The sequence below is a fragment of the Plecotus auritus genome (genome assembly GCF_963455305.1).
Source record: "Plecotus auritus genome assembly, chromosome: 8".
NCBI lineage: Eukaryota > Metazoa > Chordata > Mammalia > Chiroptera > Vespertilionidae > Plecotus > Plecotus auritus.
The window spans coordinates 107329420-107616896 of NC_137782.1; the positions used below are offsets into that span (position 1 = coordinate 107329420).

The 287477-nt window shown below is 49.7% G+C and overlaps 1 protein-coding gene and 1 pseudogene across 7 annotated transcripts; one reads left to right on the top strand and one right to left on the bottom strand.

Annotated features, from left to right (window-relative positions):
- Positions 1–49604: 49604 nt before the first annotated feature.
- Positions 49605–50099, bottom strand: LOC308256402 (jun dimerization protein 2-like; annotated as a pseudogene). The gene has a single exon. The product of its transcript is annotated as a jun dimerization protein 2-like (transcript).
- Positions 50100–102974: 52875 nt separating this feature from the next.
- NCK2 (NCK adaptor protein 2) lies at positions 102975–241582 on the top strand. 6 transcript variants are annotated; one of them, XM_080686988.1, is made up of 6 exons: positions 103139–103383; positions 153762–154435; positions 171696–171869; positions 193774–194014; positions 217995–218713; positions 240269–241582. In XM_080686988.1, exons 4-6 carry the CDS (start codon positions 193789–193791, stop codon positions 240461–240463), a joined length of 1140 nt encoding a protein of 379 aa, XP_080543114.1. In that variant the 5' UTR covers positions 103139–103383; positions 153762–154435; positions 171696–171869; positions 193774–193788; the 3' UTR covers positions 240464–241582. The 6 variants fall into 6 exon arrangements, with proteins under 6 accessions (XP_080543118.1, XP_080543114.1, XP_080543116.1 ...); XM_080686990.1 differs by having other exon boundaries at positions 153762–153907; XM_080686989.1 differs by lacking the exon at positions 103139–103383 and adding an exon at positions 151043–151091.
- The last annotated feature ends 45895 nt before the right edge of the window (positions 241583–287477 follow it).

A 287477-nucleotide genomic window follows, 5' to 3' on the forward strand; every position in this document is an offset into this window, starting at 1 on the left:
CATATCATATGCTCTGACCCTGAGATGTTACAAATCATGGCTTATATGTTTCTATGGTATATGCAAATATATAAACCAAAGTAGCTCTGCTGTCCCATTGACAAGCAAGGCCTCTTAGAACAAGCACACAAGATTCTAAGTCAACCTATCAGGCCATGACAACCTTGCCCTTGGACTTGGACAGGACGCCTGGGCTATGCTTTTAGTGACTAGGGCCACCTCTTGTTCTTTGTTCTGGAGCCCAGTTCAGTGCCTGGCCCAAAGCTAGCGATCCATGTTGTTCCTATACCTAAACCAGGGAGCTTCCCGGCAGGCCTAATGTGCTTGCTATTCATGCTACACGTTACTGCCTTTGTTAACCACCCTGACACAGTGCACATGAGAAAAATGCAGGCCCTCTTTCAGGCCGCAGAGCCCACTGCTCTCTCTGATATATTCTTTCATTAACCCAACAGGTATGTTCTGGGTGCCTGCTACACACCTGAGCAGCACCTGAAAGGAATAAGGCAGCGCTTGCCTGCAAGGAGCCTGCAGCAGATGATGATGGCAGCACAGAGCAAGAGGTTGTGGCGAGGTGATGGGAGGTGGGCCTGGGCAACACTCCACCTCCCTGCTCTTCCTTTCACCCACGAAAGACCCAGATTCCTGCCTCAGGCCGGGCCGTTCCCAGCCATTCTCAGGGTAAAGGTATAATTTCCATGCGCACACGCAGTAGGGAAGTACAGAGATGCTTCCCACGACCAACACGAGAGTTGGGGAGGTTTTCCGGAGGGAGATGAAGGAAAAGACTTACCGTTAAAACTGACTGGGAGCACACGGATAGGCATTGTTATTCCTTACACCATGTTTGTGTCTTAAATATCCACAGTAAATGTGGTTTTAGAAAGATATAATTTTGCCTTCTTAGCATTCCAGGGGTGTAACTGGGGGGGGGGGGGGGCGGGGATGAGCCCTCCTCTCCTGACACAGGTCGTGCACCTTGTGGCCGCTGCTGGTAGAGAAGCCTGCAGGCCTGCCCTCCAGGGGCCCCGCCCTCCCAGGGGGTGTCCCTGCCCAGGGACACAGTGCTGAGCACAGAGGCACCTCCAGGTCCAAGAGGTCATTCACCCCCTGCTCCTTCTCATTACAAGTCCCCCTGCTCTTTCACTTTTTAAAAACCATCTGCAAGTATTCCAGTTTAATAGCAATGGAACAGCATTTTAAGTAGAGAAAAGTAACTTTCAAAAGAATCATTTTTACTTCTCCCTACTCCCCTTTCAGCAGATAACATCTCAAAAGGGCCACATAAAAGCAGAGATCTCTCAATGACTGGACTCCCCTTTATCTCCTGGGGAGGCCTCTCAGACAGCTCTGTGGTCCTCAGGGTTCCAGGGACACGAGTTTGACAACCATGGCAAAGACTAAGGGACTGGAGTTTTCAGCTGCTCTCAGGCAGTTGTGTTGGCTCCGGAAGCAGTCAGGTCAGCCCTCGCTGGCACGGAGCATGGCGTCAGTGGGACTGTCATTGCAGCAGCCCCCTCATCGATTTCTCTGGGAAACCAGCGGCAGGAGGGACTAAAACGAAACAGAGGCACGTCCTAAAACCACGCGCAGGCGTGGAGAGCCTTGAGCCCCTGGTGGGTGGGCTCACACTGGTGAGCACCCTCAAAACCAGCGAAAGGCAACTCCTAGGTCAGCAGGAGCCCTGGTGAGGCTTCAGGGGTGCCGCCAGGTCTGGGGTGCTGGGAGGAGGGGCAGGGAAGGACATTTCACAGAGGATGCTTCAGTGGTGACAGGGAGACACGTGGCTCCGTGTGCACCAGTTTACGAACGGGTGACCTGGGTGATTTGAAACATAATCAGGGGACCTGGGTCTGCACTTTATCCTGGAGAGAGTGTGGGAAAACGGGGGATCCCTGCCGTGAGCCATCACCTGCCTCCTAGGCAGGGAGACCACATGGGAAAATGTGGAAAGATGAGTAGAGACAGGCAGGATGGCCAGCGAGCGGGAGGGCCATTCCCTGGTGTAGGTACCAGCCCTCGGGTCAATGCTGTTTTGCTTCTCCATCACCTCATTCTAAAGAAGGACAAGACTTGGTGAAGTGAGCCCAGCATCATTACCTTCTACGGACAGGAGGGCTCAGGGAACCGCCTGACGATGGAGACACTCAGACTCAGCTGACGGTGAGCCTCTGCTCCTGACCCCTTGTCCTGGCACTGAGCACTTACTCCGTGATTTCACTGGGTGTTCAGGATCTCCCAGCAGACAGGCTACTGACTTTAGAGGCAGGAGGGGAGAAGAGACTCCCAGGGCTGGGGTCTCTGTGAGAGAATGGCAGCAGCGGACACTGTAGCAGAGGTCCCCCTGCTGTGAAGCCCAAGTGATGCCCTCCCATGGGACCGTGCTGCAGCTCTGGGGCCAGGAGAGAGCACTCTGCAACCACCTCTGCTTCCCCACCTTCCACCCAGCACTGCAGTGGCCTCTCCTCAGACTGCCTCTCCACCTGTGTGACCCCCTCCCCGTGGGCCACAAGTTTGGTCCTGTGCTCCCAATCCCCTCTGACGTTTTGACTGTCTGTCTCCACCTGGCCCCACCCTTGACCTTATTAACAGTTTTCTCTTCCCTACCTTTCTGTTTCAGAGATGCCTCTGCAGGTTTCAATCAGGTGATCTTGACAGGGGCAGAAATAGAATGCTGGGGAACCAGCTGGAATTGTAAGACATATCAATCATGCTATTATTAACTGTGACTGTTTTGTTCTGATTAAAGAAGGCACATTCTAACCTGGCTGGGAGTTGCACCAGGGACCCGGGAGCTCACCTGGACATGTGGCCCATCCTCCTCATCAGGAAGCTGCCTATTATCATGGAAAGATAAACAACTTTGTTGCAGAAACCACAATCGCCAACCCTTTGAAGATCCCCAGCCCTTGCTTATCACTAGCCCTTTGAAGATGCCCAGCCCTTTTTGCCTATCACTAAGCCCTTTGAAGACCTCTGCCTTCTGCTTACCTGTTCACTGCCCATTTGGCATACCCTTTGCCTATTTCCCCATGTAATCTTTGTCCTTCTACCAATATAAGCAGCTGGCTTATGGTGGGGCAGAGCAGATGTTTGTGGATGACCTGCTGCTCTCCCATGCTGTCGTCAGTATTGGAATAAACACTCATATATGATTCAACCTTGTCTCTGCTTAATTGGCTCAAGTAGTGACAGGCAGCCTGGACCCATTGTTTGTGCAGTTACAGTCTGATGAACTGAAGATGTGGGAACCTCTCCAGGAAAGATGTATTTGTTCTGGCCAGCATCTTACCTGGACCCATGCCTCTGCCCAGGAAAATCTCAGTCTAGAGAAGACATGTTTGTGCAAGGACACATCCCGGTGTTTCCTCTTTTTCTTCAGGAAGTGCCAAAGCTGTTCCTCTTACTTATTCATAGTTTGGAGGCAACTGAGATGTGGCTTTTCCTGAAAACCACAGCCTTAGCTCTACAGCAGTCATTTTTTATGGAGGCATCTGGAGCAGTTGGCTCTGCTAGTGTTTGCCAATGTCTACTGACATTTGGGGGTGGGGATAGCAGCTCTTACTGAATTATTGTCAGGGTTTTAGGAGGTCAGGATACAGGGAGGGAGCTCCAAGCTCTGTACTTTTCTCATCTAGCTATTGCACCCCTATAATTTTCACATTGTCTTGCTAGGTGCTCCAGTTTGATTAAATAGCCAATGACAGCCTGAGCCACGTTCCTCAGAGGCTGAATCAGGAATGTGTTGAAAGCCATTCCTCTTTGAATAGCTCACACCTCAGGCTGCATGTATGAAGCAGGATGCTGAGAGAGGGCAATGTTTTCCTCATGACTATGCCAGGGCCTCACCCTGCAAACTCAGTGCCAGGTGGTTGCTGCAGACACACCCATGGAGGTCCTGGCACCTGCTCAGTTAAGCGATCATGGTTCTTTCTCCATCATCACAGGCCTCAGCAAGGCTCACCTTCATCACAGGCATAAGAGCCATCCAGTCCCCTGGTACTGGGAAGGCCTTGTATTTGTGCCCAAGGTCATGCAACCAAAATGCAGAGGCCAAGAAGACAGCATTTATCATCTATCAGAGGCCAAGTGGCTTCTGAAAGACCATGGTTCTTTGTTAGTTCAATACTTATAGATCCTTTTCACAAAAGTAATTCACTCATGATTCAAGTTCAGAGTCTTCATTTGACTTTGGTCCAGGTCAGTAGCTTCAGCCTGGACTGTCCCACAGCATCACCTGGCGGTCTTTCAGAACTACCATGTCCGAGTCAGGTTAGCCTCCCCAGGGAGTGTTGGGATGCAAACTCTCCGCCTACCTCAGGACTACTGACTGGATCAGGAATTCTGGTGGCGGGTCCAGGCAATCTATGTTTTATCAGCTCCTTTTGTGATTCTGATGCTCAGCCTGAAAACAGCTCATTCAGCATCTCTGGGGTGGGGCGAGAAGGCCTGGCTTTGTTAAAGGTTCACCTTGATTCTAACGTGCCATTGAGGTCTTGATCTTGCCTTGAGATGAAGTTAGTTTGTAGAAGATTAAGGGGGATCATCAAGGTTCAGAGACAAGGAAGGCTCTTTTAAAACGTGCCCAGGATTTTGTTCTAATCGGGAATGATAAGGTGACAGTCTCAGAGACAGCCACCTTGAAAGCAGAGCTGTTACTCACAGTTCCACGAGGGCGGGGGCGTGCCCACTCGCAGGGCCAGTGGGGAATCCTGGAGACAGAGATGCTGGGGGAATACAGAGCTAAGCCCTTCCTTGTGGCTTTCCTGGTAAGAAATGGTTGAAACTGGAGGTATGCTGAGCACATTTAGGGTTGGACGGCTTGAATAATCTCAGTGAGTTCAGGCTGCAGGGAGTGTCCCTAGTTCGTTGGGGCCTGGTCCTGGGGCACTTTAAAGCAAGGAGGATGTTGGCTTGGGGTGTGAGAAGTAGATGAAGGAAGTGATTGGGAGTACAGGCTCTGGACTGTTAGCTTGCATATCAAAGGCATGTTCACAGTTGTTTGCTATCTCTAGGAAACAGCTAACTATAGGAGTCAGTCCCTTCCCAGGTTCACAAGGCCCTGAGATGTCAAAGCATCATAAAACATAACAAATTAAAAGCGTACTTAACATAGAAGTCAAGTTAGACAGACCCAGGCTGACGCAGGCCTGCTACTTACCAGCCATGCAAACGCGACGTCTTTCAGTGCCACGTTCTCCCTCTCTCCGATGGAAGTAACAACACCTGCCTCACGGAGTGTGTGGAAAGCATGAGGTGATGGACAAAGTGTCTGGCTCAACAGGCAAGCACTTAATACGTGAAAGCAATAATAAACATTAGCAACAAAGCAAGGGACATAGAAGTGAGAAGCAATGAGTCAAATGCAGTTTAGACTTTCCATTTCAGAAAAGGATAGCACTACCGACAGAGATGGGCTGCAGGCAGCAGGAGCTGTTGGCACAAGAAGAGGACAGGCTGGGCTTAGACCTGTCGGATGGGGCATCAGGACAGAGAGGAGTCGTCCTGGCCCAGAGCTGCGAGGCCCGGACTCGGCAGAATGGTGGTCAGGTGACCACTGAGGGAGAATGCGAAGTGAGGGTCACACCGAGGCTGGGCCCTGTTGCGGGCAGGGGAGAGCGACGCTGGTGAAGAGGAACAGACGCAATGCTCTGGAGAGACTTGGCCACTCAGAACTGAAATTGTCTGAAGCCACAGCTATTTGAAAAAAATCTTATCAAATGGGTTTTATAAACTTCACTGTGGAGGAGTGTATTGGTTTCCTGTTGCTGCTGTAACAAATGCCACATACTCAGTGGTTTAAAACAGTGCAAATGCATTACTTACAGTTCTGCAGGTGGGAAGTCTGGTGTGGGTCTCACCCTGCTCAGAGCAAGGTGTGGGCAGTCCCTTCTGAGGCCCTGGAGGCACCGCATTCCCTAGCTCAGCTGCCCCAGGAGGCCTGACAGCACTCTGCCCCAGAGGGTGTTGGCTGGGGCCAGGCCTGTCCCTGTGCAGCCCCTTTGTGCCTGAAGGACATGCCCTGAGGGATGGAAGGCTGAGGGTGTGCACACTGTCTGTGCCACCAAGGGAGGGAGCAAGACGCTGCCCAGTGTGTCCTCGTCCTGGGCCAGCCCAGGGGCCTCTCCACCACCCTCTGCGCCCAGACCTCCACCTGCTCTCCTGGGGGTGAGGCACTGCCTCCTTGGGCAGCACATCTAATGCTCAGGTTCCCAGCAGAGGGAAAGCTAGAGCAAATTACCATCGTAATGCAGAGCATGGCCCGCCTGGAGAGAGGTGGGCACACTGGGAACAGGGCAGAGGTGCTGAGCTATCGCCACAGAGGGTCCAGGAAACTCGCTTGCGGGAGGTCTGGCACCTGCCAGGAACAGTGCTTCACACACTCAGTTAGTCTTTTTCACAGCCCTGTGCCCCAGGCCTGGTCATTCCCACCTGCAGGTGAGAGCTGAGGCTCACTGGGCGCAGCACACACTGGGCGTGTTTCTCATTCGGCACGGGAGTGAACCTGAGATTCAGCTCTTCTCAGAGTTCTGTAAGTCATGAGCCCAAACACTGCCCTGGCCTCCCTCCCGGGCTGGGCCCGGATGTGCTGAGCAGAGGCCCGTGGGCTCACAGGGTTCAGTAGGTCGCAGGCAGGTCAGCTTGCTGTGGAATGCTGAAAAATCCCTTTTTCAGAAAACACAAAATGAGCCCAATTCACATGACACACGGTGTCGGATGAAAGGAAGCCCTTTTTGCTATTTGCATGTTACTCAAATAAAGGATTATAAACTACCTTGGTAGCTTACATTACCATCTCCAAATGCAAAAACCAAAAAAAGATCCAGCGTGTGGGACAGGGGATTTGTTTTTTTTGACAATAAAGAAGAAAGGTGTCTTTCTTTTCTAATTCAAAATAATGGAAACTGGGATATGGAAAGCACTGAACAGAACATTCTAGACCAGGGGTGGGCAAACTTTTTGACTCGAGGGCCACAATGGGTTCTTAAACTGGACCGGAGGGCTGGAACAAAAGCATGGATGGAGTGTTTGTGTGAACTAATATAAATTCAAAGTAAACATCATTACATAAAAGGGTACGAATAGTTTTATTCATTTCAAACATTTTAACAAGAAGAATGTAAACACTAATTATTATAATTTGAAACTTCAAAAAATGGAGGAATCATAGCACAATAACATACCTTATATTGAAGATGGCAAAGGCAAAATAAAATTGCCTAACAAAGGAAAGGTACAAAAGCCTTTCAAATTAACTTAAATATAATAAAATAATTTAAAACTAAAACAAATAGAAAAGAACAAAATGTGTAAACAGTAAATTAAACATTTTCTTTAGTGCAACTTCCAAATTATGCCCGGGATGTAGATGTAGATGGCAATGTAGACTGGGTTGAAAGGTTTTTGGTCTTTAAAACATCAACTTCAGTGGGAAGAGTGTTTTTGGTCTCCTTTTTTAGCTAATGCATCAAAATCTGGAGTTAGTTTTGTTGTGGCTATTCTCAGGATAGATCTGAGGTGTTCGTCAGTTAAGCTGGATCTATGAGGGGCTTTGTTGATGTTCATGACACTAAATGTCTGCTCACAAACATAGGTTGACCCAAACAGCACCAGTATCTTCTGTGCCATCCTCCGGATGTTTGGAAAAGTGGCTTCATTAAGTGAAGCATAAAAGTCTCTTAGTTCAAGAGAGCTGAATTTCTCCTTTAGGACAAAGTCATACTGAAGATCGATGAGTTCCAGTTGCACCTCTTCTGGTGCTGTTTCAGGGTTTTGTGACAAAGGACAGGCCACCAGTTGAAGTGACTAAAAGCTGAAAGTCTTTGTTGTTTTATTAACAAGTCATTGTGATGTACAGAATGTGGGAACAGGAAAAAATTGTGTTTGAGTAGAGCTCTTAATCTTACCTCAGAAAGGCTCTGATACTGTGCTCTCCAGGGGCGTGTCTCCCTACATCACCACGATAACATGTCTACGCATTCCCAGGGTGATGTTGGGAGACGCGTCCGCGGGCATTACAAGGAGCCTCTGGAAGACTGAGAGGTTATTCCTTCTACTGAATGGGCGGATATAAATCTGCCCACTCAGAAGAAGGAGCTGCGGCCGTGTTTCCCGACGTTGCCATGTTAACACTGCTGCTGGTGAAGGAGCGGAGGGGAGAGCAAAAGAACCCTCAGCTCTTTCGGCTCCGCGGGCCGGATAGAACAGCCAAACGGGCCGGATCCGGCCCGCGGGCGGTAGTTTGCCCACGGCTGTTCTAGACTAATCTCTTCCCCTTGTACTACCTCCTATACACACAAAAGCATGACTTCCTTCCAAAACACCTGACAGCTGGCTCCAAACTCCTCCAATGCCAGGAGCAGGCCCCCTCCAGAGCAGCCAGCCCATTTAATTGGGTGGAAAAATAAGTCGAAGATTAAAACGTTAGCAAGTCAGTAAGGAGCACAGTGGTATGTTTGACCCCTATTTCTGCACTCTGCCCTTCCTCAAAGAGGTCGTATTAGTCTACTATCATTGCTATAATAAACTAACATAAATTCAGTGACTTAAAAACAGTACAGATGTATCGTCCTACAGTTCTGGAGGTCAGGGGTCTGAAAAGGGTTTCATGGGCTAAGGGTCAGTGAGCCATGCTCCTCTGGAAGCACTTGCTTTTGTCCTTGGATCACAGCCCCACCCCTCAACCCTGCCCCCTGGCTTACCAAGCATGACCCTCATCCCTCAAGCCGTGTATAACACCTTCCATTCTCTCTGGCTCTCCTACCCCTCGCCTTCACATATAAGTACTTCTGAGATTACATTGGCCATCCAGACAATCCAAGATAACCTCCCTACCTCACATCTTCAAACACATTTTCCGTATGAAGCAATATATTCAGGGCTTAGGACACAGACATCTTTGGGGGCCTTCTGCTTACCACAAAAGCTCAACCCTGGTTTGAAAGGCAAGTTGAAGGACTATCCTGTGGACTCCCCGGGGTGATTGTTCTCCTGGACGCTGATGCTGGTGCCCCTCCCCGCGCCCCACCCCACCCCCACCCCCGGCCCAAGGTGCGAGGAAACTCCAGGGGCCTCAACATAATCCCAGAGTCCGAATCCCAGATTTGACAGGAAAGCAACGCAGACGCCCTTCAGGGAGTCCAGAGCTTAGACAGTGAAGATACTGATGGGGCGAATGTGGGCCTAACAGGGCACCTTCCCCAAAGTTCCTGGGCAGGGGGGCAGGGGTCCTAATGCTGTGGAGGGACCTGCTTTTGATGAAAATGGATGTTTCTGTGCATTCAGGCAAACGAGACCTGGGCAGGGTACGGGGGCATTTTTTCACCCGAGTGCGGAATTCCTTCATCTGTAATTGTGCCCCATTGAGGGCTCCGCAACATTAGAGTTGGCCCTGAATAGCTAGTTAACAACCAGCCCGAGAATTGCCTCCTGTTGCCAGGGGTGGAGCAGCTATTCAAGACCCACCTCCAACCCTCCCTTCTCTAAGTTTCTTCCCAACAGCACTAGCCAGAGGGATCCTTATCTCCCCCGCCCCCCCGCCCCCCCGCAGTGCCCCTGGCTTTGCCTTCTATCCAACAGCTGTGTTCCTGCTCCTGTGCTGTGACCCACCGTGGTGAGCACAGGCAGTGTCCTGACCTTCCCACCTGACTGCAGGCAGGGGAGGGGGCGTCCCTGAGCTGGTCCTCCAAGCCCCTTGGGGCCTGGTGCCACCGCTGGCAGAGACGGTTCCAGAAACAGCTGCTGACAGCGAGGAGTCCCTACAGTGCAGAAGGCGCCTGGGGCCGAGGATGGATGGAGTTGGTCTTGTGTCTTTTGTCTAGTTTGTGGCCTTCCTGTCAGCCTAGACTTCCCTACTATAGTCCATGGTGGTGTGGCTGCCAGGTTTTTCTGAAAACCAAAGCTCTCAGTCCTTAAGGCCTAAGTGTTGGCCTGGCTTACCAAGCACAACGCTCCTCCCTCAAGCCTCACCTTTCAACCAACCCCCTCCTCCATCTTTTCCTGAGTTTCTGGGAGACTCTCAGGTGATGCAATACTGCTCCTCCAGCCAGGCTTTGAATATCTACAAAATAAACAAGAGCAGAGTGTACCCTAGTGTCATTTGTTTGTATCTAAACCTCTTCCGCCAGAAGGAGAGCCTCCTTCATCCCCCACCTCCTGAGGGTGGAGCTGGGGTTTCCTGAAGCACTCAGCCACATCTGTGAGTGCCAGGGGAGCCTGGCCCTGCTGGTGGGCTCTGCCTGGAGTGCAGCAGGTGCCTGTCAGATGGTCACTGCATGGCGGGCTAGGTGGACTCAGGACGTTAGGGACAGCTGCCTTTAAAGTAGTTGGGTTACTTTTGTCAGCACTTTTCAAATAAAAATATCTGGGACTACCCTTGTATGTTATAATATAAACCCAACTTTCCATTTTAACAGCAGTAAGAATAAGGCCAGTTACTTAACTGAAAAAATGTTGGATAAGCTGAGTTTCACACTCAGGTGAGTGAGAAGTAGTAATAGAGGTCTTACTTTATCCTCTGGGATTCGGGCATCAGGAGAGAAGAGGACAGTGGCTCTTGCCTTCCTGAGCTTGCTCGTCTCGCCAGCTGCTGCCTAGGGCTCTCAGTCCTGTTAATGGAAACCTGAGGTCGGCGCTCTGAGGCTGCTGAGTTTTAACTGTCAACAAACGAGGCTGTAGATGGCCAGGCTGATTTGCATGTTCACGTGTCCTTTTCCATCAGTGAGTATATTATAATTGTTTCAAATGCTGAGCATAGGCACTAAAAATGTATGGAAATTATCCACAATTTCATTTGAAGCCGCATTCTCTGGCCCTAAAATGTGTGGATAATTGAACCCTGCTTCTTTCAATGATTTCTACCCCAATCCATGAATAGAAAATGATATAGTTGGGAAGAAGAAGCCAAAATGGAATAAGCGCCACCCCCCCCCCGCCCCATTTTTAGTATGTGTATTAATAAAGGTCCTTTGGTCAAAATCAATAGAAACTCACTCTGGCTAACTCAAGCAGAAAGGAATCTAATGGAAGGATGGGAAGTGGCTGATAATGTGGAAAGAAGCCAGAAGGACGTGACCCCAAGCAGATGTGGGTGCAGATGGAGGAACCAAAGGACCATCTCTTGTAGATGTCAGTGTCTGCATGAATCAGCTTCAGACTGTTCTGTCACTCAGCTCAAGACTCATCCCCAGAGAGGAGGTTCCTGTTGTCTGGCTTGGGTGGCATGTCCATCCCTTGGTCTGAGAGAACAGAAACACCATGAAGAATGCTAGTGTGGTAGAGGAGACATTTCTCAAGGAAAGGTGTGCAGTGTTACATAAAAAAGGAATGGAGGCTGAAACAGCAAGTGTCCGCCCCAGGGGGCATAGCTTCACCTCAGTGCACAGAGAAAGGCAATGCAGAGCAGTGCCTCTAAACTAGAGTTGATGCTAATTATTCACGAATCAGTATTTGTGAATTCACTTATTCATTGAAACTTATTTGCAGTCCCCAAACCATCAGTGCTTTTGTGGTCATTCATAGACATGTGTGGAGGGAAGATTTAGAGTTGCCCAAGGTGTGCATTCCCAGCTAAGGTGGAGCAAGCGATATTCTGCCTTCTATTGCACCCTCATGCTATAAAAATGTGTCCTCTTCCCAGCCTATGCAGGACCACTACGTTGTGGGAATTTGTGTGCTTTTTTTGGTGATTTCACATTCAAAATAGCCCCCACTAGCCCTGACTGGTTTGGCTCAGTGGATAGAGCATTGGCCTGTGGACTGAAAGGTCTCAAGTTCGATTCCTGTCAAGGGCATGTACCTTGGTTGCAGGCACATCCCCAGTGGGGGATGTGCAGAAGGCAGCTGATCGATGTTTCTCTCTCATCGATGTTTCTAACTCTCTATCCCTCTCCCTTCATCTCTGTGAAAAATCAATAAAATATATATATTTTTTAAAAATAGCCCCCACTAAGTGTTAGTGGTTCTAAGTACAAGAAAGTTGTGAAGTGCCTTATGCTCAGGCATGAAGTATAGTGATGTTGGCCATAAGTTCAAGGTCAATGAACCAATGATGTATTAAATGGAAGGAAACACACATAAAATAGGGTTCTTTATTGGTCGGTTTGCCAGAGGCTCACAGGAACCTAATCCTATATTTTTCCTCGGGTCAATGGTTCAGTATTCACTAAATCTGTGTTTGCAGCGACTTTATAGAATATAACTACTGTGAATAACGAGATTAGACTGTATATATTCCTGGATTACTGGTCTTCAGACTTTTAATTCTATAGTACATTTCTCTCGGGTTATGGTTATTGCATTTCACGTCAAACTATTTTCTCACAGTTTATGCACTTTTATAAATTTATTGCCATTTAATTATGTGCCATGTCAACATCTTGAGCCTTCTCACCCCAGAATGGAGAGAGGGAAGAAAAGATGGGAGAGGCAGGCATTGTCTTCCTCAGAGAGCGACCGAGGGCCTTCTAGCAGGTTTGAAGGCGACAATCTTATTCCATGTGAGGGAAGCAGTCAGGCAGTCAGCTCTGCTCACACAGCGAGTCCCTTGCGGATGGGCCTCATTGCCAGCTTGTTTGATGACTTCCCTCCTAGCTGAGTGAGCGTCCTTCTATGCTCTGTGTCCCAGTTGAAAACTGTCTCAGCCCTAAATTATGTCCTTATCTATCACCACATATAATTATGAAGTTTGCCAGGGAGATTTCTCTCAACTAAATATGTACTCTGGCTTCACAGAAAATATTTTTTACATATTTCATTTACCCTCAATATTAAATAGATTAATGCCAGGTTTATAATTATAAGGAACATTATCAAGTGACTTGGTTCAAACTAAAATCAAAATCCCAAAGTCCAAAAGTTCTGAGTCCATGTAATTATCTTCTAATGTATCAGATGACTTTGTTATTAATACTACAGTCTGGACATACACCTTTATACAAAGTAGATCATTTGTTTAGGGAAAATTTTCCTGCAATTACATTGTTATAAATTTGTTTTAAATTATAATATAGTCAAAGTTTAAGCTATCTTATTCTATAGACACTCAATATAAAAATAGGTAATAAGAATGTGTCGGTGTGGCTCAGTGATTGAGCATCAACCAGGAGGTCACAGTTCAATTCCTGGTCAGGGCACATGCCCAGATTGTGGGCTCCATCCCCAGTGTGGGGTGTGCAGGAGGCAGCCAATCAATAATTCTCTCTCATCATTGATGTTTCTATCTCTCTCTCCCTCTCCCTTCCTCTCTGAAATCAATAAAAATTTATTTTAAAAAATGTGTTATAACTTCCAATAGAAAATAGAAATAAACATATAAAAATAAGACCAAACACCAATGAGGAAGTAACATGCAAATTTAAACAAGTTACAGTTGTTCACCTGTTAAATTGATAAAGCTACTTATGAAATAACTAGAGGCCTGATGGACGAAATTTGTGCAAGGGGCTCAGCCCCCGCAGCCCCGCCTGCCTCGGCTCTTTATTATATAGGATATTAAACCAGTGTTGACAGGAAGTGCAGGCAGCGGGCACAGTCAGGAGTCACTAGGTGGTGAGTGTTGGGGACGCCCTCCTGCAGGGATGTTTGGCAGCTGTAAGCACTCGGAGCAATGTATATCTACATAAATTTATTCTGAAGGAACAGTGGTCAGCCATTTGGCTAAAGACTTCTGCACACAGATATGCAAGGAAGCATTGTTTATATAATGAAAAACTGTGAACATACTGTAGGTGCAAAAATAAGAAAAAGTGAACAAGTTGTTGTCTCTTTCTTGGATGGAATATTACTATGCATCCACTGAAAACTGTTTTTGAGCAGTGGGCAAGGCTAATTAAAACCACAGTGATATTCCATTTTACCTGCATCAGACTTGGGAAAATCTGCAAGTCTGGCAATCTTGTGCATAATAAGGACATGAAGCAGCCTGGATTCCACACGCTAAGTGTGGGAATAAAGCTGCCGTAACCACTTTGGAGACCAATTTGGCAACATTCAGGTAGGTGGGCCATGCTCATGCCCAACAATGCCACACCAGGCACATTCCCTGAAAAAAAGACATGCCCACGAGTGTCAATGGCAATGATGCTTAAAGCAGAAGAAACCGGAAGCAGTGAGCACGCCCATTAGCATTTCATTACAGCGCAGCACCTTCCCACAGGGTGCACCACACAGCAGTGGGCCGATGGCCCGAGTGACAGCCGTCCACATGCATGAATTTCCCAAACAAAACATGATTTCCCGAAAACAATGGTGAGACAAGGGGTATTCAGCAAAATGAAGAAAAAATACAAAAATAAAACACCATTTATTTCAGTTTAAAGTATCTTACTTAAAAAATATACTGGATAATGAGAGAAAGTTATAAAGAAATGTATGGAATAGTAATCACCAAAATCATAGTGGGGAAAATGAATGAGAACTAGGAGGGGGGACACAAGAGGTGTGTGGCTACATTGGTGTTCTTCCTATCTTTGTGTAAATAATGCACAATTTTTAAAAAGAACATGTGGTGGTACAAGAAGATACAATATAATATCATCTAAAAAAAGGTAAAATACAAAGGCACATTCAATAGAATTTTACATGTGTGTGTACATTATAAATAATGTTCAGTCATTACCTCCCGGTATTGAGACTGAGTGATGTTCATTTACTTCTCACGTTGATGCCTTTCTAAACTGAATGTATATACTATTTCTATCACTAGAATATATTTTTGAAAATTTTTGAATTTAAAATGTGTATCTTGCCTGGCTGGTGTGGCTCAGTAGTTGTGCATCAACCTATGAACCAGGAGGTCAGGGTTCAATTCCTGGTCAAGGCACATGCCCGGGTTGCAGGCTTGATCCCAGAATGGAGTGTGCAGGAGGCAGCTGATCAATGATTCTCTCTGATCATTGATGTTTTTTTCTCTCTCTCCCTCTCTGAAATCAATAAAAATATATTTTTTTTAAAAAAAGAGATGCCTTGATAAATTTGCACAAGGTGGCACGAAATGAGTCAGCAGCCCATCTTTCTTCTTAGAAACACAAACTCCTTAAAATCATGCCCACAGAACCCTGAATGGCGTGGCTCAGTTGGTTGAGCATCGTCCAGTGCACCAAAAGGTTGCTGGTTCAATTCCCAGTCAAATGCCCGAGTCTTGGGTTCAGTTCCTGTTCGGGGTGGGTAAAGAGGCAACCAATTGATGTTTTGCTCTCACTTCGATGTTTCTCTCTCCCACTCTTCCTTCTTCTCTTTCTAAAAATCAATTAAAAAATCTTAAAAAAACCCAAACCCACAGAGCATAAGCCAGAGTGAAAACAAAGCAACACAGAGGCTGCGTCTCCAGCCCAGAGGCTCAGTGCAGCTCACAGGAAAGTGCATCTGCAAGGTCGTTGGGGACATCTGAGCACGAGGGCCACACCAGCTGGAGTGGCCATCGCCACTCAGCAGACCCCACAGATCTCCTGGGTGTTCTGGTGCCAGTCACTGCCCACCTCCATGTCTCGCGGCCACCCCCCACTTCAGCCCTGGCCTGGAGACCAATGGAGAGAATGATGTGGCGGTGGGGCCTGATTTGCATGTGGTAGTTGCCCCTGGTGGGGGAGGGGACACCTGCCCTCCTGGAGCTTGCTGGCTATCTCAGCAGGCCTCTCTGGCTGCCGGTCCCTACCCGCTGCCCCTGTGCTTCCGCCTTTGCTGAGGGCCTGGGTGATAGAGTTAATGACGGTGTGGCCTCTGGGTCTGAGATGACAGTCTTCAGGGCAGATGCTGAAGGTGGCAGGTATTTCACTTCTTTTTGTCTCCTAACTTGGGCTCCGGTGAATAGAAATGGTGGGACTAGGGAAGGCAGGAGGAAGCTGCAGGAATGCATGACAGTAAAGGAATGAGGTCCCAGCGCGTAAGCCCACCCTCAGGATGTCGCTGAGACATGGCTTTTGCCTTACCTTAAAGTCCCTCCCTAGGAGGTGCTGTGATGCTCCTGCCTCGCACCCTAGCCCGGCTCCCAGGCGCTTCCAGCCCATCAGCCTCCATAGGCCTGGCTAGGAGAGCTCCCCGAGGGCTGCCCAGTGCCCGCCGCAGGTGCAGGGTAAACTCCGGGCGCCCACATCCTCTGACCAGGGCGACCCTCCATGTCCAGAGCCTCTGGGGCTTAGGCTCCTGGCTCTCTCCATGGGTCTTTGGTAGATACGCAGCTTGGCCTGGCCCTCACTCCCATCCCCCCTCCTGGACTACGGGGTTCCTGGGAATGCTCCCTAAGAAATCCCTGTGATTTCTCATCTCAGCATCTACTTCTGAGGACCCCAAACTCAGGATCATGTTGTCTCCTCATAAATGTTGTCAGTACTCTGACCTCGATTCAGGAAACTCACAAAATGCATCGGAAACAAATTTCTGTTCACTGCTGAGAGCACATTGCCTCGACCACACGAATCTGGGGGAGACTGCTACTTCGATGTTTCTGTAGGAACTGCATTGTGGCCAAGTATGAGAGGGGATATTGAAAAGGAGACACTATATTGTTCATGTAGCCATTTTAACCACTAAAGTAGAGCTCGGAGTCCCTCAAAATGTGCTCGCCAGGAGAGGTTCATCTCTGGGCTCAGGGCTGTGTCTGCCCCAATTGGCCCCTTGTCTCTCAGCCCCCAGGACAGCGGAGCGAGCGAGTTCGCTCTCCGGCCACGGCTGCTTCCCGCTCACAGCTCCGAGAAACACCCCTCTTTCTCAGACTGAGAAAGGAGCCCCCTCTTTTTCAAACAGAGAAAGGATCCCCCTCTTTCTCAGACAGAGAAAGGAGCGCGCAGCAGCACGGCTCAACCTTCCCTCCGCACCTCTGTGCGCCCCACTGTCATCCCCTGGGCCACCTGGGACCCCAAAGGGAACCCAAAAGCAACTCTTGCTCGTGTCTTGGTGCCCCTTTGGCACGATAGTCCATCCAATCTATAAAATTTATGATTTTAAAAAATCAGGACTAAGTGGATAAGATGAATTGACGTAATTCTCTAGGTCTTATGCTTTGTGGGGATAATCTAGGCATGGGTGAGTCCCCTCAGGGGAGGTACAAACCAGAAGATTCCCACTGCTAACCCTAGACAAAACCACGCCCGCAGGAAAGACCAACTTCAGCCAGCCATAAAATTTTCAAGTAAACAGGAAATTCTCAAAGTTGAATTTTTTAATGTAAAAGAACAAATAAGAGAAAAAGGTGGTAGAATAATATCCCCCTGTACCATGGACCTGGGGACCCCTGTGTAACAGTGCGCCTCCCCCTTGGCTTTTTCCTCCCCCTTCCTAAGGTTAGAGCAGGGAGCAATGCCCTGAGCACTCATAGGGTAGCCACTCCTCCCAGCACATGTGTGAGTTCCCACCTCACTCCGCCGTGCTAGGTTAGAATCCGCTGAACCCAATATCCACCACCTCACTGCTGGCATGTTAGGACTACTTGATTCTACTTGGAATGTCCGGCTTCTCCCGGGATCCAGTGGTGGTGGAGGTGGAACTATTCAGACAGTGGAAGCAACAACTACCTGCAGGGCAATGGAAGATGCAGCCAATGAAGAGCGTTCTCACACGTGCTGCGCAGCCAGCCTCCCTCCTATTCTGGAGGTGCTCTGGGAAGTCACTCCCCAGCCAGGGACACACGGGGATGCTTACACCTAGGGAAGGCTGTGGGCTCGCTCTTGCCAATGGGACGAGCTGAAGTGAGGTGCGCCAGTCTGGGCCACCGGCTGCATCTCTCCTGGCTCTTTCTCCCCATCTGTCACTATAGAAACCCAGAGCTGCTTGGAAGCTCTGAGCGGAAGACGGCAGAGTTTCCGTCAGCCTGGATCCCTGGATGAGTGCATGGCCCCGAACTCCCACGCTGCTGACTGCACTGTATGTGATAAGGAAACAAAACTTCGTTGTGTTAAGCTACGGAGATTCAGGGTTGGCCTGTTAGAGCAGCTGGTTTTACTCTAACACCCAAGCATTCCCCTTCTCAGAAGACTTTAGCCTCCACACATATTTTAGCCATCTCAGCAAGGGTCAGGTTCCTGCATGAATTCACTGACTACAGGGCCTGCGCTACTGCTCCATAAAGGTGAGTAAAGATCCGTCCCCACCTTGCTGCTTAAAGAACCATCCACCAACCGGCAGAATGAGCACTGCCCGGGAGCTTGCAGAAGCTGAGCATCCCTGCACTGCAGAACTGCTGAGTCAGCACCTGCCCTCTCACAGCCCGCGGCGATTCTGGAAGGTGCCGGCTGAGCACCAGGCTCGCTCCCCGCCAGCGGAGGCATCTTCTCATTATTCAGACTTTTCCTACCCTAAAGTGAACCAATGAGCCTGGCTAGCTCTAGGAGCTTTCGAAGCTGATGTCTTATGCCTCCCTCCATTTATAACTGAGATAACTTGGCCTTTGGGCATCCGTGGGACCCTAGAGAGAAGTGGTAAGTGCAGGGGAAGCAAGATTTCCGAGGCTGACAGCAGGTGCTTTGCTAGACAAATAACCCCTGCTGCCATGACTTCATGCTTGGAAACTGTCTGTTGAGTTACTATACTTGGGCTTTGTGACATAACCACTTGCCACAGATTACATGACACATTCCCTGATATCTGCTCAGAGTTGACTTTTCACAGAGTAAACATTTTAGAAGGTAGAGTGCCATGTCTTTAAGGGCCTGTAGAGTCCCCAGCACTCACACTAACGCTGGGAGGTGCCTGCCCCCTGCTGCCAGTGGGCTGGGAGTGTGTGAGAAATAACTGGAGACACGTTGGGCTTGGGAAGTATTTGCTTTGCCTTTTATTTTTAAAATTAACCCCTAGTCTACAAAGTCCTCTTCATTTCAAAAGTACATGGACCCACAAACCCAAAAGATGGACAACCAACCATGTGTCCCTTTCCACTAGCAGCTGCAACAGTGACAGGGCTATTGGTCCAGGGCCTTTTCTGGGGAAAATTCTTCCATCATCATCCCATACCTTGCCTAGGGGCCTCTGAGATATACCTTCATCTTCCATGAGGACCATTTTTTCCCTAGTTAAAGCCTGAACATCAGTCTTTGGGTAGTGATTGGTGTGAGCTTGACGATTATCATCTTTGGCAGCTCATCCATTTATTCATTTGCTTACTTATTCATGCAACAGAGCTTCATGAATTGGCTGCATGTGATTATTAGAACTTACTAATAATGGCTGTCAAAAATGGCAAGAAGCCTTGCTGGAGGACAGCATCAAAGGTTGATAGGAAAATAAAAGGGAATGTGAATGAAGCACCTGTCTATCAGAGGGTTAAGGGGAAACAAAGAGAAACCTGGGGTCAAATAGCTCTTCACATGTGAAACACAGGAGACCCTTCTCACATGTGAGACACAGGAGGCCCTCTCGGCCCATCTGCACCTCACAGACGACTGGCTAGATCCGCACCACTCCCCATTCATTCCCTGTGCACCACCTTGATGGTGCGTGGTGTCTAAGGCTGGAAGGCCTTCAAGTAGACCCAAGTATGTCTGGCTGTGTTACATGGATCAGATGTGCCCCATAAGCAAGTTGTGTTTGTTCCCAAACTTTTTCTAAGCATTGTGTAATTTTTTGAACATCATCTAGATAAATGAAATAGGAGTATAAAAGGAAAGAGAATAGTTGCTTGAATGAAAAGCAAGTTGAATGTTTTGGAAAGAGTCACTACTTTGAACTCATCTTCACCCAAAATTAACTTATATTTACAACTACAGTACATTACAAACAGACATAGTCCTAAGTTATTTTTTTAAAAGGTCAACTGTAAAGAGATTTTTAAAAAGGTGGTTAAGGTTAAAAAAAATCGTAACATATGCAAATGACAAGAAGAGTCCTTTTATAAAAGAAGCCTATGTACATAACACATGATAACTAGTTATTAAAGATATGAAAATTAAAGCTAGACTTTACTGTTCCATATAAAATTGGCAGATGAAAAATAAAATAAGACTCAGTGCTACAAAGGATGGTGTGCGAGGGCCACTCTCATTCACTTTTTTTTTCTTCAAATGTAAATTTCCTTTTGTTTTATTTTATATTTAAATTTTCAATTATGGTTTGAATTTAATATTATTTTGTATTAGTTTCAGGTGTACAGCATAGTGGTTAGACAACAATATACTTTAATATATATATTTTATTGATTTCAGAGAGGAAGGGAGAGGGAGAGAGAGAGATATATAAAAATATCAATGATGAGAAAGAAACATGAGTTGGCTGCCTCTTGCAGGCCTCCTACTCGGGATTGAGCCTGCAACCCAGGCATGTGCCCTCTTGGTTCATAGGTTGATGCTCAACCACCAAACCACACCAGTCGGGCAACATTCATATACTTTACAAAGTGATCCCCCAATATTCAAGTACCCACTTGGCATCATACATAGTTATTGCTATACTAGTAGCCCTGTGCACAAATCCATGCGCCAGTTGGTCGCTGCTGCCCTCCCGTAGCTCTCCACTGGCCTGCTTGTAGTTTGCTGCCCCACCCTCCTGAAGATCCGTGATCCAGTCGTTATGCCTCATGGTGTAACGGATAATTAGCATATTCCTCTCTTATTATATAGGATTATTAACTATGTTTCCTTTGCTGTTCTTTACACTCCCATGACTGCTTTGCAACTACCAAGCTGTACTTCTCAATCCCTTCATTTTTTTCACCCAGTGCCCCATCAGTCTGTTCTTTGTATCTGTAAGTCTCTTTCCACTTTGTTTCTTTATTTTGTTCTTTAGATTCCACAAGAAATCATATGGTATTTGTCTTTCTCTGTCTAACTTATTTCACTTAGCATAGTACCCTCTAGGTCAGCCGTGGGCAAACTACCGCCCGTGGGCCGGATCCGGCTGTTCTATCCGGTTCTCTTGCTCTCCCCTCCGCTCCTTTACTTTGAATTTATATTAATTCACACAAACACTCCATCCATGCTTTTGTTCCGGCCCTCCGGTCCAGTTTAAGAACCCATTCTGGCCCTCGAGTCAAAAAGTTTGCCCACCCCTGCTCTAGGTCCATCCATGTTGTCACAAATGGTAAAATTTCATTTTTTAATGGTTGAGTAATATTCCATTGTATATATATGTGCCACCACTTTCTATCCACTCATCTATTGATGGACACTTCAGTTCTTTCATATCTTAGCTATTGCAAATAATGATGCATGAACATGGGGTGCATATATTCTTTCTAAATAGTGTTGTGGGTTTCTTCAGATATATTCAGAAGGGGAACTTCTGGGTCATAAGGCAGTTCCATTTTTATTTTTTTGGGGGGGTCCTCTATACTGTTTTCCACAGTGGCTGCACTAATCTACACTCCCACCAACAGTGCACGAGGGTTCCCTTTTCTCCACATCCTTACCAACACTTATTGTTTGTTGATTTGTTGATAATTGCCATTCTGACACATGTGAGTTAATATCTTGTTGTGGTTTTGATTTGCATTTATCTGATGATCAGTGTTGTTGAACATCTTTTCTTATGTCTATTGGCCCTTTATATGTCCTCATTCACTCTTGAAAAGAGTCTGCATTGGAAAGTTTCCTTAAAAGCAATTGGTTCAATCTCTTCCAACAATCCTACATCTAGTAATTTATTTTAAATAAAGAATCAGTTATGTGGTCAAAGATGTATGCACAAAGACATTTATCACAGCATTATTACTGCAAAAGGTTTGAAGCCACATAAATGTACTAAATTAGGAGAAATATATCTATAAAAATCACATAGCCATTAAAGATTGGGTACTTGAACAACAGTAAATGATAGGTGGAGTTTCTCACTTTATAATTTTAAGAGAAAAAAAGTAGTTTACAAAATTATATATACAAAAATATGTAATTTTTTGTTTAAAAATTATCCTACCTGTTCCTAATTATGAATTTTTTTTTTAAGTCACAAGGAAATACACCAGAATGTTGACTAGGATGTTGAGATTATTTTTCTTCTTTTATATTTTTCTTTATTTTTCTAACTTTCTGCAGTGACTACATACATATTCTACTACAAGAATAATATATTTTATTCTTTAAGCAAATTTCACACACAGGCATTTTAGCAACAGCTTAGTGATGTTTCCTATTCCAAACTACAGCCCTGTCATTCCAAGTGGCAGGTGTCAGATAAAAGCTCATTTTTGAGCTGGTAAGAACACCAGTTGCTCCAATCTGGGTGACCATATGATTTCACAAATATTTCCAAAGGCCTTTTTCTAGATTAATTTCACTTTCTATAAAGAAAAATACATACCCGTAAATGTATGCCTCCTATTTCATTGGCATCATAGTTTTAAATTCCACCAGATTCTTCTGGTCAGACTCCTTATACCTCAGGCTTTTTCCTTGAGAATGACACTACCACATCTGTGTCCTAATGACGTCAATTAGCAAACTGGAGTAAGAAGGCCTGGGCAACTTTTTAAAATTCAGCCCAGCCCTGCCAGTGGCTCAGTTGGTTGGAACATAGTCCCATGCACCAAAAGGTTGCAGGTTTGAGTCCTGGTTGGGGTAAGTATGGACGATCCATGTTTCTCTCTCACATCGATGTTTCTCTTTCTCTCTCTCTCCTTTCCCCTTTCTCTAAAATCAAACATATCCTTGAGTGAGATCAGAAAAAAATTCAGTCCAGGCCAGGATTAATAACAAAGTACAAACCTCGTTTCTCAAATGTCTCCCATCTTAGACAATTGGGTTATCAGTCAAGTTGTTCACAGAAAAATGTGTCGGTTGTTGAACCAAACTTCGGTTTTCAACCAGACAACCCTTTCAGGCTGATACCTTAGCATGACAAAAGGCCTCTCAGGCAACAAATAAAAGAAAGAATGTGTTTGTTGCTGAGATTACCACAATTTTAAAACATAAAGAGGCCATCAAGAGTGTTAATGTTGCTAAGGATGTGAAAGAAACAATGATCACAGGCCATTGAGGAGGCAGAAAAAGTGTTGTTGATTTGGATGAAGGAAAAGCAGTGAGCCAGTGACAGCGTTTCTGCGGCAGTGATATGGACAAGCGAAGATGCTGCATGCTGACCTGAAAGGCCCCTAGAGACCAGTGAGAAAAGTGATTCCTTTAAGGCCAGTAGGGGGTGGTATTATAGATGTAATAAAAGAATTATTTATTTATAGATTAAACAGTGTTAGAGAGTAGCTGCACCTCACAAAATAGCCTTGCAAGATAGAACACTGTCAGCTTTCTGAAGAACAGGATGACCCTGTAAATAACATAGTCATCAATAACATGACCCTGACATTAAAAACTGTTTTGTCTTAAATTGCTTGCTCTGCAAAAACAAGATGTGGTAAATGTGCTTAAAAGTGGTCCTGCACAAAGGGTCAGGGCTACCTGCCCTCTGAACTCCCTGTGTGGAGAAAGGCAGAGCAGTAGCCAGCCGGCTAATAAAGGCTCCCTAAATTTTAATTTGGTCTGGACTCCAGTGGTCATTCACTCGCGTTCACTCCACAACAACAATACATTAAACATATCCTATATAATAAAAGCCTAATATGCTAAGTGTCCAACCGGTTGTTCGACCGTTCAACCAGTTACTATGACGTGCACTGACCACCAGGGGGCAGATGCTTCGATCCGGACTGGGTGAGACAGGCCAGACACGCCCTGGACCCCTCCCATGGCCCCTCCCCAGCCACGATTGTGCAGTGGTGAGGTCCCTTGGCCTGGCCTGTGCCCTCTCACAATCTGTGACCCCTCAGGGAATGTCCACAGGCCAGGCCAAGGGACCCCACTGGTGCACGAATCTGTGCACTGGGCCTCTAGTACTGTATATAAGAAAGGTTAAAACAGGGAATCATTTGGGGGCCTGAAATGGATTAATTTAATTTACATTATTTCTAATGGGAAAAACTGATTTGGTTTTTGGACAAATCACTTCTAGAACAGCCTTCCAGAACTAATTAAGTTCCAGAACTGAGGTTTCACTGTACTAGGGTGATTTATTTCTACTTAAATCGCAACAAACCCCCAACAGGAGATTTACCAGAGGGTACAGATGGATTTAAAAATGTCTGCAAATCCAATAACTGCAAAACTTCATCTGCAAGTCTCATACTTAATTTTGTTTCCAATTAAGCAACTCAGAGAGCAGCTGAGCGCTCGGTCCAATCAGCCTCACTTAATTACTCATAGTCCCTTTGTCCAAATTGTCCTGGTTTTCCAAAACCAAACTCAGATATATTTGGGATCATACACAGTAGAGAATGAGAAATGGGTAAATAGAATTTAGACCCATCTTTAATTCAGAGTTCCAAAGATCATAACTCCCACTTCTACATAGAAAATACATTGTTTTCAGAAACAGAAGAACTAAAAAGTTGTTCTTTTTAAGGTTAAATATTATTCAAGCAACATAATATTCAAAGGTATAAACAGATTCTTAATAAAAATTTCTATTACAAAAGGACCACACTTTAAGAAGCTAGTCAATTTAATTTAATAAAAAATTAAATGAGAAAAAATAATGCCTGTTCAGAAAACTGGTTGGACACAACTTGCCTTTTTCTCTGAAGCGAGCTCGGGGTTTTAGATAACTGTATGTTTACTTGTTGGGAAAAATGGGTCATGGCTGTCAAATAAAGCTGCTGCAATTTTAAGCTGTATTAATGAAAGGACAGTGTCCTTTGCAAGGGTGACAATGGTCTCCTTGTTCTGTGCACTTGCTGGAGCTCAGCCCATCTGGGCTCCTGGAGCAGCTCTGAGGAGGGACCTGGCAGGGGAAGGGACCTGGCAGGGGGAGGGACCTGGCAGAGGGAGGGACATGGCAGGGGAGGGACCTGGCAGGGGGAGGGACCTGGCAGGGATGGGGACCAGGCAGGGGTGTGACTGGGCGCAGGGAGGCCTAGGGAGTGGTGAGCCATGAGCCCACGTGGGCACCCAGAAGGCTAGCAGGGAGTGGTGGCGTGTGGCATTTGTATTCAGCATCTGAGGCGTGTGAGAGGCAGATTCCAATGAGTGTGAGGCTCCAAAAGGCAGAATTTAAAAACCAAGGATGGCATTTTTTATTTATTTTTATTTTTTATTTTTAAATATATTTTATTGATTTTTTACAGAGAGAAAGAGAGAGGGATAGAGAGTTAGAAACATCGATGAGAGAGAAACATTGATCAGCTGCCTCCTGCACACCTCCTACTGGGGACATGCCTGCAACCAAGGTACATGCTCTTGACCAGAATTGAACCTGGGACCCTTCAGTCCGCAGGCCGACGCTCTGTCCACTGAGCCAAACCAGTTGGGGCCCAAGGATGGCATTTTAAAGGAGGCAAATTTCAGTTCCAGTGACCAGACCTTCTGGCCTTCGAGTGAAGGGTAGGGCCCAGCCCTCTATGGGATGGTGGTCCTTCAGTACTGCAGTTTTGAGGTGCTTACATTTCATAAGAGCTTTTTTTTTTTTTTTTTTTTTTTTTAATGAGAAAGGAAATCCAAGTGTTTATTGGCAGAATCTTAGTGTTGGCAGAGACCTCACAGGCTGTCTGAATCACTCTCCTCTTCACAGATAGGAGCAGGGAGGCTAGGCAGGCATGACAGATCACTCATGGGCGAGTCCAGAAGCGTGGACACTGGCTGCGCAGCTGACTGCTTACTTTTCCCTGGACTGGACACTGCCTGGACTGCCCCTGGAATGCTGGTGTGGGAGGGGCTGACTGGGAAGAGCAGTGAATCCCGTCGAAGTCCCTGCTATCTGCAAAGCATGAGGGCTCAGACATGAAATGCGAGTGAGCGGGAAATGAGGCCAGTCCCTCACATCGTGGTTATATGTGACTGAAAGGAGAGAAACTGCATACAAGTGGAGATAAACCCACTGCAATTTATAAGAGTCAACTAGTTGGTTTGGATGCCAAGCCTCTAGGACAGCCGTGGGCAAACTATGGCCCACGGGCCGGATCTGGCCCGTTCGGCTGTTCTATCCGGCCCGCGGAGCCGAAAGAGCTGAGGGTTCTCTTGCTCTCCCCTCCGCTCCTTCACCAGCAGCAGTATTAACATGGCAACGTCGGGAAACACGGCCGCAGCTCCTTCTTCTGAGTGGGCAGATTTATATCCGCCCATTCAGTAGAAGGAACAACCTCTCAGTCTTCCAGAGGCTCCTTGTAATGCCCGCGGACATGTCCCCCGACATCACCCTGGGAATGTGTAGACATGTTATCGTGGTGATGTAGGGAGACACGCCCCTGGAGAGCACAGTATCAGAGCATTAGCTAAAAAGGAGACCAACAACACTGTTCCCACCGAAGTTGATGTTTTAAAGACCAAAAACCTTTCAACCCAGTCTACATTGCCATCTACATCTACGTCCCGGGCATAATTTGGAAGTTGCACTAAAGAAAATGTTTAATTTACTGTTTACACATTTTGTTCTTTTCTATTTGTTTTAGTTTTAAATTATTTTATTATATTTAAGTTTAATTTGGAAGGCTTTTGTACCTTTCCTTTCTTAGGCAATTTTATTTTGCCTTTGCCATCTTCAATATAAGGTATGTTATTGTGCTATGATTCCTCCATTTTTTGAAGTTTCAAATTATAATAATTAGTGTTTACATTCTTCTTGTTAAAATGTTTAAAATGTTTGAAATGAATAAAACTATTGAAATAAAAAAAAAAGACCGTACCCTTTTATGTAATGATGTTTACTTTGAATTTATATTAGTTCACACAAACACTCCATCCATGCTTTTGTTCCGGCCCTCCGGTCCAGTTTAAGAACCCATTGTGGCCCTCGAGTCAAAAAGTTTGCCCACCCCTGCTCTAGGAACTCTGGGAAAGTTAGGACTTGAAGGTCGAGTGTGATGCAGAGAGTTAGTGGGGGAGAGGGGGTCCAGGGGAGGGGTGGAGGGAGGCAGCGCACCAGCCACTCTGCAAGTACCTTCTTCGCTCGCTCGTGAACAGCCGAGGTTGGCAGTGACGAGTGCTCATTAGCAAGCAGTTAATTCGCAGTATAGACAGCTGTGTGGGCGGACCCACCACGCATTTCCCATCAGCCCCTTCCCAGGGGCTGGTCCAAGGAGCCCCCGGACGTTTTCACCAGGGTGGCCTGTCAGTGTGCGGACACCTGGGCTCCTGTGCAGCTTGCCCACGGAGCCGGAGCCAACCAGAGCAGGGGCCAGCATGCTCCACCCCACTCGCAGGCGACGGATGTGGCTCGAGTCCCTGCAAAGGGAGTCTATTCTGCAGGGCTCTATGGGCTTCAGAAACCCCGAGTCTCAACTCCGGCTGCTCCGAGCACAGACGCGTGGCCCATGAAGACATGGAGCATGGCCACAGGAAGGCAACGATGCTGAGCTGCTGGAAGGCCGTGCTCCTCGCTGTCGTGGCAACGCAGGGCACAGAGAGACCTGGAAGCCAAGGCCAACGGGAGGGCCGGTCAGGAACTCCGAGCCCCTTGCCCGTGGTTTTCTCCTCTGAACGTTCAGAGCCAGGGCGGAGGGGGTGCGTCGGCGACCACAGAAGCTGCCGCTCTGCCGGGTCCCACTTCCTTTTTCCATTGGAGGGGACAGTGACCCTGCAGCCCACCAGGCACAGCGACCACCGCGCAGCCGCCAGCTGAGGGGCCGGGCCTCTGGAAGGAAGCTGGGAGCTAGCAGGAGACTCTAGAAGGCAAACGAACAACAAGCAGCTCCAGGCGTGCAGGCGAGGGCGAGCTTCTCCTAAAAGTTAGTGTTTTTAGTTCTGAGAACATCTTTAGTTACCCCTCCACTCGGGTTCGCAGGGCCCTGAAGTGGTGCCGCCGGAGCCCCACTGCAATGCCCCCGCCTTCTTCCCGCGGGCCCTTTTCCGTCTCAGGCCCTTGTTTGTATGTATCCCCAGTGACACAGCGCTGGCTCACCCGTGACAATCCCACGGGCAGCGTCTACAGGCCCCTCCAGGGGGAGAGGAGAGAGAGCTCCATTGTCGTCGGTGCACCGCCTCGCTGGGCTGACAGGAGAGTAATGACTCTGGAGGCTGACACGCTGCAACCCTGACAACAGGGACATTTCCAGTTTTTGCTGATCAGGAGGCTCTGCTGTGAGGTTCCTCTGTGGCCAATGAGGCTGTTCTGAGCCTGAAAAGGGTGTAACAGGGGCAAAGGAGAGGCGCCGCCCTGCCTAGGGGCTGTCACACGGAGCCCCTCGTGCTGAGAGGCAGACCAGCTGCTCCCGGGTCCTGCCAGCTCCGTGTCCTGGCTGCCTGGTGGTCGGGGAGCGGGCAGGGGGAAGACAGCTGTGCCGGTGAGAAATCCACTAGACTTGGCGGGGAGGACCTGAGTGCAAAACAGTGTCTGGCGCCCGGCAATGTTCAATCCACACAAAATAGTGTCAACAGAGAAGGCGCACAGTCACATTTTTTTGAGAAAAACAAACAGTACCAAACTGGGTGAGTCAGACTCCTTTCTGCTCAGTGTTCCCCAGTTTCGGACACACAGTTGACACGTGCAAGTGCCGTGGCAGCCTCTCCTCTGGGGCTGGGCCCAGCCGCCTGCTCGCCCTCTGCTCCCAGGTTGAAGTCATTGAGAATGAACCCTCGTCTAAAGCTGATGCACTCCAGCTTCAGCTCCCGCTCCAGCTCCAGCCGCTGACTCTGATATCTGGCCTCAGATCCCTCCTGGCTGGAATGGGGACTAAACCACCTGCCAGATGGGACAGCCTGGCGCCACAGGGACAGCGTGTGAAGCAGCGCTTGCTCCACGCCCTCGCACTGCGCACACCTGAGGGACTCGCCAGGAAGTGAGGAGAGTGGGGCCAGAGGAGGGGCAGCCGCAGGCCCCAGGCTGCTGGCTCACCGTCCCCTCAGCAGAAGGGAAGCCCACATTGTGCTCCTGGTGGGCCTCCCAAGAGATGGGCAGCCAAGGACGCAGTCTCCCCAGCCTCCTGACCCCGGGACCCAGGTCACCTGTTTGCAGCACGGCATCACTTAAACTGCCTGGCCCGGCCCGGTGAGGGTCTGGGACACAAGGCTGCTGTCCAAGGAAGTCTGCTGGGATGGTCTCCAGGCTCCCACTCTCACAGCCGCGCGGGCCCCAGGGAATGTGACTGTTGGGCAGCGGGGAAGAGGGAGAGAACTGGCTCTGAAAGCAACGCTGTGGTCACAATCTGTAAAGCTGTAGAGAGATCTTATTTGGAGAAATTGTCCTTTAATCAGAGAGCCTTCCGGTTTTCCTTGTCTTTAAAACCAGCATCACGGTCTTGACTGCCTCCCTCCCAAGAAATCATCAGCGTCAAAAGGGGGCCTGCGTGAGCCCTGGACACCACAGGCGTCTGCAGGCGCCGGTCCCTCTCCTTGCGCGTGAAGCCAGGGTCACCGGTCAAGCTCTCTGCGCTATCATTTCCTGGAAGGCAAGCGGGGAAGACTCATTCCTCTCTGGTGTTCATTTTCTAGCACGTGCTTGGTGCACAGGGATACAGGAGGGACAGGCTGTCATCATAAAATAGAATCCAAACAGTAGCAAACTGATGTCCCTGCCAATCAAAAGAGGCAGGTTACACTGCAGCAGTCAACACGCCTCTTTAATTGTGCACCTACTATGTGCAGAACACATTGCCCCGCCTCTCCCCAAAAAAGGGCCTTCACATAAGTCAGACATAACGTTCACCAACATAGCTCCCTAAAGCACTCCTCTCACACCAGTGTCTCTGTGGCCCGAGGAGTTTCCACGACGTGTGTGTCTGGCGGGGGTGAGGCCGTGAGGAGTTGAACGCTGGAAAGTCTTCGTCTGCTGCGGGGTCCGTTGTCAGACTCCTCTGCACGGAGTAAGGCTGCTCTCCTCGAGCCCCTGCACACCTGGTCTGTGCTGTGACAGGGACGGCACCTGCTCCTTCCCTCTCGCTGTGAGGGTGTTAGGATGTGCTCCTTATGGAGAGGTATCCACTGTTACTTCAGCAACAGGTATGTAGACAGATCAAGGGCATGACAAATACCGCAGTAAGTTGTGTATCTTCCGGCACCTATTTAGGCCGCAGTGAACTGAGACCTCTCTCCATGCCCAGCTCGCTGATCTCTCCTGCCCAGACGGTGGGTAACAGGCAGGATGGCCTTGGCTGAACTGGGAGCTGGCAGCGACTGCCCGTCTGCTCAGAAGATCTGCGTTAGAGCAAGCACTGCTGATTGATCTGGAGAGAGTGGCGCTCCTTTATTTTAGGTCCTTAGCTACCTATCTCCAGGCTGGGCTCAGGGCCAGGCAGAGATGCACAAGTGCATGCCTTAATGGCCTGAACAATTACCTGAAGTGAGGGCCTCCAGGCCTGCCCCACCTGGGCCTCTCCCCTTCTGTATGCATGTGGGGGAATCTCAGAGTCCAGATTCAGAGCCGGAACTCAGGAAGGCAAGGTGCTCTGCACTCAGAACAGGTGGTGAAACTGCTGAGTGCAATGGGCCCAGGTGCCCAGCATCCCAGCAGCGGCTGCTCAGCCCAGAGCAGTGGTTCCCAGGCTTCAGCATGAATCCGGGAGATTGCGAACTAAGACACGAATTCGGGAGATCGCAGGCTGAAGCATGAATCTGGGAGATCACAGGCTAAGACATGAATTCGGGAGACTGAAGGCTAAAGCCTGAATCCTGGAGATCATGGGCTGAAGCCTGAATCCAGGAGATCACCGGTTAAACCCTGAATCAGGAGATCAAGGACTAAGACAGGAATTCGGGAGATCCCAGGCTAAGATATGAATCCGGGAGATCTCGGGCTGAAGCCTGAATCCAGGAGATCACGGGGCTCTTGAAAACAGTGCGCCAGGCCCTCCGGGTTAGATCTCGGAGGCCGCAGGTGCAGGCGGAGTTGAGAGCCTGCATGTCTAGCACCTTCCCAGGCGGTGTCCCTGCCTGCTGGCCCGGGCACCCCACTGCAGGTACCCACATCTGGTGGGGGGTGGCATGAGTTGGGGGTTCCTTGGTAGCAATCCAGCTCTCTGCTCTCCAGTGTTGTGATCCTGGCACCTCCTTCTCCACTCCGGTGTCTGCCTCTGTGACACGGGATAAAAACCCACTGCCTCCCAGAGGCTGTGGAATTAAAGGAATGATGGGGAGCAGAGCCCAGAGCCCAGCACACGTCAGCGCTCGATGCCATCTGAGACTCTCACCTGCAGCTCAGTTCAGCCAGGAACCGAACACCTTCCGCCAACACCTTCCGCCGCACTGGGTCCGCGTGCCCTCAGACTCTGAGCTTGGGGAGCAGCTGCGAAGGGAGCTGAGCCAGGGCCTCTGAGCTCGCCAGGCTCCCAGGGCGCCCCCTGCAAAGGAGCGCCGGAGTGGCCCCTCTGCCTGCGCATGCACCACTGCTGGTCCCCGTGATGGGAGCACCCACGTGCGCGCATGTGTGCATGTGGCATGTGTGTGCGCGTGTGGCGTGAATGTGCACGTGTGTGTCTACCTGGCAATCAGCAAACTAACCTCTGTCTACCCCTACGTGTGTCTCTCTCCGGGGTGGGGCTCTCCCCTCCTCCTGGAGCACCGATCCCTACATCTGTAAACACTGCAGACTGATGGTTGCCACCAAATCTGCCTCAGTGTCTATAACCGCATTTATCTAAACACCCACCCGCTCCCGTCCCACCCCACCTTCTATTCTGGAACAGATGCTTCGGCCTCCTCCTCAGGCCCGGCGCCTCCCTCCCCAGCCCCACAGGGCCTGGAGGCCCCGTGGGAGCCACACTGTGTCTCTCCCACGCACTGCCGCTGCCCCTGCGCCTTCTCCCCTCCGCCCGCCTGCGTCTCCCGGTCTCGGAGCTGCTCAGATGGACGCCCTGCGCCTGTGCGTTTCTCATTTTCTCAGTGGCCACCTGCTGTGGGTTCACACCTGTCTCTGGCCTGGACACTTTCTATCCTCTGATCACCCCAAGCCCAGTCTCCCCTGGAAGTAGTTTTCCCAGGGACCCCAGACAGATCACTGCTCCCTCACCCTTGCCATCCCGTCACTGCCCAGTGAACACCGCTCTCCAGCTGGCCTGCCCCTCACGCTGGCGGCTCCTCACGCCAGACGGACAATTCCCATCTCAGCTCACGTGTGTGGCTCACAGAACCAACTGGCCTCGTCCCTCCAGGGCTGCGCTTTCTGGAAGCTGCGCGCCTGTGAAATAATCCAATAGCTGGAGGAGTAAACGGTACCGCCAGCTATGGGACAGTGTGCGGTGCTGGAGGGACCTTCATGCGTATTTACTCAGTGATAGGCATCCATCTGAAAGGCCATGCTGGGCGAGTCCAACTACATGACATTTTTGAAAAGGCTGAACGATGGCACTGGCTGGAGTGCTTAATGGTTAGAGCATCAGCCAGTACACCAAAGGGTCACAGGTTCGATTCCTGGTCAAGGGCATGTACCTGGGCTGCAGGTTCAAACCCCAGCTGTTCAGGGCTTGTGCAGGAGGCAACCAATCGATGTGTCTCTCTCACATCCATGTTTCTCTCTCTCTTCTCCCCTTCCTACTTCCTTTCCATTTTCTCTAAAAATTAATGGAAAAAAATATCCTTGGATGAGGATTAACAAAACAAAACAAAAAAAGAGGCTGAACCATGGAGACAGTAAAAAGATTAGAGGTTGCCAGAGATGGGGGGAGGGAGGGGTGAATAGGCAGCACACGGAGAAATCCTAGGGCAGTGGAATGACTCTAGATGATACTATGATGATGGCACATGTTACTACACGTCTGTCAAACCCATAGACTATATCAAGAATGAATCTAATGTAAATGGGGACTTTGGGTAACTGATGCTGTTATTGACCCTTCCAGGTCAGAGCCAGGGCGGTCCTTCTGCCCAGTGCCAGTCACGCCCATAGAACGGAGCTGAGCTGGGTAAGCGGAGCTGACTCTATCCTCTGATGCAGGAATGGAGAAGGGTGCGATCCTGCTCCGAGGCTCCTTCTCCCAGGAGGTGCCTCTGTATTTACCGGCCATGGCGCGGAGGCGTTGAGTGCTTGCAGGCCGTGTGGCCACTCTTCTGTAGTGCTTGGCCTTTTGCACACGGAGCCCCATCACCATCTTGGCTTTTGCACTCGGCACCTTGTGTGGTCAGGAATCCCCTTCTGGTCCTGTAAGCAAGGATGGCTCCTGGCATGCTTTAGCATTGAGACACGTTAGGGCATTTTGGATGGTAGCCCCGTGACAATGTGTCAGTCTAGGCCGCCGGTTGTACCAAATGTGCCCCTCTTGGGGCTGTGCACAAAATCTGAACTTCCACTCAGTTTGCTGTGAACCTAAAACCCCTGTAGAAAATAAATTCTATTTTTCTAAAAAATTATATAATAGTTAACACGTCTTGAGGACTTTCCTAGGTCCTCCTATAAACCACTTTGCATATGTTATCTCATTTCACCCGGACAATGACTATAAGGGGGATCCACTATTATTCCTGTTCTACAAATATGGAAACGGAGGCACAGAGAGATTTAGCAACTTCTTTAAGTTCAAACAGAAAGTATTGGCTCCACAGCTAGAAAAAGTGGACTATTTTTCAAAAAAGACCTCTGAGCCAGGGTTGAGATGGCAGAAGATTCTGGAAGCATCGGCTGTTCTGTGTGTGACATGTGGCTGACGGTGCTGTCTCTGTGGGATGCAGCTGAGATTTATCACAGAAACTCAGAGTGCCTGCTACTTGCCCTTGGTAAACAAACAGCGAGTCACGAGTGGAGCCGTGGGGGTGAGCTCAGCAGGCCCCTCTCCACAAGCTAGCGCTTCCCCCCGGCAGACAACGGGTCAGCTGGGGCCGGAGCTGGGATGTCTACTCCCGCCACACTTACCCTGCATTTTCTGTGCATCTGTCTGCTTCTCCCTGTGGTTTAGGGTAAATAGCTTGGGGTGGCTCAGCCCACTCCTGGTTATTTTTGACAGGTGTGTTACCTGGTGTGCTTTGGCATTGGGATTTTCTCTCAAAGTTGTTCTGAGAAGTTCTTTTCCACTTTTTTTTGTTAGTAGTTAAAACATTATAAATAAAGTGTACCATCCTATTCACTCCTTTAATTTTAGTCATATGTGGGCATGAAGCCAGGCACCATGCCCAAGGAGGGCATACCCAGGAGCATAGTGGGGGGTCCAACGCCTCCACATGGCCCGCACACGCCCAGGAAGGAGGGCACTTGGAGACCTGTCTGGTCTGAGTCTCTCACTTCTCAGAGAAGACAGGGCCCCATGAGGCTTTCTGACTTGCTGGAGGCCCCATGGTAGGGACAGAGACAAGCATAGAACCCAGTGATGTAATGCATCTAAGTCCTTTCCCTCAAATTATCCTCTGAATGTGTCCCACCTCTTACCAGGATAATTTAAACCCTAGCCTGTAACTCACCTGGGCAGCGTACCTGGTGCAGCTCGTGCCTGCTCCCCTGCCCCCCCTCCTCTCAGAGCTTGCTCCGCAGCTGTCTGGCTGCAGGTGGACAGTTCAGGTGTCTCGCCAACTGCTAGGTCAGCTCCCCGAGGGGAGTCGGCACTCACCGCAGACAAGCAAAACAGAGCAGTGGAAAGGGCCTGGCTGGCCAGGGCGTTTGCTTCTGTCTCCTTCCCACCACACACCAGGGAGAGGGGTGTTTATTCTACTCAGGGGAAAGGGCTCCTATGCAGCGTGAGCGCAAAACTACTGCAGCCAGCAAAGAAGCTCCACAACTGCCCCTCATCAGCTGCCTTCCCCTTCCTTCACGGGAGCATCTGGGGTGTGTGTGTGTGTGTGTGTGTGTGTGTGTGTGTGTGTGTGTGTGCGTGCACGCGCACGGCATCCCGTTGATGGAAAATCTCTTCTTTCTGTGAGAAACAAGGCCCAGGAAGGAGCTGGCCAGCCACAGAAGGACTAGGGAGAGGCCTCTTTGAACTGAAGTATCAGCTAAGAGGCAGAGATGAGGTTGCCTGGTGGGGCAGGCTGGTGGGGGTCCCTACTTCTAGGAATGGTTTGGTCTTAGCTAAACATGAAGGAATTTTCTGCTCCCCCATGGAAGTGGCTGGAAGAGGCTGCTCACCCACTAAGGGCATGATTTGGGTTGGTTCTCCCCTCCCCCAACCCCTTCCCAACATCTCATGGGCAGGCATCCCTACCAGCCATCTCTCAGTTTGAGACTCTCATGGTAAAAATACAAATTCTTAAAAGACCCCTCCTACCCACGTACGTCCCTGTACCTTTGTTACCAAAGGCTTGCCGACACTGTACACTCGTGTCCTGCCTCCCACCACACCGGAAACCCCTTCACCCCTTTTGTCCCTCCAGGTTTCAGCTTTTGGGGATGCTCACCCTCCGATGACATTGCAGGAAGTCTCATGGCCCATTAAATAAGGACCACAGGTCATGACTCATTTACTCTGACTTACCTTTAAATACTATCCTATATAATAAAGAGTGAATATGCAAATTGACCATCACTCCACCACAAAGATGGCGGCGCACACAGTGGAGGCGGGGGTTTCCATAACACAAGATGGCTGCGCCCACAGCAAAGGTCGAGTTCCTGCAATGAGCCTTAATGAGCAATCATCAGGGACCTGAGGCTGTGCCCCTCTCCCACCCACCCCCGTGGGGTTTGACAAGGGACCTCAGGCTGTGCCCCCCACCCGGCAGGGCTTGATAGGGACCTCAGGCCATGCCCTCCGCCTGGCAGGGCTTGATGGGGACCTCAGGCCATGACCCCCACCCAGCAGGGCATGACGGGGGACCTGAGATCGCACCCTCCACCTGGTGGGGCTTGACAGGGGACCTCAGGCTGCATCCCCCCGCCTGGCGGGGCTTGATAGGGGACCTCAAGGTGCACCCCAACCTGGCGAGGCTTGATGGGGGACCTCAAGGCGTGCCCCCTGCCCTGGCCAGGGCTGGGGGACCTCAGGCCATGACCCTTGCCCCGGCATCTGGCCAGGGGACCTGAGGCTGCATCCCTTGCCTGGCAGGGCTTGACAAGGGTGGGACCGGCTGGATCTGGATCTAGCCCAATGCGGGGGGCCAACCGTGTCTGGGTCTCGCACGATTTTGAGGCACACATGGGTGGGCAGGGACTTGATTCTGGGTCCCATGGTGCACCCCAGACTCTGACAGGAGGAAGATTTTCATATACATTTTACTAATTTTCTTTCATCTCTGACACTTCTATTATAGAGTAAGGGCAAATAGCAATATTAAAGTATTTCCTCTAATTAATCTCCTTTTAATGTGCATGAATTTCATGCACCAGGCCACTAGTTTTAATTAAAAAGGCTGGGGTCAGGAGTGGAGAGAGATCCTAAATTCCATCCCAAGAGTGAGTAGAGGATTACCACTATGTGTGAGACTGGGCACTGAGGAAGCACAGTCTACAGGGGGCTTAGTTTTATATAGAGTGTGTATCCTGTGTGTTATATAGTTCATGGAGTGTATATATGTGTATAGTATGTGTACAGTGTATATTCTGTCTGTTACACAGTTTATACAGTATGTGCATGTGTGTACAGTGTGTGTCATATAGCTTGTAAAGTATGTGTATGTGTGTGAATCATATGTATACATGTGTTATATAGCTTATACAGTGTGTGTATATGTCATATAGTTTATAGTGTGTGTGTGTGTGTGTGTGTATGTGGTGGGGCTGGGAGTGGGTAATGCTGGAAGGGGTATGAGACTGGGTCACAGCCTCCTGGGAAGTGGATTTCTGTAACTAAGAGAAGACTCTCTGCTGGAACCTGAGACTTTGTCTGCCAGAAAGGTGCAACAGCCTCGGGCCTGGAAAGATACGGTGTCAAATAGAATACACTCTGGGGTAACCAGTTGCATGGAAGCAGATGGAGTTTCTGTGGATAAATGAGCTGAGCCTGACAAGAGGATCACCATGATGTAGTCTGCAGAAGAGGAATGTGAATTGGCTTAATAACAGAAAAAAGGCCAAGATGTCCTGAGTGTGCAGCCCCTGCCAAGGCAGTGGTAAAAGGTCTGACTTCTGTTTCCTTTAAGGCAGGTTGTAGGTGATACTCTCATCACCCAAAAATATAACGTGATCAAACACAGACTTCTCAGTTCAACTGAGAGAACATCCTTGCAATGATGGAAGGTCAGTGATGGGTGAGGGCATTTGTTCATGATTGTTTACTTTCTTCTATAATATCTACTAGAGGACCAGTGAACAAAATTCATGCACGGAGGGTAGGGGGGTCCCTCAGCCTGGCCTGCAATGATGCCAGCGTCCCACGCCCCAATCGGCCTCTGGCCAGAGGCCGGCCGGCCTGCCCTCCCTCCCTCCACAGGCCGGGGTGCGTGGGATGCTCGGCCTCGTGGCCGGGGTGACACAACCCCAGCATCCCGCATGCCCCAGCCAGCCTCTGGCCATAGGCCCACCCGTCCGCCCTCCCTCCGTGCACCCCGGTCGCTATGGGCGCTACCATCTTTGTGATGGAGTGGTGGTTAATTTGCATATTACCCTTTTATTAGATAGGATGTGTAGAGATTCCTCTTGATTTCCAATAGAAAGTCTGCAGAAGCCAACTGGCTCCTGTGACTAATGTCAGCAAACTCTGCTGCTGAAACTCGTCTATTGGCTGGGGAGTGACAGGACAAACCTTGAGGAAGGCTCAGCATTCTTCACACAAATCTGATTGGCTTAGGAAACGGTCATGTGACATTATGACCAAGGCTGCAAACTGAATATTTAGAGAAGGTCTCTGGGGAGCCTTGCCTTTCTAAGGCTCTAGGGATTTTGACATCAAATTTCCATTGCCCTTTAGCATAGGTTATGTGGGGGAAATGCCACATCCTAGTCTGACTGCTTTCTTCTCTGACTTGAAAACCTAAGCCTTTGTCCCAAAGTTGTATTGTATTTTAACTAAATATTTGATAAACTAGAGGACCAGTGCACGAAATTCGTGCACGGGGGGTGTGTCCCTCAGCCCAGCCTGCACCCTCTCCAATCTGGGACCCCTCGAGGGATTTCCAACTTCCTGTTTAGGCCCGATCCAGGTAGGATCGGGCCTAAATGGGCAGTCAGACATCCCTTTCACAATCCAGGACTGCTGGCTCCCAACTGCTCGCCTGCCTGCCTTCCTGATTGCCCCTAACCACTCTCCTGCCAGCCTGAATGATGCCTAACTGCTCCCCTGCCAGTCTGTTTGCCCCTAACTGCCCTCCCCAGCAGGCCTGGTCACCCCTAACTGCCCTCCCCTGCAGGCCTGGTCCCCCCCAACTGCTCTCCCCTCCAGGCCTGGGTCTCCCCCAACTGCCCTCCTCTGACGGCCTGGTCCCTCCCAACTGCCCTCCTCTGACGACCTGGTCCCTCCCAACTGCCCTCCCCTGTTGGCCATCTTGTGGTAGCCATCTCGTGTCCACATGGGAGCAGCCATCTTTGACCACATGGGGGCAGCCATCTTGTTGTGTTGGAGTGACGGTCAATTTGCATATTACTCTTTTATTAGATAGGATATGTTTTCTATAGCATGCCTTATTTATTGTATGAAACTTAACATGTTTAGAAAATTAATTAAATGTGTATTTTTGTATAAGCATCTGATTAAATATTTGGAAATATCTATAACTCATAAAACATAACTAACATGGCCCTGGCTGCTGTGGCTCAGTTGGCTGGGCATCATCCCATGCACCAAAAGGTTGCCAGTTTGATTCCCAGCCAGGGCACATGCCTGAGTTTTGGACTCGATCCCTGGTAGAAGGCATGCAGGAGACAGCGATCCAAGGATGTTTCAATGTTTCTCTCTCTCCCTTACTCTCTCTCTAAAAATCAATAAAAAATATCTCAAAAAATAACCAATATAATTGCCTTCATAAATTTCCTGCCACATTTTCCTTGAAGGGTACTTAAAAAGATATGCAATGGTTTAATTCAATAAGAGGTTAAATATAGAATACATTTTAATACAATAAGTCTCTGAGATTCATAATAATGTATTTTTTAAATTTATCTTTATTGTTGAAAGTATTATAGATGTTTTCTTTCTCCCCATTTTTAAATAAAAGCAACTTCTCAAATCCAATTTACATGAATTTCATGGGAGTATGAGATCATAATTACATGGATAGTCTAGTCCTTTTCCTTCTCACTAAAAGAATATTTGCCTTAACTTTGTAATTAAAACTCCTAGGAAGCAAATATCATATAATTATAGAAAATTATTGCCACAGAAAGAATGACTAACACTTTTAAGAATAAAAAAAATTGAATGACTCAAAGGATTTTAAGTAAATTGTATCTGCAATGGACTGAATATTTGTGTTCCCCTAAAATTCATATGTTGAAATCCTAAGGCCCAGTTCCTGGTGTTTGGAATTGAGGCCTTTGAGAGGTGATTAGGTCATGAGGGTGGAGCCCTGGTGAATGAGATTGGTGCCCTCATAGAAGGGACGGACAACAGGAAGCTGCCTCTTCTGTCCAGCATGTGAGGACACATGAGAAGTAGCTCTCAGCAGACACTGAAACTGCCGGCACTTTGACCTTGGACTTCCAGCCTCCAGAAGTGTGAGAAATAAATTTCTGTTGTTTATAAGCCACGTGGTTTATCGAGTTCTGTTTCAGCCTGATGGGCTAAAACAGTATTTTAATTTCACATTTCTTCATACTATCATGCCAACAGATATGGACGGTAAGTACTAGTGTATTTGTTGGGTTGTGGCTGCCTGAGAGTCAGAAGACCTGGTTTCCAGACCCTTTCCCATACTTTGAGCAAGAACTTTACTCCTTGAGACTCTTGGTTTTTTAATCTGTAAAATGGTCCCTGAGGGTCTTCCCAGTGGTAAAATTCAACTCTACTTTAAAAGAAACAAAGTCTGAAATTAGGCAGTAAATAGGGTGAACCTATTTGAGACTGATCTCTTTTTTTTTAAATTTCTTTATTGATTAAAGTATCACATATTTGTCCTCATCCCCCCATTCCCATCCCAAACCCCTCCCCAGGCATGCCCCCACCCCCCTATTGTCCGTGACCACTGGTTAGGCTTATATGCATGCATACAAGTCTTTTGGTTGGTCTCTCCCCTTACCCCCACCCTCTCCTACCTTCCCTCTGAGGTTTGACAGTCTGATCGATGCTTCCCTGTCTCCGGGTCTGTTTTTGTTCATCAGTTTATGTTGTTCGTTATTTCCCTTAGATCAGTGAGATCATGTGATACTAGATATACACTTATAAGAACTAAAAATGAGACAAGCAATAATGGTTATGCTGAGAGGCAAATGAATCAGTCTGTAGTGAGTTTCTTTGAGTCCCAATTTCAATGTCAAACAGTTCCTTATGTGTACATGTCAGCAATGATATTTCAGTTCTGGATGGTGGACAAATGGTAGTAATGCAGGTCCGACCCTCTCTGGTTTGGTCCTGGGCAACCTGTACCAATGCACAGCTGCTGACTGCTAGTATGGCGAGGCATCGTCAGCGTCTTCCATCTCTGGACTGTTTCTCTTCTGTCTTCATGGCTGAAGCAGTCCTGTCAATTCTTCTCTGTTGCAGGAATCCACATGGTCTTGGAGTTGTTTTCTGAAAATATACAAACATATTCTCGACTAAAAGTTAATAAAGGAATCTTTTCTATAAATTTGACTTGGGATCCTTTTTCATTTTTTGCCCAAACGATTTTCCTTTGGCTTGTTTTGACACCATGTGTGTTTTTCATATGTGTCTTGCTGTTAGCATTACAAATCAAAGTTAATTTTCTAAAGTAAAATTTTCTAGATGTAATTTACTTACAGGATATTTTTCCTTACATGATATTCTTCTACTATTCCCCCTTTTTTGATTTAAATATTAGGAGGCTTTTGGAAATTTTATAATGTAGTTTTGATAGCTTTTAAATTTTAACTTTTTGCACTAAAATATGACTGCTTTAGGTTCATTACATGTTATGCAATTTTACCATGAGATGAACTACCAATAAAAATTTTAGTTAACATTTTAGGAACAGCTTTTTGTCCAGTACCATTAATTTTTCTAGAATATTCACTTATTTCAATTAGCCAATTTAAATTAGTCTGAGAACTTGACTACTATTTTACTGTCAAATTTAATACTCTAACAACAATCTTATTTTACCCTGTAAATATCAGTGGAAAGGATTATTTGCCTTCTTGAGTAGGCCCTGAGCATTCCTGATGCTAGGCTGGATTTAGATATCAAAAACCCACTTTCCCACACCATGGGTACAAGACAACTCAAACAAGTCTTGTTGCAGTGAGAGGGCAGCTGCTGTCGGCCAAGTCTCTGTCTGTTACTTGGGTCCTGATTTGATCTGGGCATGGGAAGAGAAGCAACCATGGGGGCAGGAGACCTCCCTCAGAAGGGGTGAGGGTTCAGGCCCCTGCAAAGTTGGGGAGGTGAGGGTCTGTGCCCCACCTCTGTTGACCCCCCAAGTTCTCTCCTGATGGCCCCTCTGCGAATGTGCCTGTCTTAGGTTGTTCCTTCCCTGAGGAATCTTACCTGTCTCTGGCTAACCAGCCATCCTCCGGGGCCAAGCAGGGTCATGTGAGGTTCAGTTCTGTCTCTTTGGTAGCCTATGCCCCCGTGGCCTCCATGCCCAGCACCTGCCTTGGGATCCCCTTGCCTGCTGGCAGGGCCCCAGCACTGATCACATATCTTGGGGAACCCAGGTTTCTTCTCTGGGGAGGGCCCTGCTCACCCCACTGGGCGAGAGACATATCCATGGTACCAGCCACCAGGAGGCTTCAAGCTCAGCATGAACAGAAAGCTCAGGCAACAGAGGTGGGCAACTGGATTGTGAGAAGAGGGTCCCTCTTGGCCAAAAGGGCAAGAGGGGCCAATATAGAATGCTCAGGTGCCTTCCCATGGGGCCCTCTACACAGTGGAAGGGATTAAATCCTTTCACGTCCTTTTTAAATTGCTGCCAGACATTCAAAGAATTAGTTTGTAAGTTTGTTTGGGATAATTGTACATTATGCTGTTGTAATTCTAAAATATCAAGAGATGTGTTGCCTTTGTCTCCAAGCACCGAAAAGATGATTTTTTATTGTACATCTACACAATGGAATACTACGCTGTGGTAAAAAAGAAGGCGTTCCTACCATTTGCAACAACATGGATGGAGATGGAAAGCATTATGCTAAGTGAAATAAGCCAGGCAGAGAAAGATAAATATCACATGATCTCACTCATTTGTGGAATATAATGAACGGCATAGACTGATGAACAAGAACAGATCCAGAGACTGAGAAACGTCGATCAGAACCTCAAACCTGAGGGATGGAGGGGGTCGGTGGGAGTAAGGGGGAGAGATCAACCAAGGGACTTGTGTGCATGCATATGAGCCTAATCAATGAACACAGACAACAGGGTGGGTGGGGCATGAGTGGGGGGTGGGGAGTTATGGGGGAATAAGGACACATATGTAAAAAAATAATAATAATAATAATAAAAAAATAAAAATAAATAGAAAAGAAATTGTGAGGTAACCAGAACCCCAAGAACGCCTGAGAACGTCTTTCTTGCCTTGCTAGCAGTCATCAGCTGTATGGTAATATTACCTGGGGAAAATGGGGAAGTATTTTGGACTTACATTCCTGACCCTTCATGGGTAAGAGCCCTTATGTGGACTGATCCCCTGCCTAATGTAGTCACCAATAATACCAAACACCTTGGTCATCCAGGAGGACCATGAGTGGGGCAAGAAAGTATAAAAAAGCTTCCCTTTTGTATGACAGAAAATCAAACCACTGCTCCTTTGTGTGTAAAATTAAAGAGAGGTTTCTGGCTTGGGTGGACACCAAAGGAAGGGACTATCACTACTTGATCCTGGGAGAGGGGCAGAAAATGTAACTAAGACTTTGTCTATACAAAAAGAAATTGACAGCCAGTTTGAAATGGAATTACCATGGCCTAGAGCAAAGAATATCCTTACATGATATTATTCTACAATGTCATTATAATTTTTCCCAGATTTGTATTACCCCCATTACATATAATAGTACCTCGCACCCTTGGGAATCAATAAAAAATCATCTTTTCGGTGCTTGGAGACCGATCTCTTACTGGAAATAAGTTCTAAGACATTCATTTCTATCTATGTAAAACTTGTTAGATGTTAACTGTCCTCGACTACGCTGAAAGGTGGAAGGCCAGGAGTTAATTCGGGGAGGCATATGTTCCACAGAGAAAGCTAAAGGGGTCAGCCATGCACCCCAGATGCCAGGAGCAGGGGCACCACAGCCCATACTTTAAGGATAGAATATATGTTTTCATTGTGGAATCCACTGCAGCCTCCTAGTTAGAAGGGATGTAGTTTTTTCCTTATTGTTTCAAGAGTCTGTTTTCTCATTAACCACTGTCTTCAACAATGAACTTTTCTCTTTAAAAAATGTAAGTTTAAAAGAATTATATACCATGGTCAAGTGAGATTTATTCCTGGAATATAAATCTAGTTTAACATATAAAAATCAGTCTATGTAATACACCCTAGTAACAGAGTGAAGGGAAAAACCCACATGATCATTTCAATTGGTGCAGAAGAAGCAACTGATAAAATTTAACATACTTTCATGATAAAACAAACACACTCCACACATGTAACCTATATGTTCATGTAGACTGTCACCCCAATAAAATTAAAAACACACACACACACTCAACAAACTGGGAATAGAAGGAAATGACTTCAATATATTTAAGACCATGTATGAAAAGCCCACACTGAGATATATATATATATATATATATATATATATATATATATATATATATATCCGAAATAAATAAAAAACTCTTAGAACGCAACAAAAAACACCCAAACAACCCAATTAAAAATGAGCAAATGGCCTGGCTGGTGTTGCTCAGTGGTTGAGTGTTGACCTATGAACCAGGAGGTCACGGTTCAATTCCCAGTCAGGGCACCTGCCCAGGTTGCAGGCTCGATCCCCAGTGTGGGGCGTACAGGAGGCAGTCATCCATGATTCTCATCATTGATGTTTCTATCTCTCCCTCTCCCTTCCTCTCTGAAATCAATAAAAATATATTAAAAATAAAAAGAATAATAAAAATGAGCAAAGGGCTTGAATAGACATCTCTCCAAAGAAGGTATACAAAAGACCAGTAAGCACATGACAAGATGCTCAGCATCATTAACTAGTAGGAAAATGCAAATCAAAACCACAATGAGATACCACCTCACACCACCTGGGATAGCTACTATCAGAAAAAAAGGAGACAGAAAATAACAAGTATTGGTGAGGACATGGAGAAGTTGGAGCTCTTGTGCACTGCTGGTGGGAATGTAAAATGATGCAACCACTGTGGAGAACAGTTATGATGGTTCCTCAAAAATTAAAAATAGAATTACCATGGGCTGGCTGGTGTGACTCAGTTGGTCAGAGCATCATCCAGACAGAGGTCTGGAAGGTCAGGGTATATACCCCGGTTACAGATTCCATCCCCAGTTGGGGTGCATACAGGAGACAACCAATCAATATTTCTCACACCGATGTTTCTCTCTCTCTCTCCCCTCCTCACTCTCTAAAGTTAATTTTTTAAAAATTAAAAATTAGAATTAATATGTGATCCAGCAACTTTACTTTTAGGTATATACCCACAGAATTAAAAGCTGGGTCTCAAAGAGGTATCTGCACACACATGTTCATAGCAGCATATTCACAATAGTTAAAAGGTGGAAATAACCTAAGTGTCCATACACACATGAGTGGATAAAAAAAATGTGGTCCATACATACAATGGAGTATTATTCACAGAGGATAATGTTCTCCTGGTTCATGCCACAACATGAACCTTTTGGCTTTCAGTTTTGCGAGATGAAGAGTTCTGAATATTGGTTGCACAACAATGTGAATGAACTTAATACTACTGAACTGTACATTTAAAAGGGTTAGGATGGCAAAGTTACATTACATGTATTTTACCCCCATTTTGAAAAATGCAACTTTCAAACACATATTGTACATGTAATAGAGCTTCAAACATGAAGAATCAGTCATCCCAGGTTTTATTTTTACACATTTTCTCAGAGCCTTTTTTCATTGCATGCATATACTTTAGAGATCATCATAAGTTATCTACATGGTGAATGTTTTTTTCCACTAAACAAGTCACCAAACACTTTTCTTGTGCGTGTGCTTAGTGGTCGGGGGTGAGGGTTGGGTTCTGTCTAGCAGAGCTAGGGATGGCATCTGGCAGGGGCAGCTGGGAGAAGCAGGAGCCAGACCATGAAGGAATGCCTGGTGAGCAGCCAGGTAGGAATTACCAAGACGTGGCTACTTCTGCCTAAAGCCAGTGTTTATTCAAAGTCACTGAGTAAAGGGGTATGATGGAGAAAGCTTGAAGGCCATCCTTGTCCCCGCCAAATTGGATGCTGGTTATGGTAAACATTGGTATAAAAGGGTCCTCAGGGCCCCACGGGGATGGTTACCTCCAAGGCCAGCACTTCATTGTGAATTGGGGGGTGTCTCATGCAAGGTGCTCCCACCCACGCCCCTATCACGTGCTCTCAAGGTTGAAGTAGCCGCACCAAAGACGGTGTGCACACACCAGTGAGAAGAAATAAGCGTTTCGGCACCTGCACTGCCACCAGAGCCGGCCAGGCCGCCTGCCCAGAAATGTCCTCCATCACCAGAGAATCTAGATCAGTATCTCAGGAGGGGCTGTGTCTGATTTGAAACCTACTTATCAAAAATTCAGTTCCTTTATAAGAGCTCTTCTCCTCCTCCTAACCCACTTTCACCAGCAGACTCCCTGGCTGCCAAAGAAACTGTTGAGAAAGGTGTGTGTGTGTGTGTGTTTGTGTGTGTGTGTGTATGTGTGTGTGTGTGTGTGTATCTTGAATAATTAGGGAATTTTTGGAACTCAAAGTGAGGGAAATAGAAATGGCTTGAGGAAACTTATGGGCAGAAGCTGGTAAAATGAGAGGTCTGTGCAGGGCACTGAGCTGTTAGAGGGAGGGTGGGCTGGCAAGTGTGACTCAGAGCCCATGACGTGTGTGCCCTGCAAAGGCCGGTGGGTACACACATGGGAAGCAGGTGAGCAATCCTGTGACTGGGATTGGTCTGCAAGGCCAGACACGAGACGGAAATCCAAAGGCCGAGCAGAAAGAGCAGGAATGCTCTCTCGATGCCGTTATCTGATCTTTCAAGTCCAGGTTTCAAGGAAACAGCCCCTTCTAAAGATTCAGAATTGCCCAACCTCTAGAAAGTAGAGAAGGGAGAAGGGTAACTGAGTTTCTGGAGAAGAGGAAGGAAGGGAGCATAGTTGACAGTTATGCAGGGTCAGATAGCTAGGTAAATATTGGTTTGCAGCCATTCATACATAGATATGATTTTATTCAACCAGGTATCTTTCTCTATACTCCAAGTTAAGTGTGCTCAGCTCCCTAAGAGCCTGGTCCTCACCATGGGTTAAATGCAAAACCATTTTAGAAGGCACATTTTCATTTTGACATTTAACAACATTGAAAAATATGATTTACCTAATTCTACCGGTATTGGTTCCATAGATATCATACATGTGCAGAAATTACAGCGGTACGGGAAACATTGACTGGAAACAGCAGGCTCAAGGAAACTTGGAGGCATGAAGGAGTTTGCCATCTATGGTAGGTTTGGGTTGTGGGGAGAGGGGGTTGAGAGCATCGTGGAGGTTCTGAAAGAGAAGAAGGCAGGACCCTGGCAGGAGAGAATGTGTCCTAAAACACAGCCCCAAGCCTGCATTCCTCCATATGACAGGTTGTGCTTTCCAATAGCCAAAGTGCTAGCTGAGTCATTCTGTAATTCAGTGAGATTGTATCTTTAACAGATTATTTTTTTAACGGATTATATCTCCTTCCTGTAAATCCTAATCTCTGATGACAGAAAGTGGATGAGTGGCTGCCAATCCATTATGTATTATGCCTGTACTTGAACTTTATATATGTGGAAACACACAGTATTTACATTTTCATGTTAGCTTCTTTCCTTCAACATAATTATTTTGAGATTCATTCTCACTGTTGTATGAATTAGTAATTCATTCTTCAATATTGCTAAGTATGAATAGGCCACAAGTTGTTTATCCATTCATCTATTGATGGATATTTGAATTGTTACCAGTTTTTAGCTATTGTGAATAAATTGCTGTAAACATTCTTGTACAAGACTTTTGGTGGAAACATATTTTCATTTTTTTAAAAAATATGTTTTTATTGATTTCAGAGAAAGGAATAGAAACATCAATGATGAGAATCACTGATTGTCTGCCTCCTGCACGCTCCCTCCTGGGGACCAAGCCTGAAACCCAGGCATGTACCCTGACCAGGAATCGAACCATGATCTCCTAGCTCATGGGTCAACGCTCAACCACTGAACCACACTGGCCGGGCTGTTTCATTTCTTTAAGACAAATACCTAGGAGTAGAGTTACTGAGTTATATATAGGTGTATGTTTTACTTTATCAGAAACTTCTCATTTCACCATTTCACACTGGCAGCAGCAAAGCATGAGAACTACAGTTGCTCCAGCTTCTCACCACTAGTGTGGCCAGGCTTTCCAGGGTCAGCCATGCACATGGGTGTGAAAGGATGGGTCCAGTTTACACTTCCTTGGTGCTAAGCATCTTTTCATGAGCTTATTGCCCATGCATATGTCTTCCCTTCTGAGGCATCTCCTCAAAGTTTTGGCTTGTTTTTTTGAGTTGTTAGTCTTTTTATTATTATTAATTTGAAGGAGTTCTTTATATATGATAGATCTCCTTTGTCAAATATATGTATAGTAAATATTTTTTCCCAGTCTGTCACTTGTATTTTATTTTCTCAATGGTCTTGTAAAGAGGTCTTTAATATTTATAGAGTTCAATTTATTATTTTTCTCTCCTTTATGGTTAAGAGTTTTGGTGCCCTTTCTAAAGACTGTTTGCCTATACCAAGGTCATGAAAATATTTTCCTATATTTTTCTTCTAGAAGTTGTAGAGTTTTAGATTTTAGGTCTAGATCTATTCTTCTGCTCAAATAAATTGTTGTGTGGTGTGAGGTAGTGACCAAGTCCCTCCCACCCCAATCCTCACCCCTCCCACACACACTTATCCAGTTGTTCCAGCACCATTTTCTCCATTAAATTGTTCTGGCACATTTATCAAAAATCAGTTGACTACCTAAGCCTCTCTGGTCTGTCCCATTAATTTGTCTATCATTATGCCAATATTTCAGTCTTAATTAATGTTGCTTTATAGAAAGTTTTTAATTCAGATCGTGTAAGTCCTCCAATGTTCTTGTTTTTAAGAACTTGGCCACTGTAAGTCCTATGCCTAGAACCAACTTGTCAAATTGTACAATGAAGTCTATGAGAATTTGATTGATATTGAGTTGAATTTATAGTTTAACATGGAGAGAGTTGTCATCTTATCAGTTGTGAGTCTTTCATAAGCATGATATATTTTTCCATTAATTTGGATAGTATTTAATTTCTTTTACCAATATATTACTACTAGAGGCCCAGTGCATGAAAATTCATGCACTCGGGGGGTCCCTCAGCCTGGCCTGCACCCTCTCACAATCCGGGACCCCTCGGGTAGGGTCCCTAGGTCTGGCCTGAAATCAGGGCCTATCGGGGCTTTCCTTCCCTCAGTTGCAGGCAGCTGGCTCCCCACACTGCACCCCCCCATCACCGCTGCCACTGCTTGCCATCTGTGCAGCGCTGTTCCTCCCTCCCCTGCCACTGGTCACCTCCCTCTGCAGGCAACAGGTGTGGGATGTGATGGCCTGGTTGGGCTGGGCCTCCCTCTGCACTGCAATCACTGGCCAGCTGCACACCTGTCACAGCATCGCCGGCCGGTGGTCATTTTTTTTTTTTTTAAGTAAGAGTAATGTTTACTGAGCAATACAGAACTGAGTACTATGTATGGTTTACCAGGATGGAAATGCACTGCACCCCACCCCTACCACCTCCAACGCCCAGAGACTAAAGCACTTAGAAATTACACACAATGGCCATAACTGCTGAATATCTGTTCATAACAAACAAACCATAGCATATTTATACTGTATCACATCAAGTGATTATAGAAATCCATTTATATATTGCTTGTATAAAGTCTTTTTTTTTGTAAAAAATATTTTAAAAAAATAAAATATAAAACACATGTGCAGTTGAAAGCCCTTCCAGGACAGCCAGTCTGTAAACATTCAGTGAGTATGTGCTTTGGAAGGGCGCCCATACCTTGTGCCCACAGCAACTCCAGCAGGGCCGGCAAGGGTGCACCTTGGCTGCCACTCCAGGCAGGACTGAGCTGGACCATGGTGGGTGGGTACAGCAGGGCCTGGCACTGTGCCCTTCTCCAGCCTTGCATCAGGATCAGGGTCAGGGTCAGGGTCAGGGCTGGGGGGCAGGAAGATTTCAGTTTCACTCTGAGTTCCATACTCAGCCTAATTTTGGTTGCAACTCATGGCTTTTCCTGGCTGCTCGGAGGTCCTTTGGGTGGATGCCTTGGCGGAAAGGCTGGAGAAGTGCCCACTGCTGCCTGGTTGGGTGTCTCTCTGGCCAAGAGCCTCTGTCCTGCCCCCTGCAAGCCTGGCCCCAGGCACAACAGGTCCCCTCAGGACTACTTTGGTCTCAGCATTTGGTCCTGGGTTTCATCAGCCTGGGTTTCTTCCCCTGGTGTGGATGATCTGAGTTTCACAAAAAAGCCTGGCTGATGCTGGCTGTGCTGAGCCTCATTGACGAGTTTTTCATGCAGCAAGGAAGAGCCCTCTGGGACCCTCCTCCTCCTTCCTCTTCTCGTCTCCTCCTCCTCCCCTTCCTCCTCCCAGCCCATGGTCACTTCTTTTCCAGCTGTTCCAGCAATGGGTTGCCTTCTGAGTCGGGGGTCTTAAGGCTGTCAGTCCTGACGATGCAGGTGAGGCAATGCTGACTGAGCATCAGGATCAGCTGCTGCTGCTCCTGCTTCATTTCCTCCATCTGGGTTTTCAGCTCCACATTCATGAGCTCCAGCCACTCAGATTCCCGCTGCAGAAACTCCATCTGCTCCTTCTTCTTGTTCCGGCATCAGGCTGCCGCCACTTCGTTCTTTTCCCAGTGCCTTTTCCTCCGCTCCTCTTCCTCTTCTAGCTCACTTTTCACAGGTTGAGGCCTCTTGCCCAGTTTCACCTCCAGGAAGTGCAAAGGGGTGATCATGGCCCCAGTGTTGTGGATGTCAGCGTATTTCAGCTCCTCTGCAGTCAGGGCTGAGCTAGGGAGTCTGGTCAGGAGGCCGAGCCCTGGCAGAGAGCCCACAGTCAAGGAAGGGTCCGGGACCTGCCCAGGAATCATGGCAGGAAAAGTGGCAGTCCAGGCCTGCAGGAGCTGCAGGGAGAGGCTGTGACCCCGGGGCCTGGGTCAGGCTGCAGGCGCCATGCCCACTCAGGAGCTGCTATGGTGCCAGCCCCGCCCTGCAGTGTCCACCACTGCCAGCACTTCCTATCGCAGCTGCCCAGCATCCCTCCCACAGGCTGTGGCCTGTGTCTCCCGCTTTGAGGCAATCGATTGCTGGACTCTGCCTGCCTACCTGATCGCCCCCAGCTGCTCGTCTGCCTACCTGATCACCCCCAACCGTTTGCCTCCCTGCTGATCACCCCTACCTGCTTGCTGGGAGGCGGGGGCCAGCCCGGTGATTGGCCATGGTGGTTTTGGTCTCTGGTCATTCTGGTTGTTATGGTTGCTGGGCTTTTATTATATGGGATTTGCGGTATAGAGGTCTTATGTGTGTTTTGTTAAATCTAATCTAAAGTATTTTATGATTTTTTGGGATGGAATTTAATGTAGAAATAAAATGGAATCTTTATAATAAATTAAATTTATAAATTTTCAAATTTACAAATAAAATTTATAAATAAATAGATTTTATAAGATTTATTTAAAAATAAAATTGATTTTTGCATATTAACCTTGTATGTTGTGGCATTGTTAAATTATTTATTAGTTCTAGTAACTGTTTTGCAGACTTCATAGGTTTTCTTTTACATAAACAATCACTTGCCCTAGCCGGTTTGGCTCAGTGGATAGAGCATTGGTCTGTGGACCGAAAGGTCCCCAGTTTGATTCTGGTCAAAGGCATGTATCTCAGTTGCAGTATGCAACCAATGCAGGAGGCAACCAATCGATGTGTTTCTCTCACATCAATATTTCTCTCTGTATTTCCCTCTCTTCCACTCTCTCTAAAAATCAATGGAAAAATATCCTCGGGTGAGGATTAAAAAAAAACCCACAAAAACAAACAAACAAAAATCACCTGTGGTTAGTCAGATTAATACTTCCTTTTCAATTTCTCTCTCATTTATCTTTCTTACCTTCTCGCACTGGCAAGGACCTACAGCCCAATGCTGGCTTGTTCCCTAGCACTTAATATTTCAGCATTAAATATGATAGTTATAGGATTTTTGTAGATGTCCTTTAGGCATTTAAGGAAGTTCCCTTCTACTCCTAGTTTTCTGAGAAGTTTTATCATGAATGATGTTAGATTGTATTCAATGCTTTTTCTGCATCTATTTGGAATGACCATATTCTTGTTCTTTAGTCCGGCAATATGATAAATTACACTGATTAATCGCCTGGTGCTAAACCACTTAATCATGATAAATTTTCTTTCATATAAGACCAAATTTGATTCACTAATATTTTGTTAATGAGTTTCATATCTATACTCATGTGGGATATTTGTCTGCAAATTTCTTTTCCTATAATCTATATGTCAAGTTTTTTGATATCAGGATAATACTGGCCCATAAAGAGTTAGGAAATGTTTCTTTCTCTTCTATTTTCTGAAGCTTTGTGTAAGATGGGCATTATTTTTCATTAACTGTCTGGTAGAATTCATCAATGAAATTATCAAAGTGTGGAAGTTTTGGGGGATGGGAAAGTTTTTTATTATAAATTCAAATGGTTGAATTCTTGAGTTATAGCACTATTCAGATTTCTTCTATTTCTTCATGTATCGGTTATTTTAAGTTGTGTTTTCAAAGAATTTTACTATATCTCCCATGTTATCAAATTTATTTGCATAAAGCCATTTATAATATTAACTTATTATCCTTCAAATGCTTGCAGGCTCTGTGAAGGTAACATTACTGATATTCATAATTTCTATTTTATATGATTTCATCATGATTGCTCTTGCTAGGGGCTTATCAAACTTATTAAACTTTTTAAAGAATTAACTTATTTTTATTATTGTTTTTGTGGTTTCTATTTCATTGACTTATGCTCTTATCTTTAGCATGTCCTTTCTTTTGTTGACTTTGGCTTTAATTTGCTTGCTTTCAATGGCTTCTTAAAGCATAGATCAGAGAAACCAAGATGGCGGGATAGGTAAACACCTAAACTGCTGCCTCGCACAACAATTTCAAAACCACAACTAAAAGACAAAAAGTCTATCACCCAGAACCACAGGAAAGCTGGCTGAGTGGAAGTTCTACAACTAGAAGGAAAGAGAAAAGAGCATTGAGACGTGCACAAGTGCTGAAAAGCTGAGGTACGGAGGCACGCGAATCGGGCTGGAGGCAGGCAACTGGGCGCGTTGCTTTTTTCAACCCGAAGGGAGACAAGCTCCCAATTACTCTGAACTCCAGTTTCTGGGGAGACGCTGGGGACCCAAACTCCTACGGGAGAAGCTGGTCTGTCTGCCATCGGGTTGGAAAGTGAGGGTGACTTTCTTGCAGAGGTGCACGCAGCAATCATTGTTTACTGCGCTAGGGCGCGGGAAGAGGGGACTTGGAAACGTGGAGACACAGAGACGGCTGACTGCCAGCCATCGCTGTTTGCCATGCCCTAGTCTAGTGACTCCCTGAGACCCTGCCCCATACAATCTACAAACCCACCCAAGCTCCACGCAGCGGCTTTTGCATATAAATGGCCTGCACTATTGCAGCTTAACCTAACGAACTGCAGCGCTGGTCAGAAGCTCCAAAACCTCCAAACCCCAAGCAAAGAGGAGAAAACTGTAGTTCTCACTGTAGCTCCTGCTGGGTGGCCTCAGACAGTAGCTGACCTGCACCCCATTGGAGATCCAGAAGCTAGTGTATCTAGTGGTCAGTGTGAGACAACACCAGATTTCAACTCCTCACATCCATAAGTGACACATTCAAGAGGCAGACTCAGTGAGCACCAAAGCCCCACTGAAACAAGTCCTGCCCCATAAGTGTGTCTCCAGCACAGCAGTTCTTCCATTATAGACACAGCAGGTCCTCACAGCCAGTTGGTCTGGAGGTCAATTCCTCCCAGTGACACCAACAACAATCAAGACTTAACTACAACAAGGCTGTACGCACAGTCCACAAAGGGGTGCACCAAGAGTGTCCACCTCAGGTAACTGGGAGGCCGACCCACTGGGCCATATAGGACACCTAGCACACAGAGCCACCCTACCAACTCAGGGAAGCAGTGAAAATGTGGAGACAAAGAAACAGATCACAAATGAAAGAAATGGAGGAAAACAAACAACTGGATATAGAGTTCAAAACCACGGTTATAAGGTTTTTCAAGAATTTCCTAGAAAAGGCCGATAAATTTAACGAGACCCTCGATGATATGAAAAAGGACCAACTAGAAATTAAACATACACTGACTGAAATAAAAAATATTATACAGAGACCCAACAGCAGACTAGAGGAACTCAAGAATCAAGTCAAAGATTTGAAATACAAAGAAGCAAAAAACACTCAACCAGGAAAGCAAAAAGAAAAAAGAATCCAAAAATTTGAAGATAGTGTAAGGAGCCTCTGGGACAACTTCAAGCGTACCAACATCAGAATTATGGGGGTGCCAGAAGAAGAGAGAGAGCAAGATACCAAAAACCTATTTGAAAAAATAATGACTGAAAACTTCCCCCACCTGGTGAAAGAAATAGACTTACAAGCCCAGGAAGTGCACAAAACCCCAAACAAAAGGAATCTAAAGAGGACCACACCAAGACACATCATAATTAAAATGCCAAGAGCAAAAGACAAAGAGAGAATCTTGAAAGCAGCAAGAGAAAAACAATTAGTTACCTACAAGGGAGCACCCATACGATTGTCAGCTGATTTCTCAACAGAAACTATGCAGGCCAGAAGGGAGTGGCAAGAAATATTCAAAGTGATGAGTAGCAAGAACCTACAACCAAGATTACTCTACCCAGCAAAGTTATCATTCAGAATTGAAAGTCAGATAAAGAGCTTCACAGATAAGAAAAAGCTAAAGGAGTTCATCACCACCAAACCAGTATTATATGAAATGCTGAAAGGTATTCTTTAAGAAGAGGAAGAAGAAGAAAAAAGTAAAGATAAAAATTATGAACAACAAATACATATCTATCAACAAGTGAATCTAAAAATCAAGTGAATTGAAAATCTGATGAACAGAATAAACTGGTGAATATAATAGAATCAAGGGATAGAAAGGGAGTGGATTGCTTATTCTCAGGGGGAAAGGGGTGTGGGGGGGTGCGGGAAGAGACTGGACAAAAATCATACACCTATGGATGAGGACAGTGCGGGGGAGGTAAGGGCAGAGGGTGGGGTGGGAACAGAGTGGAGGGGAGCTATGGGGGGAAAAAGGAGAAACAATTGTAATAATCTGAACAATAAAGATTTATTAAATTTAAAAAAAGAAAGCAAACAAAAAAAAGCATAGATCATTGGTATTAGGCCTTTTATCTTTTCTACTATAGACATTTAAAGCTGTACATTTCCCTCTAAACACTGCTTTAGCTTCTTCCCCCACATTATATAGGGTGTTTTAATCATTATCCGGTTTGAAGTATTTTCTCATTTCCCTGAGATTTCTTCTTTTTTGTCTTAGTAAATTTACTATGAATTTTAACTGAAAAATTGCTTTCAAAGATTATTATTGCAAATATTTAGTATAGTAACGGAGTTAATATTAAGTATACTTCTATTCATGTAAAAATATATATCATATATGTACAACTTACGCTGTGTTTTGCTACATAGAAGCCAGAAATATATGCTCTCCACACCTCCACCCTGGGCCCAGCGCGGCTCACAAACCCTCATTTCTGCCAATGGCCAAAGGCAAGTCTGCCTGTTTGAAACGTGGGCAATTCCCGGCTTCCACTGAAGTCAGGCCCTGGCTCTCCCTCTCCCGTGTCTTCTCCTTTCTTCTCCCCGGTAGACCTGGGTATTGAGGGTGGCGATGGTGCGTGTTGCCCTGGCAATGGTCACTCCTGACCTTGGACCGACCTGCACTGCCCTCATGGCACCCTGGTTCGGGCCTCGTGGGTCCTCAGGATGGCCCCTCAGCCTTTCCAGCGCCCTTGGAGGAGGAGTCGGGGCGGGGGGAGGGGGGGGCTCAGCAGGTGTCAGAGCACTCCAAAGGAGCGCTCCCAGGTTCCACCTGAGAAGCTGATCCCCAGGCGCAGCGGGAGCCTCCACCTCCTTGCGGGGAGGCCCTGGAGGAGCAGGTCCGGAGGCTTCTCTCAGGTGCCCGCAGCTTCCCGCCCGAGCACGTCACCCCCTCCTATTCTTCCCATGGCTGTGCTTTTCTCGTTTTCTCTTCAGAGAGGAAGTGGCTGTTACCCCACCCCCACTCTTCTCTGCTCCGTGGCTTTGGTGGTAAACATCATGGTTTCCGCTGTGGAAAGAACCGAAGACCAGGCAGCGATGGCCTGCAGGAGCACCTGCAGGCACAGGGGTGCACCCTCACACCACTGACACCTCTCCCGCCGCGAGCATGTGTGCGCTGCTGGGCACGCGTGGGTTCCTGATGCACAGACACTAACCCGAGGGCATGCAGGTCGCCCTGCGGCTGCCTCCGTGGCCGCACACAAGGATGGGAGCCAGCTAGTATCGCTCCGCAGTGCTTGAGGTTTTACAAAAAGCATGTCAACAGTACAACTTCAAACACTTAACAACGCGCATGGCAGCACACGTCGCTTTCCCTCTGACCCCGCTTCAGGGAGGCTGTGCAGCAGGCCCCCTGTGCCAGGTGTTTCAGCCACGCCCCTGGGCTGGGCTGGGTGGCTGTGCAGCACCCCAGTGGGGAGGCCGGGACACAAGCCCACGGGCGCTATGCGTCTGCTGGTGACCGGGAACCGGTGCGTGTCCGGAGGGTTTGTTTCATAGAAAACGTGTTCCGTTGGGAAGGGGATGCTTGTGGGGCAGGCATGTCAAACTCAAAGGCTAACACAGGCCAAATAAAGGAGGCATGCTGCCCACGGGCCGCGAGTTTGACATGCTTGTTGTAAGGAATTTGATTACTCTTCTTCTGGTTTTCCTCTTTGGCCAGCCTCTCCCATCCCACCCTGTCTCTGTCTCCGGTCCATCAGAGCCTCCTGACGTTCTTCTATTGTATGGCCCCAAGTGAACTCAAAGCCAGGAAGTGCGTACCTGGAGGACAGTTGAGTCCCTCTCCCAGTAATTAGTGTATAAACGCACACTCCCAGGCCTCCCCATAGCGGCCCGTGAAGGAGGGGTGGGCCCAGGAATCAGCACTTCAAACACCCTACGTAGTTATAGGCAAATGTCCCCTAATCACAGCTGGACAAAACTTCAGAGAGAAAACCCAAATCCAATTTTGGGATCACCATGTTCTGACACAACCAACATGGTTCCAGCAGCCACCCCCAGGCATTGGCCTCCTTTTTATTGTGAAAGGAGAGGTTATTTCATGTATTTTACCCTAAAACTCCTGACTTGTCCATATATTTGAGCTGCCTGAAGACACCGCCAAGTTGGTGGTGGTGGCTACGCTGCCTTGGTCCCAGCAGCCTCTCCAGCTGCATCGGCTCCATGAGGTCTACTGGCGGCCAGGTCAGGACACGCCCTGCAAGGAAGCCTTGCAAAGTATGCCCGCCAAAGAAGTGAATATGCCACTGGTGCCTGCATTGCCCTTGCTGCCTTCCTCCTGCTGACACTCACAGAAGTTCATTACAGCCTTTCAGTGTGCAGTTAATTTTCTCCTTCCACCCCATGCTGAAGGCCTTCCCTGGCGTTGCACGGTTGTTTCTGCTGCCCACGGTGGAGGGTGCACAGAGCTATAGTTTTTGTTGCAAGCTATGGGACTACAGGAGCCCTCCCTGTGTACACTATTATTTTGCACAACTGGAGTGTCTGCAACATGCTGGGCAGTAAGGCCTGAGGAGCCATGTTTACTGGAGGAAGATTCTGCTGAAGTGGCCGGGGAGAAGGAGCACGGCCTCGGGAGACAGGCTGTGTTGCCGGCTCTGGCTCAGTTCTGATCCTCTTGCCCATTGATGCTGCGAAGAAGCTCCAGGCAAGACTGCACGCAGCTTGTTAACTGAAAAGACTCTGCAGAGTCGACCGGAGACTCTTACCAAGCAGCGGCTGCACACCTCGTGCAGGGTGAAGCCTGCACATCTGGATACAGAAGGTTTAGCCACAGTCTTTGTCTCACGAGCTTGGAATGTACACAGAAAACCAAGCAATCCATGTATGAAAGCAACGCTATGAAGTATTACATAATTCAGTGTACACACTATGGCCTGACGTGTCATGGAAATTCAAAATGGAAAAGCCCACCATGGGCTAGAGAGGGGCAACTTCACAAAGATGGAGGGAACTGGAGACAGGGAAGGGAGCATTGAGACGGCATGGCCATGGTCTATGTACAAGTTGCCCATAGACCAGTACAGGGAACAGGAGATAAAGATGTGACTTCAACTGGAGCACAATGAGTTTGAGATGCTGGGCAAAGAGCCTTGGGGGGCAAAATTGTACTCCCCCCATTAGGGCAACTGAGTTAAATATAAAAGAAATCCACAAATGGCAGCTTAAACCAATGAGAGGCTTATAATTTCACAAAACAAAGAATCCAAATGCCAGAAGTCTAGGACTGCTGTTCAAGGCTGTCTCTTGTTCCATTCTGTCCTCATGGTCACAAGATCGCTGCTCAATCTCCAGCAGCACGTCCACAGAGCAAGTGGAACAAGAGGAAATGCAAAGACAAAGGCCATGCCAGCAGCCCACCTATTTTTAGAGAAGAACCACAGCTTTCCCTAAAGCCCACACTGTGGCCAGCACTCCCTGCCTCTGCCTCCAGAGCAGCAACATGCATGAAGATCGTGTGTTCCCTGCAGAGGCTGATCTGAACTCCTGGGGAAGGAGAGACCCATACTAGGTGGCCCATGGCGGAGTCTGATTGACAAACACCACTTCCCACTTCACTTTCACCTGGTATCAGGCGATGGGCCAGGTACTAAAGACAGAAAGATGAGAATAAGAGCTCCTGTCCATTGCCCCCCTACCATGAGCGAAATACTACTCAACACTACACTCACCTGAAATTGTGTATCATCTCCTTTTATTGACATAACTAGAGGCCCAGTGCACAAATTCGTGCACAGTTGGGGTCCGGCCGTCCCGCCCTAATTGGGGCCGGCCAGGGAGAAGAGGTTGGCTGGTGGGCCCTGCCCCCAATTGGGCTGGTTGGCCAGGTGCAGTGTGCGTCATAGTGACCAGTCGTTCTGGCCGTTCTCGTCACTTGCCTTTTATATATATAGATACTATTTTATTCTTTTAATAACAACAACAAAAACAGTCCAAATCAATCTGCCTCTAAAACTGTATCTATAATAATAAAATCATGATATACTAATTAGGCCAGACAGCCAAACGACATTCTGGACGACCTTCTGGATGAAGCTGGGGATGCGAGGGCCAAGCCCCTTGCATGAATTTCATGCATTGGGCCTCTAGTTTTCATATAAAACACTGTCTCCAACACAAATTCCTTTGCAGGTGTTGTAGGCGTACAGAGTGAATAGACAGTTATTGTAACTTGATAAACACTATTATAGACCCAGGAAGTAGTTGGGAGCAGGAGGGTTCCCCCACACAGTGCAGGGGATTCCATAGGAAGACATGGAGAGGACATGAAGTCTTAGAGGATGAGCAGGGAGCAGAGGATGAGCAGATGGCACAGAGAGGCCGCTAAGGAAGACACCCTGATTCCACACAGATGTGATGAGGAAGAGCCTGATTCCACACAGACGTGCTGAGGGAGACACTGTGATGCCACACAGATGTGCTGAGGGAGAGCCTGATCCCACACAGATGTGCTGAAGAAGAGCCTGTTTCTGCACAGATGAGCTGAGAGAGATCCTGATCCCACACAGATGTGGCAGTGGGCTTACAGATATGAAGATAGAAGAAACACTTCACCTCCCAAGCAGCAAAAGTTCCTGGTTGGGGTGAAAATAAATCCGGCAGGCAGCAGGAACCATTTCCGGGGCATGCGGCCCATCAGCAGGCTTGCTCCAGGCAGGACATAAGTGAGAAATAGCGAGGCTTGGATAGGAGGACGGATGTGACAGAGAGGGATTCAGGTGAGCCAGCAGGTCTTGTTTGTATGTATGGGGGAGAGATCGGGGTGTCAAAACTTGAACCTACTTCCCAGGCTCTGATGCAGGTGACTGGAAGAACAGTGACCTGTCTCAGTAATCCCGGGGGAAGTATTTTATGTGTAAGAGAAGGTAACGAAATCTAGGTTTTACACTTCGAGTTTGGAAGCCTTGTGTGATAGGGACGGCCCTAGCGTGTGAGGGGCTCAGGCAAATTCTGTGTGTGTGTGTGTGTGTGTATGTGTGTGGAGTCCACCCCTCACATTCTCAGTCGTCACATGTGCCACTCCTGCCTGACTTGCCCTCTCCCGCGGTGCCACGCCTGCCAGGTCTGTGTGTACTGAACACCACACACCTTCTTGCCCCTGCAGCTCCCTCACACCATTCATTTTGCGCTGGTGCTGTGGTGACCTAAGTGGCTGCCTCCTTGGCCTGCTGTCTGCCCACGATGCTGGTTCTCCATGACCTCTCACAGGTTACTGCTCTTCAGGGATGGTGGCCACAGGGGCTTTGCAGGGGAGTGAGTGGCCGCGTGCTTTCTGGTCATGTGGCGTTTGCCACTCGGTGTTTTATGGTGTCAATGTGGAGCAGCATGCCTCACACCCAGGTCTGGCTTTGGACTCTCCAGGCCACTGCAGTGTCCCTAGAACAGGATCGCCCCGGGGTGGAGCACACCCCTGACTTCCACTCACGCCACTGGGCATGGCGGGGTGGGCTGGTCTCCATCACCCAAGCCCCACTCTCACCATCGAAGCATCTGCACCCGATGATTCCTATTCCTGCCGCATAGGAAGAGAAATATTTTTATCTTTATTCTAGAGCAGGAGGAGGTGGCACTAGCCTGCTCAAGTCCTAGGGTTGTTTCCCTGCTCCCCAAGGTATTTTTAAAACACATTTCCATTTCACTTCAGCTCACTCTTGAATATTCAACTAATCATTCCCTGAACGCCAGGGAGAGGAGTGTAAATAAGCCACATTCCTCATCGCCAGCATCAATACATTTAAACCCTGCTCATACTTAGGATCTGCCCACTTTCTCTCTCAGACACTGTGAGCAGCAGACAAACTCCCATCAGAGGGGCTCCCGGGGGCGTGCTGGGGGCGTGACCACTCCTGGTTACTGCCACCCTCCAGATTTATGTCCAGTCCCTAAGCTCCGGGGCCACGATGTTCACCATGTGCTGCAAGAATGTTTACAACACGCGGGACCTGACTACTACGTCAGGGGCACTGACCTCTTTTCCCTTAAATGGTCAAATTTAAAAAATGACAGTAGCTGCCCAGTGTGAACGAATCAAAATTATACCTATTTTTGGTTAGATTGGCAAAAAGTCCATTTTTGCTGTGATGCAGGATTTTAGTGACCAGCTTATGTGCCAGGAGATGGAAGAGGAGGGCCGTGCTGCTATGGAGTGATGTCCGGGAGCTGACCGGGTGCCGTCGGAGGCCTGGGCCCAGCCTCCCGCTCCCCGCTGCGACTTCACCCACTGTGGGGACTGAAGGCTGGGTGCAGCCTGACCAGCCCCTCCCCCACCTTTCTCCTGGTTAAGAACCTCAGGGATTGCACTTAGTGCCCTGCCCCCATCACCGAAGGGCACCCATGCCGCCCTGAGTCAGCGCCGTGGCTTCTTCTGTTTGTTGTCAACCCAACGACAGATGCCAATCCTCAGCCAATGGGCACAGCCTGTGTCTCGGAGACGGGAGAAGGCATTGGGGGAGGACAGGGAGCGTGTTCTGAGGTGCCGGCTCCATGCAGTTGGCATCACTGAGCAGGCAGGGCCTGGATGCTCTGAAAACAGGATCCGGTGGCCTCCTGCTGCAACACCAGGAAAACTGCCTTGGGCTGCGGAGTGCCCGCTCCAGAAACACTTCCTGAGCCCATGCCTGGGGGCTGTTGGTGTCAGCTCTGCGGTGGGTGGGAGGGACCTCAGCACCGACAGCCGCACCCTCATCCATGCTGAGTGCCTCTGCCGGCCTTGTTGAACAGATCTTCACATGACTCTTAAGCGCCCTTTGAAAGGCCTCCACTACCCATCCTGTAAACTTGGTGACTCATCGGAGCGGGCTGCACAGTGTGCGTGTTTATGAGCTCTTGTTCTATGGTTGCTGAAGAGCAAAGCACCGTGGCCGCTTACATCTGGACATTTTTCTTGGGTCCTTGATCTCTGTAGATGGAGCCTGGAAGTCTTGTTAGGATGTCCCCAAGCAGACCTCAGAGAAGGAGGCTCAAGCCGAGGGCTTCTTTTTGAGGCAGTGCCAGGGGAGGACCAGCAATGGATCAGGGAGGGAAGGAAGCCAGCAAAGGACAGGGCCGACCGTCTGTGTCCTCTCTTTCCTGAGTTCACCCCTGGGAGCCCAGAAGGATTAGTGCCCTTATGAGAGTCTCTCTCTCTCTCTCTCTCTCTCTCTCTCTCTCTCTCTCTCTCTCTCTCTCTCTCTCTCCCCCTGTGTCTTCCAGCCAGAAAGAGGGCTCTCACCTGGGTGTCTCAAAGTGGCCAGCACCATGGTATGGGACTCCCAGCCTCCTGTACTGTGCGAAGTAAGCGTCTATTGTCTAAGCACCAAGTCCACGGCGTGTTGTCAGAGCAGCCAGAGCCGCCTAAGACAGCATCTTACTAAGCAAGTTACCATGGATGGCGGCTGGTGCTCCGCTCACCGAAGGACCCGACACATTCTGGACCACGTGCCTCACGTGGGGTGAGAGAGCTGCAGTACTCATAGACCAATTCAGGTCAGCGGTTGAAGGTCGTTGGGTGGGGTGGAGGGTGTTCATGCTGTAGCTTTTCAGATTGTTGGGGCTCTGGAGCCAGATAAAGGCATCGGGCTGAGAGATGCAGGTGTGGAGTGCACTGTGAAGGCCCCATTATGAGACCTGAGGGGATGGAGCAGGACCACTGAGCCGCCTGCTATGCTTCCCATGCCAGTGTCAGTGTCACTGGTGAGTTCTGGGGTCGCAGGAAGTGAGGCACGTGGAACTGGGAGAGCAGATCTGTGGTCTGCAGCGCACAGAAGGGACTTCGTGCTCCATGTGCAGTCGTCGCGGGGCTCTGAGCAGAGCAGGGCATGCTCGGCGCACAGCCTGAGGCACTGCTTGCACTGAGAATATGTCGCAGGCACCTGTCGGGACAACCCCCTGCAGGGACAACGAAGGTGGCTGGCCCCGAGTGCAGCTTCAAAGGCCATAACATGTCATCCCATTCATTATAACCCACAAATGAGTGAGATCATGTGATATTTATCTTTCTCTGACTGACTTATTTCGCTTAGCATAATGCTGTCCAGCTTCATCCATGCTGTTGCAAATGGTAGGAGTTCCTCCTTTTTACCTATAAGCATAACTAATGGACACAGACACCAGGGGGGTGAGAGCATGAATGGGATTGGGGTGGGAGGTCAATGGGGGGATAAGGACACATATGTAATACCTTAATCAATAAAGAAAAAAATGTTGTCCCATTGTGGTTATCCTTTGAAGGACAACTGCTTCAGAAAAGGCATCACAACATGCATGATAAGCTCACCAGCCACACAAGCATGGTTCTTGCAGGCAGGGAGTGGGGGATGGGGTGGGGCTTACTGCAGTTGCCTTAGGAGACATAGCGTCCACCCCCACATTGGCTCCTCCAATTTTGCTACATGATTTGAGTCAAATCAATTTACTGCTTTGAACTTCAGTTTTCTCATCTACAAGACCCCACGTGGTTCTTTCTCATTAGCAGCTACATTCATAAGGTGAACCCCACTTTCTGAATCTGTCGCTGCTACTGAGACTGCTCCCGGGGACAGTCTTCTGCATGGCTCCTGGTTCCTTCCCATCTCACACACATGCTGGCAGCGTGGCCTCACCTTGGCACAGGTGCAGCTAAAATTAAATGTATGCTGCTCTGTTGAGAGGTGAAATATCAGCCAGTCATACCAGTGAGCCTTTCTGGCCTCACTCTTGGGGAGCGGTGGGGAAAGTCCTGGAGAAGAGGTGATTGGGACACAGCACCAACTCCCCATCTCACAAAGTGGGAGACAGGAGATAGTGTCTGTGGGAGATGGAACAAGAAATATGCCAACAGAGGAAAGGAAATAGGGCAAACTCTCCTGGGGTGAGGGGGGAGATGGGCATAGAAGCGAGCACATGCCTTGGTGATTCTATCGAGGCACCACCAGCAAGTCTCACGTTGGTAAATAAAGAAACCTTGATCCAAGCCCACAGCTCAGAGCTGTGTGGTGGCCGCATGAATGACCAAAAGCAGCATAGTGGAAAGTGGGGAGAGAGGCTGGGGTGGAGGGGGCAGCCTCTGGGCTCTGAGGGGCCCACACAACACTCGGAGACCTGGGAGCATGACAACGATGTGACCCTGCAGAGACGCTGAGCGCTCTCCTTATGGAAACTTTTGGGCAAGACACATTCCAAAACTCAGAGTCTTTCTGATTTTAGGACAGAAATAGGCTGCATATGTCACAAACCCTGAGCCTAGTCGGGGGCAGCACCTCATCAAACATGACATATTGGGACTGAAACGAGGTATTTGCAGTCACCGGGACAAACAAGGGACAAACAGCCTCAGGCTGGGTCAGGCCACATTTTGCCTGAACACTCTGCTTTCAAACGCTTTGGGTTTCAAAATCACAGATGAGGAATTGGAGGGTGTAGGGTCCGCTCTTACAAATGATGAAATGGAGGTGCAGGGAGGTGCCGAAAGCACCCAGGCCCGTCACCGTGCGAGCAGGAGTGGGATCAGTCCTGGCCGTTGGGCTCTCAGACCCTAAGCTATGCTTTCAAACAAAACAAGCAAAAAGAAAACAGACAATTTAACATTTATAAACGATTCATTACATGTCTACAAAGCATATCATTGTGTCAACTTCATTAATTATTCAATTCAATATGCATAGACATTTTAATACATAGGAAAACAATTTGTAGGTTTTTCACTTTGCAAAATCCCCTAGTGGGTACCATGATTGTGGAGTTACTTGAAGACAAATCATTTCAGAAGTAGAATGATAGAAATTATTTAAATTTTAGAACCCAAAATTGCATTTAATAGGATATGGGTGCATTTAAGTATTTTTGACATGACAGATGTTAGGAATTCCAAAAATAATTGTTCCTAAAATATAAAAATGTCTTAAAACCTCTTTTGGAAAAAGTGGGGCAGGGAAATATTACATTTTATTATATGGTTTTTATGCTATTTTATTTTTAAATTATGTAATATACTGAGGGTTTTTTTTTTTTTCATTAAAAAACTCTAACCTTTATATAGTCCACGATGACTCAAAGATACAAGTATGTAATTGGAATAAATATGTTATGATATCTTTTGATAATGATGTTTTAATTGCTTTATTGAATAACTCACACTGAATCTGTGAAAGCAGGGGTGTTTAGCCCCCTCCCACACCTACTCCCTACCCCCCACCTCCAATAATAAATACCTGGTCATGGAGTCACTGCAGGCTGTGGGTTAGTGTGGTCATTCGTATCTCTTTCTAACTAGCCTTAACTTGAGGCTTACACCAGCTTCAACTTTGAAATGATGCAGCTGGCATCAGCTGGCATTCTGAAAGAGGGAAGCCAAAGTGTGTTCCTAAGAAGTGGGCTAGTCACATGGCTTTCTGGTCAGAGCTGGCCCAGAACCCACCCCTTCTGCCCAGCAGCTCTGCCCACTGACTGGGTGCATCTCTGCAGGACCCTGCCCCGCCCTCGCCCTCGCCCTCAGGCCCTGGCTGAGGGTCCGACCTCCACCTCGAGGCTAAGGCGAGCTCCTGCAGACAGAGAACGCGCCTTCCACGGAGCGTTCCTGTTGGCTGGAAGGGAGGACAAACACGCATAGAAAACTTAACAGAAGCATCTCTGCGGTTCTCTGTTAGAAGGAGACAGTGTTATGAGAACGTTTAAAAATGGGTCTGAGAGATGAGGATGGGGTGGCAGGTGTGGGTTGTCATTAGTAAAGGGTGAGGATGGTCTTCCGGGGACATTGGAGTGGCGGCTGGAGGGAGGTGAGCCATGTGGACACCCAGGAGAAGGCTGAGCCAGGCAGAGGGGCCGGCCGGCGAGGCCCTGCAGGTGGGGTGAGGACATCATGCGGTGAGGGACCGTGATGGCAGGGCCTGGTGGGGTCAGAGGGTTACTGGAATGTTTTAAGGAGGAGAGGGAGAAGGCTGGCAAGACAGGAGGCAGTGGTCTGAGTGTGGAGTGCATGCCCGCCTCTGCGTGAGGCCATGTCAGCTCGTGGTCATGCCTCTGTCCACTCGTCTGCCTGAGCAGAACCCACCTTGTGTTCAGTGTTCGGTCCACACTGCTGGCTGCTTAGGCCGGAGCCCATAGGGAGGACCTTCCCTGTGGGGAGAGAACGGCCAGGACCTGAGCCTCAGGGACTCTGAGGGCCACTCACCTTCACAAAGACACGGCTTCTGCCCGGAAACATTTGCACTTGTTAGCAGACTGGCCCCTGGAGCCTTGAAGTTTTAGGGTCGCCCTCACCTCCTTCTTCACCTGTGGCCCGAAGCAAAGCAAACATGACACTGCCTCAGTGGGAGCAGCAGAAAGGCCCGCCCACGACCTGCCTTACTGATGGGTGACCGCCCAGACGCAGGACTGCCTGCCTGTGCCTTCCCGTCCCGACAGTGCTTTGGGGGATGCAGCACAGCTGGTTTCCATAGACACCGGCTCCCCTGCTCCTGGTGAAAAAGGCAAGGATTGCATATTATCACGGTAACTCACCCTTCCAGAGACAGTGAAAACCTGGCATCTCTCCGCGACTGGACAGGCCTCGGCCTGGCTATTCACTTGAAATAAAGAAACTAGGTCACCCTATTCCACTCGGGGAGCCCTCACCCCCAATTTATGTCAACATCACACCGCATAGCAGCATGTCCCCAGCTGTCGGTTTTGCAAGTTTCTGATGTCCTTTCAATTGCTCCACCAGGCTGGGGAAGTGTCCCTCTTGCCCGAGACACACCAGGCCTCACCCGACAGGGGAGAAACACGGCCAGGGAAGGTCTAATTTCAAGGAATTTTTTAAGAAAACAGATGCTGCTGGTTTGGGGGCAGTTTTATTCTTATTTTAAACTCTCTGAGCTATGGACTTTTCACTACTTAAGACTCCGCTTTGCCTTTTAACAGCTGTGTTAGGAGAAATTTCTCAATTTCCTGCCTTGGCCTCTAACTTAGATACCAAAATTCTCAGATCAAGAGCCTTGAGCCCCATGACCGTGTTAAATTGTCCCTTCCACCTTCCAGTTTTGTTCCAGAAACAGCAAATGTAAGTTTGTGGGTCAGCATGCCATCCTGACAGACACGTGGACACTCCGTGGGGCTAGCCTTGGAAAGACTCCTATGAGAGAGGTAGGGAGTGGGTGTCTATTTTTTTTGCAGTCCCACCTGGTGGTGGGATGTGTTTGTTTTTAGTACATTTTTATTGATTTCAGAGAGAAAGGGAGAGAGATAGAGACATCAATGATGAGAGAGAATCGTTGATCAGCTGCCTCCTGCACGCCCCACACTGAGGATCGAGCCTGCATCCCGGGCATGTACCCTGACCAGGAATCATAGGTCAACACTCAACAACTGAGCCATGCCAGTGGGCTGGGCTGTTTTTCAACCTTCAAAGAGGACTTGAGGGTTCTGAGTGAATTTTTACTTTCAGATTTTTAGATCTGATCAGCCCAGCCCAGAATTGGCTTCTCCGCCGTCGGTAGAACTGTTGAAGCATAGAGGTAACCCTTGGAGCTTATCTGGCCTAAAGGCCCGTCCCTTAGAAACTGCCTTCTATGTAAAATGCAACTCAGAGCCACGCATTAGGCTTGGTCAGGAAAACAAGTTTTTAAATTGAGAGTGGTTGTATGACAACCAGTCATCTATGTCTCAATTTTCTATTTTATTTTTAAATAAAAGAAAAGGAAAGATAACTTAGTGTGTCAAGAACCCTATGGCTGTTTTCTGAGCAGCTATTCAGAGAGGAGGCTGGCGCTTCGAGGTTGAGCAGATATAAACTTGTGGAGCTGGAGGAATGTAGAAGCCCAAACTGGCCCCAGCCCCTGCACATGCCGCAGCCCAGGAGGTGTCCCAGCAGCGCTGGCGGGGAAGAGCCCTGCCCGCCTCCAGCCGCAAATCTGCTGCCAAACTGAGGTCTGCAGAGCATCAGCCTGGGCGCCTCACTCCTGGGATGGCCTCACCGAGGGTTCCTCTGCGGCCCACACCAGTTCTCCCTCAAAACTGCCGTTCTGTGGGGGAAATACTAGGCAGGCAGGAAGCGTGGAGTGAACAACCGAAGACGCTCGGGGCCCCGGCCAGGAGCTGCCGCAGCCTCCCAGGAGTGGGGTGTCTGCTTGGCCAGGGCAGGCGGCCTCCGCTGGCCGGCACAGTCACCAGTCCTGTACCCTGCAAACTAGAAACATTTATTTTTCTACACATCCCAAACCTCTAAGATCCCTGACGCGTCCTCAGGGGGCACGCAATCCATGATGATGGTTTCCAGCGTGCTTCCCTTGTGGCCACACGCTCAAGGTCAGCCTTCCCCTTCGTGTTCACATCCACTCTGGCTGCACCGAGTGCAGGTGCCACACAGTGCTGCTGTGTACCGTGCCTGCTGTGATCCCATCACCTGGGCCCTGGCAGGGACTAGAGCACGTTTTCCCCAGAGTGTGTGTTCTGGAGGATGCACCGCTGGGCTCGAAGCTCACGGACAAGCACCTGCTGCCAGCCCACAGGCCCACAGGCCCGCAGGCGGTCTGCGCAGCTTCTTCAGGCGGCGGCTGATGGCATAGGACAGCTTGCATTCCCTGCCTTCCCACTTTGTCATCCCATTTTGGCCATAAGAAATAGAAAAAGAAGTGGAAATTTGGCAATTATCCAACTGATGTGACTAGATGGGTCATCTGAATAGTTCAGACTGCCAGGAGGTGTTTTAGACGCCGAGCTGCCCCACCGGGCGAGTGTGCATCACCAGATTAAATGGAAAGATGTTGCACCGCCAAGTAACAGCCCAAGAAATGGCCTCGACTCTGTGCACTTGCAGCCTGTGGCAAGGATGGGGTGAGAACTTCAATTTTTGGTCCATGCTGAGCATCAGGGCACTGTTTTATTTTCCCTAGAGCTTTTCAAAATGGGTCTGAGTTGTGAAATTCCTTCTACAAATGAAGTTTCCGGGAGCCCAGGAGGTGATGCTGTTGCTCTGGTAGGCCACACACAAGGCACGGTCCCACCTTGAATGTGTATCTGGGAGTACACTCATTTATGCAGTTTGGGAGGGTCGCAGAAAAGAGGAAAGAAGATCGATGGCACCTCAGACTAGGAGAATTGGAGGAGGTTTTGTTTGCAAAGGTGTGGCACAGCATGGGGAACTGTGAGGAGGGTGCAGGAGTCCGTGCCCGCTGGTAACTGCCACCGCTTCTGAGGGGGAAGTGGAGAGAGAGGGTATCAGAAATGCAGGGAGCGTCAGAGTGGGCCACTCTGACTCGACCAATAGCTTTCTGTGAGGGTGGAAGGAGGACCCAGGGAGTAAGTACTCTGATCCCTCTCTTATTCCATCCCTTCCTCCCTCCAGTCTCCTGCAGGGCTCCCCACTGGAAAGCCAACCAGACTCCAGAGGGCAAGGCAGCACACAGAGGCAGGTTAAACAGGGCAGCTTCATGGGCAAGAGACCAGGGAGACTGTGGAGATGGAACCAGAGGAGCAATCAGGTTTCCTGGCAACTTGCCTTCCTTGCATCTGGCTCTTCCCTCGGTCCCCTGCCAGAGCCTCATGACATGGGCTGTCACTACTGAAGTATTTTGGGGCTTCACTGTGAAGTTAATTTTCCCAAAATATGTGGAAGGTGAAGGGGGAAAGCGCCTTATGCTGTTCTAGATGACCTACTTAGGATGCTTGAGCCCTGCTAGCACGTCTGCACACGTGCTGGCGAAGGCAATGCGTACAGACCTCGCTACCCTCTGGAAGCCTTCAGTTTTGTGGAACCGACAAGTTTGACAGGTCTCCTAATGCTTCAAAATCCACTCCTCAGAAACGTCCGCCCTTTGCTCTTAATTGTAGGAGTGCAGAGAGAGTCAGTTCTCTGTTCCACTCAAGAGCCATTTGCTCCTGCCTTTTAACACCCAGACATCCAGGTCCCTGTCCCCTTGCCCGTGCCTGCTAACTGCCCGGTGCTGGCTAAACCCAGGTGCCTCTTCGCAGTAGCCCTGCATGCTGCATCCAGGCCAGCTGATTGCTCAAAGCTCTCACTGGATGTTTGGGCACAGGGAGAGCGGTCCACAGATACTCAGGAAGGAGCGAACACATCTTGCACATGATCGCTGCTCTGTGGTACCCTCCTGACCCCGTTATGTAGGCTCAGCAAAGTGAAACAGCAGCTCGAGGATCCTGCTGGTTTACTAACCACCAAGACTTGTTATCTTGAGTATTATTCTGGCCTCTAGTGATAATTCTTTTTTTAAACTTTCAAACCACATAATAGAATTTTAGAAAGATTAAGGTGTATTAGTTTGCTTGGGTTGCCATAGCAATTACACAGTTTGGGGGCTTAAACAACAGAAATGTATTTTCTCACAGTCCTGGAGGCAGCAGCTCACAATCCAGGTGCTGTCAGGCTGGTATCTCCTGAGGCCTCTCTCCTGGGCTTGCAGACAGCTGCCTTCTTGTTGTGTCTTCACGTGACCTTTTCTCTGTGTGTGTGCGTGTCTGTGTTCACATTTCATTTTCTTATGATTAAAACCCGTTTTAACTTCTTTGCCTCTTTAAAGATCTCATCTTCAGATCCAGTCACATTCTGAGGTGCTGAGGAATAGGACTTCAACACAAGTTTCGGGGGGGGTGGGTTACACGTCAGTCCATTGCAGAGGGTCCCATAATCCAACCTGTGTTCTGGCCCCTTTGAGGACTGTCTTCCAAAATATCAGTCATAAATGTACCCACCAGACACTTGCTTGGTACTTGTAAGGATGGAGAGTTCACCACCACACAAGACAACTCATTCCTTTACTGGGCGACGTTAAGTGTTACAGTTTTTGCCCATGTTGAACTGAAACAATCATTCTGGGAAGTTCTCCTTTGCCCTTCTTGCTCCAGCAATAGCAAGGGGGAGGAGGTCAGGACCCTCTGCCGGCGCTGACTCGCCATTTAGCGTCTCCATTTCACGCTGACCAGGGGCATGAGAAGGGGAATGGCTGGTGGACCCACTGGAGAGCAGCTGACAAGCCCATGAAGAGGCCGCTTCTCTTGCAGAAGTGGGGGCTCAGGACCTGGGCAGGACTCGCCTCTCGCCATGTTCCCAGGGGCTGTGTTTGGAATTCCCTCCTCTCCCTCCCACGGTGCGCAAGGAACTATCCACTCTCGGGTCCCTTCCAGAAACTCAGGTGCACGTGCTTCTGTGTGTTCGCCGATGTTTGAATGTTGACACAGGCTGCATCAACCCCATAAATCTGTTCTGAACAGACAGGCCTTGTTCTTCAGAACGGACTTGCAGCAAGCGAGCGCTATGCCATAGGCAGCTCCGCAGGGCACCGAGCACTGTGCCCACAGGCCAAGGTCAGGCGGCTGCAGGGCACCGAGCACTGTGCACGCAGGCCAAGGTCGGCGGCTCCGTAGGGCACCGAGCATTATGCCCACAGGCCAAGGTTGGGCAGCTGCAGGGCACCGAGCACTGTGCACGCAGGCCAAGGTCGGGAGGCTCCGCAGGGCACCGAGCACTATGCTCACAGGCCAAGGTCGGGTGGCTGCAGGGCACCAAGCACTGGGCTCACAGGCCAAGGTCGGCGGCTCCGTAGGGCACCGAGCATTATGCCCACAGGCCAAGGTTGGCAGCTGTGCTCACAGGCCAAGGTTGGGCAGCTGCAGGGCACCGAGCACTGTGCCCACAGGCCAAGGTCGGCGGCTCTGCAGGGCACCAAGCACTGTGCCCATAGGCCAAGGTCAGTGGCTCTGCAGGGCACCGAACACTGTGCCCACAGGCCAAGGTAGGGCGGCTGCAGGGCACCGAGCACTGTGCCCACAGGCCAAGGTCGGCGGCTCTGCAGGGCACCGAGCACTGTGCCCACAGGCCAAGGTCGGTGGCTCCGCAGGGCACCGAGCACTGTGCCCACAGGCCAAGGTCGGGCGGCTGCAGGGCACCGAGCACTGTGCCCACAGGCCAAGGTCGGTGGCTCCGCAGGGCACCGAGCACTGTGCCTACAGGCCAAGGTCAGGAGGCTCCACAGGGCACTGAGCACTGTGCCCACAGGCCAAGGTCAGGAGCAAGATGCAGGCCATGTTGGGTCTAGGACCTCCGGTGTCACAGCTTGGTATCCTGTTATCCCTTTTCCAAACTACAAAGACTGGAATTGATTCCAGTTCAAATTCTAACCTCCTCTCTTTACACCTCCCTATATTTTCTATAGAAACTCTGTTTTACTTGGATTTCAGACCCTAATGCTACTTCACAGAATGTACTCTTTGAAAAGAAACTGCTCCTTTGCTTCTGGGAGATGAAGTAACGTGGCACCTTCCCACACTGGCTTCGGGTTATAGTCTTACTCATTCTACCAATGACTAAGGGGCTCCGTCATCCTTTTTCACATTCCCTCTCCCACTTTGTATCCCTTTAACCTTGCTTCGACCTTGTGCTATTCCCAGATACCGCAAGTACAACGAACCAGGACTGGGTGTGAGTGATGGCACTGCTCCCCCTGAGGCTCTCCTGCCTTGCTCGTTTGCACATAAGTATTCCTGCTTCACGGAATCGAGGACACCAGTGGTTGCAAGATGCACCACTGTTTCCTGTACCACTCAGAACGAACACACCCATTATAAACACTGTGGCAAGCTGTTGATTGTAAGATGCCATTAACTGTGCCACCTTAGTTGTGTGCCCTAGAACCTATGGGATGCGACATTCCCCAATATCATCGCTTCCTCCCATGAGCTGCACAGTCATCTCTTTTCCACCCCCTGTGATTGTCGAGTGGACTCTCAATACCAGATCAGTGATCCTTCCTCATGGCGAGTCACTGTCTTCCTTCTCTTTTAACTACCATATCTTAGTAGGTCACTTCCATTCTTGAAGAGGTGAGGTGTTTTTATTGGCACAAGGAGCTTTGATCATGGGGAGTAAGGAACTAGAAGACCTTGCTTTGAAATAGTCAAGTCCCTAGGCATCCTCTATCCGCCTTTCTGGAGCCTTTTCTGAAACAACCAATTGCTCCAATGACAGTAGTGAAGTTTTTTTACTTTGACAGAAAAGTTCATTACCTTATGCCATTCTGAAATACTACATTGTGTCTCGGTTGAAACAGAGTAATAAATAATATTGCATACATTCTCATATTACCCACAAGCCGAAATCATTTTTTAGATTCAATTGTGTTCATCTAAGCTTTTTTACTGTGCAGAATAGAATCAAAAATCTTTTTTTTTCAATGCCTGCAATTTTTTTCTTATAAGATTTCCCACCACTTCTAAAATACTCAGAGATATTTTAAAAAATACTGAGGACATAGGAATATGTTTCTGTGATTCAACATGGAGGGAGGGGCCATGCCCTAAAAACAGAACTCGGTACCTATTCTCAGCACGTGATCTATTAGATGCTGAACAGGCTCAGTGCCAAGACCATCACTTGGCAGCAAATTTAGAGTTCTCTTTCCTGACTTAGGTCAAGTTCTCTTTTGAAGTTTAAAATAAACTGTTTAATGTGGTTCCTACAATCCTAATTGCTGGTGGAGGAAAAGTCTGAGAACTTGAAGATAAAGGTTTTCTTTGATTACAGAATATAGCAGAGACAGTGTACATGACGTTCAGCATCAGCGGCCTGGCTCCCATTCTAGGCTTTTCCAACGATGAGCAGGCACTGCCCCGCAAGCTGCCATCACCCCCTCTTTTCCTGACCTCTGAGTGGCAACAATAACAGCCCCCTCTGAAGATTGCTATGAGCATTAAATAAGCCAGGGAAGTAGCAACAGCTGTCAGCGTTTTCAATGCACCCAACTTTTGACCCAGGAAGTCCATTTGTAGGAATTTATATTCCAGATATACTGACACAATTGCACAAATATGTGGATGTATACAACCTACTGCTGTGGAACTAGTTGATGTACTTGTGTCTGTGAAAAAACACTAGAAAGAAAATTTAAAAGCCAATTATAATGTGGTGAAAAGGATCAATATTCTTAATATATGAATGCTCTTAAATTTTACTCAAGAAAAGAACAGCATATTATAAAAAGGGGAAAAGGATATAAGTACTCAATAAACTAAAGAAGAAATTTAGATAATTGCTAAACATGTTTACATTTACCAGAAATAAAACACACAATATAAAATAAGCATATATCATGTGTCCATTATAAAATTGGCAAGGTTTTTAGAGAGAATAATAGTGTTGGGCACATCATTTCTATTGTGAAGTAGATTTCCCATGCCCTGTTGATGGGGATGCAAATTGCAGAGACTTTGGGGCATATTTTAACAATATGAATTATAAAATTAATAAGCGGACCCCCATTTAAAATGGAGCCAGAATGCTTGAACTCTCACACAAGCGCCACTCAACACACCCGACCTTGCACCTTCACCAGGAAGTAGTGCTAGGTTACCACCTCAGTGGAGGAAGAAACATTGTTTCTTGATCTAACAGCTTGGCCAATGGGAGGCTACCATCACTCAGCCAATGAAAAGCCACTATACTTCCAACTTTCAGTTTCCTCCAATGGATTTGCTGGTTACAACAGCCGCTCAGGAGTCTGTAAAAGAGCATTCCTCTCCTGTTTCTATTGACCTGCATTGTCTCACTACTAGTCTCAGAGTGCAATTTGTTGTACATTTTTCTGGACAAATATCTGGCTGTTGGTTAAGGACCAACAGTATCCTTATTAACCTTTGAATTCCCTGGGACAAAACAGTTCCTCTTCTAAAAATTTATCCTGAGGAAATAAGTAAATATAAATGTAAGTATATATACTCAGAAATGTATGTGACTTCCAAGTGTTGATAATAAGAGGGAAAAAGGGAAACAATTTTAAATTTACAACAATAAGCTTAGTAAATTTTATAGAAACTATTCATGCAATAATTTTTCCACCTTTCTTACATTTAAAAACAAACACTGAAGCATCTGTTATGCTGACCAATATCCTTTTTAGTAGCTCAGATATTAAAAATTGATCAGAGATGATCAAGGGAAATAAGATCAGTGGGGTTATTTTTCAAAGGATCTGGTTTTAAATTCTACTTCTCTCACTTACTAGCTGGGGATCTTATTTAGATTGTTTTAAAAACTGGTCTGGGCCTTAATTTACTCAGCTGGGGAATAAAGGTAACAACAATACAGGAAAGTTGTGAGGAACTGCCAGGGCTGACCGGCAGACCCTGAGTGACGGATGAATGAGTACTCTGACACACGTTTCTGTGAAAGAGAGCGCTAAGGGGCTGCCTGGCTAAAGAAACCAAATAGTCCCATTCACCTGCCTCCTCAGGCTTTTATTGTAACAATAGCTTGAACTAAAATTAACTATTAGATACTATCAGTAGAGTAAGCATCCTTGAGAAGAGAAGACACATGCATCTGCAGTGTCCTTTAAGCAAGGACGTCTAAAGACTAAGCATAAAGATTCCAGTAAACACCCCAGTGCTCACAGGTACACAGACTTGCTTTCCCACAAGGAACAAATGGGAGGGCATATCTGTCCAACACCTGGCACCTGCATACCATGAGTTCTCCTTCCCTGCACTGCACACCCCTCCCTGCATGGCACCTCCTTCCTGCACTGCATACCCCTCCCTGCACTGCATACCCCTCCGTGCACTGCACACCCCTGCAGCTCTCTTACTGCACTCTGCCATTCTATAACCAATTTGTGCCTAGATTTGTGTGAGTGGAGAAGAGCATCAGAGAAAAGGAACGCTGGTGCAGGCAGGGTTATGCAGAGGGAAGCACAACTAGAAACAATGCTAGTCCCCACTGTTTCCTGAGAGTGTGCATGCCTGACGGGGCACAGAAGGGAGTGGGGGTAGGCCTTTCTGTCACTTTTACACAATGAACTTGTCAGTAAAATTCATTTTATGATTGTCCACAACTCTCCGTAGGTTCAATTCTATGACAGAATCTGTGGTGAATGTAAGAAGCACATGACCAGAGCTGCCTGGGGAATCAACCATTTCATTCCCAGGCCTCTGCCACACTGCTTCTGCCTTTGCACGTGCCTGTGCTATAAGCTGGTTGGTTTCATCTGAACAATACCCTGCCCTCACTTAAGTTACTTCCTCCTGATACTGACTTGGGTATGGATTTAAGGGGGCAGGGAGGGGTCTAGGCGGGCGCCAGACAGCAAAGTGAATGAACCCTCAGTTAGAGAGTAACTTAGAAGCCAGTGGATCCAGCCTCCATTTCTTCTCAGAGTTTATATAGTGACAGCCCGCCCCAAACTGTACGCACCTGATTTTCCTTTCGTTTGATTTCTTTATTGTAGTAAATACACATAACATCAAATTTACCATTTACCGTTTTAACTGCACAGTTCAGTGTCATTTAGTACATGAATCTACTTGTGCAACCATGACGACCTGGAACCTCATCTTCTGCTGCTGCAATTGCACTAAACACGGGCTCTCTGCCCTCCCGGCCCTGGGACCACCAATTTACTTTCTGTCTCTGCATTTGAGGACTCTAGGGACCTCACATCAGTGGAATCACACAGAATTTGTCCTTCTGCGACTGCTTATTTCACTGAGCACAATGCCTCAAGGGTCGGCCACTGCAGAACGCACCAGGCTTTCTTCCTTTTTACTGCTGAATAATGTCCTATCCTATGTGCACACATTCTGCTTATTCATTCATCTCTTGATGAACACTTGGGTTGTTCCTGCTTTTGGCTACTGTGAATAATGCTGCTGTGAACATGGCGCCCGAGTTCTGAATGAAGATGAGTAAGAATTTGAATAACATTTTAAAATGTTATTAGAAGTGACTTGTATTTAACCCAATGGGACATGGCAATGACTAAGCTCAGAAGACCTGGGGAGGGACTCAGCCGAAGGTCTGAGCTCCTGTTCTAAAGGTTATGTAATTTCTCTGAGACCACACAGCTGGCAATTGGCAGAGCCGTGACTCCGGCCCAAATTGGTCTTAATTCAAAACCAATTCTTTCCCACCCTTAACCCAGCTCTACTGGATTTGTAGAAATTAGGAAAAATTACTGTTCCATGTTACAGATACTGCTGGCTCCCCGAGTGTGGTCTGTGGCCCAGCAGCTTCAGCGTCACATGAGAAGTGTCAAAAATAGGACACAAGTTATCAGGCCATGTCAAGTTCTGATTCAGACACTGGGGGTGGTCGGGGGGGACCAAGCAATCTGTGCTTTAATAAGCCCCCAGACGATCCCAATGTTCACTCGTTCGGGAGAGAGAGCCCCTGGACAGAGGACTCCCTCGGAGGGGAGCAGTGGATTGCCTGTCCTCTCACTCCATCCAGGAATAGAAGAGTGTATGAGAAGAGAGTGGCGAGGGTTGGGAATGGAGAGTGGATTCAAATACAGGCCGGACAGTATTTTATCCCAGAGTTTTCACTCATTTAAGATCGCATGGTGAGTTTCACAAGTGTAAGAGGGTTAACTCTGATCTACATTTTAATATAGCCGATGACCTGCCTCCCCCTTCACACCCTGCTGTGCCTTCCTGCCTGCATTGTTCCGTCCTGCTGCCGTGGCATTTGCTGCGTGACACTGCCTTCCCGCCTGGGGAAGGTCAGTTTCATCAGGAGACACTCCCCTGCCATCTCCTGTGCTCACACACACTGGAATTTTCACCCGAGATTTTGGTCTGTCTGTGCACAGAGTTTAAGGCTGATTCTTAGCAAAGGAGATGGTACATGGGAATTGGCAACACAGCCATTGGGTTTTTGCTATTTGCTGACGTTCTTTTGAGCACCAGAAACAATGAGATGCAGTTCAAATGTCTGAACAAGAATTGAAGGCAATTTGCAGTCGTCAGATGCCAACAATGGCAAAACAGATAAATGTGGACCCCCAACATGTCAGTGTCTTAAAGACCTGATGCTGTCCTTACGGGGATATACTGGAATGGAGCCCCTCAGCCTAAGGGGGTGATGTCACCCTGACACCCTGTGTTGAAGGAGTCGAGGTATTGACTTGCTTCTGTTGATGGAGCCAAAGTGGCACAATTTGAAGGCAATTGTTTTCTGGAGTCATTCGAGTAGAGCTGGGGCTTCCTGGGGAGGATGAGAGGAAGCTGAGGGACAGTGACAGCCCTGCTGCAAATCCACGAACACTGTTTCACATCACGTCAGTGCTTGCCAATGTCACGGTGACATAATAATGGCACAGGAAGGCTGAGAATAGCTGTGCGGGAGTCATGGTGACCTGAGATCTTCGCTAGTCACCAGGACTGGCTCAACAGGAGCTACATGTACTGAGGGTATGGGGGCCTTTGACAGGGGCATCACACTTGTGCTGAGTAGATGGACACTTGCAGAAGGGTAGTGTGGCACCAGGGTTAAAGGCCGGGACCCCGAGTTCAACACCTGCCTCTCCCAGTTACTGCCTGTGACTTAGGGCGTGTGCCTCCACTCCCCTCCCCCTGGGGGCACGTGTTTCTCACTGGGAGAGAGGGTGCCCTCACAGTCCTGCCTATAGCGCCGTGTGTAAGTGCTAGACCCCGGCTGGACTCTGGCTGTCAGCTATTGCTATATAAATATTCAGCAGGATTATCTGAGAGCCAGGCTAAGTGGTAAGGCATCTTTGATATCAACAAAATCTTTACAAGCAACCTCAGCATGTGGGTTTATTAGATCAATAACAACTTAAACGTTACACTATCCCAGCAAAAAGAAGAAGGGCCGGGCCGGCATGGCTCAGTGGTTGAGCGTCGACCTATGAACCAGGAGGTCACGGTTCAATTCCCGGTCAGGGCACATGCCGGGCTGTGGGCTTGATCCTCAGTGTGGGGTGGATCCTCAACGTGGGGCATGAAGGAGACAGCCGATTGATGATTCTCTCTCATCACTGATGTTTCTGGCTCTCTCTCTTTCTTTCTGAAATAAAAAAAATATATATTTTTAAAGAGAAGGGAAATCAATGTTTATGAAAGCAGAGCACTGCAGGCACGTGTGTTCTAACTTTCAAAGTCCTGACACACATGCTAAACTCTAGGACACAGTGTTTATTATCACTTGTTATACATAAAGCAATAGAGCCATCAAATATTAAGAAACTTGTCTGAGTTCAGAGGCAAGAATTTGAAGCCAGTACACCGGCTCTCCCCCTCGATGCCACAGCCCCCTCGCACTTGATGCATTTCCTTAAACTGTTTCACACCCACCTACCCGGCCCCAGGCCCCCCAGCTCCCTGACAAGTAACTGACCAGAGTTCAGAACGCTTTTTGGCGTGTGCCCAGGTCAGTGGCCTCTTAAGTCTGACCGGGAGCTGAGCTTCTGATCCAAACGTCCCTGCTCAGGCCAAAGTTCGCCTCGCAGAAACGCACGGCTATCTTTAGGGGAGAATTGTGCAAAGGCAACAAGAACGTTGTCACGAGCCCTGGGGGAAGGGTGAGTACCTCTATGGTGAAGCATCCTGGCAGCTGCATGCAAGCAAAAGCCAACACCCCTGCGGTACTTCCATAAGCAATTTCTAAGAAGTTCATTTTGGAGAAAAACACGGACTTCCAAAATTTTAAAGTTGCTCAGTGTAATGCAACTACAGAATTTCTAAAAAAGAAAAAAAAAAGTTACTCTAACACAGCTCATATCATTTTGGGATATTTGCCTGCTCGGGTCTTTAGTAATTCAATCAACAAACAAGAACAGCAGGGAGTGGGACTCGAGCAGTGTAACCAAAGGTACAGGGTGGGGCTATTTAGAGGAAGGGCAGAGGGGCCTCCTGGGGGAGTGATGGGGCAGAGGTGGAAGTCGAGCTGAAGGTAGCCCTGGGCTCAGGTCACTCTGCAGCCTATTTAGGTGCCAAGGTCAGAGACACAGTGCCCAGCGCCTTCAGATTTCTCAGGGCCTTTGAGTCCTGAACGAAAATTATTAGCTCTAAATAGGGAGAAACTTCGATGAAAGTGAATGAGATCATTCTAAGCCGTCAGTAGCAACTCAACCCTTCAACAGGCAAATATCCATGTTGACTTCTTCCTGCAATGCAGTATGGCTGTGTCTCCCCTGCTGAGACCACGCATGCCCCTCAGCACCAGTCCTGGGGTGGCCAGTAGACACATGAGAGTCACATGTCCACCACAGTTGGTGGCAATTGGCCCAGTTGCTCAAGACAAAGCACTGGGAGTCATCCTTTTTTTTCTCGCCCACTCACAGGTATGATTAGGAAATTCTGCAGCACTACCTTCAATAAATATTCGGAATTTGATCACTTCTTACCTCCCAGGGTGAGCCACTCTCATCCATCACCTGCAGGACTGCAGGGTACCTAATCCATCTCCCTGTGTCCACCATGGCCTCCCCATCCCATTCTCAGCCCAGGAGAGAGACTCTTCTGAAACCCAAGTCAGAGCATGCCCCTGCCCAGCTCAGACCCCCAGTGCTGCCGCCTGGCACTCAGATCAGGGTCACCATCCTTACAAGGCCTGCACGCTCTGGCCCCGCTCTCCCACCTCCCCGCACCCAACCTGGCCCATCACAGGCGCCTGCAGTCCTTCAGCAGGGCAGACGCGTCTCAGAGTGCTCATTCATCTGCTGTGCCCTCTGCTTGAAGTGCTTTTGCCCCAAATATCCACTTGGCTAACTCCATCCTTTCCTTTAAGTCTTTGCTCCTTTCTCCCTCTCAATGAGCTCCTGTTCTGAGTGCTCTATTTCATGCTGCAACCTGCCCTGTCTCACAGCCAAATGCCCCTTTTCCCAGCACTAACCCCTCTTCACAGACCATATAGTTTACTGACATATTTATTGTTGGTCACCCCTGAGGAGAACATAAGCTCTGCCAGACCAAGTTCTTTGTTTTGCTCAGTGGAGTAGCCCAAGCTTCTGGATCATTCCGGGCTAGTGATTAGCACTCAGTAACTATTTGCTAAATCAACAGTGAATGAACTAATTTGGAAGCAGCATGGAGGTTTATTGGAGAAGCGCACAGGTAGAGGGAGCCATCTGGAATTCAGGATTGTGCTGAAAACACAGATTGGGCTGAGATACAGGCCCCAATAGAACATGTCACAGCAAAAGTAATGTATATCCAGTTTGAATCTTATTTTTTCCACTTAAAAAACATATCAATCTTCTTGTCATTCGTTGCAGTTTTCATATCACTTAAAATGATTGCACTAGTTCACAGAGTTTTTCATAGTAACTGACTCCCTTTTGTTGGGCATCTTGATTCTAATTTTTCACTCTTATTAATGATACTAGAGGCCCAGTGCATGAATTTGTGCATGGGTGGGGTCTGGCTGGTTCACCCCAATTGGGATGGGGGGAGCCAATCAGGGGTGGGGTTGACAGGGGGCGGGGGGGCGCACCTCGGGCGGTTGGCGGGCCATCCCAGCCCCCTGGTCGAACTCGTGGTCAAACTCCCAGTCAAGGGGGCAATTTGCATATTAGCCTTTCATTATATAGGATTGCTATGAATACCTTTATGGATATAGCATTTGCTGTATTTAGAGTCATTTCATTACAATAGATTGACAAAGCCTAGCAAAACACCATTGTACGGTTCTCCATATGGGCTGTAGCCAGTTTCATCACCTCAGGTTGTAAGAATGCACACATTTCACCATTATATTGGCAACTCTATCAATTCATATGTGAAAATATTGGCTTATTACTTTCCATATGAATTTTGTTGACTGATTTTTTATGTGCATCCTTTCCTTGCTTATCCACTTGAAGATTATGATTTTTGTTTTATCAATTTGTATTCTTTGTCAATCCTCAGGTTCAAAATGCTATCTTAAGTTGCTATGTAATCTTATTAGGCATACACTGAACATTCTTTTATACGTTTAATAGCTACTCATATTTTCTCTCCTGTGAACTTCTTGAGTCTTTTGTCTTTGGTCTCCATTTTTATTATTCAGTTACTCATTCAATTTGATAATTATTTTCTTATATGATGGCCCATGGTTGTCGAGGGCCTAGGGCAGGGCAGGGCAGGGCAAGGTCTGCTCCACCAGCCCCTCCGGGGCCCCAGGGACCCAGGCTCCTTCCCTCTTGTTGCTCTGTCACGCCCAGGCTGCTGTCCTCTTCTTACGGCCAATGCTGGTTCGCCACCAGCAAGTCTGAATTCTGGTTTATGGGAAGAGGGGAAAAATGAAGAATGTGTAGTTTTCTTTGTACAGGAAGTTCCGGGAATTTGAGAATCTCCTGACCTGCCAGGGGGCTGGGAACGCGGCCGGCATTGCTGAGCGCTCCACTGAGCCAGGGCTTCTCAGTCCAGAGGAAGGGAGCCTGGGTCCAGAGGGGAAGTCCCAGTCTCTGCGACAATAGCTAGTAGGTCCCCCAAACCTGCCAAACACTTATCCCAGCACCATTTGTCAAATGAGGCACAACTGTCCCCATTGCTTAGGGATGGCACTCTCTTGACATAATATTCATTCCAAGAAAATTGCTGTTTCCTTGGATAGTACCCTCATTGCACTGTTGTAATCATTTTTTAAATTTATCAATCAAAGGTATATTGTTTGTCAGTTTATCAAATTGTGCATAAGCACCTTGCTATTGTCACCTAAAAGAAAGCACTTAGGTGTTCAAAGAGAGAACCTACCTCTTTCTACAGATGCAGCAACAGAACTAGAGCATTATTTTAACCTCACTGGGTGATAGATAATACAGGCTCAAAAGACATTTTAAGATTCAAAACTTCCTTGCCAAGAAAAATGAACATTAATAAAATAAATGTAGGACCATTTAGGGTAGGTATTAGATTCTCAAGTCTTGATAAAAAACAACAGCCTAAAAAATACTTGGCCTGGCCAGTGTTGTTCAGTGGTTAGAGAGACAGCTCCCCACACTGAAGGGTCATGGGTTCAATTCCTGGTCAAGGGCATGTACCTGGGTGCAGGTTTGATCCCCGGCCAGGTCGGGGAATGTACAGGAGTCAAGCAATCCATAAACACATTGCTGTGTCTCTCTCCTCCCACCCCGTCCCTCCTCCATTCCAATCTCTCTTAAAAAAAGCAATGGGGTTTCCCTAACTGGTTTGGCTCAGTGGATAGAGTGTCAGCCTGCGGACTCAAGGGTCTCAGGTTCGATTCCTGTCAAGGGCATGTACCTTGGTTGCGAACACATCCCCAGTAGAGGGTGTGCAGGAGGCAGCTGATTGATATTTCTCTCCCATCGATGTTTCTAACTCTCTATCCCTCTCCCTTCCTTTCTGTAAAAAATCAATAAAATATATTTTTTAAAAAAAGAGCAATGGGAAACATCCTCAGGTGAGGATAACAAAACAACAGCAACAACAAAAACTCCCCATGCCGGATCTAAACAAAGACCTGCCACGAGCAGGCTAGATAAATTTGCACAATGTGAGCGAGTAGAGGTCCCATTTTCCTGTCCACTACACTGACTGGATGCAAAGGATTGATAGGATTTGAAGTTTCTGTAGCAAAGGTTTAGGGAGATTAAAAAAAGAAAGAAAGAAAGAAAAAAAAATGAAGCTATGTTTCTCCTAGTTTCAAGGCTCCTGTCTGTCTCGTGGTTTCCATTCAGGGGTCCTCAAACTTTTTAAACAGGGGGCCAGTTCACTGTCCCTCAGACCGTTGGAGGGCTGGACTATAGTTTAAAAAAAAAACTATGAACAAATTCCTGTGCGCACTGCGGGCCCGGGACAAGTCGGCTGCTAAGCAGGACAGGCAGCGGCACCCGGCGGGCCGGATAAATGTCCTCGGCGGGCCGCCTGTGGCCCGCGGGCCGTAGTTTGAGGACCCCTGCATGGAAAGCGGCCTCCTTGCCTGCTTTTGCCGTGGCTGTGCCGGGAGGGAACTCAGAAAACCTTGGTGCACTGGCTGGCGTGGCTGGCGGCTGACATGATCAGGCTCTGAAAGTACTAGTCTGTGTCCCGGGATGAAGTAACATTTTGAAAAATGTAACTTTGTGGGCTTTCTCTACATCCTCTTTCTAGTCTAGGCAAATGGCTTAGATAGCCTGCAGTGGCTCCTTCAGAAAGACTGTGAGATGCACCCAATTCATCCCGCTGCCTTGGGGCAGGAACACAATTAAACCCTGGGAGAAATGGCCATCTCTTCTTTGTAAAGGCTCATAGGAATTGCATTGGCCGATGTGGTCTCCACACTCTGGAGGCACAACGTTCCAGCAGCTGGGATAAAAGGCAGGAAAGGCAGCTGCAGGGAACATCGGAGGCCTCAAGTGGCTTCAGGAGGACGGGGGGACTTGGTCCTCCCCTCAGGTACAGGCAGCACCCCCAGACTCTAGAGCCGTGGCCCGAGGAGGGTGAGGTGACGCCACCCCCACAGCAGACCCAGATGGTTTCACCTCTCAGTGAAGGTAATTCCCAGGCTTGACTCATCTCAGGCTGCGCCTTCCTCACTCACCCTCCCTCAGCTGCAAGGGTGTCCCGCGTAGTCTCAGAGGATGGTGCCATGGTGTCCTGGTGGTTCCTGCAGAAAGGAGGCCACGGTGAGCATGAGAAGGCCGGAGGAAGGGTGCACCCAGGGCCCTTCTCCTGCCGGCCACAAAATGTCCCTGTTTCTGCTCAAAGAAACAGGTGGCTGGAGACCCAGCAGGGCGGCAGAGGCCCAGCAGCATGGGTGAGGGTGGGAACTGGGTTGAGTCTGAGAGAATAACTGTTTTCATTTACTTTAGATTTTATTTGATACTAGAGGCTTAGTGCACAAATTCGTGCACTGGTGGGGTCCCTTGGCCTGGCCAGAGATCGGGGCCACGAGAGGTTGGCCAGCCACGTAAGTTGACTGTGGGAGCGCACTGACCACCAGGGGTCAGCTTCAGCTGCCCCCTGGTGGTCAGTGCATGTCATAGCAACTGGTTGACTGGTTGTTTGGTCATTCAGTCGTTCGTTGTTGGGTCGTTCTGTTGCTTAGGCTTTTATATATATAGATTCCAGAAAATTTAAACAGCTAACACAGGAGAACTTTAAACATAATGAACATATGGAACCTATATATATAAAATAATCTATATATATAAAAGCTAAGCGACCAGAATGACTGGTCGCTATGACGTGCACTGCAGCTGGCCAGCCAGCCCGATGGGGGCGGGGCCGGCCGGCCAACCTCCTGCGTCCCCTCCCCATGGCCGGCCAGCCCCTATCAGCCCTGATCTGGGCGGGCTGGCCTGACCCCACCTGTGCACAAATTTGTGCACCGGGCCTCTAGTTAATAAATAATAATATAAGAATAAACTCTGTTTTGTATACTCACAACTGTAAACCTACTTTTGCCACACCCTATATTTCTAAAAACCCTGGAGGAGGAACAGTTTTCTAAGCACAGAAATAGCAGTAGTAAACAAACAAATAAAAAGACTTGGCTATATAAACATTTAGACTTTCATGGCAAACCTAGGAGAAAAAGTAAAGCTATAGATTGAGACAAATTTGATAGAAAAAATTCTCAATATGCTTGTTAAAGAGGTTATCTGACTAAATAAGAATGTGGCACTCTTAATGCAAAAGAACCCAAGCAGGTCAGGTCCAGGCTGGGCCATCAAATCAGGGACCAAAACATGGGGGAAGCCGTGGCTCTCACTTGCACTGAAATTAGGAAAATGCAAACAGCAGAGGCTACAGTGTCACTTTTGAAGCTGGATTTAAAACAGGCATTACCCACTTCTGGCCAAAATGCAGTGAAGCCTGCACATGCATGTTACTGTGCTGCATTTTTAAAAGAAATTTGGAAATCTATGTAAAGAGTAACAAGCTATTCGTATTCTTTGTGCCAATAATCCCACTTGTAAAATTATAGTTTAGGGAAATATTCCCAAATATGGAAAAACATATACATGAAGAAAAGTACTAAAGAGTTTATATGAAAGAGTCAGAAAAAAGTCAAGCAGCTGGCTTCTGTCATATTCCCTTAGTGATTCACTGTAGATTGCAAGAAATAATTATAAAAATTACATTGCAGTCCTGGCCGGGTGGCTCGGTTGGTTGAAGCGTCGTCCCATACACCAAAAGTTTGTGGGTTCGATCCCCAGTCCGGGCACGTATGGGAGGCAACCAATCGATGTTTCTCTCTCTCTTTCTCTAAGATCAATTTAAAAATATCCTCAGGTGAAGATTTTTAAAAAATGTAAATTATAATGCAACTCAGAGAAAATATTATTGAGTAAAACAAGCTGTGAGAAATTGTACAGATCATAAAAAGCATAGCCAATTGTGAAAGTAAAGTAGAATACACACTGGAAAAAAGCCTGGAAGGAAATATACCAGGAAACGATAATGGCTGGGCTGTGGCCATAGGGTGATGGGGGGATTGCTCTATTTTCAGTATGTTTTGTGTGCAGCTTATAAGACTTCTAACTTTTTAAACAGACATGTATAGTAGATTTCTTGAGAAATGGAATTCAAGAAATGGAGGCACTGGCTGCTCAGAGCACCAAGCATGATGGGAGCAGCTAGCTGGACACCTCAGGAACTCTAAGCTCTTGTCTTTGGTCCATTCTATCTTCAGATTGAAGCTAATTGCTATAAAGTTGTTATTTCAGATGAATCAAGAGACGCCTGTGTTAGTTTCCCAGGAATGCTGCCACGAGTGCCATGAGTTTAGTGGCTTCAAACAACGGGAATGAAATCTTACCGCCCTGGAGGGAGTCAGTCGTTTTATGGGGCCGTTGCCAGGGCTGAGTTCCCTCTGATGGCTGTTTCTGGCCTTTTCCCGTGCCCAGAGCTTCACTCTCTGCATGCCTGGGCTCCTGCCCCTTCCTCCCTCATCAAAGCCAGCACCCAGCACCCAGCGCCCTCCCGCTGCCCTGCTGCCCTCACACAGCCTCCTCCCCAAAGTCCTTCATCGGATCACCTTTGTAAAGACCCTCTTCACCGTGAGGCAGAGTCCATGCACCGTCATGGTCCCTGGAGCAGCTCTCAGCCACCATTCCAGCCGGCACAGATACTGAAGACTTTTTCTTGAAGGTGGTGGTTTCGGGGTATGTAAATGTGTCACAACTTATCAAATTGTACAGTTTAAACAGGTGAAATTTATAAAATGTAAACTTCATAAATGATAGCTCAACAAAGCTGTTAAAAAATAAAGTTCTATTTCATGCTTCATGGTGATCTCTGAGCAAATATGAAAACGTTCTTTTGGAATCAGGTTTGGTTGTGTTAGGCAGTTGGGGACCTTGTAGGTGTAACTTATAGAAGTCTATAGGGACAGCAGGTAAAAACCCGCACCCAGAAACCCGGGGGCGGGGGAGGGGGGCTTACTGATTCTGTACCAAACTTAGCCCTCTTTGGAGGGCACAGCCCCCACGTGACGGAAACTTCCCCTTCAGGCCTTCAGCGTCCCCTCGGACACGTTTTCCCTGAGGTCTGTCTGCACATGTGGCCTCAGGGCACGGGCCAACGAGGGAAGGAGAGCGGGCCTCTCTGGGGAGGGACTCGTGTCCTGCCTGGCACTCCAGGATGCAAGTGTCCTCGGTGGAGGCAGAGGCGATGGAGCCCACCCCGAGCTCCAGGGCTGTGCTGGGGCCCCGTGTGCACCCTCTGTACCACCTCGCTGCACGGGCGGCTGGTCCTGCTGGTCCTGCTGCTCGGCTCTGGGCTCCGGGAGAACCTAGCAGCCAACTGGGCTCCATTCAGTGGGCCCAGATGGAGGGTCTTGGTGCCTCCTGGAGGCCCACCACCAAAGGGGCTCCTGACCGTCTCATCTCCAAGTCCACGAACTCCTGCAGGGTTTCCCCTTGGTGCTGGGCCCCACTCACGCTCACGCTCAGGCAAGGCCTGGAGCAGGATTCTCCCTCACACTCTCTTCTTCCCTCCTTCTCTGCTGGGAACCAGCAAGGACCATACAAACTTCCAAATCTACTGGCCTCAGATTTGGACACTTTGCCCTATGCTCTGCCCTCTGATCCTCCCCAGAGGCCATGAATGTGGAGAGCCCTATAGCACATGACGGTGGCAGCGGGGGTGGGGGGGGAGGACAAGGAAATAGGGGACACAGGAAATGGGGGGCACAGGAAATTGGAGGCACAGGAAATGTGGGGCACAGCAGATGGGGGCATGAGTGAGTGCTTCACAATATGATGGCTTTCGTGGAAAGACAGACCTTCAGAAATGCTGAGTGGAAGACATCGGTGGGAAAGGGTGCAATAGATGTAAACGCATAACAGGCTACACCCTAAAAATTATGCAGGTTGAAGGTGTCAGTTAAAGAGCATTAATCCCTTATTTTGTTAATCCTGGACTATTAAAGTTCGGTCTGTCACCTTTACTTAAAAAGGAGTGTGTGTGTAGTTATGGTCACTTTGTAAAGCCTTGTGTTTTCACTGCTCATTAGCACTACTTCGTGCTCTGAAGCTAGAAAATGCAGACACTTAGGAGCCCTTAGTCATCACGAAGCAGGCAGCCCAGCTCTGTGTCTGCCTCCCCGGGGCCCCGCCTGCCTTTGTGGCGGGTCTGTCTTCCACTCTGTCTCTGGCTTTGCATTAAGCTTGTTCCGTGAGCTGTGTCATCAGCCTTCACTGAAATGGAAACTGATCTCCTGAGTGTCTGAGCTGGGCTGGGCTGGGAGAGCGGTGTCTCAGGTGTGGACGTGGAAAGCCGCGCCTTGGTGGAGCTGCTAGGCGAGGGATCCCAGCATCTCCCAGGCTTCCCATGGAGGACCTGACTGAGAACACGCGGCAGCTGTTTGCAGTATGAACAGCTATTTACGTATTTCAGAATTCATGGACTTCCAGGTCAAGGTGGTTTCCAAACACTTAAAAGTGTGCATAAGGTGGAAGAGAAGGGCCTACCCAATTAGTCTCAGCTTCAGTTTTAGGTTAAAAGCAGAAAAGTTTATAAATTTTGGCTAAAAATATGTGTCCCTTTTTAGCCAACGCACAGAATCTTGAAATAGCTCTCGGCCCACCTCCTTCACACTGCAGCCTGCAGCAGGGAGGGGCAGCTGAGGTGGCAGGAGGGCGGGAGGCGCTGCCGCTGCGCGTCACGGGCTTCCTGCCGAACAGGGCAGCTCCGCGCTCAGGCCCCCTAGGCGAGGCGGGTAGAGCTCGCAGGCCTAAGTGTACTTTCAGCAAAGTAAACACCTGCCCTTGGAGTGCTTCTGGAACCACAGGTGTGTTGAGTTACACGCTGATGGATGGAAACCAGGGCCTCACTTGCTCGTTGCTTCATGTCACCTCCTTGGGCGTTTCTTAGAGAAGGGACACCCCACAATGCCCCCAAATTGAGAATGTCATCTCCTCTTGTCTCCTCTGCCTTTCAGGATGTGAGTGAACTCATCACACAGGTCTTTTTCATGTAAATAAACATGTCCCACACATGTAGCCAAAGCTTGACTTAATTCCACTGTGAGGGTGCTATTTTGATTAGCAGGGGCGCTGACAGGTAGCTGAACTTCCAGGTGGCTCTGCTGCAGCTGCTGCTACGGGCGAGGTAGGGACCTGGGCTGTGCGGAGACCCTGGCACCGTCAGCTGTGCTCTCAGCAGCCAAGGGAGCCAGCACGGCAGGAAGCCTGGCACACACCAATTAGCAAGCCGGGAAACTGCTGCGCAGCCCGCAGCTCCGCATGGGCATGGCCAGCTGCAGGACCTGCTGTACGACAACCCCAATTTGGGCAAATAATTCTTTTAACCTTAAAAAGTCACTTTACATGCAGCGAGGCGTAGTAACGATGTGACACACAGGGAAGAGCACGCGGGGCTACTGCGGCGTGCCCTGCGGTGTCTGGGAGCAGAGCTGCTTGCCACTCCAAGGCTGGTGGGCACACTGACACCCTCGGTGCTCGTGATGACAGGGTGGCTGGGCCCTCCCTCACTGCCACCTCCCTGTGTTCTGACTGGGACGGCTGCAAATGCTGGCGAGAGAGGCACAGGGCAGCTGCCGCCTCCTTCCCATTTCAGGAAGAGCGACGTCAGGCAGCACACACACCTGCTCTTAGGTGCAGGTAGGAGCTGGGTTTCATGGGTGCGAGGACTGTGAGAGCAGCGCACGTTTCCTGCACAGCACCCTGTGGGGGGCAGCCTCCGAAGTGACTCATGGACAGGCATCGGCTGGGTTAATGTCCTGAGTGTGGCTGCGCTGGGCACTTGCTCCTGAGAAAGAGAATATGAAAAAGGTGGTAGGATGTCACTTTCAAGGCTGGGTTACAAAAAGGCTGTGCTTTGTCTCAGCACCCTCTCAGCCATCCTCTGGTTCATGCCATGCGGTAAGCAGGCCTGTGGAGAGACCCTGTGGAAGGAACCGAGGGAGGCCCCGCTGGTGGCCCTCAGTCCAACAGCGCATGGAATTGAATCTCGCCAACCGGCGCGGGCGGGTCAGTGCGGACTCCAAGCCTCCTCTCCGGCCGAGCCTTCGGATGGCCCACAGCTCTGGACAGTACCTCATGAGAGTCCTTGACTCAGAAGCACCCAGCTACAGAGCACCAGGAATTCAGGTCCACAGGCACCGTGAGATCACACATGTACATTGCTCTAGGTGTAAATTTTGGGGTAATTTGTTACACAACAAGAGGTAATTAATACGCGGGCACAACACCATGACCAGAGATAGAGTATTCCAATTGTGTGGTTCAGGATTCCCAGCCTCTCTCATCCTAAAGAGAGTTTCATGTGGCAGCATGAAAAACTAAAATATTACCCCAGTCCATAATTCTAAATATTTACTCCAGTAAGAGCTTTCTATTAGAGTAACCAAAATACCCAAAGTACCTGCTTTCTATTTTTGTTGTTGTTATTCATAAATTGTCCCATCTACCCTTCAGTAAAATGACAGACAAGCTGTAAACCAGCCCAGAGGAACCAGTGTGAGGGAACAGAAGCGAGGCCTTGCAAGCCAAGTCATCAGACAAGTTGGCACATCTGATTTGGAGAGTGACGGAGGAATGCAATCGGATCGCATCGGAGAAGGTAATGGCGAAACAATCAGACAAGAGAGTGTGTGTGTTTTGGATATATTACTAACGTAGACAATTTTTCAGTCTTCAGGTCAATGTTTTTTAAATAGAGATGTTTAAGTTCAAATTAGAGGAATACAGTCTTTAGAAATAAAATAAATTTAGAAATCAATTAGTCTAGGGATTGTCAATTATTTTTTTAACCCAAAAAATAAAATGTCAGAATTCTTATATGTAAAACAGAAAGTATGGTATTTTGTTAGCATAAATTTATTTTACAAATTCAAAGCCATAACTCTCACTCATAAAATAAATCATCGAAGTAATCGCATGAATACAGATTTTAGGAACTGGGACTTATGGATGTCAGCGCAAGACTTGGGCTCTCCCCTCCGCCCCCCAGTGTAGCTGTGCAGATTAAAACAATTGTACTTCACAAAGACAAGTAGTTCCAAATGGTCAAAGTCTTCAAAACAACTTTCTAGCTATCCAGGACACACATCAATTAAGCTAATTCGGAAACTAGACAGAGAAAAAGTAAGGCCGTTTTTATTTAACAATATCATATAAGTGCTATTATGTCTTAATTGATAGTTTGTTCTTCAATTTGGAAGCAGTTAATCAAATATCTCAGCCAGTTTTAATTATCAATGGTCAGAAAATATCTTTCAAATGTAACCTTGAACAACATAAAACCATATTAATAACACAGGAATACACAGCTCTTTGGCAGATAGTAATTTTAAGTTTTTAAGCAGCTTAATTTGCTTTGTCTTGCATGTTGAGTCAAGCTTCATTGCTGACATTTTAACTGCAATTTTAGGCATGGAGACATAGGGACCTTACATTGATAAATTTAGCTCTTTATATCAGCAAGATATGCAAACCAGCACCACTATATTTGAGAGTTTTAGGTGAAGATGTTTAAATTACACAATAGCAATTTTGTGTCTCCTTTGAAGTATTTACGCTGATGCCTTGCCTCCATATAACCAATGAACTTCGATATGAAAAGTAAATTCTGGAATACACCACATTTATTATTGTCAATAACCAAAAAGTCCATAATAGGAAGACAATCCTTTAATAAAGTTGTCAATTTGTATGACATTATCCAACACTTAAAACACAGTTGCCTTAGTTGTGAGGGCAATCTGGCTGCAGCTGTCACCCCGCTGATCGCCAGGCATGATTCAGTTCATCAGGCTGGCTAGGCGGGTGTCCCCCTCCTGCCTCACCCCTCCATGTGCTTCCCTCCCTGAGCGTCATGCTCTGTGGAAGAGGTTGACCTTCCCCCCAGGAGAGGGCTGGTCCTCGGTCAAGGGTGTACAAGTAGCTGCGTTACCCTGCTTGAACCTCCAAACAAACTCTCAAGGTCCATTGGTAGGAGAACATAGGGTAGTCAAGCTTCCAAGATTCCAGACACATCCAAATGAGAGGCTGCACGAGGCAGTCTGCCTTTCTAAAAAGAAAAAACAAAACAACAACAACAAACACAGTTGCCTTTTCCATAACAGCCAGGGGTTTTCATGCAAACACACTACTTGTACACATGTTGGCAATGATTTTTATGTGAATGGGTTTCTACCTCTGCTGTCATTCATCATATTGACATTACTACATTTTATACATAAGTTTTTTTTTTTGTAATGTGTCATTTATGTACGTTCTAAGCAGTTAAAATTTTCTTCTGATATGTCTGTGGTGTTTTAAAAAATGATAAATATCACTTTTATTTGCCTACAATAACATATACAAAACAATCAAAATGGAGAAATTAACATCCATACACTCACCTATTTAAAATGTAGATATTTTACAAATCTCAGTCTTTAAGACAATTATTTCAGAATCTTGGATATGTGCTACTTAGATTCCATTTTACATTCTGCTGTTGGACAACGGGAATCATTGTGTTGTGCAAACCTTCTCTCAGCCTATATTTTTGATTTAGTAAGATCTTCCAAATGTTAAGCACTGTGAAGAGTTTGAGATTTTACCTGAGTTATGAGCTAAAAAGTTAGTTTGCCATAGTTACATGAATTCTGGCAGAAGACATGAGATTCCCAGGTCAGAGACAAAGGTGTTCACACTCCCAGGTAGCATGAGCTTCTTTCTGCTTTGGTTCCGTTTCCTCCCAGTCCCACAGTGGGTAACACGGAGTGGCTCCAAGAAGCTGTGCATGCAGTGGGTGTGCATCAGTGCTGAGAACCCAGCTCAGAAACTCGAGTTCATTATAAAGGGCTACAAGCAAACCAATGTGAGCAACCATTGCACATCATCTTTATTTTACTGGACAGTAAACAAACCTGCCACTGGCCTGCTGGGAGACACAAACTCTACTTTCCAAGGCTCTTTGCTATATAGCATCTTCGAAAAGACAGTCTGGAATAAAGGTTTTTAGTGTTCTGTTTACAACATGAGCAGAAACATAAGAGACCCATGGAGAATTGTCTCCTAATATCTAATAGTGCACTCTTCCCCTTCCCTGGCAATTTTGTAATTTAATTTGAATGATTCTATGAGTACCATTTCCTTTTCAGATTTTACTTTTGTCTGGGGTATCTTTAAACTACTCCAGAGGAATCCCACATTTTGCAAACCACTGCTCCCATCCATATGTGTGTCCTGCAATAAGGAAACGGAGGCAGGAGGAGGTTAAGTGGTTTGTCCAGGTCACAGCTATTTAAGTGTTAATTCCAGGGCATGGAATTACAAATCAACGCAGCACTTGATGCAGCCAAAATATCCTTTTCTTTAATCTAGAAATAGATTGTTCAAAATGTGTAAGAACACAGACCTTGCCAGGGTACTTTAATTGGGGCTCCCCATAAGCAATCTCTGAGACAAGGATTGGTGTTCAAGAAGCTTATTTGGAAGGGGCCCCAGGAAACATCATGAGGGCGGTGGGGAGTGAGACAAGGGAAGGAAAGATGTGTTCTGAGCAAGTTACTACAGTGAACACCTGAAGCTCAATCACACAGGAAGCGCCGGAGTCAGCGTAGACCACAGTTACCCCACAAGAGGGGTGAGAGAGCTGGGGTGTTTGTCACCCAAGCCCCATCAGTCATGGGTGGAAGGGGCTCTGCGAGGTCAATGTCGTAGCACCTGTGCCCTGCCCAGCACTTGGTAGAACCTGCACTATGGCTGCCATAATAATTTGGATTAAACAATAGTATCTACTTTTAGGTTACTTTGGTGCTTATTAAACTAGTAGAGGGTTTAGACCAATTTCTTCAATAACATCACATTCCCCTCTACTTATCCTAGTTGGATAGAAAGGTGGTTTGTTGGAGAGCAACTTGCTTGCTTCTGCGCTGCATTGGGAATGAACCCACAGATAACATGGGGATGGACTTAGAGGTTGGAACGTCTGAGGCAGGTCACACTGGGAACATGCGTGTGCTGCTCACATCAGGTTGAAATGGTGCTCCAGGGCAGCCTGGGAGAGCAGTGACGAAGGGCAGCCTTGCCTCAGGTGAGGGCTGATACAGAGCGGAGGTCTTGGAGGGGACCTGAGGGCCTGGTGGGGCAGGTATGAACTGGGCTTTGCCTGGTGGAGCTCCAGCTGGGGCGATCAACCCATGTAAACCTCTCCAAAGGCCTCCTGCTAAAGTCTCGACAAACCACCTCATCTGCCAGTTCCACGTTCCCTCCTTCAGGAAAGGTGAGAAGTGATGGAGGTTAGCCTGCGCATTTGCTAGCAACAGGGACTGCTGCTTCCCGTGGTTGGGGAAGAGGCAAGGCCTCTTCACTTCAGTTGATGCCCAGATTGCTTCTGGACCAACTGAGATGAGAAAAGGGTCAGGAAAATGTGGGTGCTTTTGTCTGTGGCACTGAGAGCGGTGTTGTCAGGGAGGCGTTGTGGGGCCGACGCTAGAGAGGGAATCTTCTTCCGCGTCTGGATTCCATCCTTCCATGTTTCAACCTTCCTGGCTCTTCCACTCCGACACTGGCACCATTTCTCAAGCACTCTATCTTTTGAAATCCATGGCAGGACATCTGAGAAAGCTGCTGACGGGTCGTATGGAGGCAGGGTCGTGTGGGAGCCAAGACTCTCACTGGGCCAGGGGTGAGCGGAACACGGAGTGCCCCACCCCGCTCTGTCAACCCCAATTCCCGCAGTCACTGCAGCAGTCAGTGTTCCTCCGCTGGACCTCACTGATCCCTCTCTCCCTGGAAGGTCCTACTATGGCCTTCACCCACCACAACACTGTGGCCTCCAGAGCTAGTCTGCCCCATCCGCTTGATGCCACTGGCTGACCAGTCTTCCAAAAACACATGATCAAAGTTAATATTTTTACTGGTAACTATAACACAAATATATAAAACCACATAAAGCAAATGAATGTTTGATGCATGATTATAAAGCAAATACTATTGTAACCATAGTCCTTGCTGGCACCCTAAAACCTACCACATACCCCCTCCCAAACACCATCTCCTCCCCTTGAATTCTCTCTTTTCTTTCTTTTTTTAGCATACAAGCATGCATCCCTAGCACTTTTTGTTTTTCATGTATTTGGGGTCTTTTAACTCACAGGCTGACAGTCCGACTGCCCGTTTTTCTCGACAATGTAGGTGGAAGAAGGAGACCTTTGCCTGCAGAGCCCCACAGTATGGCTTTCGCTGACTGCATTCCTGATAAGGTGGGACACGTCCTCTGTCTGCTCTATTCCTGGCATCTGGTGGTGGGATGTAACATATCTTTTTACTCATGTCTTGTCCTTGCTCAGGAAACCATGGGTTTCCCTAAACTCCTTCACCTGGCTCTCAGGTGGCGCCTGGACTCCTGAATGCAGGAGGCTTTGCCTAAGCTGGTGGCTACCAGGTGGTGCTTGCTTGGGGAAAGGGACCCAGGAAATTCAGGCAGAAATGAGTTTTCACTCCCATGTGTATGGCGTGCTCGTTCCCTCCCCATGTTCTCTTTTCCAGTGGTTCCTGAGGGGAGAACAGCCTCTGCTTCAGCAGGTGCATCCCCATCTTGCCCCAAGCTCCATGAAACCCTCCCAGGGCTCACTCCTCTCTGAACCCCTACAGGATGTGAAGTCTACTCCAAAGGAACATTCCAGAATGATGGCCACTCAAAGATGCCCCCTGCCCCCCGACCCTGTACATAGATTACTTTACCAGCTAAGAGACTTTGCAGAGGTGATTAAGGGTACGGACCCAGAGATGCGAGTTGATCCTGGATGCTCCCTGTGGACCCACTGTAATCACATGAGTTCTTGAGAGAGGATAGCTTTCCTGGCCAGAGGGAGAGAGACTCAAAAGTGCAAGAAGGGTCAGAAAGATGCATGATTGCTGCTTGGAAGGTGGAGGAAGGGACCCTGAGCCAAGGAATGTGGGCAGCCTGGAGGAGCAGGAAAACAAGTGGATTGTCCCCCAGAGTCTCCAAGAGGTAACACAGCCCTGTCAAGCCTTGCTTTTTAGCCCAATGCGTCTATGTTGGACTTAGGACTCACAGAACTGTAGGTAATAAATCTGAGTTGCTCAAGCCCCCGATTTTGCAGTAACTTGCTGCGGCAGCTATAGGGAACTAAGATTGCATCCAGCGTGGCTCTGAGGCTCACCTCAGAAGCTGCGAGATTTCCTCCAGCCTGAGTCCATGTGGGAGAAGGTGTGAGATTTCCCCCAGCCTGAGTCCATGTGGGAGAAGGTGTGAGTCATGTTTTCCTCACCTTAGCCCCAGGCCCTGGTCCATGCAGATGTCAGAAGTGTCCAATAAAAACAGAGTGAAGTGGGAGATGATCAGGAACTCTGTTAATAAATCGACAGGAAAGTGATTTAATGACAAATTAAAATACTCGCAATGTGTTCATCTCGGTTATATTTCGCAGGCACCTGTGAACCAGTATTTGTATGCGAGATCCCAACCACCTGTTAGCTTCATGGCCTTAGGCGAGTGTGTGAAGCTTGTTAAGCTTCAGTTTCCTACCTATAAAACGGGGTCATCATGCCTCCCTCATGGGGTTGTGAGGTCAGATAATGAGCTTGCCAAGTGGTAAGAACACAATGAATGAGTAACTATGGCATTAGTAATAATAACTTACAACATTAACAGTTAACTGCACAGTATTTGCATTTTAAAAAACCATTTCTAAATAGTTGATTTTTAAAATCCCATACAATGCAATCTTAAAAACCTTTAGTAACTGCTCACTTTTTCTGAGGTCTCTGTGGAATTCGAAGAAATCATTCTTCCTCGTAATCAATCTGTCATCTTTAAACATTACACGGACATAAATGACTACACACCAAGGCATGTGGGCTGAGTGCCCCAGCAGAGGCGAGGAGAGTGAGAGGAACTCAAGGAAGAGAGCTTAAGAGCACTGGATGGAGGTGCTGTTTGGAAGGAAGGGCGCCCACTCTCCCAGGTAGTGAGCTGCACAGGTTGTTTCTCAAACACAGCCACTGCCCAGTTTAAAAGTTTCCACCCAATTCACAGACTGCAGCGCTGTCCCAAGCAGCCACCAGGAACGGGGAGTGAAAAAGGTAGCAGCACATCACATCACGGCATTTCTGAAACATACTGACTCGTTAACTTCTTCCTGCCAGTGAGGAGTGTTCACAAGGAAGCATTCTGCTTTCACCTCTGGCTGACAACTGTTCACACTGCAGAAGGCTTCCCTCTGACACACCGGAGAACGTGGTGGACTTTAGGCAATTAGAACCCCCATTAACTGGAAAGCTCCTGACCCAGCCCTCTACTTTTTTTTGGCGGGGGGTGGAGAAGTGGGGGGGTGGGGGAGGCGGAGGAGCAAATGCTGGAAAACACATGCTTTCATTAACGTCAAAAATAAACTCGTAGAGCATGGCTCTGACATAGTGCGGATTCTACCCAATCTTCTCCAGGGCACATTTTCGGAAGGGTGACATGCATTATGGATACATTTTTTATGGTGAAATATCAACTGGCAATATATATATATTTTTAAATGTCACCTTACGCTCTTGCTAACACGGTTTTCTAGTTAATTTTAACCAAAATGAAAATTTAATTTAGTAGGGCAGCTCCTCCCCAAGGCCTCCTGATTAACTGAGGGTTTATTGTATGTAACAGAAATGTTTCATATGTGATTTTCAGTTGAAGGCAGACTTCAAAATAAAAGCTTGAGTAAAATCCTCTTGGTTGGTCTAAAGTTATGAAGCTGTCTTAGAATTTTCCCCATCTAAAATCAATTCTGCCCCACTACCAATAATCAGAACCAATGTAAAGTGTGATCATTTTTGTATTTCTTCAATTTTGGTTACGATGTATACGATTGCTACAGTAAGTGATCCTGACCAAGCACAGCTGAAGACGGGGCGGTATCTGAGTGCACCTGCTTTCCTCTTCACCCTTCATCGCACCCGCCTTTATGGTGTTTGGGGTGTGTTTAAACTTTACCTCTGTATCTATTGTGGTTTAGAAACAACTTAACCCTGTCAGCCATGGAGAGATGGATTTCATGGGTTCTAGCCTGTTCTTTTAGAATCTCAAGAGGTAATGAGATGGTACTTAGGTCTTTGGGTAAGAACTTATTATGCATCCATAAGACTCCTGTTTCTGTCTGTATCCACATTATGCTGCTGTAGATAAAATGCCATAGTGACAGCTGCAAGTCCACCACTATTTGGTGTGGAATCCTTATCGTGTGCTCACAAGGACCTCTTTGGTGCCTCTCCATGGATGCTCTCAGTCCTCCGCCCCCCTTGGCAGCTCAGAAAGGTGTGGGGTTTGGGGCCATCATTAGATTTACGAAGTGCCCACTCCAGGCTGGGTCTTCAGGCAAAGGAGCTGGAGCTGCAGAGAAATGTCAGGCTTGGACCCTGCCCTCAGGGTGTCTGTCATGCGCAGGTGGATGGCTCAGTTAAGGAGCAATGGGCTCCTTACTCTGATGAAATACGTAGAGCACCAATAGCTGCCTTGTGCGCAGTCACCTGAGGGCAGGAGCTGTGCTTGCTCGGTTCCATAACCCCTGGAGAGCATTCTCCCTGTATAAGTTGGCAATAAATATTCCTTAAATTTAACTGTACATACAAAACCAGACCCTTCCAGACCCATTAACCCCTCTTCTATATTTCTGATATAGGCAGCATTGTCTTTGCAGCTACCCACATCCAAACCATGAGGTTATATTTGATGCCCGTTCTCCTTTGCCCTCCACATCCAATCAGCTGTCAATTCCTTGTGAGCCTTGTATCTCAATTTCTCCTAAACCATTTCACTCTAGTTTGGGTTACTACCTAAGTAATGCAAGCTTCCAACGGCTCTTTCTCCCTCCCAGCATTCTTTGGTGTGTGCACCCAATGCGTTCTCCTGCTGCCACGCCCGAGAGTGTCTCCTCAGGATCCTCTCCCAGCATCCTCTGCTCCATTTAGGCACTGGAGCATTCCCTATGTCCTCTCACATCCCCCCTCTCCATCCTCAGGGTTCTAAGATCTCTCCTCTGGGAATTTCCTCCTGTCTGTCTCCACATTTTAAAACCCTGTAGTCTGTAGTATTAGGAGTTTAGGTTGCAAGAAAAGTGTGTCTGGCTGCCTTGTAGCAGAAAGAACAGAAATTTACTGGCAGGATATCAAGCAGCTGCTGGGATCTGGAAAAGCTGGGAAAGGGAGGGGGGAACCAAGCCTGTTAATGGCCTCCAAAGGAAAGTTCTGGACCCTTCCAGCAAGAGCAAACTGAGTCTCACCCTCCCTCCTCTTTTCCATTCTCTCCAGTTTCCAAGTCCTGAGTGAGAAGGTTCTATTGGCCAATCCCAGGCCATTCCCTCTCAAGGGGCTTCTGAGAAAGGAGAGATGGAGGACCTCTGCCTACTGCCAAGCTTAGGCAGGGGTCCCCCTAAACCAGGAGGGGCTGGAGGCGGGGCAGCCACGTTATGGTGACTTCCCACTGCGTCGTCTCTCAGGGCCCATTTCTAATGCCATCACCTAAACCTAAGCCACTTCTGATTCTCAGAACATGTTTTGTTTGGTACCTTTCATAGTTAGCTTTACATTATAGTTATGTGTGTACAGCTCTGTTCCTTCCTCCAAGATTAAAAACTAATTTATCTTTATTTCTCCGGAATTGATTCTTAAGCCTTACAAATAGAAATACACTCAATATCTTTAACTGAATGGAGGGTTAAGGTGGAAGGTCATGGAACAGCTGATGCGTTTACCATGTGCCAAACACATTCCCCCATTTAGTCTTCACAACTCTGCACTCTGCTGTCCGCGGCCCAGGAGGTTGCGTGCCTGCAGCCACAGGCTTGTGGGCAGCTGTAGGCCTCCTCAGTGGGACTCACAGCGCCCTCCACCTCACCTTGTGTTTTCCATGAGTCCAAGGAGAGGAGAGAGGGGGGTTTGAATGGAACTGAAGGAAGAGGAGGGGACAGGAGGTGGAAATGAGTGTGATTAAGAGGGGCACAGGGGGAGAGCAGAGTGACTGAGCTTGGAGCTTACGTGGGGGCAGAGGAGACAGAGACGGTGCAGGGCGCAGGGCTGAGTTCCAGAGGCCTTTGGAAGATAGGATTTAATGCTATGTGATTTTGGGGGAACGGTTTATGCTTTTTGTCCTTTCAATACTTTATTATTGAAGACATTTTAATGGTAAAACAAACATGGACATACTAATGGAATAGAATGAAGAAATATACATTTTGATTTTTTTAAAAACTTTTGATTTCAGAGAGGAAGGGAGAGGGAGAGAGAGATAGAAACATCAATGATGAGAGAGAATCATTGATTAGCTGCTTCCTGCATGCCCCCTACTGGGGATCCAGCTCACCACCTGGGTATGTGCCCTTGACCAGAATCGAACCTGGGACCCTTCAGTCTGCAGGCCAACGCTCTATCCACTGAGCCAAACGGGCCAGGGCAAGAAACACACATTTTTAGATCAAACATCATCTTCGCCTGGACTCTGTGAATGGGACCTTGTTTGGAAAAGGGGTCTTTGTGGATGTTACAAGGAGCCCTGGGGATGAGATCGTTCTGGGTTTGTGGGTGCCCTAAATGCAGTGTTGTCCTTATAAGAAGAGAGAAAGGGAGAGCACACACAGGGGACCGGGCCCTGTGAAGACTGAGGCAGAGATGGGAGTGATGCTAATACATGCCAAGGAGCCCCTGGAGCCACCAGGAGCTGGAGGAGGCAGGAAGGATGGTCCCCTAGAGCCTTTGGAGAGAGCGTGGTGCTGCTGGCACTGATTTCAGACCTTGCAGCCGCTGGCCTCCAGAACTCAGGTCTGTTTTAAGTCACGCGGGTGGAGGTAACTTGTTAAGGCCGCCCTAGGAAATGGATATAGGCCTCTTAGGGCTCAGTTCCTCACCTTCCTGGAAGTGCTGCTCAAGCCTTCTGCTGTCAGACACTTTGAAGGAACTAACTGTGTGGGCGACGGGGAGGCACAGAAGTTCTTAAACGGAAGGTACAAGATAGAAGCAACTTTTAGAAAGTTCAGGATGATGCTGATATCCAGTATAAATTTGAGGGATGGAAGGAAGTGAGTAAGCTGACCAGGTGGAAGGCAGTGGGTACCAGAGTTTGGAGTTGAGTATGTGAGGTTCTGAATCCAGCACCTTCACTTACTGTTTCAGGTGTTGTTTTTTTTCATGTGTAAAATGAGGGCAATGCTATTGTGTGTGAGTTACAGATGATATATGTAAAAAATTCAAGAGATACATTATAAGTAATTATGTAAAAATTAGGACGTGGCGTTGGAGATGGAAAAGGTGCAAATGACTCCCAGTCAGAATCATAGAGATTTAGGTTGGGAGGGACCCAGGTCATCTAGAGCCCTCTCCTCACTGCATTGGGGGGAGCTTGGAGCGCCGGGAGGAAGAAGGCAATTGTAATGAGGTTTCTCCCAGGAGCCGAGGTGCCTGGTGGACTCTTGCCCAAGCCTGAGACTCTGGGAGGAGGAACTAGTTTGGGAAGGAGATTAAGTTGCATTCAGAATGTGGTAAGTTTGAAGAGAAGATGAGCCAGGCAGAGGGACAGCAGATAAGCTGGGAGCTCTCCAAGGCTACTGATCAGGGAGGTAATAACTGAATATCCAGACTAGAAGCATACAGAATATGATGAACTCTCTTAAAAAAAACAAACCAAAAAACAAACCAGAATGAAAACAAAGGGCAGTCTGCTTTGGGATATTACTACGAGAGGTTGGGAGGACAAAATGCCTTACAGAAGACAGAGACAGGTGGATCAGAAAGGTCGATAAATGGGAGAATGGCCAAGTTTCAGGAAATACAGAAATGCCACGTGCTTCAGAAAATTTCGCAGGACAAAGATCGAGAAAGAGACATTGGGTTTTAGATAGAAAATGTCTTTGGTGACTTTACAAAGAATCAGAGAAGGAAAAGGAGTTCAAGAACAATGAGTCCATGAAAGTTTACAAAGCAGACAAGTTAAAAACTGGGGCCACGTTGTTACACATATTTTGAATGAACTAATTTAAAATTTGGGCCAAACCAGTGACTATACTTCCGCTTTCCTTATCAGTAGGAAAGGTTTTCACAAAAGGATGGGCTGAGGTAACTTCTCTCCCCAGGTCAGACCCAGAAGGAGGTGGCCCCACTCCCTGACCTTAGACCAGCCGTGGGCAAACTACGGCCTGCGGGCCGGATCCGGCCCGTTTGGCTGTTCTATCCGGCCCGCGGAGCCGAAAGAGTGGAGGGTTCTCTTGCTCTCCCCTCTGCTCCTTTACTTTGAATTTATATTAGTTCACACAAACACTCCATCCATGCTTTTGTTCCGGCCCTCCGGTCCAGTTTAAGAACCCATTGTGGCCCTCGAGTCAAAAAGTTTGCCCACCCCTGCCTTAGACCCAACCCTGCTCAGAATAATGCGCCTCCTTCCATCTAGAGACTTGAGTGCTCCCTCCTGCCAGGGAGGTGCCAGGGACTTACCCAGGAGCCAGGTCAACACTGTCTCCCTCTGAAAGGTGTTAGGTAGGGTAAGAAGCACCTGTGCACGCTCCACAGTTGAGGAAGCAGATGGTCAAGCACTTGGCTGTGACTTCGAAGTTCTACTAGCTCCTGCTACCCTCCTGTGGTACTTCCTTTTAGGAAGCAGGCAGTGATTCCAGTGATCCTAAATGTCACCCGGGAAGGTTGTTATCGCCTTAATAATAATGAGAAGCCAGGAACCTAAGAAAGAATCTCATTAACATGCATCCAGGCGACTCCTCCAGGAAACCAGAGTCATTTCAATAGTAGGATGTGCTTCTGGGAAGCCATATGGGAAGGAGACTGGAGAGCGGACATCTGGATGCTATGCCTGTGCAAGGGACTTGCACCTTTCCCCTTCCTCTTGGGGTGAATATTGCAAGTTCGTTTAGAGGTAAGCCACTACCTGCGGCCCGGTGACCGGCCAGCTCCACTACGAGGGACAGCAGTAGTGACCGCTCCTCACAGGACTCTGACCCTGGTTGTGCTGGAGCCACTCGACCTTGGAGGCCGCGGAGGCCGGGTTTCTCTCCCCCTCTTCAGAAGTGCTTCTGACGAGAATGATGGAGTAAAGAAGTGTCTGGTTGGGAAAGTAAACAGATACAAGACAAATAAATAAAAACGCCACAGGCAATTACAGAGAGGAAGTGATCTTCTGGTGGAAGTCCCTCTTCTGATGGACAGCAGGCCTGCTTTGCTCAGCGGGCCCTGGGAATACTTCCGGGAGGGGGGCGGTCGCCAAACAACTTAGAGCGTGGCGAGGAAGAGATTCCGACAGACAGACAGACAGACAGACAGACAGACAGACGGATGGGTGGGAAGACCACCCACCGGCCGCCCGCAGCTGGAGGCTGTGGCCTTTCCCTCCTCTCCTGCCCCTCACCCTCACCCCTGCCCCCACTCCCCGCGCAAGTCGCTCTAGGAACGGGGACCCTTCCCTCCCTAGGCTCGGCCCCGCGCTGACCGCCGTGGGGCCAGAGGCCGCGCGCCCTGCGAGCCCCGAGCGCAGGCCCGTCCTCGTGCCCGGGAGCCGCCGGCGCGCCCCCAGGTGGGTCTGGGCCGCCCCGGCGCGCGGCCGCCGGCCCGGGGCGGGGTCTCGGCGGTGGGAGGAGCGGCGGGAGGAGGAGGAGCTCGGAGGGGCGGGCGCGGCGCGGGGGAGGGGTCGCCGCCGCCGCCACCGCCGCCGCCGCCGGGATCGTCAGGCCGAAGCCGCGGGCCGAGCGGGCGGCGGGAGGCTCGGCGGCGGAGGCTCGCGGCGCCCGGGCCGGCGGGGTCCGGCCGGGCCGGCAGCGTCCGCCGAACGGCGGGAAGAGGGAGCGGCGCAGACAAAGAGCGGCGTCTGGGCGGGCGCGGCCGCCACCCCGGTACCCGCGCCGCTGCCCTCCGGCCTCGGCGGGCGGCGAGGTAAGCGCGGCCGGCGGGCTGCGGGCAGGGGCCGCAAACTTGGGCCGCTCGGCGGAGTTGGAGCGCGGCCGCCTGGCGGGGCGGGGCGCGCCGGGGAGGGCCTGGGGGACCGATTCCCCCCCGCCCCCCCACCGCACCCCTCCGTGCCCTCCGCACCGCCGCGGCCTGGCCCCGTGGCCGCGGGCTGCCGGCACCTCCCGACTCCGTACCTTACCCCCGCGGCCCGCTGCCCACCCTCTGGGAGCGGGGGCGCCGCCAAGGGCGAGGATGGGGGCAGGGGCCTGGGCGGCGGGTTCCCGGGACCGGAGACCCCCGGGCGCGTGGGCAGCGCCGGGCCTGCGGGCTGGCGGCGGCACGGAGCCGGGGGCCTGCCCGGGACCGTGCAGTGGCCGGGGTCGCGGGGCGCGTGTCCTCGGGGACCCAGCGCAGGGACGGCGGAGGCCGAGGGCGGCCCGCAGAACTTGCTGTGCGGTTGGGACTGCTGATGGCCCCTCACAAAGCTGCTGCCCAGCGCGAAAGGGGGCTCGCCTGGGCGAGGGCGCGCTGTGCCGCTCTCAGGCTCTGCGTCCTGCCCCAGATTTGCAGGCTCAGCCACCTAAAACAAAGTTTCTCATTAAGCCCTGCCCTCGCGGTTTATTCTGGGCGATTAAACCTCCAAGTGGTTCTGGGAGAAATTGGTGTGTGACTTTTAAGACATTTACTGTAACTCCCGGGTGAGAGCAGTTCGCGTGACATTTTGGAGGGGTTTAATTTGCAAAACGCTTGAATTTGTAGACAAAAAGCGATCGCATTGGAAAGTCTGCGAGGGATACTGGGGGTCACCGGCTGGTGAATATCAAGTGTCTGACTTCATTGTAATACCTTCAGGGACAAAGCGGGACCGTGTGTGGAGTGGGCGCCTGTCTCTTTAAGACACTTTAGTTGGCAGTTTCCCCTTTATTTGGCTTGTTTATTTTGCTAACAGGTTGGGGTGAGCAGGCCGAGTGCCAGGGCTGAGGAGCCTAACCCCTGTGCAGGCCCACTCCTTCCGTTGACCCAAAAGGAAACTGAATCGAGGGCGGCCTGTGGGCGTGGCTTGTCCAGGTCGCCCAGGTAGAGGAGGCCCTTCCTGGTCCAGGGCCGGCCCTGGCTCCTCCCCCCTGCTTCTCAGAAGGGATTTTGGTACAAAGGAGAGTAACTTGGGGTGTCTTTCCTAGCACGACATTGTTAGTAACAGTGCTTTTCAAACCTTAAAATGACTGAAAATAAAATTAACCCGGGTTGCTGTAACTTACCACAACAGATCTAAACTTTACTCCTTAGCACTCCCTTAATTCACGTACCAGTGTTCCTGGTGAACTGGTAAATAAATTAGTAACAGATCCAAGCACCTGTGGCTGTGTATGAAGAGAATGGCAGTCAGTGGACATGTGGGTGGAGATGGACTTACTGTGGAGACTGGGTGGGAGAGGCAGTTTTTAGGTTTTTGGAACAGGGATTTCCCAGGAACAGGTGCTAGTCAAGCAGTGACTACAAGGGGGAATCCTGCCTCACAGTTTCTCTCCTTGAGGTTGCTTAGGTGTAGTTTCGATGGAGGGAAGTGGTGGGATGTGAGTGGTCTTCTGGCTGCAGCTTGAGGCCGAAAATGGAGAACTTTTAAGCAGTGGCGAGCTTCTGGAGGCGCCACCTGGCCCTCAACTCTCAGCTGCCACATCCACGCTCTCCAGGACTGATCATGGAGCAGAGGATGAAATTGGTGGCCAGTCGCCAACTAGAGAGTTGACTGCCACATCACACCTGCTGCTCACTGTGGAGGAACTGGGCGGGGCTGGTTCAAGGTGCATTCCAGGTAGCTGTGCTCAGTTTTTGGGCTTTGAGTTCTGCTTTATTACATGCTACATACTTAAATTCTCTTCATCTTGTTCCCTTGGCCCCCACCACATTCCCAACTTCTGTCATGTGCATTGGGGGATTACCAAGGTTTTCCAACAAACACATCTTATGTACACCATATTTGAGAAATGTGCTAACATCCACATTAAATACACCAGAAACCTTGCATGTGCACAAACTGGATAACCTTTTAAAATATCCTAAAGACTCCCTGACGGCCCAGAATGGTCTGCACCCTTTCCTTGCTCACTTGCCCTGGCGAGGTGAGGCTGTCCCAGGACACACCTGCTCTGAGCCGCCCAGACTAACCTGCAGTGTGCGCTGGCGGACAGGGCTGTGGACATCATCTCTGCCTTAAGAAATGAGGCTGACTGGTTAAAAAGCTGAAGATTGCCTGCTGGGGTTGGGAGGGCAGTGGACAATGTTTGGGAAAACCAGTAAGCTAATTTTTTTTACAAATGAACTGGAAACTCCCCAGAACTTACCCGAGAGGCTTAGGAAATTAGTTTTCCCATTGGGAGGGATTGCAAATGGGGCTTCCAAATTGTTTCTCTTTCCTTACATCAGTGATGGAAACCCTTCAAGGGGTTTTCAAAGGGCCGAAGCTAAAAATGAGGTCATGCAGCATGTCGTTGAGTGCTCAAGTTCAAGCAACTTAAAAGGAGGTCAAGACAGGCTTTGAACGGCTTATCAAAAGTATGCAGCTAAAGTAAAAATAGTTTATTTCTTTAGGCCACTTTAGTAACACAATTTAAAAAATTGGATTGGCTCGGCCCTTGTGGCTCAGTGGTAGATCATTGACCCATGCACGAAGAGGTCCTGGGTTCGATTCCCGGGCAGGGCACAAGCCCTAGTTGCGGGCTTAACCTCCAGAGTGGGTGCGCAGGAAGCAGCTCATCAGTTGTTTCTCATTGATGTTTCTATCTCTCCCTTTCTCTCTAAAAATCAATAAAAATATATTTTTAAGAATAGACTTTTTTCTTTTCCTGCATTTCACTTTGAACAGATCCTGAAGTATGTATATTTATGAAAGTATAATCAACATTAGCAAGTTATTCCCTCCCCCCAACTCACAAACACTCCTCTGGCACAGCCTGCCCTAAGGTTTCTTTGGGGTTGAGCCTTATACACATGGATTTCCAACAAATGCTGATTGAACGGATGAAGAGTAAATTCTGAGCCTGTTGAGTTCGTAGGGCTTTGGTGCCCACCGAGAAGGAGTAGCACGTGATTTACAAAACCCTTGTCTTTACTCAGAACCTCTTTGACGTGGTGGAAGTCTTTGTCCCCAGGATATCCAGACAGTGGGAGAATTTGGTCTGGTGGCCTCTCTATTTCGTAAATCCTCTGTCCAATGAGTCACTTATAGTCCTTAAGCTAAACTTAAAACAACATCAACAGGCGAATGAACAAAAGGAAAATGGAAAGCAAACCCAACTGTATAACCAGCTGGCGGGTTTGCTAAATACTTTTTAGTAGGTGGTCTGTCTGTCTGTGCCAGCCTGGCCTGAGACTCTGGGTGAAGTGTTGCTACCCTGGCCTGGCAAGTTAGTTTTTAGTGCCACCTTACTTCATTCTACCATTTGTATTTCTAATGCTTTTAAGAAAAGAAGCTTCAAGTGCACTCAGAATTTAAGTATTGCAGTTACTCTTTTGAGATTGTTTTGGAAAATGGGATGGTTTTGTTGGTCAGTGGTGAGTGAAGATCTAAAATGCCATAGATAAAGATTAAAGGTACTAATGTTTGTTAATTTGTAGTTTGCAAATTGTTTTTTTCACACTGCGCCATCATATTTAATATTTGAAATAACGTGGTAATGTGGGCTCCAGCTCAAAACTGCCAGCTGGTTATATAGGGACACGAACTCGGGGAGGGCCAAGGATGGCGGATCTTGAACCTGGTGTCAGTCCTTTCCTTTGCGCCCTGTGAAGCAGGCAGCAGATAAGGCACACCACCGTGGTGTGGACAGAGTGGTTCTGAGGCTACTGACCTGCTGGCGGGCACTGATGGAGCCGAGCAGCCTGGACCTCGTGCAGTGCCTTCACCTGTTGGAGAGGTGAGCAGATGCTGCTGGCAGCTGATTCTGCATGTGAGTTGACGGTGAAGATGAGCTGTTTCAGGGGAGCCAACAGGAGCAGTGTCAGAACTTTTGTCCCTGCTTCCTCCTGGTCAGTGTGCATGTTGGCGGGCTGGGGCGCCCTCACGGAACACCACAGATGGGAGAAAATGGACACAGTTCTGGAGCCTGCAGAGTCCAAGATCAGGGTGCTGGCGGATTCGGTTCCTGGTGAGTCTCTGTTCCTGGCTTGTACACGGCGCCTTCTTGCTGTGTCCTCACAGACACTTTCTTCTGTAGTGTAGTGCCTCTTCCTCTTCTTACAGGGACACCAATCCTATAGGATTAGAGCCCCACCCTGATGACCTCCTTTAACCGTAATTACTCCTTTGAAGGCCTGTCTCCAAATACAGTCACATTGGGGGTTAGGGCCTCAACATACGAATAATGGGGGGACAATTCAGTTCATAACAGTGTATGACTTGCTCACTTGCCCTAGCGAAGTGAAGCTGTCCCAGGACACACCTGCTTATTTTAGGAAGTCCTATTGCTTCCTTTACCCAAGTCTGACTGCGTATTTCAGGGCACCTGCTAGGGAAGGTGACGGAGCAGTGGGGGTGAGGATGGAATGGCAGCTCCCTGCTAGTCAGAGAGGGTGCCCTGGCACTGGCTTCCGCATGCTGGTCAGGCTTTAAGTGGAATGATGGAGAGAACAACGTTGACTTAATTCCATTTGTGGATGTTATCCTCCATGTGTGTGGGTTCATCCACAGGCACTTTTTTGGGATTAGATCTATAGGAAGTGTTGGCGTTTGTATGGAAGTGAAAGTGTGTCCTGGTCCTGAATGAAGAGAGCAGAGTGAGGGGCAGGCTGGTGCCGGCCTGGGGCAGAGCGACCGCTCTGGCCTTCTGGGGCTGTGCCTGCAGTCAGCCCAGGGAGTGGGTGGCCCTGCGGTGGGCGTGCGGGACGTGCCGGGGAAGGAGTACCCTGAGGAGTGCTTGAATGTCAGAGAGGATGGCATAGGCCTGGAATGCGGTGTGACGGCCACTCTCGGCCCCACTCTGCCTGTTCACCCATGACTCAGTCGTCAGTCACACGAATTATCCAGCTTGTTACTGATCATGTCCACCTGAAAGTCTGATGTCACATCTTCTGACTTGCCTGTCTTCTCAGTTAATGTCCCATCGTCGACTCAACTCAGTCATCCTTGAATTCTCCCTCGCCTCCCGCATCTACATGGCGCTGATTTTACCTCTGAGAGACCTCTTACGTGTCAGCCCTGCTGTACATGGGATTTCTTCTCTCACTTTCATTACCTTTCTCACCCACTGCTCTTGCGGATCCATTCTGCTTGCCACACCCGAATACTCCAGGCTGGCCGTCATCTACATTGGTGGCTCTCTGTGTCCGTAGATCAGTGTCCCAAGCCCTCAGCCTCTGAACATGCACTGAGCCACCATAGTCACGGTGGCCACACACCAAACGACAGTTTGCTAACTGTGATAACAAAATGCCAAAGTTTATAGGCAGTTTATTTTGGAAGATCTGTACATTGGGGCTGACTCAGTGTTTGCCTGACTCATCGCAGCTCGGCCCCTCTGCGCTGTGACCTCCTGCCCCCCGCTCCTGGGAGGAGCGCGGAGCGCAGAGCACGCTGCGTGTGCTGGTTCAGCGGAGGGTCCCTGCCAGTGCCTTCGCACTGCTTGTCTTCACAGATGTGACTCAGATGCAATTCTACATGTTCTGGGACCCACATTAAAAATGTAAAAAGAAACAAGCAAAATCCATCTTAATAATATGTTTTATTTTACCCAATAGCTCTAAAACATTTTTTCTACATGTAATCATGTAGGATATTATTAGTGGGATAGTTCACGATGTTTACTTGTGTGGGGTTTTGAAGCTCCGTGTGTTCCGCATGTACAGCACACCACCTTCCCTCTGCTCACACTCGAGTGGTAGGGAGCCTGGCGAGCTGGTGCTGCTACCCTGGCAGGTCTGTGCATTTTACATGATTTAAGCTTCATTTATTCCAAAGTTGAGATAGCTCAAAAGACATAGTGGAAACAACTTAGTGGGAAAGGTGTAATTATGTAGTTGTGAAGAATGATGTAATATTTCATGCACTCAACAATTTTAGAGTACTAAAATCAGATTTGGTTATATGTAATGAAAATACTTTGTACATTTTAGAAAGATTTTAAAATGTGTTTTGAATTCTAGAAGTCAAATTACCAATGTAAAATAACTCTTTTGGATGTTGGTATTCAATATATTTCTGATATATGTTAAGTACTTAATTTATAAGTACAGAGCTACAATCGTATTTTCTTTAGTGATCATTAACTTTTCCCCTAACACACACTCATATCACACATTGTAAATACTGCTCTAAGCATTGTACACAGAGTAGTAACTCATTGAATCCTCTCAAATATTTAGTGTGGCTGCTTTCTGTGCTTATCTTTACAGATCAGGATCTGGAAGAGACATAGCAGGTTACCTTGCCTGAGTCACATAGCCAGAAGGTGACGTAGCAGATCTGTAACTCAGACCATCTGACTTCTGTGTCCCTCTTACCACTAAGCTAGCCCCGTCTCCTCATTGGGCTAAAAGCGCCTAAACAGAGCCATAAACTCTTATTATGGTACAGTACTTGAGAGATGTGGATGGGAAGTCGAGATCAGGAGGGGAACCCCTGCCAGCAGCCACATGGTGGAGGGAGCCTGACCTCTGGAGGACGTGAGGAATGTGAAGCTGCCAGGGCCCTGGCGGGCTGCTTGGAGGGTCACAGAGGAGCAGCATGTGTGCTGCTCTTTCCCAGTCCCTCCTTCCTGTCTACCCTCGGCAGTGGTCCTCACAGGGGCGAGCTTGCCAGTTCTGCCATGGGTAGTGGCACCCCCGGAGGCCTCTTTGCCCCCCAGGGTGTGATGCAGAGGTCCGGAGGAGGGCCTGGGCTTTTGTTTCTGTGACAGTTGTCAGGTGATCTGTGGGAGGTGGGCACTGCCCATTGAGAGCTGCTGCTGAGCGAGTTGCATGATGATGGAGGGAGGGGTGTGTGTGTGAGAGGCTTTCTGATTTGTAGTAACAGCATTTCATTGGAGAAGGGCCTGCCAGCCTGCTGTGCAGGTGTGGCCACTTGATCTGTGTGACTGTGCCCCTTCATGAAGAGCCCTGTGATGGCTCCCCACCTCCGGGGCCGAGGGTGCAGGAGCGTTTGTGGGAGACCCTCTGGCAGGCCATTTGTGGCTGCAGCTATTTTTTTCTTTATGATGAACTGTTAGTGAGTGAAGGTGGTGCATATGGAAAACCTAGGGGGCCAGCACACTGGCCCTTTTCCTCTGTGCTCTGACGACGTCCCGGAATGGCCTGGAAAACATGGTTCTCACCTGGAGGGGTAGCAGCAAAGACTTATTTATGTCAACAAGCGTCATAATTCCCCCAGCAAAGGTGGGGCAGCCTGCTAGTGAGAAGTGTTAGAAGACCGCGAGGTCATCGTGAAATGCCTAAAAAGGCTCCAGTGGCCACCACTGTCCACTGTCCACATGGCTGCTATGTAATATCTGGTGAATGTCGGCTGCGTATTTAACACACATTTGAGTTATGTCACCTGTGGGCTGGCTGTGGAAGAGGAGCTCTGGTTCATCTGCAGGCAGTCACTGTGGAAGCTGTATCCTGTCCCCAAGGCTGTGCTCCGGGGGCGTCGCTGGGATAAACAGTCTCTCTCTTACTGCTCTGTGTGGTGGGTGCAGCTTGAGGACACTGCCGTAAAGTCTGAGCTGCTTGAGTATTTGTACGAGAGCAGGAAGTACGGGCTCAGGTGGTTATTGTAGACACAGCTTCAGGAAATGTAATACAGGTGAATAGTGAATTTTCATCAAACTTTTTTTTAAGGAATGTATTTAGGAGCAGAATCTGGCGAGACAGATATAAAAACAGTTGTCTTTTGGGGTCTCCCCTCTGGGTTTCACATTTGTATGTGGCTCACTTAATGTGCTCCCCCGCCCCCGACCATTATCTTAAAGTCCTCTGCTCTCCATCTGTCTTCATTACCTGTCCGCACATGGCTTTCCCTGCACACATTTCAGTCCTTGCCTTCTCTGAACCTCCCTAGCTTGCATTTAGTTCTCCTTTCTTGATTGAGCTGTCTGTCTTACTTAATTCCCTTCTTGTAGTTTCCTTAGCAGGTCTGTTTTACAGGGTTCAGTAGGTATGACCCAGTGGCGACTATAAAGAAACTGCCATTGTTCTCGACAGGAGGGGGAGAGGGGATAACGGATGCTCTGCTGTGGGAATTGTCATTTTGATGTGTGCTTGGATGGGACCATCATAGCAGATGCGGGCCACGTGTTGAATACGTTGCTGCTTAAGCTTGGTCATGCCATGCGCCTGCGGCGCGCCGCTGGTCGGGAAGGCTGGGTCCACCTTCCAAAAGGGAAAAGCAGATTCTCTTCCTTAGTGTCTCGGCAGTGAGGGTGATGTCTGGGAGAAAATGTTTTCAGCATGCTGCTCACTAGGACATGCGCATTCCATTTATTTTTGGATCTTACTAGCTGGGAGGCTTGGATTAAGGAGTAAAATTAGTTCTCCTTTATGAATATGAGAATACCTTTTTAAGTGTTATCACTTTTAAAAACTTCATTGGGACTTGAACCTCCACTTCTGTATATAGATTAGTGGTTCTCACCTGGGGGCAGTTTGCCCTTAAGGACATTTGGCAGCGCCTGGCGATTGCTGTGGCTGGGATGCTCCCGGCACCTGGGGGCAGGCCACCCCACAGTGCACAGGACTGACTGCTCACAATAGAGCATTGCCTGGCCCCAGGCGGCACTGCTTTAGCCGCCCGATGCACTATGCTGCTCTGCTTCTAGCCGGCTTTTAAGTTAGTGGTGCTTGTGTTCTCCCACACAAGGCCCTTTTGGAGATGGTTTTTGTTCCCATTTTTATAGACATAGAAAATAAAATCCATTTAGAGAGCTAGACTCTATTTACTTAGCGTCTCTGCAGTTGAATGTGTAGGGGAGACACATAACCATGGTTGATCTGGAATACGGTGAGTGATAAGGCATGTCACACATTTCTTATTCTCTACTTCCTATTTGGATGATATAAGTATATAGCGTTGATTTGTAGGGGACATTTTGATATCTGGCAGAACCATTGTAAGAACCCATTTCCCTTAGAATGTTCATTTACAGCATGGGTGGGGGGCATCTGGGTCCAGGCCGTGTAAGGCCGCAACATCATGTTAATTAAATGTTTGACCAAATACAGCAGGCTGGTTTTTAAGCTGATGATTTTCTATGGCCCACGAGTGACGTATACATATCCAAATGGCCCTTGGCAGAAAAAGGTTCCCACCCCTGGTTTACAAAGAAGTAATGGGGTCCTTTATCAATTGCTTTTAATAAGTAAATCATTTTTAGAGTTTGGTCTAATCAAAGGCATCTGTTTACTTAGCTTAGAAACCTTACAGTTGGTGATTGCCTATAGAAAACATTTATTTTATGACTAAAGTTCAGGAGTCGAGTCAGCTGATCATCATGGAGCTGGTCACATGTTACCTTTCAGATGTGTTTCCTTCTTGGTATAGTTCTAAGAAGTAAGCTCCTCAGAGGAGAGAGAACAAAAATACCACAAATTAGACTTTTGCCAGTAAAAGGGAAAGGAAAAAGGTAATTAGTTGCTAGTCTCACTCCCAGTGTCTAGGTTAGTGGAGCGGCTTGTTAGAACGGGAGGCTGTGGCCGCACTTCTCTGTAAGCCGGTGCTCACCTGGTGAGGTCCCCAGCCTGGAAGTGAGGGTGAGGTCCAGCGGCCTGCACGTGAGGATGGGGTCCAGCGGCCTGCACGTGAAGATGGGGTCCAGCGGCCTGCACGTGAGGATGGGGTGCAGCAGCCTGCACGTGAGGATGGGGTGCAGCGGCCTGCATGTGAGGGGCTGCCGCTCAGCATGCCTGCTTCCCCAGGTGGGTGTGTCAGCCAGTTCCTGCTCAGTGCCCTTCCTGTTTACCCAGTGCTTCCCGTCTCTCTTCCACCAGGACAAACTCAAATCGACACTTTGTAAGCTTTGAACTAATCTTGGAGGAGATAGTTTTAAAAGCACAGTCACTTTTGTTTTTCTCAAGCCTACCATCCTCCAGTGGACTGAGAGAGACCTTGAAAAATAAGTTACTCTCTGGACAGATTAACATTCTGAAGCGATGGCTGTGAAGCAGCGCATACTTCTTTCTGTCATCTGTGCCTGCGTGCACCCTACTGCCTCAGTGGCGGAGGCGCATGCGGTCCCTTAGCCATTGCAGAGTGAACAGTGTGGATCACAGGGACAGGACAGGACTGGCCCGTGGAGGGCGGGGGGTGCATGGCGGGGAGAGGCCTCAGGCCATGCTCTGCCGTCAGGCCTGGCATGTGTGTGAGACGCCCCAGCCCTGGAGCTGCAGACCCTGTATTTCTTATTAAAATCTCCTTCCTCAAAAGGAAGTGTTTGCCTTTACTGCAGAGGCTTCTTGACTTTTTAATAATAGGAGCTGGGTTAAAACAGGTTCGTTCTAACGGCATCAGTAGCTGCTCTGAATTTGAGCTTCCAACATCTTGCATCAGGTGAAGAGTGGACAGGTAGGCTCTCCTTTTCACCTGCTGCTCATTTGGCTCAAGTTGCACAGCTAATTTTTCTCTGCTCTTGACTTCCGTTTTATCTTCTGTGAAACAAAGGCTTTTTTTTTAATGGGGAAAAATTATTTTTATTAATAAAATCCTATATAATAAAAGGCTAATATACAAATTGACCGAATGGTGGCATAACTGGTCACTATGATGCACACTGACTACCAGGGGGCAGACGCTGGTGGTCAGTGGGCCCCCACAGGGAGCTTCTCCTGGCTCTGGGGCAGCCCTTAGGATGTCTGACTGCCGGCTTCAGTTGGACATCCCCAGAGGCCTCCCGGACTGCGAGAGGGCGCAGGTTGGGCTGAGGGACCCCACAAATTTTGTGCACCGGGCCTCTAGTAAAAATATACAATCCAAAAGTAAGACATTATAGTCATGAACATTAAAAAGGCCATCGTTCTAATGTTTAAAAGACCTGTGGTTGCTCTGCCAGTGTTTAAACCTGAACTGTGCCACTCTTCATTAACTTTGGGGTGCCAGCCACTGAGAGCCACTGTGCCAGGTGCTGTGGAAATACCACCAAAGACCTGCTGGGGAGCTTGTAAACCAGTGTGGAGACTGAACTTACAGGTTCACAGTCAACCCTGATCTCAGCGAAGCAGTGTACAAAATGGCTTTTCGCGCCCTCTGCGTGGGTTCTTGCAGGAGACACAGGGAAACGCCCCCAAGGCCAGGTAAAATTTGTTTCAGGAATTCTAAAGAAGGGCACCATTTTCTTCAGGAGCTTTAGAAGCTGTTCAGTGACCAGGCAGCCCTGGGAAGCATGGTGTGCCCGCCGATCAGAAATGGTCCATTTGCCAGTTGCCAGTCTCTTTGCCACCTGGACCCGTGCCCTGTTCTCTTCCCAGGATTGTCACTGCTCTTCCTGGGCGAGGCCATGCTGTCCGTTTGCTTAGGATGAGCACCTTGATTTTGCAGTCAACTGATCCATAATTTTAAGATAATGTAAACTCTACTTTACTTATTTGCTTAAAAAAGTTAATAATACTTCTTGTTGGTGCTCTTAATGGAACTATGGCTTAAATAGATACCAATACTTCTTTATTCTCCCTTTTTCATTGATAATGGCATACATGTGTTGTGCCTTTACATTTTAATCTAAAAATGGTTTATTTTGTTAAATGACTACTTTGCCTGGATTAGTAACAAATATTGTAAATTAATCCTGTCCAGACATTTTACAGTTCTAATTTTTATCCTACTGATCATCTAGTTTGAAGTATTTTCTTTAGTTTCCGTTGGAACTTAAACTATTTCTTAACTTTATTATAAACTAGAGGCCCAGTGCACAAAATTCGTGCATGGGTATGGTCCCTAGGCCTGGCCTGCGATCAGGGCCATCTTCCCCATCTGTCCACAGCTGGCCCCGACCCCCACCGCCACCCACCCCAGTTCCCTTTTTGTCAGCTGGTGATCAGTGCTTGGCAGCCGGGGGAAGGGACTGAGAGGTCGGCTGTTCCCACCCGCTTGCTGGCCCTGCCCCGCCCCCACAGCAGGTGGCCATCAGGTGATCGGAGCCTACCAGCCAGGGAAAGGAACCAAGAGGTGGTCAGTGTACCTCATAGTGACTGGTCCAGCAGTTGTTCTGGTCATTCTGCCATTAGGGTCAATTTGCATATTACCCTTTTATTATATAGGATGTTCTGTTTTGTACATTTTAAATGCAGTGTTTTGAATTGTTAACTTCCGCTTCATTGAGTACCCAGATCATTGTGCATTTGGACAGCAAATTGGTCCAAAACTATTTTCCAAAAGTGAGCGATTCCCATGTTCAGCTCAGCTCTGCGTAGTGCGCGGGGATGGCCAGCGCTGGAGCTCAATTAGATCGCATTAGTGACTTGCCCTCCACTTCACGCTGTGCGGTTTTCGTCGCCTTTGCTGACGTGGATTAGTGTAACATAGTTTTTGTGATGTATTGTAATTAAATTGTGATACACAGTCATTACTGCTTAGTGTCCAGATTAACTTAACTTGAGAATAATGAGAATTGAATATGAGTTTTGTGATGCAGTTTTAAAGATTGATTGGAATTTATTGATCCCTGGCTCTCAGGGATCTGGTAGGAGAGAATTTAATGTGGGTCAAAGAAGATTGTGTGGGGTCTCATTCAGGGGAACACAATTTCCTTCCTATTGATAAGCTCACGGATACTTATTGTTTTACATGTGAAGTACACATAATGTGTTTTCTGAAGAACAGCAAAAACTGTTTTGTGTCAACCATGTAATCTTATTCCATTGTGTTAAGCAAATCAATAAGTGTTTATCTCCTTTTGTTGAATAGTTTTTACTTACTTTCCAAAGTACAGTTCTTAAATGTGGAAAGTCATCCATGTTCTGCTTTGCATATAAGTGTTTATGTATAGGACATACATATTTTAAAGAAACTTTTAATTTTAGAATAGTTTTAGATTTACAGAGTTAGTATTGAGAGTCCCCATCTCCCCAGCGTTCCGTTCCCCTGTTACTGGCTTGTACATAGCAGTGGTACATTGGGCACAGCGCAGTATTGTTAACTGTGGTCCTTGCTTTATTTGACTTTTCTTAATTTTTGTCTGATGCCAGTTTTCTTCCTGGGACCCAATCCAGGGCACCACATTACACTAGTCATCCCATGGCTCCTCTTGGTCGGGACAGTCTCAGGCTTCCCTTGTGTGGATGACCTTTACAGTTTCGAGGAATGCCAGTCAGGTGTCCTGTGGAATGCTCCTGTTGGGATTTGTCTGATGTTTTCCTCATGATTAGACTGGGGTCATGGGTTTGGGAGGACCACAGAGGTTAAGTGTTATTTCCTTGCATCATGTCAGGGGTGCCTGCTGTCAACATGACATCTCTGTTGTGACCTTGACCACCTGGCTGTGACCTTGACACCGGGCCGAAGCCGTGCTTGCGAGTCTCCTCCACCGTGAAGTTGGCTGGTTTTTCCTTTGTCTACACTGTAGCCCAAGCATGTCAAACTCAAAGGCTAACACGGGCCAAATAAATAAGGTTAAAGTCTATGTGGGCCACAAAAAACACAAAAGCTTCGATTTTCAATGAAACGTAGGTTTATTTCTATAGAGACATGCTGAATACAAAGGGCTGAAATAAATGAGTCACCACTAACATAAAATAACAACCTTTTAATAAAAATTAATATTTTTTTTGAACATTAACTTGCCAGACACTGAATAACTGCACAAATTAATAAGCGTAACGCAAATAAACCTATTTTTCTTTTTCTCTGAAAAGGAAATATATCCTGTTGCACACACCAGACAAGTCAGTCCAAGTCTAATGATGGGCCATCGGCTGCTAAAATATTCACTGCTGGTATTAGTGGAGAGAAATGGTGCACCTGCGCATAAGGCATGTGAGGGAAATGAATGCAACACGATTATAGTAATCAGTCATTAGCGAACGTTGTAGTTCATTATTAATAATTATGTATAACAGGGTATTGTAAAAATTAAGTTACGAAATTTTTATTAAAATGTTTCTTACATACCATTATATTGGCTGGGCCGCAAAAATATTCGCTGTGGCCGCATGCGGCCTGTGGGCCGAGAGTTTGACATGCCTGCTGTAGCCTTTAGAAGGAAGTCTCTAGAGAAGGAGGTTATGTTTTGCTTCCTCGAGGGGGGTTGAATATAGTTCACATTAGTTACAGGCACCCCTTTTCAGCAGGGCATGACTTCCAAGACCCCCAGTAGGTGCCTGAAACCCCAGACAGTACTGAACCCTACATGTACCATGTTTGTTCGTATGTATACACCCTATGATGAAGTTTAATTTATAAATTAGACACAATAAGAGATTAACAAGAATTGGTAAGCATACAATAGACCAGTTATAACCATCACTATAATCAAAGTTATGTGACTGTGGTTTCTCTCTCTCAAAGTATCTCATTGGACTGTACTCGCCCTTTCTCTTAAGGAAGCACTTCACAACTTGTCTGTGGCACGTCCGATGTGGCCTGTCCGATGTGGCACGTCCGAGTTGCCGGCATCACCACTCTGTGCTTTGGGGCCGTTGTTAAGTAACCTGGGGGTGACCTGAACACAGGCACTGTGATATGGTGACAGTGGGTCTGAAGCTCCGATGGCTCTTCCGTGACTAACAGGTGGGAGCATCTGTGGTGTGGAGACACTGAAGAAATTCATTTCTTACCTGGATGGAGCGGGAGGGTCTGAGACTTCCTCACACGACTCAGGGCAGCTAGCAGTTTAAAACTCAGGAATGGTTTATTTCTGGAGTTTTCCATTCCGTGCTTTCGGACCGAAACTGATGGCGTGGAACTGAAATCGTGCAAGGTGGAACAGTGGGTAAGCGGCCGTGATAAGGGGCAGGTATTTGGGATTCCACGGAGGAGGCTCACCTGCTCTCCGCATGGAGGGAGGTTTCCAGGGGTCACTGAGGCTTTGCGGCCCTGCCCTTGGAACTGCCCCTGACGGGGGAAAAAGCTAGGAGCCCGTGAGCAGGGCAGTGTGTCCAGAGTGTGGTCCGGGGTACGAATTAGGAGCGAAGATGCCTGGGGTCTGCTTTGAACCTACTGACTGGTCTTCTAGGAAGATGGCTTGGAATTCTTTCTATGGAGCAAGTTGCCCAGGTGGTTCTGACGCATTTTCAAGGTTGAGAACCACCTTCCTGTGTTACGTTTGAACCCTTCAGACTATTTCCTCCTGAGTGTGTAGAATCACAGTGTGCCACCCGCAGTGCGCCACCCTCAGAGGGGACTAGTGAGGCTACAGCTGAGAACCCTGCTGTGTAAAGCTCAGCTGGGCCAACTGCCAGGCTTGTCAGAAAATGGTTCTGGCACATGTGTGTGTGAAAGAGCGAGTGGATGTGGGACAGTGTCCTGTGGACTCATTCCAAGTTTGGGCAAATAGAAAACACCAGCCGATCTATTTCAGGCATGCCCCATGCCTCCTGCTTTGTAATGGCCCTGGCAGCTCCCCCAGGGAGGTGGAGGGCAGTGGCCTGAGGTGCTGTCTCCAGCTGGAGGAAGTCTGAGCTCAGCTGGTGACAGCCTGCAGGGTGTCAGCCCAGGGAAGGGGCACTTGCTCTGTAGACACAGGGTGAGTCTGTGGTCCTGGGCATGCTCTGGGGCCCTCCGGGCCTGCCCAGGTGCTGTGATGCAGCCCCAGGGGTGCCTGTGAGTGGAGGTCTGGCCAGGTGGGAGCTGGCTTGGGGAGGGTCGGAGGGCCCCTGCTCTCCAGTGGCTGACAGTTCCAGGGACTCTCCCCAGAGGGAGAGGAGCCCTTGATTTTTCTCTTGGGTATAGGAAGGGTCAGAGTTAAGGTCGGTAGCCTATTTCACTTTCCTCCTTATACCTCTCCCCCCAGTAATGGTAAGATTTAAGGTAGGGGGATGGGGAGACTACTTACTGTTCCATCCTCCCCAAAGCTCCCCAGGTTGGCGAGATTCAGTGTATTCATTGGCGTGAATGTAACTGGCATTAGTGCATTTTGTTTATTAAAATTGACTGCACACAAACACCTGCAGTGACTTTTTAGCCATTGTTGCCTTTAAATCCATGGCTCTGTGTTAAAGTATAAATTGTCGTTTCTATTTTGACCTTAAGATTTTTGACAATTTTTTTAAGTCTTGTCTATTTCCTAAATTTTTGTGTTGTCTGGTGAGTTGTGTGGGTTTTGATGGCTTTGTGTAGAAGAGCGCTTTGTGTGGAACTGGAAAACTGGCCCGTACGGACAGCGCTTTTGGTTCAGCCAGTCTGGGCTTTCTTACAGCAGGTCAGTGGGACAGCTTTCCTACGAGACGGGGTTGGACAAGGGGGTCCCTGGAGCTCTCGTCCAGCTGTCGGCTTGGAGGAGGCCTTGCCCCAGGGGGTAGGGGTGCAGCTCCGAGCGGCTCTCACACAGCAGGGCCTGCTGTTCACAGCCACGAAGGAGTTCCCGCTCCGGAAGGCCCTGCTGCAGCCCCGTGTCTGGATCGGAACTGTGTTCACCTGACGTGCGGGGCTCAGGCCCTCACGTGGAGTTCTGAGCGATGACCCAAACTCACAGTCAGCCCAGGGCCCTGCTCTGAGTGATGGATTTCAGGGGTCTACGAACTTGGGGTGGCAAACCTTGCAGTTTTATTTCACTGAAATTTAGTATTTCCTTCCGTGGTGAATGTAGGCAGCACTCCCGTGACAGGCACAGTCATCGGGGAAGTGACCAGTAATTGCCCATCCCATCACGGTGATTGCTATATGTTAAAATTCGAACATCTTATCATCCTTTCTTTGAAATGATGGTCGTTATTAGACCTTTGGCTACAGCCTCTTGTTGGTGTGCTCAGAGTATAAGGGGGCATCCTGGCAGCAGAGGGCAGGCCTGTTTGGGGGACTGGGTTGTCCCGGTTGACGAGAAGGCTGTGGGGCTGGGCCTGGGGCACAGACAGTCCCCATGGGCGTCACAGGAAAGCCAGTCAGTGTTGCTGCCTAACAGGACTTTCTACCAGTGCAGTGATGACGAAACATCCCCAAGTGGATACAACAGAATTTGTTCTCTAAAAGAAAATGCTAAAAAGAATTTTACCTAAATTGGATAAAAAGCCTAATCATTGTGGAAAAATATATCTTCAGTTTATTAGCTAAAAAAGCTCATATAAACAGTGTTCTAATAGTTGTAGTTATTTTATAGTATAGTGGTGGGTTTGGGTGTATTTGGTACTCAGGAGTTTATAATGACTTCAGTATCAAAAAAATGTCAGTGCCTTCTAAAAATCTCTCACGTGAAAGAGTTTGACTTTTTGGTTTTAGAGGGCGTTATGGCCAAATGGTCCCTGGAGTTTTTGACCCCATATTGAACAGAAATATGTTATAAAATAAAAAGTAACGTGGGAAGAGAATGGACACAAGCCTTGCTCACACGGCGCTTCCGGTTCCTGGAAGGGTAAATGCTGGCTTGGGAAGTGCCCTCAGACGATGGCCGGTGTGGAGCAGCATTCCTCAGCACCCGCGTGACAGGAATGTTCTCGGTGTTCAGAGAGCCCTCGCCGTCCCATAGGCGTTGTCTACTGTGATCTCCCTGCACACCTGCAGGCTGCCCTTTCCCCTGGCAGCAGAGGGGAGCGGTTGAGAAAAAAATGAGGGCTTGATCCACGCGCTGGGCGGGCAGCCTCTCTTTGGAGGGCTGCCAGTCGGTGTGTTATATTTGCACACGGTGCAGTGACCCGTGGGGTCGGCTGGCTTTGCATGCTCACTGTGCAGGGGAGCGCGAGTGCACAGCCGGACTCCCACGTCCCTAATTATGTCAGCGCTGAACTTAGGTGGCGTGCCTCCGGCGCGGCTGTCTGTGCACACCAAGCACTGTGGCCCCGGAGCCTGCAGCCTGCCTCTGCTTCACAGGGCAGCTGCAGCTGCCCAAGCCAATCTGTCCCTTCCGTTTGGTCGCGTAGGGAGCAGAATGACCTTCGTCCTCCTTGGTTCTTCCCAGGTTTGCAGCGCTGCCAGGTGGAAGTACAACACGCCTGCCGTTTGAGACCCAGCTCTCTGAGACCCGTCTTAAGTAGCACGGCCTGTTCATTTATTTTTTTGGTGGAGTTTCTTTTAATGATGAAGACAACATACTGATCAACTCTTAAAGACGGTGTTAAAAGGAAAGATGCTTCCCGTAACCTTGCCATCCTAAAGAGAAATCGGTATTTGTAATTTAGTCCTTATGTTGTAGCCTTCTGTATAATTTTGTATCCTCTTTAATGTGGGGATGGTTTCACTTTGTCCATAGATTTTATGATGTCCTCTTGTTGCATGGCATCTCTCGCCCTGCCAGCTACAGGAGCGTCACTGACTTGCCGTTTGCATCTTTGCTCCAGTGGATGCAGTGCTGTGCCCTCTTTCCTTTTGTGCAGGCCTTTCCTTCGCGTGCTTCCTCCCGGAGGGCTGCTGCACAGGGGGCGCCTGGCCATCTTGGTGGTTCTGGGTACATGTTGCCATCATGCCTTCTCCAAGGTGGCACCAATTTCCAGCAGTGCGCAGATACCAGTTTCACCCAAACTGCACTGCTCCTGCTAGGCAGAATCTGAGGGCTCCTCCTGAAGGCGTTTTGTGTTGGATTCTGAAGGACCTTGTCTCGCGGTGATTATAAAACAGTGTCACTGCTATTGTAACAACAGGTTGACTAGAATTTGTACACACTGAGGGCCAGGTCCCTCACAAAGGGCTTGAGCGTCGGGCTCTGCCAGTGCGTACTGACTCGAGGGCTCCCTCCTGCCCCCGCGGGCCCTGTGGGACTGTGACAGCGTGTGGGAGCCCCCAGCCATAGCCACGCTGTTCCCTCTGAGGGGAGTCAGTTTTTGTTAATAATAGCTGCTGTTTGGCGCTGTGTTTGGGACATAGAGAGAGAGATAGAACTGGATTTCCTCCTTTTGGTCACTGGCCAAGTGAGCCAGAGGTGATGGGACTACTACTCTTTAAACTGGTAATCTGATCTCTAAAGGCATTTTCAGAAAGAGTTGCAAATATTTTTAGTAAGTTTGCCACGGCTGTAGCATGTAGAAGACCTCCCAGAGGTACGTTCAGAGCGGTGTGAGTGTAGGTTTCTGTCCAGCTGGGTGTATTAGCTCTGTGGTTGAGTAACCAGTTAGGAGCCCGAGTGAGCCGTGCCCAAACTCTGGGCCCACTGAAACTGAGATGGTAAACATGAGTCATTTTAAGCTGCTAGGTTTGTGGTGATTGGCTGCCAAGCGGTACGTGACTTAATCCGGTGGGCAAGTTGAACCTGTTTCTTCTGCTCCTGGTTAGATTGCTTACTGCCATGCAGAACTCCCTGAAATTACAAACCTACCTCGTTATTAGGTTTTTATGACATTTCTTCTGTTTGGCTCAGATATAGTAGGAATCATTTTATAGAAATCACTTTATAGCAGCGGTCGCCAACCTTTTGGACCTCATGGACCACCAGTGGACCACTGGTTGGCGACCGCTGCTTTATACACTGAGTGGCCAGATTATTATGATCTCTGAACGCATAATAATCTGGCCACTCAGAGTATATCCTATATAATAAAAGGCTAATATGCAAATTGTCCCCTCGACCAGGAGTTCGACCAGCAGGCAGGCCGGCCAACCGCCCATGTCCCCTCCCCCTGGCCAGGCTGGCCGGACTCCATCCATGCACGAATTCATGCACCGGGCCTCTAATATATATACTTAGTGGCCAGATTATTATGCGTTCAGAGATCATAATAATCTGGCCACTCAGTATAGTATGCCCTTTAAAAATGAAAAAATTTCCTGGGTGAAGAGATTAAGCAAAAAAAAAAAAAAAAAAAAAAAAGCCCTGGCTGGTGTGGCTCAGTTGTTTGGGTGGCCTCCTGTTCCTCAGGAAGTCACCAGTTCAATTCCAGGTCAAGAGCACCTTCCCAGGCTGCAGGCTGGATACCCTGTGGTGGTTGTGGTGGGGGGGGGGGCGGGGGCATGCAGGAGACAGCCCATGGATAGTGAGCTCTCACATTGATGTTTCTCTCTCTCTCCCTTCCTGTCTCTCTAAAAATCAGTAAACTATTCTTTAAAAAAACACACAAGAAAACTCATAGACACAGACAACAGTATGTTGATTACCAGAGGAAAAGATGGATGCGGGGAGGAAAAAGGAAAGAAAGAAAATGAAAGAACGAAGGGGGGTAGAGGGGCTAAGTGGGCAGGTGAGCATGGTGAGCAGAGGGAGTAGCAGAGACACAGGGACCGGGGGCCCTCTCTCCGAAGGAAGGGGAGCTTGTCTGCATGTGAACTCCTGGGAGCCTGGAGGGTGGGAGGAGCCGTTCTCTCTCCCTTTCTTACTCACTGAGGTGTGCACTTCTAGTGAAGGCTCCCTTTCTGTTTATGCACCAGGCCCCTGCAGGGTGGTCCCTGCAGTACTAACCAGGAAGCAGGCCTCTCTAGGGCCGCCTGCCAGTTAAATCCCCATCTCCTTTCCTTGGACTTCCCTCCACCTGGTGGGCAAGCAGGGTCCCCCCACCCCGCCTACCCTCAAACTATTTCCATCTGTACTGAGCAATGCTAGTTAAATTTATGAGTTAATATTTTAAAAGGTTTCGAATGAGTTTAATAACTTAGTGGAGCGCCTTGCTCCATTCTCCTTCTGCCTGTGGTGTTCAAGATTGGGAGTCAAGAGAAGGGGTGAGGCTGGCCCCAAGGAGAAGCAGCCCCACCACTCCAGGGGGCATTTGCCCAGGAATGTGACGCCGCATGCCAAGCTGGCGTGTCAGGTCCACGCACCTCAGTGCCAGGGTCGAGGTTCTCCCTCCCACTAGACAAGCAGGCTTGACCTCGAAGCCTAGACTCCGTCCTGTGTTGCATCTCATGTTTCCACTTTGTGTTTCCTTGATATGTATGTTTAATTTTGTTTTTGTCACATGCATCGTATATGTTGAACCAAATGTAATTTGCTGTTAATACCTTTAGTGACAAAACTAAATGGCCTACTTGTGATGTCCAGTAAGTCTGACTTCCCCGTAGCCTTGTTTCAGTGATAACCTCGTTAGTATTTTGAGTGGTATCCTTTATAAATGTCATGTTTGATGCACTGATGATGATGGATAGAATCACTTATTTAACAATATCTGTTTCTCTTCATGGTTTTGTTAAAAACCAAATTCAACTGAGTGATATTTTAAAGATCTTACTGGTTTTATTCAATGATTCATGAATCAGCACCTCATAGTGGACAGAATGGAACTCCAAGGAGCTGTGCAAGAGGAAGGCTTAGGCGGAAGGGAGAGGAGAGGAGGTCCTTCAGGGACGGCAGGGAGTCCACCAGGCAGATGTCCTCCCTGGTGCTGGTCAGGGGACTCCTGATGGACCGGTTTAAGAGTCCATTTCTGGGAGAGCCTGAAACTCTTAAGTCTCAGTGTGGTGACCTGGGGCCTAGCAACAGTGACTCCATGTAGGGCCTGTTGTCTTTGTTTGTTTGTTTTACAGCAGGGGTGAGGAACGTCTGCCAGAGGGCTGTATAAGGACCGAGAAATCATGTGGTCTGGCTCTGCCAAGGCAGTAGGGGTGAGTTAATTAAGTGTTTGACCAAATATAGCAGGCTAATTTTTAAGTTGATAACTTTTATGGCCCTCGAATGATGTTATAGATATCCAAATGGCTCTTGGCAGAAAAAAGGTTCCCCAAACCCGGCTCCCAGGCTGTTGTGAGTAGGTTTATTAGAACCCAGCCAGGCTCGCTCATTTACCTATGATCTGTGGTTGCCCTCTTGCTCCAAGGGAAGGGTGAGTCATTGGAACAGAGACTGTATGGCTCAAAAAGCCTAAAATACTTACCTGGCCATTTTCCAGAAAACACTGGCCAACCCTGCTGTGAAGGAAGGAATGGGAGTGAAGCCGGAAGCTGCCCCACGGGAGTCCTTCCTTGGCCACTTAATTGGCCTGAGGCTGGCACTGTTTCTGTGACAGCAGGAGGAGGGTGCTCACACTGAGGGCTTGTTAGGGTGAAACTGCCAGGTACTGGGCGGCTCCCAGCATGTAATCTCCATGTAATAAATATTAATTCCTTTTCCCCTTTATTACTCATCCCTCACCCCCGTCCTCTGGTAGTTGCTTGCTTTCTGCATGTGGAAATTTGAGATGAAAAGTAGGTTTTAGTCTTCTAAATATGTAGAAATTAATGTATTTAAAATAGTGCCATTCAGAAGTAAAACGTAAGTCACATGTGTGAGCTAAATGTATAACTTCAAATTTCCTAGTAATCACATTAAGAAGTAGAAAGAAATAGATGAAAATAATTTTAGTAATGCATTTTATTTAGCCCCATGTCATTTCAACTTACAATCAACCAAAAAAGTTACTAGTGAGCTGTTGGATTTTTAAATTTTCCCTTTTTGTTCTTTCGCATAAGTCTCTGGACTCCAGTGTGTGCTTGCCCTTATAGTAGGACACAGCTGGATGCGCCCACCTCTGCTTCTCCGACGCCCACTGGGAGCCTGTGAGTCCATTCAGTTCTCACACTGCTCCTGGGAATGGCACACCCCCCATCAGGAGGGGCTCAGTCCACAAGAATGTCTTTAACTTTTGACGCCAGTCCCCAGTCCTGGCCCTCCTGCACTCTGACTGGCTGGCTACACACTGGGGTGTCCAGGACCCCTTCATTGGGTTTCATAGTTTGCTGGAATGACACTTTACTATCCACCAGTGGTTTATTACAGTGGGAGATCCATAGGACAAGGTAGTGGAGAGGGGGTGCAGAGCCTGAGCACCCTCTGGGGCATGCCACCCAGCACCAGTGTGTTCACCAGCCTGAAGCTCTGTGTGGTTCCAGAGTTTTTAAAACCAGGTCTCCAGCTCCCTCCTTCCCTGCAGTTGAGGAGCGGGGCCAAAAGTGTCCACCCTCTAATCACGTGGTTGGTCTTTTCAAGTCCGGCCCCCATCCTGCGCCATCCTAGGGCCAACCCCAAGTCACTTCATTAGCATATGTTTGGGTGGGACCAGAAGGGGCGGGTTCTGGGTAACCCACCGCCCCTATCACTCAGGAAATTCCAAGCAGCTCTGTTCCAGAAACTGGGGACTAAGACCAGATATATTTTTTATTAATCCACATCAGGACAGCCCTAGAGGGCGCCCCCGCCCTTGGCCTCCCAGCTGGCTGGCCCTACTGAAGGACACTCCTGCTCTGTAAAACAGCTGATGCATTCCTAGTTCACATTCTTTCCTGCCCTCTGCTCACTAATCATGACTATCACTGTGCTGCTAACTCCCCAGCTCTTAGTTCTCAGGAAGCAACTGCAGGAAAAATATAGTAACATTTCTCAGAAAGCTTAGATACAAGCTGTCTAAAAGTAGCACAGAATTGTAATCCTTATAATGCCTTACAGAAGAAGAGCTCAACTGCAGGCGATAGGCATCTATGGCTGCAGGTTTCTAAATAAGGAGTGGAATGTGTGGATGAAGCCGCAGGCACGGGGTAAATTTTGCCTGGCCGGCCGGGAAGGCCCCGTAGGTCCTGTACCTGCAGCCCCGGAGCCAGGCTATGCACGCACTGCCAGATGTCCACCATGTGCGTCAAGGCACTGCCAATGAAACTGATTTAGGAGGAAAACCTGAGAAAAATAAGGTTTTTATTCCTCACATGGACTTTGATCTCCCTTCCTTGCATGATGTTTCTGTAATTCTAAATGTTTACTTTTTAGCTTTTTCTTGTAATTTTACTTCAGGAGTCCGGAACCAGAGCCCTGGGTTCAGGTCCTGGCTCCCCCCTCCCCCAGACTGTGAGTTGGGCCGGGTAGCTTACAACTCAGGGTCTCAGTTGCCTTCACTGGAAAGGGGATTGCTATGAAGATTAAAATGAGTAAAACACATTGAGAACGGTGCCTGGTACATGACATCATAGTAGTATCTTTGCATGTTTTAAATCACATGATGAAAAGCACTAATAATAAAGAAAAGGTTTATTATAAAAATGAGAGGGAATGGTGAAAGAAAGTCCAGGAGCTGTGTGGGTGGGGTGTGGTGGCAAAAGGAATTTCTAAGAATCACAGTTTTAAAAAATGTGATCTTTTGGACATGGCTTACTCAAAATTCTTTAAACTACAAGAGCTGTCTGATTTTAAAGACCTTTTGTTTTTTAAAGAACAGTTTATTGATTTTGAGAGAGACAGAAAGGGAGAGGGAGAAAGAGAGAAAAACATCGATGTGAGAGAGAAACATTGATCAGCTGCCTCCTGCACGCCCCTACAAGGGATTGAGCCCACAACCCAGGCATGTGCCCTGACCTGGAATCGAACCAGCAACTGAGCCACACCAGCCAGGGCAAAGATATTTCTAAAGGGTAGTGTTCGTATCAGGCTTTTATCTTTCTGAGGTATACACATCAGTGATAAAATAGTGTTTTTCTGCAGCTAAGAAGTGCTGAAGCTTACTGTCAGGTGTGTGTGTGTGTATGACCACAATGGTCACATTTAAAGTAGTTTCCTCAGGAATAGAAGGCTGTATAGAGCGTCGCTCATTTCTAAAGGGTGTAGATGTGCTCCAGGCGCGTAGGACGTGACTTGTGAAATGCCGAGGCCACAGTTCGGAGCAGAGCCATCTGTGGAGTCTCCGCAGGCTACGTCGCCTCCTGGCATCTGGTATTTAGTGGTCTGAGTTAATTTCATTATTTCATATTCAAACATCTTTATTTTAGCAGGTCAAGAAAAGATTTTTGAAAATATTTTTAGCTTTTAATATTTCAGATATTCAAAGAGGTCATTTTGGGGAAGTAAGCAATATTGCATTAAATATTGCTTATAGTGTAAAACATTGTTTCCAATGTTGACAATTCTGATGTTAATATCACCATTCCTATCCTCTTTTGTAGTTATCATTCTGACTTCATAGGAAGAAACCTGAAACTCAGTGATATTTTGGCCACGTATTTCAAGAGATGTTTCTCATTCCTTGCCATCACACAGCTTAGGTGAAAACTCTTCAATAGAGGCCGTCTTAGCTCCAGTCGCTATAACAAAACACCAAGGGCTAGCCAAAACCGGTTTGGCTCAGTGGAAGAGCGTCAGCCTGCGGACTGAAAGGTCCCAGGTTCGATTCCGGTCAAGGGCATGTAACTTGGTTGCGGGCACATCCCCAGTAGGAGGTGTGCAAGAGGCAGCTGATCGATGTTTCTCTCTCATCGATGTTTCTGACTATCTATCACTCTTCCTTCCTCTCTGTAAAAAATCAATAAAATATATTTAAAAAAAAAAAAACACCAAGGGCTGGCTGGGCGGCTTAAACAACGGATACTTACTTCTCATAGCTCTGGAGGCTGGGAAGTCCCAGAGCAAGGTGCCTGCTGACCGGGTCCCCGGTGAGGGCCGTGCTCCGGGTTGGAGAGGTGGTCATTTCTAGAGGTGCCTCCAGCAGCAGAGGGCGGCGGCTCTGGTCTCCTCTCCGAGGGGCATGTGCCCCATCCCGGGCTGCACTGCCTGACCTCACCTAGACCTGTAATTACCTCCCAGAGGCCTCGTCTCCAGCAGCACCCCCTGGGGACCAGGGGCAGCCCACAGATGTGGGGGCCAAGCATTCAGTCAGTAAGGGAAGCTGTGGAGACATGCTTTGGCTTCCCAGCCCTTCCTCGGAGAAAGCACATGCCTGGGTCTAACACTGCTGCCACTGGTTCTAATTTAGGCTTTTCTCTTTGGAGGACAAACCCTCCTGGTGTCAGGCCTCCTTTCCTGTGTCGGGCCTGCCCATCACTCAGAGCTCTACTTCCCCTACAGCCGTTCTCAGAAGCGTCCTCAGGCTGACTTTCTCCCCGCCTGGGCAGGGCGAGGGCCTAATTTCCTTCCTCTCCCTCCAACCACCCTTCAAAGGTGAGCCTTGTAGACTTTACAGCAGCGCTTAGGCTCGGAGTCTCTGGGAGCTGCAGCACGCACGAGTCCTGTGTGCCCCCCTGGCCGCAGCCGCGGGTCCTGCTGAGCTGAGGCTGAGGTGCCGCTCGGTGGGGTGTGGGGGTCGGGGTGAAGGAAGTGGTGAGTGCTGCTTTTCCTTATCAGGATCTTCCTAACAGCCTCTCTGAGCCTCTTGAGAACTCTTGACCTCTCTGGCCCTGAGTTTGAGAACCATGGATTTAGACTGTTGGCTTTAACATTCTCAAGGCCCAGCTCAAACACTCAGCTTGCTTGCTCAGCCCAGAGAACACCTGCCAGCCCTGGGAATGAATGGAACGAGATGTCCTGCCTTCCCTGCCTGTGTTTCGGTGAGGGTGATGCCCAGGAAAGGAACACCTTCCTGTCTGCCCAGCGAAGGCGGCATTGTCCTGGTTCTCACCTGAGCCTCTGTCCAGCTTCTGTTCGTCCTTTAGAGAGTGGTCCAGCGTCCGCTTCTTCCAGTGACTGCATCTTGGGCCTGGATCCTGCCCCCGCCCGCCCCCCGCATTGGCCTCAGGCACACTGATCTGGGGCGTCCCTGTAGAGGACACGGGAGGAAAGCAGCACAACTGTGGGCACTGGTTTCCAGGAGCTTGGAGGCATTGACTTCCCAGGACAGTTTTTCCCTGAGCTCTTCTTCCTGGAATCGGCATCTTCTCCCCTCCCACTTCCACAGCCGGAGCCCCTCCCGGCACCTTCTGCGCCCGCTCTGGCTCTGGTTCTGGTTCGGCACGTGGGTTTCTCTGTCCCCCAGCTACTGCACTGGGCCCCGGCACTGCTCTGGCAGACCTGCCTCGCTGCCCGGGGCATGCCAGCTCCACCCTGCCTCGCTCACATCACTTCCTGTTTCCTGTGCTCTGTGGTGACCACCTACAGGATGTGAGTAACCTGAGCAGGTAACTTCCAGTTCAGTAGAAAGACTCCTGTGGTGCCACTCACTCAGAATCTCCCCTCCCGCCCCAAGCCTGTAGTGCTCCAATACCCCAGGCTGGGGCCTGTGAACAACAGAAAGGTGTTCTTTGCAGTTCTGGAGGCTGGAAGTCAGGCTGGTGCCAGCGGGGCCAGGCGAAGGTCAGCCTGCATCCGTCCTCCGGTGGTGGTCTCAGGCCCCTTGTATCCTCCGTGGTGGAAAGGTGCCGACAGCTGTGTGGGGTCCCTTTTACGAGAGCACTAATCCCACCAGGAGGGCTCCTCCCTCAAGACCTGATCACCCCCACGGCCCCATCCACCTCCTATACCATCCCCTTGGGGGTTAGGATTTCCAAGTGAATTTGGGAGGACACAGCCTTCAGACGGCAGCGGGCCCTTGGCGTGCTGGGGTTCATGCAGCTGTTGCTTCTCTGTGCTCTGCTTTCCTGGGAAGGTCTGAAGCTCAGGCACCACTCCAGCAGGTGTCAGCTCCTCTGTGTCAAGCGCTGCCTCAGGCCCGGGATCCTGTGGGGAAGGCGCTTCCTGGAGAGTGGCCTGGAGGGCTCCTGGTTTTGCGTGGGTGTGGCCCTTCGGGAGTTCAGGAAGCGTCTGTGTACCTGGTTCAGTTGGGTTGGGGAGAGCAGAAAGCCTCCACTGGGACGCGCACCTCTGGAAGTCTGGGACGCGCACCTCTGGAAGTCTGGGACGCCTGCACTAGGTGACCTGTGTGCCCCACACAGCAGCTCAGGACCTCTGCCCTGTGTCCATGGGCTGACGTGCTCTCAGCACTTTGTGTTTGAACAAAGACAAAATTGACGTCTCGGTCAGAACTGGGTGTCCGCCTGTGAGGAGTGCAGGGTCTTTTGCATCTTGGTGTGTGAGTTCCCAGATTGGTGCATCTGGGCCTGGATCCCAGTTCCTGTCTGTGAGGGCCCATGTTCAGGGCCGGTCTGGTCAGCTGTGCCCCAATTACAGTCCTGACTGCCAGGCCGTCCCCTGCCTTGGGGGAGGGGAGCCAGGTCTCAAGTTGTCGGGCCTCTGGGCATCCCAGAAATCTGTGTCCACAGCAGAGCCTGCTTACGCTCACACTTATTTAGCAACTCCTGTGCGGCGTCCGTGGATGTGGTGGAGTCATCCATGGGAGGTCATCTGAGGCGGTGCTGCTTTTGAGCTATGTGTTTGTCTAATGAAATAAGGCGTCAGAAGCTCTACATGCTGTGTAATTGGAAAAAAGTGCTTTTCAAACCATCACCAGCTCGATCCATTGAGAAATTAAGTGCCATGTCGTCTGAAAACCTGGTGATCTGATTTTGGCTTACCTTTATTTTGTAAAAAGTTAGCAATAAATGACATCCATCGAGGGGCGGTGTTTACGTGTCGTCCTGTGAGGTCATTTGCGTCCTGTGAGGTCATTTGCGCTGTGTGTGGAAGCATCCACAGGAATTGGGGGAGGGGCTCAGGACCCTCAGTCTCTGAGCATCTGACAGGACAGGAGTGCCACCTGCCTGGCGGGGTGAGGCTTCTTCCTCGAATTCAGATTCTTGATGTTTGGGACTGAGAGCTCTGAAGTAAGGGGTGCTGTTCTGAGCTGTGGCGAATCGCTGGCCTCAGTGGGAGCTCGGCCAGCTCTTTCTCTGTGCCCTCGCCCCCTCCCGCTGTCAGCCCACGCGGCTACTCTAAAGCAAACTCCAGATAAGTACCATTTCTTAATGTTATTTTTTAGCAGAGTGTCATTTTTTAATTTAACTTCAAATTGGTTTGTTTAAACTTATTTTCCCTCCCACATGCTTCCCTTTCTCAGGTGTCATTGTAGCGCCTTTCTGAGCTATTTGTCATCTCCCTGGGATTTAGGCATTACTTACGAGTTACACAGGCAGGGGTGCTGTCTGCCACACTGCCTTTCAAGGGAAGACAATCAGCTAATACCCTTTTGAAAATGAGTGTGTTTTTCTTCGACCTCAGTGCCTGGTTTGGTAACTGAGCTCCTCCCAGTGTGAGTTGCAGGATCCACCCTGAGTCACTTGGATTCTTTTAATGTGATTTTTCCTTTGAGCACTAATCATGTTCATAATCTCCTTGTCTGCAAACGAGCGGCTTGGAATTGCTGGTTTGTGGTTACAAAACCAAATAAAATAAAACAGTATTAAGCATGATGCTTGGGGAGTGACGACTCCCACAGAGGAGTAATTTGAAGCAAGCGGTCCCTCGTGTTTTGGTTGGGGCTGCTTGGCATAGCTTACTGCAGGACGCCCTGGGGGGAAGCGGGTGTGAGAGGGCCACGTGCGGCCCTCAGGCCCCACCCAGGTGTGCTTGGCCTTGATGTCACCTGCAGCTCTCCCTTCCCTCTCATGTCTTGGTTCGGTGGGAGACCCCAGCTTTTGCTCCAGCTACAACATTATACAGCCTGGATTTTCTGTAACAGACTCAGGTTCCTGCCTTTCACCCCTTATTTCCATAAGCTTTCCAAATATCTTGAAATTTCAGTATCATTTGGAAGCATCCAAAGGAAGTTTGGGGGAGGGGCTCAGGACCCTCAGTCTGAGCATCTGACAGGAGCCCCACTGTCTGGCTGGGCGGGGCTCTTCCTGGCCTGGCTGCCTGCTGCCTCCCTGCCCATGAGGCGGGTGCACTGCCAGCACCCTGGGCTGCCCCCTGGCTGAGCAACGACCTGTGTGACATTTGGAACACGGCCAGAGGAAGGAACTTGCGGGTTTTCTTCTAGGTTTGGCTGCTGAGTGGCTGGTGCGGGCTAGCTTGCTGGTTCCTAATCTAGCTGCCCAGTCATCCCAGCCGGGTGATGTCAGCTCTGCCCAGCTCCAAGGACCCTTAGCAATTAGACCACAGGCAACAGCAATGGCCTCTGTTTATTTCTGTGTTGACTCGCTTGGGAGTCACCACTGCTGGCTTCTGCTTGCCCAGCCCGTAGAGTCGCTCCTGCCACCCCCTCTAGTACCTCTCTGCTAGGAAAATAGGAGCCTCTTTGCTACTTCAGACAGGCAAGCTCTAGGACGGGGTGGTTCCCCAGTGTGAGAAGGGCCGCAGGAGCCGCAGGGAGAAGACATGTTATCCAAAGGTCGGGAACAGAGAAGCTGCTGCTGCCCTGGCCTGGGAAGCAGTTCCCCGGGTCCCAGGCAGGCACTCCCCCTGCTGCCCCTGCGGAAGCCTGAGCCGAGGGTCCTGCCTGCTCAGTGGCAGCTGGAGCCGGCAGCCATTGCTGCAGCAGCATCTGCCTGGCCATGAGCCACTCGGGGTGGGCAAGGTTTTGCCCTTTCTCCTGCCTTTTACTGTTGTACCAGGGCCTCTTTGGCAGGACTAACTAAGAATCCAGCTGGCGAGGGCCTGGAAAATATAGCTTTCTGGTTTCCAGCCCCAGTGACACAGGAGTGTGACTGGATGGCAGGGGTTCTGGCACCTGCAGGCCACATTTGGCACAGGGGCTCTCAGGAGTGTGGGTGAGTGAAATGACCCAGTGCCACCTGGCAGATGGTGGATCAGTAGAAATGGACCATGGGCAGGGAGCATGCTAATCAGGTACTCACTGGCTAGGTTTGGGAAACACAGAGCAGAAAGGTGAGCATGACCGGCAATGGACAGCAGACATCCATGCAGCTGCCTGGAGATACAGTGAGTGGATGCCGGGCAGTGCATTCACGCCAGCTGCTGTGAAGCGGGACGGTTCCTGGGGAGGTGATGCTGCAGGTGGAGGGACAGAGCCGCTCTTTGAAGCCCTGGCACAGACTGCTCACTGCTGTCGGCAGGAAACTGCCACATGCATTTTGAACGTGCGGTGCTCTCCTTCATAGCTCGCTGTTGAAGAGATCAGTTGGGGTGCTGGCTGACAAGATTCAAGCACCAGCAAATGGGCTTCGCTGAGCCATTCAGCCTCTGCTTCTCTTCCAGCAGCTGGAAGCCTTCTTGTTCGCGGCCTGAACTTGATGCCTCTCCCAGCTCCCTCCTTTGCATCTGTCCCTCTTCAGTCTCCTCCAGTTGTGCCCGGAGGAGCTGCCAGGTGGCAGGTGACAGCAGCCCTCCTGAGCTCCCTGAAGCCAGAGAAGTTGCCCCAGGGAAAGGTGTCTTATGAAGGGATGTGGGCAGGCTGGTGGGACTGGGCCCAGGGCTCAGCGGGTGTAGGGGACTTGGGACGCACCCTGCCCCTCAGCTCAGCCACTCTGCCCTCTGCAGACTGGCCATCCCTCGCAGCACCCGAGGCAGGAGGCGGCCTCCACCACCAGCAGGAGTGTGCGTCTAGCAGATACTTTCTGTGCTCCGCCTCTGGGGGAGGCCCTCCTTGGCCTAGGTGGTCAGATGCCCACTTTGAGCCAATCAGTGGGCTACCCTTGTGGGGAGGAGGTGGTGTTCTGACCATGTGCCTGGGGCTGGAGAAGGGCAGCCGAGGGCAGAGAGGAGGGCAGAGGGGAGGCCGCTGGCCCAGCCTCCGGTGGGGGGGGGGGGGGGGAGACATAGCAAGCGTCCATGCAGTCCTGCCAGTGCCGCGCCCCTGCCGCGGCGCACCTTCTGCTGGGGCCCCTGTGCATCTCTGCTGACACTGTAGATGCAATGCCCTTAACTGCTGGTTGTGTGTCTAAAGCGGAATCATGGTTATTTTAAAAATAGCTTCACAGATATGCTTTAAGACCGTATTTCTTTAAACTCAGGAGTTTGGTTTTGTTAAACTATTAAAATTTGAGAAATGATTGAAAATAACTATTAGGAATGTTCAGTACAATATGCTTATTAGAATCACTCTGAAAGAACAAAAAAGACCAACACTCAGGGCTCTCATTTATTTTTCAATTTGATTTGACTTCTTTAAAATGTTTTGATTTAAGTATAGTTGGTGTACAGTATTTATTTCAGGTGTACAATGCAGTGATTTGATATTTGTGTACCTCACGGTGTGCTAATGCTGGTAACCGTCTGCTACTGTGCCAAGTGATCACACAATTACTGACGGTCTCCATTCACTTTCTCATCCATTCCCCACTCCCCTCTGGCAGCCATCAGTTTGATCTCTTTTTAAAAAAAATCTTTTTGCATTAATTTAACTAAAGGAAATACTTTAAGTCAGTTGCCTTTTAATCATTACATAGTCCTTTTTTAGAGTGTATGGCAGTATCCCTTCACCTTCTCCTGAGCGGGAGGTGGCACATCACAGCGAGCTTGGTGTCCTGGGACGGATGCGGCCCTGCATCCAGGCGTCAGGGGACCCATTCGAGCTCTGTGTGCCCTAACCAGCCCCATGGAGTGGGGCACAGGTGGAGGAAGGGAAGAAAGAACTCTAACTTTATTCCACTAATAATGCAGCTTTTGAATTGTGCCTCTTGACTAGTCCGGGGTTTAAAACACACTCAGACCCTGGCTGGTGTGGTTCAGTTGTTGAGCATCGTCCCCTGCACCTGGTGGTCACTGGTTAGATTTCCAGGCAGGGCACAGGCCTGGGTTGCTGGCTCGATCCCTAGTGGGGGGGTATGCAGGAGACACCTGATTGATGTAACCCTTTCTCATCAGTGTTTCTCCCTCTCCCTGCCTCTCTAAAATCAGTAACAAAAAACATTTAGACACACGTACACACACACACTCACCACGTCCACATGCACATGGAGTTCATGCTCTGTGGGGTGGGCTTAGTTTTCCTAGCTGTGCCAAAGGATGGACCGACGCGACCAGACCCCTTCGCCTGCTGCTGACATATGCTGTATATGTACCCAGTCTTTACAACTGACCAGATTCTCTGGATTTACACAGTTGCTATTCCTCCATTATTTAATTCAGCTGTACTATGCATAACCCCCCTTCTCCCATTTATTTAGTTTTGCCTTTTCCTTGTGATATGGCATGATTTTAACTAAGCACAGTTTGCATGCACTAGAAATGAGGCATATCTATAATAATAAAAGCGTAATATGCTAGTTAGACCAGACAGCTGGACAACCTTCCGGACGTCCTTCTGGACGACCTTCCAGACCAAGCTGGGGCTGTGAGGGCCGAGGTAGTCACCGCAGCTGTGAGGGCCCAGGCAAGCCACCCTGGCTGCGAGGGCCGAGTCTCTTGCACGAATTTCGTGCATTGGGCCTCTAGTATTTTATAATAGAAAAAAAATTCTGATTGCAAAATTAACCAAAAATAATAAATATTTATTTTATTTATTTATTTTTAAAATATATTTTATTGATATTTTACAGAGAGGAAGGGAGAGGGATAGAGAGCTAGAAACATCGATGGGAGAAACATCGATCAGCTGCCTCCTGCACACCTCCCACTGGGGATGTGCCTGCAACCAAGGTACGTGCCCGCAACCAAGGTACATGCCCTTGACCGGAATCGAACCCGGGACCCTTGAGTCCACAGGCTGATGCTCTATCCACTGAGCCAAACCAGTTAGGGCAAAAATAATAAATATTTAATTTAAAGTATTGGAAAAAATTTAAAGTGAAAATTTCAGTAATAAACCTTTGGTTCTCAGCATCTAGATTAAGTTGGGGCCTGATCGTCATTAAATATTCAGATATCTATGACCACATTTCCATAATACGGTTTTCATATCTGTAAATTTACCTGAAGGACTCACCCCAGCCACCCTTATTTTTATTGATATATCTGGGTTAAAAGTCTAATGATGTACTCAAGCCCTGCTTCTACATCATGTCCCAAGGGTATGGAATAGGTGACTGGGTTTTTCTGTCCACACCAGGATGCCCCGAGTTTGAAAGGGGAGCTGTGGTAACTGCACGGAGCCTGCAGCCACAGTCCAGTGTGTGTTGCCACTGCAGCCTGAGTGGCCTTGCCACTCCGCGGTCGCCCGATCACGCCTCTGGCTCACCTGCCTGCATCCTGTCTTCCTGCTCCCGTATTCTCCATCCCATCAGCCTCTTTTATCGTGACAGGAGCTGATTTTCCAAGTCATAGATCTAATTGTTTCGGTTTTTTCTCTAAAACCTTGTGGGTCCCTATTTCATGGAGGATAAAGTCTGGGCTCCTTCGTGGTATTAAAAGGCCTTAAAAAACTGACTTTTGCTTCATCTTCGATCACTTAGCCCTTGTAAATTTCACGATGGTTGTTCCCAGCAAGGCCCTGCTCATCACACCTCTGTGCTGTTGCACATGCTGTCCCTGGTGCCTGGCCTGCCCCCCTCACCTCGCACTGCTTCCCTGCTTGCCACGTTGCAGGATTGAATGGTATGTCTCCTTTGAAGCTAGAACTGTGGCCCCCTCCTAGGCCTCCTAGTTCATGCCCATCCGTCTTTTAATACTCATTCACTTAATCCTGGGAGGCAGCCCACCCTGTGGTAAAGATCTGGTCCCCTGGCATGCATCATGGCCTTCCACTTGGCACTGTACGATTTGGGGCTGGTAAAGCTCTTGTGCCTCAGTTTTCTCAGCTGGAAAGTGGGACGATAGTAGTACTTCTCCTGGGATAGTCGGGTTGATAAAGAGGAATGCCTTGAAAGCCTGTTCTTGGCAGGTGAAGACCCAGCAGTCAGTGCTGTCTGTGGCCGGTGTGGCTGTCACCTGTGGTGTGATGGCCTGTATGTTGTCTGTTTCTCCATCTGGAGCCTGAGTCTGAGGCAAAGGGCTCTGGCGGCGTAGTTGGCGCACTGTTCACTGAAGGAATTGGCATGTGTGAATATATACTATTCCCATTTAGTGTAAATGTCTTTAGTTGAGATTAAATACATACAGCTGCCCGTCCATACACTCTGGGGGCTGGGGCAGGGAGGCCAGAACTGAGCATCCCCATCCCCACAGCAGAGTTGAGCCCGTCTGGGAGCCAACAGCTGTGTGGAGAGTGGTTGCACACCCCAGGCGTTCCCCTTCAACCCCACAGCACCTGGAGGGACCTGCCAGAGGTGGAGACTAACAGTCAGTGGACCCAGGAGTGACTCGGGGCACCTGCAGCATGGGCACAGCCGCCACCGTCCAGCCTGGTGATCACAGGCCAATCAGCCCTGCAGGGAAGCAGGTACAGCTCCCCGCCCCCTGGGGCACGTGCCACAGCCCATTGGCCTAGGGAAAGTGGGAAGCTTGGAGAGGTCAGGGCCGCAGAGAGAGTGCAGGAAGACGCAGCACTGTCAGGCTGGATGCACAGCTCCAGCCCCTGTGCAGTCTGTCCGCAGGCGGTATCCCTGCCTCTATAACGGTGGTTCTCAACCTTTCTAATGCTGCAACCCTTTAATACAGTTCCTCATGTTGTGGTGACCCCCAACCATAAAATTATTTTCGATGCTACTTCATAACTGTAATTTTGCTACTGTTAATGAATCGTAATGTAAATATCTGTGTTTTCCGATGGTCTTAGACTCTACAGCAGCGGTTCTCAACCTGTGGGTCGCGAACCCACAGGTTGAGAACTGCTAGCAAGGTCGCCTAAGACCATCGGAAAACACAGATATTTACATTACGATTCATTAACAGCCGGACCAGAAGGTCATCCTGCTACTCAGAATATTCAGAAGCGGTGAGCGCGGGGTAGAGAGAGACCACTCGTGAGCGGCTCCCACTCTGGGAGGAACCACAAGCCGCTTCTCCAGCCAAAGGCTAACCCCACTGCCTGTGATCTCCACGCTGGCCGAGTCTTTATAAACCAGAGGGTGCAGGCGCGCCTGTGGCCACCCCTGTCCCCTTCCCTGGCTCTTCTTTTCCCTGGAAAGGAGAGGGAGGAGGGGACAGAATCCAGACCTGGATAATCAGGTCCTCGGCCCAGAGCCCCTCCCTCAGCTTCGGGGACCCCACAGGCATCACTCTCCTCACCCCTCACCGCTTATCACACTCAGACCTTGCTTTCCCATCAGGAAAGTGGGTCGCTGACAGGATGAAATGCAATAATTTAAGCATCAAGTCTCAAAACAGTGCCTGGCATGCGCTGAGCACAAACGTTGGTGGTGTCCTTATTCGTGAGGATAGGATATATGGGCTCCGCTGCTGTGAGTTTTTGTAAATGACGTTCACACCAGGAATGGAGGGAACGGGGCAGCCACCCAGAGGTGTTTTGAAAGGAGAATATGTCATATTGAGGGATGGAATGGGATGCTGGACTCGAGGGAGAAGAGCAGTTTTGAACAGACTTGTATACTCGAGCCTGGCAGGTGGGAGGCTGGGCCTGGGGGCAGTCTCTGTGCTAAGGTGCTACCTAGATGGTAACTGTTCTGCAGGGTGATTTGAGCTGCTTATGACACAGTTTAGGGTAAAAGGCAGAGTGAGCGATTAAATGGGGCCCATGTTTCGGTTCTGCCACGAAGCTGACTTGCAACATGTTTTTTATTTAGGGTGAACACAGTGTGATGCGGGGTGACGAGCTGGCCTTCCTGGCTGGTGTGAACTCTGCACACCCGAGTAGCATGTGTTAGGATGTGGTGGCTCCGCAGTGGGTGGACAGACAGGGAGGCAACCGTGAGGGGAGAATGATGGCCTGCTTTCCCACCTGGCTCCTTTGAGGGCTGTAAAATGTGTCGGCACGAAGAAACCCCCAAAAATCTCCCAATCACGGTCCTACATAAATGTGTTTGGGAGACATTTTCTCTAGTAAAAAGTGAAAAGTGAAAACGCCAGCTCTTTTTTGTAAGTTTCACAACAGGTGGCCTGCTCCCTGAGCCCGGGATGCAGTGTCAAGCAGAGGTGGTTCGGGAACGAGGATTTTTCTTTCCGGAAGTAGGAGTCATTCTTTTCTCCCTTTACATCATAGCCTGTAACCACCAGAAGTATAAACGTATTTGGAATTTGTAGGACAAAATGAAATCCCTCTTTGCCTGCAGAAGGTAAGGGCATCCTTGCACTTTAGGGTTACCTTGCAGTTACCTCGACGCCCTTCAGCTCGGCTCTCGTCCCGCCTGTGGCTCACACTGAAATTCTTCGTATGGCACTTGGCAGGGATGCAGTCCATCTTTATTCCGGAATGTGTTTACTGTGTTACTTTTCATAGAGATTTGCCGTCCTATTCCCAGCGCATTGGCGAGCGCAGTGAGAAGTATTTCCACTGCTGGCTGAGCTAGGGGTGAAGGGTTGAGGAGGGATGAATTTGCTTACATGGCAAGCTGTTTGCAACAACCTTTTCAGGCCAGTGAGTGCTGCTCCTGGTTTTATTGAGGCGAGGGGCATGTTCACTTCAGGGAACATTGGTGTTTCCACTGTGTCCCAGGACTGCACAAAGCGGGGACACGCCGTGCTTCCTTCCCACGGCCAGTGGGGGAGGTTGAGGGTGTGCAATGTAGCGAGGGCTTCAGGTTTTCACAATGTAGGTGAGCATAAAAGCACGCTCATCATTCCTATCATAATACTAATTACTAAGGTTTAAGCCAAGCACACCTCTGGGTCAGGCCGTTATAAATGCTTTCCATAGATTCTCAGTTAATCAAGGGGAAACTATAGCAGCATCACAACTGTGAACAAGGGGAGAAACGTCTGGCCCTGGAGGGGACCCTGTCATTGGGACCCAGGGCTGCGGAGCCCGCAGGGCGTGATCCAGGTCACTGGTGCTCTGACATTTCCCATCTCATTGTTCTGACAGCGGACGGGGTTCACAGCGCTGAGTGCACGGCCTGGCGCCGCGGGGAGGGCAGGTGCAGCTGGGCAGCCTCGCAGTTCGGGTCAGAGCGCTTCCTGCAGCCGGCACTACTTCTCTGTGGTGTCGCTGGAGCCGAGATGGTCGTGGTGTTTGTCTCCGAGGGAAGGGATCGGGACTGTCACCCTCTCCCCCCAAAGAGCCTGGTTGGAAGGTCCCTTCACCTGAGATGCCTGGACCCCGGGAAAAACCAGCCATGATGTCATGCAGAGGAACATAGTAGAGAAGCCCCTTTTATTCAGAAGATGAGAATAAAACAGTCAAGTCACTCCACCAAAAACAACAGCACTTGAATGCTGCCTGGTGTAGCTCTTCTCATGACCTGGGTGGGCCCCACACAGCTTTGCCTGCATGAACATAGAGAGGTCACACGTAAAGCAGCATGATGCAGTGGGAGTGGTCTGACCTCATCCACCAGCCCCAGGCTCATCCCAGTGTGTCCTTCACCTGCGCAGCCCTGCCGCCAGCACTGAGCCTGCCCCTGTGAGTGGGGTGCCCCCTGCCGCCAGCACTGAGCCTGCCCCTGTGAGTGGGGTGCCCCCTGCCGCCAGCACTGAGCCTGCCCCTGTGAGTGGGGGTGCCCCCTGCCGCCAGCACTGAGCCTGCCCCTGTGAGTGGGGGTGCCCCCTGCCACCCAGCAATGAGCCTCCCCCTGTGAGTGGGGGTGCCCCCTGCTCACAGCAAGGCTGGGGTCTCCTTGCACCTGTGCCGTGATGTTTGCCTTTGTGGTTTGTATGCAGGAGCCGGGAGAAGTTGGTCAGGAGCAGAATGTCACTTCTGGAGTTAGTGGAGCTGGTGTAGGAGGCTTAACTCACAGGAAGTGGTATGTCTGCTTATTGGTTGTCATCTGGTGAGCTGAGGAGAATGAATGGCTACAGCTGGCAGCGTGAAAGACTTCCGGGCCAGGGCACACAAATGATTTAAGCCCTACCGTCCTTTTTCTTGTATCTACTATCTGTCTAGTTTTTTGCATCTTTTCATACGTGTGGGTATGTGTTCACTCTTTGCCCATCTGTCAGTTTTCTCATTTAACTCTGGCTTCTGTGCCTTATTCTCATGTCCCTTCCATTGTGTATTTCTCTATCAATTAATTAATCCATTTATCCAGCCTCTTATGTGTCATTTCCTCTGTCTAGGGCACCATTCTTAGTGTGTGGATGGAACGGTATATTACAGTCTCAGCACCCCGCACAGGGAAGATAGAGGTATGTTTACAAATTGTTCCGATACCAAAGAAATGATACTTATTCTGTCTGTGGGGTAACAAGACATCACTAGCTGAGCACTTGCTGGGTGCCAGGCAGGCTCTGAGCACTCACTCACCTGCTTTGGAGCAGCAAATGGCAGGGTGGGCCCAGGTGGGCGAGCTGGCTCAGGCCTGTCCCGAAAGATCCCTGGGTTTGGAGACTTTGCCTCCAGGCTTGGGGTTGGCCTTGACCTCCACTAGAATCTTGTCTCTCTTTCTCTCTAGGCACCAGGTGCTAGGCCTTCCTTCGGCGCCGGCTGTGACCATGCACTAAAGCCTTTTGTACGGGACCTGGCCTCGCCAGCTCACAGTGCCGCAGAGGGAGTGCTGTCCACCTCTGGCGGGCTGCCACCGGCCCCACCTGCCTAGGTCCCATCTCAACTGCTCTCTTGTTTTTCTGCCTCTTCCAGTCCTGGCCTCTGCCCCCTTTGGTTTGTAGCCTCCCCCTGCCTTTGTTCCCCACCACTCCCCTGGGCTCTGCCTCGCTCCCCCCTGGGTGGTTCCCTTCCCACCTGTGCAGGAGGCTGGCAGTGCTGCTCTGGCCCCAGCTCTGATGCAGTTGCTCAAGTTGCCTTGGGCCAACTCCTATCTGGGAATGTTATGGATTGAAATGTGTCTTCCCCACTATTCATATGTTGAAGCCCTATCCCCCCTACCCCACCCCCCACCCCGCTGTGTTCCGGGATGGGGCCTCTAAGGAATTAAGGGAAGTTAAATGAGGACATACGGGTGGGGCCTGGATGTAGTAGGGTTAGTGTCCTTATGAGAAGAGCACCAGGCAGCTTGCTCTCTTTCTGCTGTGTGAGGGCACAGCGCGAGGATGTGCAAGCCAGGAGCAGAGCCCTCACCAGGACTCACATCACTGACGCCTGGGTCTGGGTCCACAGCCACCATGACTATGAAAAACTTGCAGTGTTTTCTTATGGCAGACTGAGCGGACGAATGCAGTGGTGCTCACCTGCCCATCACGGCCGGGAGACGTCCTTACGGGGTACAGGGGGATGACCACCCTGTAGCCCCTCCCATGAGGGCATCTTGCCAGCTCGGTTCCTTCATGCAGGGAACCAGGGCCTGCTCTCCCTGAGGGCAGGGAGGGGTGGGGTGAGAACCAGGCCTGTGCCTGTGCTGGGGGAGGAGCTTGTGTGGGGAAGCACGGGACTTGGTGGGAATGTCTATAAGGAGGATTCTCCGAAAGGTCGGGGCCTCTGGGGGGGCCTTGCCGAAGGCGGCAGCCCCTACCTTGACTTTTCCAAACAAGTTCAAGCCCCCAGGTGTTTTGCTAGAATCTCTATGTTTAGTCTTTTAGACCCGACCTTGAAGAAGCACATACTTTCTCAAGGATGCTTACCCTGCTGATAGTATCTAATAGTTAATTTTAGTTCAAGCTGTTGTGACAAAGCCTTAAAGGCAGGCAGACAGGGTACTTGGTGGCGATAGCCAAGTCGTGCTTAGCCTCTCTTTCACTGAAATCTGTGTCAGAGCAACCAGTCATCCATCGCTCAGGGTCTGCGGTCAGCCCCGGCACGCTCCGTCAGGGTGAGCCTGCTCCTCTGGGATGAGAACCACACCCACGCCCTGACTCGGGTCGCTGGTGTTTTGGAGGACGGAATGGACCTGGGACTCCCTGCCAGGGGCAAATCCAGTTTGGGATGAAGTTCTTCCTAAATGGTTCTGCTTGAACCTGGATGCAAAGGTGAGGGCGTTGGCTGTGTAAAATGTTCTCAGGCAACCACACACACACACACACACACACACAAAAAAAAAAAAATTGCAAAATAGGCAAAGGACCCATATAGATACTTCTCTAAGGGGGGCATACAGATGGCCAATAGAATGTCAAATGATGTCCATCATCACTAATAGTAGGAGAAATTCAAATGAAAACCACAATGACGTATCACCTCACACCTGTCAGAATGGCTACCATCAACAATGGCTACCATCAACAAATCAACAATTGATAAGTTCTGGCGAGGATGTGGAGCAAAGGGAAGCCTTGTGCACTGCTGGTGGGATGGCAGACTGGTGCAGCCACTGTGGAGAACAGTATGGAGGGTCCTTAAAAAATTAAAAATGGAAGTGCTTTATAAGCCAGCAATTCCCAAAACACCAACCCAAACGAATATATACACTCCTATATTCATGCAGTGTTTTTTACAATAGTCAAGATCTGGAAGCAGCTGTGGTACATTTACGCAATGGAATACTACTTGGCTGTAAAAAAAAAGAAGGAAATCTTACCATTTGCTACAGTGAAAAAATCAGAGAAAGACAAGTACCATATGATCTCATTTTTATAATAAGTGAACAAATAAAATAGAAACGGAGTCATAGAGAACAAACTGTTGTCATAGGGGTGGGGGTTTAGGGGTTTGGTGAAAAACGTGAAGGAATTAAAAAGTTCAAATTGGTAGTTACAGAATAGTCACAGGGATGTGAAGTACAGCATAGGGCACACAGGGCTGGGTAAGAGTAGGTTTATAGGTTGTGGTCATATGTACGCTTGAAACCAGGTCTCTAATAATGTTTTTCTTTGAGAAAAAAAATAACCTAGCCTGGCGGTGTGGCTCAGTGGCTGAGTGTTGACCCATGAAACCAGGAGGTCACGGTTTGATTCCTGGTCGCGGCACATGCCTGGGTTGTGGGCTGAACCCCAGTAGGGGGCGTGCAGGAGGCAGTCCAATGATTCTCTCTCATCACTGATGTTTTTCTCTCTCTGGACTCAATAAAAACATATTTTTAAAAAATTAACCTATTTCTTTGGATCCAAATAAGAGTTTTTTGCAATTGAAGAAATATTTGCCTGGTATTTTCGTGTGTTTTTTTTGTTTGTTTGTTTGTTTTTCCTGATGAAAGTGATTCTCTTGCTAGGTAACAGCCTAATGTGGGCAATAAAATGTGTCTGAGAAACACATTGTCCAGCTTTGCTGCCTATCATGCTCTTGTGTGAGGATCTAGCTCTGTGGTTCCCCGTTCTCAAATTTGCCCTTGGTCCACTGCTGACTCTGAGGGCTCTTTTGCTACCTCCTCCTGTCACCCACCCCCTCCAGTTTCAGCCCCAGAGTCTGGGGTGGGCCCCTATAATTTGCATGTCTGAGTTGTTCCCAGATGCTGCTGCAGATCAGGGCCCTGTGGAGAATCAGTGCCCTGGCCACCGGATAGCAAAGAGCTGATGGATAAGAGCAGCAGGTCACTAAGTTTCCAAACTGCTGTCCGCCTGCCTTCACTCACTGCTGGGGGAGCACCTGAGCCGTGCCCCCAGACAGTGCCTATAATCAGAGGGAGCAGGCCAGGAGCAGACCGGCTTCTCAAAACACCCTAAGTTTTACTGCTTCTGCTGGTAGAATGGGTAGAAACATTGATTTGTGAGATAAAAATATGGCAAAGTTATTTTTTCTTCGTCAGATCCCGTAAATAGACCTGCACATTAAACATAAAGTTGAGCCATTAAGGAGCTCATTGGAATTTGTTGATCAGTTACTGTTGCAGGCTCTCTCTTCCTTACTGGCTACGGCTTGCACAATTGCTGCCCCTGTTTGTAGGAGCTCTTGCTCTGCTGACCCAAAGTGATAACCCACGCTGGGCTCTGGCTTCCCGGGACCCGCGGCTGGCCCGTGTCCAGGCACGGAAGATGGGTAAGGTTGTCTGCCTGGGCACTGTGCTGGCAAGTGGTCCCTGGGCAGCAGCCTGGGAGTCCGGGCACTCCCTCTGTCCCCTTCTTGCCACTCGGCCCACCCAAGAGGAGGCGCGGCTGGCGCCGTAGCCGGCCCTTTGTGGAGTGTGGCGGGTGGTGCCACCTGGTGTCTTACCACTCGGTGGGTGTCAGAGACAGAGAACAGGGGAACACTGCTCAGCACTGCTGCTCTGAGCTGCTCTGAGCCCACATATTCTTCCAAATTCTTCCCGACTACACCAGAGTAGGTTCCTTATCAAACCCTGCTTGCTACATTCACTGTCGGGCCCAAGCCCCTCTGCCAGGGCTGGACCTTCTTGGACATCAGGTCTCAGAGGGAGAAGCCAGGAGAAGTTGAGAGCATATAAGTCTTTATTGCAGAAGCCAGTGGCCATAAGCCATTAGCCAAAACAGCTCTTCACAGCCAAGTCCATACAAGCAGCCGTACCCCGGCTGGTAAATACATATCCTTCCCACATAGTAGCATTCATCTCTGTACCCACAGCTGTTATCTGAGCAGCGCACCTATAGCTTTACATGGCAATAGTGCCAGAGCTCTCCCTTAGCTGCAGCCTCAGCAGCTTCTCCTATCTCCCCTGCCCAGCACCCTGGCTGGTCTCTGTAGCCTCACATAGGAACTACCTCTGAGCTTCACTCTCAGCACCATGGCTCGGGAACATGGTAGCTATATCTGAGCTCTTAGCCTTCCATTGTAGCCGTGCCAGCTCTCCGCTCCGTCGGACCGCTCTAGCCTTTTCCCCTGCCCACTGACCAGCTAACAACATGTTATTACTACTTAGACAGAAGAGGCCTCTGGCCAACAATGACATCAGTCATTTGGCTGTAGAAGGACACAGTGACCGTGAGATTGTGCTGTGTCCTTGCACTTGCGTAGTCCCTGGACATTCCGATTAGGATTCCCATGTTCAGAGTGGCCTTGGCCATCTGGCATGCTATCAAAAGGCCTCCACACTCTGAGTGGCCTTGACTCTCTGGGGACTCTGGCGTGGCTCCCACAATGGGCATCTCACTGCCTGCCAACTGAAGGGGTTCAGCACATGGTGGGCGGCTGGAGCCCTGCCTTGGCCTCCGCTCTCAGCACACCTGGGGTCGGGGGAGGGAAGGTAAGTAGGTGGAGCTCGTCTTCAGTGGGCTCAGCCTCTTTCAGGCTGCTTACGCTCCAGGTGGGCCTCGTCGCCAGGTGCATGCATAGGCCAGACCCGGGTAGAGCGTTGGTCCTGTTGCTTTGACCTGAGTTCTGCCTGGGAGCCAGAACCCTGCCATCCTCCCTTTCACACCAACACGGTTTCAAGCCATTAGAACTGCTTTGTTGTTATTAGAAATTGACAAGAATTGGACCACACACTTGGTCTGTTGCCTCCAGGTCAGGAGACTCAGGAGAAGCCCCTGAGGAAGGAGCATAACTGACACTTCCTGCCTGTGTGAGCCCCTGAAACCAGCCTGGGCTCCACCATTCAACACCTCCATTGTCATTTGTTAAATGAAGGTGTAGAGCTGGAGATCTCTACTTCCTCCCTTCAGCGTTGTGTTGATTTCATCCTGAGAAGCCACACTGGTAAGAAATTGGTCCTTTTTCGTCTCTCCTCCCACTTAGCATCCTGTGCTACCTTCCTTCCTCCTCACGCGGGAGAAGGGAGAACTGGCCCTTGAGAGAACTAGCCTTGTAGCTCTGAGTTTCAGGATGGCTGCGCTTTGGGGCTGGCAGGGTCAGGAGGGTGTATAGGACCCATGCTTCACGGTAACAAACGAAATGAGTTCATTTCCTACCAGTCCTCGCCAGCCAGCGCGTCCAGCAGTTTTGCCTTCGCTTCCTGTCCGTGGGATGGCCTCGATCTCTCCGTGTGTCCGCGGAGCCTATTGCGTGTTTATGCAGCAATCCGTGTGACTGGGTTAGATGTAGACTTCCCTGGAGAAAGGCGCACCTGTGTGTGAGAGCACTGCCACGTGCCGCACAAGTCCTCGTGGCCTGCGCTGGAAGGGGCGCGGTTGGTCTGCGGTCTGTGAAAACGACTCAGCTGCTGTTTTGAGTGGTCTTGATAGGACACTAATGGTATTAATATCTGTCCTATATTTAACATCTGAATAAATTCTCAAGATTTTATTGAATGAACTGATTATTCTTGTGTGTGTGTATGAGGGTTGGTTCAAACTTCCAAAACACTTGGAGATTTTCTTTGGAACTATATTTATCTAAATGCCCACACTCTCCAGCAGCTAAATTTTGAAGCAAATCCCAGATATCAGTTCCTTTCATCTGTAAATATTTCAGTAACAATAACTCCAGGATATTACCAAACATGCACCAGTGTGTAAATTTCCCCCTATCTCAGAAACCTTATTTAACATTGAGTTGTGAAACCTAGAACCAAAGACGGTTCGGACATTGCAGTTGGAGGACCTATTTGTTTCTCCGCCCTCTTATTTCTTTATTTTTATTCCATTGTTTATTATTTTAGTCATTTATTTCATTATTTCTTTTTAAAGTCGCAGACTGATTTGTTGGGGCAGCCTAGTCTCTGTCCCCGGGGTTTCCCACAGCTGAACCTCGCTAACCAGACCCCGTTGACCAGCTTTTCTGTCTCCGTGTGTCCTGCACATTCCCGTTAGATCTCAGCCGATTCCGGTTTGATTCCCTGGCAGGACTCTCCATGGGCTGAGTAAGCTCCCAGCAGCAGAACACGGGAGCCAGCAGCCTTGTCAATTGCTGGCTGCAAAGTGGTGACATCCGGGCCCTCTCCTTCCCCCCACTCAGCCACGCGAGGAGACTGCCCAGCCCTTATGCTGAGGTACATTACAGAGGGAAGTCTTGGCCTTTATTTGGCAATTTTCAGAATAAGGAGTTCTGATTTCTCAGCATTCTCCACAAGCCACCAGTGAGGCTGTGTGTGTGTAGAGAAGTGACGAGCTAATGATTTAAGGCATTACTGAAGGAGTTTCATGCAGCTGACATCCTTGTTGCTACTCTGGTGGCCACTGCAGCCAGGGTCACCCTTTGCACGCCCCTGAGATCCGTGCCATTGGCATGGAAGGCTGGAGCCGCAGCACCTCAGGCTCCTCCAGCCACAGGTCCCCATTTCTCCAGAGACCATGGTCTGTGGTCCCTACAGTAGGAAATGGAATTGGGGACTTTGGTTTGGGAGTTAGGGACACTCATTATTCCTGGATTGCTCATTGTGTCTGGGCCTTTGTTTTGTTTTTAACATGATCTACTAAAGGCCCCTTGCATGAAATTCGCACTGGGGGGTGGAGGGGCTCAGCCCGGCCTCTGTCCTATTGCAATCCGGGACCCCTCACTCCTTACCGCCTGCCTGCTCGCTGCTCCTTACCGCTCGGCTCTCTGCTCCTTAGTGCTGCCGAGGAGGCGGGAGAGCCCGGCTTCTGGCAGAGCGACACTCCCCCTGTGGGAGTGCACTGACCACCAGGGGATAGCTCCTGCATTGAGCGTCTGCCCCCTGGTGGTCAGTGCGCATCATAGCGACTGGTCATTCTGGCCTTTCCACCATAACGGTCGCTTAGGCTTTTATTATATAGACTAGAGGCCCGGTGCATGAAATTTGTGCACGGGGGGCAGGGGGAGGGCCCCCTCAGCCCAGCCTGCACTCTCTCCAATCCGGAACCCTTTGGGGGATGTCGACTGCCAGTTTAGGCCCAATCCTGGGGATTGGGCCTAAACCGGCAGTCGGACATCCCTCTCACAATCCTGGATCGCTGGCTCCTAATTGCTCATCTGCCTGCCTGCCTGGTCGCCCCTAACTACCCCCCGCACCCTCGCTGGCCTGATCGCCCCTCACTGTCTCTGCATACTGGCCTGATCATCCCTAACTGCCCCCCACCCCCCCGCCAGCCTGGTCGCCCCCAACTGCCCCCCTCTGCCAGTCTGGTTGCCCCTAACTACCCCCCCACCAGCCTGGTGGCCCCCAACTGCCCCTCCTGCCGGCCTTGTCGCCCCTCATGGACCTTCCCCCTGCCCCTCGCCGGCTTGGTCGCCCCACACAGCCTGCTGTTCAGTCGTTTGGTCCGTCTCTCACTAACCCCCTGCCAGCCTGGTTGTAGGCAGCCATCTTGTGAGGGCGCGAGGGTTAATTTGCATATTACCTCTTTATTATATAGGATTGTAAATCCATACTGATATTTATAATTCAAAATTACAAGATAGTTTGCTTCTCTGATTATATATTTGTATCACTTTTCTCTTATGCTGAAAGTTTTTGTCCCTAGGAACATGAACATAATTATTTGCTTGATTATCCTAGTTTATCTGTACACAACATATATAAATATTTAGAATAACTCTACCAATATTATCACCAACAATTTCACTGCTGAAAATAGCTGAAGATGTTTTGTCCTTTGGTTTTCCCCACTAGGGAAATGCAGTCAAATTGCTGTGTTTCAAAGTCTTTTGGAATGATTCCTCTCTATTTATGCCACCAACTCAATACATCATTTAGTTAATATGCTTTCATTCTGCTTTTGCTTTTCTGAGACTTTAAAAAATTAACATGGGTTTATAATTACGTAAACCATGTACGTGGTTCCAGAGCCAAATGTCCATAGAGAGATCTCGTTTGTTATTTTTGTCTTCTTCTCTCCCCACCCCCTTTCAGTCACTGTTTTTAAGAGTATTTTCTTGTCCCTCCTTTTACATATTGCTTTTTAATGCAAGCAAATACATGTGTCCTTATGTACTTATTTTTAACATTTCTCATTTAAAAAAAAATAAACAATAGCATACTTTATACATGTTTTCCAAACTGGAGTTTAAAGGTTGTCTCCTAATTATATGGCATATTGAAACCTAAGTAAGCATGACATTGACTTACACTGAATGTGCTCATTTATTCAGTTATTTTTGGAAGGGGTAATTATAGCAACTGCCACCTAAACATTTTAATCATATTCCAAAATAGTTAGAAAATACATTAATATTCCTGTCTTGTCTTTGCTGTTAAAAAAAAAAAAGAAAGAAAATCTTGGTCTGATTGATGTGCATGCATTTTAGTTCCGTGGTTCTCAGTGGGGCGCTTCACCCCACAGGGGACACTTGCGATGTCTGGAGATATTTTTGATCCCACAACCCAAGGGAGGTGGGGTTGCTGCTGACGTTCCCCCAGTGCATGGGGCAGCCCACAGAGTCACAGTCCCAGATGCCCGTACTGTATGTCACCACTCAGTTCCAACCAGGCCTTGTTGAGCATGGTCATCTCCCTCCCTCTCCCCTCCTCTCTTTCTTCCATCCCTCCTCTCTCCCTTTCTCTCTCTTCTTTTTCAGTAAAACTGGACGTTTACATCTGGGACATCGATGATATGTGCTTTACCAGGCTTGTCTGAAGAGAGAAATAATTCCGCGCGTGAAAGCTCTGCTCTAGTTTTACTCTGGTAAAAATTGTATGTGCAGCCACGTCTTTGAGGGCGGGGAGCAGTTTTTGCATTATTACAAGCCTCAGGAAAACAGGATTTCTTGTTAGGTGCATGCACACCGACCAGATGGTTTAAAGCAGCCTTGGGCAAACTACGGCCCGCGGGCCGGATACGGCTGTTCCATCGGTTCTCTTGCTCTCCCCTCCGCTCCTTTACTTTTAATTTATATTAGTTCACACAAACACTCCATCCATGCTTTTGTTCCGGCCCTCCAGTCCAGTTTAAGAACCCATTGTGGCCCTCGAGTCAAAAAGTTTGCCCACCCCTGGTTTAAAGCGATGAAGTTGAATGTTGATGTGTTGGAGGCAGGATGGGCACCATAGCCTCGCGGTTAATTTGGCATACACCCATTTATGCAATACTGTTAAAGGCCTATGTGTGTAGGCGATCTGTGGGAAGATGGGCAGCTGGGCTGCTCTTACGAAGTTATTGGGTCATTGATGACATCCAAGGTAACTCCAGGCCTCGCATTACGTTTCCTTATTTCTGTACTTCCCGTGGCCTCCCTTTAGTATCTGATGGAATACTCATTTCATTGCATGTGGGTTTTACTGTGTTGTTGGCGAGTGAGGGCTGCCTGATGGGGTATCGGCTGTGCGCACTGATCATTTGTGGAGAGGTGCCTGGGAATTGACCCGGGCATGGAGAGCAGGTGGTACAGCGGCCGGTCCTCGGCGCGAGCTTGATGACATCAGATCTTAGTTTTCCTTTTGCCTTTGGTATGAAGAGGACCCAGAGGCGTTCCTAACCTCACTGCTCTATTTTTTTCCTTTTATTTTCCCTTGCATTCCCCACATTTCCATCAAGTGAATTAAATGAGTTGGAAAAAACAGGTCAGCACTTCCGGCACCAGTAAAGCAGTACACACGGGGCTCCGTGGAAAGGAGCCCTACATAATTAGATAGTTACAGACATCCACTGTGACAGGCCCAGCTCTGCCTGCCCTCTGAGGAATTGTGCGATAGGATGAGTTTTATTAAACATTTTACTTCTGCATTTCACATATTTGGGGTTGGTTTGGTGTCATTAGTGGGAGTGTGTGTGTGGTGATGACTACAAGGGTGGTCTTTCAGAAATAGATTTAGTCACCAGAGTCCCTATTTATGGCCCTACAACATAAAAACGTACTCTCCTTCCCAGGCCTGTGACTCACATCTTATACCGCCCACCCTTTCTTTTAGCATCTTTCCCTCTCCCCCAAGGAAAAAGTTGACGTTGAGTTACATGCCTTTTTCACTCACCAAAGACACAACCTTTGAAAATGCCCCTATTTCAGTCTTTATACTTTTAAATATTTTTTTTTATTGATTTCAGAGTGGGAGAGACAGAAACATCAGCGATGAGAGAGAATCACTGATCAGCTGCCTCCTGCATGCCCCTACTGGGGCACCACCTGGGCATGTGCCCTGACCTGGAATCAAACTATGACCTCCTGGTTCATAGGCCGATGCTCAACCACTGAGCCACACCAGCTGGGCCCTGCACAGAAATAAAACAGTTTGTGCTATTTCTGGGCAGCGGTGTAAGTCAGGGTTCTCAGGGCCACCAGCGGAGCAGTTGCCATGTGCAGCGGGCAAGGCAACCTTGTGCCCCTGCCTTTCTCCGCAGGAAAAGCTGCGGCCCATTGGGCAAGTAGGCGTTCCTACTGCTCATGCGTGAGGGAACCTGCTTGGGGCAGCAGCTCAGGGGCTAAGAGGATGCGGAGCAGCCTGGGCCTCGTGCTGTGGGGCTCCCATCAGGCCTGTGGGGGAGGCAGGCAGGCAGGAAGGACGTGAGGAGTCAGTGCACTTCCTGCCCACGAGGGACGGTGATTCCCACAGAGTGAGGCCGTGGAGCAGAGACCCCGGCTTTCCCAGTAGCCCGTGAACACCGTGCCCATGCGGGCCGTCAGCTGCCCGGCTGCAGGGACAGATGCTTCTGAAAAGAACCAGCTCGTAATTTGGCGCTGAAAAGCTCAGCGATTTGGTGTTGGACACATTGACTTGTGGTTTCCTAAGTTTGTGAAGCGACTGGTGCTGACGGCACACGTTTAGGCAGCTGAATCACCTTAAATCAGGTGGGACTGGAGGGTGACGAGCTGTAGTCATCGGATTCAGTTCGTTTTCTAGGAGAACAAAACTGTAACTCCTTTTCATTAATTTACAGTTGCGTTCCATCTAGTTCAGAGCCAATATTAAATTCTCTCCTACCTCCAGAAGGTGTGTTTGAACATAAATATCGGTAGGATTAATATTCTGAGTTAAGGTTAGCTTGTTTTAAGATTTGTTTTCACCTATCTATTACCATTTTGTTGAAACTTTTTTAAAATTTGAAAGTGATGCGTATTTTTTTAAAAAAAAACAAATGCAGATGAATTAGCCATCAAGGGAGGCCCTTCTGGGGGAGGTGCCCCAAGGCCACAGCGAATAGGGCTCCGGTGTCCCGTGTGCACGCCTGAGGGTTCTGCAACATCCAAGTCCAGGTCACTCCAATCCTTTTGTTTTCTTATTTTCTCCCTTTTCTTATTGATGGTGAATTTTATGGCCTGTACATTATACTATCTCAGTTTAATAAAAAGTAACTGGTGTTTGTGGATTGATTTAGAGAGAAGCAACGAAGGGTAACATGCTTTTATCTTTATATTGTCAGGTATGAAGAGAGGTTTCCCAGAGGTCTGTGTGGCATGGATTAAACACATTTTATGGATTGTTGAGATGAAGAAGCCTGTGGTGAACCCACCAGTTACGGAGAATTAAGTCACGCGGGTCATGAATCTCCATGATGATCAACTGCGGGTGTGTGTGTGGAGGCAAAGTGGCAGTTCAGTTCCTTCATAGATCAGATTGGATTCCGTCTGACGTGTTCTCGCCTGCTTTTTCTGAGTTTACTATATGTCTTTGAAAATTTTTCTACTTAGAGCTTAGAGACTTTTCTCCTGCTTCACACGTGAGAGCAGGTCATTTATTTAGCTGTTTACCTTTATGGGCATTTAGGCTCTTTGCATTTTGATGTCCTACCAAACTGCCCTACATAGGCTGTACAATTCTGCAGTTTGTAGGAGAGGATCTGCTACCTCCGCACCTCCCCAAACTGCTGTTTTATCATACTTAAACATTTTTTGGTAATTTTCAAAATTTTTACTTTTGAAATAAATGTTGGCTCACGAAACGTTGCAAAACTAGAACAAAGGATTCCTCTACAGTACACCCTTCATCTACCTTCCTCAGACGGTAACGTCTTAAATCACCGCAATGATCCGAGGGAAGTTAACGGGGACATGCTGTCACCACACTTCTGGTCTCTGACATTCTGCTGGGTAAAAGGTAATAGCTTGGTGTGATTCTAGTTACATTTATGTTATTATGAGTGAATCCAGCAACTTTCTGTATGTTTGAAAGGCAGGTATTTTCCTTTGCTCGTTTCTTTGATTTTCTGGACTTCTATCAATTTTAAGGAGCTCGAACTGTCTCAGGAAGAGAGGGCCCATTGTGTTAGGAATTACAAATGTTTTTTCCCAACTTTTAACTTGTCTTTCTAGTTTTCCTGGGGTATATTTTACCATGTAAAGAAGTTTTTATATTTTTTAAAAAGTTCTTCCTTCAAGGTTATAAAGGCTATATTTTATATATCCTTCTATACTCTATTGTCCGACCATAAATCATGGATGCCCTTGGGTTGATCCAATGGTAGGAAGTGAAGTGTGGCTCCGGCTTTCTTCAGATGGTACCAACATTTGCTGTCGCCATTTATTCAGAACTCTTACCTTTTTGCCCTGGCTGGTGTGGCCCAGTGGGTTGGAGCGTTTTGGTGCATCAAAAGGCTGTGGACTTAAATCCTGGTCAGATCCCCATTCAGCACACGTACAGGAGGCAACCAATTGCTGTTTCTCCCTCTTAGTCTCTCTCTTTCAAATCAATAAGCTTGTCCTGGCTGAGGATTAAAAGAAGTCTTATCTTCCCCCATTGACGTGAACTAGTAGTGCCTTTAGTGTAGACTAGATTCCCAGATGCATTTGGGTCTGTGTTCCATTTCCTCATGTTTCATTCCTCCAGCCCGTTGTATGTCACATCAGACTTGAACAGATGAGTTCTTTGAAAGCTTCCTATTATTGTAAAGTAAATGAAACAAAATAGCAGTATTATATCCAAGTCTATTATAAAGCTAATACTGTGCTTACTTATAAGTAAATGAGACTGTAGAGGCCCATAGGTCACTGAATATTCCAGCATGGGGTGGAAGGCAGATGGCCCCTCCATCATAAGTCCAAACGTGGGTGAAATACATCCTTTGCAAAAGGACATTTTGCAGATGCTTATCTGGACTCCCCGCCCTCCCCCCATCTTTGCCAGCTGTGTTCCTGGATGCCGGAGGCAGGTTAAGGATGCCTGGTGGGAAATTGGATTGAAAATAGTTAGTGACAACGTTTTTTTATGTAGGGGAGAGGGTACTCACAGTTCAGAAAGTATGTAAGAATTCCCTGAAGCATTTTCTTTGGTAACTTAGCTTCCGGTCTTGAGGAAACCCGTGCATTCAGAAGCCCTGTCTGTGTTCATGTGACTCAGTGAAGCTGTGTCAGCAGTGCCTGACAGATCACTGCCAGCTTCCCCCTCGCAACTCTCCTGGGGAGGGTCAGCGCAGCTGCTCAGCCAGCCATGCTGTGCGGGCTGGATGGGTTGGTCTCTGCTGAGGGGCAGCATGCACAGGGTCAAGGCCAAGGGCTCCCAAGACAGAGGCCCCCATTTCTCACAGCACCTGTGCACTCAGCCCACCTTTGGGTGGTCCCCAGCTTCTCTGCTTTGAACGGGGATAATGAAGCTCCTCCTGGTGTGAGACCTGAAAGTGACAGTGCATGAGAAGTGCGTCCCTGGTCTGTGGCTCCCATCAGTGCTGAGAAACCATGGCCGTTCCAGTGGGCTGTTTCCTTTCCTCTGGAGTGCATGACCCTCGGAGGCCTGTGCTTCCTGAACTGGTGTGCTGAAGGTGAAGGAAGCTGGGCCTTCATTAATTTAAGGTTAAATAAGAGTGGCATGCACGTGTGTGAATAGCACAGGGGAGGCTGAGCCCAGGCAAGGTGAGGTTGGCCTCAATGTTCTAAGATCTAAGAAAACAAATGTCTGGGGTTGGTCTATTTGAGAGAGATGGACCGCGTGTGGTGTCACTGTCAGCTAGGGCCAGTTGCGGGAGCAGGACTGATAAACTTTGATGTATGTTGGCTCTTTGTTTTGTCAAAAACAATAATCTTCAAAATAGAGCACATAGAACACATGTCCACAAGAAAGAACTGAAGCTGAAATGGAGGCAGTTAGTAGGCAAGCACCTGGCCAGTTGTCAGCGGGGCGAGCCTCTCCAGGCAATGGCAGCTGCCTGTTGGGTCTCCAGAAGATTGGAGACCGGCACATGTTCTCATTTTCTAAGTGGGGAGAAAACAGAATCAGGAAAGACTCTCAAACAGATTACTAAGCAGCGATGACAGCTGGGGCATCGAGCTGTCGGCATCTCCTTCTTTAGTGCAGTGTGGCTGGGTTTCAGCAGAGGTGGGGCCACTTCTAAATTGTCCCTCAAGTCTCTAGTGGCTTCTGACCATGGGCATGCTGGGAAGCCTCTGGGCTGTTGCTCCTGGAGATGCGTCTTGGTCCCTTGCTCTCACTGTGCTGTGTGGGACCCCCTGCAACCCTGTCAGTGACAGCTCACTCGGCCTGCCTCCGCGCGCCCCATGTCATCTTGTGCGCACGGCACCTGGTGGAGACAGTTTTGTCTGTTTACACAAAAACAGTGAACAACATTAACTGAAGGAGAATGCGGTGCCTGGTAAGCAGAAGCCTTTGTCCTTTGCCTGCGCTTGTGGAGCAGAGAGGGTGAGTGGCCCGGGACACACAGGAAGGGTAGTTGAGTGCGGTGCCAGGTGGATGGAGGGGACATTCTGGCCTCCACCCTCGCTGTCCTCTTATCTCGCCCTTGGCTTCTTACGTGCGTGGTGGTGAGGCCGATGATCCTTGGTCTTGCCTGGGAGGCTGGGTGTGTGGGGGCAGGAGGCCCTCAGTGACCCCCCTTTATAATGAGTTGTGTTTTCTTGGAGCACCTATTACGTACTTGGCACTTTGCTGGGTGCTTTTCATGCTGTTCAGCTTCTTATGCTGTTTATGGGTTTATATACAGTATAGCACGTCTGCAAGAGAATCCTTTTCACTTTACCCTCCATTTTGTAGGTGAGAATAGCGTTAGAGGTGGAGCCATCTGGCTGGAAGACAGCCATTGAGAGGGGAAGCTGGCCTTTCACGCTGCTCAGGGGCAGGCCCTCCTCCTCGGGCACGCTGTAGGGTTGGGAGCTGGTGGAGGGGCTGCACCCACAGAGCGGTGAGCCACTTTGTTCCTCTCTGGGTGAGGAAGATCTCGGGTGCAGCTGCCCTTGGCCATGACTTGTCCAGCAGCCTGGATGAAGACATGGAAGCCTGCGTGTTGCAGACGATGAGTGGGTGGAGTGGTAGGATCACCTGGGACTGAATCAGAACTTGGAACTCTTGAGAAGCAGAGCTATGGACTGAAGTGGCCTGGAGAAGCGGGGCGGCCGGACCAGGCCCTTCGCATGCACTCAGAAACCCCCTGCCCCATGTCATAGGAGAGGCCGGGCCTGCTGTGCAGGCACGATGCTGCCTGAGAGGTTTAATGTGTGTTTAGCATCAGCGTTTCCATTTTCTGCAGACACATCCCTGTCTGATTATGTGTGTCACACACAGAGGTAATGGATGGTGATCCATAGCATCTGGAATTCCCATTTTGGGCTCTAAACATCCACTTGTCTGTGCTGTCTGCTTTGTTGGGGGGGGGGGGGGGGGCGGGCAAAGCACATCCTTGTCTATTGTGTGTCAGCACCCAGCACAGTGCTAGTAGGGTTCAGGATGTACCTGTTGGCTATCTAGACGGAGAACAGTGTCAGGCTGGCGAGGTGGAGGAAACCTTGTCATGTTTCAAATAAGGAGGGTTTTGCTTGGGGTCATTGCTGTTTCTCTGTTAGAAGTTAGTCACGGGGAACGAGGTTAGACCGTTGTATTTCAACAAAAAGTATTTTTTATCTAAAACTGTTATGCTGCTGTATATACTCAGTTTGCTTGTCTCAGAATTTTTAAATTCTAAGACAAATATTAGCTATATTGGAGAGCACACATCTGTTTTAGACGTTACTGAAAAGTGTAGTTGATTTTTTTTAATGGGTAAGTTTTCTTGTAGCAAATTAGCAGCCGTGCTGTGTCTTCTCACGTTTGACCTGGACCCTCCCCTGAGCTTGAGAAGGACAGCATCGGCTGCGCCTCACATGGGTGCACACAGCAGATGTGCCACATGTTTTCGTCACATAAGCAGGACTTGAGTTCATTCTGCAAACAAGGTGACTTACATTCTCCCTAAGAAAACAGTCTCTGAGGTTAGCAGCGCCTTCACCATCCCGGGGGGGTGGGTGGGTAAAGTATAGTGAGATGGTGAGGACTGGCATCAGTTTAAAGCACAGTCCTGCGTCCTTTCTGTCACACGCCGAGGGGCAGCGACGTGTGGCCGGCTCATCAGCAGCCCTTGTGCGGAGCAGGAGGGGCCTAGACGGGCTTTCACCATGTTCCTGTCGTCCCTGTGCAGTATGGTCCCTGCACTGGCGCTGGAGGCTCGCAGTGGAGTCCGGCCTGGGTCCTGGGCCTCTCTGGGAGGGATTGGCTGGGCCTGTGTGCCAGGGGCCTGGTTGTGCACTGAGCACCCGGGACTTTCGGGACGTACTCATTGCAGGGTGTGCTCTGCCCGGGGCTGGCGAGTAAGATGGTGAATTCAGACAAAGCCTTCAGTCTCTTCCCGACTGTTAACTCTGCCCACAAAACTGACGGTGGAGCCGGCCTGGATCGTTTCATGTGTGTAAATGAGCGGGCCAGAGCTTGTCTTTGACACATCCTCTGGGTGAGGATTACCTGAGAAGACCTGGCTGGGCAAGGAAGTGGGCTTGGCTCTCCGCCAGATGGGCATTGAAGTGTGTGTGTGTGCACGCCTGCCGTGCACTGTGCGCCCCCAGTTAAAAGGCTGGGAGAGTAGATTTTCATGCTCTTGTCTGGTTTTGGCTGTGGAAGTGCTTACACAGCTAATCTGGCATTTATGATTACTTCCATTTTGAGCCCAGCAGAAGGCTCTTCGGGGATATTCACAGAGAAATGGCTTAATTGGATTTCAGCCCAGCACAGTGTTTGAATGGCTTTATGGATGGCATTCATTGGGCTGCTGCCAGAGGAAGCCCTATAGATGTTTTTGAGCTTTAAGACTTAGAAGAGCTCTTTGATTCAGTCCCTCTCATTGGCTCGTTGCTAATTTATTCAACAAAGGAAATACTCGGGGAGAAACTAAGCAGTAAAATTAAGAAATATGGTTTGTAAGCAGAGCCTCGTTTGGTTTCGGCATGGTTACAGCGTTGTCTGTACTTAAGGCTTCGTATGGATACTTGGGGGCTGGCGCCGGCACAGTCATGCAAGGGATTCTTGGGGTCTCTTAGGTTAAAATTAGGGAAGAGTATTCTAAGCCCTGTGGCACCGGCTGCGGTAGGGCTGTGGACAGTTGCAGCCGATCTTATGTTCATGATGACGGAAGGAGATTTCTGATGGTGGCCGTCTCATTGGGCCACGTCCTCCAGGGCCTGCCCTGTGCACGCCCCACACGCCAGCATTGGAGTCCCTTCCGGATGCTGGTCCCAGGTCTTCAGGCAATGGAGAGGTGACAGTTGTGAAAGCGCAATTTCTACAGGGGTGAGGGCATTCCTGAGAATTCCCCGAAGAGGGGATGTGGGTTCCCTCCCGAACGACAGACTGGAATTGGCTGACAATGGCTGGGGAAGTGGGAGTGGGGGAAGGCACCGTGGGCATGGGGCTCAGAACTGTGAGGATCTGGCGTTTGTGGGTGACACCCTTGGACCATTTTAGGAATACTCAAAAGTAGCTAAATGGCCTTTAAAAACCATGACATTAAACTGTCTATTCAATTGGAATAACCATAAATTTGTTCTCTATAAGTTAAATTTTTTAACTATTAGCCTTTCTAATGGGGGAATTGAATTTATTCAACTCCCTTTTCATTCCTCATTTTATGGAATACGTGTGTGTGATGCTATAAAATGCATGTGAGCATCACCCTACTGAAAAGGGGAGAGCCATGGCTCGATGTGTTGGAGCATCATCCCTACACCAAAACGTTGCAGGTTCAGTTCCTGGTCAGGGCGCAAACCTAGGTTTCGAGTTCAATCCCCAGTCAGGGTGCATACAGGAGACAACCCATTGATGTTTCTCTCCCACATCGATGTTTCTCCTTCTTCCTCTCCCTCTCCCAAATCAAAGAAACATGTCCTTGGGTGAGGATTAAAAAGGGGGGCGGAGGGGATAAATCAAGTTGGTTCAGCACCCATCAGAAGCGAAATAGGATAATATGTAGTGAGATTTTTTTGAGATTTTTTTTTTTTAATTTCTTAGAAGCCAGTGCATTCTGTAGGAGGCTTCAGTTACCAGTAATTTACAAAATTAAAATGAACAACAAACAGCCTTCCCACAAAATCTTTCTCACGCCTCTCCACAGCTTGATTGTTCTCTGTGCTCCGGAGCTTCTCAAACGCTAAAGGTCATGGGCCAGTCCCAGTCCTGTGTAACGCATTACATTCAGCTAATGGCTGTAAACGTTGCATCCCCCAGCCTCGTGGAGAATTTTATCCTGGCTTCTTAACGGACAGTGACGTGCTCTGGAACTGAGGTGGGTTCCGAGCCACCTCCAAGTCCCTGGAGAACTCAAATATGTGCCCATCTGTCTATCCATGCCCCCTGCTCACTTGGGGACCAGGCTTAATCCCGGGCCTGACCAATGGGTGCAGCGCTCTCTGGAAGGTTCTATGGTGAGACTCACATGCGGCACCGCAGGCTCAGCGGATTCAGTGCCCTTCTCTGAAGTTACTGCGTGGCTCTCAGTAACAGCTGTGGTGCTTGAGGGGCAGGAGAAAGCAAGGTTGCGTATAGGATTAATTTTGCTGTGGGAAAATCTTTAGTTTATAAAACAACAGCAGTATTCTTTGTAGGAAAAAGTACAACTCTTATTTTATAGAAAAATATATACATTTGTTTAGTACCATACAACTAATATCTGCATATAATCAGTGCCAGATGGCATCGTTTTTCTCAGCAGGTGGTTTGGAGCATGGAACGCTAGCTTCCCAGGGGGTGGACTTGCCCACCTGGAACCCCCTCTCGGCACTCACCTGCCCATGAGATGGTTATATTTTTGTAAACCTTTTAAAAAGCAAAAGAACATTCTCACAGCAAATTTTTTTTTGTTACATCTCCTCAGGCAAGGGAAACAAAAGAAAAAAATGGGGCAAATAGAGCTATTAGTGAAAGAAAAGGGAGGGTAATTTTTGGATTGGGATGTGATTTCCTGGGGGAAAGTGAAAAGGGAGGTTTTGTTGTTGTTGTTTTAAATCCTGTAGATGGCTTCTTTATATGGGGTAAGGAGATCACCTATGTGATGGATTTACCTATTGGTGCTTGACCAGAAAATTCCAGACAGCTTAGTTAAAATTATATTTCTGGGAGAAGTGGAAACTGCAATTGGTATTTTTAAAAATATATATTTTTATGGATTTCAGAGAGGAAAGGAGAGGGAGAGAGAGGAACATCAATGATGAGAGAGAATCACCGATTGGTTGCCTCCCACAGGTCCCACACTGGGGATGGAGCCTGAAACCCCACCCGTGCCCTGACCAGGAGTCCAATCGTGACCTCCTGGTTCATAGGTCGACATTTAACCACTGAGTCACACTGGCTAGGCTGGGTTTTTTTATTTTTTCTTTAACAGATGTATTGTCCTGCTTGTTTAAACACAATTTACAATGTTTATGTACCTAATCCCTTTATTTGGAAAAGAACATTTATATGTCTGGTGCTTTGATCACAGGACAAAATTTACAAATAGGGTGTGCTTTGCAAATGTCAGAGTTCTGCTTTGGGCCATCCTTTCATCTTCCACTTTTATGTTTTTCTTGTGAAAGTTCCCCGCTTCCACACCTAGGTTCAGGGGTCCTCAAACTTTTTAAACAGGGGGCCAGTTCACTGTCCCTCAGACGGTTGGAGGGCCGGACTATAGTTTAAAAAAAACACTATGAACAAATTCCTATGCGCACTGCGGGCCCGGGATGAGTCGGCTGCTAAGCAGGACAGGCAGTGGCACCCGGCGGGCCAGATAAATGTCCTCGGCAGGCCACATGTGGCCCGCGGGCCGTAGTTTGAGGACCCCTGGTTCTAAGGCTTGTCCCACAGCTGGGTGCACTTTGTTGTAGTCAGGGCTTATGTTAACCGGGCGGGGCTGGAAATAATTGGTGTGTGATTGGCCATTTAGTAATTGTATGCTAATTAACGTGTCAGCTAGAACTGTTTTCAGAAATGCTGGAGGATTCAAAACGCTTTGTCAAGCTGTGAGAGTGAAAAGGTTTTGAGAAAACACAGGCCAGTATATGTGTAGGTTAAATAGCGCAGTTAGAAAAATTCACCATCAGTGTAATATGTGTGGGTTTCGTTCACTTGGGAAAAGCCCGCACTTCCAGGTTAAGACTATATTTTCAGGGATAATTTCTATAGTTTGTCTTTAGAGAAATTTTTCTGGACGTGTAGAGAACCCGAAACCCCAAGGAGGAGGCGCAGCCTTCTTTCCTGAGCCCACAGGGAGGAGGCGCACCCTTCTTTCCTGAGCGTGAATCCAGCTTTTGGTGTTGCTTTTGCAGCTGCTACTAGCCAATGATGATTGCTCTTCTTTCCTTTTGGGAAAGGAAGAGGGAGAGGATGCAGTCTGAGTGGTTTCAGTTAAAAAAATAAATAAGTGAAAAGAGAGCAAGTGGAACTACATCAAACTAAAAAAGTTTTTGTACAATAAAGGAAGCCATCCACTGAATGGAAGAATGTATTTACCCAGTGACACATCTGATAAGGGGTTAATACACAAAATTTATAAAGGACTTATGAAACTCAACACACAAAAAAAACAACAACAAATAATCCAATTAAGAAATGAGCAAAGGAGCTGAACACACACTTCTCCAAAGAGGACATACAGATGGCCAATAGACACATGAAAAGATGCTCAAAAGTCACTGATCATCAGAGAAATTAAAACCACAATGAGGTATCACCTCACACCTGTCAGAATGGCTACCATCAACAAATCAACAAACAAGTGCTGGCGAGGTTGTGGAGAAAAGGGAACCCTCGTGCACTGCTGGTGGGAATGCAGACTGGTGCAGCCACTGTGGAAAACAGTATGGAATTTCCTCCAAAAATTAAATGGAACTGCCTGATGACCCAGTAATTGCACTTCTAAGAAACCTGAAACACTAATTCAAAAGAATATATGCACCCCTATGTTCGTTGCAGTGTCATTTATAATAGCCAAGATTTGGAAGCAGCCCAAGTGCCCATCAGTAGATGAGTGGATAAAAAAGCTGTGGAACGTTTATACCATGGAATACTACACAGCTGTAAAAAAGAAGGATCTCCTACCCTTGGAGACAGCATGGTTGGATCTGGAGATTATTATGCGAAGTGAAATTGGCCAGAGAAAGACAAATACCACATATGTCACTTATATGTGGAATCTAATGAACAAAATAAGCTAACAAAATGGAAACAGATTCATAGATACAGAGAACAGACTGACAGCTGTCAGAGGGAGGGGTGTTGGGAGGCTGGGTGAAAAAGATGAAAGGGTTAAGCAAAAAAACCCTCAAGACAGACAACAGTATGGTGATCACCAGAGGGAAAGGGGGTGGGGGACATAAAAGAGGAGAGAGGGGGATAAAGGGTGATGGAAGGAGACTTCACTTGGGTGGTGAACACACAGTACAATATACAGATGATGTGTTACAGAATTGTATACCTGAAACCTATATAATTTTATTAACCAATGTCACCCCAATAAATTCATCTTTTGAAAGCGGAACATGACATCATTCAATGATTAGATTATTTTGTAACTTTTAGCCTCAGATATTACATACCTTTTCCCAGTTAAAAGGTAAGTGAGGGGCAGCACCATGCCCTGGACCCCAGGAAGGATCCTGTGGAAAGTGGGAGCAGTGGGAAGGGAAGAGGAGGGGAGGGGGGCTGCAACTACTTATATATTAACTTGGCTGTTTTGTCTTGGCGTTTACTAAGTCATGGATTAATGGGGTTGCTTCTCCGTACCAAGCCTGTAGTCAGTGCTGGGTTCTGCCCTTGAGAAAGGCTTCTGCTTACAGAGCCCCTGGTACTAACTGCCACGTTACTGGAAACACCATGAAGTGAGAACATGGAAAACAACGTCAGCGAAGCGAAAGCCACAACGTGCAGAAGGCTGGGTATTCTGCAAGACATGTGACCCAGTTTCTTCAACTGATTGTCATTAAAATGAAACAGATTTAAAGTGCCTTGAGAGACATATAGGAAATTATAATTTGGAACATTATTTCACTCTTGATTCAAATAAATCAGCTATAAAATACATTTATGAGACAACTGGGAAAATTGGAACACTAGATATAAGATTTATATTAAGGAATTAATCATTATTTTAGGTGTAAGGATGGAGTTGTGTGTATCTGTTGGTCATACACACTGAAGTTTTTACAAATAAAGTAATTTTTGTATGGGATTTGCTTTAAAGTCATCTAGTGAGGGCCGGGAGTTGCGGGGAGCTGGCTGTAGGTCCATAATTGTTGAGGCTGTGTGGTAGGTACCTGGGGAGAAATATTCTCTCTACTTTGAATATGGTTAAACATCTTCACTACAAAGCAAAATACAATGATTACATTACAGTTTGGTGTATGCTTTGCACAGAGGAGGGAAGTCAGGTTTTCTGTGCATAAGAATTGGGAGCTTGTTCCCAGAGGTGACAATATTTGAACTGGGTTTTAAAGAAAGAATAGATGTGCAAAAATTGGAGTATTTGTTCCCTTGTGGCCAGGAGGAAGGATGCTGGAGAGTCACTGTGAGTTGTCCGGGGTTTTGTTACTGGTCCCTTCCATTCATTCCTCCTTCCATCCATGTAGGACATGCTTTTCAGGTGCCTCCTGTGCGTGATGTCTGTGATGAGAACATGGGCTGACCGTCTGGTGGAGAATCTGCGTGAGCGTTTGTTTGCTAGGACTGCCATAACCAAATTCCGCAGACCGGGTGCTTGACGACAGAAACGTTTCTCACAGTTCTGGAGGTGGAAGTCCAAGATCGAGGTTGGCAGGTGTGGTTTCTCTCTATGGTTCTCTCCTCTTGTTGCCTCTTCACATGGTTGTCCCTCCGTGCTTGTGGGTCCCTGGTATCTCTCCCTGTTCTTATTAAGGACCCAGTCAGATTGGCTTAGCAACTGTCTCATTTTAGCGGAATTATCTCTTCAGAGATCCTATCTCTAAATACGGTTACATTCTGAAGTGCTGGGGTTGGGAGTTTAACATTTGAATTTTGGGGGGACACAATTCAGACTGTAACCCATGGCACACGCACAGCTGCACGATATAAGAAGAGCTATATGATGCTAAAGGAACCCAGAAGGCAAAGTGTTCAAGGAACCCTGGAGGCATCTGGGAATTCTTCTTGAACAGCCTCTTCGAAGGGGTAGGATTTCACCCACCCTCTGAACAGGGGGTGGATGGGCAGGGAGGAGAGAGCATTTGAAGGGAGCTCCCAGAGCCCAGCTGGTGAAGAAGCGGTGGGCTGTCCAGACTGGGCAGTGAGCAGCCAAGTCAGTGGAGACCTGAGTGCAGAGGACAGGCAGGGACCCTCGAGAGGGGCTGCGCTAGCGCAGGGTGGGGGTGGGGGTGCCCCGGTGCCGGGCCGCCTGCGCACAACTCTGTGCAATGGAGAGACACGCAGGAAAGACGTGAAGTTTAATCACTTTCTGTCTTTATTACTAAAGTAAAACATGTAAAAATGTCACAGAAAAGAATAAAGTTAAAAGTAAAATCATAATTCTCACCCCTGATTCCACCCCACAAGTTTATTAGTGGTAACCACTGTTAACAGCTTGTGCCTGGCCTTCCTGCCTGCGTTTCAAGGTTCTCCTAAAAAAAGAAAAGAAAAGAAAGAATTGGGAGAGGGAGAGGTCAGTGCAAGAGGAGGCAGGAAAACGGGCTTGCTGGCCCGCTCACTGTGGGCCTGGGCCTTTCTCGCAGCTCCCTGGTTCTTTCCGTCCTTCGTGCCCCCCCTCCTGCCCCCAAACCCCATGGTGAGGGGATGAGAGCCGCCCGTAGCAGCACCTGAGCAATGCTGCCTAGAGGTGGATGGGACAGGGTTGCCCAGTGCACCTCAGTGATCTCCCAGGAGAGGCAGAAGCCTTTCTTTTTTTTTTCTTGGTCTTTCCTTCTTTTTTTTTTTTTTTTTTTTAAAGGGGCAGGGTTTGCACCACCTTTCTTCAGTAAATTCAGTTTAAAGTTGAAGATTTACTTTTTTTTTAATTTTATTGATTTTTTTACAGAGAAGAAAGGAGAGGGATAGAAAGTTAGAAACATCGATCAGCTGCCTCCTGCCCCACTGGGGATGTGCCCGCAACCAGGGTACATGCCTTTGACTGGAATGGAACCCGGGACCCTTCAGTCCGCAGGCCGACGCTCTATCCACTGAGCCAAACCGGGCAGCGCTGAAGGTTTACTTTTGTTGCTGTGGTCGGTGTGGTTACCTGAACAACACCTAAGTCCTGTGGGTGCTTTGTAAAAAGTGCCGGGGGCTTTAAAATGTCCTGGCATTCGATGGTCTGTTCTGGTGTTGAGATGGGTAGCAGGTGTTAGTGCTGATTCCGAAAACGATGGTGTGGATTAGTGGGAAGACCTCAAGAGCAGCACTTCTCAGACCCTTGGAGAACAGAGTGCTGTTGTATGTAAGAGGCTGGCATCAAATATACACCCAGAAACTCTACAAGCCTTGGGGCATGGTGTTGCTCACCAATTCCTACCTGTTAGAACCAGCTGTGGGCAAACTATGGCCCACGGGCCGAATCCAGACCGTTTGGCTGTTCTATCCGGCCCGCGGAGCTGAAAGAGCGGAGGGTTCTCTTGCTCTCCCCTCCGCTCCTTTACTTTGAATTTATATTAGTTCACACAAACACTCCATCCATGCTTTTGTTCCGGCCCTCCGGTCCAGTTTAAGAACCCATTGTGGCCCCCGAGTCAAAAAGTTTGCCCACCCCTGTGTTAGAATGTTTAGGCAGCAGGCTGTAAAATCTAAGTTCCTCCTGAGGTTTGCATCGCTGGTCGTCGCATTTTAGCTGAGCTTTTAGCACCACATCATCATTTTTTTATAATGTTCAGGTCCATTCCATGTGCCTCAAAGCTGCAGAGCAGGAGCGGAGGGAGCCTGGCCGTGGATGAGGAGGTCCCATGGGGCATCTGGAGGCTGAGCCGGGCCTGGACTCCCGTCTCCTGCCCCAAAGCCTCCTGCTGAGTTTCTCATCTCATTACATATGGCCACACACTGCCTGCAGTGTCCCTTCTCAGTCCCGCAATACTTGAAGGCAGAAATCTTCGTTACTTCAGAACATAGAATCCTCAGAGTACAACCTCTCCCCCATTACCTCTGCCCCAGCAGCCTCCTCAGCCACATGTGTCCCTGTGAGGCTGCTCAGAGAGTTAGAAATTAGTATCCCCCCATTTTATTAATCAACTACTTACCAACTGATATTTGGGGAAACTAGCTTTGTGGCTTTCATTATTCTCTCAGCCCTGACCACTGCCTGGGGGATGGGAGGGAGCTGAGATGTGCCTGGGGGGATGGGAGGGAGCTGAGATGTACCTGGGGGATGGGAGGGAGCTGAGATGTGCCTGAGGGGATGGGAGGGAGCTGAGATGTACCTGGGGGATGGGAGGGAGCTGAGATGTGCCTGAGGGGATGGGAGGGAGCTGAGATGTGCTTGGGGAGGGGGAGGAAGCTGAGATGTGCCTGAGGGATGGGAGGGAGCTGAGATGTGCCTGGGGGGATGGGAGGGAGCTGAGATGTGCTTGGGGAGGGGGAGGAAGCTGAGATGTGCCTGAGGGGATGGGAGGGAGCTGAGATGTGCTTGGGGAGGGGGAGGAAGCTGAGATGTGCCTGAGGGATGGGAGGGAGCTGAGATGTGCTTGGGGAGGGGGAGGAAGCTGAGATGTGCCTGAGGGATGGGAGGGAGCTGAGATGTGCCTGGGGCGGGGGTGGGAGGGAGCTGAAATCGTGTCCCTGGAGGCCTTTGTGTGTCAGATCACTGAGTATTCCTAAACTGTGGGTATTGGTCCACGTGGGGAGGAACCAGGGTTGAACTTTCAGGGCAGTTCTTGTGTAGCTTTGTTTAGTGTCTGAACGAGCGTTTTCCATTTGAATCCAGTTTTCCATCAGGTAGCTCCGTGGGAATGAGATGTCCAGTTCTCCCAGAGCTCACCAGCAGCCCGGCCCCTGCTCTCCTGGTCTGCACAGCCACCGAGGCCCCTGCAGGCCGCCTGCTCTGAAGAGAGTTGTCACGTGTGATGGGGGAGGGAGAGGTCGTAATACAATCATGGGGGTGTTGTTTTTCCTTTTGAAATGAAAGAGGAAAGACAGTTCCCTTAGATCTGCTTGCAGAGCCGGGGTCTGGGCGTCCACTTGGTGTGCTTTGCTTGTATAAGGATCGGGCCTGGTGCACACCTGTCGGAACCTGTCAGCTCTGGGTCGTGTGCAGGACTAGCCCAGCCAGATAACGTTCCCTAGTCATTGCTTCTGCTGCACTAACGCTGAGGGAAGCTGCACTTTTGGAAATTAAGGCTGTGTGCGGCCCAGCACAGCACGGTCCCTGCCTGACTGAAGCTGAGCTGGCTCCTGCCAGACGGCAGCCGCAGCGATCTCTGTCTGAGTCTCAAGACTGAGTCACCTTTAGTGGTGACCTTCCTGGGAGAAAGCTCGGCTGGACTTTGAAATCAGGCAAGCTTGGGTTTAAGTCCTGCCTGTGGGGCGTTGGGTGCTTTGGCTCCTGAGCTGAACAGTCAGGTTTATGGCCCAGGGTGGCCGTGAGGATGGGCGAGGCTGCGGTAGAGGTGGGCAGCAGTGCCTGTCCCACAGGCACCTGGACATGCTCTTCTCCTGCCTGGTACTCGGCTTCCGTGATTAGGAGGAGGAGAGGCGATCACCTGAGCTCACAGACATGAACCGTGTGAGCATATGAGTCATCTGCGCAAATCTGCCGGCTCTAAAGGAGATAGAGCGAATATCCCAGCAGTATCTGCCCAAAGGCCCACAGCTTTGTGCCATCAGCACAATGGGGCACCTACCCTCTTGGTAGCCCTTAATGCTCCATCTTTAATGCTTCACTGGAGGAAAGCATATTGGTGATGGATGTCAGCCTTGGGTCCAGGGCAGGCGGCGGCTGGGAGGAAGTGGCCAGCCCTGCCACGTGTGTGGGGTCCTGCTGCAGGCACCGGGAATGCGGACGAGGACAATTCTTCCTGATGCCAGGCCCTGGGCCCGGGCAGGAGAGGCCCGGAGCTCAGAGCTGCCCTCGGGGTGAAGTAGGCGCTGCAGCTCAACGCCCCAGAAGGATGAGGGAAAGCCCTGGTGTGGCTCAGGCCTTTTAAAGTTGAGAAAAAGAAAATCTCAGTGTTGCCCTAACCCAGTGGTCAGCAAACCGTGGCTTGCGAGCCACATGTGGCTCTTTGGCCCCTTGAGTGTGGCTCTTCCACAAAATACCACGGCTGGGGCGAGTCTATTTTGAAGAAGTGGCATTAGAAGAAGTTTAAGTTTAAAAAATTTGGCTCTCAAAAGAAATTTCAATCATTGTACTGTTGATATTTGGCTCTGTTGACTAATGAGTTTGTCCACTGGGGTGGGTCAACTGTCTTCTCCCCCAGGCAAAAACCACCTGGATTGCAAAGGTCTGCCTGAGAAAGCGGACCTCTGCAGCATGAGGAAATAATTTAGCATAGAAAACCAGGGTGTCTGCCTTCCGAGCTCTAACCTCAGAGCCCCCAATCCTGGCTTCTGCTCACACAGCTCCAGTCCACTCTGCTCTCCCTCTGCCGGAGCCCCAGGGGAATGGCTGCACAATAAATTTTGCATTGGCCCTTTAAGAGGGTGTCAACTTTTCCAGGCCTCTCTCTCTGGCAGACAGCAGCCCTGCAGTTTTTCACAGCCAGATATTGGGCACCTTTCTCAGTTCTGGTGCTTTTTGCTGGAGGGGACCCAGCTTGGGGATTAGACCCCAGAGTTCTCAGTGGCACCTCCCCCACCACCAACCCCCCCCCCCCCTCCCCGCGCCCTCACAGCTGAGATATCTCTCCAGAACTTCAGCTGCTGTCTGTGGGAGCCCGGCCAGCCCTTTCCTGCCTCTGTCCCTCCTACCAGCCTCTATGCGGTCTTCACTTTCCATCCTTGGTTATCAGGGTTCTCTCCTCGGTTGTTTTTTTTGTTAGTTTGTTTTTTTGTATTTTTAGTTATAATTTTAGTTTGGTCCTGGATGGATGTCTGTGTAGCATCCACTTACTCTGCAGCCATTTTTAATCTCCATTTCCATCCTGGTATACATTTAACATCTTGCCCAAATTTAGTCTTCCCATTGTGTTTGGTTATCAACTTTTCCTTGCATTTAATCATATTTTTAAATAAAAAGCATGCACCTTTTAAAATAATGCTAGAGAATATATAAAATAGGATGAAGTTTTTAATCAAAATTTATGAACTTGCCTTGTAACATTTTTATGATAGCCCTACTCGGATTATCTTTTTCTACTTGACTAAAATAGAATTCGATTTTCCTGTGGGGTGTTTAACACTTTGGGTCATAATCAAGCCAGGGATGAATTAATAGATCTCTGAGGGAACTGTCAAGACAGATCCTCTCTGGGTGTGAAATGTAATTAACAATGGCAGGAACTCACTGGGAGGGCCGCAGACCTTCAGGAACCTGGAAAATGCCAGGCAAGGACTGAAAGTAGTTCCCCCAGTGGAGGAAAGGTAGGGGAGAGCAGACTGCCCAAGCCAGGAGGGAGAGGCCGAGTCGCCTCCAGCTTCTCGCCACAACGCCCTGGTATTTCTGGGGATGTTATTCTCAGATTTCCTGCAGGGATATTTTTAGCACGAGGCTGTGGGTCCAGTAGCTGGCCTCTCAATAAATGGCCAGTACGAGAGACTTTAAGACAGGATCACATCTCTAAATAATTTCAGTGCTCTCTGCAGCCCAGCTGCCTCGTTAGCTCCCAGACTGGCTTCCTTCCCGTGTGGCAGCCTGCCTTTGGTTTTTGGCTGGCGTCAAAGGTGTGCGTGGGGAGCTGTGGGGTAGGAAGTCTGAATACGCTTGGGAACTAGGGTTCCTGGTTTATGGCCTGCTGTCCCCACTCTCTCCATTCCTTTTCTCCAGGGTGTGTGGTCGGCCTCCCCGACCATGGCCTGGATCTGATTGGCAGCTAGAAGGTGGGGAGGTGGGAGCAGTTTTGTTTGGGTAGAGGTCATTAAGTACAAAGCAACTTTCTTCTGGGGTTTATTAAAAGTATTCGTTTCAGGTAAATAAGCAGTTATTTCTCAAGCAGTTACTTAAAATCAAATAAGCAAGAGTCCTAATATGTGATTTTCTGTTTCTTTTCAGATTTCCTGTTCCTTTACTACAAGAGATTTCCCAGACCAGACCTCTGTGGAAGTCTGGGTTGGGTTTGAGAGTCTGGAGAATTCCCGCAGCTCTGTCCCTGCTCAGGTGTGATCTGCTGGAGGCACCGTCCAGGGGTTCTGGTGTGGCCAGTCATCTCGTAGCTGAGCGCCAAGGGTAAGTCTGCAGCTTTCTGCTTTAAATGGAGAGAAGAGGCTGCTTTCGCCTGAGATACTTGATTTGCTCAGTAGGTTTGACATTAATAAAATGGCAGTAAGTATAGCCCTGATTTGTTGGGCCACATAATATTTCCATTTTCAAGGGGCTTGGTTGAAAAGTTACATTCACTACCCCTGCTGTAGGGCGTGATGGCGCTGAGGAGCTGGGAGGCATAGCACAGGCACTTCCCCCTGTGAAACGCGCCTGCGCTCAGCTCTCCGGCCCAACAGATGGTTCTTGAGTCTGCAGGTCAGGCCCCCTGCGCACTGGGAGCCGGGAGCCCTGAGGCGAGGGGGCGCTGCCTCCGGGACACTCTCAGCCCCGCAGGGGTGGGCAAACTTTTTGACTCGAGGGCCACAATGGGTTCTTAAACTGGACCGGAGGGCCGGAACAAAAGCATGGATGGAGTGTTTGTGTGAACTAATATAAATTCAAAGTAAAGGAGCGGAGGGGAGAGCAAGAGAACCCTCCGCTCTTTCGGCTCCATGGGCCGGATAGAACAGCCGAATGGGCCGGATCCGGCCTGCGGGCCGTAGTTTACCCACAGCTGCCCCAGAGGCTTCACTCCGCTTTGATGCTGAGAAGACGAGTCTGCATCAAAAGTTGCCAATAGATAAAGGGTTTTGAGGAAAGTTTACCTGTTTGTATGAGAATGTACTTGTGTGTGTGAACTGAAACTATGTCTATAATATAGCAGGCGGGTTTTGCCCTATAATAGCAGATACTAGACAAAGTCATACCCCCGTATAACAAAGCATTGCTTAGCCTGGCATTGTTTGAGATGTTTGACTTAGGACATAAGAAATGCTGGGCAGCAGTCTGGCCGACCTGGCTCTGTCTCTGGCTGTGTGAGCAGATGCAATTGCACCTCTAGACCAGTGCCTCACAGTTGGGGTCAGGGCCTCACAGCTAGGGCAAGAGCCTCACAGCTGGGACCAGGGCCTCACAGCTGGGACCAGTACCTCACAGCTGGGACCAGGGCTTCACAGCTGGGACCAGGGCCTCACAGCTGGGACCAGGGCCTCACAGCTGGGACCAGGGCCTCACAGCTGGGACCAGTACCTCACAGCTGGGACCAGGGCTTCACAGCTGGGACCAGGGCCTCACAGCTGGGACCAGGGCCTCACAGCTGGGACCAGGGCCTCACAGCTGGGGCCAGTGCCTCACGGATGGGGCAAGAGCCTCACAGCTGGGACCAGGGTCTCACAGCCTGGGCCAGTGCCTCACAGCTGTGGCCAGGGCTTCACAGCTGGATCAGTGCCTCACAGCTGGGGCCAGGGCTTCACAGCTGGATCAGTGCCTCACAGCTGGGGCCAGGGCCTCACAGCTGGGGCCAGGGCTTCACAGCTTGATCAGTGCCTCACAGCTGGGACCAGCTCCTCACAGCTGGATCAGTGCCTCACAGCTGAGGCCAGGGCCTCACAGCTGGGACCAGGGCCTCACAGCTGGGGCCAGTGCCTCACAGATGGGGCAAGAGCCTCACAGCTGGGACCAGGGCCTCACAGCCTGGGCCAGTGCCTCACAGCTGTGGCCAGGGCTTCACAGCTGGATCAGTGCCTCACAGCTGGAACCAGGGCCTCACAGCTGGGGCCAGTGCCTCACAGCTGTGGCCAGGGCTTCACAGCTGGATCAGTGCCTCACAGCTGGGGCCAGGGCTTCACAGCTGGATCAGTGCCTCACAGCTGGGGCCAGGGCCTCACAGCTGGGGCCAGGGCTTCACAGCTGGATCAGTGCCTCACAGCTGGATCAGTGCCTCACAGCTGGGGCCAGGGCCTCACAGCTGGGACCAGGGTCACATAGCTGGATCAGTGCCTCACAGCTGGGACCAGGGCCTCACAGCTGGGACCAGGGTCACACAGCTGGATCAGTGCCTCACAGCTGGGACCAGGGCCTCACAGCTGGGACCAGAGCCTCACAGCTGGGGGACAGTTCATTAGCTTTCCTTCAGAACCTTGTTTTGCTTCTGTTATTCATAAAGTGTTTATACTACTCTGAAATCTATAACTTTGTACTATAAAATCTCTTGGTATGATTTCTGTAAATTTATTTCATTTAGTATACATTAGAATTTTCTCTTATTTGGTCTTAAACTACTACCAGAATTTTGTAAATGGGTTTTTTCTCCTTGACCACTTTTTTTTCAGGGGCATGGAGTGATTCTTAATTTAACTTACGTTCCCTGCTGATGTGTGCTAACCAGAACACCCCGGAATTAATATGCAGTGTTTCTTAAAGGAAGGGTTCAGTGCCTGACTGTCTTCGCCTTATTATCCTGTATGACTTCTTCTGGAGAAAATGACCCCTTGTCCGGTTTATTTAGGGTGCTGCTTGTCATGATTTCTAGTCGAGACCCTGGTTTGGGTTGGAGAGCTGGGAGCTCCGATTGTACAGCCTGATTCCAAGCCCCCTCTCTCCCTGCACCTGCACTGAAGCTGTGCTGACCTTGCCCCCCCGGGCGCCGTTGGCTCTGACTAGCTTTACACCCCCTGCCCTGCATTGCTAGGGCGCTCCCAGCTACCAGGCCTCATGGGAGACAGACACCACTCCGGTGTTTCATGCCCCATCCTGGGAGATTTCCATTACCTTAAAAACAACAAGAAAAACTCCTAGGTACGGGGACTCCGTTTTTCTAATAGTCATTGCAGTGGAACCTGTTATGACTTAGTCTTTTGTAAATGCAGCCTCATGTTTTGTGGCACTATAAGCTAGAAATTAAGTACAAATCCTCAAATCTGATCACCAGAATTCATTAGTAATTCATCACTAACAAACTGACACTAACTACTTCTTTAGCAAGTTCTTGATCATCAGTGACATTAACGGACAGTAAGCTGTTATCAGGCCCTGGCCGCTGTGGCCCATTTGGCTGGAGCGCTGTCCTGTGCACTGAAAGATCAGGGCACATACCCAGGTCATGTGTTGATCCCTGGATGGGATGAGTACAGTAGGCAACTGATCGATGTCAATGTTTCTCTCTCTCTCTCTCTCTCTCTCTCTCTCTCTCTCTCTCTCAAATCAATTTAAAAAACATACCCTCAGGTGAGGATTACAAATCTTTTTTAAGGAAAGGCTATTTCAGGGTCTTCTTTCAGAAAGTAGTGAGGCAGGGGGAGTCACAGACTCACCGCGGCAGCACGTTCTGCACAGACACCCAGCCAGAGTCTGTTACGGTTCTGCAAACAAGAGGCGGCCTGGATGATTGATTATTAGTGAGAACTGGGCATAGATCATCATGAAGATGTTCTTACAGAAATATTTATACTTGTAAAATGTTAAAGATTTGTTATTTTACATGTTCATGAGATCCACACCAAAACCCTGATTCTCTTTAATGTTAAAAATTACTTTTGTTGCTTAGAAAAATGTTCAGTGGGAAATTGTGAGATATATCCATTCAATAATAAATGTTTGCTGTGAGCACCGATTGGATTCTGGGCTCTTTTTCTCGCAGTGACTGTTTTAGCACTGTGTTTTTGCAGCCACAGAAATAAAGAGAATTCCATTTTAGACACTGGCTGTCATGGCCTCTTGGAGGCAGCAGGACCCAGGCAGCTCCCTGCAGCTCTGCATCATCCTGTCCTGTGGGAGCTGCTGTAGTTGATGCTCGTACAGCGAGTCTGTGTGCCTAAGGCAGGGTGGGCTGACCCTCAGAAAAGAGGCTGGGGCAGCCAGCAGATGCTGCGTTTGGAGGGAATGTTAAGGAGCGAGGTGGGTAGGCAGAGGTGTTATGGGTCAGCACAGGCGGCTGCTGGGTCAGCAACAGGGGGTGGGGACCAGGCAAACACTGTTTGGCCAGTGGTCTTTGAAGAGCCAGCAGGAAAGGGACAGCTTGGTTAGCTTCATCACTTGCCAGGTCTTAGGAAGTATGGACGCAGCGCTAGCCTGGGAAGCGCTAAAGGGATGTCCACCGAGCGCACTCCAGGCGTTGGGTGCTCTGGTTTGTGCTGTCCCAGCAAGACCTACGCCTGAGGCAGTGTGAGGGGTGTGTCAGACTGCACCTCAGAGGTGCCTGAGTGGGGTCCCAAGCCCCTGCTTTCCTGCCCCAAATTCTCACCTTTGCCAGGAACCTACCCCCTTGAGGTTAGGGAGCCCAGCCTTCTGAGCCCCCGGCCCTGACCGTGCCCACTCTGGGGAGGGGCAAGCACGGGAAGAGCATGTGCAAACCCTCCTGTTCCACGGGATGTTAAAGCGTGTCTGCACGTGAGTCTTCCCGCCCGTGATTGGGAAGGGACCGTGGTCCGCTGGTGGCTGGCACTTACTGGAAGGGACATCGTATGCCATGCTGATGATGTTTTATCTTTTGAAAGCCTTTTTGGACACTTTTACAGGAGAGAGCCTAATGGGTAGAAGGATGTTGGTGGTGTGGGGAGGACAGATGGTGGCTTAGGTGACAAGCCTCGTGCTATGTGAGGTAGACACGTCCTGGACTTCACACACTGTCAGGTGCTGACAAGAGTGTCCGGAGTGGGAATGCTGGCAGTGAGGCCACGTGTCTTTTTTTAAGCTTTATTGCCATGTATTTGACAATGAAATGGTAAGATACCTAAGTGCACATCTTGGTGGCGTGGTCTGGCGTACGTTGTGAGGAAATCCCACCAGCTGGTTAGTGAGCACACTGTCACCTTGTGCTCTGTCCTTTGGATTGGAGAGCACTGGCGGGTACTCTCAGCGAGGCCAGGTGCCATGCATGTTAACATGCAGCCATGGTGCTGCTGGGTCAGGACTTCCTCGTCTGTCCTGAAAGTCTCCCTCATCGCGCTCTCTCTTTTCCGGAACCACATCACCACTGTGTTTCTGTGACTATGACGTTTTCTTAGATTTTGCATTAAAGTGACACCACGCAGTACTGTCTTTCTCTGTCTGGCTTACTTCCGTAGCATAGTGCCCTCACGGTCCATCCATGTTGTAGAAAATGGCAGGATGTCCTCTTTGGGGTGGCTGGGTAATATTCCAGTGTGTGTGTGTGTGTGTGTGCGCGCGCGTGCGTGCACGCAGGAGCGCACGCACGCGCGCATATATCCCGTCTTTATACACAGACGCATCTTTTCCCTCCTCCATGTGGACCTTGGTGCCCCCAGGCCTTGGCTGTTGTGAAGAATGCCGCAGTGACGAGACCTTGTTCTTGTTTCCTTTGGGTACATACCCAGGAGTGGCGTTGCGGGGTCACATGGTAGTTCTATTTTTAATTTTTTTAAATCCTCACCTGAGGACATGCTTACTGATTTCAGAGAGAAGGACAGGGCGAGGGTACGAGAGAGGGAGGGGGAGAGGGAGGGAAGGAGAGAGAGAGAGAGAGAGAAACATTAATCAGTTGCTTCCCTCACCTGGGATCCAACCTGCAACCTAAGTATATGCCCTGACAGGGAATCGAACCCACAATATTTCAGTGCACTGGACAAAGCTCCAACCAACTGAGCCGCACCGGCCAGGGCCTATTTTTAATTTTTAAAGGAACCTCATACTATTTTACATAGTGTCCCCACCAGTTTACATCCCAACAGTACACAGAGGTTCCCTCTTCTCTGCATTCTCACCAGCGCCTGCCTCTTGTCTTTGATGGTCGCCGTTATAACAGGCGGGAGATTTTGATGTGCGTTTCCCTGATCATTAGTGACGTTGAGCATCTTTTCATGTGCCTTTTGGCCACTTGGATGTCTTTTTCAGAAAAATGTCCGTTCAGATCCTCTGGACTGTTTGTATTTTTGCAGAGTTGTGGGAATTCTTTATATACTTTGGATAGTAACCCCTTACCAGATACATGATTTGCAACTATTTTCTCCCATTCCTCGGTTTGCCTTTTCGATTTGTTGATAGTATTTTTGCCGTGCAGAAGCTTTTTGTTTGATGTTTGTTTATTTTTGCTGTGGTTGCCTTTGTGTTGGTGTCAATCCAAACACATCATCCCCAAGAGCAACGCCGAGGAGCTTAAATCTGTTTTTTTCTAGCGTGTCATGGCTTCAGGTCTTACATTCAGGTCTTGAATCCTTTTTGAGTTCGTTATACTTCCCACAGCACCTTTGTACGGCGAAGCTTCATAAAATTGCAGGTAGACATTTCCAATGAACTCGTCATTTTCTGACGGCTGAGGTGGAGACAGAGTGGAGCCAGTGTGCTTCTCTCACCCTCGCCGACGTGCCCAGCAGGTGGCTTCCTGGGAAGCTGGTGAAGCAAATTAAAGACAGAAAAAGCGAATTCCTGACCAGCCACCTCCCCACATACACACCTTTTCCCCGACAGATTGTAGAAACTAAATTCACAACATTCCAGTCATTTCTCCACTATTCTGAATTGTACCTTTACGTTTACAAAGGAGTTTTCATAAATTCTCTTTAAAAACAGGTGATGAGACCCCCCCATCCCCTTTTCATGGAAGGAGAGGTCATGTGGCTTTACCTGCCCCACGGGCCCACCCCGGACAGTGCCCGGCCGGCTGCGCGCTGCTGCGGGAGCGCTGGCCTGGCGTGCTCTCTGTTTCTCCGAGTCACCGAGCAGGAGCCGCGGCCGGTGATGCGGAGGTGACGGGACAGTGCTGAGACACACTGTCCTGAGGGCATCGCTGCAGTTCCTAAATTAGAACAAGAAAGTGCATTTTCTTGACCTCCCTCCTCCAAAACAGCAACAAGTGTATTTCTGCTTCGCACCAGTGTTGCAGGAGGGGGATGTGGGCTTCTAGCACCCGACTCCTTGAACAGGCCAGTCCTTCGGAGGTGGTGGATGTTTGTTACCTTGTTTGTGGTGATGATGTCAAGGTGAGTGATTAGATCCAAACCTGTCAAATTACACAAACTTGTCAAATTATACAAACTTGTCAAATTATACACTAAATATGTGTAACTTTGTGTGTATTAAGTAGGACTCAGTAAAGGTGAAAAAATTACATTGCTGTGGCAGCATGAGATACCTACGAGCGCGTGTGGACCCGAAGGGTGTGTGTGGAAACAGCGCTGTGGACGCAGCAGTGGCCTGGACGCTGGGGCAGGGTGCTGGGGGTACCCGACCTCTTGCCTCCACCATCTCCTGTCACCTTGTGCTTCAGTGTAGACAGCAGGAAAGGGTCTTGTGTTTTAGATTCCTGCCTGTCAGAATCGACTTTCCTGTCCACTTTTATGATAACACTAGGGGCCTGGACCAAGAAATTCGTGCACTGGGTGGGGGGAGGGGGGAGGAGTCCTTCAGCCCGACCTGCGCCCTCTCACAATCTGGGAGCCCTTGAGGGATGTCTGACTGACGGCTTAGGCCCGCTCCCCAAAATTTAACAAAATACCAGGAGGAAACAGGAAGCAGCTTCAGGCACCATGGTGCTTAGGAATGAGAATTCGGTCCTTCCTCCCACGCCTGCGCTTTCTGCTCTGGGGAGTCCAGCTCCGGGAGGGCGGGATCCTGGAAAAAGAGGCTCAGGGTAAGTAGAGCAATCACATGACAGAGTCTGTTATTTTGTGTGAAGGGGAGATCATTTCCTTCCCGTGGGGACTTTTTACAGAGTCCTTCCTTTTGCCCAGTGGAGCAGAATTCTGGGTCACCTGCAGAGCACAACAGGAGTGTGCAGTAGTTACAACTTTGCAAAAGGCAACACACATGAAGTCAGTCCTGTTCTGTCCATTATGTCACACCCTGAAGACCCTTCCCAGGGTTCCATTCCAGATCCAGGCCCCCTGGCCCTCAGGTGGAGTCCCTGTGTCTCAGGCCCAGATGATTAGGATTAGAGCTTCTGGCACTGCAGCATCCCCGGGTCTTCTGATTAAGGAACTGATTGCATTGCATCCGTTAGGACCACAGCTGGGTGCCAGGAGGCTGTGCGTCCCTTGAAGGCCAGCCCCTGGGGCCCAGTTCTGTCCCCTTGGCTATGTTGCTTGCAATGTGAATGTCGTTTGTGGGGAGGCCTGTTCTTCTGACTGTCTTAGGAATGGAAAATGTAGAGGCTTCTGTATAGAATACCTGATCACTCAGGTTTTCTTAATGCAAAAAATGTAACCAATAGACCATAAATTTCTTATTCCCCAATTAGAGCCAGATTCCAAATGGGTTCTGGTAAAGGGTTCTGACGCCTTTGTATCAGCGAGGTCCCTGAGTTTGGGCCATTGCAGACGTATTCCCATGGCACCTCTCATTCCAACACCGATACCTGCCCGGTCAGTGTCCTTTCCCCTGAGCAGCTTCGCCACGTTCTCCACCAGACCTGGTGCACCGTAGACCCATTTTACATATACACATATGTATATAGTATGTTGACGATAAAAAGATGGCAACCTGCATCGTGGGAACCTTGGTATAATGAAAGAACCAGGAATGGCTACATTAACGTCGGACACAGTGCAGTGCAGAGCAAGGAGCGTGAGCAGGTGCAGAGGAGGCCAGCTAGGCGCTTCCTCACGTGTACCATCCTGTGTCCTGGCGTGACTGTCTGAGACCGTGCGTGTCTTTTATGACCTTGACAGTCTTGGGGAGGACTTATCAGATGTCCCACAGCTGGGATTTATCTGGTGTTTTTTCCTCATTAGTCCAGAGCCGCGATGTTTAACTCTTCATCTTGTGGCACACACAAACTAATTACTAAAATTCTTCGGCACACCAAAAATGTAGTTTTTGCTGATCTGACCAAAAAACAGGTATAATTGTGATTCATTCACACCGGATGGCTGCTATTGTTGTGTTGGCTGTTGTCATTTGTTTATTCGGCAATCTCTGGGCACAGAGGTCACCAGTTGCAAATCACAGTGCTAGAGTTACGGGATTTGGGGGAAGATCACAGAGCTAAAGTGCCATTCTCATCGCATCATCTGGATACGCGTCTGACACATCCGTGTGTGGTTGACCTTGATCACCTGGCGGAGGCGGTGTTTGTCAGGTTCCTCCACACAGAAGTCACTCTCCTCCTGCCCACACTGCCCTCCTGAGACGGGAGTCCTAGGCACAGCCACACGAGAGCGGGGAGGGGGGCGGTACGCTCCACCCTAAGGGGGGAGTCCGCATAATTTATTTAGAATTCTTCTGGGGAAATCTGTTTCCTCTCTCCCATTTATTTATTTACTCAATCGTTCATTTCCTTTCTTTTTAAAATTAGTTTCATCACATGCATGCATAAGTCTAAGGATTTTTTGGGTGGCTTGTTTAGGGCTTCATGAAGATGGACCCATGTGGCATGTAGTCCTTTGGCTTTCTGCTACTCGACGTGGTTGAGAGTCCTCTGTCCTCTGGGGAGCTGCCTCATTCCACTGCTGTGCAATGCTGGGCGAGTGGCTGCAGACCCACCTGTGCCTCCTCCTGTTGACTGGCACTTAATTCTCTTCTGTAACTGGCATAGCAGCGCTGTCCCAAGCACTGGACAGGCCCCCTGACTGATGGGTGCCAGTTCTCTCCTGCCAGGAACTGGAGCGAGCTGCTACCTCGTACAGCGCGTCGGTGGCCACCTTCGCAGCGTAACTCCAAACTGTCTTCCCGTTCTCTCTGCAGTGGGATCAGAGCTCCCGCTGCACCAGGCCTCTTGCCCCCTCAGCGTCTTTTCACGTTCCTGCCCAGTGCGACGGGGCAGCTCCCTGGGACCTGCGCCTGCGACTCGGTGGCTCAGCGTCTTCACCGTGGTGCTGCCTTCTGGGCAGTGGCGCTTTCGCCTGCTTTTCAGTTGAGCTGTGGGTCTCTCTTCCTGACTGTAAGGGCTTTCACGGGTTCTAGACACCATTTCTCCATCATTGCATGTGCTGCTTACAGCGGGCTCTCTGCCAGTGCGTTTCATTGTGCTTTGCTCTGTGGAAATGGTACCTCCTACCTGAGGGTCCAGGCGTGCGTGCAGCGCTGGGCGATGGGCACTGCATTTGCACTCAGCTTGCACGGGAAGGAGCTCGTCTTCCTGTGGCTCCACCAGAGGCCATGTCCACGGGTGTTAGTCGTGTTCAGCAGCATGTCCTTGAAGAAGGACGACAAGATAATATAGTGTTTAAACGCTGGGATTTTGTTGACAGAGCCCAAGTTATTTTTGCCAGGAATATAGTCTCGTCTTAGACGGTGCTTCTCAGTAGTTTAATGAGCTTGCTAAACGTATCTTCCATTTCCTGTCGCTGTGCTAGTTAGTTGCTAGAGAGCTGGAGGATTCACTCTTCATTTATCTGCATTTCACGAACACTTATGTATACTCATGTGCTTTCACCCTTTTTACTCAAAGTAGCTCAACGGTATGACATGTAAATGTTTAATTGGAACTCCTCCTGGCTTCAGAGAGCCCTTAGTCTGTGGAATAGCAATGACTGGAGCACAAGGTGAGGTTGGGTTATGAGGCCGCTGACATTTGAATCCAGCTGCACGTGAGGGCTTCAGTACCGGACCTCGGACACCAGGGGGCTTGTGGTGGAGGCTCGGCGGCACGTGGGACATGCACGGCCCGGTGGCTGCGGTGGGACATGCGCGGGCCTCAAGGGCTGGGGTGGAACATGCATGGGCCTCAGGGGCCAGGGTGGGGCGTGCACGGGCCTCAGGGGCCGCAATGGGGCATGCGGGGCCCAGTGGCTGTGGTAGGGTGTGTGGGCCTCAGGGCCTGGGGTGGGACATGCACGGCCCAGTGGCTGCGTGGGACATGCATGGGCCTCAGGGGCCGGGGTGGAACATGCATGGGCCTCAGGGGCCGGGGTGGGGCGTGCATGGGCCTCGAGGGCCGCAATGGGGCATGCGGGGCCAGGTGGCTGCGGTGGAGTGTGTGCGGGCCACTTGCCCACTTGCTCCTGCACTGACTGGCTGTACACATCACTGACTGGAACCCTGCTAAGTGCTCTGTTGGGAGGAGAGAGAGTCCTGTCCTCAAGGAATTACGTGGAGGGGGAGAAAATGGACAAGCAGTCAGTTAACATGTGTGAAGTACTGGTCAATGTGGTGGGAGAAAGAAAAGCAGTCAGTTAACATATGTGTGAAGTACTGGTCAATGTGGTGGGAGAAAGAAAGAGCGAGGCTGGAGGTGGGCAGCAACTATAGCAGACCCAGGCGCAGCGGGAAGGGGCTGGGCAGAGTCGGATGTAGTCAGGGATGGGGTATGAGGAGGAGGAGGAGCAAGGGAGGTGACATTTGAACAGAGGCCTGAACACAGTGAGGGAGCGAGGAGCTGCGGGTGTCTAGGGAGAGTGTCATGTTCACAGCAGGCGATCTGGTGACACAGCTGTGATGTCATTTTCACAGCAGGCGATCTGGTGACACGGCTGTGATATCATGTTCACAGCCGGTGATCTGGTGACACGGCTGTGATGTCATGCTCACAGCAGGTGATCTGGTGACACGGCTGTGATGTCATGTTCACAGCAGGCAATTTGCTGACACAGCTATGATGTCATGTTCACAGCAGCCGATCGCATGACATGGCTGTGATATTATGTTCACAGCAGGCGATCGGGTGACATGGCAGTGATGTCATGCCCACAACAGTGACATCATGCTCACAGCGGGGCCCTGCTGGGATGCAGTGACTGTGGCACTTTGCCCCTGTGCTCTCCTGTCCCCGAACCCGGAACCTCCACCTTAGGAGGGAAACCATCAGACAAATCCCAACAAAAGGGCAGTCTGCAAGTACCTGCCAGCAGTCCTCAGAACTGAAGGGTCATCGTCACAAGGGAAGTCTGCGACTGTCCCGGCCAAGTGGAGCCGCTGGAGACTTGATAACTAATCTGACGTGGTGTCCTGAGTGGGGTCCTGGATTAAAGGGCGGGGGCGTTAGGTAGAAAACTAAGGACATTTGGGTAAACTATGGACTCTGGTTAATAATGTACTGCTATTGGCCTAGTAATTGTAACAAATGTATCGTACTGATGTAAGATGTTAAGGGAAACTGAAACAGTTCTAAGAAATAAAATTTATTGTAAAAAATAGTACATAGGCTAGATATCCTGATTTCCTCATTCTGTTTTCTTGAGTGATAGGGGAGATTTCCTTAAAAGCAGTATACACTTGGAATCTATATTAATGTTTATTTTTCCAAAAGCACTTGTAGAGGTATCTGTGCGGAGATTAAACCTGTGCCCTTGCTGTCCCAGGGTCCCTGCCATCCCCAGGGCCAGGCACCGATGGTTTCCATCAACTAGGGAAACCGAAAGCATAGGGTGCTTGGGACATGGGCATACGCCATGCAGACCTGCAGGACTAAAATGGCCTTGGTAGCTTAGTCACAGTTGACAATTATGAGGCCCAGGCATTGCGGAATGTGTTTTTGGGTCACTGTGCTCCTCACTTCACCCTGGTATGTTTCAGAATTAGGCAGCGATTATGAATAATAGGTGGTAAGGGCAAAGGTCAGCTATTGATTAATGTAGCTGAACTCATTAGTAAGACTTGAGGGAGCTCATAACATTTATATTTTATATGTTTATGAAATAGATGCTTGAGTTATAAAAATTAAAACTTCTTTTCTGGTTGTGGAAAAAATATGCCTAATAAACCCCTAAAAGTGGGATGGATGGCTGTCCGTGTGAGCAGCAGGTACACCTTGTCTGAGGGCACTTTGCATTTCAGAGGAGGTCAGGTTTCACCAGGGATCAATGCACATTTTCTTTCTTTTTTTTTTTTTTATTATATTTTTATTGATTTCAGAGAGGAAGGGAGAGGGAGAGAGAGATAGAAACATCAATGATGAGAGAGAATCATTGATCGGCTGCCTCCCACACGCCCCCTACTGGGGATCGAGCCTGCAACCCGGGCATGTGCTCTTGACCGGAATCGAACCCAGGACCCTTCAGTCCATGGAGCCAAACCGGCTAGGGCAATGCTCATTTTCATAGATGGGTAATTTTTTCTTTTTTCTTTTTTAAGTCCAGCCTTATTGAGGTAGACTTGATCACTAAAATTGTAAGGTGTTTAAAGGATACATTGTGGTGGTTTGCTATATGTGTACATTGTGAAAGGATTTCCCTCTAGTTAATTAACACATCCATCACCTCACTTATTCATCTCTTTTTCTGGTGAGAACATGTAAGTTCTACTCGTAGCCAATTTCAGTTATAGAATACCGTGTTACCAACTACAGAGCCAGCGTACTTACCCTGGGTCCTCAGGTCTCACAGCTGAACGGATCCCTTTACCAGCCTCTCCCTACTTCCCCCACCCCCACAGCCCCTGGCGACCACTTTCTACTGTTTCTATGAATGTGGCTTGTGGGGGTGTTTGTCCGTTGCTTATATCTGTCCGGTCACTTCATTCCTGTGGTGTGTTGCAGGTTGGCCTAAGACAGTGTCGATTCTAACTCCAGTGTGCTTACTTGACTTTTATTTGTTTCGCCATTAATACTGTGTAAGAAAAGTGGCTTATTAAACTGACGGCGATTCTCCAAAATGAGGGTACTCAGGTACCTCTTACCTCCACAGCCACCTCCCAGGGTGAGAAATGTCTAGGGCGCCCGTGAGGAAACAGGACGGGTGGCAAAGGGTACTCTCAGGGCTTGAGTGAATGATGAGTGAAGAATAGCGTTTCCCAGAGTTTAGCTTAAGCAGCAGAGCCCTGGCTCTGCTCTGTAAGGTGCCCTGGGCATGCATGAGTGGTGCCGACCTGTAGTCCAGTCCTCGGATCACGGGTGTGTCGGGCACCTCACTTAGTACCACTGGGTGCAGTGAGGTGCTTGGTGATTGACCCTTGAGAACTGGTTGATAAACTCTCATTTTGAGGCATTTTTCTTAATGTACTTTAATGAGGGTTGGTACTTGACTATGGCTGTAAGGATGAAAAAAGAATAGGTGCCCACTTTAAAAAAAGGATTGCAAAGAGAGTAGATTTATCATAAAGTAAAAAAAATGTTTTTGATCCAGTAAGAAGAAGGTTCACTTAAGAAATTATATGTACCTCACACCCAACGGGATGGCTGCTGTAAAAAACACAACAAAGTAACATACGGTGAGGCTGTGGGGAAGTCAGAACCCTGCCCTGCTGTGGGAATGTGAACTGTGCAGTTGGTGGTTCCTTAAAAAATGATGGCTAGGACTACCATATGAGCCAGCAACTCCACTTCTGGGTGGTGCTCGGGCTGAAAGCAGGGTCCCGAGGAGATACGAGGAGACACGTGCACACCCATGATCATAGCTTCCTGCACACAGCCAAAGGCGGAGCAGCCAGGTGTCTGTGGGAGGGCGAATGGGCACACAAATGTGCTCTATACGCACAAAGGGAGGTTGTCAAGGAAGGAAACGCTGGACATGCTACAGCGCAGATGAGCCTGAGGCCATTATGCTCAGTGAAGTAAGCTGGTCACAACAGGGCAAATGCTGATGGTGGCATTTATATGAGGCCCCTAGAGTAATAGATTTACAGAGACAGGAAGTAGGGGGCGGTGCAGGGGGAAGGGGCGTCCGTGTGAATGGGCACGGAGCTCCAGGTTAGAAAGTGAAGCTTTCCTGGGGAGGAGAGGTGGTGATGGTTGCACACAATGTAAATACACGTATGCACTCTTAAAGTTTACATTCTAACCAATTTCACCACAACTTAAAAAAGAAATCATGGTATATTGTGTGCTTGAGCTTCTGCGAATACTTCTGCAATCACTCTTCAAAGAATGACAAATGGCCTGGCTGGATGGCTCAGTTGGTTGGAGTGTCGTTCCTTATGCCAAAAGGTTGCGGGTTGGATTCCCGTTCAGGATGTGTGTGGGAGGCAACTGATCAGTGTTTCTCTCTCATATTGATGTTTCTCTCTCTCTCTCTCTTTCTCCTTCCCTCCCTTCCTCTCTCTCTAAGAACATGTTCTCGGATGAGGGTTAAAAATAGAAGTGGAAAATGCTGCTTTGGGTACTGGGGTGCTGGGGGCAGTGGAGCCAGCAGCCTGGGAAACGGAGACCTGGCAGCAGGAGCTGGACAGCCAGCAGTGGGGGGCAGCCAGCAGTGGGGGGCAGCCAGCAATGGGGTGCAGCCAGCAGCAGAGGAGGAGGACAGAAAGCCAGTGGGTATCTGTCTTTTTTCACTTGCTGGTTCTCTGGAATAAACAGGTGTTATAAATTTCCGTTTTGAAAGTAACTTGCCTACCCCTTCTTGTCTTTAAAATATATCCCAGCTCTGAATGGTGGCGCAGTGGTTAGGGCATCGGCCCGTGTGCGAAAGGGCCATGTGTTGGATTGCCGGTCAAGGGCATGTACCTGGGTTGCGGTTTGCTCCCCGCCTCAGGTCAGAGTGTGTGCAGGAGATGGCAGTCAGTGTCTCTCACATTGATGTTTCTCTCCTCCCCCACCCTCTCCCTCCTGCCCTTCCTCTCTCTGAAAAGCAGTGGGAAAAAGTATCCTCAAGTGAGGATTAACCAGTAAGTGCTGTGGACAAGAAAGTCTCCCCAGGCTGGGCAGCGGCGTCAGTAGCCTTCCGGACAGAGCAGCAGGGAGGCAGAGCTCTTGACTCCCTAAAGCCCAGGTACAGTCCCATGAGACCAGGTGTCAGTTCTCGACCTGTCCTTTATCATGTTCCATCCTCACAGGAGCCCGGGACCCATGTACAAACACAGCACTGTGGTCAGAGCAGTCAGACCGTGCCCCGCCGTGCCCCCCGCCCTCCCACGCTGAGCTGGCTCCAGGCCCGCTCCCCAGCAGGAGGGGAGCATTTACAGAACCAGGTCGCATCGGTGGGCACACAGGGAACCTCCACAGACTCAGACGTAGAGGCTTTACAGGCTACAGGCTTTCACTGTTACCCGGTAAAGTTAGAAAACAAATCATAAAAAGACACTCTCCAGAGTAACCCACAGAGCAAGGTTGGGGTGCTTAGCCACGCAGCGCCCCCCTGCCACGCAGCCCCCGTGCCACACAGCACCCATGCCACACAGCACCCCCTTACCACACAGCGCCCCTCCGCCACACAGCCCCCCATGCCACACAGCCCCCCGTGCCACACAACACCCCGTGCCACGCAGCCCCCCTGTGCCATGCAGCACCCCCCTGTGCCACGCAGCACCCCCCTGTGCCACGCAGCACCCCTGTGCCACACAGCCCCCCGTGCCACACAGCACCCCGTGCCACGCAGCCCCCCTGTGCCATGCAGCACCCCCCTGTGCCACGCAGCACCCCCCTGTGCCACGCAGCACCCCTGTGCCACACAGCAACCCCATGCCACGCAGGGCCCACGCAGGAGCGGCAGCAGGAAGGTGGATCCACCCGTGGCAGGATGGGGGCCTGCTCCCCAGCAGCCTGGGTTTTGGAATCAGGACTCACCTTTCAGTTTAGCCTCGCTTTCCCCTCCCTAATGAAACTTTTAAACCCAAGCAAGGCGCTTCCCAGCTCATCCCTGGAGAACGGGGGAGCTCCTGCTGTTTCTCTCGCGTTTTCACAGACCAGTTTATCAAATGAAATTGGAGCTCAGGTCTAGTTTGCCAGCATCGACCTCACCCTGGGCATGTTTCCTGTACGGCCCTGCTCTCGCGGAATGCTGCTGGCGGCGGAGGGAGCAGGCGAGGCCCGGCTTCGTGCTGAGATGGTTCTGGCGTTTGGATCCTAGCTCAGGCCCTTTCTCGCTCTGTGGATTGGACCAGTGATTGAGTGTCTCCTTGCCCAGGCTCCTCTTTGCTCAGCGTGTCTGTGGGTAATCTGTTCCGGAGGTTTGCTGTGAGTCTCTGGGGAGCTAACTGACAGCAGCTGTCTTGGGTGCTGGGGACGCTGGTCTCCCGTCCGCATCGCACGTCAGGCACTAGACGGCAGCGTGGCTGGCCCGCCCTCTGGAGAAGACAGATGTATGCTGGGCCAGTGCGCAGGGCTGCTGGGGTGAACCTGGTACCCCAGGGAAGTGGAAAGACCTTGGCTCGTTGCAGCTTAATGAACTTCCTCAGAGCGGGACCGGCCGCGGGGCTCCAGCGCGTGTCCCACTCACACGGCGCGAGTGGTGGCATGCTCGGGAAAAGCCACCACAGGCTCCTGCCGATGCCGGGGCATCTGGCAAGTCTTTAATCTGCAACACAACTTGAAACTTGAGTAAAGAATTTATAAGGCATTTTAGTTGCTTCTGAGGATGCTTCATTGAGGCCTCCTAATGCAAGTGCACTATTTTTAAATATTTGCAAATAAACAACAAGGGGGGAAAACCTTGTCGTAATGAGGCAAGTGCTTCTAGGAAGTATTCCTTTTCTGGGCTGGCCTTGGCACCACTCCTCACTCATTGGCTTCCTGGGGCCGCCGCAGCAGCTTGCCACAAATCCGGTCTCCGAGGAGCTGCGCCTTCGCCTCGGGCTTGCATCAACGGCGAGCACACACCTGGTGCGACCGGGCACCAGGAACTGCTGCCCTGGAGGAGTGTGCAGTGTGGGAGGAGCCTAGTGAATCCTGACTGAATGAGGAAGGGTCCCTGGGACACAGCCCACCTACATGGCAGTGTGCTGCGGCGCGCGGGTGTCAGTAACGACTGTGGCTCCCACCCTGCGGCCTCTGTGCTGCTGCGTGCGAGGCTTCCCCCTGGCTCCTGAGTGGGGGCTGTCACTGCCCCTGTTATGGAGGAGGCAGCTGGGCCAACGCCGGAGGCAGGACTCCGGCGTGTCCGGGTGACACTGAGCCCCACCCTCTGGAATACTGCGTTGTTGCATCCCCTGGGCACCCGTGAGGCTGGGCAGGGACTGTTATTCCGCTTCCCAGAAGAAGCTGGAGTCCAGGGTGGACACACGGGGTTCAGCTAAGCTTTAAACCCCAGATTCTTGACTCAGGTCCTCTCTTTGCCATTATGGCCGAGTGGTTCAGCTTGATCCCGAGACCTCCGTGGAAGTACCTGTGACCGTTTCTGGATGTTGTAGGAACACAGGCTATCATGAGGAGCATGTAACCCTGCGAGATGCAGGTCACAGGATCATGTTTAGAAAGAAGATCGGGTCCTAGAAACAGTTCCCAAGGTCTCGGGGGAACCTGCACACTTGCCCGCCCCCTCCAGAGGGGCCTCTGCGGCCTGCCCAGCCCTGTTGGCAAAGGGAAGAACGACTCGGTGTTGGCCGGAATGCAGGTGCTGGTGTGGGGCGAGGGGAGGGTGCTTTACTGCACATTGAAATGGCTTTAAAGCGGAAACATCCAGAAATACATCCTGTTCACTCTTTACTTGAAGTTACTCCCGGGAGTCGTGTATCCATTCTTCTGCTCAGGGTTCCTACCCTTGGTGGCCTGGAGTGTCCTCTTATGACTGTGTTCCATCCTTCAAGACTGCAATCAGTTTCTCTTTCCTCGTCCCCTTCCCCTAAACTGTCTTTGACCTCAGCTCCCTGCCATGTGCCCGCAGCCCTCCAGCAGCCCCTGCTTTGTGGGCCTGCGTTTATTTGCTCCCTTCCCTTCGGGCGCTCTTTTTTCCCACGTGTCTGGGTCCCTGAGGGCAGCGGCCTGGCGTTGGCAGCAGGAGCCTTAGGGCAGCTGTCCTGGGCCACAGCTCTGCTCCTGAGGACGGATTCGTCCTGGTTGGCCACGGAGTGTGCGCATCCAACCAGTCTCCTGACAGAGAGCTCCTTCCATGAGGGCATGGGAGAAGTGTGGGATCAGGTGTTCGTTGAGTTTCAGAAGTGGAAGTGTTCGTGGATTGGTTGACTTTCAACCATGTACTCATGATTGCTCCAATGGGGTGCTGTGATTGGCTGACAGTCAGCAGTGCTGGAGCGAGTGGTACCTGGTGGACCTGATGGGGTGAGAGAGCTGTTGATGGTAGCCTTCTGCGGTGGGGGGTGAGCACTTGATTGGCCGGCTTCAGTGGAGTGAGGTGGCTGTTGATCGGCTGGCCCCTGAAGCTTTTATTTTGATTGGCAGCTGTCACAAGTCCATTAGAAGAGGTTTAAACTCATTGCTATAGCGAATGAGCAGCCAGCCGTTGCCTAGGACCTTTTTACTCGCTGACCTAGAATCCTAGATTTCCTGGGTTGGAATAAGCCTATCAAATCACAGGCCACACGTTAGACCCTCACCCACCCACACACCAGAGTGAGCACAGGAGCCCAGATTTGCGAGCTGACGGACCTGGGCTCCAGTCCTGACTCATTTAACAAGTCATTCAGTCTCTGACCCTGTCTCCTTTATAAAGGGCACCCCCACCCTCCAATGGGGAGCGGTGTTGACTAAGTGAGATTGTGTGTGTCAGGTTCCGGCATACGCTCACATTTACTTTCCTAAATCGAACATTTGAGGGGTCATTCCGGCCGCCACTCTGGAGACCAGGCATGCAGCCCGCGACTCAGGTCCCTGCCCCGGCCGTCAGGGTACGGGTTGTAACATCCGAGCGCAGGCCTCGCTCCTGGAGGTGCTGCTCATTGCTCTGGGGGAGCCCAGGCACCGCATTCTTCAAGCTCCCGTGTGGGGTCCCCGTGCACTGCCATGGCCACACCCGGCCAGCTCCGCACCTGAAGTCTTGCAGGAGATGAACACGTTGCTTTGATTGTTCTTAAGTGCTGTGCTGTTCTTGTTAGAAACTCTTCTGAAAATTGTGGAGTTAAGAAATAAACCCGGATTTAAATGGGATATTCTCGGAGTCCCATTCCTATTATTGCTCTAATTATTATTAAAAAAACAAACAAATAAAACAAAACAAAACTACCCTATGACTTTCAAAATCTAAGCCGACAGGAAGCCGGGTCAGGATGGAGACAGTGGGATGGAGACAGCGGTGGGCTTGGGTTCTGGAAGCAGGTCGTTGTCTGCCTAAAGGACACGAGCATGGTGTGAACTCCGTCCTGTTGGTTGGCGTGTACATTATGCATAAGTTTTATTAAACACTAGAGGCCTAGTGCATGAGATTCGTGCATTCGGGGGTTGGGGGAGGAGCTCCTCAGCCCGACCTGCGCCCTCTCACAGTCCAGAAGTCCTCAGGGGATGTCCAACTGATGGCTTAGGCCCCTAAGCCATCAGTCAGACATCCTTAGTACTGCTGCAGAGGCAGGAAAGGCTACCGCCATTGCACTCGCTGCTGAGCTCAGTGCTCCCCCTGTGGGAGCACAGTGACTACCAGGGGCAGCTCCTGCATTGAGCATCTGCCCTCTGGTGGTCAGTGCGCATCATAGCAACTGGTCACTCCGCTGTTCGGTTGATTTACATATTAGCCTTTTATTACTTAGGATTGCCTCCTTCCCAAAAGGTTTATTATCTCTAAGTTTTGAACTTAATTTACAACAGAGGAGACCATGCATTCCTTGTAAACTTCTACAGCATCTGGTAGAAAGCATCGTGTTATATAACATGTCTTCATGCCTCCATGGCATCAAAGTGCACAGGTTGCCTCCCTATAATGTAACGGGAACTCCTTTTTGTCAGAGAGGAACAGGGTTTTAGTGAGTGGTCTTCCCACTATTCCTGTCTTTCTAGTTTTGAGGAAACTTCTAGTCAGTTGAAGGACTGAATATTGAATTTTCTTGCTGGAAAATGACTGAGAAGTGTGGCGCTGCTGAAACAGTTGATGGTTATACTCATCTTAGTCCTCAGGTGTCCCTTTGCTCTTCTAACTCCCAGAATGGACTTCACTGCTGTATGCATTTGTGGCTGTTAACACACCTTTTACTTTGGAATCCGTGTGTATCACAGCTCACGCTCGCATTTTACAGGACTTAGAGTACCGTGCGGAGTTTTCCCTGAGCCAGGTCTCTGTGCTCTGCCAGTTCACACCCCGCCTGCCTGCAGTTGGAATTGTTAAAGGAAAAGTGAGTCATGGCACTTGTGAAGCACAGCAGGGCAGGGTGTACTATGCAGGGGCTACTGCATGGGAGTTTGGTCGGGGGGGGGGGGGGGGGCGGCAACTGAGCTCAACTCCCGACACAGGAAGGAGAAGGGGGTCTGCAGCCTGGAGCAGGTGGAGAGGGGCACGCACAGCCCCGGAGGAGAGGAAGGGCAGCTGGCTGAACGGGCCAGCGGGGCTCTTCCTGAAGGCGGGCATGTGATCAGGCCCAAGGGTGGCTGAGGGGGCGGATTCTGGCTAAACCCACGTAGCCTGATTCTTGTTAAACTTGAGCGATGCGAAGATGCATCTGGAAGTTCGAACGTCGCGGCTGGTTTGGGACGGGGATTCAGAAGCCTGGCTAAGTTTGGTAAAAAGAGCCTCTGTGGGAGAGAGACCCCGTGCAGCCTTCTGGGGTTTCTTTCACTTAGTGACCCCATCGAAGGCTTCCCCACGTGTTTCCAGGGCTTGGTGGCTCATTCCTTTTATCGCTGAGTCTTCTTCTGTTAGCTGGATGGACCGCCGTTGACTCATCAGTTCATCTGCTGAAGGACACCTTGATTGCTTCCATTGGCGACTATGAACAAAGCTGCTGTAAACATCCATGTGCAGGTTTCAAGAATAATTCTGTGTTTATAAAAAAGCCGCAAAGGTAGTGGAGAGCATTCCGTGTACCTACTCCCTTCCCCCAGCTTCTCCTAGTGTCAACATCTTCTTGCCCACGGCACGCTTGGCAGAGCTGAGCAAGTGGCATTGCTGAGAGCACCCCGGTAACTGCACTTCATTGGAAGGTCACCAGGGTTTCCCTCACTTTCTTTTTCTGTTTCAGGATCCAGTGCAGGACACTACGTTGCATTAGCACCACATTTATTTTCATTTTAATTTATAGGAAGAGCTCGAATGTGTGTTTCTTATTAAATATATTCATAAATTCAGCATATACTAAGACGGGGGATGTAAACATCAGGTATACAGAGCTGGTGTTGCTTAATCAGATGAACACATTCATTATGAAATCGTTGCTTAGAATATTTTGGGAATCTGTTTTTGTCTTTGGCAAAGCGTGCAGGAGTCCCAGTGTACCAAGTTAAGATCTGTTTTTAAGGCTGCTGGTTCTAAACAGAATCCTGAAGCGTATGGAAGGAAGGCCATGTTAGGTTGAGGGCTCCCGACCCTGGAGAACACGTTGCCAAGCGGCAACAAAAGTTGCCAATTGTTAATGTTTCCAGCTGAAGCCGGGGGAGTGTCTGCGGGGTCTCTGATGAGCTGTTCTGCCGCAGGAGACTCCATGAAAGATGACAGAGGAGGTCATCGTGATAGCCAAGTGGGACTACACGGCCCAGCAGGACCAGGAGCTGGACATCAAGAAGAACGAGCGCCTGTGGCTGCTGGACGACTCCAAGACGTGGTGGCGGGTGCGCAACGCCGCCAACAGGACGGGCTACGTGCCGTCCAACTATGTGGAGAGGAAGAACAGCCTGAAGAAGGGCTCCCTGGTCAAGAACCTGAAGGACACGCTGGGTGAGTGCTCGCGGCCCGGGACCCAAGTTAGAGCGAGGACCCGGTGGGTGCTCTTTGAGGAGAGAGTGTTCATCGTTTGTGTTAAAAAAAAAAAAAAAAAAAAGAGTTTGTTTTAAATGTTGACATCCTTCTAGTTGTCTTTTTCTTAATCTCTGAGAAAGAAGAGACCAGGATGGAGGGGTAGCATGTTTGTCATTTCCGTGAGATTTCCGAGCGTGGAGTCTGGGGTAAGCTGACCCCCTGCTCCTTTCCGGCTCCCACCTGCGGGCGGGCCTGGAGGGCAGTCCCACCCCGGAAGTGCCAGCTGTGCATTGGCTCTGTGTAGAGGGGAGGAGCGGAAGGAGCACTTAGGGCTCGGGTGACTTTCACACCACAGTCCTGGGCAGCTCACTCGGTTGGCAACTGGAGGAGCACCACTGTGATGTTGGAGGCCATCAGGGTCACCCAGGTGGGGGCTGCTGGGGCTTGGCTCTGGTGGCCTCAGCCAGCTCTCTCCCACGGATGGGAGGGCCCACCCGGACTCACCTGAACTTAAGGGACCAACCTTGCTTTGTATTTTGCATGTGTATCAGGCTTGCTTGCAGTAGTTATTGCTTCAGCTTATGTGAAAAAGTAGCTTTAAGGGCCTTTCTGAAAATAACTGAACTGACCTGCCTTAAACAAAGTCATAGTTGCCTCCTCGCATGATACCAGGGGGCTGTATCTGAGGCTGCTGGTTATCCCTGGAGCATGTGCTATTGAAATAAGTCAGTATGACCACCCAGGCTGTGTTTACTTGAGTTTTTCCTTTTTATCTCTAACAAGAGCATATTTTTTTCATGTAGGGGAGAGGGGGAGAGGTGGGAAAACGGAGCATTATACATGGAAAGCCGTGGGTATTGCAGAATATTTGTCTTTATTTTATGCAATCTTGAAAAGTCTAATTCTTCAAAACCACTTAAAGCCTTCAGTGTTTTGTGCTGTGGATTAGGTTATGCCCAGGACTGGAGCGAGAAGTGGAATGCAGGCCTATGTGGGTCACACCAGCTCGCCAGCTGTCTGAGGTTCTGAGGCTGATAGAGAAACCCCGTTTTTCATGAGCAATCTGATTATTTCCCACTAAACTGACATCCCTTTGTCTTTGTTCTCCAAGCAAGGCACTGGAAAGAAACATTGTTGTCCTCTGCTTATAACTCTTAATTAAAGAAATGTAGGTTGCATGAATACATAAAACCTGTAAAAGTGCCTGAGCTTAATTTTATTTATTTTTTCCAATTTCAGCTTTTCACCTGCCAAAGTGCCTTTAAAAAATTCTTTTTGGATCTACTAAACATTATTGACTTGTTTTGTCTTCTTTCTTATCCATTTTTTAAAAATATATTCTCAAAATTCTATTGCACAGCTAGGCCGGCGTGGCTCAGTGGTTGAGCATCAACCTATGAACCAGGAGCTCACGGCTTGATCCCAGTAGGGGGCATGCAGGAGGCAGCGATCAAAGATTCTCTCTCATCATTGATGTTTCTATCTCTCTCTCCCTCTCTCTTTGTCTCTGAAATCAATAAAACATATTTTTTAAAAAGCAAGAAGAAGATTCTAGCGCAGAATGAAATGCCCAGAAACAGAACGAAACGCTGGGAAGTAAAATAAGGCAAAGCAAGCCTTCTGAATTATCTAGAAATTCCCTTGAATACATTGTTTTTTCCTTCAGTTTTTAGGAGGAGAGAAGACAGAGCTTCAAATGGAAACTATTCACCACAGCTTTTGCCCAGTGTTTAGTTTTTCACAAGCCGTGATCCAGAGCTGTGACCAGTGCTGCGAGCTTGTGTCCGCGGAGGAGGCCGGCGCCCCAGCCAGCCCTGGGGCTGGGGGCTGGGGGCTGGGCCCCGCCCAAACAGATGGCCACACAGCTCTGCTGGAACACTGCTTCTAAGTCAGCTAGTTCCATTTTTGGAGAACACAGATTGTTAGAAAGCTCTTCCTTAAATAGATTCAGAGTTTGCTTGTTGCTTTCTCCTGTGGCTCATCAGCCCTTGAGAGCTGTGCCGAGGGGGGTGCCCGACTGTGGAGGGACAACTCTCGGCAGCTATCTGCACACCGGCACCCGTGGCTGTGGAAGCGCTCGTGCTCAGCGGTATATATTGTGGAAACACATAAAATTGTAGCTGGAGCATCGTACCTGTTAGCAGCAGGCGACACTCAGAGTCTGAGGTCGCTATTTCCATCCCCGCAGAGCACTCTTCCCCTTTGTCGTATGTCTTTCTGTTTTGATGGATCCGTCATGCTCTCAGAGCCCTGCTTTTGTTGGGCAAAGACCTTGTTGCCTCGGCATGAGTTTTTCCCTGCCCTCGAGCAGTATCAGCAGAAGGCACCCTGACATTTCCCTGCCCTCGAGCAGTGTCAGAGAGCAGGAAGCACCCCGACATTTCCCTGCCCTCGAGCAGTATCAGAGCAAGAGGCAACCTGACATTTCCCTGCCCTTGTGAGCAATATCAGAGAGCAGGAGGCACCCCGACAAGAATATCCACAGCAGAGAGAGACCTTCTTTGTCTCCGCGGCCGGACGGGACATGGCGCTGAAGCGGGCAGCCCCTCCTGCCTCCCAGGGGTCTTTGCTGGAAAAGATGGGAGCTGAAGTGCCCATGGCCTCCTGCCTCCTCACTGTCTCCATGTGCTGTCAGTGACAATGCGCTCAGATCAATGGTGCAGTCAGCAGACTGTCTCTCCTGTGTGTTAGAAGGGGCGAGAACGACTCAGGAACGACACTGCATTGCTGAGCTTCTGGGCGCGCCTCGTGGCGTCATCACATGGGTAATTTGCCCTGCTGTGGAAATCTGCCTGCTTCCCAAATCCAGGCTGAGAGTCCCTGGCAGATGCCCGGCTTCGAAAAACAGCGCGGACTCCCCAGCGTCACTGTGCTGTAATGTGGTTCATGTCGTAACTGCAGGTCATGGTAGCTCTGCTAGTTCTCGCCTCCTGGCTTGTCCCCATCAGCTCTGTTGAGCTGGTAGTAAGTCAGCATCACCCCATGTCATGCTGGTTTGAGCGCATTGAGCAAGCAGCACCTTTGACAAAAAGATCTGTTAGGGAAGGATGGCCTTTCTTTTCTTTTAATAATTTTTAATCAAATAAAACCATCTGAGCTCTGTTTGCACACAGGCAAGGCATGCACATACTCTGGATCTCCTCTTGTATCCACCTTAGGTCACGAACAGTCCGAGCTTCTCCGTGGGTAACGGCAGCTGGGAGGCACTGCCTGTGTGGGCAGTGTAGCTGGTATGTGGAGGGCCCGGCTGCAGCCCTCGGCTCTGTGTGCGGAGCCTGGTTTATAAAGTCACGGCCCGACATCTCACAGCGCTGCAGTGCATCCTCGGATGGGAGGAAGGGGCCTGGAGGTCTTTTCAAAGCTGTCCCTTCGGGCTACTGGAGAGCAGTTTTTGTATCACTTCATGATAATAGCTAGAACCCACCACAACCCCAACGGTAAACTCTTCCCGTGGCTCAGCCCAGGTGCTGACCCTGGTTCCATAGAATGGCACACTTTCACCTTTGCCTCTGCTCCCAGGCGCACCAGCCCATGCTAACCACGTCCTTAGGCGTCTGGAGCCGGAGTGACCTGCCCCGATTTGCTGCTGGAGCACTTGTCCCCGTGTGACACACCTAAGGCAGTGAGAACCCCGCAGTGATTAGGGCCCCCTCTGTGGTCCGAGCCAGACTCCTCACCGCTGACCAACTGTCACATGGCCCTTGCCCTGCACTGGCTTGAGCTAAAGCCTTTGGACCAGGAGGGGGTGGTCCTGTGGGGACATTCACACGGTTCCAGAGGCCCATGGATGCTAGGATTGACTTCGGAAGGGCCGAGTGCCTTCCCCAGGATGCACTGCTAGTCATGGGGATGAGACAGAGATGGGACTTCGCTGACATTGAGGCTTTTACTACACCCAAGTGGACGTCAGGGTTCAGTGTCTGGGCATCAGAGAGGACTCTGGCAGAGACGGGCACTGAGAATGTGAGAGGAAATCTTAGTGATAACAAGTTTTCTATTTTAGAGCTGAAACACTTATCAGTAAACTTAAATGGGGTCCTTGGTTACACGGTGGTACTACCAGGCCACGTTAGTTTCCTGATTTTGGTGGTTGTGTCGTGGTCCTTGCTGTGGAAATACACGCAGTAGTCATGTGATGGGACGCCGCGCTGGCACTCCCTGGGCACGGCTGAGGGAAAGCAGTGTCCTGTGCTGCTCTCGCAGTGTTTCGTTCATTAAACCAATGGGCCAGCGTCAGAGTGTCATGGAGCTCAGCCCGGATATCGCGTGGCTTGTGGGGAAGTGTCTGCATGGCTACAGTGTTGCAGGGCCTTAAACGTGGCCTGAGCCTCTCGGAGCGCAGGGGTGCTCTGAGGATCTGCCACGATTGGACCTTAAACATGAGGATAACACCTGGTGTAAACATGTCCAACTGATTCTCCTTCCAATGGTTTCCCCAGAGTTGGACCCAGAACATCTGCCATCACCTGCAGGTCTCTCCCTATCACCAGCTCGCCCGGGAGGAAACCCCTGCTTGTGGGACCAGCCCGGACAGCGTGGAGCGGTTCAGTCTACACATTTTGTTATAGGGCGAGAGGAAGAGCGTGGTAAAACAGCATCCTGGGCTCGCGGCCTCCAGTTGGACGGATTCAGGACTGTGGGTCTTTGCTGAGAGTATGCTGGTCCTCAGCAGGTCCAGCCCTGGGCCAGCGACTTGTGATAAATGAAAGCAGGTCATCAGGGCTGCAGCCTGCGCCTGTGCCAGCCCCTGTTCAGTTGTGCCTTCCTCACTCTGCCCCTTGGAAGCCCCTTCTAAGCCACTTCATTCCCTCTGAGTGGCCTTGGCAAGCAATAACCAGAGGCTGTGAAATAGGGGTGCAGACATTCTGTGGGGATCAGCACGGCGTAACGGTGTGTTTGGGTCAGAGCTGGGAGCCTGGCTGACACTGCTTCCTCTGGCGGGACTTGAAGAAAGCAGGAGGCTTGTCTGGGAAAGGGACGCAGGTTCCCATTAGCAGACTCCTGCGAAGTGGCACTGTCCTGCTGTTCCCCTGGGAACGGCTGCCCTGCGTGCAGTTCAGGCCTCTCCCGTCTTCCAGGAAGCAGCGCAGCATGGTGGTTGGGGGACCCACGCTCAAATCCAGGCTTTGCTGCGTACCGGATGAGCGGCTGGGCAGCTGTTGAGAGCTGAGCGAGCCTCTGTAAAGTGGTTAAGGGACACTTCTCTGATGAGATTGGTGAGCATCGAATGTGGTCGTCACGTAAAGAATACTTGGGCTGAGTTAAGACTTGAGCGAGGAGGTGGGGCTTTAATTGCAGGAGGAGAACACACATGAAGACACTGAAGGACATTGAGCCCGCTGACTGGCATGAAGGGGGACGTTGGGGAGTCCTGAGTGACTGGGGTGCACCATATGGCGAAGGCCCTGACCACGAGGCCTGATGGCATTTGAAAACTACCCCCCCAAAGGTTTCCCACTGGGACAGAGAAGCCCACCTTCAGGATGGTAGGTTTCTGATTCTGCTGGTCAGGAGGGGCCTGGAGGGCGCCAGTCGGCCAGCAGGAGGCTGGGGATGGAGCTCAGAGCCACTGAGGGGTCGCAGTGTAGGGCCTGAGCCCAGCAGTGAGAATGGCGGGTGACAGATCAGAAGGATTTTGAAGGAAAAACCCAGGATCTGTGTTGAATGGGTATGGAACAGTTGGAAGGATTAGTCACATGTGACTCAAGGGTTTTTTGGTTTTTTTCAGCATTTTTTTAATTGATTGATTTGAGAGTGAGGGAGGGAGAGAGAGAGAGACAGAGACATGGACATGTTGTTCCACTGGTTTATGCATTCATTGGCTGCTTCTTGTACATGTCTTGACTGGGTATTGAACCTACAGCCTTAGCTTATCGGGATGGGGCTCTAAGCAAGTGAAGCCCGAACGAGTGACCAGCAGGACGACTGAGAATGAAGGAAGCAGGATGAGACACCGGGCCCTGAGCACAGACCTACTTGAGTTGGAGGTGAGGGCAGGCCATTGAGTGAATGAATCCCAACTTTAGGAGACGCCGAATTTAGATTTTTGTCATAATGCGCTTCCTATGTTTAAGTAAGTGACTTCCTGGCTTTTGGATGTCTATACAGATGATTTTCCTGAGGGCCCGCAATAGAGACCCTACACTTCGAAGCAGTTTGTGGTGGGCCCAGCCAGAGCCCAGGGTTCCAGGATCCCAGCCTTCCCAGCCCACGTTCCCTGTAGAAAAGTGTGGCCCGCACACTCTGAAACCAAATAAAAGCTAACACAGCAGAAAAATTCAAATCAAGACTCCTGAACTGCTTTTATATGCATTTTTCCAGCGTGGCCAGTAATAATGATTTCTCTCTGATTTTGCCAGATACTGTGCTGGGTGCCCAAATACATTTTTGTTTAATCTTCGCAATAATCCTAAGAGGAACATAATCATTTTTCATGTGAAAAAAAAAATTGAGACTCAGTGCTGTGCCTAGGAGCACGGTGGGATTCCAGCCGGGCATGCCTGGCTGCAGCCTGCTGCCGGTCCTGCGGGGCCTGGGGCTCGGCTCGGCTGGAGGTGGGGATGGCGCTGCTCGGCATGGATATGGTGAACCAGTCACGCCTAAGGTCCACACCCGCAGCCGGTTGGGTTTCACCCTTGCTATGGCCTCTCCGATGCCAGGGCCAGCTCCTGCACTGAGGATTGCTGCTCCCTGCCCCCAGGGAGTCACTAATGACGTCGCCTGGTTCCTTCTGATTCAGGTGAGTGGGAGCCATTAATTAAAATGACGCAGGAGCTGCAAGTCCTGGGCTCATAGCTCCTTTCTCATAAATTGATTTTTACTTTGGTGCCGCTTTTGTCCACAGCGAACACGCACTGTGGCTGCCACGCGCAGTGTTGTAGTCATCTTTGTCACGCAGGGTTCTGTGTACGACGCAGGTTTCTGCACGCAGCTTTCTCAGAATCTCTGTCTCTGAAGTGCCTGCGTCTTAGACGGTCATTCATTTTAGACAGGCATATTTATTTTTTAAAAAAAACGGGGGAGAATTAAAAAAAAATCACCTATGATCTTATCACTCAGAAATGCTTCTGTGTCTGTAATCATTGTGTCTGCTCAGTATTTATACACATATATAATCAAAACCGCGTTGCATAGGCAGGTGGCTCCCTGCTGTTATCAGTACCAGCTGCCCCAGGGCAGGTGGTCCAGAAAAGACCCAGCCTTTCTGCAGGGACCCGGCCCGACGTGCCAGGGAGGAGATGGAGTGAGCACGCTTGCACACGCTGCCTGGCTCACCAGATGCTCACGTGTTGTGCACTTTATAAGCCATGTAAGAGGAGATACAAATCTTTAGGGCACATCTGTCTTAGAAGGAGTTTGTTTTCCTGGGTTGAATGTTCTTCAAGAATAGAAATTTACTGTTAATCTTCCTGCGTGTCGCTTAAGCAAACTTCGTAAACTGAGTCACTCTCTAAGCAACCAATTCTTCGAGTCAAAAAAGAATACAAAGCCACACCATTCCTCAATGACAGTTTGTATGTAATGTAAGAAGCGTAAGATAATCTCAGTGTGATTTCTTTATTTGTTTAGTTTTACCCAACAAATATATGAAAAGGACCTTGACATTTTCTAACCCTAATGAGGGTGTTATAACTATAAATTAAAAAACTCGATTTCCTTATAAAAATTAAGACAATTTTACTTAGAACTAAGAAAGCTATGTGGCTACTAATCACAGTTCTTCCAGCCCACATTTCAGCTCTGTACTTGATACATTTAAAAGGAGGGCTTCATTACTTGATCTCATTTTCATTTAAACTTTCAACTTCAACAAATTATCTCTTCCTCGTTAAGACAGGGACTCTGCGGTCTCCGAGTTGCACTTACCTTTCGTTCCCTGTTGTATAACCCGCCCTTGTGTGGACATGCATCGCACATCAGGTGTGATGATTCAGAATTCTGTCCTGTGAGCTTGTTCACAGGAGAAACGCCCTGTCGATGTATTGCCCACCTAATACAGAAACTTTCACAGTGACTGTGGTGCCAACCACCAAAGTGAACGTGGATTTCTTTTTGTATATCATAAGCGTCCAAGTATTTAGAACCAACAATGTAAAACAGCTAACAACAGGTTAGTGGGGAGATAATTAGGAAACAGAGACAGTGTTAAAAATAATACTAATGGGAGAAAACCCGGACGGACTGGGAAATGGTGAGGGTCTGTACCCCATAAGGTGAAGGGAAGGGTGTGCAGGCTTATGTGGCTTTGTGAAACCACATTGCTCTGTCCCCTGGGCTGTGTGGTCCCCTCGTGTCCTGGGGAAGGGCAAGAACCTCAGGTAACATCTTTCCCAGCAACTGGCATCTTGGTTGCTTCTTATTAAAATTATCGTAATCATGCCGAAACCGGTTTGCTCAGTGGATAGAGCATCGGCCTGCGGACTGAAGGGTCCCAGGTTCGATTCCGGTCAAGGGCACGTACCTTGGTTGCGGGCACATCCCCAGTAGGAGGTGTGCAGGAGGCAGCTGATCGATGTTTCTCTCTCATCGATGTTTCTAACTCTATCTCTCTCTCTTCCTCTCTGTAAAAAATCAATAAAATATATTTTAAAAAATAAATAAATAAAATTATCGTAATCACGTCTGTTTTCTAAAGAGCATAGAAAACACCCTTTCCTGATGAAAGAGTTACTCAGAGCCTTCCGTTTTTTTGTGTTGTTTGTTTTTGTTGTTCAGTTTTCATTTTTATTTTAAACTTTTTGGCAAGAACCACCGCAGCAGGCAGTGTCACGGTTTTCTTTGGCATCAGAACGGGTTTGAAGATGCCTTGGTTCCCAGGGATCACTGACCGTCTGGAGGCCTGTGGTCAGTCACTCACGGAGAGCCTTCAGTTTTAGAACACAGAAACATGAACTCAGAATGCCCAGAAATTCAAGTAAAATCCTCCTACCAGTGCAGTTCTGACTGCGTTTCCCCATATGGCACTCTCCTTTTTTAGACCCTGTCCATATGTCCCGAATGTTCCTTTTCTCTATTACATGTTCCTGTGTGTCCGCTGGGGACAGGCATGGGGAGCACAGGGGTTCCTGGCATGTGCTGCGGTGCTTGCTGCAAGGCTGGCACTGCTCCCCCTGCTGCCTCCTCCCTGAGCCGCTGCCCCTGCACCCCTGCTTTGCACAGCTGCCAGCTGCTGCAGACCATGGTAGACCAGCTCTGTGGGGGCTTAGCCAGGCAGGCAGTGTTTCTCTGCACATCAGCCTACGTTTCCTCCAGTCCTCTTTTGTCTAGAAGTCAGTCCCTGTGACCAGCCCCTTCCGGCTGCCAGTGCTTTCTCCCCGCCATAGCTCATCACTGCCCTCTCTGCTCCTGGGTGCAGAGTCGGTGAACACCTCAAGTCTCTGAGCCAGAGCCGCCTGCGGGCAGCTCTTAGCAACATTTTAAGGCCATGGTTGCCTGGGTTTCCTCGTGGAAGCAGGCCGTCCCGCGGCAGCTGTTTGCAGGGTATCTCACTTAATTTTGCATTTTTGGTGTTGTTTTCGCATTTTTTGTTTTTTAAGGAGTAAAGCAGTTGATTTTCTAAGTTGAAAATTTTGCAGGTCGATGTTTAGGAGTAGAGCATGAATTAGTACTGAAATGAGCTGTTCTTATGCTACTAATTTAAGTTGACTCAATCTATAATGTTTAATCTAAGAGCTAAGAAAAGCAGTGAGTGATGGCTGTGAAAAACAAGATGGCTGTGAGGCTCCAAAAGGGCCACTTGTGTTCCTCCGTGGGCTTTTTCATAGCCTCTCACACGTTCAGTCCAGGGGAAAGGTGACGTGCAGCTGAGAGCTGGGGCTGTGTGTAGACTTCAGATGCCGGGAAGGGCCCTGGAGACAGCCTGGCCCAGAGCTTTCCTCTGAAAGTCAGGCAGGTTGAGTGACTTGTCCCGGGTCTTCACAGCTGAGGCAGGTCCCGGCTGGCGCGTCCACAAAGCCACACAGATGTACGGCCAAGAGCTGCAGGCAGGAGCCCAGTTCCCTCTGTGCCTTTCCCCGGAGCACAGGCAGGAGCCCAGTTCCCTCCGTGCCCGGAGCACAGGCAGAAGCCCAGTTCCCTCCGTGCCCGCCCCCGGAGCACAGGCAGGAGCCCAGTTCCCTCCGTGCCCGCCCCCGGAGCACAGGCAGGAGCCCAGTTCCCTCCGTGCCCTCCCCCGAAGCGCAGGCAGGAGCGAGCCCATGACTCCACAAGGCCTGCGTCTTGGTGACCAGTGTTGTCTGTTGAAGGCAGCGTGTGGCTTCCCAGCCTTGCTGCCTGCTCTGACTTGGAAATGGGACTCTCTTTCGCTCCCTGGATGAAGGCCCACTTTGCGTTGTTGAGCATTGACTCTGTGCCTGCCCATGCCTTAGCCAAAGAGCAGGAGTGGAGAGACCTGCCCCAGGCACGCTTTAGGGAAAGAAGAGCTATGTGGCACCTCTGTTGAGAAAGCACCACCTGTCTTATCTCCATTGGCCCTGCCTTTGTCCTCAAGGGGAAAGGCAAACAGTTAGATGATGTAATGATGGCAATAAATACATGACAGCTGCCATTTGGGCTCTTGCTGGGTACCAGACACAAGGCTAAGCCCCACAAGTGTCAGGCTGTCCTTGGGACCGAGGAGCAGAGACATTCGACTGGCCGAGGTCTGAAGCTGATAGGCAGAGGCTGGGCATGGAGTGTGGTCTGAGGAAGTTGGTGGGAGCCTTTGCCCGCCCCTGGCCCCTGCATGGATATGCTGCCCCATTCTCATCTTCGTTTATTTGGCCCGTTTGTTTTACTTGGGTATGGTCTGGGAAAGATGCATGTACTAAACTTGCCAGAGGGCTGACATGTTAATGTCATATACATGCAGAATGTCATATACTGCCATGTCTCATATACCCTTTTGCATATTAAAAAATGCTTATGCTGATGGATCCAGTATATGTGTTGAGAAGTATTAAATATGTATTGTTCATTAAAATTTAAAAAGAATTCTTTTCATTGGCATCTGTTGCCATTTGACTTTCACATTTGACGGAGAGTTCTGTACTTCTAAACCATGTTGTTCAGACTAAATATTCAATCATGTTATTTGCCTGCCTGCTTACAGATGAACAGGCTTTCTCATGAGCAAGGATAGAAATTCCAGCCCAGAGTCCTGGACACAGGGACCTGTGTGTGGTGGGCCCTTTGACCCTGACCCCTGTCCCTCTGAGCTGGTCCTCTGCCATCTGTCTACTGGAGGGGATCCTAGGGATGGGGACTAGCTCCTTTGTCCCTCCTTCAACTGGCAGCCCCTCCCCAGTCATTGTGAGTTTGCCTCAGGGATGGCAGCTCCTTCCAACTTAGGAGTCGCCTTCCTCCCGCCCTCCCTCCCTCCCTCCCTCCCTCCCTCCCTCCCTCCCTCCCTGTACTTGGGACAACACCTGAGATGCACATGCCTAGGAACGATAGAAGGCAGTCTCCTCCATTCATTCCAGTTTGGGGGCGAGCAGAGAGGGGGTGCTTCAGGAACCAGTGTACCTTGGACCCCTCAGACACAGCCCAGCTAGAGCTGGGCCTTCCACCCTGGCCACTGGCCTCACGGGTGTGAGTGTCTGGCACACAGTGGGGTCTCACAGTTCTGTTGAAGGGGGGAAGGAAGAAAGAGTTGTTGGGAGGGCTCGGTGGGTACTTGGGCAGGGGGTGGGGCGGTTTGCTGGGTGCAACATCAGTCTGCTCCTAAGTAGTCTTGTTAACAGTCCTGGCAACACAGGCGGGTGCCCCCAGAGAGGTCAGTCTGGAAGGATGGAGGAGTGTGTGTGACATAGTGGTGATGAGATAGGAAGTGGAGTTTATTACCTGAGCAAGCATCCATTGAATGCCAGGCCCTGAGGCCACAAAGAGACTAAGATGGGCTTTCTCCGGGAGGTAAAGACAGTACAGTGAGTGGGTGCTGAGTAGAGGTGGGTGGGTGCTTCTGAGGCTGCGGGTGGGGAAGGCTGAGCTTCCCCTGATGAGCCGGGGTGTTCCCACGGGCTAGATGCCTGCGACCCGGTCAGAGGCGTGCAGATTGACTCAGCTTCTGGAAAAAAACACTGGTTTTCACTTTTAAAAGCTACATTAAGCCGCTAGAGGAAGGTTTCCAGGCCCAGCTTCATGTTCACCTTCCCTTGTTCTCACCACATCCTGGCTGTCTTCCCTCTTGTTGTCGGGACCTTACAGTGTGGGTGGGGCTGCTGGGGTACCCATAGGCTGGGGCACCCATAAGCCTGGGGCACCCAACGGCGGCACCCATAAGGCTGGGGCACCCATAAGGCTGGGGCACCCAACAGCAGCACCCATAAGGCTGAGGCACGCATAAGGCTGGGGCACCCATAAGGCTGGGATTTTTGTGAATGAACTTGGTGCCCAGAGAGGGACATGGAAGACCCAGAAAGCTGTCCTGGGCTGCGTTTAGTCCTTTATCTGGGAAGTGGTTAGGAACTCGGATTTCTTCTGGAAGCATTTCCAGTTCCTGGCGATGAGTCCAGGGTGTCAGGTAAGTTTTCTGCCAGTGGGATGCTCGGAAGAGAGTTGGGCTGACGAGCTCTTTGCTTTGCCTGACTCAGTTCTGCCAGCTGCGCGGGGACCTGTCTTGGCTGCTGCCTGCCCTGCCCTCCCGCCCCATGTCCCACTCCAGGGGTGGCCCGAGGCCTCCTTCACACCTCGCTTACAGCCCGGTGGCCTGTCTTCTCTTCTGCACACACGTCCTGCCTTCTCCAGCCCCCGTGTGACAAAAGGAGTGGATGCTGACTGCAGCAGCTGAGTGCCGGCTTGGTGCTTGAGTCTGTTTTGACCCAGATCTGGCCTTGTCTGAAATCGTCCTAGACTGATGAGCCTGCCCCAGTCTCTTGAGCTGCCCTGGAGTGTCTCTGACAACCATGCCTAGGAAACTGGCCACAGGGAAGCCATCTGGGCCCTCCTGAGCCAAATCTGGGGCCTCAGAAAACTGAGGTTAGAGGGATTGGTGCTGAGGCCTGATGTCCGTGGCCATCCAGTGCCACAGAGTTCTCATTATGGTTCCTGTGGCGGTAAATACGTTAAACCCAAGATTCTGTGGGTGTAAGAAACCCTTGCACCAGCCCAGAGGCTCGTTAGTCCTGGCAAGTGGTGATGTCTGTCCCTCCACCAGCACCCACCTCACTCCCACACCCAAACCTGGCTGCTTGCCAAGCCCAGGAAACCTCGATTTTGCAGGCCTCGGTTTAACGGACTTCAGAACTAACAGACCTCATTCCCAGTCCGTATGTCATATGTGAAAATTAACACCCTGTTAATCTTTAAATGCTTTTAACCAAGATTTGCTTATAATTAAATTAACAGGTTATATTTTTGTTATTAATTCACTGTTATTTTTAACCAATTTTAGTGAATAGGCCATATGTTGGAAAAAATACTGTAGTAATTTCGCTGACATAAATAAATATTACATATCTACAGCTATAGTCTATATATTTAAATCCAAGGGCTGCTGCTCATAGACAGTGTTCGGGAATGATTAGCAGGTGATCACACCGCCTTGTGCATGATAAAGGGGTGCTGTTGTCACAGGGCATGACTTCTGCAGCAGTTTAACCGTGCTGGCCCGTGTTCCACGTGCGCTAGGCCATGCCCAGCCTGTGCATTTGTTTATTCGAGGTGACTGGTGAACGCACGCATTTACTAGGCCTATTCAGTATAAATTTAAAATTACTGTAATACATACAGGAAGCTTTTCTGTGAAATGGAACTTTTCCTACATACTTACTTTTAATCACACAGATACGTCTACATAAGTCAATGTAGGTAAACTAACTAATTTGTCCATTTTTTTAACATACCCATTCGGAAAACCAGCTTCATTATGTGCAGCCTTTTGCCTTTCACGGACACCTCCTGCCCGAATTAGCCCCTTATACCGAGGAGTTACTGTGTTACTGTGCCCTTTTTAACTTACCCAAATGCAGTAGTCCCCCAGCTTAACCATGGTTTTGCCTCCGCAGTTTCAGTTATCTGGGGTCAACTGCGTCTGGAAATATTAAATGGAAAGTTCCAGAAATAAACAAAGTATAAGTTTTAAATTGCATGCTGTTCTAAATAGTATGATGAAGACTCGTGCTGTCCCGCGCTGTCTGGGGATAGGACCATCCATACTGTATTCGCACCCCCCCAACCCCCCCCCCCCACCCGCTCCGTGGCACTCAGTAGCCGCCCGGTTATCAGATCAACTGTCTCAGTATCCCAGTGCTGTGTTCATGTCCCTTTATTTTACTTTATAAGGGCCCAGAGCCATTCACACAACTTTCATTGCAGTATGTTGTTAAAGTTGGTCTAGACAGCCGTGGGCAAACTACGGCCCGCGGGCCGGATCCGGCCCGTTCGGCTGTTCTATCCGGCCCGCGGAGCCGAAAGAGCAGAGGGTTCTCTTGCTCTCCCCTCCGCTCCTTTACTTTGAATTTATATTAGTTCACACAAACACTCCATCCATGCTTTTGTTCCAGCCCTCCGGTCCAGTTTAAGAACTCATTGTGGCCCTCGAGTCAAAAAGTTTGCCCACCCCTGGCTCTAGCACCATGGTCAGCAAACGGCGGCTCGCGAGCCACATGCGGCTCTTTGGCCCCTTGAGTGTGGCTCTTCCACAAAATACCACGGCCTGGGCGAGTCTATTTTGAAGAAGTAGCATTAGAAGAAGTTTAAGTTTTAAAAATTTGGCTCTCAAAAGAAATTTCAATCGTTGTACTGTTGATATTTGGCTCTGTTGACTAATGAGTTTGCCGACCACTGGTCTAGCATATTACTATTGTTATCTTGCACTGTGCCTAATTGATAAATTAATCACAGGCACGTATGTATAGGAAACAAGCAATATATACAGGTTTCAGTACTCTCTGTGGTCTCAGGGCGTCTCGGAGCATGTCTCCCTCAGATTAGAGTGGGAATAAAGTTTGGCATAGTTAAAGGCTGGAAGGGGAATGAAGTGAGAGTTGGGGGAGGGTTGTGTGTTTTTTTTGTTTTTTTCCAGAGTTCTTAAGTGAAGTGACAGAAGGTAGATACAGCAAAAAAGAAGGAAGAGGTGGAGAAAATTTAAAGAGGATTTATCTCACATCATTGGGAATCTTGGTTAGACGGAGGGACTCAATGCGTGTCATCTGGGTTCTGTTTTTTTCTCCCTGGGCCTCATCCCTGCCCTCTCCTTCATGCTCCACACAGACCCACAGGTGAGGGCGCCCAGGACGGTGCCCCCCAATGCTCACTAGTCCTGAGGAGCTCCAGCTTCCCGTGGCCGCGCGGGTGGAGCCCAGCAGAAGCCATGGACAGGAGTTGGTTGAAGAAGAGAAGACTGCTGAGCAGAAGAAACAGCAGCAGAGAGCCACTGTGTTGATCTTCTTTAATGAAGCGTATTAGGGTGACTTTGGCTAATAGGATCATGTAGGTTTCAAGTATAGATTTCTAGGTTACAGGATCTGTGTATGGCACTGTGTGCCCACCCCCCAAAGTTAAATCATCCTCTGTCACCATATGTCTGGCCTCCTCCACCCCCACCCTCCACTGCCTTCCCTCTGGCAACCACCTCACTGCTGTTTGTATCCACGAGTTCCAGTTTTATATCCCACATACGAGTAAAATCATATGGTTCTTAGCTTTTTCTGACTGACTTATTTCACTTAGCATAATGTTCTCAAGGTCCATCCATGTTGTTGCAAATGGCAGGATTTCATCCTTTCTTATGGCTGAGTAGTATTCCATCATGTATAGCTACCACATCTTCTTTATCCATGTCTTGGCCACCATGAATAGTGCTGCAAGGAACATAGTGGTGTATATATCATTTTGAAAACATGATTTTGAGGTTTTCGGGTATGTACCCAGGAGTGGGATTGCTGGGTCATACAATAGCTCTGTTCTTAATTTTTTGAGGACTCGCCAGACTGCTTTCCATAGTGGTTGTACCAGTTTACATTCTGACCAGCAGTGAGTGAGGGTTCCCTTTTCCCCACAACCTCTCCACCACTTGTTATTGCTTGTCTTGTTGGTAATGGCCACTCCAACAGGTGTGAGGTGGTATTTCATTGTAGTTTTGATTTGCATTTCCCTAGCAGCTAGTGAGGTTGAATGCATTGATCTTAAATGGTCATCCTTTAAAAAATCTTAAGTGTAGTAAACTTGAGTTTTTCCCCTTTATATGTTGAAATATTTTTATCATAAATGTTAGAACTGGATATTCGCTGAATCTTGCCAGCATATCTAGTTTTTACTAAATATAAATTATATACACATATAATAATATGAAAAGCTATTAGAAGCCAAACATTATGTTCTAACTCTGATATGAAAACTTATTTCAGTTACTTTATACCTTAGTCAAATCTTGTCAGATCTTCTTAGCATTTAATAACAAAAGCCTTTTGTAATTTCTAGTTGACTTTAATAATAGGACCTAACTCAAATGGGGGAACTCCCACAAATTAATAACCTCTATTCTTAACTTAGTATAACTGGCATTTTAAGTACAAGAAAGCTTTTTAGTTAAGGTGGTTCATGTTACAGATCAGTTAGTAACAAAAATAAAATGTCTTTGCCTAGAGCTCCTAAAACTGGGTACTGTCTGGTAGAGAGTTTCTATGAGTTAATTTGAGCCAAATTGATAGCAATTGCTGGAAACCAAAATCTTAACAGATTGAGAAAATGCTCCCAAGAAGGCAGTTTTGCAGCTTATTTTATACACTAGAGGCCCGTTGCACGAAGATTCGTGCAATAGGCCTTCCTTCCCCTGGCTAACGGCACCGGTTTTCCTCTGGCACCTGGGACCCAGGCCTTCACTCCGGCCGGAGCCTTCAGTCTTCTCCACTCTGGCCGGAGCGCTGCTCCTGTAGCTCCCTCCGCCCCCTGCCCTCCCTCTCATAGCACGAGTCCCACCCTGCCCTGCCTCTCCGCGTCTGTGTATGCAAATTAACCCACCATCTTTGTTGGGTTAATTAGCAAACTCGCTCCTGATTGGCTGATGGGTGTTGCAGAGGTACGGGCAATTTGCATATTTCTCTTTTATTAGTGTAGATTAGAGTTAAAGAAGGAGGTGTAAGGGGGTTACATGCAATCCACTGATGGTCAATTAAGGAGACAGGGTAAAGCAAAGCAGGGAAACCTCTGGGATTGGATAAAGATTAAAACTGAGAGACACATACTTTTATATTGGGGGTACGGGATAGTGAACATTTACTACACATACAGATGGTATTCAGGACAGAGTAACAATAGGGGTTCAGTAGTCTCCTGCTCTGGTGGGTGTCCTGAGGGATCTGGACAAAGGGGTTACTGACATTCCAAAGGCATGTTATCTGAGATGCAAAAAGACACTGAGCAGGCTTAGTCACAGTAAAAACTGACCTTTGTCAAGGGAACTACGGTTGGCAGGCATGACTCCCCACCATGGTCTGCTTTTAGTTCAGAAGTTTTAATTTCACACCATCCCATGTGGTTACTTTCGGTCTCTGAGTCTGTCAGGCTGCCACGCAGGCCTCCTCTGAGCCTGCCAGGTTTACCTGTGGCCCCCTTTTCGTGCATAGTGCATCAAGTCTAAGTGAATCGACTTGAGTATATTTCTTAATGATCAAACTTGTCTGACTTTATCTTAAATCTGCAGACCTACGCTGGAAGGTGACAGAGCATATTTTAAAGTCATCTATTTACCATTCCTTGGTCTTACAAGGAGCACATGAGAGATTTTGACTTTAAAATCATTACCATTAACATAGATAACACAGTCAAACTTTTGTTAGAACTCAGTCTTTCATGCATGTAATTTTATTCAGGAATGTTAAAATTGCTTATTGTTGTCAGTGAAAAGGTAACTCAGGGTCAGAGATTTAGTAGCTTGGTGCCACAAACTTTCACAAAAGCTGACAAGTGCACAGGCATGCCTCGGAGATGTTACAGGGTTTGTTCCAGACTACTGCAATAAAGTGAGCGATGCAATAAAGTGAGTAGTCTGAGTCTTTTAGGGTCTTACCTTCAGTTTGTAAAAAATGCAACATCTCTGAAGTGCAGTAAAGCACAGCACGATAAAAGGAGGTATGCCTGTAGTGTTAAATTTAACTCAGCTATTAGTCATTTAAAATTATGCTGTCTGCTCAGAGTAAGAAGTAGCATTCCTGTTGGTGCACACATTATTTATTATTATTATACTAGAGGCCCAGTGCATGAAATTCGTGCACGGGTTGGGGGGTTCCCTCAGCTCAGCCTGCACCCTCTCCAATCCGGGACCCCTCAGGATGGGGCCTAAACCGGCAGTCGGACATCCCTCTTGCAATCCAGGACCGCTGGCTCCTAACCACTTGCCTGCCTACCAGCTTGATTGCCGCCTTACCGCTCCCCTGCCAGCCTGATGGCCCCCAACTGCTCTCCCCGGCCAACCTCATGGCCCCCAACTGCTCTCCCCGGCCAACCTCATGGCCCCCAACTGCTCTCCCCGGCCAACCTCATGGCCCCCAATTGCTCTCCCCGGCCGACCTCATGGCCCCCAACTGCTCTCCCCGGCCGACCTCATGGCCCCCAACTGCTCTCCCCGGCCGACCTCATGGCCCCCAACTGCTCTCCCCTGCCAGCCTCATGGTTCCCAACTGCTCTCCCCGGCCGACCTCATGGCCCCCAACTGCTCTCCCCGGCCGACCTCATGGCCCCCAACTGCTCTCCCCGGCCGACCTCATGGCCCCCAACTGCTCTCCCCGGCCGACCTCATGGCCTCCAACTGCTCTCCCCGGCCAACCTCATGGCCCCCAACTGCTCTCCCCGGCCGACCTCATGGCCCCCAACTGCTCTCCCCTGCTGGCCTCATGGCCCCCAACTGCTCTCCCCGGCTGACCTCATAGCCCCCAACTTCCCTCCCCTGCTGGCCTCATGGCCCCCAACTGCCCTCCCCTGCTGGCCTCATAGCCCCCAACTGCCCTCCCCTGCCGGCCTCATGGCCCCCAACTTCCCTCCCCTGCCGGCCTCATGACCCCCAACTGCCCTTTCCTGCCGGCCTCATGGCCCCCAACTGCCTTCCCTGGCCGGCCTGATGGCCTCCAACTGCCCTCCCCGCCAACCTGATGGCCTCTAGCTGCCCTCACCTGCTGGCCTGATCACCCCTAACCGCCTCTGCCTCGGCCCCCACCACTGTGGCTTTGTTGGGAAGGAAGTCGGATGGTAGGAAGATGTCTGGTCTCCCAGTCTAATTAGCATATTACCCTTTTATTAGTATAGATGCAAATAAAGTTCACACAGTGTGGCTGGTCTCTAATGTGACAGTGATGGAGGGAGCTTCGTCAAAGAGCTTATTATGTTCTCCTGGGCCACAAGCCTAGTGCTGTGCAGGCAGCCCATCCTCAGGCCGTGCCCTTGCTGGCCAGCCTGGCTGTGGACTGGCCTGGGGACCTGGGGTCTGGCTTCTCAGAGACCTTCACCCACTCCTCTGAAAAGCATACTGCCTGGCACCTCCTGGCCAGCACCCCTGGCATTGGAGCTGCTGAGGGGCATGTTGGGGTAAAGGGATTTGGGGTCTTCTGCCCACCGGTCTCTTGGGCAACACACACAGGACCCCAGGCCACTCCCACAGCAGCAGCCTGAAGCAGCTAAGCAGTATAAGATTTCTTCTGGATCTTAAATGCCACAATTTCATGGTTGTAGATTCGAGGGAACAGGAATGTTTGCAGAGCCTAACCAGTGTAGAAGTTAGAATCCTGGTCACTCCTGAGCTCATGCCACATGAGACAGTGTCTTACTTTCTTTTTTTAAACGTGATTTCCATTCCTTCTTTGTTCTTTCTTCGTGCAAAGCTGTTGCAGTTTATGCATATTGAGAAGCTGTGGAGGAGAGCATCGCTCTGCAGAGGGCAACAGGCGGCAGGTGGGAAGGCTTGTGGATGCTCGCCTTCTAGATGTCCTCACTCATGAAATGATCTGCCCGACGCCACTGCAGGAATAGCTCCCTGTGCAGATGGATTTTATGATAAACTCTAGAACTAAAGAAAAAAGCATGTCATTTGAAGCCCCAAATCTTGCTAAAACCCGCTACTGCTCCCCCGTGCTCAGCATTCCAGCGCGGGTCTGTGCCGCCACTGCGTGTGCTTGACTGGAGCTGCCTGGGCCCTGCGTGGGTCCGGCTCCTGGACCTGAGAGGAGAGGGTAGGGGAAGGGTACAGCCAGGCCACGCGGGCCCACTCCTGGGAGTTCTTCCCGTGCACAGCCCAGGTACACAGGAAGTCATAGTTGGGCCAAGATGGGCAGGCCCCAAGGGGAAGTGCTGGAAAGTATGTTCTTCGGAAATCTGGTGCAGAGCGTGTGAGCACAAGCTGCTCAGCAAGGGCTTCTAGGTGGCCAGGTTTGGTTACTCCTGTTCACTTAGTGATAAAGGTGGCCTGAGACTTTGCAAAGTGGGTGTGAGGATTCGCCTCTCCTTTTGGGAAAATACATAAAGTTTAAAGAGAAAAAAATTCACCTGGTCCTTCTTAAAAACACACTGGAGTTCCAGTCATTTTTCTTACAACAGAGAAGTAGGTGGTGTGACTTTCGTTAAAGGAAAAGAAACCAAGGAGAAGATGTTAGTGGAAATACACACGTGGGGGTGGGGACGGCAGGTTGCCCTGAGAGGGAACAAATTTTCCTTCAAATTAGAGACGCTACTTGGAGCCCAGACACGGTGGGGTCATCTGGGGCTCAGGCTGATGTGCACACGTGTCCTCTCCTCGGACACACAGCAGCACTGCTGCCCCTGCTCACACACATGTGGCCTGTTCCACATTGAGACATGGCGGTGGTCACATGGCTACTCATGATTCCCTCAACCTCAGCTCCACTTCCACCTGGAGGCACAGGGCCATTTTCACGGCCTAGAATCAGAGGAAGGGTTCCTCGCTATTTGGGAGGGCCAGGGCGTTGTCAGAGCGCCCCAATTCAGAGTCCCACATTCATCGCCCATAGAGCCTGTTGCACATCAGCCTCTGACCAAGCTGTGTGCTTGACCGTTTCTATCGGGAGCACGGGTCGGACCCACCACTGCTGTGTGCTTGGCCGTTTCTATTGGGAGCACGGGTCAGAGCCACCACTGCTGTGTGTGTTGGGCCAGTTCCCAGACCTCCTTTAGCACCTTTCTCCATCTGTGAAATGGGGGGAGGCCCACTTGGCACAGGAGTGTTGTGAGGGTTTGGGTCATGTGGGTGTCAGTAGGATCATCTTCCTCCCTGTGCCGACACCTGTCTGTTGAATGTCGCTGCAGCAGCAGCTACAGATGACACTGCCCTGTGGAATAAGGTTCCCAGGTCCCACACCCCTGACAGGCACTTTCTATTTTGGTGGCTCTCCGGCACTGGCAGGGCCACGGCCACGGGCACTCAGAAAGCACTGCAGTCCTCTTCCGGTAAAAGGCTGTTCTGAGAGAAAATGCGAAGCCCCAGTTGTTAATAAAAGTGATGCTTCTTATCGCCCTAGAGCACTTCCTGTGCTGGGTGCATAGAATCCAAATTAGGTACCTGATGTCTGCTGCTACATCCCAAAAATCCACACGTTCACATCCTCCTCCCCAGGAAGCCGGCTGTGACTGTGCTCAGTCACTGCTGTGACCGCCCCCAGGCCCACCCAGCGTGGTCTCAGGGACTCTTAGGTCACATTAGAGCAAAACAGATCCGTTTCCCGTAGTACAGCTGCTATGTGCAACGTCCAGTCTTGATGGAGAAAATAAAACTCCACATGGGCAGAGAGGGGCCTGCCTCATTTATCTCGCTCTCCCAGAATCTTAGGGTGGCCAGCAGACAAAGCAGCATATGCATCATAAGTCGCTGCACGTGTCTTCAGCAGCGTGTTATGCTGAGCTCTGTGTCTGCTCTGTGGTCTTGACATCTCTATGTCCTGGTGAATATGCTAAAGCTTGATCTTCCATCGGTATTTTTTTCATGTGGCTTTTGTTAAAAGTTTGCAAAGGTCCATTAATAAGTTGCTTTTAAATGTGATTTCTTAAAATGTTTGTTATCAGTAACTGGACTCTGCCCGGTGGTTTCGGCTTCAGGGTAGGGAGCACTTCCTGAGGTTCGTAGCGCTGAGCCTTTGAGAGAAGTTCCCTGTGAACCGCTGCCGCGGGTCACCACGCTCTCGGGGCCTGGGCGAACCCTCCGAGGTTGGAAATCGCATAAAGGATCCGTTCTAAGATTTGGATGTTCATATTTTGATGTAGCAAGTTAACTCTTAAGTAGAAATCACTTTCTAACCTGGTGCAATGTCCTGGCTTGCTTGCTCTTGCGTTCCCCACGCGCTCGTGTGTACTCGCTGGGGCACCACATCTCCGTGCTGTCACCTCACCGGCCGGCCGAGTGCCTTTCAGTCTCCTGGCTCCGCTGTGACGCCAAACTGGCACGTGCCTCGGGTGGCAGAATCCTAGACCTGGGTGGGTCTGCTCTGGAAGGCGGCGCCCAGCTGCCCGCATGGCAGGTGGTCACTGCAGCACGCTCTTCCCCCTGACCCGCTGCTCAGCCCGGAGCAGAGCATAGCCCGTGTGTGGGATCATTCTGTCTTTACTCCAGTTTAAGGAGAGAGAGGTGCAAGCTACCCACTAAAGTGCTTTAGTGTCGTTTGGAAAAATAAAATAAAATAAAATAAAATAAAATAAAATAAAATAAAATAAAATAAAATAAAAATCTGCAATGGCTGCAGTTTCCACACCATCAGAATCTGCTCTTGACTCTGGTAGATGTGGTAACAGCCAACTGTCTGGAAGACTGAGGAGCCTGGCCAGCCCCTGGCCCAGGAGCACTCGGCCCTCAGCCCCGGCCGTGCCCCCCTCAGCCCCACCGTGCCGCCCTCCCCCAGGATCCCGGCTCCACAGGCTCAGAATCCCGTGCATTCTTGCCAGGGTAAAGCATTTTTGCCATAGGGCTTTTCAGATTGTTCTTCCTGCTCTGGAAAAAATAAGTTTCACATTATAACCCTCACTCGCCACATGTATACAGGAAGCAGCAATTCTGTATCTGATGCACTGTTGGATTTTTGCATTTTATTCCCCTAAGAAAAAAGCAGTACACACATACAGGCTGGTCACAACCCACTAAATGGGTTTTATGATCCACTAAGTGGGATTTTGGTCACAATAAGAAAAATTCTGACTTCATCACAGCCTGTGTGGGAAATGAGCCTTGTTTTGAAAGAAAAGAGTTGCCGGATGAGAAGAAAGGAGAAGGGTACAGGTTTCTGCCTAGGGGCAGCCCTGGGAGGGCATGGGTCCCAGGAGTGGAGGAGAGGGCGCCCTGGCCTGAGGGGAGGCGGCAGAGTGGCCCTGCTGGTGCAAGCTCTGCTTGCTGAGACCTGACTCTTCCTAGAACTGGTCTTTTGAGTCCATTCAGTCCCAACTTCCTGCCCAGTTCAAGGATGTGAGTACATCTTGTCTGTGCCTTTATACCTTCTTTTTCTGAGTGGCACAGGAATTCTCTAGTCATTTCGGAAGGAAATTAACTTTCTACTATTTTGTTATCTTTTGTGCTGCTGTTACTCTAGCATTTTTTTAAGAGTAAAGGAAAGAGATGAGTTTCAGCAATTCTCAGTTTGTAGTCCCTTGGCAAGTGCTCATTGCAGCCATCAACATGTGACTTTCCTGATAGGGACCCTGGTTTGTAACCAGGGTGGATAACCCCCTCCTTTTTTTTTTTTTTTTTTTAACATTTTATTGATTTCATAGAGAAGGGAGAGGGAGAGAGAGAAACATTGAGGAGAGAGAATCATAGATCAGCTGTCTCCTTCACACCCCTACTGGGGATCAGCTGCAACCTGAGCTTGTGCCCTGGCCGGGAGTCCAACCGGTGACCTGGTGCATGGGTCCACGTTTAACCGCTGAGGCACACCGGTGGGGCGGATTTTCCCCCTTGAGTATTATGGGCAGGGAGGTGGCAGCAGGATGCCCATGATGCCCAGCAGCGCCCGCTGCAGGCGCCAGTGCCCACTGAGCCCCTGTTGTGTCTCCACAGGCCTGGGCAAGACGAAGAGGAAGACGAGTGCAAGGGACGCGTCCCCAACGCCCAGCACAGACGCCGAGTACCCTGCCAATGGGGGCGCCGACCGCATCTACGACCTCAACATCCCGGCCTTTGTCAAGTTCGCCTACGTGGCGGAGAGGGAGGACGAGCTGTCCCTGGTGAAGGGGTCACGTGTCACCGTGATGGAGAAGTGCAGCGATGGCTGGTGGCGTGGCAGCTACAATGGGCAGATTGGCTGGTTCCCCTCCAACTATGTCCTGGAGGAGGTGGATGAGGCGGCCGCGGAGTCCCCCAGTTTCCCGAGCCTGCGGCGGGGCGCACCCATGAGCAATGGCCAGGGAGCGCGGGTTCTGCACGTGGTCCAGACGCTATACCCCTTCAGCTCGGTCACCGAGGAGGAGCTCAACTTTGAGAAGGGAGAGACCATGGAGGTGATTGAGAAGCCAGAGAACGACCCGGAGTGGTGGAAGTGCAAAAATGCCCGGGGGCAGGTCGGCCTTGTCCCCAAAAACTATGTGGTGGTCCTCAGTGATGGGCCTGTCCTGCCCCCGTCTCACACCCCGCAGATCAGCTACCCGGGGCCCGCGGGCAGCGGGCGCTTCGCGGGCAGAGAGTGGTACTACGGAAACGTGACCCGCCACCAGGCCGAGTGCGCCCTCAACGAGCGGGGCCGTGAGGGTGACTTCCTCATCAGAGACAGCGAGTCCTCGGTAAGTGACCTGGGGCGTGAGGTCTGCCCGGTGCCAGGAGGTTCCAGGAGAAACAGTAAATGTGTGTGTGTACGTGTGTCCATGTGTGCGTGTTTGTGCGTGTGTGTGCCTGTGTGCCCATGTGTGTACAGTGCATAGTGTGGCAGCTGTGCACTGTTCCTGTGCAGATTGAGTGAATAGACCAGAATTAGCAAGAGCATCTGGGGGCTCTTACTAAGATGGGTGAGTAGGACTGGCCAGTGTCCCCGTGTGAGATGCGGCTCGGTACACCCAAGTCCACGGTGCGTGTAGGGCCTCACTCCACTATCGCCACATATCCCCAGGAGACGCACTCTCAGATGGAAGGGTGAGAACGTTTTTACTTCATGAAGGCGGCTTTTCCCTTTACTAAGGTTTCCCCTTTCTGTTCTGCAGACCTAAACATCATGTTCTCTCCGGTTTCCCATTGTTAGTGACCCCTCCTAGGCCCTGTGGTTAACTCTGTCTCCACTCTGGGTCCCAGACATGTCAGCTGCTCGCAGCCAGATGGGCACTGGTTTCTGATGCAGCCTTTGTGCGTTGGGTTTTCTTTGTAAGCCATGTGCATCGTATCATCCTGAGGTCGCCTTTGCCGTAGGCACCACCACCCCGTGCACCTCTGAGCGGCTTTGGGAGCATTTGTGAACAGGACCGAAAGGGAAAGGCAGTTCTGGAGCGAGATGAGTTCATGTGTATGAACGCAGGGTCTGAGGCCGCCTAGCCTGCAGGAGGGGCAGTGCTAGCAGTTGGCAAATTTGGGGTCTGTGTTTTGGGGATGTGCTTGAGCCTCTGTGGAGGAACTGGGCCAGGATCATGCCTGTGTGTGCATGTGCATGTGTGTGCACATGTGTATTATGGAAATACTCAACTGGTTTTGCAGGTCTCTTTGCAAAAACACCTTCCATATAGTTAGACACCCCTGCCCCCCAAAAAAACAAAAGTAAGAGTTCTATAGATAGAGTTCATTGTGATGACATTGCCTTGGTTCTGGCAGGCTTCCGTGTAGGTTTTTAAATGCAAACTATACAACTAGTAAGTGTGTGCTGTGTGCTGTGATTGTCCTCTGAAAAGGCTGATGCCACAGTTAGTGAGTTCATAGTCAAGACTCGTGTGCTTGATCTGTGAGGAGTTAAGACCACAGAAATGTTTTTCCCCTTCAGAGACTCGAGAGGCAGTCATGATGTGTTCCTTTCTGAGGCAGCAGGAGCCCATAGTGGTGGGAATCAGATCCATCGTGGTGTCGGCAGCTTGTGGAGTTAGCGGCCTCCCTAGATGTGTTTGGGCAAGCTCGCCCGCCTGATCGCTAACTGCATCTGGAATCTGAACTCTGAGGTTTTCTTATCCAGCTGCCAGAGTTCATCATCCCTGGCAGGACCTCACATCACCTGATTCTCCTGTGACGTAAGCTCTGTGCACAGCTTCCTTAGATCTGTTTGAGGCAGAAGAATGACACATGGCAGCACGTTGAACTCTTCTGAGCAGAAGTTCGGAGGAAGCCCTGGAAAAGCCCTGGAAAAGCAATCTATATATATAAAAAGCCAGCGACCATAACGGCCATAATGACCGGTCACTATGATGCCCACTAAGGCCAGCGAACCAGCCCGATCAGGGGGTGGGGCCAGCCAGCCAACCTCACAGCCCCTACCCCCTGCCGGCCTGCCCCTGATCGTACTTTCCCACCCTGATCAAGAGCAGACCACCAGCCAAACACCCCCTTCTTTCCCCCCGGCCAGCCCCACCCCTGATCAGCCAGCCTCACCACAATAGGGGGCAGGGCTGGGCAGCCAACCTCCTGCAGCCCCTCCCCCTGACTGCCCCACCCCTGATTGCACCCCCCACCTCAATAGGGGGTGGGGCTGGCCAGCCAACCTCCTGCAGCCCCTCCTCCCGGCTGGCCAAGCCCCCAATGGGCCCCCACCACCCTGATCGGCCTGCAGTCCTTCCCCCACACCAGCCCTGCCCATGATCGCCCCCCCACCCCAATAGAGGGTGGGCCCAGCCCGCCATCCTCCTGCAGCCCCTCTCCCTGCCCGGCCTCACCCCAGACCGGCCCCCCCACCCCATCAGGGGCAGGGCCAGCTGGCCAACCACCCATGGCCCCTCCCCCAGGCCACTGGTCCCCGATTGGCACCCCCACCCCATTCGGGCTTGGGGCTGGCCAGGCATGGCCCACAGCCCCTCCCCATGGCCAGCCTGGCCCCCAATCGGCCCCCAACCCCAATCGGGGGCGGGTCCCATCAGCCAATTGCCCACAGCCCCTTCCCTCAGCCAGCCCGGCCCTGATTGGGCCCGATTGGGGCGGGCCAGCTAGCCTGCCAACCTCCCACCATCTCCTCCCAACAGGCCCAGCTCCAGTCTACCCTGATTGGGGCCAGGCCAGCCGGACCCCTCCCATGCACGAATTTATGCACTGGGCCTCTAGTTACAATATAAAGCGATGGATCCAAAGCCTGAAGGGGCAAATGTAATTCCGTGTCAAAAAGTATAATCTTGACTTAGAACACCTAGGTTTGAAGAGACTTCTTAGAGCGGGGCTGAAGCAGCCCTAGTGTGGAGACACCAGCCCCATTCATGGTGGCTCCTGTCGGGACTTGGGGAAGAGAGTCCTCGGAAAGAGGGAGTGAGAACAGCGGCCTGCAGGTGGCTGGCCTTCGGGGGCCTGCTGCTCTCCGTGGATGTGGACGCTGCGTGCGGGCGTCGTGCCTGAAGGAGGTCCTGGTTGGGAGGGCCCTTGCATTGTGCGGTGCCATCTGAGAACTGGCCGCTGGCATGTCTTGTTTGTCTCTCATTGCTACAGACTGGGCTGGCTGTCTCCATAATTGAAATGTTGTTTACATTTGATTTTAACGTTCTAGGGGCCCTTTCGGATGGTGTGCACTGTCCTAACTTACACCACAGCAAGCTGCCACTGCGAACAGTGTGCCTGGCCTCCAGTTCTAGGGCTGTGGGAGCAGACAGCCACTCGTGGGACCAGCACCAGCTCTGCACCCGCGGGCCTGCTGGTCTGGAGATGCCGTGTGGCCTGATTGGGTGCAGGCTGCTTGCCCCATGGGTCTTGCGCCTGTCTGTGCCAAAGGGCTGCTGCCAGGGCTCTGAGGCACGTGCTGCTTTGCTTCCGACAGCAGCATTAGGCCAGTCGCTGCTTTTCTCCTTCACAGCCTATCACCTGTGGCTGTTGTGGAACTGCCCGATGGACAGATGGACAAACCTTTGCTTATTTCTGTTCCTCCATCCACTGCCACTGCCTCTTGCTGGAGTCCCCCACCCACTTTCCTCTCCTCTGTCCTTTTCCTGCTCACTTGCATTTCTAAGGGGAGAGCCTGGCTCTCCGTCTCCACAGGCCAGGGGAGGGCTTGGGTCCAGAGTCCAGCGTCCACCTTGCAGTGTGCAGGACGGACAGGGCTCGTCCTCAGCATCTGTGAGGGCTCAGCAGCATCCTCGCCTGAGGGCCTTTCTTTTCTCTCAGCCTTTGGGCCTAGAACCTTCCTTGAGTCCACATAGGATGCCCGACTCTGGATAAGCTGAGCAGCTGTCTTAGAGCACATCTTCAAGATGCGTCCTTTTTACCGGCCTCCTGATGGTCACAGTGTAAATAAGCTAGACTCTTGCTTGTTGGTATTTTGCATTTAAAACTATGTAATATATTTCAGTTTTGAAAGATAAAAATATACCAACTGGGAATCCAAGGAAATAGTGCTTTTGCGGGGAGAAGTGCATATTTTGGGAAAACAAACTAGAACATTGCCACACCCATGGCCTCCGGTGTTAGTGACGTGCAGCTGTTGCGCGGGTATCTGTTAGACACTTTTCACCAGTGAATGCGGGAACCAGCCAGGCGACCTGCCGTGGCGTTTTCTCTGCTGAATCTCAGTCCCTGATGTTCTTTCTCCCATCATCGCTCTTCTTCCTTTGCTCTCCTCTCTCACCTGTAATTGTCATGCAGCCTTAGCAGCTCAAGATGAAATAAACCGTTTCTCACTTTCTGTATTTGACAGTCATGCTTCTACCGGCTAATCCATAACCCATTAAATCTAGGGAACTCACAGCGCTACCTGTCCTCTGCATGTCCATCATAAATCCTGGGATATGTGTCCACACCTATTCCACGGCTGTACTTACAAGTAGGAACAACCAGAACTAGAATTCTGGCGAGCTGTGTTATTTTGTTTTTTCAGTTGCTACATCCTACCTTTTCAAAAAGGTGATTCAGAAAGTAACGGAGTACAGGGATGGGGGTCAGCAAAGGGGACCCACGTTATGCATCAGCCTGTCTTTTAGGAAGCCGTTTTCCTCTGTAAGAATTGAAGATCCCAGGACAGCAGCTCCTGTCCCACAGTGGTGGTATGCAGATCCTAACTTTTTGTCATCGACACATTGTTTCTGACAGAGAAATACTATCTTGCCAAAGATAATTAATGCACATAGTATTCACACTACTAGTTTTGTTTCATCCCTTGTTCTTTTTTGGTCTATTAAAATTACTTGATCAGGAAGGAACAGAACAAAAGCATAGTTCCTTGCTATATTTCTCAGATTTCAGGGTGGAGTAAAAATAGGTTTGTGACTATGCGAAACGCAATTTATTCTTGCACTGTATTGTTTTCCATACAAACAACTGTAAACCCACTTCTCCCCCACCCTGTACATTTCTTATAGAAATCCTAATTTTTTTTTGGTTAATACTCACCTCAGGATATTTTTTTCCATTGATTTTTTTTTTTTTTTTTTTTTTTTTTTAGAGATAGAAGGGAGGGAGGGGTAGGGAGAGGAGAGAGAGAGGAAATATCAGTTGGTTGCCTCCTGCATGCACCAAGACCAGGGCCAGGTACAAAACTGCAACCCATGTACATGCCCTTGACTGGGAATTGAGCCTGAGACCCCTCGGTGTGTGGCTGATTCTCTGACCACTGACCAACACTGGCCAGGGCTTGAAATCCTAATTTTAGCCAGAACTCAGTTTCCAGTTTGATCACTGTCTCTCCATGTCAGTGATGTTCAAACTGTGAATGTCCCGGAGCCTGGGGACCTGGCATAGTAGGGGTGGCTGCTCCCGCCACACAGCTCCTGAGTCAGGAGACCTGGGCCCAGAACTTGCCTTTCCAGCACATTCCTTGGTGATGCTGCTGCTGCGGATCTAGGGACCACTCTTTGAAAACTGCTTGTATCTATTATGCAGTCTTAATGGTTTTATACACATTAATAGCAGTAATTTAAACTCCATTTCTGCAGAATACTACATTTTTAAGGATTATAAACATGCTTAAAGGTGAAAATTATTAACCTTATTGTCGAGTTCACTTTTATGCCGAACTGTCAGCTTTTGGTGAGTGAAATTCATCTCATAAAGCATCTCTTTATTTTTGAGCTAGAGTTTGGCAACTAAATGTATTTGCTCTGTGTTTCTGATCAAGAATGAGAAAGCAACTATGGCCTGTTTACTCAGTGGCTAGAGCGTCGGCCTGTGCACTGAAGGGTTGCAGGTTCGATTTCCAGTCAAGGGCACATACCTGGGTTGCAGGTTTCATCTCCAGTCCTATCGGGGCCTGTGAGGGGGACAACCAATTGATGTGTCTCTCTTACATATCTCTCTCTCTCTCTCTCTCTCTCTCTCTCCCTCCCTCCCCTTTTTCCACTCTCTCTAAAAAAAAAAAAAAAATCAGTGGAAAAAATGTCATTGGGTGAGGATTAACAACAACAAAAAGAATGAGAAAGAGTTCAGTTGTCGGAGAAGGGGGGGAGCTGCTGCCTCAGTAGCTCAGAAGATGGGGGGCCACGGGGAATGTCTTCCTGCCGTGACTTGCTCACAAGCTTCTGAAATGCCTGGTTGGCACAGTGATTTCTAGATGTTAAGAAAATGGATAGGTTCCTAGGAGCACCTTTCCAGTTGCAAAAATAAAAATTGTTTTATTTAATTGTCAGGTTTATAGTTCAGTAGCTAATGGAAGTTTTATGTCTGGACCTTTACAGTTGTTAACATTAAACATATCTGAGTGTACCCTCAGCTTCAGGAAAGGCGTGACCCAGCGCTCAGTGCTGGCCCGGAGCTCCCTGTCACGGGCTGCCGTGACGTCGGCGTCCCAGCCTGCGAGAAGGCTAGCTGTCAGTGACACAGGAGGCACTAAGCATCTTGGCATTTCGGCCTCAGAACCACCACTTACTCTGAAGGGTTTGGGATGGTGGTTTTCCCTGCTACATTATAAATAAAAGAAAGTAAAATACAGGTTTCCATCACACTTCCATAGTAGAGGTGCTTACGAGACTTTTTGTAAGCCCAAGTGGCATAAAGTGAAGAACAATTACCATAAATTTCTATGGAAAAGTTGAGTGTTACTAGACCCAAAAAATAACCTACCAAGTCATACCAAATAATCCATAAAATCACACTGACAGGAGAAGCAGGAGCAGTGTGATAAGTGCACGGCCTGTCTGAAGCAGAAGCAGAAGCAGCATGCGTACGGGAGGGACCCTTTCATTCATTAAAAAGACGGTTGCTCCTTGAGTGTGAGCTAACTGGACAGAGCACACACTGCATTCCACCCATCCACACGAGCTGTGGGCTTGCCCTTTCACCCACGGCTGGTGCCGGTGGAGGAGGCCGCTTGGCACTAGCAAATGCACTGGTTCCCTGGCAGCTCTCACACGTTTTCTCTGTGGAAACTGAGTGGTGGACACGGGCAGGTTCAGTGGACACACGTGTCTTTACTTCGTTCAGCTTAGCTGAACACCCTTACGAGCTCTCCGAGGCTTTTCTGACACCCCAGGACCCCTTTGCCAAGATGCACAAAACCCATGGAGATGAGGCCCAGGCGCTGGCAGACAGGGTCAGACCTCTGGGCTGGAGCTGAGGAGCTGCAGGAGCTGGGAAGGGGCTGGGGGCCCCTCGCGCTGCTCAGGGGTTCATGCTGCCTCTGTAATGGCGCTGGCAGAACAGAGTCTGAACTATTTTAGCTTTTCTTCGTAAAAGGGAAAATTCTCTTCTGAACTTTTTGGTTAGCAAAAACAGGTACTAATGTAGGTCTTCCGTCAAGTGAAGTGGGGTAGCATGAACTTCTAAAAAGTGGGGGGTACCTGCAATGCTAAATTGGTTTGAGGGGAGGGAGATAAATGTGGAAAGCAGACTAGAGAGCAGTCTTACGTAAAACTCACCTGATTGTGACGTGTCAGCAGGGCAGGTTCAGGGCGGCTGCGCGGCTTGGTCCGGGCGAGGATGAGGAAGCCACTGGTGGCCAGCTGGTCCCCACTGCGTCGCCCACAGTAGCTGGTGGCCTCTCCGTTGGCACCATGCCTCTCCAGGTTTCAGCGTTCATCGCCCTCTCCCTCCTCATGACTGTGTTCCTGCCCTCGGGTTCTGGACTCAGCTCCCTCTTCCTCCAGACCCTTGGAAAAGTCTAGAACACAGCTCCCCTCCCTGGCCCGTCCTTCCCCCCAGTCGAAAGTGCACACATCCTTCAGGGCTCGTTCTAGGCACCTTTGCTTCTGGGAAACCTTCCTGACCGCAGGCCACACAGCCGTCTATGCTCACCTGTAGTCGCCCCTGAATGTGGCTGTGACCCAGGGGTCCTCAAACTACGGCCCGTGGGCCACATGCGGCCCGCCGAGGACATTTATCCGGCCCGCCGGGTGCCGCTGCCTGTCCTGCTTAGCAGCCGACTCGTCCCAGGCCCGCAGTGCGCATAGGAATTTGTTCATAGTTTTTTTTTAAAACTATAGTCCAGCCCTCCAACGGTCTGAGGGACAGTGAACTGGCCCCCTGTTTAAAAAGTTTGAGGACCCCTGCGTGACCCCTTGGGAGACCAAGTCGGCAGGGAGAATGCGCATTGCATCGTGTTGCCCCATCGAGTCCCTGGCACCTTGATGGAACTTGAAGAAGTGTTCTCACATAATTAGGGTATGAATTACCCAGAATGCACACAGCCTCGGTGTGAGCACCCGAGCCATGGTCCTCAGTGTGAGCACCCGAGCCATGGCACAGGGCGGGACTCTGGCACCTCTCCCACTTCCTGCTGGCTGTGCTGACGCACCCGCTCCCTTGGCTCAGACACAGTGGCTCTAGCTTACTGCTGCCACGAGGGGGGCCAGATACCCTCCCTTCAGGCCTGCAAACACAATGGGGAGAGAAGTGGGCAGAAGGGAACACAGGCAACTGATGAGCAACCCTTTCAAACTAAAAAATATATATGTATGTCTAAGTAAGTAATTTATCTTTAGAAATATTTTCATAAGAATGCCTTAGATCACTAAATGCCCTTTAAGTATTTCTATTGCTCTCATGTAAAATTGCTAGTACCTGTGAGAAATGTTTCCCCCCAAATATGTAAAGCTGTAATGGAAATTTTTAATAACTGGGTCAAGTAAGTTTTTAGCACTTGCCTTATAAGAAGGGCTCCCACGCTGGTACATGCAGCACCGGTGCAGACCCAGCTTTGCGGTGCTGTGTGTGTGTTTGGTGTTACCCTGCCTGGTTTCTTTCTCGCAGTGGCTGCAGATGTGCCTGAGTGTACTTCTCGGTTGAGGCCGCCCTCCCTTTGGCTTATAGAAGAGGCGGCAGTTAGACCTAGCTCCCAGTAACTGTGTTCATGCCAAGTTGGATCCTAAGAGAACCCTGTGGGTAGTCAGCCGGAGCCAGGCAGTATCACTGTAGCCTTTTTGGAAAGTCGAGAAAAAAACAGTGGTTCATAGAAGAATGCAGACTTCAGGGATCATTGTCGCCTGAACCCCACCCAGAGGGGAGCAAACTTTTTTGGTTCTGGAACTGGGTCTGAGCCTGTCTCTGACTGCCACATGCCCCCGGGAAAACCATTAGCCCGGCATTAGGTGGCCGTTGAGCCAGGAAAATGAGGCATTCGTTGGTACCATTGCTGTTTCTCTAGGAGGCGCTGGGAAGGGGCTGGAGCTTTGCGGGAAGTTAAGCATCCAGGGCAGGAAGAGCAGGTGTTTTCGTCCAACCTGATACTTTGGGTTCCTCTATCATGGTTCCGATGTTGCCGCCAGAATTTCACATCTTTTTAGACTAACACGTAAACATTTTTTACATGTTTGTTGTTTTTTAATTTGGGCAAAGTATATATAACAAAATTTACCATTTTGACCATTTTTAAGTGTAAGTTTAGTGGCACTGAGTGCATTCACATTGTTCTACAACCATCACTACCATTCATCTCTAGAACTTTTTCATCTTTCCTAAATGAAGCTCCACACCCATTAAATACTAACTCCCTATTTCTCCCTCCCCTAGTCCCTGGCAGCTTTTTACTTTCTGTCTCTAGGAGTTTGACTGGTCTAAGTACCTCATGGGTGGGATCATACAGTATTTGTCCTTTTGCGTGTAGCCTGATTTCATGTAATGTCCTTCCTCAAGGGTCGTTCCTATTGTGGCATGTGTCAGTTTGCTTCCTTTGGAAGGCCGAATGGTATTCCTTCATGATGTGTACAGACCACATTTTGTGTATCCATTCACCCTGCCATGGGCATGGGTAGCTCCCACCTTTTGGCTATGCTGTGTAACGCTGCTCTGAACACAGGTGTATAAATGTCAGCTCCGGTCCCTGCCTGCCAGGCTTTTGGGGGCAGATCCAGGGTGGAGGTGCTGGATCAGATGGTAATTCATGGTTTCGTTTTTTGAATTCATCTGTTTCCACAGTGGCTGTGACATTTGCATTCCCACTAGCAGTGCACAAGGGCTCAGTCTCTTCACATTCACACCAACAGTTTTTGCTTTCCAATTTTGTTTTGTTTTCAATAATAATAATAACCAGGGTATAACATGGGTATTTTTACTGTGTGCTTCAGTTTATTAACATGGTAGAAATGAGAAAGTTATAAAGATGGGGAACAGATGGTGGTTTCTAGGGATGGGGGTGCGGGGGGCAGTGCCTGGGAGAAAGGAGTTCTCTGTGGTGCGGAGCGGTTGCTGTGGTTTTGATTTGCATCAGCACACAATTTTTTCATCTCAGCTTCCCCTTTTGCTGGTTTGGGGTGTTTCTGTGACCCTTACCTTGGCCTCGGGAGCGTGCAGGAGCAGCAGAGAGCGATGCTTTCGCATTCCCGCACGGGGCTTGTAGCACAGAAAGCAGGGGTCGTAACAGCATGGAAGTGTGAGCACACTGGCCTGCTCACTGCCTTCTTCCTACCCCAGTGTTCCACCTTTGGGAGTTCCCACTGTGTCACAGCCATTGGAGACAAGCAGAACCAAGCAAAGGTAGTTCCGCAGCGAGGGGGAGAACACCATGTAAAATGTTTTCAGCCTCCATGGCCTTAATTCTCCAAGTGTGGTTCTTGGGCCAGCAGCAGCCACATCGCCAGAGAACTTGCTAGAAATAGATTATGGGGCCCTGCCCAGATCCACTGCACCTGAGTCCCTGGGGTAGAGCCCGCAACCTCCACCTGCACGAGCCCTCAGGAGATTCCGGCGCTCATGTCTGGGCACCACTGAGCGTGGCAGGTGACATCGGTCAGGCCTCTGGGGACAGTGCTGTGCATATGGTAACATTTGGAATTGAGTATCATTTATTGTTGATCAGTCAAGCAGGCATGATGTGGTGAAGAGACAAAGAATGAAAAGGACAATATTCTAAAACGCTACCCTCTGAGGTATTTAAATGTAACTTTAAGAAATATATTTTGGAGGCAAGGAGGGGCAAGCACTCCCACATGCTGACTTGAACATGGACAGTAAACATGATTGTTTCAAGATAAGGTCCATGGGACTTTGAGGGCTGTTCTGCGGCCGATGGTTGATTTTTCTTCCCTTGTGCAAAGAAGTTCACTTCAGACACTAATAAGACCGATAACTAATAAGACTTGATCATGTTGTGTGTGAGTTGGTGTTAGCTTATGGAGTAAATATTTCAGAGACGTGGTTACAGGAGAACAGAAACTGCTGGTGAAAAGATAATCTGAAGCAAAAACAAAGAAAAGAGTATCAGTTGACAGCTAGTGGCATAAGTATAAACTGTGAGTCTATTCTGATGAAAAGAATGCAGAATTGGACAACTAGAGAGGGTGACCTAACAGAAGGATAAAATTCCAAACCAGCTTTTCTGAGCTGAGAGCAGAGGGAAGATTGATCAGTGGAGTACAGTTGGCCTCTAACCCGTTGGTTCGCAAATTGTTTAGGTAAAGGAACTACTTTTCTGGGTAAAAGAGTGCCTTCCTTAAAGAAGTCACAGATACAGGAAAATAGCTATTTACCAACTGAAAGGAAAGGATGGCACCGCCTTGGCTAAGGAAGAGTGTTAAACGCCTCAGGTGTGAGTCGTTGATCAAAGAGCAGCGGGGTCAGAAATGGGTCCAGAGTTCACCTGGGCAGCTTGGTGAGCCACACCAAGGGCATTTCTCTCATCTTTCCACAAATTCTGAAGTAAAAGATAAATAGAAGTTGTAAGGTTGTTTAAGAAGCAGGACTGCCTGGGACAAGGTCCCTCCCTCCCCTGGGACTTATCTCCAGCCGTGTGCTTAGAGGACAGTCATAGTAATATGTATGCTCTGGGTGGTGGAGGAGAAATAAAGGAGATTACCTACGGCTCTCAGTAGGTTTGCTTTTCTAGAAGTACTCACTCGTGAGGTGAAACTGCAAAGCAGTGAGCTGTAAGAATTGCCTGAAGGAATGGACAGTGGAAGACATGATCAAATTGTGAATGCATAGTGGGTGCATTTATTGACGCCTCCTCTGCTCCCATGTGGGAATGTGGAATTAAATCAGGCTCTTGTACTTACAGGGATTACACTCAGATATGGGACCTAAAACCTAAACAAAAATAATGATAATAAATAAAATCTTGGTTTTTCTACCTATTAACTGTCTTCATATTCCACTTGGAAAATGACTTCCTAAGAAGGGTGGAATGAATGGCTTTACTAACTGATAATCCTTCAGAACCTCTGGTTCAAAAACTGTGAGAATAGAAATCATTCCTAAAAGGAATAGTCAGAGAGAAGACAGTAACAGGAAGTGATCTGATGTTAGAATATTTGAAAAGTTGGCACAGTATTCAGCAAAGAGAAATTATACCGATTAAGTGTAGTGTTTGGAGAAGGAAAAGGTAGGAAAACTTGGACAATGAGAGGAAGCACAAAGATTAGAATTGAAGTGGGGAATAGAAAGTAGATGTTTCAAATCTGAAAAGAAGGTACAGGACTGAGTCTATTAGATTCTAGTCCAGCTAAGGAAGGTTTTAGCCAAGTGTGGTACCTGTGATGGCTCAGAAAGATGTCCACAACTTCTTTGATGTCCGTCCTTCAAAGCAGGAGGCCTGGTCGCCTCCCTTCAGCAGGGGCTGGACTTGCTGACTCACCACCATGATTAGAGGGTGGTGGAGTCATGATAGGTGGCTTTCAGGACTGGGCCACAAAAGGCACGTGGCATCACTCTCTTGGATCACTTGATATTGGGGGGAGCTGCCACGTTGTGAAGAAGCAAGCGGCCCCACAGAGAGGCCAGGCGTGAACCACGTCTGACGCCGATCCTCTATCCCCAGTGGAGCCCGCAGATGGCTGCAGCCTCAGCCAGTGTCTTGACTGCTGCTCCCATGTGGGGATGTGGAGTTAAATCAGGAGCTGGATGGTTCTAGTTCAAGGTTTAAGGCAAAGTCCTGAGCCACAGAAATGGCAATTACCAATGTTGCTGTTTAAGCCACTGAGTTAGGGGGTGATTTGTCACATAGCAAAAAACAAATAGTACAGACCCCAGATAGAAAGCAGGGCTCTGACAAGAGAGGCGAAGTGAACACTAAAGTTCAGGAAACCCTGCTTTCCCATTTGCTGTTCAAAGAGAAATCCTATTGCTAGTGTTTATTTCCTGCTGAAAATCTGGAAGCCTCAAAGATACGAGGGTCACATGGAACGGGTATGTACAGCCTCCCAGGCATACCTTTGCCAATTAGTTCAGCAACCATCTATAGTGCACCCACTGTGTGCCAGGCCCTGCTTTCCCCCAGCATATACAGAAATGAGCGCTGGCTGGTTATCGATGTGCCCCTCTCACATGGATGTTTCTCTCTCTCTCTCCCCCCTCCCTCTTCCCTCCTCTCCCCTTTCTCTTAAAAATGAAAACAATGGGGAAAAATCCTCGGGTAAGGATTTTTAAAAAGAATGTATGAAAGTGAAGTAGGAATGAGCCTCAGGAAGCTTGGAGCCTAACAGGAGAGACAGGTCTACACTGGTGCTGAGAACGCGTGATCACAAATGAAGTAAAAGGTGCATTTCTGCGGAGGGTGGAGACCTTGTCCAGTTAGTTTAGGAAAATCCCCGTTTTCTAGGGATTTTAATGGAAAGAAACCTTTTTAAAAATTGATGATATACTGTGCGCTCTCTTGATAGTTTCATAAAAGGAACTTAAAGAAGGGCCACTAAATGACAGTGTTTGCTTAATATTCCCCAAAGATGTTGTACTCCTGACATTTATTAAACTGTCCCAGTCTGTCCTGGTTTCAGATGTTATCTGTTCCACAGTGTGAAGACGGAAGCAGGCAACTGTGGGGAAGTTTGCACAAGGTCCCAGAGCCGCTAAACAAAGGAGCCAGGCTGTGGCCCAGGCAGCCTGTTGCAGAGCCTGTATGCAACCAGCATGCTGCCTCTCAGCACTGGAGCTCATAGACACCCGAGGGTGGGCAGGCACGGCTTGTGCAGGGTCACATGACCACTCCCCTCCTGGCAATGTGGGCTCACTCTTCTGCCGAAACAGCAGAACAGCTGGACAACACATTGAAACAAACAGAAAGCAACAGCAAGGTAGCCTTCCAGTTGACTGTAGTGATGGGGGACAACAATTTAAGAAGTACTAGTTTACCAGGTGAAGAAGGTCAAGAAATAGGGCCCAGGTCAGGGTCAAGAACAGGACGTTTCCTCCTGGCCCTCGGGAAGCTGCGGCCACACCCACGTCAGCCCGCTGGCAGCACCACCGCCCACGAGTAAGAGCTGCGCCTTCAATTTACGGTGACCATTTCTGTGCTGCCGTAGCCTGCCCTGGGCAGTGCATGTCAGTGCTGCCTGTTTTAGGTTCTGTGGGGTTCTTCTTTCACGTGCCTCTGTGGGCCCAGCTCTGGCGGATGTAGCTCTTGGACAAGCAGTAGTTCCTGCGTCTGTCCCACCAGCCGGGAGGAGCTCCCGTCCAGCGGCCGCTCCACCTCAGGAGCATGTGCATGGTGGCCTCGGTGAGGGCCCTCACCAGTCTCTGCCCAGTGCCAGTGTGGACAGCCCATGGTCACTGCCCTATAGGGCCTGTGTCTTCAGATCAGTGTCACCCCAAAACTAGAGCCTGTGCGAAAGAATGCTGAGTTGGCGCCCTTTCTCAGCATAGATATTCAAGCAAGAACGTGTTTTGAGAAGCTTAAGTTTACAGTCCTTAATCTTAATATTAGTACACCACCACTTGTGAGGTGACTGCACAGGGCTCAAAACATCCGGAACCCCCAGAAAGCCAGGCCCAGCAGGGCCACAGCAGCCATGGGCAAGGCTGTGGAGCTGCCCGCCTCAGAATGGCCCGCCTTGCACCCTGTCTCTAGAAGCAGAGCGTTCCAGTCTCTTCCCTCCAAATTGAGTCGGGCCGTCCTGGACCGGCTCAATTTGGAGGGAAGAGACTGTAACATTCTCCAGCAGTGTCTGCTGTCCCACAGGCACCCCCCCCCGCAGTGTCTGCTGTCCCACAGGCACCCCCAGCAATGTCTGCTGTCCCACAGGCACCCCCCCCCGCAGTGTCTGCTGTCCCACAGGCACCCCCCCCCCCCCGCAGTGTCTGCTGTCCTACAGGCACCCCCCCCCGCAGTGTCTGCTGTCCCACAGGCACCCCCCCCCCCGCAGTGTCTGCTGTCCCACAGGCACCCCCCCCGGAATGTCTGCTGTCCCACAGGCACCCCCCGCAGTGTCTGCTGTCCCACAGGCACCCCCCGCAGTGTCTGCTGTCCCACAGGCACCCCCCGCAGTGTCTGCTGTCCCACAGGCACCCCCCCCGGAATGTCTGCTGTCCCACAGGCACCCCCCGCAGTGTCTGCTGTCCCACAGGCACCCCCCCCCGCAGTGTCTGCTGTCCCACAGGCACCCCCCCCCCGCAGTGTCTGCAGTCCCACAGGCACCCCCCGCAATGTCTGCTGTCCCACAGGCACCCCCCGCAATGTCTGCTGTCCCACAGGCACCCCCCGCAGTGTCTGCTGTCCCACAGGCACCCCCCGCAATGTCTGCTGTCCCCGCAGGCACCCCCCGCAATGTCTGCTGTCCCACAGGCACCCCCCGCAATGTCTGCTGTCCCCGCAGGCACCCCCCCCCGCAGTGTCTGCTGTCCCACAGGCACCCCCCGCAATGTCTGCTGTCCCCGCAGGCACCCCCCCCCCGCAGTGTCTGCTGTCCCACAGGGACCCCCCGCAATGTCTGCTGTCCCACAGGCACCTCCCCCCCCGCAGTGTCTGCTGTCCCACAGGCACCCCACCCCGCAGTGTCTGCTGTCCCACAGGCACCCCCCCCGCAATGTCTGCTGTCCCACAGGCACCCCCCGCAGTGTCTGCTGTCCCACAGGCACCCCCCCCCCGCAGTGTCTGCTGTCCCACAGGCACCCCCCCCCCGCAATGTCTGCTGTCCCACAGGCACCCCCCCCCCGCAGTGTCTGCTGTCCCACAGGCACCCCCCCCCCGCAATGTCTGCTGTCCCACAGGCACCCCCCGCAGTGTCTGCTGTCCCACAGGCACCCCCCGCAATGTCTGCTGTCCCACAGGCACCCCCCGCAATGTCTGCTGTCCCCGCAGGCACCCCCCGCAATGTCTGCTGTCCCACAGGCACCCCCCGCAGTGTCTGCTGTCCCACAGGCACCCCCCGCAGTGTCTGCTGTCCCCGCAGGCACCCCCCCCCGCAGTGTCTGCTGTCCCACAGGCACCCCCCCCCCGCAGTGTCTGCTGTCCCCGCAGGCACCCCCCGCAATGTCTGCTGTCCCACAGGCACCCCCCCCCCGCAGTGTCTGCTGTCCCACAGGCACCCCCCCCGCAGTGTCTGCTGTCCCCGCAGGCACCCCCCGCAATGTCTGCTGTCCCACAGGCACCCCCCGCCCCGCAGTGTCTGCTGTCCCACAGGCACCCCCCCGCCCGCAGTGTCTGCTGTCCCCGCAGGCACCCCCCCCCCCCGCAGTGTCTGCTGTCCCACAGGCACCCCCCCGCAGTGTCTGCTGTCCCACAGGCACCCCCCCCCGCAGTGTCTGCTGTCCCACAGGCACCCCCCGCAATGTCTGCTGTCCCCGCAGGCACCCCCCCCCGCAGTGTCTGCTGTCCCACAGGCACCCCCCGCAGTGTCTGCTGTCCCCGCAGGCACCCCCCCCGCAGTGTCTGCTGTCCCACAGGCACCCCCCCCGCAATGTCTGCTGTCCCACAGGCACCCCCCGCAGTGTCTGCTGTCCCACAGGCACCCCCCCCCCCCGCAGTGTCTGCTGTCCCACAGGCACCCCCCCCCGCAGTGTCTGCTGTCCCACAGGCACCCCCCGCAGTGTCTGCTGTCCCACAGGCACCCCCCCCCCGCAGTGTCTGCTGTCCCACAGGCACCCCCCCCGCAATGTCTGCTGTCCCACAGGCACCCTCCCCCGCAGTGTCTGCTGTCCCACAGGCACCCCCCCCCGCAATGTCTGCTGTCCCACAGGCACCCCCCCCCCGCAGTGTCTGCTGTCCCACAGGCACCCCCCCCCGCAGTGTCTGCTGTCCCACAGGCACCCCCCGCAGTGTCTGCTGTCCCACAGGCACCCCCCCCCCCGCAGTGTCTGCTGTCCCACAGGCACCCCCCCCGCAATGTCTGCTGTCCCACAGGCACCCCCCCCCGCAGTGTCTGCTGTCCCACAGGCACCCCCCCCCCGCAATGTCTGCTGTCCCACAGGCACCCCCCCCCCGCAATGTCTGCTGTCCCACAGGCACCCCCCCCCGCAATGTCTGCTGTCCCACAGGCACCCCCCCCGCAATGTCTGCTGTCCCCGCAGGCACCCCCCCCCGCAATGTCTGCTGTCCCACAGGCACCCCCCCCCGCAATGTCTGCTGTCCCACAGGCACCCCCCCCGCAATGTCTGCTGTCCCACAGGCACCCCCCCCCCGCAGTGTCTGCTGTCCCACAGGCACCCCCCCCCGCAGTGTCTGCTGTCCCACAGGCACCTCCCCGCAATGTCTGCTGTCCCACAGGCACCCCCCCCCCCACAGTGTCTGCTGTCCCACAGGCACCCCCCCCGCAGTGTCTGCTGTCCCACAGGCACCCCCCCCCGCAGTGTCTGCTGTCCCACAGGCACCCCCCCCCGCAGTGTCTGCTGTCCCACAGGCACCCCCCCCCGGAATGTCTGCTGTCCCACAGGCACCCCCCGCAGTGTCTGCTGTCCCACAGGCACCCCCCCCGCAGTGTCTGCTGTCCCACAGGCACCCCGCCCCCCCGCAGTGTCTGCTGTCCCACAGGCACCCCCCCCCCCGCAATGTCTGCTGTCCTACAGGCACCCCCCCCCGCAGTGTCTGCTGTCCTACAGGCACCCCCCCCCCGCAGTGTCTGCTGTCCCACAGGCACCCCCCGCAGTGTCTGCTGTCCCACAGGCACCCCCCCCCCGCAATGTCTGCTGTCCCACAGGCACCACCCCCCGCAGTGTCTGCTGTCCCACAGGCACCCCCCCCCGCAGTGTCTGCTGTCCCACAGGCACCCCCCCCGCAGTGTCTGCTGTCCCACAGGCACCCCGCCCCCCCGCAATGTCTGCTGTCCCACAGGCACCCCCCCCCCTGCAGTGTCTGCTGTCCCCGCAGGCACCCCTGCAGTGTCTGCTGCAGGGCTGAGAATCAGAAAGGCATCTGCAGCTGTGGGGAGGTTGGCCATGGAACGCCCTCCTTTGGGGGGTGCAGAGCCCATGAGTGACATTCACACCTTTTCTCCGGTTCCGACCATGGGAAACACTGTGGTGGTTGGCCCCAATTTCATTTCTGTTCTGCAGCTGTGTCAGCAGCCCCTGGAGGGCTCAGTAACACCAGATTGAGCCCTAGCCAGTTGGTTCAGTGGATAGAGCATCGCCTTGCAGACTAGGGCCATTGGTTCAATTCTGGTCAAGGGCAGGTACTCTGGTGCAGGCTCAATCCCCGCCCTGATAGGTGCAAGTACAAGAGGCAACCCTATCACTCACTGTGTCTGTCTCACATGGATGTTTCTCTCTCTGACTCTCCCCCTCCCTTCCACTCTCTAAAAATCAATGGAAACACACCCTCAGGTGAGGATTAACAAAAAAAAAAAAAAAAAGAAGTTGCTGGAGGTTAAAACACAGGTGGCCGAGCCCTACCCCGAGTTTCTGATTCCCTGGGTCTGGGGGGCCCTACCCCGAGTTTCTGATTCCCTGGGTCTGGGGGGCAGTTGCCAGGTGCTGCTGACAGTGCTCCCCAGGCATGTTCGTCTCCAGGCCACGTGGAGCTGTTTGGTGGGAATGTGGAGCCGGGCATTTGAGTGCAGAGATAGGAGTCTGCTCGGGCTGAACTGAGAATTCCTGCATGTTCGGCATGCCTGCTTGCTGAACCTGGCGGTTCTCTGTCCTCTGCTATGCACACAGTGCCCATGGTGTAAAACTAAGGAGCTTAGATTAAAAGCAAACTTCCCTGTCCAGAAAGCCACTGTTGATCATTTGGTAAGTAACGTCAGGCCTACCATAGTCTCACTCTGACTTGCTCATGTCGTACTCAGCACGGTGCCGCCATGGCTGTGATTGAATTAAAGTATCTATGAAACTAACTCAGTGCCTGCTCGTGCCAAACTGTGAAGGAGATTGCCCTCCATTTTGCTCTAAGAAGGCAGAAACTTCTGGCTCAGAATGGGCATATGATAAAAATAATAGGAGCTTGAAACTACACACTGTTTTAGGAACGCTGGAGCCCTGGGAGCAGTCACAGCTGTGCTAGTATCTGCTGCCTACTGCGCGGTGTGAGCGTTCTGGTCTAAATGCTAGGGATGCTATGTGGGTGCTGCGGGCCCTGTCCTGGGCGCAGCAGGGAGGGCCGTCTGTCCTGCTCCGAGAGCCACACAGCGGCTCGGACGGCAGTGCGAGGACAGTGAGGCCACTTCCCTCCGGCTGGTGGCTCGGGCCTGTGAAAATAATCCAGATTTGCGAACTGTGTGATCGCATGATTGCTTAAAACGCCGCTTTGTGCTTTAGAATACCATGTCGATAGGGCTGGGTCATCTGTGACGTCAGCGTTCCTGATGACTCGTTTCTAAGAGTCTGAATTGGCAATATAGTTTTCAAGGTCTGTGTTCTCCTCCCACTCCCTGCTGACCCGCGCCCCCCCACCTTCTGTGGCCATGACCCTGAAGATAAGGTACAGCCTAGCAGAGACCAGCCTTCCTGTCTCCTGAGCTCCATCCCCCGCCGGCCCCCAAGGCTTGTTCCGTTGGGTCTGTCTTGGGCAGAGCGAGCCACAAGCCGTAAATACAGTTGTTGCTTTGATTCTCCTGTGCTAACGGGCATGGCTGGTGGGTGTCAGGGCCCGTCCCAGGATGAGCTCTCTGAGACCCCATTTCCTTGAGTTGTCATTCATTTGTTTATATGGGTTAGCTCTTGCTCTGCAAGATTCTCTCACTTTTATCAAATGTTTGTAAACTCGGCCTAACAAACCATGGCAGGACGCTGGCGAACGCTGCCCTGTAGTGGAGGCCCAGCAGGGGCTGGGCTGTGTCCTCAGCAGCAGTGAGTCCTGAGTGTCGGGAGAGCTGAGACCTGGTCTAGAGATTCAGTGAGGATCACGATGAAGGGATGGGCGTGGGTGTGGGCGGTTGGGCCAGAGCCACGGCTGGCACATGCTGGGCCTGCCACGGCGCACCTCACCCAGGCCTGGGAAGAGCCTGTCTTGTTGGGGAGTGAGGAGGCATCCTCAGGAGACCTCTGAGCTGAGCCTTGCAGGAGCGGTTGACCAAGGATGGGGAAAGGGCTCAAAGAGCTACAGGAACAGGAGGGAAAACGAGACTGGGGATGGCGCATGCTTTCTCTCATTGATTGGATCTCTTTGTAAGGAGGGCCAGGTGACACGGCCAAGAGGGGATGAGGGGATGAGGAGGAGCAACTGGGGGTCACAAGAGGGGTGGGGGCAGCTGGGTTTTCTTCTGAGGCCATTGAGGGAGGCCAGCATCCCTCCACCTCCGCTGGCCACGATGCCTCTGAAGAGGCTGGCCCTTCCCTCCCTCTCTTCACCGGTGCCCAGTTCCACACTCCCCAGCACCCCACCCTCACACAGTGTGGCTCCCCCAGTTTCCTCAGGAGCCTTTCCTGCCCCCACACTCGTGTTTAAATTAGCCTGGCCTACCTCGGTGTTCTCTCCTTCCTCTTCATAAAGCCCACCACAGTTTGCAACTTTTTATTTTTATTATCTGTCTCCCCACTGGACGGTCAGCACACGTACTGTGCATGGCACACACACGTACACAGCGCCAGTACACACACATACACACAGTGCACACACATGTACACAGTACCAGGGCATGGCCTGTCTGCTGTGTAGTTAGTATCAAATAAATAATTGTTCTTTATTGAGCTAATCAATTTTTCCCTAAAGAACATTCTTAATATCTTCTGCATATTTTTCAATAAATGAGATAAAAGACTAATTTTAATACAAGTAATGATGTCTTTCTAAAATATATTCAATTATAAGTGTGGCACTGACATATCACAAATTTAAACATCTCTCAATAAAATCTTTGCTTGAACCAATGTACAGCCCCTCTGGGGTTTTATGATCCGTGTTTAAAATGCAACCAGAATTTCCCACTGCTCTTAAAGTTTTCCTTTTTAAATAGCTTAGAATTAGAGCTTTTGTTGTTGTTGTTTTTGTTAATCCTCACCTGAGGATATTTTTTTTTTCCATTGATTTTTAGAGAGAGTGAAAGGTAAGGGGAGAGACAGAGAGAGAAACATCGATTGGTTACCTCCTGCACATGTCCCAACCGGGGCCAGGGACTGAACCTGCAACCCAGGCACATGCCCTTGACTGGGAATTGAACCCAAGACCCTTTGGTGTGAGGGCCGATGTCCTAACCACGGACCCCAAGCAGCTGGGGCAGATTAGAACGTTTTGATGGTTGAATATCTAATAGTGGGAGAAGTCAGGAGAAGAAAATATTTTAGCTGTTGTCTATGTACAAGCCCCTTTTTTAAAATTCCCAGTTTATAAAAAGTAGCTTGGGAAATGAAAAAATCAGGTAGGTCCCATCAGCATCCAGGCTAACACTGGACCGTACATTCCGTAACAAAGCTCCAGTTTTGAAAGAACTGAAATACATTCAACAGCAAAACTGTGGGAAGCAAAATTTCACTTTTCTCCTATTCAGAACTCCAGAGCCTTGGACGGCCACCGGGTCCTCCCAAACAGCAGGTGCCATTCGTTCCTTTTACTCTATAGTCAGTTCCTGGGACAGAACTGGCTGCTGAGCTGTGTGCGGTCTGGGTTTGGATGAGTGAAAGATTTGGGCGGTAATCCCCAAGTCGTTGGGCATGACCAGCAGCTGAGGCTCTGGGAGCGAAGCCCGCCCCCGCCCAGGCCCGGCCAGGCTAACGTGTGTCTCTTGCCTCCCCAGCCCAGTGACTTCTCCGTGTCTCTCAAAGCGTCAGGGAAGAACAAACACTTCAAGGTGCAGCTCGTGGACAGCGTCTACTGCATCGGGCAGCGGCGGTTCCACACCATGGACGAGCTGGTGGAGCACTACAAAAAGGCCCCCATCTTCACCAGCGAGCACGGGGAGAAGCTCTACCTCGTGCGGGCGCTCCAGTGACACCTGCCCGCCCTGCCGCCTCCAGCCTGGTACCGCACTCACTCCCCAAGCCGCGAGGTGGCCCTGAGAAGACGTGGCCGGGCGGCCCCTCTGCACTGCCCACTCGGTCCCGTTGGCTTCCTCTGCCTGGCCGATCTCTCTGTCCAGGCCATTGTCTCCACCTGCCTCCTGTTTGCCACCCCAGGCCCTCCCTCCATGTCCAAGGCCACCTGCTCCTGGCCGGTGTAGAGAAGGGAGGCGGAGGAGGGGCGAGTTTGTTCTCTTTATTTCTGCTCAGTTGGAAACAGCCTTAGTCTGTTCAACCTGTTCCTGCCGTCAGCACCCGCAGTGAGAAGACACGGTGCAGCGGGAACGCACGGAAGCTGCCCGTGATGGAGTGACCCACAGCGCACTCCCGGGGCCTTGCGAGCGCTGGGCTCTGATCCCGGCAGCACAGGCGGAGGCCCCACTCCCCAGCAGTCCCTGCCCAGCCCTTAGCCCTTCCCTGGCACCCGGGCTCTCCAGGAGTGGACCATCTGCTGGAAGCAATCCTGGAGCCACCAGGGAGGCAGCAGTGAGGAAGCTGCCCAGTGCCTTTGGGGCTGTGCTTGCAATAAGGAAGGGTTTTCCTGAAGGTCCATCTGCAAGAGGGACCGCAGCTCGGAAAGAGACGTTTGGTGATTTACCCCCAGGTGTGCCATCCACATAGTGCTTTTCCTCTTGCCCTTCGGCGTGTTTGAATTCACAGTTCTGTATTTAATTCTCCACGTGATAGGTGTCTGTAGCCATTTGTTGACACTAATACAGTTGATTAAGGAAAACAGCTGATCTGTGGGGAAGGGAAGCTACCAACACTTGACACACACACACACACACACACACACACACACAATATATGCATATATATATTTTATATATATATTATTTCCTTTACAGGGTTTTTCAGGGTGTACAAAGGAATATGTAATTGGTAGGAAAAGACACACAGAACGTTTGTTTTCTTTTTTCTTTACATTTGAACTTCTTTATAGTTTAAATATACTATCTTGAGATGGCACATTCCTACAGTCAAAGAAGGGGTCTTGAGACCTCCTCAACTTGCATACTCAGTTTTTTGGATATTGTAATAAAAAAAGCATTATGACAAGACTGTGTGTGTGTCTTGGGGAACTGACTCTGTGACTGGAGGCTCAGCAGAATTTGCTGAACCCTGAAGGGAACTGTCTGAGAGGAGTCGCACACGACATTACAGCATGGTTTCCTTCTCTACCACCTCATCTCTCTAGTGGAATAATAAGTTACCTCGTGAAACCACAGTCATCAGCTAGGCCCCTAACTCAGCTTCCCTCTGCACTCGCCTTACTCCGCTCACTCGGGAGGTGGGTGCTGCTATCATCCCCATTATACAGATGGGGGAGGAAGGCACCGCGTCCCTGCGCCAGGGGCGTGGCTGGTGCATGGTGGGGCGCCCTTCCCACCAGCCTCGCGTCCAGGAGAAACAAGGCATCGCGTGGCATCTGCATGTGGTCTGTCATCCCTGTTCCCTGGGAGTCAGTGTGCCTTTTTGTTGCCATTGACATACATTAGAAATTTGATAATAAATTGGAAGTTTGGTGTCTGATGCCCTTGGTTGGGGCCACACAGTATATAACATAGACATCCAGCTGAATGGGGCAGATGATGACTTAGACAAAGCACGTTGGTTCACTGCTGTCTCCGTGGAAGGAACGACTCCTCCCACTCCTCCTGGTCTCACTGTGGGTATCACATTTTGTCCTCACGCGAGAATCCCTGTAGGTGAGGGTTCTCAACTGCTGTGCTGAGGACACCGGCGTGTCGCAAGAATTTTTAAGGCATGCAATGCCTGCCTATTCAGTCAGAGAACTGACCTCTTTCCCCTAGATTGTCAGATTAAAAAATGACAACAACAGTGTGAATGCCCTGTCTTGAACCATAAACATATAGGTCATGTCATAGAATTGCATCTTATCGGTCACATCGCATTAATAAGGTTGCATCTGCTTGGTTAATTCTTGGTACCAGAAATCCTTGTGTACAAGTATAGGCACCTGATTTTTTTGAAAAGTCACTTTGGAGCAAAAAAGGTAGGTAATTACTATTATTATTTTTCATAAATCAATCAAAATTACATTTATTTTTTTTGGTCAGATTAGCAAACTAATATGTTTTTTGGTGTGCTGTAGAATTTTAGTAACTAGTTTACGTGGCCTGAGATGGAAAGGTTGCAAATCGCTGCTCTAGAGAGCAAGTGCCAGGATACAGACAGACTGAGTGTACACACAGCAATTCGGGAAGAAACAAGCAGGACACGGGACAGATGCGTGTTTTGGCTTCAGGAACTTGAAGGCTTACAGTTGTGATTGACAGTTATTTTCAGTCTTGTCCCAAGCTGCTGTGAGAGAGTCCTCCAGCCGCCGGGTGGGTCAGACTTATCTCTATGAAGGACGCAGCGCCCGGGGTGGCCTGGCAGCAGGTGGGCCAGTGGGCGGGCACTGAGGCCAGGCGAAGTTTCGATGGTGTGGTGGAAGGAGATGCCAGGCAAGGGCCCGCATGGTTTGGTGTGTGGACTGCCTGTGTCCAAGCGGCACCACTGCCGTCCCCTCCGGCACGCCCAGAGTGTCCCTGGGCAGGGCTTGTGTTGCTGCTCCCTGCCTCTGCAGACAGCGGGGGATATTCAAGGTCATTCATTTCTTAGTCGTGTGACGGTCCATTTCCTTCCACTGACTGCCCTCATTTTTCACGGACAGCCCCCTAATCAGTGCAGAACACCCCAGCCCTCCGCACGTCGCTCACCCAGTGCCATTCACTCCTGTTTCTAGGGAGCTAACCTGTCCATCTCTTCTTCCGAGGTGCATCACAAACTAAAATCTTAAATTAGAATCTTTGCATCCACTGAAACTCTCACATTTCCAAAAAAGCATCTTGGTAAAAGTACAAATTGGTCTGTGGTTTCTATGTGCTTGTTGGTTTATAATTTACTTTTCTACCAATAACTCCTTAAGACCAAAGTTCAGAATTTAGAGGATAGGAATGTTTGAAAGAATTGATTTACGTTATTACTTGCCAATAAGTACAGGCTGGGTTTTGGCGTCCTCTCACTAGAACCCAGCAGTTAGGCTTTATTTGTTGTTGCTGTGTGATCAGTGTCAGCGATACACTAAGTAACTCCTTGCCCGGTGCCAGCTGCTGTCCCGCTAGCAGCATCCCTCATCCTGACATGGCCGCTCCTGCCCACAGCCCGCGTGGGAGGGAGCGCCGGCTGTCCTTGGCTGTGGGCTTTGGGCAGAGGTGTCAGCTTCCCCGGCTGCTCGCTCACGAGTAGGTGGGCTGCTCCCATTTGCGTCCTCCAAGTGGAGAGGATCCGCTGGGGGAGCACTGGGTAAACTTGTTACGTGCTACCCCACCCGCGTCCACGAAGCCAGGCCTCCCATGCGGCCCGGAGCCTCCTGGACCTCTTTCCTCCCTGGCGGGAACTCATCGGTGCCTCCTTCTCCCAGCTCCCCCAGGGCTGCTGCCAGACCAGGGCCCTTCAGGCCCTCTGCTCCTGGCCTTGGGGTCTCAGCGCCAAACCACCCACGGTGCAGCTATTAGGCTCTTCCACATTTAAAGAAGCGTTGCTCCGAGAAACTCATGGACATGTGTGGCCCCTCGGCCACCCGGGCCTCACCACGCACGGCCCTTCCGTTCTTCCCTGGGGAGCTAAGATTCGCGTCACACCCCTAAGGCGAGTCCCGGTGGAGAAGCATCTTCGAGATGGGGCGGAACGCCTCCCTGCTCCTGGGGCGGGAGGTCCTTGCATTTCTCAGCCTGAGCTGGCAACACAGTGGCCATTAAGTATTGAACGTTGAATAAGGCAACCAATGTCCAGAAAACCTTTGCCCCGTTTTAAATCTGGCAATGCAAGGTCGGGGCGCCAGCACAGTCTAGTTCGGGCGGGACCCTCCTCCGTGGTCCAACCTGGTGGGAGGGCCAGCCGGCCCCCGGCCTTCCTCAGGGCACTGGTTCTGTTTGTAGGGCTTCCCCAGTTACCTCCCAAAGCCCATCACATTGGGGATTAGACTGCCACATGAGAATTTGGGGGGTGCAAACACTCAGTGCCTAAGACCCTCTGCTCAGCAGGCGGCATCGCCTCTGCTGTGAGGAAGCTGCTGCTGTTCTAAACAAGCAGCTCACGCAGACCCAGAGGCTAGTCGTTCCAGGTGCGAGCAAATGCCCCCCACGCGGCTCGCCCTCCTGTGGCAGAGGCGCGGGGCGGACATCTGCCTGCTGACTGCTCCCTGAAGAGTCTCATGTGGGTGCTCGGGGCCTGCACTGGGGTGCCGCTCTGGGCTACTTAACTTTGGGGAAACCCCTTGCCCCCACCGTCCTGTGCATGCTCTCATGTGACTGACATTTTCCATAGCGTGTCCTTTCTTTGGATCCTGCAAAGAGAACTGTCCGGTACCGGGTGCCTAAAACAATCTATTTTTAAAACAGTCATTTGCCTTAACCTCCATTGGATGTCGCTAATCACAGCCACCAGCCACACAAGCTGGCTGGGAGGACTCAGCATGTTCTGTCTTGCGGGGTCCTGTTGCTGGACAGGAAGTTACTGCTGGAGGTGGATGAGCCCCAGCTGGTATGAAAGGGAACTTTGACAGCTCCTACAAGGCATGGCCTCCTACCCAGGGGTGGGCATTTGGCCAGCTCTTCAGTGTGGGGACCAAGTTGTGCAACAAAGTTGGGAACCAGAGGCCCAGAGCTTGTCCTCGAGCTCCACTGATGGGTGAGGGTGAGAACAGATAGGCCGTGGTCCTATCTTCATGGTCATCGAACCCGTTGACCTGCAGGTCTGCCCCTGGACAGCCTGTGACCTCCACCGCGTCCTGACATGAAATGGCCTCAGAACACTGGTGAGAGCTACACTTCTTGCACAGGGTGATAGGACATTATTACATATTTAAATAAGGTGAACTGCTGTGCACACTGATGCTGAGACCATTTTTACAGCTTTTAAATGATCTTAATGAAAAGGGGAAGTATATTAATACACTAAATGCCTATCTAAATAAGCCTAGTAATCCGAGTCTGCAGACCATCTCGTCTTACAGGACCACAGAGACACCGTATGCAAATGATTTCAACCCAGAACTCCATGGAGTCTCGGGTGGAATTCAGACGCAGCATTGCTTTCTGTAAGGAGAAACGTCTCTGCTGTGGGCTTTGCTTGGTTTCCTGGTGGTTTTAGAAAATAATTTATCTTTAGTTAATATTTTCATAAAAAAATGCCTATTAGAAACATGATTGCCAAATTCAAAAATGAAGTCAATTTCCACAGAACAGAATCCTGATCAAGATCATCAAACACTCTTAACTTTCTCAGTTAAGCCTCCTCTGACTGTGCTGATCCCACAGCACCTATCAGCTTCCAACATCCAGGGTCATTTACTTATTATGCTTATCACCTACTACCTGTTCAATGCCCCCCCCCCCCCCACACACACACACACACTCAGCTCGGCTTCTAAGTTCTACAAAGGTCGGGGGATTGGTTTTGTTACTGCTGGAACCCAAACAGAACCCCAAGAGTGTGTGCCACATAGCAGGCACTCGGTAGGTATTTAACAGCACTGAGTGAATCCGCCTGAGAGAAGTGAGTGCCTGCCCTGAGCCCTTTCATATCTGAAAGCGCCCTTATGTTGCCCTTGGAGAATGTTTGCTTGGCTGGTTGAGGTTCACGCATCACTTTTTTTCTTTCATAATCCTGGATCCAATTCTATCTTTGTGGCGTTTAGTCAGCCCAGTGCTGCTCCCATCCGCACCCCATTCTCGTCCTCCTCACCCCACCACGGGTTCCTGCCCTCAGTTAGCACCCGCACAACTCCCCCAGCCCTGCACCACCTTCATCCTGCGTGAGGTCCTTCTCCATCCCCAATACATCGTTTCCTACTCTCAGCCACCAGGAACTTAGTCTATTTGCTTACTCTGTTCTGCTCTACTAAATAGTAATTTTTGTTGTTGTTGTTAATTCTCACCTGAGGATATTTTTTTCAGTGCTTTCTTAGAGTGGAAGGGAGGGAGGGTCAGGGGGAGAGAGAGAGAGAGAAACATCTATGCGAGAGAGATAAATCGACTGGTTGCCTCCCACAGGTGCTCCAATTGGGGGGAGGGGGTGAACTCACAACCAAGATACGTGCCCTTGACGGGGAATCAAAATAGGTACCCTTTGGTGCACAGGTTGATGCTCTAACCCAGGGGTGGGCAAACTTTTTGACTCGAGGGCCACAATGGGTTCTTAAACTGGACCGGAGGGCCGGAACAAAAGCATGGATGGAGTGTTTGTGTGAACTAATATAAATTCAAAGTAAAGAAGCGGAGGGGAGAGCAAGAGAACCCTCTGCTCTTTCGGCTCCGCGGGCTGGATAGAACAGCCGAACGGGCCGGATCTGGCCCGTGGGCCATAGTTTGCCCACGGCTGCTCTAACCACTGAGCAACTGGTGAAGGCCTAAATAGCAACTTCTTAAAAATGAGATTAGTATAAATTTAATGCCCAAACAAGATTTAGATAGAATGAGAAAAAAGATAAACAAGCTAATCTCACTTACTAACGTATACTCAAAAAGAGCAAAACATATACTACTAGTACAGCAATAGAACCAAAGGGTAACTTTTAACTGCACGGCCCTCACAAAATTTCTTCCCTCCACCATCTCTCCTTCCTGGGTCTCTGCTTCCATCTCATCACTTAATTGCAAGGAAGGCTCCTCAGCTCCCTTTTGCCCATCAGAGATGATGAAAGCTGAGTGCTGGGTTCCTAAAACGTTCCAACTTCCCTTCGAGCGCCAGTTCCTCCAAGTCTCCTTATCAGAACTCCTGTCTCCATTTCGCAGACAGGCCTAACTGGGCACACGCTTCCTGCATCGGCTCACTCCTTCAGCAGTTCTTTTCCTCTGCTCGCCAAGCCCTGCGCCCAGCCCCATGCCCAGCTCCCTTGTCACATGGCCCCTCCCCGGGACCTTGAAGCTCTGCTCTGGCACCCGGACCTGCGTGGTCGTTGCTGGCCGACTTCTCTGGTTTCTACCTGTGCCTTCTCTCCCATCAGACTAGCAGCCATTCTGGGTTGTACCATATGAAATTGCCTTTTTACCAGGTCAAATATGGAATATTAGCCATTTCATAAGTTACAACCTAGAAACTTGTCTCGGAGTTCGTAAGACTGTGCTCCCTGGATCCAGTAGCTGCTTAATAAATATTTGTTGATTTGAATAAAAAAGAGAGCCTATGAAATAAGATAAAGTCCTCGAGAGTTGAGCCAATCCCAATTTAAAACACTACGAAGGGCACACTGACATGATCAAAGGTTGGCTATAAAGAGTACATTCTTTATAAAGTTCCAGCAGCGTTTTGATTTTGCCGGTTCGCACGCACAAGCACAAGCCGTGGAGGAGCAGGCCTGGCTCTGTCGTCTCGGTCCCTGACAGAGACTGCAGGTCATCTGAGAAGGAGCCAGGGTCTTATTCCGTAGAGCTGTTGTTTCTTCTCTGTCTAATCTACCACAGAACTTCTGGGAAATCTCTCAAAGTGGACACCACACGTGATCTGTGACCTTTTTAAAAAAATTGTGGCAAAACACACATAATGAAAGTTATCTTGATCATTTGTAAGTGTACAGTTAAGTGGCATTAAGCACATTCACATTGTTATGCTGCCATCACCAACATCCATCTCCAGAATCATCTTACAGAACTGAAACTCTGTTCCCTAAACAGCAACTCCTATTCTCCCTTCCCCGTCCCTGGGGACCACATCCTCCTTCCTGTCTCTCTGAATTCGGCTACTCTAGGTACACTGGTTCACTTACCAATGTTCTCATTCTATTTCTAAACCCAGCATTCAGCACTTCTTTTTAATTAGTTTGATTAATATCTAGTTTCATTTTAAGTGGATTAAATAACCCCCATTAAGAATTTTAATTTACATTTATATGTCAATTAATTCAATTTCCTTATTTAAGTACTAAGTTATCTAATTAACAAACAAACTTTTCCAAGCACTTAAGTGGTCCTTGGAAACCTAATAAATTAAAGTTGTAACTGTGGTGAGTCCTGAGCCCTCTCAAAGGTTCTGGTGTTGTTAGGCACTTACTAAGATGACAACCTAAATTCAAAACTCTAAACTCAGTTATGCATTTTAAATTGATACACCAACTTCGCATAAATATTATAAGCCCACTCTGCACAGGAATTCTTATCTAAAAAATATTAGTGCTATAGCTTAATTCTCTTAAACATTCTAGATTTAATTCCAAATCTTCCCAGGATTCATAAACACTTCTCTACAAAAGAAATCATCGTCACCCCAATAGTGTTGCCATGACTTTCCCAAGGTGCTTTGGGGTTTGCTTTCTCAGCCGGAGGTTTTGATGATCAGAGTCCCAGCTCCGACGTTGGGTTCTTGGGGAGGCATGCGGGTCTGACGCTGCCTGTGGTCTCGTTGTCCCCTTCCAGTGGGTACTCCCCACCCACACCCCCTTCACCAGGGACCCATTGCAGTCTCACTCCTCTGGACACCGGCACCTGCTTCCATGTGATCGGATGCACCTACTCTGCACGGTGGCCATCTATGCAGAGTTCTTTCTACATTTGTCCTCCTGCCTTGGCCGTGACTCTTACATCTACATCTGGCACCCTGCTGAATCCCTCCCAATGTTGTCTTGTGCTGAGGCCATTCCAATGACAGGGGTGAGGCCATCAGCTGAGAGGGACAGCCTGGGAGGGCCGAGGGGGTGGGGTTGGAAGAAGAAGTGCCCTGCAGTGGCCTTCCAAGCACCAGGAACACCCCCTCTCCCCCGCAGATGGCGAGCACTAGTGATGGGGCCTCTGGCAGGCACGCCCCAAGCCTGCTCTCCACCGTTCTATGTAACAAGAGGCAGTTTTGTTTGTTCTGGGCTTACAGATGTTCTAGCACCTGCTTATTCCAGCTTACATGTTGTCCTAAGAATATAATTGCACTCAAATCGATACTCAAGTATCACTCGGTGTCCACTGGGTTCATTGTAGGCTTATGCAAGAAAAACAGTGCAGAGTTCCAATCAGCCAACCTGTTCTCAAAGGAAAAGCTTGGGCCTAACTCAAAAGATTAAGATCGGTGAATTACTGCCCATTAGATGTTGGAAGCTAAAATAGCATGTTCAAAGGCTTATGCATCTTTTTTTTTGGCCTCTCAACTTTAACTTACTTTTAAAAACTTTTTAAACATTTGTTTGCTTACTTAAATTACCAATTGCCAGACCAAATGACATGAGACAAAATACCCTCTACTGTAGTTATAAGATAAGCCATGAAATCCAAATAGTTGAAGGAGGACGTAGAGAGGAACTGAAGAGAGAGAAATCTGGGTATCTGCGTCGTGGGAGGCCCAGGGAATATTGAAAGATTAAGTGAACGCAGTGGAGGAATAGTCGGCTGTGGCTGGAAGTAGGACTTAGGAATTGCACATCTGAGGGGCGCAGTCAGTGTTCACAGAGAGAAAATGTCACTGAAGAATGAAGAGTAGAAAGTCAAGAAACTGGATTCGTCCGGATGGCCCTGGCCAATTCATACCTTTAAAGGAAATGTGCCTCAGAGGCTTGTACTCATATTGGTGGTCAAACCCACTGCTTCTTTCCCCCGGAAGCTCATTCCTGGGACATCTGAGCTGGAAGGAACCTCAGACACCTGAGTGCATCACTTACATTACACGCAATAGAACTGAGGCTTAGTGAGTCTGTGGGGGCAACACAGGAAGAGCCTCTTTGAACTGATCACTGGGGTGGGCCATCTCTCAGACGGGGTGTGCCATGGCAAAGGGGTGCTTGAGTTTTGAAGACGCAATCCTCCTGACATCAGGAAAAGGCACGTGGCAGCCTTGCCTGCCCACTTCCATGCTGGCCTCCTCCAGGGGCCGGGTGGACGTTCCTTCTGTGAGGATGTCTGTGGATGTCTCGGGGGTTCCCTGTGTACCCCCAAAGGCCTCACAGGAGGTAGAAGTCTGCTGGCGGCCACCTGAGCTGCCGCACCAAGATAATGGGGTCCGAGCGAAGGCCACGGGTCTGAGCCTGGGCCGGGCGCCTCCCTAATTGCTGCTGGGAGTGACAGGGGACGGGATCACCCTGGAGGGGAGAACACGGTGTGTTCTGAGGTTGGTGGAGGCAGGTGCATGCTGGTCCAAGAGCAAGAGACACACATGCCATCCTTGTTGGGAAAGGAGACAGGAGGCTTCCCAATAAGTATTCTCGTCTTTCACAATGAAGGGGAACAGTGTTATTTCTCACCTTCCGGCTTCTGACCACTGAAGGTCAATTTGAAGGTGAATTTGAAAACAAGCCCTTTCCTTAGAACAGGGGTCCTCAAACTACGGCCCGCAGGCCACATGCGGCCCGCCAAGGACATTTACCCGGCTGCCAGGTGTTTTTGCCGCCGCTGCCTGTCCTGCTTAGCAGCCAACTCATCCCGGGCCCGCAGTGCGCATGTGTGGAATGCGCGCCGCACTCTCCGACTCCCCTCCTTCTCTCTGTCTCTCGACTCCTCCTCTCAGTCTCGGGTGTGATCGGACGAGTCACGAGCTTGCCTGTGCAGAGCCTGCTGCTGCCTGAGGACTGAGGTAAGAACAAGTTAGGATTTTTTTTTTTTATTTTTTTGAAGTTAGGAGGTCTATTTTTTTTTTTTTTTTCATTTTGCAGTTAGTAGGACCTTTTTTTTGCGGTTAAGGGGGGCCTTTTTTTTCTGAAGTTAGGAAGTCTTTTTTTTTGCAGATAGGGGGCGCCTTTTTTGAAGTTAGGAGAGCCTTTTTTTTAAGTTAGGAGAGCCTTTTTTTTTTAAAGTTGGTTAGTTGGTTGGGGGTGGTTTCTAGGGGGGTTGCATCACAGTGATAACACAAATAGTCAGCGCTCAGTGCTAATGCAAATTGTCAGTGCTCAGAGGTAATGCAAATGGTCAGCGCTCAGAGGTAATGCAATAGTCAGTGCTCAGTGGTAATGATAATTGTAAGTGCTCAGTGTTAATGCGAATGGTCAGCGCTCAGTATTAATGCAAATTGTCAGCGGTCAGTGTTATCGCAAATGGTCAGTGCTCAGTGTTATCGCATGGGGGCGCCAAACTGGTAATCTGCCTAGGGCCCCATGGGAACTTAATCCGGCTCTGCAGATAGCCGAGGAGTAGGAAACCCAATTTAATTGACAGTAAGTGCGTTTATATTTTGATTGCTATTCAGTTGTGTATGATGTTGTATGTTGTGTGCTATGTAAGCCCCGGTTCACACTGTTGCGATCTCTGAGCAGTGCGAGTTCAGCCATATGCTTGTATGGCTGAACTCGCATTAGATTCGGAAGAAAAAAGGCATACATGCCTTCTTTTTTCCTGCAGTGGAATCTGATTGCATGGGTCTTCTCACCCATGCGATCAGATTCCTGTGCGAGTTCACAGATCACAGTGCTGTTTGCACAGGGTAGTGTGAACTGGAAAGGTGGTGGAGGAATGGCTCTGTAATCGTGCCGGTTCCCGCACCGCACCAGTGTGAGCCTGAGGTAAAAGCGGAGTTCCACCAATATGGGCACTGGTGAGGCTGAAATGATGTGGACTGGCAAGGCTGCATTGATGGACACTGATCACACTGCATTGATGGGCAGTCTATATGTCTCTGTGTGGGCAAAGTAATTGCTGGTAAATTGTTTTTGTAGCGCTGTATATATATATATATATTGGTATTTTACTAATAGCAATTTGGAATACCTAGGAAACAATGATATCAAGAAAGAGAAAAATTGACTTGGAGTGTAGGATATTCAAAGAACAGTGGACTTATGATTACTTTTTCATGCAGTACAAGGAAAGAGCTGTGTGTTCGATATGCCAGAATATAGTGTCTGTGTTCAAAGAATGCAATTTGCGTTGACACTGTCAAACTCAACATAAAGATAAATATGATTGTTTGGTCGGAGAAGTGAGAAAAGATAAAATATTAAAACTGAAAAATATATTGACAACTCAGCAAAATACTTTTGTGAAACAGAAGCAGCTAAATATTTCATCACTGCGAGCAAGTTTTCAAGTTGCCAAGCTAATAGCGTGCACTGGCAGACCATTCGTGGAGGGAGAATTTGTTAAAGAATGCCTTCTTTCTGTTGCCAAAGAGATGTGTCCAGAGAAGGCCGATTTATTTAGTACAGTGAGTCTTTCAGGACCTACAATTACATGAAGGATTGAAGAAATGGGAGACAATTTGCATCAGCATTTGCAAAACTCAGCAAAAAAACTTTCCTATTTTTCCTTGGCACTCGACGAAAGTAATGATGTTCATGGTTCTGCACAACTTCTAATTTTTATTCGTGGGACGAATGACTATTTCGAAGTCACAGAAGAGCTTGCTGCACTGCAAAGCATCAAAGGAACAACTACAGGAGAGGATATCTATGAAAAGGTTTGCCAAACTGTGAATGGTTTGGAGCTGGACTGGGCTAAACTAGCCCGTGTGACAACTGATGGTGCTCCTAGCATGGTGGGGTCTAAGAAAGAAGTAATTGCTCGCATTAACCAAGAGATGGACAAACATAACCATTCTCATCCAATAGCCATACACTGCCTCATCCACCAACAAGCGCTGTGTAGTAAATCACTTAAGTGGGACTCTGTTATGAAAATTGTGGTATCTTGTGTTAACTTCATTAGAGCTAATGCACTAAACCACAGACAATTTCAGGAATTTCTGTCTGAGCTAAATGTTGCCTATGAAGATGTTCTGTACCACACAGAAGTCCGTTGGCTGAGTCGAGGGAGAGTTTTAAAACATTTCTATGACTTACTTCCACAGATTACAGCTTTTCTGCTTTCAAAAAACAAAGAAGTACCAGAGCTCAATGATGCAGAATGGAAATGGCACCTTGCCTTTCTGACAGATGTAACAGAGCTACTCAACAGTTTCAATGTGCAACTTCAAGGAAAGGGGAAGCTCATCTGTGATATGCAATCACATGTGAAAGCATTTGAAGTAAAATTAGGCCTCCTCATCAAACAAGTGGAGGAAAATTTCTGCCATCTCCCCACAACTCAAAATCTGTTAGCGGAAAAACCATTGGTTGTATTCCCAAACAAAACATGTGTGGATTCACTGGAAAAGTTGCAAAAGGATTTCCAATTTAGATTTAAAGAGCTTCATCTCCATGAACAGGACATACAGCTTTTCTGTAACCCATTTTCTATTGACATTGAAAATGTGGATACAATTCACCAAATGGAACTGGCTGAACTGCAGAACTGTGACTCTCTGAAAGACGCATTCAAGTCAAGCAGCCTTCCTAATTTCTATGCATCTCTCCCCTCTGAGACATATCCTAATCTCAGGAACCATGCACTCAAAATGGCAACCATCTTTGGCAGCACTTATGTCTGTGAACAGACTTTTTCCAGAATGAAACATCTGAAATCTCCAACCAGATCTAGACTAACTGATGCACACTTGCATCACTTGTTACGACTAGCAGTGACAAATATGGAACCGGACATTGACCATCTCATTAGCCAAAAGCAGGCCCATAGTTCCCATTGAAATACTGGTAACTTTGTTGATTTAACTTTACTTGTTCTTCATTTTAAATATTGTATTTGTTCCTGTTTTGTTTTTTTTACTTCAAAATAAGATATGTGCAGTGTGCATAGGAATTTGTTCATAGTTTTTTTTTTAAAACTATAGTCCGGCCCTCCAATGGTCTGAGGGACAGTGAACTGGCCCCCTGTTTAAAAAGTTTGAGGACCCCTGCCTTAAAGAACACTACGTATTTGTGACCATTCTTGAATGTTGTCTTGAATATTCTTGGTCTCAACGGCCTGGATGGCCAGGCAGACGTCAGTGAGGCTGCTGCTCCTGCATCAGGAGTGTCCATGCTTTAAACGTGGACCAGGCCTTCTCATTCTCTCGGGCAAAATCTCCCCTCAGCAGCAACCTCTGCGGAAGACCTCTCCCCTCCCCGTGGCAGTGCAGGGGCAGAGTCTCCCTGCTGTCACTATCAATCTGTGACACAGGGGGCCCCAGGCTTCCTCAGGTCCAGGAGACCGCAGCCCCAACTCGTGTGGGGACAACACCCACCACCCACTCCCAGCTTCAGGCGGCAGCTCCCTCAGCAGAGCCTGGCTCTGAGGTCAGGGGACCGAGCGCCAGCCCAGAGAGGGTGCCTCCAGAAGGCAAGATGTGGCGGGCAGCTGCTCCCCCTCATCGCTGAGCCTCCCTTTCTGCCTCCCTGAGCCGAGGAGATTCTGGAACATGTCTTCATCTCTCCACTCCGCTCCTTCCTCGTGGAATAAGTGTCCTGACAGCTCTCCCTGCCCCAGCCTCAGCCCACCTGTCCCCACCGCACTGCATCCAGGAGACCGGTTTCCAAACACAGCTGTCCCTTCTGCTCTTTTGGAACCTTGCCCATCAGCCATCCACAGGTCACCTTGAAACTGGGTGGCCTTTGTGACCGTCTTGACCAATAAAATCAGGCAAAAGAGACGCGACATGATTTGGGAGGTGAGGTCATAACAAGGCCACGCAGCTCCCTCCTACTCTTTGTCTGGAGGTGCTCACCTGGCACAACCAGGGCGCTGTGAGGAGGCTGGCCCAGGAAGGCCAGAGGGGAAAGGAGTCGAGGCTCCTGGCCTCAGCTCTGGCTGGACTCCAAGCCGGCCACCAGCACTGCCTGGCCACTGTGTGAGGGAGTCCTGGTTCTTGGAAGCAGACCCGCCTGCCCGTAGTCAGCTACTCGCTGATCCCACGTGGAGCAGGGTTGAGCCTTCCCTGATGAGCTCTGGTCAAACTGCAGATTCATGAGCAAAATACACGATTGTGATTGTTTTAGGCCACTGTTTGGGGTGGTTTGACAAGCGATGATGGAGACAGCACTGGAGGCCAGCACCGTCAGCTTCATCTCCCAGCAGCACGTCCCTCCTCTTGCTCCCTCCTCCTCAGCGGCCAGTCCCCCACTTACAGCCTCCTGGACACCTGGCCTTGCTGTGTGCTCTCGTCTCCTTACCTTTGGCCCTGCTCTTCCCTCTGCCTTCCCACCCCCAGTTGCCACCCCCGCCACCTGACTCTGGGTTGTCTTCAAGACTCAGATCTGGAACCCCCTCCTCCGTTTGCACTGGCCCCTCTCCCCCCCCACAGGACCCCAGGGGACCTGTGCTCTTCTCCTTCATGGCTTCCCACAGCACACAGCCCTGCCTCGTGCCTTCTCTCCCGTCAGTCCTGAGCTTCTCCTGCGGTGTCTTCCTCGTCCCTGTGACCTTGAAGATTAACGCACCATCAGCTATAGGATGTGGGTGTGTGTCCCCCACATTTGTATGCTGACGCCTAGCCCCCAACATGATGATCTTGGAAGGTGGGGCATTGGGTAGTGACAAGGTCAGGAAGGCAGAGCCCTCGTGAATGGGGTTAGTGCCTCATAAGAGAGACCTCTCCACCTCCCTTTCCCAGCTCACTGTGAGGACCGAGCAAGAGGACAGCTACCGTGAGCCAGGAAGAGAGCCTTCGCCAAACACGGAGTCTGCCAGCACCTGGGTCCCGGGGCTTCCCAGCCTCCAGAACTGTGAGAAACACAATAAAAATGGAGGGTAGGTTAGGGCAGAATCTTGACTCTCTTGGGGCCAATAGCTCAGTCTCCCTTGGAGAAAAGTTTAAACCCAATTTTCAGCATTTCTCACACTTCTTGACTACGGGTGTGCTGTCTCTAGACCATGTTTAGACACAGGCATAAGGAGGCACCAGCTTTTTCAAGGAAAAGGAGAGCTTCCGTTTGTCTGAGGTACAAAGAGTCATGTGATGACAATAGAAAAGAGGTAAATGAATTAAAATTGTTAAAAATCATTGCAGTGTCCTGAGACCTTGCTAACCACTCTGGGACTTCAGACTTCCAAGGTACACTGTCTGCAAACCCACTTAAAATGCAGGCAATGCCACAGGGTTTGATAAGCTTTCCTTTTGTCACCTTCCAACACCCACAGGCCATCAGTCAGACACTGTCCTTCCTTGGCCACAGCCAGGCTCTCTGTGCCCCGGGGCCCCTTCCCGCAGGGTACATTCGCACAAAGACCTCTCTCATAGCTGCTTCTCTCAGTCCCTAGAGGTCCCTGGGCTCAGTCCCTGGGTTGGAACTCAAGCCACAGCCAAATGCAGTGACACAATCAGGCTATTGTATGAGCTGAAAGTCACTGGGAGGGCAGAGGGGCCCAAGGCTGACTCACCAGCTACACCTGCCCAGCCCTCAGGGCTCCGGGGCAGGCGGCACTTCCTGCTCGCCCTGGGTCTCGCTCCAGGTCCCTGCCCCCTGAGTAGCAGGGGCATCTCTTCCGCTCCTGCTGGCCCCACTGCATTTCTCCGGGCCTTGCCTTGCCTGTAGAGTGCAAAGGCCCAGAGCCCCGGCCCTAGGCATCGTAGCCCCAAGCCTATTGCAGTTCTTGAGCTGGCCACGACCAGAGGTGGCCACAGAGCTGGAGCACACAGCCCACACAGAGTTTGTGGTTGGAGCTGAGCTGCTGTCTGTGGGGTCCAGTCCTCACCACAGCGATGAGCTCCTTCAGCCTTTCAGGCACCCCCAGGCTGCACTCTGACAAGATTAAGAGGCCGTGAGCCGGGCAGCAGCCTGTCGTATCCATACCCGTACAGCAAAGCCGGGGTCTTAAGGGGATCCCAGGACGACAGTCACAGAACAGGCCCTGTGGATGGGGCTCGGGTTCGGGTTCAGGTTCGGGATCTAGCACTTTCAAAGGCTGAAAATGGGTGCAAATGCAGGTGGTGTCTGAGAGGGGAGATAGTGCAGAGGGAGACCTGTGCCTGCAGTCACAGGTTGCTGGGATGGAGCAACGTGCCAGGTCCCACCATCCAGGGGCACGTCCCAGAAAGACGGGCAGCAGGCTGGAGAGGAGAGGAAGCCCCTGAGGGAACATGGCAGCTGTGGTGAGCCTGGCACTCCGGGTGCTGCCTGGCCACACATGGCTGTTAAAATGCACTTGAAATGTGGGGAGTCCGAATGAACACGTGCGCAAGTGTAAACACATACCAAATGATGAGTACACCGACAAAGTGAAATAATCTCATTAATAAGGTTTTATGTGGACAACATGTTGAAATGATAATCTATTGGATATATTGCATTAAACAATTATTAAAATTAGCCAGATCAAGGCCCTTTCTTTTCAACCTCTTTTTTTCTTTTCTTTTCTTTCTTTCTTTCTTTCTTTCTTTCTTTCTTTCTTTCTTCCTTCCTTCCTTCCTTCCTTCCTTCCTTCCTTCCTTCCTTCCTTCCTTCCTTTCTTTTTGTTTTGTTAATCCTCACCCATGGATGTTTTTCCATTGATTTTTTTTTTTTTTTTAAAAGAGAGAGTGGAAGGGAAAGGGAGAGAAAGAGAGGGGGGAACATTGATGTGAGAGAGACACATCAATTGGTTGCCTCCCACACGAGCCCAACCAGGGCTGGGGATCGATCCTACAACCAAAGTACACGCCCTTGACTGGAATCAAACCCAGGACCCTTCAGTCCATGGTCCAATGCTCTATCCACTGAGTCAAACCAGCTAGGGCTTTCCCCCCACTTTTTAAAATGTGTCTATTATGAAAGCTAGCATGACCTCATTGGGTAGCCTTATATTTTCATGGGCCAGCACTGCTGGGCTGTTTTCTTGCCTGAATTGCCAGGTTTTCCCAGCTGGGTCTTCTTATCTCTTTCCGTCTGGTACCTCTAACTGCTGCACATACTGCTCTCAGAATATGATGTATCTGCACCCAAAATAGGACACTATAAAACAAGACCAGTGAGAACAAATGAGCTCTCAGAAATTAAAAATGAGATAGCCCTATTCATGGATTTATTAGAAGGCTTGAGCAATAATTATGGAGAGAAGAGATAAGAAAGGTATAGGACACACAAGAACTAACAATGAACCATTAGGAATTTCCACCCCAAGAGAAGGGGAGAAAGTGCTGGGAAGAATGATCGAAAGCACTGGGAGAGGGGGCAAGGAGAGCAGGCGGAAATGTCTGGAACTGAAAGACTGAGAACGAGGCAGCTATTGGTCCAGGAGAACATCCGGCGTGCTGCGGACAGAGGGACAGCGGCTGCGCTGCAGATCAGCAAGGAAGAGGCAGACCACGCTGCTGTTGTCGTGGTTCCTGGCCCAACTTCATATCTCAGGAAAAACAACCCCGCGGGATTCAAGGCATGATGCGAAAAGCAGAGCTCTTAGAGGATGCCCAAAACAATGAATTTGAAATGGGAAAACATTAATAGATAGGACACAAAAAGTATAAACTCTGAAGTAAATGATAAACAAATGCAACTCCACTAAAAATCAGAACTTCCATTTCTCCAAAGACACAAACAGAGACTATAAAGACAAGTTAGGAACCGGAAGAAAATATTTTCAGCACTTTCTTGACAATAATAACTTTAAAAAGGAAAAGAGAAGTGTTCAATATAATAAAGGGCAAAATGTGTGTACAGGAAACACATGGATGAGGAAACATAAATGTCCACTAGGAAGGATGAGACCCAAGTCTCATTTCCATGTTGCACCCATCAGTCATACCTGCCCGCGGTCAGAGTCAGTGTGTACTGCTGGTGGGAATGCAAGTGGACACAGCTTCCTTAGGGACAACATGACAAAGCTAATCACGTTGAATGTGAGCATGTTGTGTGGCTGAGGAATTCCACAGCTTGACTGATATCAGGAAATTCCATAGATAGACAGATAGGTAGATATATACACACACATTCCCATAATTTATAATTCCATAAAAATATCTTTCATACATAAAAATGGAATTTTCTGATATATACTATATGTACACACACACACACACATTCAAAAAGACACAAGAATGTTTATGGCAGCACTGTTTATAATAATCTGGAGGGCTGGTGCACAGATTTGTGCACCGGTGGGGTCCCTTGGCCTGGCCTGCAGGGATCGGGCCAAAACAGGCTCTCTGACATCCCTCACGGGGTCCCAGATTGCGAGACAGTGGTTCTCGGTGACCCACCCCGGAATCAGGCTCCTTCCTCTCTGGTTCTGGATATGTCACCCAAGAACCACAGCTACCAAGTCACGGCAGCTTGGCAGCTCCCATGTTGAGCATCTGCCCCCTGGTGGTCAGTGCATGTCATAGCTACCAGCCAGCTGGCCAAACGGTGGGACCATCACTTAGGCTTTTATATATAGAGATAACAAAAACTGTAAACAACCAAATGTCCACCGGCAATACACTGGCTAAATAAATTGTAGTGTATTCATACAAAAGAATATGATGCATCTCTAATAATCAATGGTTATAGTCTTAAAAATCCACTATACAAAACTATTCAAAATGCATAAAAACTTAAATGCACAGTTAAATATATTTATAAAGCAAACACCCACATGGCTGCCACCCAGGTCAACAAATAGAGCATAGGGACAGTCCTGAAGACCCGCCCTCCCTCTTCCCCACTCACAGCCCTCCCTCCCACCAGAGAACCACTGTTCAGACTTGCAAGTAATGCTACTCTCCACTGTCTTTATAGTTTTTCCACCTGTGTGTAGTTGGCTCAGCCTCTTTTAAACATTATATAAATCAAATTATACTGTATTATTTTGCATCTTACTTTTTTTCCTCATATATATATATATATATATATATATATATATATATTATTGATTTCAGAGAGGAAGGGAGAGGGAGAGAGAGATACCATGTTTCCCCGAAAATAAGACAGTGTCTTATATTAATTTTTGCCCCCAAAGACACGCTAGGTCTTATTTTCAGGGGATGTCTTATTTTTCCATGAAGAAGAATACGGTACACATTTATTGTTAAATGAAAATAAAGGAAATTTATTACCTGTATACGGTACGGTAGTACAGTAGTTGTCAACACAAACCAGACAAACTGTGAATCCTACAGTATCAAGAATTTACTCATTTATTCAATGACAATCATGTCATCATCTTCTGGAACATCATCATAACAATCCAATTCCTGAATTTCCTGGTGAATTTCTTGTGACTCCATTTCTTTCAGAATCAGTGGACCAAATCTCTCATGTTTAGCAATAGCACTGTCTTTAAATGAGTACTTCTTGTCAAGGTAGCCTGCTCGCAGTGCATTTGCAATGCAACTGTCAGTGATTTTCTCCCATGAATTCTTCACCCAAGTCACAACTTCTTGCAGTTTAGGTTTCACAAAGTTTCCACGCTGATTTCTCTCCATTCTATTTTCAATGTAGTCATTAATTTCCATGCACAAATTGTCTTTGAATGGCTTGTTTATTGCAATATCAAGAGTCTGAAGATAGGCTGTCATTCCTGCAGGAATCATTATCTGATCTATTTTTCTTTCATGAAGAAATGTCTTCATGTCTTTAGCGCGGTGAGTGCTGGCTGCATCCCAGACTAGCAGACCTCTTTGGCTCCCTCGCATAACAAGCGGCAGCATTAAATCAACCCACTTCCTTATAACTGCTTGTGTGGCCCAGGCTTTTTCAGTTTCAAGAATAAAAACACCCAAAACCCATTCAATCTTTTCCTTCTTGCCCTTAGAAATGATTAAAGGTGGGATTTTAGTGCCATCCAGACGAATTGCCAAAATACAGGAAACACGTGCACTTTCGTAAACAGTGGAGGGAATGTACGCTAAGGAGGCACCCCGCTGTTCAATTGTTGTTTGAGATGATTGGCCCATAAACACTGCAGTTTCATCCATAGCGATCATGTTGGAAAGATTGTATTTAGAGAAGTCAGCATCATCAATAAAGGACTTGAATGCAAGTGCTCGCTTAATAACTTGAGTATCTTCCAACCTAAACAATGTTGTAGATCTTCTTAAAGACAGTTCACTTCGCTGAAGGAAATTATCCAGCCAGTGTTGTGATGCTTTGCAGTCTTCGGGGGCTATGTCAAACTGTGGTGCCATTGCAAGGGCAAATTCTTGAATCTGAGCCCTATTCACAACCAAAGCCTTTGCTCTCCTGTCAACAACCCATTCACAGATCAGGTCTTCCAGCTCAGAAAATAATGGTTGCCGACCTGATCCACACTTGCGCTTTTTAGCATTTCCCTTGTCCACTTGTTCAATGAGGTTACCATACTCTGCTTGCCATTTTCGGACCAATCGGATACTCAACATCTTCTCTTTGCAGAAAGCAGTAAGATTTTGGCCCCAAGAGTCTTCCACGATTCCTTTCTTATACTCCACGGAGTAGCTTTTTCTTTTTGCGCTCATTTCTAGGGGTAAAAAAAAAGGAATTGGGGTATCAAGGTGGGGGGAGGGGGATCACTCAAAATGACACAGGGGGGACCAGAGGGGGGAATCAAAATGGCACAGGAGAATCAGAGGGGGGATTACCATTTTAGTAACCCTTTTGATCCTCCTGTGTCATTTTGATTGTCCCCTCTGATCCTCCTGTGTCATTTTGATTGTCCCCTCTGATCCTCCTGTGTCATTTTGATTGCCCCCTCTGATCCTCCTGTGTCATTTTAAGTGATCCCCCTCCCCCCACCCCTGTGCCACTGAACACCTTCACCAGACATCCCCCCTACCCCTTTATCAGACATTTACCCCCCTGGGGCCTGCCTGGGGACTGTCACTGGGCTTGCTGGGGCCTGGATCTGGGCTGGAGCAGGGTCTGCCACTGACTGAGAACCTTTAGTCATCATGAAGGCGGCCGCGAGCATCAGGTAGTGTCACCAGGGACAGACCAGCACTCACCACCTTTGCCGCGTCCCATCCGCTCTAATCCTCCTGTTCTTCTACATGCATCTGCGAAAGTCTCCTCCTCTCTCCCGCCCTGCACTCACCGCTCACTCTGACCTCCACTCCACCTCCACACAGCAGTGACATCAGGACTCCGTGTAACGTCACTGGTTGCTAGACGCCAGTCGGGGTGGCCCTAGCGACCAGTTTATGGTAAATTAATTTTCATTCTGAGACAGAGCCTGGGGGCCTTATTTTCGGGGGATGCCTTATATTTCACTCAGAAGGAAACCTGTAAGTAGGTCTTATTTTCAGAGGATGTCTTATTTTCAGGAAAACGCGGTAGAAACATCAGTGATGAGTGATGAGAGAGAATCATTGATCGGCTGCCTCCTGCATGCCTCCCATTGGGGATTGAGCCCACAACCTGGGCATGTGCCCTTGACCGAAATCAAACTGGGACCCTTCAGTCCACAGGCTGACGCTCTATCCACTGAGGCAAACTGGCCAGTATTCCACATTATATTAATATCTAGTGGCCTGGTGCATGGATTTGTGCACATAGGAAGGATATTAATTAGAAGAAATATTTTAATATCGCTATTTGCTATTTCTCTAATATAGAAGTGTCAGAGATGAAAGAAAATTAGTAAAATGTATATGGAAATAGTATATAAATTGATTAATAAATAAACAATAACAACATGATATAACAACAACGAAGACATGTTATAAAAAAATTGATAAAAGCAATGACTGATAAATTGATTAAAATTATTCTATATCTTCCTATATACCACATTAAGAATAAATACACTTTTAGAGTGCTTGACTAATTTCCCTTGTGATGAAGTATTTACAACTTTAACATCACACACTCTTCGAACTCGAGAGAAAGCAATGTATAACTGACCATGTCCAAAAACGGGTTCAGGTAGGAATATTCCTACTCTGCCTAGAGTTTGTCCTTGTGATTTATTAATAGCATTGCAAATGCTGGCATCATGGGAAACTTTCTTTGAATTAATTTAAATGGGAAGCCAGTGTTGGACAGGGACAAATCAATTCTTGGAATCAGTACAACCTCTCCTTCCGCAGATCCTGTTAATACTTCAGCTTCGATTATGTTAGATCACAATCTTTTGTGCCAATAGTTGGTCTTCAGACACATTCTGTCCATGACCATGCTTTCTTTCAGCTTCAGAATGTCAACAAAAACAGCCAAATTCATGATCAACAATGACAGATCGAAACACACGCGTGCGATTGGCGCCAGCTTTATATGTATCGCGCATGCGAGTCAACGTTTATTTTTAAATTGTGCACTGCCCTTTGCTGGCCCTCATTGATTCTGTGACGCACCCATGCTGCTGCACCCACAGTGCATCCCTGTTCTGCTGAGTAGGGCTCCCTCATATGCATGCCAGCGGGGGCAGCGGAGCTGCTTCCAGTTTCTGGCTGTCACAGATCTTCTGTAAACACCCGTATACCAGCCTTTGCGTGAATAAATGCCGTCTTTCTCCCGGGTAAATGCTAGAGTGAGAAGGCTGGAGCATATGATGAGTGTATGTTAAATGGTTAAGAATCAGTATGTTTAAACTGTTGTCCAAAGTGGCTATAGCGCCTTCCAGGCCCACCACCCGGGCAGGAGCACCTCAGCTGCTCACATGCCCCTGAGCCCCTGGAAGGCCAGTCTTCTGACTCCAGAGGTTCCACTAGGTGCGGGGTGGAGCTCACAGTGGCTTTAAGGTGAATTTTTCTGATGACTAACAATGTTGAACATCTTTTCACATGCTTGCCACTTAAATAACTTTTTTGGTAAAGTATCTAAATCTTTTGCCCATTTTTAAAACTGGGTTGTTTGTTTTCTTATTGAGTTACCAAATCTTTTATTCTGATAAAGTCTTTTACTCTGATCTGACTGATAAATATCTTCTCCCAGACTTTGGCTTATCTTTTTATTAATAGTGTCATTCAAAGAGCAAAGGTTAACTTTTTCTCTTATGGATCATCCTTTCTGGTATGTAACTAAGAACTCTAGTTCCTAATCAAAAGTTACAAAGATTGTATTTTATGCTTTTTTCTAGAAGTTTTATTGTCATACACCAAAGACTCTGATCCATTTGGGGTTGTTTTTTGTATATAGTGCAAGTTATGAATAAAAACATGATTTTTTTAATAGGACCACTGGGTTATATGCCTGTCTTTTCTTCACTGATTGTCTTTGCACCTTTGTCAAAAATTCAATTGTCTATAATATGTGTGGGTCTAGTTCTAGACTCAATTCTGGTTGTCAATGTTTATGCCAGGAACACAGTGCCTTCATTAGGGAAGCTTTACAATAATTGTTGAAATCAGGTAAAGTGAACCCTTCAACTTGTTTCAAAGTTGTTTTACCTGTCCTACGTCCTTCGCATTTCCATATAGATTTTAGAATCAGCTTATTAATCTCTACACCAAAGACCTGCATGGGTTTTGACTTGGGCTGTTTTGAATCTGTGGGCCGGTTGGGGAAGAGTGAGCTCTCAGCCTATGAATAAGGTATCAATCTCCATTAATTTCAATCTGCTTCACTTTCCTTAGGCTTTGCAGTTTTCAGAGTACAGATCTTTCACATCTTTTGTCGGATTCATCCCTAAATATCTATTTGATGTGACATTAAATGATACTGAATTTAATCTAGGATTGTTTATTGTTAGTATGTAGCTAAATAATTGATTTTTTAATCTTGATTTTTATATGCTGCAACTTTGCTAAAGTCATTAATTCTAACAGCCTCTTTTAGATTCCACCAGATTTTCCACAGGCAGTCGTGTGGCCTGGGAATAGAGAGGGGGTGGAGTTGCAGAACCTGGGGGCTAGACCCTCCCACAGCAGCTGCCACTAGAGGTAACTCCAGGGCTCCACCTTAACCTCCCTTCACCGCCTCCCAGTGGCCATACCCAGGGGAAGCCAGCTGGCAGGGGCACCCGGGTCTCTTGTGGTACAGAGAAGACAGATAAGGGGCAAAGGAGGGATATGAAAGCAAAGCGGCAAGATACAGCACAAATATCCAGATGCCAGGGATTTGAGGAGGAACCACTGGGGGAGGCTGGGCGGGCAACTGAGGTAGAAGAGAAGCCAGGCTAACGTGGGCCCTGCAGCAGGTGGAGAAGGTTCAGGGAGAGCCAAACGCTGCTCAGAGGGCTTAGTCAGCTCTGTTCACGGGCAGGAATCATGGCCTCGGAGTGCTCCTGAGAGTTCTTCCCCACGACTTCAGCCAACGGAGACTTGACTCAGCCCTCTTGGTCTCCAGCCGTAGATTCAAGAGGAAATCTCTGATTGGCTCAGATCAGGGAGCTGCTTGTTAGAGAGTAGACATTTTTGAGCATGCTTCCTCCTAGTTGACTTAGCCTTGAATCCCAGCTGCACCTCACAAAATAGCCTTGCAAGATAGAACACTGTCAGTTTTCTGAAGAACAGGATGACCCTGTAAATAACATGGTCATCAATAACATGACCCTGACATTACTTAAGAAAAACTGTTTTGTCTTAAATTGCTTGCTCTGCAAAAACAAGATGTGGTAAATGTGCTTAAAAGAGGTCCTGCACAGAGTCGGGGCTGCTCTCTGGACTCCCTGTGTGGAGAAAGGCAGAGCAGTCGCAGGCTGGCTAATAAAGGCTCCCTAAATTTTAATTTGGTCTGGACTCCAGTGGTCGTTCACTCGTGTTTGCTCCACAACACTGCTTATTCCTGGAACCATCAACTGCAACCATAGGGGCCAGGGATTCGCTTAGAACAGTGGTCGGCAAACTGCAGCTCTTGAGCCACATGTGGTTTTTTGGCCCCTTGAGTGTGGCTCTTCCACAAAATACCACGGCTTGGGCGAGTCTATTTTGAAGAAGTGGCGTTAGAAGAAGTTTAAGTTTAAAAAATTTGGCTCTCAAAAGAAATTTCAATCGTTGTACTGTTGATATTTGGCTCTGCTGACTAATGAGTTTGCCGACCACTGGCTTAGAAAATGGTCACTTGTGTTGAGAGAGGTGGGAGAAAGGCACTTCACAGGGAAGCAGGGACTGTTCCAGGTAAAGTGTTTAAAACAAACAGTTCTGGGGTTGGAATTTGTCAACAGGTAGCTGGTCCCCAGCCAACAGAAACAGGTTGCTTGAGCCCTGGGGGATTAAGCAGACTCTGGAGATGAAAATGGATATAGATGGGGTCCAATTATTGCTTGGGAAACTGACCACGCTGAGGTCGGGTCTGCCAGCGGCCCTCCCTGCGCACTTCCGGTTCTGGTGTGCCTTCCAATGCTGCGGAGGAGGCAGGTGAGTCCCCGGGGTCTTCTGCCACCAGGACTCCAGACATCGCTCAGGATCCAGCTCCTGGGGCAAGTGGAAGACTTCATTTGGAGCCAGTCAAGTGGCCAGCAAGGCAGAGCCTGCAAGATCTCCTGTGGGGGAGCAGTGGTGAGTGGCTCTGAGGCCGGAGGTGTGGACTGTCTGGGGATTCTGCAGGCCCCTCCCTCTTTGTCCTGGATGTGACCTGGTGCTGCTGGATGGCTTTGAGGGCAGCTCCAGGGAGCTCCTCCGGGTCTGAGCTGCCCCTAGTGGCCTACAGGCCGCTTAGTAGCCTGTGATAAACCCCTTTCTGCTTCAACTAGTTCCAGTGGATTCTCTTTGCGGCTGAACCCGGATGAATACCAGTGGGGACTGTCTCTAAGAAAACTAAGCAGAAGGCGGTGTCTGACGGCAGTCAGCAGAGGTGCCTCCCTGCCTCCTGTCTGGCTCAGTCCCAGGTGTGGGGAAAGGACTGGGCTGGGTGTGGCAGCTCGAAGCCCCAAGATCTGGGCCAGGAGGGAGGCAATGCTAGGAATCGATCAAGGCCTGCCATTGGCTGGGTGTGAGCAATGAATTCTCTTACCAAGCCTGGTAGGAATCCAGCCTCCCCACTTTGCAGAATAAGGAAGTAGGTGATAGATTTAGAATGGTAGGTGTTAAAGAAAGTTAATCCAATCAAGTGCATTCAAACACCTGAGTGGCTTTATTAAACATTCATCAATAGGGCGGCATCCCACCTAGTCACTAGAACAGTGCTCTGAGGAGGCCTCACTGCAGGGCTGACCGCTGACTCCGCGCTGGGCCTGCTGTTTCTCTTGCCAGGGAACCCATATCTTAAGCTGTGACCAGCTCCTCCCCACACAGGTACTGCGCCCGTCAGCTGTGCTCAGAATGGTGCCGCATAGGAGCCAGGAAATGGGCCCTGACCAGAATACAGTTACTCATAACCGGAGATGCCCCGCACTCACTCCCCTTCAAGCACATGTGCATGGAGCCACCACTGGGTGTGAGAATTACAGCGGGGCCCCCAAGAAGCAGTTCCTACTGTTATAACTCGGGGGAGAGCAGCAGCCAAGAAATCTTACAAAGGCTTGTAGTCATTTTCCCACGTGCCAAACAAACGTAAGAGTCATCTCCTAAGGACCGGATTGAGCCTGACCGATGTCGTGCTTTGCCAGTGTAGGCAGTGAGTTGTGTCATTGCAACAGAGCAGTGGTGTGTGTCACCTCAAACACTTGCCTTATACCTGGGTGTGGAAATTGCTAGATGCACGCAGGAATGCACTACTTCTGAGAAGACCAGCAATTACTCGTTTTCCTCCCAATTCATTTCTGTGACGGAAACACAAAAGTGACTTCAAGAAGGAGACCATGGAGCGGAAACAGGGCCATTTTTCTGGGAGCTGAATTGCTCTTTGTTTCCTGACCTGCGATATGCAGTTGTCAGCGGAACTGGGTCTCTGCTGTGCTCGCACTGGGGCCCCGTGCAGAGGCGGAGGCTCCATGCCTGCCCTGGCCCCGTGTGGAAGGGACATGGAGGAGGCCAGAGCGGCCGGAGAACAGAGGCCACGGGTACTGCCAGTCTCAGGACAGTGAGGGCTCACAAAGGCAGGAGTGCCATTCTGAAGGCGCCAGCCCCCATGGTCCAGCGCAAATAAGGATCAACTTTTATTTAGTTGACAGGAAGACTGAAAAGGAAAAAAGAAATAATGAATTCAACCGAAAGAGGCCAGGGCTTCTCTAGGAAAACAACAATAAATCAACAGTTTCATGTGTATGTGCAGGCCCAGCAGGAGCCCGCCTTCCTGGCCCGCACCGCGCAGCCCAGCTCTGTTCTGCTCCATTGTTAAGTGACGATGGAACCAAGAAGACTGAACTAAGTAAGAAGATGCCTGGGCTGGCAAGACCAGCCGGCAGGTGGCATTTGTTATTTGTAAAGTGGGCCAGGTGTAGGCAGCAGATGATAAGCTGAAAGCTCAGTGTAGCCTGAATTGAGTGTTTGGGAGGGGTCCCAGAATTGGAGGTGGGGAGGGTAGAGCGCTGAGATGGGATAGAATGGCAGCCAGTGCTAGCAGGATGGATTGCAGAAATGAGGGTCCTGGCCTCCTCCCAGCCATGCCTCCGCTTGCCAGCCGCTCACTGCAACAGCCCAGAGGCAGGCTTGGGGCCCAGATCTGAAAGGACATAAATGATTGTTGAGCAAGGGCCTTCATCCAACACTGCAAATCTTAAAGTTGCCTGTTTGAGATTGATTGAATTTTCTCCCCGAGTTAAATGAATTAGGCATTGATAGAAGGCTCTCTCTCTGACTCTCAGGACACACATTATATATGTCTATTTTGAGATCTCCTGGAGTCATATACTTCAGAGGGAAATTCGTTCTGAGACCTGGAGGAGAGAATGTCAAACCAGGCAGAGAAAAATGGTCTCACCTGGGTGAATATTAGCAAATTACTTTTATTATATCAGGTGCCATTTGCCAAATGCCCTTGAACAAAATACTCTAGAAACTGGTAGAAGCAGCTCCAGATTTCTCTCAGATCCAGCAGTGCTGTGCCTTGTACCTTGGCCATTTCTTCTAGGAAGGGAGGGAGAGACCTGGGGTGGTGGTGTGAGGGGGCAAGAGAAGGAGAAGACCTGGGGTAGTAGTGGGGGGTAGGGAGGGAGAGGATCTGGGGTGGTAGTGGGGAGGTAGGGAAGGAGAGGACCTCTTGGAGTGGCAGTGTAGGGGCAGGGAAGGGAGAGGGCCTGGGGTGATAGAGTCCACACAACCTTTCTTGATGCACATTTAGTGAGTGCTCAAAAAAGGCATGAGGGGTTTGTCCCCAGTAAACTTACTAAAAGTCACATAAAGCATCTGGCTCTCAAGAAGTCACCATGCCTATCCTATATAATAAAAGCCTAATATGCAAAGTGTTCGACCGGGAGTTCGACAGCTCACTATGACGTACGCTGACCACCAGGGGGCAGCATGGAATATGGCGGGTGTCAGTGTTGCGGCACCAGCTGCGGGTGGCAGTGGAGACGCTGCCAGCCTTAATGGACCCCCAGGAGAGTGGGACCGTGGCAGGATGGTGGAGCAGGTGAGCGGGGGGTGCCAGGCCAAGGTGGGTGTGAGTGGGGGCCCGATTGCCCTGCCGATCTCCCTGTAGATGGCGACCAGCTGCCAGCAGTCCCTGATCGCCGATTGGGGCTGGGCCCCAGGCTGAGATGGGGAACTGGGGGTGGGTAGCGGCAACCAACCTACGTGGTGCCCAGATGGGGGGCTGTGACCTCTCACTGGCTACCGGGGGTGACGGGGATGAGGTGCAGTGAGAATGCGGGTGTCTGCTGAGCTTGCTGTCACTCCTCCTGCTACCCTCCCCGGGGACACCAGGGCTCGTGTGCCGGGGAAGCCCCCATGCTCAGGTGCTGGGCACCCACGAGGAGCCTGCCCTGCACCAACATGGCTTCTTCCAGGTGAGCCAGGCCGCAGCCGCCAAGACCACAGGGGGCCGGTCGGGCTCCCTGGGGGTTTGCGTAGGAGCCAGGTCTGTGAAGCCAGCCGGGAGAGAGTGTGCTGCCTGCCTGGCTTCTGTGCAGTGCTGCTGGGTGGCCCAGAGGCCCACGCCGCACCCGGCCTGCAGTGTCCAGCTGTGCTCACTGCATCTCCACATGGGGACTAGGGCGCCGTGACTCAGGTGGAGCCGCGTGGGGGCTCAGGTGCTGCCCAGAGCCCAGAGGTCAGCTGGGACCTGCCCTTCATGCCAGACACTTGGGCTTCGATCACCGGCCAGGCCTCAGGACCGCACCCATGCATGAGTTTCATGCACCGGGCCTCTAGTTAAGATATAAAGGCTCTGGGAACTCCTGCACAGGAAAAGCGAAGGGATTAGTGGAGCGTGCACCCAGTTCCCTGACCTGGCTCTGCACCTTGCACCACAAAGCACCCTGGCAGCAGCTGGAGGGAGACCCGGGGCCTGTCTCAGGGGGAGGCCTCAGATGAAGTGCCTCCAGGCCCTTCGAGAAGTCTGTTCCCCAAGGACGGTGTGGAAGGGTCCCTCTGGGAGACGTTCTTGGTGACCGTGACGCATGTTTGGGTGCCTCTGGCTCTGACACCCATGAGGGCCCAGGGTCAGAGTGGGGGCCCAGAGACAGTTCCGGAAGCCCCTCTCGCCCCTCCTTGGGTCTCGGATGAAGCAAAAGTGTGCAAGGGAATCTTGCTTTCCTTCCAGAGGGTGTGGGTTTAGTAGAAAATGATGCCAGCCACAATATAATTTTACATTTCCTAATAGCAACATATAATTGAAATGAATTTTAATAATGCATTTTATTTAACTCGATATATGAAAATATTTTTATTTCAACATGCACCCACCATAAAAAGGTAGATGTTTTTCTTTTTTTTTAAGTGGTGTTTGAAATCCAGTGTGTATTTGACACTTAACACATCTCAGCTCAGACCACCACGTTTCCAGTGCTCAGCAGCCGCGTGGCCATGGCGGCCGATGGGACAGCGGCCAAAGGGACAGCCAGCTCAGTCCGACGGGGCTAAGTGTAACCGTGAAACGTAATGGGAGTTTTCCGTGTGATGCAGGAAACAGAGCATGCCTCAACCTTCTCAAAATTGGACAGACCAGGGTTGAAGTCCTATTGCGGGGGGAGAGGGTGCATGTGAATGTGACAGGCCCTGCTCACCCACTCCTCAGATATTCATCAGGGGCTCCCCATCCCGAGCTACTCAGGGCTGAGGGGAGAGGCCCCCACTGGGGTCCCCGTAGAGGCCCCACGAGGGGAAGCTAGATTCTCCTGGGACCCATGCCTCCTGCACACCCTCCATGGGAGGGCCTGGAACGCCCCACAGTCAGAGTCACCTGCTCAGGTGAGAGCTGTCAAAGGCACCGGCTGGGCAGGAGGCCATTTGTGGGGTCAGCTCAGAGCAGGTCCAGAGTGAGCCCAAACCCACCCCGAGGAGTGCGGGCTCGCCTCCGTCCCAGCCTCCCTCCTGCCTCGGTTGCTCTGCCGTAGCTCCTGGCTGCGTGGAGCACTAGCCAGCAGAGGCCCGTGTGCCTGCTTCCCTGGGTGTGTGGCCTAGCGCGCTTCTAGGCGGAGAGCAGAAATTCTGCTGCTTCAGGGTGTGGGGTCACCCAGTCATGTTCCCCATTTCCTGCCCACAATTTCCTACCTTTTTTTTTTTTTTTTTTTTTTTTTTTACCAAGATGCCCATCCCCTGCCTATTCCTACGAGACCCGGTTGCTGGTCATTTAAGATTCTGGTTTTTCTACTGAAACATGAGGGAGAGTGCCAGCCCACCTCCCAGAGCTGTTTGGAGAGAAACTGCCAACAGCAGGAAGACATTCCTGGCAGTGTGGGCCTGGGATGGGCTGGAGGCTGGGGACTGGAGGGCCTGGCCCTGAGGCCTCGCACAGGCCCCTCCTGCTCTGTGAGTCTAGAACAGCCGTGGGCAAACTACGGCCCACGGGCCGGATCCGGCTGTTCTATCCGGTTCTCTTGCTCTCCCCTCCTACTTTGAATTTATATTAGTTCACACAAACACTCCATCCATGCTTTTGTTCCGGCCCTCTGGTCCAGTTTAAGAACCCATTGTGGCCCTCGAGTCAAAAAGTGTGCCCACCCCTGGTCTAGAAGAAAGCACACTGGGACGGACTTAGAGACTTTACGTTGGCCGGCAAGATGCCCAAGCAGCCAGGAGAGGCCCAGCTGGGAGCCAGCAGCTCTGAGCTCGGGGGCAGCCTAACTTCAGGTGCTGCCCAAGGCCGGCCCATCACTATGCTCACAGTCACACAGGGGTTCCCCAGCCAGCCTCAGTGGTCGGGGGCCAGCTCTGCCCCATCCGGCCCGGACTCGGCCTGCCCCTGTCTCGGCCCTGCCTGGGTCATTTCGCTACTTCCTGTTACTTTGGTTGTTTTTTTAGCAAGATTTCCAAAAGGACAGCAGGACACCCACTGCTGTCCCACAGGCTTAAAAGGTTTGTTGGGCAAAAGTCTAAGAATAATACCGGGAGCATTTTAATTTAGTGGAAATTACCACAGATGAGCTGAGCCATGCTGTGATTGTGGGAAGGGGTGCTCCTGGCGGGTGCGGCACGAATAGCTACCGTGGGCCTTGGAGAAGGAGCAGGTGAGAACTGCAGTGGAGGCAGGCGGGGAGCAGAGGGCGTGACCCCCTCCACCGTGCTGTCTTACCTCCTCATCTAATCTCAGACTTTCAACACGAAAGCTAGAGATTTCTGTGGGGAGACTGGTTTTTTTAAAACACAATATCCAGCATTGTGTGTGTGGGGGCGGGGGGACAAAGGGGGGAAGGGGTGGTGTTGGCCTCCCTTCAGTGAGTGCTGATTTGTGCTGCACCAGGTCACGCCTGGTCCACAGGGGAGCTGGAGACTGAGCTTTGGGTGTGCAGTTCTCCCGGAGCCAGCTGTGCCCTCACCTCAAGGAGAGGGAGGTTCCTGTCTCTGGGGAGAGATTTGCTGTGCAAAGGGGCGACCACAGACCAAGAGACACAGCCGCCTGCTCAACTGCAAGCAGGACAAAACCCCGAGACGTCCCCCCGTCAGAGGGCTGGACGATGCATCCATTGGGCACTTTGTGCCAAAGAGTCCCTTCCCTTCTGTCCCAGGAGTACATTCTTGAAGAGCATGTGGCCAAAAAAGGGGGTCTTGGATGTGCCCCTTCCGAAAGGGAAGGAAGAAAATGGCCGGCACAGCTTAGCTGGCAGCTTCTGTCTCACCGCCTCCTTCCCACTGCCCCTGAAGCTCCTGGGAACGTCACTGAAAAGCAATGCCATGGTCACGGACCCTTAAACACAACTGTGGGAGCCAGGCTGTGGATTTTAAGGCTAATAATGAAATACGGTGCACAGACAACCCAGATGCCCAGTTGCCACATACGGTGTCAGCGGGCAAGGTTTCAGAGGCTGTGAAACCAGCCAGGACCTGCCCACACACTGAGGTTCAAAGGGAAAGGGGAGGCCTGGGCATTCTTAGCGCTGAGCCAGGGGTTCCAGTGCACTCAGTCCTCCAGCTGCCGGCAGTGCCCTGCGCACTGGGAAGATGGAGGTGGCACAGCAGAGCACCAGGACAGGTGGGTTTACTAGGTAGCAACAAAAATACCAAAGCCATTGCTGATGGCTAGGGTGTGGAGACATGCTGAGAAGGGGGAAAGCTGCCTGAGAAGGAGAGTGGATGTGGGAGCGGTGGGAGTGACCCCTCATTGCTCGGGGATACCAGGGAAGAGTGCTGTGCCAGGCTAAGTGCCAGCGCTCAGGGTCCATGCTGGGTGTCCCAGCCCCCCTCTGAAGCCACACTCCAGGACCAGAGGGGCTGGGACTCAGATCTGCCCTCCGATCCAGGAATTCTAACGGGTGCAGCTCTTGACTCCAGATCACAGCACATTATGAAGTTCAAATCCGCTTTGCTCCACGAGGTGGAAGAGGCAGACATGGAGAAATGGGTGGCTGCAGCATCGCTGCAGGGAAGCACAGTGGCTGTGGCTGGTGACCTTGGCTTTGGCTCAGAGGCCGAGACCAGCAAGAGGCAAAAGAACAAGAGGCAGCACCTGTCCTGCAGATCCCCTCATCTGTGGGCAAAACGGCCAGATGGACGAGCTCGAGGACACTTCCGGTTGAATAAGCGCAGGAATGATTGACCCATGATGCTAAGGAAAAGCTAGGGACCCAAGAATAATTTTCAAAAATGTTCAGCCCATCCTACAAAGTCCTCTACATCCCACGTGGGCTCTGCATCAGGCCCTGCTCCTCACCTCCTGGCTCTGCCAAAAGCGGGCCTCTCCTGGTGTGGAGAGCAGAGGCGGAGGTGCTATGAGAACTCCAAGAACCTTTGCAGATGTAATTTGGGAAGCTTTGCAGCTGAAACGGACGTGGGGCAATCGCTTGGCCATCACCCACCTCAAGGACAGGCTGAGAGCTGGTCCCGGGGCACAGGGTCATCGGGGAGGAGCTGCTGGGCCTGGCTGCCCTGGCACCAGCCTGTGCTTTGTGGCAAAAATGTCGCTGCAGAAAGAGATGCGAGTCTTTGATCTTGTGACCAAGCTGTGGATGACGGGGCTACACTGTGAAGGAGCACTTTCCCAAAGAGGCAGGTTTCTCTGGTGACTCCTGAGAAATTAAATCGCTGAGAGGGAAAGGCTCTCCGCTGAACTCCATCTGAGAGAATGAAGATCTTTTTAAGACTCTGAGGAAGGACAGAATACCTCAAAAACAATGTTGTATCGGAAATAAGGCTGGATTAGAAATGCAAAACGCTGGGAGGCTGCTCAAAAACAATAGGGCAATTAGGCAGCTGCTGAAGGAGCTAGTGCGGCCACTGTGGTATTTCCTATGCCCCTGGCTTCCTCCATTACAGGAACACAGTCGGAGCAGATTTCACTCCAGATCAGCTTCCGGCATCTCTCTAACTAAAAGTGGAAACTTAGAAAGTGCTCAGGAAATGGCAATTAAAGGGGTTAACTCTTGGTAACACATCTGCTCCTCTCAACCAAAGAGTTCCTTGTATTTGAAAAAAGAAATTTCTCCCTCCCCGCCAATATAAAGCTAAGCTCTGCAAGACATAATTCACGTTTGTCAACATGTTCAAAATGACATTGGAAGCTCCTCTAGCCTGCGCCGAGGACCCTCACTGGTAATCAGGCAGCCAGGTTCTGGTCTTCCAAAGTAGCCCGCATCACCACCCCCAGCGAGGATGCCTTGCTCCCCCTGGCCGCAGGCCCAAGAGGACACCCCGAGCCAAGGTGAAGAAACCCAACCCACCATCCCGCCTGGGTGACCATCAGTCCCTGTAGCAATGGGCAGATGCCTGGGCTTGTTTTCTCGCCAATGGGAAGATGGAATATTCAGAATAGAGGCTGCCTTTCATGGAAGTTCAGCTACCAGAGACCTAGAAAGGGATGGTGCATGATGTTCACTTCCGGGTGCAACCACGCACCTGCCCCTCAAAGTGTATCTCCTGTTCAGATGTCCCACCCAACATACACACTCACACACAGGCTCATGCACACTCGCACACACACAGGCTCATGCACACTCACACATGCGCACACACACAGGCTCATGCACACTCACACATGCGCACACACAGGCTTATGCACACACACACGTGCACACACAGGCTCATGCACACTCACACATGCACATACACAGGCTCATGCACACTCACACATGCACACACACAGGCTCATGCACACTCACACACGCACACTCATACGCGCTCACACAGGCTCAGGCACAGTGACACAGTTGGTTATGTGGCCTCTGCTGGTTAGCGGTCAGTGGAAGCTGGGGATCACCCCACCCCCTCCTCTCCGGGGGTGGATGGCTGTCATGAGATGTGTTACCATGAGTGCCAGCTTCTGAACGTCCCCATTAGCAGGGAGCAGTCAGGGCAGCTCTTCATGTCAGTTCAGGGAACTCCAGGGCTCTGTCCCTTGGGCCCTTAGGCAGGCCTCTTCATGGAAGGTTTCCTGAAGGCAGATGTGGTGGTATTTTAAGGGCAAAACCATCTCAGCTATTGATCAGATCAGGCAACAGAACCTTCCATTAAATGGCCAAGCTACCATGACAGGAGTCGAGGACATCGCTCCATGGTTCCCGGCTGCGGGCCTCCCAGGTTCTTCTGCTATTTCAGGCCACCACTAGTTCCACCAGGGAGAGGGTCTTTTTACCATCTCTCAAGCCGATTTTTGAAGAAATCTCTAACATACACACTTTGGAAGCGCCCCCTGGGATGACTGCTGGGGCGTGGACCTCAATCAGGGCCTCTCAGGAATGTTATTAAATACCCACCAGGAGCCAGTAAACTGCCATCTTTATAGTCCAGAGTAAGTGAGCAACAATGAGCTCTCCTACTCCACTTCCAGCCCTCATCCAGGCTGCAAGGCTCAGCAACTTATCCCAGACTAGAGGCCCGGTGCACGGATTCGTGCACCAGTGGGGTCCCTCAGCCTGGCCTGCAGGATTGGGCTGAAACCATCTCTCCAACATCCCCCAAGGGGTCCTGGATTGTGAGATGGTGCAGGCCAGGCCAAGAGACCCCACTGGTGAATGATCAGGGCCTGGGAAGGATGCAGGAGGTTGGCCAGCAGGGGAGGGACCAAGGAGGGCTCCAGGGTGTGTCCGGCCCGTCTTGCTCAGTCCCGATCGGCCAGACCCCAGCAGCAAACTAACCTACCTGTTGGAGCGTCTGCCCCTTGGTGGTCAGTGCATGTCACAGCAACTGGTCAACCCTCTGCCCCTGGTGGTCAGTGCACGTCATAGCGAGCAATTGAGTAGCCTTAGTATATCATTAGCATATTAGCTTTGATTGGTTGAATTGACGACCGGACGACCAGACACTTAGCATATTAGGCTTTTATTATATAGGATGAGAGAGCTGGCGCTGGTGAAGCCGAAGCATCTGCCCCCGGGCTCCTGCCCGCATTCCCTCACATCTCACACCGCACAGCCTAACATGCTGGTGCAGAAAGATCCAGTGGGGACAGGCTGTCAAATGCTTCCTTTGAACACGTCCTGAATCAGCCACTCCCATGTCTCCACCAACCATCTCTCTCTTGGACCATGCAGGAGCCTCCCACCTAAGGATCGCTCTGATTTCCTGAGAGACAGTGCCTGGCGGGGGTGAAGGGTGAAGCCCCTATCCTCCATCCCACACCCCCACCAGGCACTGTCTCTCAGGAAGTCAGAGTGATCCTTTACAAGTTCAAATTGAATAAGGTGTCTCCCCTGCTCAAAATCCTCCCAAGACCTGACACACTTAAATAAAAGCCAAAACGCTTTCTGGGCTGAAAAGCTGCCCCCATCCTGTGGCCCTGTCCCTGGCCACTTCCTCTGACCGCATGCCCACGGCTCCTCCCTCCTTCCTTGCCCTCCCACTCAGTGTCTGGCTGCTGTTCTTGAACCTCTTCCCTCTACACCCACACTGCCGTGGGCTGGCTTGCTTTCCTTCACCCCAGTCACTGTCCCACCACACGTGGCCACATACGGTTCCCTTTCTAAAGACCTCACCTCAGAGAAGCCTATGTGGCAGCCTATGCAAAGCAGTGCGCCCCCTGCAGGTGAGTCCCGGCTTGACTTTTGTCCGGCCTGACACTGTCCATTTGTTTCATCACTCAGTGCTTCTCTTCTCACTTAGAAGGGAGCACCACGAGGCAGGGCTTGTCTGATGTCCTTGCAGCTCATCTCCAGGGCCCGGAGCAGTGTCTGGCAAGTGGGAAAGTTCAGCAAAACTTCTTCAAACAAATAAATAAACAAATGTGCTCGATCCCAGAACCTGTTGCACGTGACAAATGTCAGTGTACAACTTTCAAATGACTCCTTCTTCACGGCCCTACCCTTCAGCCATGGAGGCTTTGCATCCCCGCCCATACCTGCGTCTCCAAGGCAGGCATCTGGGAGAATGAAAGGTTAGGGGGACCCACAGGTTTCTTACTTTTGGACAATAGACTGAAAGCCCCAGTGACTTACGTTGTTTCTGGGCAAAGATTTGGTTTCTGGTTCTCGCACCTCCAGAACTTTCTCTGCTGTGGAGACCACGCTTTCGGCCGCAGGAGTGAGATGGGGGAGCCCTGCCAGCGGGGCCCCTGAGCGAGGGCAGGGAAGGATTCCCACAGCTCACTGCAGGTGTGCACTTCAAGGGAAAAGCAAACTTGTTTTGTGTTAAGCCACTGAGATTTAGGGCTCAGTTTTTGCCAGATTATTGCCTTATCTATCCTGACCAATACACATGTGATGCTGACGAGACAGGTGAACAGAGCAAGAAGCAATCGGGTTCACAGTGTTCCCTGTGGACCAGCAGCGGCAGCAGACAACAGTAAGCTCTAGATGGCAGAGAAGGTGGTGTGAGAACCGCCTTTTTCCTGAGAAGATCAGCTTGGCCCGTGGATAGGGAGTCAAAGTCGTCAAGCAGAGTCACCCAGCGGACCAGCCTAAGGAGGGTGCAACCTGGACATCTGAGTCCAGGTCAAGAACAATGAATGCTAAGCCAGCTACCCTGCTATCGTTTTTCGTTGCCCTGGCTTCTGTGGTTGAATAAAGCCAGAGGCCAATGCCATCAATGTGCAATGGCTACGTTGGCAGCAACACCTGCACCAGGTGGGGTAAGGCTCTCGGGACTGACCTGTTTTCCTGCATTGGCAGCAGCAATGGTTACAAAAGCACCTGGGCTATGGGAACGCCCTGCGCATGTCACAGAGTGACTGCCACAGGGGAGAGTATCATCAATCGCAGAGCCTCCTGAAGCTTAGTGTCCTCTGCTATTGTGTCCCACCCCACCCGACCCACTAGCAGCCATGGTCTTGGGAGAGTTGGATGAAATTGGGGATCAGGACCCAGGTTGAGGCCGGTTTAGAAGAGAGACATTGTCCTCCATGAATGTGGATCCAGGCAACAATCCCCGAAAAAAGGAAGAGAATTCTGACACAAGATACAACATAGATGAACTGGAGGGTATTATGCTAAATGAAATAAGCTAGACACAGAAGAAAGGTAGCATATGATTACATTTATGTGAGGAAACTAGACTAGTCACATTTATAGAGACAGAAAAGAGAATGATGGTTGCCAGGGGCTGGGAGGGAAGGGCATGGGAACCATTCAGTGGTACAGAGTTTTAGTTTGGGAAGAATGGAAAGTTCTGGAGGTGGGTGGCGGTGATGTTTGCACAATAATGTGTATGTACTTAACACCTTGGTACTGTACACATCAAATAATTTTATGCATGTCTTACCATAATTTAAATATACATATTTAAAAATGTAAAGGCAAATAATGAATAAATATGCTTTAAAATGAATTTTAAACATTTAAAAATTACCCATTGATAAAATTTAAAAGTACCTGTGTAGTGGGGTGAAAACTTCGATGTTCAACCAATTTTCTTCAAACAATTCAGTTATCTCTGAAACCAAAAATGTTAAATTCATGAAAACACTGCCTAATACTATAGGCATAATTGCTGAAGATCATTGTGAAGAGGGAGAAGTGAAGACAGAGTCTGGGTCACAGCGGCTCAGTGTGATGGGGGACATGCCCTCCCTGGCTCTGGGGGCCTCACCTGCAGACAGAGGGCCGGCCCAGAACAGGACTCTGCTCCTCCCTGGCCAACGGGTGAGGTCAGCTCGGGCCTTCCTTTGCTGACACCATAAAGCCCAGCTCTGTGCACGGTCATGGCCAGGCCTGGCTCCCGAGCAGCAGGCCTCCCTGCAGGGCAGACGTCTGCGATGGGGCCTCGGGACTCAGCTCCTTGGCTCTGGTGCCATCACTTGGGGCTTCACACTGAGCTGCTGCTCAGACTCCCCTGGACTCAGATGCATCTGTCCCTCCATCCACAAAGGGCAGTGTTGGAAGAGGAAGGTCCCCACTTAGCCATGCTAATGAGCATGTGCTTCACGGAGGCAACGGCTGGGTTGGGGGTCATGACTAAAGCATGCCCAGGCTTCCTTTCCGTCATGGAAAAAAGGCATGGATGTCTGACACTGAAAGAGGGCGCACTTGATGTCTCTGAGCAGAAGGCAGCATGCCCTGCAGCTGTGAGCCATTCCGTGCCCCACGGGGGGCAGCCGAGGGGGTGTCCAGAGGGACGGCTGGGACAGGCCCCCGGAAAGGCTCGTCCCTGCCGCTCCAGGCCTGTGAGGGGAGAGCTGAACTGTGCACGGTCCTGGTGCCTTAGAAACTGAACACGTCAGAGGCTCAAAGGAAATTTTTCAGGGGAAAAGCAAAGCTTTGTGTGGTTAAAGGGTTCATAAGGGACAGCCTGAAAACAGCTTCAAGTATGTGTATGAATATGTGTATGTGTGTGTATGTATGTGATATATGTGTATATATTGTATGTGATATATGTGTATGTAATGTATGTTATATATGTATATTGTATATATGTATGTGATATGTGTGTGATATGTGTGTATGTATATGATATATGTGTGTGTGATATATGTGTATGTCTATGTATGTGTGTATGTATATATATCTTCAGACTTTGCATCATCCACTTTTGTTTTGGAGCAGGTTTGCTCAGTGTGTGTGTGGTGGGCGGGGCGGGGCAGGGGGTCCCACTGACAGTAACAATACAAGTGCCTTGCATTACAATAGCAGAGTCAGCTCAGTGGCCAAGCACTCGACACCAGTGTCCCAGCTTGGGCTCCGCACAAGGCCCACTCTGATGTGGTGATTAGCGTGCAGGACACTTATTAGAGGGTGCAGGGTGGTCGACACCTGTGGGAGGAAGGGGACAGAAGCCCAATTACCCCTGGAGCTCTGAGCAGGACAGCCCCTCATTGGGAGGACAGGCTGGGCCACGCTGTGACACTCACGGGATCAGTCACTGGACACGGCTGCCTTCGGGAAGCTGCAACCTTGGGCTTGGAGCTGTCCTCATAAGGCAGCCCCGAGAGGCTGGCAGTCCCCGGCAGTTGGCAGAGTGAGCCTCAAGCCACTGCGTCTCCCCCGGAGAACGAGGGCCTAGAAGGAAGGGCGGGAGCAAGAGGAAGGGATAGGGAGTGGAAGGAGGAAGGAAGGAAGAAAGAAAGGAAGGAAGGAAGGAAGGAAGGAAGGAAGGAAGGAAGGAAGGAAGGAAGGAAGGGCAGAAGGAAGGTGGTGGTGGCTGCATTAGGACACATTACAACCGGAGGCATCACCAGGTCACTTCAGTCTTACTGAGATTCAACTTCATCATTTGCAAAGATCAACCTAACTGTTTTACAGAGCATCGTGAGGATCAGACGTACCCAGAGGCCCTTGCTGCACTTCACGGAACCATGCAAGAAGTGCATGACACTCTCACACAGTGCTCTGAGGCCCCATCCCACCGCGCTGCCCAGCCTGTCTGTCTCCAGGCCCAGGGGGTCACACAGACTTTCGGGCCATCTCCAGAGGGTCTGTGCAGAGCCTGAGGACCTGCAGTCTGAATAGAGACTTAATTAATGCATCTGCTTGTATATATCCTATTGGGCCTGGCTCTCCCAAAAGCCCACCCCATGCACATCTAATACAGTCCCGGGTTGCACCAAAAGGCAGGCTGAACGGAGCACGAGGAGCGTGCGCTGCTGGCCCCACAGGAGGCACAGGCAGCAGTGGCAGCTGCTGGAGGAGGAGGTGAGAGCCTCGCTACCTCCGAACTGAGCAGATCCTGATCCCCCTGACAGTCTCAGCTTTATCAACCAAGGTACCATCTCAGGCCACATACGCAGCTGGTTGCCAACTGCCGAGTGATGTCATCAGAGAAACCCCAGCCTTTGCCTCTGCCGGTCCCTCCTCTGATGTCTGATCTTGCTCTCATCCCAACCTTCCCCTCTCTGACCTCCTCTCAAGTCTCCCCCTCCCTTCTTTATTCTTTTGCCTTTTCGTTACAATTAGCCTCATTTTGAGTCTTTCACGGTCAAAATGCCTCTTTGACCCAACAGGTTCCTTGGCCGTATTGTTCTTAGATGAAAGCCTTACACATGGCCGGGTGTCAGTTACTGTGAGATTCCCCTCCCACCCGCACATACCAATCCTGTAACCCAGGGCCGATTTCTCCAGAGCTAGACAAACTTTCCCGGTCCCAGTACCAAGTAGGTCAGGCAGCTGATCCTCAGCTGATTGGAGGCTCCTAGCCCTGCCCCCCAGGCTCCACGGCAATGGGGTGTCTGGTAACTTTAGAGGAGCCCTTTTTCTGAATCAACAGAATGCTAGTCTGGGTGGCAATTGAAGCAATTTAGAGATAACAAGCCTCTGTGGACTTGAGAGGAAGACACTGCTTACATCACAACCCCTCTGTGGAGCCGGCTTTTGGCTTTTGATACAGCAGGACTTTCAGTATTTCCATAAAGAGGGAGCTTAAGGAAGTGCGTTTCTACTAGTAAGAGGAGGAGGAAGGGCTCTCGCACCCATCCACCCCTATGGGAAAGTGCAGGGAGCTCAACAGTCTGCCGGGGGATAGCAAATTCTAAGTTGTTACTGGTTTTCTAAACAAAGCCAGCCTTAGGATGAAGGCACACTGATTGAAGAGAAACCTCTCTTTAGGAATACCTGGATTCTTCAAGATAGTTTCTATCATTTCATGATCGGAATTCCTTTGCCCTGGTTAGTGGTGTGCCAGTAGCTTTTGCTTTTTGAATTGTTCTCCTGCCATCCAGAGGGACCTTGGATGCAATGATTGATGCTCAATGTCCTGACAGGTACATCACCCATGGAAATTAGTCATCAAAGTGGAATTCTGATTTACCCATTGGGCTCATGCTTCCGCTGTGGGGGGTGGCTTCCCCAGAGCATCAGCACCAGAGAGAGAACCCAATGTGACAGACTCAGGAAAGGGCCTTAGCCCCTGGGGCTCTCTGAGTTACCCCCTAAAACTGCCCAGTAGCCACTGTTGGATGCCCTGTCCATTTGTTCCAGCTCAGCACCCGACAAAGAGTAGGCAGCTCAGACATGTTTGTGAAAAGTAAGAGATGAAAGAAAAAGGAGGAAAAAGGGAGAAAATGACAGAACCAGAAAGACAAAAGAAAGGAGGGAGGGAAAGAAAGAGACAAACGAGGGCAGAGAGACAGACAGACAGCAGAGAGACAGACAAACTCAGAACCTGAGGAAGCAGGAAAGAATCCTTGTTTCTGAATATCAGCCCAGTGAAGCTCTGGTGTGACAGGGGGAGTAACCCGGCCCACCATTCTTGTGACTGTCTCTGTGAATGCTGACTCTGACTAATATGTAGCGTGTAGATGAACAGCATGTTTGTGTAAGAATCCTAGGAACTAACCTCAGAAGATGCAGACTCCGATCTCCAGTCATCCCAGTTCTGGGAGATTTGCTGACCTTCAACCATAGAACCAGATGACATAGACCCAGGATGACGAAGACAAGGACGATGCACACCAGTCCATCACGTGACCAGTTTCAAGGTCCTTATCGGGATGGACTGTGCTGGCCTGCCCACAGAGAACTTTTCAACCCCTTCCCCGTGATTTCTTTGTTCCGCTTTCCCTCTCCCTCCTTATAAAAACCTCTGCCAGCACTGAGACGTTGAGATGGGCTTTGGACAAGAGCCCCCCATCTTCTCAAGATGCCAGCATTCAAATAAACCTCTTTCCTTATTAACCAGCTCCCATCTCATGAGCTTGACTTTCTTGGTGACAGGCAGCCAGACCTTGGTTCCAGTTTCATTTGGACCAGGGAGAGGATGTACAAATTAAGAATCCAGTCAGAACTCTGGTACTTTGTCTTCATTTTCAATGATAAAGAGGAGGTTGGATGTGGTGCTTCTGTACCAGTGCATGCTCTCCTAAGGGATGTCCCAGGACTCTCCTTCTTGAGGAAAAGCTGGGGTTCTCCCACATTCACAAGCATGGCATCCCCTATGTTGGCCAGTCCCTGCAGTCCCAAGCTCCCTCCATCTGCCCCAGTCATCTCTTTCTACCTCACTGAGCAGTCACTTCCTCCTCCTCACTTCTTTCCAGAGAGGCAGTGCAGCAGAGTAAAAGAATTGGAGCTCCGGATTCAGGGAGCTGTTGCTGCCAGTGGGAGCCCTGACCAGGCATGTTAGTAGGTCCCTACTAGATACTAACTATGGCAGTCATGCACCACTTCCCGACAGGGAGACATCTGAGGAATGTGTCCTTAGGTGATTTCATGGTTATGTGACCATGACATGCATTTACACAAACGTAGCTGGGACAGCCTACTGCACACCGAGGCTATCTGGTATAGTCTGTTGCTTCTTGGCTACAAGCCTAAACAGCATGTTATTGTACTGAATACTATAGGCCAGTGGTCGGCAAATTCATTAGTCAACAGAGCCAAGTATCAACAGTACAACGATTGAAATTTCTTTTGAGAGCCAATTTTTTTTAAACTTAAACTTCTTCTAATGCCACTTCTTCAAAATAGACTCGCCTAGGCCGTGGTATTTTGTGGAAGAGCCACACTCAAGGGGCCAAAGAGCCGCATGTGGCTCGCGAGCAACAGTTTGCCAACCACGGCTATAGGCAATTGTAACACCATTGTAAGGATTTGTGTATCTAAACAGATTTAAACATAGAGAAGGTACAGTAAAATTGGGTACAAAAGATAAAAATGGCACACCTGTGTACCATTCACTTACCATGAATGGAGCTTGTAGGACTGGAAGTTGCTCTGGGTAAGTGAGTGTGAAGGCTAGGACATTACTGTACACTACTGTAGACTTTATAAGCACCGTACACTTAGGCTACATGAAATTTATAAGGAAAGATGAGATTAAATCAAGCACAAGAGAAAATGATGCAATCAAGAGACACAGTGAACAGCTGTATGAAGCTGCTGTTGGTGTATCATGACACATTGTCGTACAACAACCTTTGTAAAAATAAGTAGAAAGAGTCCACTCTGAAATAACAATAAAAACTATAGTAATTAATAAACCAGTCATTTAGTTTCATTATCAAGTATTACGGATGGACTGTACATAATTGCACATGCTGTGCTTTTATACGACAGCGCAGTGGGTTTGTCTGTACCAACATCACCATGAGCACGTGCGCAATGCATTGTGCTAAGATGTTAGCACAGCTGTGGTGTTACTAGGTGATAGGGCTTTCTCATCTTTGTTATAATCTTCTGACATCACCATCATAGGTGGTCCCTTGTTGACTGAAGTGTTATTATGCCATACATGATCATATTATCATTTGTCAAAATTCAACTCCCTCAGTAGTTGCCTTATGTAATCTCTTTGATGAATGCCAAAAGCTTGTGTGACAGGACCCAAATAATGAAACATAAATCTTTCCATCCTCTTCTTCCTCCTGCCTGCTTGTAGAAGGGAGTCGGGTGGGCCTGGACCTGGGGGAGGAGTTTCCTCAGGGCCTGGGACTGTGAGAGTCTGAGACAAGCATTGGAGTACAAATGTATTTCGATATGATGAGAGTGGGGAAGAAAGAAGAGAAGCAAGACTGTCAGGAGAGGCTTGTGACGCTGCTGAGGGGGTCCGGAGCTTAAGCCCATTGGAATCTGGAAGAATATGCTGCCATGGGGTGAGGATGCTGGGGTATTTACTGAGCGACCACCGTTCGTGGACTGAGGACTGCTCCCACTTTCCCAGGAAAGCAGTGCTGTGCTGGTGCCACGGCGCTGGCGTGGTAGGGTGCCTGGCCGGGGAGGGTGGAGACGCTTCTGCCACAGGCGATTGTAAAGAAGGAAAGCTGTGAGTTCCATGTTCTCCTCATGGGGTGGGTGTGAGACACCCAAGTAAGGAACATTGATTCCCTTGAAATTGCTCTTTGGTGGCTATAGTGTGTCCTTTCAGTGGGGTGTACTTACAGCCTGGGCCACGTGGGTGACTGCTTTTCACCGCCTCTTGCCCTACCAACCTGGAAATGTGTGATCTCGTACCCCGTCGTGCTCTTTCCTGCACCAGCCTCCACTTGGGGGAGCCCGAGGCCACGCGGGGGAGTCCTCAGGGAAGAGCTGCTTTGTGTGTTTGACACTCAGCCTGGGAGGCCCAGAGGGAGAGATGAAAGGCCAGCAAGGGAGAGCCCTGTGGTCAGGGAAGGGATTCACAGCCACGTTTGTGAGGAGCTTTGTTTGCATAGGGATGAGCCCTCTCTTACCACTTTCGATGAATCTCTTGCTGCTCACTGCCAGGGACGCGAATCAAAGGGGCATTTTGGAGGGCTGCTGACCAGACAGCACTTAACTCCCTGAGCAGAGCTCGCTCTTAAGCACTCTGTCGAGGCCTGGGAATGAGGGGTGCATCCCCGTGTCTTGGGGTGGCACAGGCTTGGCGTGTCTGTCCTCTTACTGAGTGTTGAGTTTAGTTTGGATAGATTGTCACCTGTGCTTCCGCCTGTTGTCTGGGCTGCGGGGAGTGAGCTCTGGCCTCCGTGCCACTCAGCGATCAGGCTAGTTAGGAAGAACAAGCTGCGTGGCTGGTGGGATGGAAGGGAGCGCTTGCTCTGAGCAGTGAGCGCTGCTAACCAGGCGGCACCACTGAGCACAGTGCCTCTCTGGGCTCCAGATGGCCCCGTGGCCTGGAAGAGTGCTCTCGCTCCAGGGAGCAGTTTGTGGCCCTCAACAGAAGGATCAGGCCAGTGTCTTTATCATCTTTGCCTGCCTCCGCATAGAGCTGTTGGCTGCGTTAGTACCACCTGTATAAAGGCCGCATAAATATTGACATGATTTTAAATTGCCTATTTTGAAGGAATGGCCAACTCCATGAGCCATTTTATTAAATGTAGACAGCCGACTCCCTGGCCTTTATTCTTATCCTTGATACCTCAGAGCTTTTTCCTTTAAAATGAGTTCCAACCACCTGGTCAGTGTGGCTCAGTGGTTGAGTGTCGTCCTGTGCACCAAGTGGTCACCAGTTCAATTCCAGGCCAGGGCTCATGCCAGCCTTACAGGCTCGATCCCCAGGAGGGGGCGTGAGGAAGGAAGCTGATCAATGTCTCTCTCTCATTGATGTTTCTCTCTCTCTCCCTCTCTCTTCCTCTCCCTCTAAAATCAATGAAAACATTCAAAACAAAAAAGAGATCAACTGACAGCTCAGCAGGCACTTTGCCTGAGCAGTGGCATGGGTCCCCGCCCAGCCCTGTCTATGGGAAGGCAGAGGCCCCTCCACCCAGCGCCTCCAACTACTTCTTTAATGGGGGCGATGAGGAGAAAATGGCCGGGGAGACAAATGGGAGCAGAAGAGGAAGGGTGAGGTTGAGTAAGGAGAAAGAAAGGAACTGAGATTTTTTTTAATGAAGGGGGGGAAAAACACCTATTATATAAAAGCCCAGGGACCGTTACAGCGGAACAACCAGAATGACCAGTAGCTATGCCACACACTGACTACCAGGGGGCAGATGCTCAGCGCAGGAGCTGCCCCCTGGTGGTCAGTGTGCTACCACAGCAGGAGCGCCGCTCAACCAGAAGCTGGGCTCAGGGCTGGTGAGCACAGAGGTGGTGGCAGGACACTCTCCCGCCTTCGCAGCAGTGCTAAGGAGCGCCAAGCGGTAAGGAGCAAGCAGGCAAGCGGTTAGGA

Excerpts from the sequence above, each read along its gene's own strand:
- NCK2 (XM_080686992.1), top strand. The coding sequence starts at position 193,789 with ATGACAGAGGAGGTCATCGTGATAGCCAAGTGGGACTACACGGCCCAG. Across the intron at positions 194,015-217,994 it reads GAACCTGAAGGACACGCTGG|GCCTGGGCAAGACGAAGAGG; the intron begins GTGAGTGCTCGC and ends GTGTCTCCACAG. Across the intron at positions 218,714-240,268 it reads TCAGAGACAGCGAGTCCTCG|CCCAGTGACTTCTCCGTGTC; the intron begins GTAAGTGACCTG and ends TTGCCTCCCCAG.